This window comes from Eumetopias jubatus, unplaced genomic scaffold (genome assembly GCF_037043125.1).
Source record: "Eumetopias jubatus isolate StellerSeaLion01/CBP00866 unplaced genomic scaffold, mEumJub1_p1.0 scaffold_2, whole genome shotgun sequence".
Taxonomy (NCBI): domain Eukaryota; kingdom Metazoa; phylum Chordata; class Mammalia; order Carnivora; family Otariidae; genus Eumetopias; species Eumetopias jubatus.
This window is the reverse complement of record NW_028274808.1, coordinates 121,848,294-122,092,086: the sequence shown is the minus strand read 5'-3', so window position 1 is coordinate 122,092,086 and position 243,793 is coordinate 121,848,294. Positions and strand designations below refer to the sequence as shown.

The following is a 243,793-nucleotide window of genomic DNA, read 5'->3' as shown; positions in this document are numbered from 1 at the left end:
CCCCCAAAGGTTCCTTTCCCCCTTAGAGAACTGATCAGAGCGATGCTTCTCAAACTGTGCCTCCAAGACACAGCAACAGCATCACCTGGGAACTTGTCCGGAAAGGCACATTCTTGCGCCCCACCCCGACCGACTAAGTTAGAAATTCCGGGGTTGGGGCAAACACAGTAATCGGTTTCAACAAGCCCTCCATTTGATTCCGATGCATGCTAAAGTCTGAGAACCACTGGATTAGAGAATTCTGCAATTCCAAGACAGGTAATGAAGAAAGACATAACTCCAGGTAAGGTAGAACCAGTTTATTAATGACAGCCTTAATTACAACCACTCTCAAGTGTAAAAAATAAAGGGTGATTAATTAAAATTTAGAACTCACTTGGACTTGCTGTTTGGCCTTTCACTGGATGTGCCAAAGGGAGGGAATCTTGCCTGATTCTGAATCAACTGGTCAGATGGAGTTCACTGGAGAATGAGGTAATAAAAAAAAGAGACAAGAGTGCCAACTGCAGGGCTCAAGTCTTCTCCATGTTGGAATGACATTACAGAATGACAACTGCATGGGGGCAGAGATGACACAAAATCATCTTACAGCCGGAATGTGGAACGAACATCTCTAACTACACAGAGACACAAAAACACACATGCAGTCATACATACACCCACACTCTGGAGATAATTTTCAAAGAATATTCGTCCTTTCTCTGAGCAGATTAACACGTTCATCAGCTGCAGTGATGCAACATGGGGCTAAAATAGAAAACCTTGCTAAGTTTCCACAAAGCATGCTCACTGGCCGCCCAGTTTTGTGTTGGCAAGTGGGTCATCACCACAAAATACACCTGTGATTTTCCTAGCATTCCACAGGCTAATTATCTGCTCCCCAGGAGAGGGACATCCTGGTAGAAACCAGCTGGAATCAAATCTGGGGGCAAAATTCATCCCTCCCCACGTTAGTGGGGACAGGCGTGAGTGGCAGCACCTGGAAGTGGTGCCCCCACCTTGGGTCACAGAACAATTGCCCCATCGATGCACTTCCCTCCAAAGTATTTGTGCTTTGTTACCATCCTGCTGGTTAGTCTGCACTATGAGAACAGAAGGAGCTCTGGCCATGCACTTTTGCTTTTTTGTTTTTTTTTTTTTCTTTTTTTAATAAAAGCAAACTAAAACCAGAATGAGAAAAAACACAAAACAAAACAGAAGTTTTCTGATTGCGTCAACACTGTTTCGGAATTAGATTCAATTCCATTCCAAGAGAAGGGGGCGGAGGGTGCTGCAGACCAGGGCCCGCAGACTGGACGGGGTCAAGGGATTGTTGAGTCCGTGAAAGCATTTGCGACGGCACGGCAGGCCGGTCCCTTCCCAGCCAGGGAGGACACGCCACACCTCTCACGGCAGTGAACCCAAGAAATAAATGCGGACCAAGTAACGTTTATAAGCGCTTGTAGGAAAGATGGCAGGAAAAGGGGCTGGTAGAGTCAGATTCACAGATCATGCAAGGAGAGTATACCAAACAAATTAATATTCGAGCGGAGTAAAAAAACACGTTAAGAGAAACCGTTTCCTAGCTCTCACTTCTGGGAGACCAAAACAAAAACACACACAAAAAAGCAGGACAAAACCCAGAGTATTCCAGTTTCCAAAGAATCCAACAACTAATTTGGTGGGCTGGGGTGAGGGATATTAATTAATACCTCTTCATTAACCTCATGTTCTCCTTGAATTTCATTGATAGATACAGCTCAGGCCTACATAGAACAACGATCTGTCCTGCTAAAATTCAGCATCATGAAGTGTTCCAATGCCCTTACTCCATGCACATGGAATACACAACTCCCCCTGAAAAAGACACTCCAGGAGAGACCAGGCGTGCCCACCCACATGACTTGTGAATGCGATCACAACATCTGAACCCAAAGACAAGCTGTTTTCTTCTTGGGGTGATAGTTGTAACAGGTTCCTGAAATGTACAGTGAAGGGACGCCAAAACAAAAACAAAAACAAAAACACAAAAAAACCACAGCCCTCCCAGGTAAGGGGTTGAGTTTTGGAAAAGATGCACTTCTTTAGGCCACAGACCAGAAAGTCCCCTCAAGGTGTGACGAAGAGCAAAAACCGCCTCTCCCAGCCCTCCGATCACTGAAGGAGAGAACAAGACTGTGTGTTCCACAAATTCAAGCACATCTGGGTCCCTCACCCTCCCTTTTTTTTTTCTTTTTTGGTAAGTATCCAACCAACCATAAATTCATGGCTACAGTAGAGATTCACGGCGCAACGACTTTCATACTGGTTATCTTTTTAATTCTGTCAGTGAGCAGCATTTCCCAGTTGTACCCGCCCAAAACCAAGTTCTCGGCAGTTCCATCACGTGGGATTGCAGCGTGGATTCGGCTGGGCACGCTGGAGGGTCAGGAAGGCCGGGTCGGTCCAGTGTCTTACAGCAGTGACGCAGGGCTCTACCAGCTAGCCCTGACAGCTTCAATATCGCTAACCAAATTCTGAGCCAGGCAGATCCCAAAAATCTGAGAAAGGAAGGAAGAGAGAGTCAGTGAAACTCAACTTCAGTAGGCTTCTTCCTGGCCAGTGAATCCCCTTTTCCTTATCTCTGATTTTTTAAATTGACAAATAATTCATATACTATAAAATATGTCCTTTTCAAATCTATACTTTAGTGATTTTTAGTATACGTGCAAGGATGTGCAACTATCACCACTATCTAATTCCAGAACATTTCATAATGCTGAAAAGAAACTCCGTACCCATTAGCAGGCATTCCCATTCCCCCATCCTTGGCAACCACTAATCTACTTTCAATCTCTAGGATTTGCCTATTTTGGACATTTCATATAAGTAGAATCATATAATATGTGGGCTTTTGGGTTCACACAGCAAAATGTTTTCAAGGTTCATCCATATAGTAGCAGGTACCAGTAGTTCAATCCTTTTGGTGGCTTGAATAAGATTCCACTAGATGGATAAACCACATTTTGTTTATCCTTCATCAGTTGATGGACACACTATTTCCACTTTTTGGCTATTATGAATAGTGCTGCTGTGAATGTCCGTGTACAACTTTTTGGGGAACAGATCTGCAATTCCCTTGGGAGTGGAATTGCTGGGTCTTATGTGAACTCCATTTAAGTTTGAGGAAGCGCCAAATTCTTTTCCACAGTGACTACAGTTTTCATTCCCTTTAGCAATGTACAATGGTTCCCATTTCTCCACATTCTTGCCAACATTTGTTATCGTCTTCCTTTTTAATTATATCCATCCTAGTATGTGTGAAGTGTGGTTTCAATTTGAATTTCTCTAACATCTAATGATGAGCATCTTTTCATGAGTTTATTGGCTATTTGTACTTTCTTTGGAGATATATCTGATTCAAATTCTTTGGCCATCTTTAAATTGAGTTTGTCTTTTTTTTTTTTTTTTTTTTAAAGATTTATTTATTTATTTGAGAGAGCGAGAATGAGAGAGAGAGAGAGAGAACATGAGAGGGGGGAGGGTCAGAGGGAGAAGCAGGCTCCAGGGAGCCTGATGTGGGACTCGATCCCAGGACTCCGGGATCATGACCTGAGCCGAAGGCAGTCGCTTAACCAACTGAGCCACCCAGGCGCCCGAGTTTGTCTTTTTATTGTTGAGTCGTTCTTTATACATTCTAGACACCAAACCCCCTATCAGACATAATGATTTGCAAATATTTTCTCTCATTTTGTGGATTGTCTTTTCTCTTTCTTAATAGTATCCTTTTCAGCACAGAAGTTTAAATTTTGATGAAATCCAACTTACCTACTCCCTTTGGTTGCTTGTGTTTTTGGTATCATATGTAAGAAAATGCTGCCTAATCCAAGGCCACAAAGATTTACATGTACACTATCTTCAAAGAGTTTTTTATAGCTTTAGCTCTTAAATTTAGGTCTTTGATCTAGTCGGAGTTAATTTTTTATATATGGTGTGAGGTAGGGGTCCAAATTCGTTCTTTTGCCTACAGATATCCAGTTGGTCCAGTGCCATTTGTGGAAAAGACTATTCTTTCCCTAATGACTGGTCTTAGTTCCCTTGTCAAAAATCAACTGACCTTGGGGGTAGGGCTTATTTCTGACTTTTCAAATCTATTCCACTGATCTGTATGTTCAACCTTATGTACTACCTTGATCACTGCAGCTTTGTAGTAAGTCTGTAATCGGAAAGTGTGAGTTCTCCAACTTTGCTCTTTTTCAAGTTTGTTTTGCTATTCTGGGTCCGTTGCATTTCCACATGAATTTTAGGATGGGCCTTGTCCATTTTTGCAAAAAAAAAAAAAGGCAGTTGTAATTTTGATAGGGATTGCACTGAACCTGTAGATCAATTTGAAGAGTACTGCCACCTTAAGAATATTAAGTCTTCCAATCTATGAATATGGAATGGCTTTCCATATATATAGGTCTTCTTTAATTTCTTTCAACCACTGTGCCCCATTTGTGACCCTCTAAGAAAAGTATTATATCTCCCCAAGATAAAAAGCCCAGCTCTTGGGGCTGCTTAGGAGGAAAAGTGGGCGCTTCCTTCCCTAACACTTTGACAAGGTGGTCCAGAGAGAGAAAGGGACACAGGATGACTGTCTAAAAAAGTCTTAATCTTGCCACTGGGATCTACTTCCGACCATCCCTGCCTCCCCCACCTGTCACAAGGCAGTGATTACTTGGGCCATGGGAACACTGGAATGCCAGTAGCCCATTACTGACCCAATCAATTTCTCCATCTTGAAAAGGAAAAAAAGATTTCCTAAAGTATTTCAGGATAGTAGCATCTAAAATCAGGGCTTTAAATAAAATAGAAACAAAATAGCTTAGGTCTGTTCCCCAGCCCTCCGAGGTGTCTTAAAAACTGTGACATTAAGGGGATTCAGCAGAGCTCCTGTCATGGGGAGTGCTCTCCCAGGGCATCATTTCCCTGTGACATCCATCAAGGAGCCCTGTCTTACCTGTAGCAATGCAATGCCGATGAAAATACCAGCCACGATGGTTAAATTGTCCTGCAACCACTTCTCAAACTGGGGCACACAGCCTTTCGTGTAGATTACAATCTGCTGGTCAACTTCCTTCACAAGGGAAGAGGAGAGCACAGCGTCACCATGCAGGTTCAAAAGCTCCTGCAACACCCTTTGTGCTAAGTGACAAGATGAGATTCCACTTACTGGTTTTTGCCTGGCATCATAGCCACACTGAGTGTTGATGACATCTTCCTGGTAGAGAAAGGAAACAGAAAGGTGAAAATCACTCAACAGACAGGAAACCCGCCTAAGACTTAGCAGAAGATTCCTGTTAAGTGTCGTTAATCGAATGCGTACTCGGGCATGCAGATGTCCTACGTACCGGGTTAAATAAACACTCTGATACCTTATCCAAAGTAATTATTATAACAATCCTCAGAAGTAGGTATTAAAATATGCCCTCTTTTCCAGAAGAAGAAAACTGACGCTCAGAATATATAAGGATAGCAAGCGCGTTACTGACCACCTCAGGAGGCTTACAGGGGTTAGAAAACGGAGACATAGTTAAAACCATGCGGAAAGAGCACAATGACTATCTTCATTTATGCTCTTTTGGGGGAACTTCTACTTTTTAATCTATATACTTCTGTATCATTTAAATGGTTTTTCAATGAGAATGCATTACTTTAATAATTAAAAAAAACAATACAATGCCCCAACAACATATCACATGGGCAGATACCCTGATGTCTCACAGGCCCTATCAGAAACATGGGTTCTCCTGTTTTAGGTTTGTTTATTTTCCCCCTCTGCAGGGTATGGGGTGGATTTTATTAGCTCAGCCTTTGTGGAATGCGAAATCTCTACCCAGAGTATCCGGGGTTGAAAGGGGAGGCATAAGGCCTTCTGACACTCTTCATAATTCTTCTGATGGAATGTTAACACAGGGCAGGAGTGGGAGACAGAACAGTTTGTACCTGCTGGCCAGCGCAAGGCCGCCTGGGTAGACACCCAGGTCTCTGTGCTGGGCACCCTCCTGCCTGTCAGCCCTCCTCGGAGGAAAGCAAGACATGAGCCAGTGGGAGAGGTGGGCTTCCTGGCAAAGTCTCAGAGCAGGAGCACCCAGTCCTTTCTGATTCTCAGTCTCTTTCAGACCAGCAGCCCAGAGACCCCTCTGAAGCCCTCAGGGAACTACCTGCTCCACACCGAGACCATGGCCCCTTTTAAAGAGCCCCACATGCTCCACTCTGCAGGGGGAAATGGCCACTGAACTCATGAGCACCCACAGGGCTCCGACTGGTTTCCAGAAGGGCGGTCTGGGGTAGGCTGCCTGGACCGATGGCCTGGGAGACCGAAGAATGTGGAATAGACACATGCAGAAGCAGTCTCCCACTTGTTCTAACACTCACTCCCAGCTTTTACCTTATAACAAGGCACTTAGCATTTTATGTCACCCTACATACCAGTCACATGATGTGACCCAAAACACAACCAAACCCATGGTGAAAGGGTTATGAACAGGTTTAACGCTTTTTCTTTTCTTAAATAAAATGCAAACAGCACTTACTATCATCATTACAACCAAGAGCCCAGGCAGCTGTGGGCTTCCTCCCTAGGAGATTGGCCCTATCTCGCCTCAGACTCTTGTCGTATCCCGAAGATTCCCCCCAGAACCAAGTCAGGAAGCAAAGGGTCACTGCCCTCCCAGGCAATGCCGAGAACTCTCACCTAAGCCCGTCCCTCTTATGAGGAAGGAATAACAGGCACTTCAGGCAGGCTTCCTTGGTCTAAAGCTCAGCTCCATCACTTGCTAGCAATGTGAACTTGGGAAAGTTACTTAACCTCCATGGGCCTGCGTTTCACCCAAAGAGGGAAGATGGTGGTGATACTGCCAGTAGGAATGTTCCGAACTTTATTGAGCCAACTCACAAGAAGGCTGAGAATAAGAACCAGCGTGTGCTGCTAAATTCATGTCAGCGATGATTACTCCTACTGGGAAGATCTGAGCACTATGCCCTCTTTAGGAGCTACAATTAGGCATAAGCAGGTAAGAAGAGGTTTCAAGAAAAAAAAAAAAAATCACTCTGCTCATCCCCCACCCCCACCCCTACCCCTACCCGCCCCCGCCGCCCCGGCCCCGCCAGCAGTCTGCAGGCATTCACTTACTGCAGGGTCTTTAGTGCAGCAGGAGAATGGCACGCCACATCGCTCTCGACTTGCGTTGGAATCTGTGCAATTGAAGTAAATATTTAGGTTCCAATCATCAGCTCCAAAAGCCCCACAGCACTGCCACTAGAGCAAACAGGAGAGAATTAGAACATCTCGACTTGGAGGCGACCAGGCGCCTACACTCACAACCGCCAAACGACCACCACCCAGCTTCTGCCAGCTCTGAGCTTCTCTTCTGTCTCAGAATTTATATCAAACCAAGCTAAACCTAAAGGGGCCCTATAGAAGCTTCCAAAGTGACTAAGGCTCAAGATTTGTAAGGATGTGCTAGCATCTGATTTAAGTGACTGATGAGACCCACAGTGTTAGGTCTTGGAAGGGCAGACAGGGCAGGAGTTGTACAGCAAAGCAAGGTCTGCTTGGCGTGGGTGCATGGAGGAACATTCTAGAAGGGTAAACAAGACACCAAACCACAGTAGTGTCTGAAGGAGGCAACTGGGGTTGTGGGTGAGAGAGCTAGAGGCTTACTTTTTTAAAAATTGTGGTCTCTGCAGCCTTAATGGTTTTGTAAAAATCCTTTTTATCGAGGTATAATCGACATACAATAAACTGCACATAAAGGGTACAATCTTATAAGATTTCACATATGTATACACTGTGAAACCATCACCACAACGAAGATAGTCAACATACTCATTACCTGCCAAAGTTTTAAAGGCTTACTTTTCTTTGTGTATCTGTTACTACTCTGAACTTTTTTTAAGAACATGCATTTACATTTTCAACTTTAAAAAATTCCATCCTCTCATTAAAATATATATAAAATCAGCTGTTGAAGTCAGTGAGTCTCAGAAGGGCCTGGTTCAAGGACTGGCTGCTCCAGAGGCCCCTTCATCACTCCCCTACCAGCTCTCCTCTCTGAGTTAGGTAAACATCAAGCCCTGACCATTTTCAGGCTTTCAGGACCAAGAGCTACTTCACAACATTACACTCCATGACAGAAAAACAAAATCACATGAAATAACAGTATTTCCACATAAAGCAGACGGCATTTCAAGAGAACGTGTATACTCATGTTCTTCCAACTCATCTGGTCCTCCAAGGGCTTGGCTTGTGCATCTCGAGGTCTGCCTACAAAGCTTCATCAGATTTGTCATGCAAACTAGTCAGCAAGAATACTTGGCAAGATGTGAGCTTGCATCCATTATGACCTAACAAGACAGTGACGTCTGCTGAGGAGATGAAGCAGGGCTTAATTTCACACCTGAGGTGCAGCTCACTCTGGGCCAGTCACGGATGCTGCTGAACCAAAGCAACACAACTCCGCTCACTTCTGAGTACCTAACGAAGGAGCGTGGTCTCCCACAGGGCAAGTGCCGATGCAGCCGTCTCCTCCTTTATCAAAGCGGACCCCCAGCTCCCTCTGCAAAGCTGTCCAACCAAGAGACAGCCATTGGTCCACTGGGCTTCTGTTTGCCCTCCAGTCCCGCCACAGACATTTAGGTCACAGACACCACTGTCCAATCTCTCAGGGCATGCAAATAAAGACTTTAACACACAAGGACAGTAACACCTTCAGCCTCATATAAAACCACGTACATCTTATTAGAGTGTCCTAATATTTGCATGAGTTAAAGAGTAGCTGCTATTATTTGTACTTTACTAATTGGGGAAACAGGTCAAGGTTCTGTTAGCCCACGGTCACTTAGCTAATTAGAGTTTGGCATAGATCTCTATTTCTGATCCCCTGTTTATACCATTTTCCATTTTGAGTCAAACGGGGCATCTGCGACTTCATTTGCATGACAGGGGACATCACCTAGTGACGTTCGGAAACCTGGGGGCGCGGGGGAGGCGGCGCTGCTGAGCAGATTCTTCACTTGTTAGAAGCCCCACCTGGGCTTAGAAGTTGCTCACCTTCTGGTCGCATGGAACTGCGTGTGCTATAATATTTGGATAGGCATGTTTTAGGAACTCTGTGGACAAATATTCTATTGCTGACTGTATTGTTAGGAGACGTGACGGGTGGAGGATGGCCAAAAAGGGGGCAAGGAGCCAGAAAGAATCCACTCTGGACACTACATAACACAGTACACCTACAGCAAAACAAAATTCTGCAGATGTCAATTGGAAACAGCATGTGTGCTTATAATCTTGTTGCTCAAGAGGTTTTCTTTGTCCCTCTTTGGACTTAGTAGAAATTGAGATAAGTGAAAATAGGACATTTCCTATGGAAGTCATAAAGCAGGTTAGAAAATAATGCATACACAACTAAACCAACCAAAAAAAACCCATGTGGCAAAGTCAGAGGGAGGTTCCAGCTGGCGCAGGCAGAAGCCAGGAGTGACGTTCATTCCTCGAGAAGGCTTTTAACTTAGAAATAAACCAAATTTAAACTTACATATTCCTGCGTGAAGTCTATGAGGTTCTGCAAATCAATGTCATCTCTGTACGCTCTGATGTTGTTGTTTATAAAGAAATACAGCTGGTCTTTGATCCAGTCTTTGAAAACAAATGCCAGAACCCCAGCAGTGAGCTCCAGGAAGAAAATAATTCCCAGGAACACAGAAAACTAAGACAAAAGACACAGAGAGAACAGTTTTTTAAAGGGGCTATTTTGATCATATATAGTTATAAATGGTCCCTTCTAAAAAAGTTTGTAATTACATTGGGTTGTTACACACGTCCAAAGCAGATAATCTTCAGTTTCTTAAGGTTCATTAACAGAATATTACACTCCAAGAAAGGATTTTTTTTAAAAATCGTTCATAATCACATTTTAAGGGCTCTTGTGGTCCATTTGGTAATTAAACAACAAAGCCTATAAGCAAACATGGATAAAAGGAATTTCTCATTAGACCCACATTAAGGCCTAATGACCTCTGGATTCATGCACCGCCAGACTCTTGAACAACGACCCGCCCCTACCCCTAGTAAGCTCTCGTAATGTTGAAAGAGAAGCTAACCCAGTACTTTAAGATCGACCGTCATTTGTTACTATGGCCTTGATTCCGTATGCAATACATTCTTTTTTTTTTTTTTGGATTTAGACACTGCTTTAAATCCCCTTTGCAACTACCTTAGGGGGTAAAATGGCAGATGTGTTCATCTTAGACAAGGCGGTCAAAGAGGAAGTGTGTGTGTGTCGGGGGCGGGGGTGACGAAGACATGAAAATCATTTCCCATCATGAAAACTGGGGTGAAAGTTTTCTTAGGAACACTAGCTGGGCTCACCCTTCTTTGTAAATACCAGTTTCGGAAGATTTTAAATAACATCAACCCGCAGCCAAAGGCAGACTTCTGGCTGACGCGGACAAGAATTTACACGGGAAGGCTGGGGCCACGGGTAACATGGTGACTGCCCATAAATCTGGAGAAATCTCCCTTTCATCTTGAAGACTCAGAAGAGCCCTTCATCAACGTACCGTTCACGCCCACGGTTCCTTCCACTTCCTCTCACCCCCACACTCTTACTCTTTCCCAACTTTTTTGCTGAGACAGATTATGAGAAATGAGGCTGTAAAGGACCAGGCCAGCTTCTGGTGACAAGGACAGAAAGGGAGCCCCTGGGGCCACAGGTGTGCAGCAGAGCCCATGGAGGCTACGGGCTGCGAGGGGCTGAGGAGGCAGAGGGGGCCGAAGCTGTCTGTTTCTCCGCTCAGCAAGCAGACATCCAGCAGCCAACCGAGAGAAAAATGTGCTGGAGGAGTGGTGCAAAGGACACTGCAGAGTTATTTATTAAAACAAACAAAAAAAAGATGTTAATTCCTCCAGCAAACATCTGAAGGACCCCTAACAGAGCAGGTCTTGGATTTGGTGGGCTTGGCAGAAGCAAGGATGGGTAAAATACAATCCTGCCTCCAAAGACCCCATGGTCTTATGTGCTGCGGGGGTGGGGTTTGGGGGAGGGCCGTGGGGTGGAGCCGTCTCACATCAGATCTCCGTATATGGGCCAGGGTTTATCCAGGGCACCAAGTGCCATTCCGGAAGGGTGGGCATGAGGGGAGGGGTGGAAGAAAGCAATAAGTGCCTGGCAAAGTCTAGGACTCCAAGGTTTGGGCTCTAATTCTAGACCCTCGAGAGCTCAGCCCTTCAGGTTCCAGAGACCTCCTCCTGGTTATCTCTCCTTGGTGAATTCAGTAGAAAGAGGATTTAAACTATCATCAGCGGTACCAATAATTTCAAAGTAAGATTTCCTCAATCTAGAAAAAAGGACAGGGGAAAAAAAAGATCACTTTTACTCAATGCCTACCCCCCAGGATAAAACAACTCCCCTCCCTTTATTAGGTACAGAAATACAAAAGTTATCATGCTATACAAACGAGAAAAATCATAGCTAGCTCACATGCATGTGCACCCAAAATACCACCACAGAAGTCATGCGGGATTTCAATTCGATTTTCGTTCTTGCCACCACAAAGTTTAGGCAAGCTCATTTTCCAGTTACCCTGGTAAAGTTTCTCTTAATGCTATATGATATATAGATCAAAAACTGAGTTCAAATTAAATTCTTATCGAATTATTTGGCAGAAACCTGTATGCCCTGGGTGACCTCATTTCCCCCATTTCCAAAGGTGCAGAAACTGACTTCACAGGCTTCGTCCTAGGGCCTCAGTCGACCAGGAAGCTCCATTTCCATTTCACATTATCTTAGCTCTCAGATTTTCCCTCAGCAAATCTCCTAGCCTTGCAGCATCAGATCTCTGGGGCTGTTAAAGGCATGTTGACATTCACTTCCTACCTATTTCATAGCTCCTGCTCAAAGAATATTCTGGGCCAGTTTTCATTGTTTGTACTAAACAGAGAAGCCATTTTAAATATTATCTGTGATTTTCAAAAGCCGAGAAACAATACAATTTTCTTCATTTCCAACATGGAACTTTATAAATTAAGGTGCTGATTTAGAGACATGGATCTATTTCTGCCTGTACGACAAACACGATAAATTATATTAAAGGGACTACTCTCATAAACCGAACTATATTCAAGTAAATCACATTACAGGGGATCCCATATTTGAGGGCATGGAGGCTGAAACCGATAAAACAGTGGCAAGCGGTTAAGTATTATCTGGGGCCCGATGAGGCTATAGAAAAGCTGGGTGAGGGGAGCCCACACATTTAGAAGGATCTCGTGCCAAGAAGACTGCCAGGTTGGCAGGTGAGGATCAGGGGCAAAGCTCTCCTGGGGACTCCACAGGTCTTTGATTAGGTGGGCAATGAAGTAACCGTGTGTGTATGTTTAAAAGGGGGAACTGGGAGATAAGGCATAAGGCCAATGGAGTGTTGGGAAACCAGCTGCTCCCACCACAGACCAATGTATACAGAACAGAGAGCCAACTGCTCATTCAATTGTACGGAGGAGCAAGGGTCCCTCAGGCTCCCTGACCACAGAGTCATGTAAACCTGCAGGTTAAACATAGGACTTTTCAGGTTAGATTCGTCAAAACCTCATCTGCACCAGGGCGGCCCAAATTCGAAGAAACGGGCTATCCTGGGGGCGGTATGGTGAGTCCACACTCTTTAGGGATATTCAAGAAAAATGCCAGAGGATGATGTGGCAGCAATGCGGGGGAAGAGAAGCATGCCCCGCCCCCGCCCCCAGCTATGGAGACTGGTGACATGCTCTAGTTTTTAAACGAAGATGTCCCTGGACGATGTTGAGCAGGATTCTAGGAACAGGTGAGAGGACACTAATTCACCGTCTAGAAATCCCACCATCTTTCCTCACCACAGGAAGGTGGATTTTTTTTTTCATCCTTTCCCTGTGTTTGGAAAGGGGAGTGGACGCTGCCGCACAGAGAACATGGACACGGATGCCCACCACAATGCCAAGCTCCACACGGACCGGCATATTCAGCTGACCTTTGGCTACACTTTCCAAACCCGTTCCGGATACATGCATGGAAACACAGGCCATTCCGTTCTCCTCTGGAAGGACTCTCCAAAGGAAAGGCTTTCACTTCGCATTCTCTCCTTTTATTACTTATCTGCCCCCGATAAAACTCCTCCTCCAGAAATACTCATGCTGACAGTGATCACACCCAACTCCCTGCAAGGGATCTAAAAATTATGCTGATCATTCAAAAGGAAAACTCTGGACTGGCAGAGAAGAAGGAAGATGTGCCCCTTGCTGTTTCTCCATGTTCACCGAAACCTATTTCTTAACAGATTTCATCTGAACAGGCCACAGCCACTGGGTTGATGTCTGGTTTTTCTAAACCAACTGTATGAACAGCTCCCTACTGACTATGTGCTTAAAAGAAGAGGAAAAAGCACCTCAAAGAAGAAAACTATACATATACCTACTTTAGTCTAAAGGCATTTGAGGGATTGGAATGCAAAGTCCTGATATATCCGTACAAAATCTCCACGGATGGCATGGGTTGGGCGTGGTACTTACATTACTGAGGAAGCATGGAGGGGCAGATGGGCGGTGATCTAGAGAGTTCTCCTGAAAGGAAAGCATTAGCTGGGCCATATTTTCACTGTGCCTGTGGCAGAGCCACCTCGCCTATAGATAGGGTGTCCTCCTGCAGGAGGACGGCAGCTTGGCCCTCGGCCAGCAGGCAGAAGGGGATACTCACGAACTTGAGAAGGAATGTGTTTTCCCGTAGTGCTCCAATGCACCCTGCGAATCCCAAAATGAACATCACTCCTCCCACCACGAGGAAGAGCCAAACTGGGTCAAAGCCGCCGAGATCGGTGATGGAAGAGATGTTGGACAGAACTCCCTGGAGACAGAGAAGCAAACACAACAGGGCACCAGGATGCAGGGGCAGTTTTTCAACATGGAAAGATTATTACAATTGTCTTTTCCCCCTCGCAAAGAAAAACTTCAGAGGTAATCGGATTATTAGGTACGACCGATACTCAAGAAACACTGCAAATCAATCAATCAATCAATTAATTTTAAAAACCACCAGAAAAACCTACTTTCTTTGCAAGGTCTAGATGGGTTCGTATTTTTGGCAAAACTGAATAAAGCAAAGAAATGACCCCAAGAGACTGTCATCAGACCCCATAGGGAGAAGATGTGGACGTTACCTTTGTTTTCTGTGTCCCAAATATAAGTGGTCATAGGCAAAAAACAGTGTGCAAGAAAAACACACTTCCCAACACCTAGGAAGAGCGGTCACCTTTCAGTGCCCAGAGCATGCAGGTGTCAGACAAGTGCCTGCTACAAGCCTGTGGCATTTCTTAGGGAATAAGGGCAGAGCTAGATGCTTCAGGCTGACACAGTGGCCAGTCCCAGTCACAAGCCCCGGAAAGTTTTCCAGGGAAAAAACCATGCCTCAGGATCCACCCTCGAGCTTCACAGGAGACCCTATCAGGCTCAGATCCCCAAAGCCCACTTGGGTGGTTTGGCTGATGGCAGTCTCACATTGACTTCTTAGGGGTATTTCCTTACCACGTTTTTTTTTTTTTTAAAAGCTGAGATTTAAATGATTCACAAATCCAAAGTTACTCCCTGGCCTTCCACCCTTTTATTCTCCTGCCAAAGGAACCCAGAGTGCTTTCATTTCTCTATGAACATGCTATTTTTTTTACAAAAATAATTTCTCCCTCAACCGTGATACTATGTCAAATACCACCCAGAGTCTATGTTAGAAATGATGAGATTTTTTTTCTCTACAATTCAAGGTACATACTGCTATTCATTCCTATAGAGACAGACTACTGTTACTTTGAAACTGTAAATGTACAGGAGTCTTGAATACCCAATATCATCAATATTTTATTTTCTTATATTTGTTTTGAACTCTCAAAATATCCCAGAGTATCATGGTATAGCTTGCTGTGAAGTCTTAAATCATTTTTTTTCAAACCACTCCCAATAACCTGAAAGAACAGAAATTATTTATCTGATTTTATACTTTAAGTAAAATGGAACCCAGAGAGGCTTGGTGACTTGCTGGAGGTCACACAGCTATTTATTGACTTTCTGAAACTAGAACAGACTGTCTACCTCAGGGTTCTCTGCCCACCAAATGGAAACCATGTTATTTGCTTCCCAGCACTTCCCAGTCAGCATGGACCAACCCCTGAGTTTAGGAGTTTTAAGTTTTAATTCATTTTAAGGTTGTAGGATCATTTGGACAAAAACATCTTTTGTTTGTTGGGTTTTTGTTTCTTTTGCAGGGGGGTGGGGGCACTAACTTAAAAACAATAATAGGATATTAATAATAGAACACATATGAGAAATAAAGAACTCTTAAAATGTACAATTTAAACCTCACAGGAAAGGCCAAAGGTTTTAATAAAGTCACAGATGAAGGGTTGAGAGATGAGAAAAGCAGTTAGGAATGTAGGGTGTATTCACTAACTTCTGAGGTGACGTCACAAACGCAACCACACCCTTTATGAGACTGCTTAGACCAATGGTTTGATCCAGTCTTGTGTTTCTTAGATTTCCAAGCTCTGAATTAGGAATACTCTGGGGAGGGATATGGGGCGGGGTGGGGGAGATGACGTTGGAGGGTACACAATAACATTCTTAAAACTTAAAGAGTTAACTTAACTATGAGAGAAGGAGACTCCATTTCCCTGGCACCAAAAAGAGGCAGCAGAGGTGGAAGTGACAGGAAGAGATGTTGGCTGGATCACAAAGAGGCCTTTCTGATAGCAGCAGGGCTCACAGGAGAGCCAAAGCCGTGAGCCTCTGTGGTTGTGCCGTAAGAGGGATTCCCAAATTCGATGGGACATTGGGACTTAATGACCTTTAGGTTCCTTCCAACTTTAAGACCATTCTATGATTTCACCCATTTCTAATGGGCTTTTTGTGACTCACACTTAAGTCTGAGCAAAGATCAGATTGTTCCCAAACACTCTTCCCTGAGCTATGGCTGGACACAAAGAGGTCATGGATAAAAGAGACAATTATCTGGGCAACTCTGGCAAAGCAAGTCAGCCAACCAACACACACGCCTAGGTCTCAAACACCGAGCTACACCCCAAAAGGCTACAAAAAAAAAAATATGATCTCTGGGGTGCCTGGGTGGCTCAGTTGATTAAGTGTCTGCCTTCAGCTCAGGGCAGGATCCCAGGGTCCTGGGATCGAGTCCCGCATCAGGCTCCCTGCTCAGCGGGGAGCCTGCTTCTTCCTCTGCCTGCCACCCCCCACCCGGCTTGTGCTTTCTTTCTCTGACAAATAAATAGAATCTTAAAAAACAAAAAATGACCTCAATTGTCAGTAGATTCCTGGATCATCTGTCTTCTCTGGGTTTAATTTGGAGGATGAGTATTTGGCTTCACAGACAAACTTATTTTCATACTTTTACTCTGTCCGGCCTACAGGGGCAGCTTTAATTGAGGGGCCTCCAACAGTTTCCATGGAAACAACAATCATTTGCAGGCCTAGCTGGCCTGCAGATTCTACCTTTTAATCCTAAATTCTGGCAAAAGGCAGGGCTCGAGACAGATACTGAGTGCTGGGAGGAAATAATATTCTGCAAAGCACGAAAAAGACTACTGAGAACTTTATTTGTAATGGATTCAGAATGTACCCAGGTCGTTATCAAATCTTCACACCCCAAGTTTTTCCTTTTCCGTGGGATTAGGATTACTTACCTAGATGGACATGAGCAAGAGACTGCACTCCTTCACCTGCGCCATGTTTCCCAAGAGCCCCTGCAAAGCAGTCTTACTGCTTCCGACTACACAGAGCGATTACAGAGGAGCTGAACATAATCCTGGCAGCAGAGATTCCGGATTACAAAAATGACAGGGAGCCGACAGCTCGGCCTCTGTTGTCTTAGAGATGGGGTCTTCTCACTGGACTTTTTAATTTTGTTAAGCTCAATGTGACAAATGAGTAAGAGGTGCTAGAACATGCCTGCTGAAGAATAATAATCATTAAAGCTTGTAGGTGACAAGAAGCCGGAAGAAAAAAAATACAAGCTCTAAGATTACAGTTAAGTCTGCCAAGTCATTTAAAATAGATGTTCCGACCCACGGTAAATCCCCAGGAATGCACAAGAACAACACCAGCAGACACCTAGTCTTCTGGGAACCTGAAGGCACCACCCTCTTCTTTGGGGAAGAGCACTTTCCCCTTCTTGTTAAGGATTCCTGCTCCCCCAAATGCACTCCATGTGCCCCTCAGAGCTGCCAATTCTCACATGACCCCACTGCCCTTGTGACAGTTGAGAAGTCTGAACCACCTTCCTCGGACACCAGGATGCAGAACAGGCATCTCCCTCTTGTGGCTGAAGTTATAAAAAGGCCCAAACCTGCAGCCACATGCAGTTATGTTTTTCACCATGTGGAGAAAGTCAACCGGCAGTGAGAACTAGAAAGCTGGGCTTAGGAAGAAACAAAGAACAAGGGCAGGGAGGGAAAATCCTGTCGGCCTTATATAATCCCTGACCTGATGTGGAGTTCTGTGAATCACTGCAAAATCCTTAGAATACACTGCCTTTGATTGCACAAGGGGGTTCTATTTGGGTCTGCATTTGCATCTGAGGAATCCTGCACAACCTGACAACAGCTCTGAATAAACTAGGCCTTTAGTGCTGCTTGTGGGCAAATACACAGGTTCATAACACACACACATGACCAACACTGGAAGTTCACACTTTATGCTGGAAAAAAAGTTCTGGGGGTGCAATGGGGAGCAGAAAAGGAGCAGAGATAGGTGTTGGACTTGATATGGTCCCTATACTCAGCTGGCTGATACTTCCAGTCAACGGAGCAATTAAGCCAGTGTAAACAGTCTTCCTTCTTGTTGACTCGCTATCACCTCAGCATCGTTAATGAAATGAGTTCTGGATGGAACTCTTAGGGGCTTTGTCTCCGTCACTGACAAATCATACACGATTTAAGCTCCAATTCTCCAAGTAAACGTGAATGTTCAGTCCTTGGGCTTAAATATCAACTTTTTAGAACTCAAACTTGTTGGGGGAAAAAAAAAGAAAAGAAAGAAAAAGAAAGAGAAAGAGAGAGAGAAAGAGAGAGAGAGAAATAGAGGAAGGAAGAGAGGAAGGAAGAGAGGAAGGAAGAGAGGAAGAAAGGAAGGAAGGAAGGACGAACAAACGAACAGACAAAATGTCATTTGGCTACTCTCCCCTGTACCCGGAACCGCTGCTTCTGTGGGAAGCACACACACACAGCCTGCTATTTGCAGCCCATGAGTATGTGCTTGTACTTCTACAAGGATCCTGCAGGCAGAGCCCTGGAAACTCAAGCCCGGCAAGGGTACTGGACTTTGTGTATAATGTCAGAAAATATCATGCTATGAAGCTGAGTCTAACTGGAATGAAGATAAATGGATGAGACGCAGGACAATTAGCCACATGTACTTCTTCCTTTCCCCATCTGCTTGGGTTGACGTGAAAACGGGGAGAAGGAGAAAGAGTGAGAACGGGAAAGCCAGAGACCAAGATGGCAGGTCACGAGAAAACTATATTCAAGTACTACAGGCTCAAGAATATAGCGGGATTTCCTACACATATATTCTTTGTTATCAGTGAGATCATATTAATGAAAACTGGCCTGTAAGAGCTCTTCACATTCACACTACGTTCCTGAATCTACGGTCCAATGCCCCTCAATCAGCATCCCCAGGTCTACAGCGGGTGCTGCAGCAGAGGCAGAAACACACTGACCATAATGTAAAGTGCCGCTCCAAAGACAAAAGGAATACCAACCAACCATTAAAAAGTTGAAAAACAACAAATATATTCAGCAAATTAGCCATTCCACAAATTGGCTTTTCGACAGCTAGCTCTTGGCATATCAGTCCACAGCCTTTAAGAGATCATCTTAACAGACACCTCGTCCAGAATCCCAGTTCCATGACCTACGACCTCTGTGTTCTTGGGCAAGTTACCAAACCTGCCTAAGTCTCAATTTCCACGTCAGTGAAATGGTCCCCCACGTCATGAGGATGAAGGAAATAATTCAAGTAAATTCAAACACTATGCTAAGTGCTTGGTGCAAAAGCAGAATTCAATGAAAATTTATCACCATTCTCATTATCATCACTATCCTATTGGGCCAAGAAGAAGACATCAGATGCTATTGAAGCAACACAGGAGGGGCATCTAACCCAACTGCACTAAAGAGGAATCCATCTTGCTCTGGTACTTGTTCTGCCTCACCCTTTTAAGGAAAGCCACGACCGTATCTGATGATATGCCTAACAGAGGTGGCAGTAACTGACTTGCCAATCAGATCTTCTTTGCTGGGGAATGGAAAGTCACCTAAAGACACTCCAAGTAAAGGCGGAAGAGAGAAGCCCTGAGTAAGCAAAAGCTATGAGTAGGCAGAAGCCACGAGTGGGTAGAAGCTAAGAGTACACAGAAGTGGTGCAGTGGAGAAAAGAGCAGCGAGAAGTGAGTCAACAGTGATGAGCACACTGAGCAGTCAGCAGCCATGTTGCCAAGATGGTGGCACCCTGAACCAGGGAAAGCAGGCCTCTGCTGCCAAGGAGACAACTGGTGCACCGGTCGTCGAAGATTCACTGCTCCACAGTGACATTCCAGATATACTTGACCACGTCCTCCTTCCTGTGGGATATCATCATCAGTGGTCTGGTGAACACTATTATGTCTTGGTAAGAATGTGAAAAACCAGCCCACCTTCCCTCCGACCTCTTCCTCCTCAGCACCTCATTCATTCAACTAGCTCTGAAATTGAAGCAGATTCTCACCCATGCTTCTGCAATAAATGAGTATGTTCTGAGTATAACTATTTCTTCTTGGAAAAGGCTTCTATGCACGTGCAGAAATGAAAAGGCAAACAAAGCTCCAGAAGGGTTTCAAACCAATAAACCTCAGGAGTGTCTGTGGTTTTTTCCACCACCAGCTCAGAGAGTCCCCTGTGTGCCACCTGGCAAGCTTCAGTTTCTTCTCTCAACCCACACAGAAAAGAAATGCAAAAATAGCATTAATAAGCCCCTAAGGTCTGGGACTCTTCTGCTTTGGCATATATAAGCACATTCCTTCCAATTGCTGGATGAGAAACAAAGAGACAGGCACATGGAATGTGCACCCACAGCCAGGCCAGATGGACCCCTTTGAGATTTATGGGACTGGGTCCTGATAACCAACCCCCCCCGCCCCCATAAACCAGACCCTACTGGGGTAGAACTTGCAGCAGCTTTTCCTAGAGTAAAAAGGAGAGAAGCATTTCCCTACTTGGGATGACAAGACAGAACACTGTAAAGAAAATGAGCTCCTGAGATTGGGCGGTGTGTGTGTGTGCGCGTGTGTGTGTGTGCGCTTGTGCGCCCTGGAGAATTAGAGATGCAGCTTTCAACAGGAAGACCTGTCCACAGGAAGACCAAGCTGCAACCACAAGGCCGCAGAGAAATCTGCTCCTTTAACACTCATCAGAGATCTCTTTGCTTTGCAAAGCAAAGCCACTCTGCCAACACCCAAAACAGCCATTTGCCTAAGGAACTGTGGCAGAGTCCAGAGAGAGGACTTGGAAGGTAAAGAACCTGAGCAGTCCAGGGGGGTGTACGGTTGTGGGCGCAGCAGGACTGAGGGCCTGGAGAAGAGACGCAAGGTTAAAGGAAGGCCAGCTGCCTTAAAGGCATGTGGTTTCCTAGTTTTTCCTGTCAAAAAAAGTCATCGGTGAAATTTAAGTAATCCCTTCTTACAGCTTAAAAATGACCATGACCATGGGGCACCTGGGCGGCTATTCGGTTGAGCATCCAACTCTTGATTTCGGCTCAGGTCATGATCTCAAGGTCAAGAGATGGAGCCCAACAGAGTTGTGCACTCAGCAGGGAGTCCACTGGAGACTCTCTCTCCCTGTGCCCCTCGGCCCGCTCTCTCGCAGGTGCATTTTCTCTCGCACGCACTCTCTCTCAAAATAACTAAATAAAATCTTTTTGAAAAAATGGCTTTGGGGAGAGGGAGAGGAGGAGAGACAGTCATCTTTCAGGCCTCCATAAAATCCTGCAATCAAGCAGTTGGCAGGGCAGCCAGCTGCGCCAGGTCCCACCCACTGGTGCCACTCACAGGCTAGAAACGCCATCCCGGAGTGAGGGACTGCCTCCCTCATCAGGGAAACAAGCCACAGGCAAAAGTGTCACTTTTCAGAAATCCAGCCTGTTGCCAGGCCACTCCCCAGATGCTTTCACATGCATGTTCTGATGATGGAATACAAACCCAGGAACGGTCCTAAGTATAAAGTTTAAACCCAAATATAGAATAGACGCTCTGATCATGGTGCCCCTCCCCCCCCAAACTGAAGTGGAAAAAAAAAGCAAACAGCCTAGTGGCAGGTGATCACTGTATTCTAGGGCCCCAGAGATAGAAGTCATTCAGTTATCCCGGGGATCACCCGAGAGGTGACAGGTACTGCGTGTGTCATGGGTGTTCGGAGTGAAGGCCCTGTGATACCTTCAGGAGCTAGTCTAGTGGGGAGACAGGTGAGTAGGGTGCTGGGCAGCACAGCGGAGGCGCAGAAGGCGATGTCCCCAAGTGCAGAGACAAAGGGACAGGATCTGGCTCACGGACGGGTCTACGCGTGAGTGCCACAAGTGGTGAAAGCAGGCTAACGTCGGTCGGCAGGGTGGAGCTGGGTTTGAAGGAGAGGGCATTCTGAGCAGAGGACGGCCCCGGTCATTTGCGTACTTAGAAAGCTCGAAACCTGGGCAGCAGGTGGATGTTACGGAAGCAGCTGGTCGGCTCTGGGGTGATCCAGGTGGGCTTAGAAAAGGGACACAAGAGCTACACTACTGAGCACGTGTTCTGCCTGGCACTGGGCTTCCTGGATTGATTCACCCTCACAATAAGCGCACCGGGCAGGACCGCTGTCCACAGCAGGAAACAGACTCGGACGGAGCTCTCTGCCAGCTCACCAGCTGAGAACGTGCCAGAGCCGGGTTCGAGCCCAGGGCAACTGACCCCAGACTGATCTACTGCCCACCTAGCCCCATGATGCCCTACGGTCTGAAAAAGGCAAACAGCAGTGGGCAAGAAGATTCTTATTTTCAACGTAACATCATATATCTGTGCCTAAAATTTTAGGAAAGATACGTAACATATTCTTACCCTGGACTTCCCTGATCACTATCTGAAAACCAACGTGTGTATGAGACAAAAGCCTCCCCCCACCACCACACCCCCACAGGCCAAGAGGCACTTCTTTCCCTGGCGCACCTCAGAGAACTCAAGTGGATACCAAGGGGAGAAGTGAAGGAGAGAATTTCCTTTCTCTAGAGAAAGCAGTTGCTGTGCTGTGCAAAACCACTCCCCAGCAGCTTGCTTTTTACCTCAAACCTAGTGAGGAACCGGTTTCAAGGGCCCTACTGGGGGAGCTCTGAGACACCCTGGTGAGGGCCAGACTGCCCAGGAAGGAGCCTGTGGGCTGGGCTCTGACTCCATTCTGGAGATCCAGGGAGACAGGCAGGCTCTAGGGCAGGCGAGGGCTGTTCTTGGTGGCACTGGCCTCACCCCCAGATGAATGTGTCCAGGGAGAGGCAGCTGGGGGCTGAGAACAGGAAACCTCAGAAGGCAGAGTGCAGAGGAGTGCGGGCTGAGGACGATGGCCGGGTCTGAGCAGGGGAACCAGGCAACCACCTAGAACAGAGAGCCACTGAACTCAAGGGAACCACCAGACAGAGGGACTCAGCAGGGAAGCCTCAAAAAGACCAAGCTATGGTCCCCTTCCCCATCCGCCAGGTCCCAAGAGCACAGCCCCACCCCCACTTGAGCTCTGGCAGGAAGTGGGCAGAGGAGCATCTGGTGAGTGGGGGAGGGGTGACAGGAGGAAGCCGGGGGCAAAGGCCTCACCCTGCTCCCCTCCTCAGGGGCCCAAGGCAGAGGCAGCTGGGCGAGGGAGAACACTGGAACACAAAGCCAGGTTTGGAGTTTTGATTACTCTCCAACTCATCCAGGCCTGGACTTGTGCCTCCAAATGAGAGTAGGACTATGGTATCTGAGAGTGAACAACAAAGTCGTGGAATTTTTGACCCACCTGAATTTTCATTCCTGAGAAATCACTCTGAAAAAAGTTTACACAGACACACACAAAGAAAAAGGGTTTTGATACATCTCATGTGTTTGTTGGACATACTGGTTACAACACATCAGCTCACATGCTAACTTTGCAGGTACTGAGCGAAAGCTGCTCGGTTTTCAGATTTTTGGCTACAACAGAAAAGTCGAGAGAATTACTTGGGTAACAGAGAGAGAGAGGCGGACAAACTTACTACATTTTGGGCAATGAAATGCTATCTTCAAAGAAGGCTTTTCGGCATCTCAGAAACAGCTCCTTAAAGTAGTTTCAAAGCCAAAGCATGCAGTGTTCTGTTCCAGTTGTCTGGGGAACCCCCTCCGCCTACCGCCACCGACTGGCTATGGAAACTTGACCGCCACCACTATGAAAGGCCCGGATCACTGAGTCTCACGGTCTCAGATTTTCCTTCCTGGGAAAATTGGGGCAATTTTTCCAAGGTGAGTCTTGGAAAACAATCTTGTCAACGGACTGTGACAAGAAGCAACTAGGAAGGTTCTGAAGGGAGACTCACAGCGAGAGAGCGGTCAGGGGAAAGCCTCCAGGAGAGAGAATCCTCCTTGTCCGTCCCCGGGAAAGCCGCAGAGAAAAGCAGTGCAGGTCAGAGCTGGTCTAACTCGCATTCCCCCGGTGGGCTCAGGACGGCCACCGACTTTCCTTCCAGCCCGCTCCCCACGGAGCCAGGGCCCCGCCAGCGCATCGGAGGGCAGGGCCTGCGGGGAGCGGCCAGACTTCCCGTGTCACCTCTCTGGGCCTCAGTTTCCCCACCTCCAAAAGAACAGGTCATCCCTCTCTGAAAGTGTAACCCCAGGGGTCCACAGATCACAGAAGTGAAAACGAAACCCCTTCAGGAAGAGCTGTTTTTTCCCGTGCCGTCTCTCCGGTATATAAAGCTCCTCCACATGTTCTCGGTCACTTGCTCACAGACATCTCGGCATCTGCGGCGGGGGCAGCACGCAGCCCGAAGGGAGCGCAAAAGGGCGCAGAAGACAGGCCCCGGCCGCACTGGGTTTTCAGGCCCCGCGAGCCAGCCGGGTTGGCGGGGTGGGGAGCAGGGGGAGCCACGGGGCCTGGCCAGCGATGGACACTCTTCCTACTCGGAAAAGTGCAGGCTCCTCCCGGCCCCCACCTGCGCTAGCCAGCGACGCAGCACTCTGCCGCCCGCCGCGCGCCGAACACTGAGTAACCAGCCTACGTGGTGGGCAAAATGGAGAAGGAAAGGCACCCCTCATTTCCCCACAAAACAGGACCATCATATATTGATTCCCATTTTTATGCCAGGAATAAACGGTTATTTTTTTTCCTGACATCCCAAATTAACGGCCGTGCTGTTGTTTGTAACACTGTCCCGCTATCAAATTGGACATCAGAGCCACGTGTAATTCTGCTTGCTCTCAGGCTGTAACACCTGTCCACACCGCCCTCCGCCGAGAGATCTGAGGCCACTTCACACCTCTCTAACTGAACGCCACAGGCCACAAAATCGCCACGGTTTGAAGGAATGCTTTCATCATTTGTTTGCTCGTTCACTGTTTTAGAAGGCAGTATTTTTTTGAACACCAACTAGGTGCCAGTCAATGCTGTCGTTTTTTTTTGTTTGTTTGTTTGTTTTTTTGCCCTCACAAAGCTGCTTTTTCTAGTAGGGCGTGAGAGCAATGCACTTGCTGGCGTGGAAATGCTCAATCCTATGAAAACATGTAGGAGGAAAACACAGGGATGGGGGAGAAAGGCTGGGGGTGGGGTGGGGTGACAATGGTGACTTTAAATAGGCCAGGAAGGCCTGTGGACAGAGCTGACATTTGAACAGAGATCAGAAAGTAAAGAAAAATGCCAAAGTGGATCTCTGGGGGACAGCCTACCAGGTAGGGGAGGAGCAAGGGCAAAGGGCGGGGGACGGGGGTGCGGTAGGGGGAGTTATGTTTGAGATTTTGGAGAAACAGTAACGTGGGGTCAGTGAGGACTACAGCAGCGGGGAAGGGCACAGGTGGAACGTGAGGTAAGTAATGGGGCAATATCGAGTGAGACGATAAGCTCATTGGGCTCACTGGAAGGTTTGGAGCAGAGAAGTGATAACATCTGTCTCTTTTTTTTTTAAATATTAGTTGACATTAAATATTATATTAGTTTCAGGTATACAAATAGTGATTCATCATTTATATACATGACAAAATGATCACCAAAAAAGTCTAGTTACCATCATCATACAGTTATTACAATATTATTGACAATGTTCCCCATGCTGTACTTTTCATCCCTGTGACTTATAACTGGAAGTTGGTGCCTCTTACTGCCCTTCACCTATCTCACTCATTCCCCCACTTGTACCCCTCTAACCACCGGTTTGTTCTCTGTATTTAGGAGTCTGTTTGTTTTATTTTCGTAGATTCCACATATTAAGCGAAATTATAGGGCATTTGTCTTTCTCTTTTAAGATTTTATTTATTTATTTGACAGAGAGAGAGAGTGCACAAGCAAGGGGAGCTGTAGAGGGAGAGGGAGAAGCAGGCTTCCCACCGAGCAGGGAGCTGGATGCAGGGCTCGATCCCAGGACCCCGGGATCATGTCCTGAGCCAAAGGCAGATGCTCGACCGACTGAGCCACCCAGGCATACCTCTCTGTCTTACTTCACTTAGCAGAATACTCTCTAGGTTCATCCATGTCACACATGGTAAGATTTCATTCTTTTTTACAGTTGAGTCATATTCCATTATATAAGATATACACCACATCTTCTTTATCCTTTCATCTGTCAATGGGCACTTGGGTTGCTTCCATATTCTTGATACTGTAAATAATGCTGCAATGAACATGCTGCGTATATCTTTTCGAATTAGTGTTTCTGTGTTCTTGGATCAATATCCAGCAGTGGAATTGCTAGGTCATAGAGTATTTCTATTTTTAATTTTTTGAGGAAGCTCCATACTATTTTCCATAGTGGCTGCACCAATCTGCATTCCTACCAACAAGGCACAAGGGTTCCCTTTTCTCCACACCCAATATTTGTTTGTTTGTTTTTTAATACTAGTCACTCTATCATATATCTTAAAAGAATCACTCTGGCTGCTTCACGGAGATACGCCTGGGGTATGAGTAGGGGAACAAGAGTCGAGGCCGGGGAAACAACCAAAGGCTTCTGCGCTAATGCAGGCAAGATGTGGGCGCAGCTTTGATCAGGGTGGAGCAGTGGAGGCGATGAGAAGAAATGAGATTCCCCACATTTTCTCAAGGCAGAGTTGACCGTGTTTACTAAGGGACTGAACGTGGTATGAGAAGAAAAGAAGGAAGAGGGTCAAGAGTACCTGAGCAAGTGGAAGGACAGGGTTGCCATTTACTACATTTGGGAAGAACAGGTTTGAGGAGAGGAATCAGGAGTGTTGTTTTGGATTAAGTTTCAGAGGCCATTGGACATTTAAGTGGAGATATTGGGTAAGCTACTGGCTACACAAGTCTGGAGAGTTCCAGTAAGGTCTGCATCAAAGATCTGAATTTGGAAGGCATCAGTGACAGATGGCGTTTGAAGGCCCAAGCTTGGATGAGATTGCCTAGAGCCTGAGTGAAGACAGGGAAGATGTCTCAGGACCAAGCCTGGGGCAAAGGAGTATGAGAAGGCATTGCCTGTGAGGCAGGAAAACTGGGAATGTGTGGCATCTCAGAAGCCAAGGGAGGAAAGCATTTCTAGAAGGGGGAAATGATAAACCGTGCCTTAGCCCTTGCTTTACTGACAGGGTTTCTGAGTTCTTGGGTGAGAAAAAATGATGTGCTCCAGGACCTAGTATGGGTTCAGTAAGAAAGTATCAGGTTCAACTAAGTTTCTAGGCTGGTTAATTAGAGATAAAGTGAAGGATATAGTCTGTCTACAAAAATAAGCAACAGAAAAACAGTCTGATGTAACGACAAGTAGATGGATTAGAAACTGCTTGACTGATGACATCCAAGGGCACATATAAGTGAATGAGTGTCAACCTCAAAGGAAATTTCCAGGGACATGTCGCTGGGCTCTGTCCTTAGCCTACTCAACATATCAATGGCTTTTATCAGTGATAACTAAACTTGACTGCAATCAGAACAATCTAGGAGGCTTGTGAAAATAGAGCATCCCAGTGTCCACCCCAGACCTACTGAATCAGAAAATCCCCAGATGGCACCCAGGGGGCGAGGAGCTAAAGGAAGCCCTTATTAGAAGAAAGAATTGAGGGAGAAGCTTGATCCAAATGTACAGCTAAAACCAAGCTCAGCGGAATGCAGAATGTGTTGGATGACAACTGGGCACATGGAGTCTTGCATTTGATTCCGAAGAATCAGCCGGACATGAGGTGGAAAGGGTACACTTAGCTGGATCTGAGACCAACTTGTGAGTCTCCCTCATCAACAGGGGGATCTCAAGCTACACTGACAACAGATAAGAGAAGGGACATAATCCAGTCATACCCTCTCTGGTCCCAAAAACACTCTCTCAACAGTACAGGGGACACACTAGAAAAAGGTCAGAGGAGCAAGACCAAGATGGTAAAGGGACGCCCCCCCCCCCCCGAGAGAAGCAGATGTTTAGCCGGGAAGCTCAGAAGAAACCAGGCCTCCACCCCAAATACCTTAAGGGCCAACATGCAGAAGGACTTGCTCTGTGGGATCCGATAAGGTTGATCTACAAAAATAAGTAAAAACTAGTAGAACAGGATTCTACTTTAGTAAAAGGAAGGTCTTTAAAACACTAAGAGTAACCCAAAGAGACAGAAGTGGTGAGTGGTTTGCCACAAGAATTGCCGAACTTATATACACTCCCCAATTAGCATTTATTACAATGTATTAGTTTATGTATGTGTGTGTACATGTGTGTGTGTGCGCGTATGTGTGTGTATATGTATGTGTATAGGTGTGTGTGCGTATATGTGTGTGTGTGTGTGCATGTGTGCGTATATGTGTGTGTGTATGTGCGTATGTGTGTGTGTGTGCGTGTGTGTGTATATGTGTATGTGTATATGTGTGTGTATGTGTGTGCGTATATGTGTGTGCGTATGTGTGTATGTATGTGTGCGTGCGTATATGTGTATGTGCGTATATGTGTGTGTGTGCACGCGTGTGCGTATATGTGTGTGTATATGTGTGTGTGCGTATATGTGTGTGTGCGTGTATGTGTGTGCGTGTATGTATGTGTATATATGTGTGTATATGTGTGTATATATCTGTGTGTATGTGTATATGTGTGTGTATGTGTGTATATGTGTATGTGTGTATATATGTGTGTATGTGTGTATATGTGTGTGTATATGTGTATGTGTGTATATATGTGTGTATGTGTGTATATGTGTGTGTATGTGTGTATATGTATGTGTGTATATGTGTGTGTATGTGTGTATATGTGTGTATATGTGTGTATATATCTGTGTGTATATATGTGTGTATATGTATGTATGTATGTGTGTGTATATGTGTATGTATATGTGTGTATACCTGTGTGTGTGTATGTGTGTGTGTATGTGTGTATATCTGTGTGTGTGTATGTGTGTATATGTGTGTACATCTGTGTGTGTATATATGTGTATATCTGTGTGTATATTTGTGTGTATATATGTGTATATCTGTGTGTGTATGTGTGTGTATATGCGTGTATATCTGTGTGTGTATGTGTGTGTGTATATATATGTGTGTATGTGTGTGTATATATGTGTGCGTGTGTATATATGTGTGTGTGTGTATATACACACACACACATATACATGCACACCCTTCCCAGACTGTAAATTCCCCGAGGAATTCTATCCCCAGAGTCCAGCACAAACCCTGTCCTGTGCTATGTGTTCAATAAATGCTATTTTAGAGAGCACTGATTATGGCTGGATGCTGCTAAGCCTGTTATAGAGGTGATTCATGCTACAAATTGTTAATGTTCCTTCTAAAACAGCAGATCCTATGATTTCTGAAAAACTGCACATAAACCAGTTTCCCCTGGAGACACAGTCATCCTTTGCATCTGCACAGTCGATTCGGAATTTACATAAAATGGATTATTTAATTATGTCTAAAAGTCAACGGTAGGGACGCCTGGGTGTCCCGGTCGCTAAGTGTCTGCCTTCGGCTCAGGTCATAATTCCAGATCTTGGGATCGAGCCCCGCATCGGGCTCCCTGCTCCGCAGGGGGCCTGCTCCTCCCTCTCCCACTCCCTGCCGCTTCCCCTGCTTGTGCTCGCTCACTCTCTGTCAAATAAATTAATAAAATCTTAAAAAAAAATACAAAAATAAAAGACAAAGGCAATATTAGTCTTAGGTTTAAGGCTCAGCCCAGTATTAAGTATGTATGGGGCGGGTAATACTTTTTATCTCGAATGTTTCTGTACTTCACATAAAAATGTGTAAAGCCTAGTCTGTTAAGGAAATCTGACCCTTCCAGGTGTGACCCAATTTGGAGATTATCCAACTCTAGGTGTTCCGTCACGTAAACGTCCCTACATCTCTACTAGGTGGGCGGGGGGACACTACCGATTCACTGGCTGGTGTTATCGGCCCAGGAGGAGCATGCTGCCCACCACCCTTGGCCAAATCTGGTTCACCTCAGAATTTCACCCCCTCAGAGGCCTGGTCCAGTTGCGAAGTTAACCCAAAGGGGCTTCAACAGAGTTGCCTTTGCAGTCACCGAGGTGACCCATGCAGATCATATCCTCCTTCAGAGACCGCAGAACAAAACCCATTCTCTGGTCTGTGGACCAAAGCCTGAACACTCCTAAAATACGAAGCCGCTTCCGAAGCCACCACTGTGTCCCTCCCCAGGCGGAAGCAGCGCGCTGTAGTCCCGTGTCCGGGGAGGCGGCTCTGAATACAGGAAGCATTGACTTTGTACCGGCACTTCCAGGGGACCATCTCATTTAATCCTCACGACAATCCTAGCGGAGACATTACTGTCTCCCTGTGGCACACACGAGGAAAGGGCATCTGAGAGAAGTTAACACAGTTGCCCAGAAGGAGCAGCACTGGAACTCAGGTCTGTTCAGCCCCAAACCTGTGCTCCTATTCCGTACAACCACCAGAGCAATCTTAAAAGCCAGATACTTTAAAAAAAAAAAAAAAAAAAAAAAGCCAGATCAGGACAGTCCCTTATCAAAACCCAAAGTGCTGTGGTGCCTTCCTCTCATCCAAACTTCTGCATGACCCTGCCTGCTCTGACCTCTGCCTGCCCCTCTCGCCACATCTCCTCCTCCTCCTTGCACTTGCCTCTCCCTTCCAGCCCTCCTGGCCTACTTCCTGTTCCTTGGAATGCCCAAGGCCCTGACTCATGGCCACCACACTCGCTATTCCCTCTGCCTGGAATGCCGTTGTCCTAGCGCTCCACAGATCCTGCCTACTTCCTCCAGGTCTTGCCCCAATGCCACCTCCACAGGGAGACCGTTCCCCACTACTCTTCTCTAAAAAAGACCCCTTCTCCTACCACTAACTACACCTTATCTTTCTCAGCAGCACTCATCAGTACCTGAACACAGGTGGGGTTTTTTTTTGGGGGGGGGCTGTCAAGGGGCATGGGTCAGTAGGAGGCGGTCGCAGGAAGAGAGGGTCAGAGGAAGGGGGTCGTGGGGAGAGGAGGTTCAGCAGGAGGGGCAGCCCGCCAGTGCGGCGTGGTGACTACCCATAGCGTCGCCTCGGGTTCCATGGCCCCACATTACAGGTGCCAGTCCTGCCGGGATGGGAGCAGTGCAGGGCCTGCTCAGTGCCCACCCTGCGCCCAGTGTCCTAAGGTACCCCAGAAGTAGGGGTGTGAAGGCCAAGGGGAAGAGAGCCTGCAGACCACCATGGGGAAGGCTGCTGCCCTTCTCTGTCCCCCTTTCCCGCTGGCCTGCTCTCCCCCCACCCCCGCCCCATGTGTTTCTTCCCTGGGCACCCCCATCCAACCCCACTGCACCTTCTCTGGGACCTTGATTTATTGTTCACCCCTCTTCTTGAATTTACTTCTTGGAAAACACATTTCCCTAGAGTCTGTCTGTGTCAGGCACCGTTCAAGATGCTGAGGACATGCCATGAAAGGTCTGATGATGGGAAACAGCATGTCACATGGACATGAGTGTGAGGAAGCAGGTCCAAAGTGGAGAGGTGGGTGGTCATATAGGTTCCACGGGCAGATCATTTGAGCCAACCTTGGAGGAGAAGGAGCAAAGCTTGGTGAGAGCTAGGCAAGGAGTGCTCAGAGCAGGAGGGAAACAAATGTCCCTTGAGACTTCTGGGGGGACGGTGTCTAGAGCAGCATCAGTGAGGGCAGAGGCAGAGATGCCATTAAAGCAGGAAAAAGGTCTCAGTGTTGGGGCAAGGGCCCAAAGGGGACTCTATCAACTTTACGTTTTGCCGCGAGCTATGGAGAATCAGCTGACTGGAGCAGAGAAGTGAAATCATCTGACATACATCTTAAAGAATTCTCTTGAGGAAGCAGGGGGACCAGTGCAAGTCCATTGCAGTTAGAGACACCTTGGTGGCCAGCATCAGAGTGTAGCATCCAAGGTTGTAAGAAGTCCTCAGCGGGCGCCTGGGTGGCTCAGTTGGTTAAGCGACTGCCTTCGGCTCAGGTCATGATCCTGGAGTCCCGGGATCGAGTCCCGCATCAGGCTCCCTGCTCAGCGGGGAGTCTGCTTCTCCCTCTGACCCTCTTCCCTCTTATGCTCTCTCTCTCTCATTCTCTCTCTCTCAAATAAATAAATAAAATCTTAAAAAAAAAAAAAAAGTCCTCAGCTAGTTAACTGCTCATTGTCAGGGCCCCACAGATGCAGGGACTCTGCATCATTCACCAGTGCGTCCCCATGCTGAGGGGTGGGAGAGTGCGGGGGTGCGGAGACACGGCCAGTGTGCACCAAACTGGGTTCCTACATGTCCTTTACCCTCTGCTACCTCCACCTGGTCCTGGCTCACAGAATTCTGCTACACGGTAGCTGGGTGATTGGCCAAGTAACTTCAGCTCTCCAAGGAAACTTTCCACTTATTGGTAGTGGCCTTGACACAGAGGGGACTGCTATTTCCCCCCCACCCAAAGACCACAGCACCCCCTTGGTCTGATATTTGTGTGACACTGTCAGCTTTAGAATTTTATGATTTTATCACAGAAGAGACCTTTGGGGCAACTGATGAAACAAGAAGGTAATTATATTTCACAAAGAGAAAAAAAAAAAAACCTTCAAAATTACCAATGGTCTGTTTATTGTTACCAAAGATGGTTAGTTCATTTAATGCCTTCCAACATCTTTTCAAATCAGATGGAAGACTCTTATTAAAGGAGGATTATAAAAAGCTGTGTTACCCGGCATTAACCAATCAGAAGGCTTCTAAAAGTAACATTTCTGAGATTCCACCAATACAAATCTACGAGCCTACAAGGGGACTGATTCGCAGAAGCAAATCATAATCCAAAAGATGACAAGTATTCAACATAAAAGTTTCTAGAGATGAAATTATGTCTGTTTGGGGACCTTGTCTCCCTTCTTCACTGCCCTCCCTCAGAATGTGGCTGGCAGGTGGTTGGTTTTCTATAAAACATTTTACATTCTGTAGAAGTATTTTATAAATAGAGGGTGGTTCACTTTCAAAACTCAGGAGTTACTTTGAGTTTTATTTGACACAATCTGAACATTTATTTATTTTTTTACTTGTAGAAATTCCTACTGGCATCTGAGGGGCTTTTGTTTGCTGGGCTTTCTTAGTTTTGCTCTCCTACTGCACAGAATATCTCACAAAAACTCTTGGCTTCAGGCCATGGTCAAGGTCAAAGGAAGAAATACCGAAGGGATAACAGACAGGTCTTCTGGGAAAACTGAAGCTAATCTCTGTGTTTGTGAGTTTTCACCCATCCATACACCCCCTCACTCCTGCAAGGTGGGAGATAAAGTCCTGTCAATGATTCAACTCCCAAAGAAGGAAGAAAAAAGGAGTTCACGTTAATTTTTCAATTCCAGTGCCTGGCCTCTTGTCAAGAAACAATTAAAAGGTGCAGATGGGAAGTAAGGCAGAGAAGTGGACACAGGGTGGTCGGGTCATGAGCGTGCTGTTTAGAGCATCAATTGTCCAGAACATTGTATCTTCATCGAAGCCTAGAATATGCTACTCCATATTTCCAGATTATTTCCTAGGAAATGTTGAGGAAATATTTCCTAGGAAATATTGTATTTGCTCAGAACTACATAAATATTGTAATCATAAATACCGTATATTGTATTTGCTCATAAATTTAACATTCCTGAATACTTTCAATCAGCAGGCAAGTATTCACATTCTTTAGTATTAACGTGAAGTTCATCTGATTTTCAAACATGAATTATATCCAGCTTCCTTCATACGACATGCTAATAGCTTATTACATAGTGCTCATACTGAAAAGAAAAATCATCTTTATGGCTTGAGTAATTTTCTAAAGGGTTAAAAAAGAGAGAGAGAGAGAAGGCTGCAGGTGGTTTAGTGATATTTATAAGCATTAATGAAATTCTTGTGCCAGAGTGAGGAAATGTTCCACAAAAATAGGTTATCTCCAGCTAACTGATACAATTTCAACACACGATCTCTGTTGTGCACATGTATTGTTACTTTTGTAATTATTTTGATATAATGACTGATTTAGTCTTCATTCTAAAGAGCCTTAGAAATATGACATTATCTTCCAAGAACACTTTCTTTCATTAAAGAATGTTTCTTTATACTCTGCTGTTGTCAAAGAGGAAAAGGAGACAACATGTAGTACAATGTGCAACCTCTAACAACCAAAATGGGTGCATTTTCATGATATTCAACTTACTTTTTCATTCCACGCCCACAGTCCAATTCCAAGAAATGCTATTCCCAAAAACTGAAAGAAAGAAAGAAAGAAAGAAAGAAAGGGTGTTAAGTATAAGGACAAATGCCATGTTTTTACTAACACAAATACAAATAAAGTTTTCAACCGATTCTTTTGTCACTTTACCAGGCTGAGAAATACTCCTATCTAAAATCTGAGTAACAGCCTTTGACAGAAAAATACCATAATCACCTTGATTAAAATTAGGCATTCAGAAGGGTTCAGTAAAGAAAACGTGGTATGTATATTCAATGGACTATCACTCAACCTTAGAAAAGAAGGAAATCTTGTCATTTGCAACAACATGGATGAACCTGGAGGGCATTATGCAAAGTAAAATAAGCCAGACAGAGAAGATAAATACCACAGAGTATCATTTACATGTGGAATCTAAATAAATAAATTGAACTCATAGAAACAGAGTAAAAAAGTGGTTGCCAGCGTCTGGGGGAAATAGAAAAAAGGTTAGCAAAAGGGTACAAGCTGTAAGATGAATAAGGTCCAAGGATCTAATGTAAACACCGTGACTACAGTTGGTAATACCGTCTTGTAAAATTAAACTTCTGCTAAGGGAACGGAAATGATGTCACACACAGGAAGGTCTATGTGAGGTGATGGATGTGTTAACTCAAGGGTGGGGAATTCCTTCACAACGTATATGCATATCGAATCATCATGTTGTACTCTTTAAATATCTTATAATTATGTCACTTTTATCTCAGTAAACCTGGAAAAATAGAAATTTTTAAAGTTTTTTTTTTTTTTTTTTTAAAAGAAGGGTTGGGGACATGTAGGTGCTCCAAAGTCATTGACATTATGAAGAATAATAATTAGGTAGACTCTTGAGTAAAACCAAAGTTATAAATACTGTTTAATGCTGCCTTTTAGTGTAGGAAAGGGCACAGTACCTGCCCCTATACAGCCAGGCCTGGTATTCACTAGAAAACGGAATACCAGAGACATGAGTGGAAAAGAGCTGGTGATTCTCTCTACACCATCATGCCCCTGGAAATGGGCCAGGAAGAGGGCATGCAGAAGCCCTCAACACACTCTTTACCACTTCTTCAGAAGGTAACATGAGTCTTACAAAGTCCAATGGGACCCAAGAAAAGTCCTGGAGTCTTCCATTTTTCAGAAACTTATATGACTTCTATCATCCTTGCAAGGGCTTCCATAGCTTGGCCTGGTCTCAACTCAGTGCCATAACTTCGCGTATGCCAGGGAGCACACAAACACCACAGTGCTGCCCCTGAGCTGTGTTGAGTGGGGGGTGGGGGGAGCAAGCAGTAACCAGGGGGATTTCCCACTGTAGTTAGTTGTCACTTTATTTCATCTGCTCTGAGATACACATTTCTCCCCGCTCCCCACATTTTAACATGTCTGAAATCGGGACAGGTCTTAAAAGCGATGGTATCTCAGTTCTTTCCCCTTGATTTTACCTAAAATAATAGCAGGTCTTGCAATCAGGGTGTCCCATGTTTGATGACACATTGTACAGGGCTGTCCACCCCCTCAGAGCTCAGTGGTCAGGACCGGGTGTAATTGCCCATGAGCACGGGCACATCTTATTCCTCATCTTCATTACCAAGAGCAAATCTGAATTTCCTTCCCAAACACTGAAGTGAAAAGAGAGCGGGCAGGTTAACAAGCAGTTTCAATCCGATGGCAGCAGTGCACCCTGTTTATTTTACTAACATCTTGATTAAGTTAAATGTCAGGAAAGCTGTCCACTGAGAGAGGTGCACACAGAAGATGGGCGTGCGGGTGCTTATTCTTTGTCGTTCTGGGGAAATCGGAGAGCTGTCCACCTGATGAGGTCTTCATCCACAGCAGGTGGTTGCTGACATGTTGTGGGCATTGGCTCATCAATCCAAGGGGGGCTGGGGGAAACAGCGGGAGCGGAGGGGAAAGGGGGGACTGAAAAAAATAAATAAATAAATAAAATAAAATAAAAACAGACGGCCGACGGCCCTGAAAATCTGGTTGTATTTTTAGAAGCAGAATGTCCCAAATCTCCTGCCAATTATCGACTCCAGTGAAATCGCATCCAATACCTTCAGAACCCGCAGACGCAAAAGCTCCAGCATGTCCTTGATTTGGCAAAAACAGAAGACCCCTTTCTTCCTGCTCTTTGCTCTTAGAGGTTTGGAAAGGGTTTCAAAAGAGTTGTTGTTGTGAACATCCCGACAGAAAACCATGCTTGGTCCCTCTATGGCCCTGGTCAGAGTGCTGTGTCACTTTAGGTTTTTGACGGAAAACGACAAATGCACCAGTCCCCCAAATGACTCCAAGATACTTGGGGACTCTGTAGTACAAAAACAGCAATTCAGCATGTTACTTTCATATGCAGAGGTCCTAGGCACAATAGGGTAATGAGTGACAAGTGCAGACACAGCATCCCATCAGACCTTGAAATCAAGAGTGCTTGACTTCACGCCCATTGATGTGAAACTCATCCCAGAGAAAAGCCTCACCTTCTCACAGCTAAAGCTCTTCATGGACAAATGGTCAACCACCTTCCCTGGTGCAGTACTTAGTCACCGTCACCACAAGCAGTGGGTGGGATGGCGCGGCAGAGAACATCACGGTCAGCTGTGCCTCTTGGGGGGGACATGTCCCCATGGAGGACTCCTGTCTAATCGCTAACATTTATTTTTTATTACTGGACAGGCTCTGTGCTATTATTAGTGCTTTGCATGAAGTGTCTCTTTTAAGCTTCACCACAATTTTATTGTGGAAGAGGCACTGTTATTAACCCCTTTTTAAGAAAGGGAAGAAAGAGGCTTACAGAGTTTCATTTCCTTAGAAGCACACCGCTACTGAACGAAGCAGCAGAGATGTGAACCAAGAGGAGACTGAATCAAAGTATGCATTCTTACTCATCCTGAAAAATTCCCATTTTCCCCATATGATAGAAAGTAGAGGCGTTTAGGTTAGAATTACGTGTGATATGACGAGGGCATCGTTTATTCCTTCCCCAGCAAGAAAAGCGGACTTGGAGAGGTTAAACAATGAGAACCCTGCCTTCACACAAGGACTGGTTGGTTGTAGAACAGAAATTCCCATGTGCGTGTCAGCAATGGAGTGACCCAGAAGAACAGAGAAATTCAACTGGTGGGTCAACTCTGCCCTCTTTGTATGAAGCTCTCCTCTCTTCTGGGCACTTTGAAAACCCCTTTTCCTTCACAAATCATATAATAACAGATTGGAAACCCATGATCTTCCACCCAGGGGGGTGGGAATCAGAATTTAAAGAAGACTCACAGACAATTTCCTCTACAGTCTTGCTCTAATACTTCCTGCTTTAACTGTGACTCTCCAAACAAGGTTTAAAAATGTGAAGAAAAAACACAGTGAAGAAAAGCACTCACTACCTAAGCAAGCAAGCGGCGCAGGGCCGGGGCCTCAACTGTGCATACCTTCGGTGCTACATCACTAGCAAACATCCTCCCAATTACTCTCAGCCCATATGTTTTGTTTTAAAATCAAGTTGTTCCAGCTTCAAATAATTAAACAGAAAAGAGCCAAAAAACAGAGACAGGCATGCAGCACTTGAGGCACGCTGTTTCCCCTTTCCCACCTCCAGAAGAAAAGTCGACCATAAACCACCAAACTGACCTCGTTCCGAAACCTTGAGGCCAACTTCCAGGGAATGGGGAAGAACACTTAAAGTCAACTCTTCATTCCTTTGGAAAGGTGGGGGGGCACCCCACAGCAGATTTGAGGCCTCACCCCACGTGGCAACAGATGCAAACGTGCAGTACAAACGTTTGACCACCCAAATTTTGATGTTTTAAAATGAGTACCAGTAATTTGGCCAACATTTGTTCAGTGCTAAGTATGAACTAGGCACTGTGTTTTATACGAATTCACTGAGACAGCCGCTCCTATGGCTGGTGTACGCTGCAGTGTGCTAACACACGTAAGACACACATTGGATTTTAAAGACTTGATTAGAAATTAAAAGAATGGAAAATCCTCAGTAGTTATTTTATTACTGATTATATGTTGAAATTATAAACTTTGGATATTTCGAAATAAATAGAATATATTAAAATTAATATTATCCCCATTTTATAGATAAGGAAACAAGACCTCAGAAACCTTAAGTCGTGTTGCTCAGGAGATCTGAGTCCTCAGCCCAAGCTCAAAACTGTTTTAGTACTTTCCTGAAACTCTTGTCCTAAGACTCAAAATCGCCCCTTGAGTTTCTAGGCCCTCTGGGCAAAGGTGTATATTCCTAGCTGGAATGGAGACTGGACCTAGGTGGAAACAGAGGGGCATGCTGATGGAAGTCCCCTGGGGACGGCAGCATAAAAGCCAGCAGAGCTGACACTCAGGAAAAGCTAGAGAGGAAAATGGCCCTAGGATGTGACCAGGGCAACTGGGAGTCTCTGTGGGGAAGGACACATCTGCCCCCTTTTGGGGACTGCAAACAGAAAATCTCCTTCTCCATCTGCTGCTTCAGTCGGAGCTGAGCCTCCAACACCTTGGAAGTAGAACAGTGCCCCATTCTAACTGGTGTAATAGACAACTTAAAAAAAGCCACTCATCCATCCATCTACAATCTTCAGATGTTCTTGAGTTCTTACTTTGTGCTAGGTACTACTTTTCTCTTGTAATAAATATAGATACAGTCCTTGCCCCCATTGAGTTATACAGTCGAGAGAGAGAGAGAGAGAGAGAGAGAGAGAGAGAGAGAGGTGTTAATCAAATAAAGCATAAAAGACAAAAGTGCCCTTGATGGTGCTATCAAGGAGAAGAAACTAAGGCCAATACACACAAAAGAGGAACACCTGACCCGGAGAGCAGTCCAGGAGGGTTTCCCTATGTCAGGGAGGTAGGAACTGGGGTCTGAAAGATGAGAGGATGTTAACTGGCAAAGAAAGGAAGGAAGAGTATTTCAGGCAGTGGGAAGAGAACATGCAAAGGCACTGTGGTGAGAGGAACGCAGTGAGTAAAAATGTCTAAAGGGTGATTTGTGTGACTGGTGTGTGGAGAATGGGTGGAAAGTGGCAGGTGGGTCATTAGCGACATGAGCATGGACCAGCTCATGCAGGGCCTCATAAGGCACATCAAGGAGTTCAGTCATTACGCTAAGAGTGACAGGAAGTCTTCTAAGGGCCATCTGTGTGTAGTGGGCTGGGATGGGGCAAGGACACGGACCTTTATCAGATTTGGGCTGCAGAAAAGATAAGAGAGAGTCCAGACTGGACACACAGGGACTGGAAGGAGGCAGCTTTAGTCACGCAGACAATACCTGATTGTGTCCTGGATGGAAACGTGAAGAAAAAGATGGAACTGAGACTGTTTAAAAGTAAAACTGACATCTACAGTGATGGCTCGATTTGGTGAAGCGCGGGCAAGGGTGAAGGAGAGAGAGGGAGGGGTTAAGGAAAATTCCTGTTTCTGGCACCTTCTACATGGAGACTACGGCTCTTCAAAATCCATCTTATGTCCTCTCTGACAGAAATAAATCTCAGGTGCCAATTTCATAATTAGCTTAAGATCTAGTGGCATTTCTGAAGGACAGCTTCCTTTTATGGTATTTTGCCAGCCATCTGAATTCTCTTTATAAAGGAGCATATTTCAGCTTGTATACTTAAAAAAAATAAGTTATTTAAAATCTATACACACATCTACCTCCCCCTACTTGTAATCATAAATGGAAGCAATAATGTACAGGTGTACATTAGAGGTCACAGGCAACTCCTAAACAGACATTTTCAATCCTCTTTGCTTTTTTAAAAAACAACAATTACGTCAATGGCATCTGCCCAGCATCCCGGGAACAGACTCAAAATAACAATGCAGCAAGGTAAACACAACAGAGGAAAATAAAGATCAGGTCAATCTTCTCACCTAAATTAGAGCCTCAAAAATATTATCCAAAACAACAGTGGAAGGAACTATTCTTCCTTCAACATTCTGATGAAGTTTAAAAAAAAAATTTTAAGCTCTGCCTGAATAAACAGGAGAGATTCATTGAAAACATTTGGCACAGAAGAAAGAGTGCCTTTAGGGAAAAAAAATGTATTTTCCTTAAACCACAACACACGTACTTTTCAATAGATGTTTGCTGACACTTTCGTGTGACCACCACTCCAGTTCTGGCAGGGATGGGGGGGGGTGCAGTTCACATAAGTGTGCCAAATACTTAGGTTAACAAAACACATGTTGCCTTTATAGAGAAGGGCTGATATTAGGAATAAAAAGCCTCCAGGCATAATTCTTGCCACATCAGAGGAGTAAGCCTGGGCTGTGTAGAAAGTTCAACACACAGAAAGTCAATCCCAATCCTGCCACTGGGTCCCCGCGTCCCAGCTGGTGAATTCAAACGGTGTGGAACCCTCATGAGAAGATGGCCTGACAGATAGAGCCCAAACCTGTAAACAGGATACTCCCCATCTGAGCCGGGGTCACCCTGTCTCATGTCACTTGGCCCCGACAGCCTCCATGCAGCCTGAACACCTGAGCACACGTGGCCCGCGGGGCGCCCCTGCCAGGGCTCCGAGGTTCTGTGATCTCGGGAAAGGCTCTTCGTTCGTTAACACTTATCTGAGCATCTCCTATGAGCCCGGCAGCGCGCTAGGGGTTTGGGATAAATCAGGAAACAAAACAGACAAAAGTGCCTGCAGCGGGACGGACGTTCTGGCTGGGCTGGACGGGGAGGGAAAAGAGAGACAAAGAAACATAAATGAGTAGACAATACAGAATTTTAAAAGGTGAGCAGCACTGGGGGAGGGGAGAGCAGCAGAAAGGGACTGAAATGTGGCTCAAGGTGGAAGGAGGGGCTGCAATATTAAAATAGAGGGCCAAGGCAAGTGTCCATGAAGAAAGCTAGGCATAGAGGAAAAACACGAAGATGAAGGAGCTGGCTGGTAGATATGGGGGGCAGGGGGAGTGCTGCAAAGGAGCAGCCCGGCAGGGCCCCGGGGCTGAGACAACAGGACCCAGGTGGGGTGAGGCTCTGAAGCCCCAGTCATTACCGGGATCTCCTGCGGGAGATAAAGCAGCACTGGAGGGTTTCCTGACTTCCTAGAGCCCCATGGTTCGCATTTGTCTAATGGAGATTACCAGGGCACCTAAGGAAATGCACAAAATGACGGTCGGGGTCAATGTGATCGTGTGAGACTGGGTGGCAGCCCAGGAGCCCCTGTGGTCAGTACTTCGTGCCTATTAGCGCCCTCCCCTTCCTCATGTTTCTCTCCCACAGCCTCCCTGCCAGATGTACAGCGGGGCCAGATGAAGCCCTGCTTCAAGCCCTGCCTCCTCCAAGTAGGAGAAAACCTCCTCATTCACAGTGATCTGAAGCGTCTCTTCTGAACTTCTGCACCACCCGCCACCCGGACCCTTGTTGATATTCACCCACCCAGAGGATCGTAAAGGGGTGACACAGTCTGTGCTCAGACAGAAGTGACTCGGGCTGTGTGACCCAGAGCACCTGTGCCCGGTGGAGCAAGGAGGCCGCAGCTCCGCTCTCCCATTAATCATCTCCCTCCCCTGACCCCGGCTGGAGGATCCTTCCGGGAACAGTGTACACAAGCATGCCTGTGCATTTAAAAGAAATGAATAAACTCTAGTCCGAATACTGAGATCATGCTTAATTTAAGACCTTTTCTATTTAGCATAGTGATCTGACTCAGGAATTTGGGGTACCCGCGGACCCGGAATTTAAAAACCTACTAATTTTGAAATCCGATGTTAAAATTTCTTCCCATCGCGGCTTCTTGATGCATCTTCCCTCTCCCTAACTTTAGCACTCCTTTTGTGTTATCTCCTTTGGAAATGGGTTTTGGTTTCATTATGCCCACTTTTAAAAATAGAATTCTTTTGCAAGAATGTGGGATATAAATTATAACCAATATTGAGGTTGGGGTAGCTTCTCAATCTACACCCTCCCTTTTTGAAAACCGGCCCCCAAGGATGGGCCCCCGCATCCATGTTTGTGAAGGAGGATCACTCCCCCGCCCCCACCCTCTCTAGACTGACGAGTTGACCAAGGTGGGACATGTGGCTCAGGAAGAGCCGTTACAACAAATACCAGGCTGAGACAAGAGTCTCTCTTCCCCAGGAATCAGGTACTGGACACAGTGATTTTTGTCAGCCCCAGTCTCCCTGATGCTAGCACAGACCAGGGTGTGGTGGAAAAAGCATCCGATGGAGAAGGTAGGAGAGAAACCAGGAGTAACTTCCATTCCTGACCACTACAGAGTGGTCCTTATCCCCAGCACCTGTGGCTGCACTTCCTGGTCCTGGGTCCCAGGCAGTGCCCTGGGTCCTTAGGATACGCCTCCCCCCTCCCATCTTAGCTTAAGCTACTTTGGGAGCTTTCTGTTACTTGCAACCAGGAGAGTCCTAAGACAACAAATAAGAGACCGGATTAATTTCCTTCATGCTTAGTCCCCGTTAACAGGAAAGCGTGCTGAACGGGCATGAGCATGACGGTGCTCTGGAGACTGATAAGGATGTGGCGGAGGGGGGTGTTCCTTTCCAAATAACTGGGTAGAAGCTCTAGTGGTTCTGAACTACTGGGTAGAGCTGTGGTCACTTGGTGTGAGAAGGTATACATAATTCAGCCACACATCCCCGTGAAAGAAAAGAAAGGGATGCCCTCTGCCTGCTTGTTGAGTTCTGGAAGCAGAAGGATACAGTTAGAGCACAAGAGATGGTTCCCAAAGCAGGAGCCTGGAAGGAGGATAAGAGGGAGGAGAGGAGCCTCTCCTGTGGCTCCTGTGTTTTCTCCTCCTGTTTTCCCAGAAAAGGTGGAAGGGCTCTCTGCCTCTGACCTGTACCACACCAAGAGAAGGCCAAAGCGCCCCCCTGAAGACATGTCTACAACCCAGGGACAATCTCGTTCAGAAATTCCTTTGTTCAAGTTTGGAACTTAGCATTTTGGCAAGAACTAGTAACGTGAGCTGGGAAGGGAGAGAAAAGGGGAGGGCTCTGCAGGCAATAAAACCTATATTCTTCTTGGAAATTACGCAGGCAATGCAGGCACATAGAAAGGAACGGGAGGGATTAAGCTATGCAATTCTGGATGGAAACAGGGAGGCTGCAAATTTACAGCCCACTAATCTTTGTCTCGGTAAAAGCAAGGCTTACATCGCCTGGGCTCTTCCATCTGTAGCCCTCTGATTAGATAAAACCAAGGCTAAGAACAGACCAGAGGGATGTTCTAAAGGCTGAGGAGGACGGAGGGATAACTCAAGTATTTCAAGCCAGAGGCATGAGAAGTGAAGTTATCTACAAACATCAGCCTTCGTGGGGATAAGCTCCTGCCGTTTGTACTAAACAGCCGAGCCATGCAGCTCCAGCTAACGGCAGCCTGGAAAGTTTAATGCTCTCAGATGTGTCCCGTGTGGTGTTGAGACATCCTCAGGTTTTAAAAAACATCTTGGGCAAGATTTAAAGGTTAATGCAAATGAAACTTAAAATAGGATTACTCTTTTTTAAAGCACAAGTAGGATTATATAATTCAATTCATTTACTGAGTCTCTTCAATATACACCAGGCACTCGGCTAGGTGCGCGGGATAGAAAGGTGAAGAACGTAACCAATGACCTCTTTGCTTAAGGAGCTAGCTGTCGAGGGGGGCAGGGGGTGGGAAACACACAAGGGAAACCACAGCGCACATAGGGAGTAGTGGAGCCTTCCCAGACACACATTGCCATAGAAACACAGGCGCGGCCAGAGGATCACCGTGGGGTCAGAGGAAGCTTCCTAGGAAGGGACACTTGAATGGTGTCCTAGAGGAAAGGAGGCAGGAAGACCACCTCCGGCAAAAGGATCAGAGCCTGAAAGAGCATGTCCCTCAGAGCAGGCATGTGCTTCCGGACCTGAAGCGGGGATCGTCAGCCTGGACCCCGGCAAACAGAGCTCCTCCACGTGTGGGTCCTGCTCCAGCGGCACCCAGGAACTTGCTAGAAATGCAATTCTCAGGCGGCCCCAGACCTACCGCATCAGGAACTCTGAGGGTGTGGCCCAGCAAGCCCTGTTTTAACAAGCCCTCCAGGTAACTGGCAATACGTGGTAAAGTCTGAGAACCTTTGGGTGGGAGGTTGCTAAGCAGGGGCCTAGTATTTGCAGGCTGTTTGTGTCTTGGGGAAACCAAGGCACCACCAAGCTAGGTGAAGCCAACCAAGGGTTTTAGCGCAGTGACAGGATAAGATGGCATTTTAGAAAAATCATTCCAGTACAGCACGGAGAATGAACCAAAGGGAGGTGAGAATGCAGGCAGTGACCCGAGTTGGGAGGTAACTGCAGTAATCCTGGTGATGAGGACACCGGCCCCAAAGGCAGTGGCAGTGGCAAGAGGATGAAGACAGAAGAGGTTAAGGGGAAGACTCTATGGGACATCGTGACAAGAAGCTTAGGGTGTAAGGCTAAGACCGTGGTTCCTTGAATCAGAATGCCTGGGTTTGAAACTTCAACATGTGACCTTGGGCAAGTCACTTACCCTCCCCAGTCCTCAATGTCCAGATCTAGAAAAGAGAGATACTCGTTTCTGTGAAAACAAGCTCCACGGGAACAGGGGGTTTTGTCTGTTTAGTTCATTCTGCATCCCCCAAACTTAGCACAACGTGTGCTCCACAGCGGATCTTAAATATCTGTCAAATGAATGAGGGGATTACTTGCAGGAGATGGGGAAGAGAAGAGAATCTAAGAAAGCTTCCAGGCTTTTAACTTTAAGCAACTTGGCAGGCTGCACCATCGAGTTTGATGTTAGGAATACTGGTAAGGGAGCAAGATCAATTTTAGAGCTCACTTTCAAGCACTCAGGTGAAAATGTCCTGGCACAGACGCATGAGGACCAAGAGGCTGGTCAGCAAGGTCATGCCCAAGGCGACCTTAGGTTAGCCTTGGACAAATAATGAACCTCTTGGTTCTCTGTTTCTTCCTCTATAAAATACAGAGAATCGCAGTATCCTTCTCATAGGGTCACTGGAAAGACTGAATGAGATAATGCACCCAAGGTGCTGCGCGCAGTGCCTGGCACATAGAACGTGCTCGGTTTAAGTGTTGTTGTGGTCATTGCTGAGGCCATATAAAGACTTTGTACAGAAGAGAGCCAAGGCATTGTCCTAGAGAACACTGAGATTTATGGGGAGGTACTCAGAGGGGACTTTCAAGGGGAGACTGCAAAGAAGGAGACAGAGGGGTGGTGGGAATTAAGAAAGGGAGGGGTCACCAAAGCCCACAGAGGGAGAATCCATCACCTGTACGTATACATGAAGTCAGGCAGAGAAAGGGGCCGAAACAGTGGAGACTGCTCATGTTCAATTAAACGGAAAATAAAACTTAAAACAAGTTCAATTAAACGGAAAATAAAACTTAGAACAACAAGAAGACATTACAGAAAGTAACTTCCCTTATTTCAAACTAGTTTCCTGACTCTGGACACCACTGGCACCATCACAAGACAATCCTAGTGCCTGGTGTGGCTGGGCAAGACCCAGGATTGGTTGGGAGGTGTGGCATTGATCAAAAAAGGAACTTGGGACTGGCCTGGGGTCACCTCTATAGTGGCCGGTAATGTCCTTCGCCTTGTGTAGGAGACCAAAGGGAAACAGTTATGCAATGCGCTTCAAAGACCAACAGATTGGGTGTCAGGAAACCCCAGGTTTAGTGCCAACCAGGATGTTAACTAGCTGTGCAAATCTGGTCAAGTAACTGAACAACAGTCTCCTCAAGCGTAAATGGAGAAGACCACCACCTGCCCCAGCTACACAGGGCTGTGGTGATCCAACACAAAGGAAGATATTTTGAAAAGGATAGGCTAAATAGATACTTGATGTGATTAAAATATCACATTTTATCAATCTGTTAAAACAACAGGGTAAGTCACACGATGTAGCCTCTGGCCATGTCATCTGGTGCACATCCAGCCCTTAAGAATTGGCACACACTAATCGTTCATGGAAGCTGTGCTTATTTGGAGTGTTACCAGAGTATTTTGTGTTAGGAGGTCATTTCCTCAAGTTTTTGCTCTTCTTATGGGGGAGGAACTGAAGTGAGTCATTTGTTACAGACTATCCTCAAGAAAATTTGCATAGCAGACAGCCCTGGAAGACAGAGACAGTGTTTCCTAGAAGAGATCCTGCAAAGAATCAGGTAGGCTTACTGCCAAGTATAAAAGTTTTGGGTTCCTAAATTCAGGGACCCCCTCCTGTAACACAACTCATTCAGTATACAGTGGTCAACTGGCCTTCTCTGCATCACCCTACAGAAACTGGGGCTCAGGAAAAGAGGATGAAAATTACTGCTACTCTGGCTACAAGTAGTGCTGTGATTGATAAAGTCCTATGTCTCTGACTTAGGAGTCTGGTGTCTCTGTCAGCATCCATGACACTGGGGCAAGGTAACATGTCACTTGGCAGGTAGGGCAAAATCTCAGACCCTGCACAGCTCTTGACATTTGGTGTTCTTGTCTTACAGAAGAGGAGCTCGTGTTTCCCTTTCACCCAATAGACTGCTCCCCAGCACCGGAGTCTCTGGTCTGCCCTACTGGAAGTCAGCTCCGAGAAGGCAGAGGCAGAGAAATTTGCATTTCTATTTAACCTAACGCAAAATACTCTGTCCACATATCTGTAGGTTTTAAAATTTTGTTGTTTCTTCTGTCTTGCCAAATATAATCTACTTTCTTTTCTAAGAAACATAATATCTATACATTTTCTGGGGGAAAAGTGACTGTTCCTAAACAGATGTCTTTAGTCAACGTATAATTCTTTAAGTATTCCCATTTGATCGTAAATATTAAAAACACTGCTAAGAAATAACTGCATATTTCAGGTAAATTTTGGTAAACACTGAACCTTAGTTAGAAATACTTGTTAAAGAACACCAGAAGAACATGACTGCAGTTCTTTTGATGTATAGAATGAGCAGAGTAATAGTGCCCAACCTATCCATTCCCATGGTGGGTGCGTGCAAACACACACACACACTCCCCAATTTAGGCAGAGTCACTAGAGGAAACTGTATTCAGATTTTATTTATTTATTTATATAACTGACAGAGAGAGAGAGAGACAGACAGACAGACAGCGTGAGAGGGAACACAAGCAGGGGGAGTGGGAGAGGGAGAAGCAGGCTTCCCGCGGAGCAGGGAGCCTGATGCGGGGCTCGATCCCAGGACTTTGGGATCATGACCTGAGCTGAAGGCAGTTGCTTAACCAACTGAGCCACCCAGGAGCCCCTAGAGGAAACTGTATTCAGAGTATACCACTCCTCATTAGAATTCAGAATGTTTCTTTAAAATAAAATCTTACTGATAACATTAGTAACATAGGCATCCAAGAAATCATCTTTGAGAACTGAGAGTTCATATTAAAATAAAAACTGAATTTTCTCCCCATGGGCCTTTTGAAATGCTAAAATTTGAGAAACATGCTTCGTCCTAGAAATGCCATGTGGCCTTCTGAATAGCTATCAGAGAAGTCATAATTCTGATCAAGTCGTCAAGTCGAGCAAGAACATTTTACATCTCCATCCTCATGCTTAAAATCCCCTCAATATTTTTACTGGGCTGATGTCATCTTTTTGATGCTTTATATTCAAGCAAAACCTAAAACGTCTTGAGAGATGAATGCAGGATGCATGGAGTACACCCAGGAGATCCAAACCCATTGATTATCATGTGAAAGAAGGCCTAGAGGCAATTAGTCTTTTGTTGTGGATGACAAATAAACCTCCACATAAAATGTTCTATACACTGAGGCATCTTTGATCAGTCTTACTGGCTCAATGACTCACAAAGGGTGGGGAGGGGGATGTCTGAAAACAAAAGGGCGGACTGAAGGCACCATTTAGTTATTTAATCTGTATGTTCAGCTCAGTTTTTCCTCTTTCCAACTTTTCATGACACGATAAAAAGAAACGGAATGGATTCTTTTCAACCAAAAACATCAGTACTGCATACTAAGGAGAAAAGTATTGGCTTAACACAGAACCTATATAAACCCCTAAGTATCAACCTGTTCTCTCTAGTTAGGTATTTTTAACAAGGGAAATGGGTTTTGACAAATCACTCCTTTATGTAGGAGTTTATTACACAGACTCTTAGAAATTAATTTACATATAAGACAAGATGCAGCCAAACCATTCACAGCTTCAGGATGGAAGGCTGGGTTCTCAACAGGCACTGCCTTGGAAACGATCCATATATGTGCTCTCTGGAATTTTCCTCTTCTAATAGAATTGTCTGGAAGTGTCTCAAGATGAACAATAGTGTGAGTGATTTATGAATAAGCTGCACCTATTTCCTCTGGTTTAAAGATGCCCACAACTTTTTGTTCTCTGAACAAAGGTGCATATTAAAATGATTTGAAGTCATAAAACAATGTCCTAGAGATCAACATGCTTCCAAAATAATTCAGATGAATGTAAGAATCCAATATGGGAATAGGAATGATGTCTTTAAAGACTAAGGCCACTGATACTTTCCTCAAGTTAAAAGGGAGAGTAAAGGCACTGTAACACCATCAAATGAGCACGCCCTGTGGTGGACAAACCATGGTTCAACTCTGGGCCCCAGCATTTACTAGATGGGACCCTAGACAAGTTGACAGGCTTTCAATTTTCTTACCCGTAAATGGAGGCAGTAAATGGCATCCACACAAGACTGACGTGAGAACTAATGAATTAAGGTCTGTATTTTGTACACAGCATGCACTCAATAAACACACTACTATTGCAATTAAAAAGGTCATGGAAAAAGTCTTTAAGCATTATATAGGCTCGCTTTTCCAATAACAAAAGGCAATTATCATCTGCACATTATTCAATTAATCCAGATTATTTTCAGAACCAAAATAGTATATGCCACGGGAAGAAAGGTTTACAAAGAGGATTCTAAATCTTCCTTTTCTCCCCCCCTCTTGCAAGGAACTTGTTTTCATTCTCCATATAAGATTTCACTGAAAGCTGTTTAACCAGAGAGGGTCACCATGGGAAAGTAAACCACTGACAGCATATATTAGGTTCACATTAATTTAGAGGTACCATAATACTTATGAAAAATAAGCTGGCTGGAAGCCCACAGTTTGCCCTTGAGTCTCAGCCAGCAGGGAAGTTTCATGCCATGTGATTAGTGAATGAGGAGACCCTGGGTGATTAATTAGTGCTCCGTGCCAATCCCATCAGACAGGCTTTCAGCCAGCAATGCAAAATAAGCCACCTGATTTTAACTTCCTCATCTCAGAACGGACTTCCACGTGAACATGACTTTGTCAAGCACCTTAAATACTGAAGGAAGTTTTTCTCCAAATCTCCTTTGGGACCAATTCTGCCTCCTTGGACACACATTTGAGCTCTGCTAAATGGCAGACTGGATGGGAGAGACTCTATATAAGGAAGCATGTCTGCAAATTCTCTGATCACCGAATTAAGCTAAACTCACTTCATAAGTGCCCATAAGGGTTTGACGCTCAAAAGAGAAAAAAATTGCCTATGCGTGAACAGATTTTCTACAGAAACCTAAAGGTCCATCAGTCTCTTTAAAAAGAAAGTCATTATAAAAACTGTGCATCAGTAACTTTAACTGGATTTCATTATGCCGTTATCAGCGTGCTTTCTTAACATCTAATGAAGCAAGCAGTGACGAGTAATTTGTTTTTAAGTCTATGATTTCCCAGATACTTCTGAAATGTATTTTATCCGTGTATTGTCCCAAGACCGATGTTGCTGTGTCTAGGTTTGTTCATTTACATTACTGCACAGATAGTTCTCTGGTATCTATTACTATTTCACTCAAGCTTCTGAAATTAGATTTAAAAGAGAAAGAAATAACTATCCTAAATTAAATCAGTTCCTTTAAATGAGGTCAACTTTTGGGTAGATAATTTGTGTAAACATAAAATGGGTCCTGCATATCTCTAAATCTCATCATTAGTCAGGATCTCCAAACTGGGCTCCAGGTGTGTGAGAGGGGGTTTAGTTAAGAAACCAACATTCTCTCCTGGCCTATACAGCATTTTTTCCTTGCAGAAGAAAGGCTCCACATGAGCAATACTGTGTATAACTTCCCTCACATATAGGGTCTACAGAGCAGCAAACACACACGGAAACATATCTAAAACTGTCTGGGGTGATAAAATACAGGTCTCCTGGGCTAAAATCGTTATGGGTTCCACAGTGCAAAAGCTCAAGGGTTCAAGATCCCAGGCTGTGCTTCCGCAGGGAGGAATATGTGATATATGATCTTGGCTCACATACCGTCCTAGCTGAAAGAAGCCTCTGAGATCCAGTCATGTCAGGAAAAGGGAAATGGAGAATCTCTATTTAGAAGCTGGAATCACAACCCCAACCTAATAGCGTTCGTTTCCAGATACACAAAGAATCCCATCTGATAAAATGGCCAATCTAGGCAGCAGTCCTGGCAAGAATCTGCCCACCCCCACCCTGACCCCTCCACACGCACTGACTTTATGGCTTTCAAAGTCAGCATAAAGGGAGCGAAGCACCCAAGCCACTACACGACTTCTTAACCCCTCAGAGGGCTTCTGTGGGGAGGATCCCCTCCCCCACCCACACAGGTTGATAAATGACCACAGGGACCAAGCCCGATGGCGCTTGCCATCTAGTCACAGAAGTCAGTTATAAATCAATAATTAACATAAAAGCCAATTTGCAGTAAATGCCATCAATGAGATTGAGAAAAACGTTAAGTTCGGATAAGGTCATGAGATGCCAAGATGAGGGAAGATTTCACAGGAGGGTATGGGCCTCGAGGGAAGGGTAGAATTTCAGAAAATGTAGAGGAAGAGCCCTTCTAGATCAGTGTCTTTCAACTAGGTCTGAAAACCTGCTGATAGCAGGTTTAGTGGGTCAAGACCAGAATTTCCTTCTTCAATGAAACAGAATAGGATGTATTTCATGAGGCAAGATGAAGGACCACTTCATGAAACTTGTCTCATATGTAAAATATATGTCAGGGCGCCTGGTTGGCTCAGTCGGTTAAGCATCTGCCTTCGGCTCAGGTCATGATCCCAGGGTCCTGGGATGGAGTCCCGCATCGGGCTCCTTGCTCAGCGGGGAGCCTGCTTCTCCCTGTCCCTCTGCCTGCTGCTCCCCCTGCTTTTGCTGACAAATAAATCAAATCTTTAAAAAATTAAAATATATGTCATACTGAGGGCCTTGGTCAAAAATTTGAAAACCTGGGGCGCCTCGGTGGCTCAGTTGGTTAAGCGACTGCCTTCGGCTCAGGTCATGATCCCGGAGTCCTGGGATCGAGTCCCACATCCGGCTCCCTGCTCAGCAGGGAGCCTGCTTCTCCCTCTGACCCTCCCCCCTCTCATGTACTCTCTCTCTCTCTCATTCTTGCTCTCTCAAATAAATAATCTTTAAAAAAAAAAAATTTGAAAACCACTGATTTTATGGAAAAGAGTGAAGTTGTCTATCTGGCTGGAAATGAACAACTCAGTTATTAGGTTATTCCAGGCCAGACTGTGGAGGGTCTAGAACGTGGTATCCAAGAAATTGGATTTGGGGGAGTCTGGCTGGCTCAGTTGGTAAGAGCATATGACTCTTGATCTCAGGGTCGTGAGTTTAAGTGCCACGTTGGGTGTGGAGTCTACTTAAAATTTTTCAAAAAGTTAAAAAGAATTTGGATTTTATACTGTAGGGACAGAGAGGTCCTTAAAGGTTTTCAGCTTCTGACTTTTTTATTTTTAGTTTTATTGACACCTACTGTGCTTAGCATCCCACACATATCGCTTAAGTGTAACAACCACCCTTTGAAGTGGGTATTATTATTTCCACTAGAGGGGGAAGTGAGAATCAGACAGATTATATAACCGGCCCATAAAATGAAGCCAGGGCTTTTGACTTCAAAGCTCATAATGTTTAAAAAGAAATAAAACAAAATTTTGAAATGATCAGAGCTGAGCTTTAGGAATATTAATCTTGCACCTTTAAACAGCTAAACTGAAGAGACTCGAGACACATTATTAGAGGGGGTTTCTTTTGATCACTCAATTTCAGACTTTAAGAGCAATTTAAAGACACTCCAAATCCTAAAAATCACACCAAAACCAACAGTTAAAACTGCTCTTTCTTAATGACCCTAAAAAGATTTGAGTGAATGTTCTCATTTCTCAATAGCTACATTAGTATCCCTTTTACTTCATTCTGCAGCAATGAAGTTAATGACTGTTACCACTTGCAAAAATGCTTTGAAGAAAGAATGAAAATAGGTGCACTTGGTGAAGTCTGCCTAAAGCTGAAATGCTAACATAAAAGGAATAACCCACTGCTTTCCTCAGACACTCCCCTCCAGCCCTCCTGTTCCCACACCCAGACGCTCTGTCTCATCCTACCTCCAGGAGTCACTGTGAGGACTAATGGTGTGATCTGTGAAGAGCCCAGAGCTCCCAGAGAAAGCAAGCCTGGGGAAAGCTCAGATATTATCACTAGGGGTCTGAGAACATGCCAACAGTACACTTCCTAATATAAAAATGTGAAAAAGAAACAACGGGAAGATAGAATAATGGTGTGCCTAATTTAAAGGGAAAAAAAAAGAATTTCCAAGTGGCTATGTCTGATGAATAGAAGATGGAACACAGAACCTAGCGAGCAATGAAAAAGCGAAATCTTTCCCCTTTCTGCTAAAACACACAAGAATCAAAGAAGCTCCTCCGCATAGCCAGAGTGACCCAATCAACCACCTAACACAGAAACCAGGAGGGTTTAAGTGTTCTTCTGCCCAATGTGCGAGTTGGACAGAGAAATGTGTGCTGAGCATCCAGCAAGCTGGAAAAATCAGCTGGGCACAGGACTCTTCTCTGCACACGCTGAATGATCTAGAGAGTCTGGGCTTCTCAACTGATGTATAAACCCTCTTTAAAATACTCACAGACTCTGAATGTTGATGTACGGTTATTAAAATATTCTTCAATTGTGCAGAAAAACGGGTAAGAAATCCCAAAGACATTCCCAAATCAACTACCAACACGATCAAACCAACAAAACTCAAACTAACCACAATAATTAAATGTAACAGATGATGTTTTTTGCTGCCACTAAAACACTGATGTGGCATCCAGCCTGGTTCTATATTTAATCTGTTTTGGTATTTTGACTTTCATAAATGTTTACACAGAGAACATTTGTTTACGTAAGTGTGTGCTATAAAACAGCAAAAAACCTAGAGGCCAGATTGGGATGATGAGACTTCATACTTAACCCAAAGTCAGCCAGTTATGAGGAGGTGTCACATGATAACTCTACAAAGCTCTCTTAATTGCTTCAGCGGTAGCATTGCACCATCCCTGAAATCTGCATTTTCTTCCAGCTTCACGGAGGTATAATTAACAAATAAAAATTGTATATATTCAATGTGTACAGCGTGAGGTTTTTAATATACTGTACATTGTAATGACTACCACAATCAAGCTAATTAACATAGCCATCACATCACAGGCTTAGCATTGTGGGTGCGTTGAGACTATTTAAGATCTACTTTTAGCGAATTTCAAGTACACAATAAAGTATTATTAACTATACTCAGCATGCTGTATATTCGATCTCCAGGATTCACTCAATCCCACAGAACTGAACCTTTGTACCCTTTGAACAACATCTCCCCATTTCCCTCATCCCCCTAGCCCCTGGCAACCACCATGCTACTCTCTGCTTTTAGGAGTTCAACTTTTTTAGATTCTGTGTATAAATGAGATCGTGCATCAAATGGGTGACTGGTTCAGTCACTGCTCAATGAGAAACAGACTTTTTTTCATTGTGTATTTCCCAGCTATGCTTACCACCAATGAGCTATATCGCAAAGTACACATACAAGGGCTAGACTGCCCACTGCCCTGCTGAGTACCGACAGCTCCCAGTTTAGTATGACCACACTACAAATTGCTTCTTATTGATCTCAGTCTTCAGAGTGACCCGAGGGGAAAATGTACTCTACCCACGTGTAGATGAGGAAACAGCTGAGTTAAGTGACTCACCCAAGGCCATACAAATTGATAGTGGTGGAGCCAGGATGCAAAACCAGGAAACCCTCCAGACCCCCAAGCTCTAAACCACAAATGCCTCTTGACCATTGTCACCACTGTGTGGCCCACATCCGTGCACTGAGAGCACACACACACAAATGCAGGTACTGCCCTTACATCCAAGCACTCACTTATAATGCAGTTGAGGACATGATCCGGAAGATGCTAATATTTTTAACTGCCTACCTCCACTTGGTTATTCTGCATTCAACTAAGACAGGTGCACTCAAAAATCAAGGACATCAAAGACTTCTCCTGCAAACCTACTTTAGAATTTGAAAATGATTACAATTACAGGGCGCCTGGGTGGCTCAGTCAGTTAAGTTGTCCGCTCAGGTCATGATCTCAGGGTCATGAGATCAAGCCCCGCATCGTGCTCCACACTCACCATGGGGTCAGCTTGAGACTCTCTCCCTCTGTCCCTCCCCACCATGCTCATGTGTATATTCTCTCTAAGAAATCAATCTTTTGGGGGGAAAAAAAAAAGATTACAATTACTTCTAGAGAGTAAAAAACTGCCAGACACGAGCAGTGAGTTTAAAAAGTGATATGCCTGTTATAAGTAAAATATAAGAGCTGACATTTATTCGAGTCCTTAAAACAGACAGGGTGCAGTCAGGTACTTCACTTGTATCGTATTTCACTGGGTCTCACAACAACCCTCAGAGGTGAACACTACTAACTCCATCCCTTTGCAAGTATACAAACTGAGCTTCAAAGACACAAGTGACCTGGCCCAGGGTGGGCACCCAGGCATCCAACTCCAGAATCTCAACCCACCACTGCGTTACAGCTGGGAGATCTGCCGGCAATATCCTCGCCACTTCACTCCAGAATTTAGGACTTCAGCAACGAGTTTAATCTGAAACCGACTTGTGCTATTTGGTTGGTTGAGAGATCTTACTCTGTCAGAAAAACCTAGATCTGTAATAGTTCAGAACCTTTTGGCTTTGAGACCAAGAACTATTGTGACCTTAAGAAGAATCACAGTGAAAGATTAAGATTTTCAGTATGTTCCAGCAAAGAGATCCACCCTGCCCTAGGAACACTAAACCCAGCTTTGGTCAGAAAGCCAGACCAACATCTGTTCAGCCTCCACCCTAGACCATTAGTTCCTCAAGGTGGGCATCGTACCTCACATGTGGTGGCTGACTGGCAGAATTACTGAGAGGCTATGCAAGCCTCAGGCGCGGCCCCCTCCATGGCTGTTCACCCAGCCAACTCCTCACTAATTAGGCAACATGATGGATGCGTGCTGCCAGGAGGTGACAAGGCCCACTGGGACCAAGGGAGAAGAGCATTCCCAGGTAGACAGGGCTCAGGAGCCCAAGAACGAAAGGCCCCCTGATGCCTGAGAGACAGTGATAATAGATACTTCATCCTGGTCACCAGCTGGTGCCAGAAACTATAGGTGCCTTCAGTCTAGCAAGAATTCTCATCACCCTGTGCAGCACACAATGCTACCCCGCTTCATACAAATGAGGAAACTGAGGCTCAGGGGCAACAGAGCTCCAGGAAGCAGGTTGAGGCCAGAGCCTCCTAGACCCACAGCTGTTTCCACCTTGCCAGAGGTGCTCTCCACTCCATCCGCACTCAGTCTATAGAAGCGGAAACAGGATAGGCACTGGACTGGGGAAGGAAGGAATGGGTGCTCATGTGAGAAAGGGATACTTAGAACCAACAAAGATTTTACAGACCACCTGGGTCTTTTCATTTACAGATTAAACTAGAAAGATTAGATTCACATGGGATTACACAGCGTTTAGATTTTAACTAGAATTACTAAACCCTTACTATGTACCAGAAACAGTCCTGGTACCTTTAAATACATTACCTAATTTAATCCTCACCGCAATCCCATTAGGCAGGTACCCCATTTCACAGGTGAGGAAGCTGAGGCATAAGGGCAGTATGCAATTGACCAAAGGTCTTAACGGCTGCCAAACTCCGTGTTCCCCACAAACTCCTTGCTGCCGCCTGCCCCCCCCCCGCCATGAACTACTGGACAAGCCAACATTCCGGTCTCCAGTTCTATCTCTGCCTCCTGGGAGGTGGCAAGAACCCCACATGGAAGTCTGCAACAAGCCTAGCTGTGGCTTCTGCAGTCTGTTGGCCCGGTCCACTCCATTTTCTCTGAGGCACGGCCTGCCATGGAGAGAGGTCTAGGCTTACCTTCTCCTGTGCGCTGAGCCAGGTTGGCTGGATTCCAGCAGACAGCAGGACTAAGGGGGCTGTGTAGCCGCATGTAAGGGGTTCGGCTCAATGCCCTGAAATCATGTCTCTGTCTGGCACAACCTCTTCTAGAGCATGAGCCGCAATGGGGGAAACATGCTTATGGGAAGGCTCGAGTTCTTCACACTGTCGTAGGGGGCCACATCTGGACCCAGAAGAGGAACCAACTGTTCCAAGACCACAGATCTCAAGGCCTGAAAGGAAAGATGTAGAAAGGGCTCTGGAGTCAACTGTTGGTTATGAAGTTGCTCCATATTCAAAACAATGACTTGGGACGCTTGGCCTCTCAGAGTCCAACCAAGGAGGAGTACTTACTTCATGGCTGTGTTGCCTGCTCTCTATACTTGACCACCAATCCATCTGGCTTGGGATGAAGAGATCCATGGGTCTCCTCTGGTTGAGGGAGGCACGGTGGAGAGGCCACACCAGTTCACTGCATTGGTGCTTTAGTCTGCCAGAGGGCCCCCAAGATGGGAGGGGGCCGAGGACCACTCGGCTGACCAGAAGCCAAATGTGGGCTATTCCTGACATCTAAGGTTCCCGTCCATGTGATCGCTGCAACCTGCAGCTCCAAGCCAGCATGAAAACATCAGCTTTGAGCCACGGTGGGAAAACATTCAGTTTCTCCCCGTTGCTTGGCATGCACAAATTACCATTCAATGAAATAGCTGCTTTTATTGAATGCATGACATAGGAACTCCTTCAAAAATAGTTTTTTATGTTATACTTTGTATCAGTTCATGTTGAAACATTTATCAACATGTCTTATGACTGCCTTTGCAGGAATTTATTCAAATTTATTCCATTTTGTTGTTTTGTGCCAGTTTTTACTGATAAATTTCTTTTGGCTCTATGTACTATGAAAGAATTCACTCAAATTTGATTATTACAATGCTCTTTTGCATTACCATTATTCACCAAAATACTATACAGGCATGTGTTTGTTTTTTTTTTTTAAAGCCCTGCATGTGTGATATAGAAATCTCACTCATTCATAAATGTATTACCATGTACCCATGAGTTTTTTATATTATCTATGTGACTTAATAGTTGAGAAGCGGCTGTAGAATATTATTGCTTATCCACATGTCAGGATTTCTTACTGGATCTCAGTATATTGTTTTTGCATAAACAAAATTCTTTCCCCCCCAGAAAACTTCTAAGTCCCTTTCAATACATTTATGATTGAAGTATTTATATCTTTTTCATCAAATAATTACTTATAAAAATTGGAAATCTCTTACAAACCTCTGCTTCTTACACTGCATCAGAAATAGAGTGAAGGGGTCCAGGAACCATGTGCCTTCTCCCAAGTTACAGCCTGGACTGAATCCTAAACTCTTCATCCCATATCTCATGTTCCCACCATCGCAAATGACTTCAAGACCAAAGTACATCCAGAGATTTCCATCCACTCTTTTGCCATTACTCCCCTCTTCCCCAAACCATACACATGTCGATATGACAGACTTGGAATAAAATCAGGCAGTTCCTCCAGGATCGGAGAAGGGGTAACAGTTTACTGGGCATTCATCCCTGAATATTAAGTTCCCTTCAATTTTTTTTCCTGGTGATCTTTTGTATTTTGTAATACTTCAGTATTCATATTTGTAAACTTCAGTGGGTGGCAGGGGAGGAATAGTGGGTAAAAACTCATGTAATTCATCCTAACAAAATTTTACCTTACAGACCATAGTGGGGAGACTTCAAGATGGCCTCCAATGATCCCTACTTCCTGGTATTCACACCCTTGTGTAGTCCCCTCCTACAGTATTATACCTGGATTGGTTAAGTGACCAACAGAACTCAACAGGAGTGATGGAATGCCATTTCTTAGACCAGCTTATAAAAGACTGCGGCTTCTATCCTGATGGCTCTCTAGCGCAAGTGCTCTCAGATCAACATGGCACTGAAGGAAGCCATGTTGTAAACAGCCCTATGGAGAGGCTCATATGGCAAGAACTGAAGCCTCCTGCCGACATCCACATGATTAAGTTTAAAAGCAGACCCTCTGGCCCCAAATTTCCAAATGACTATAGCCTCAACTCACAGCTTGACCTCAACTTCATGAGAGAACTACCCAAGCTAGGCCACTATCAGATTCCAGACTCTCAAAGCACATGAGATAATAAAAGTTTGTTGCTTTAAGTTTTGGGAGTAATTTGTTACACAGCTGTAGATAACTAATACACATAGGCTTTCATATTCTTGCATGAGCTTTTTACAGTTATTAAAGTTTCTATTATAAATATTACTTTTTATAAACAGAAGAAAAATCTAAAGTAATGTTTTAAGAAGCTTCATCCTGTCAAAGACTATATGTAAGTGTGACTTCCTGGCCAAAGATGAAATGGGCTGGCTAATACGGTGAGTTCCCTTGGTCTTATGGCTCTTAATCCCTGGGCTGAGAAGCGTCCAGCAGAGGCTGAAGCTGCTACACAGCTGATGTGAACATAAATAATGGCAAGCTGAAAGAGATTCCTCCTACCCTGAGATTCTACCAACGCTCAAAACACCCCCCATCTGTCTTCTTTTCTCCCCTCAGGTTGGCTTAAAAATGTCCATCCAAGATGCAATTTCATTCACAAAATGTAAAGATTATCCAAATACCATGATCAATTGTTTGTTGCTGAGGACTGCAGAAGGATACTGATTTAAACTAGAGAGATATTTAGGATTAGCTTTAGGGAGAATTTGCCAAACAAGCCAAACAACTGTTGTTAACCAACTGTGCAGGGTGAACAATTACCCTGCCCTGTGGGGTGGTGGCATGAGGTGGCACAAAGACCATGGGCCTCAGCTTCAGCAAGACTAGGTTCACACTTGGGTTCCATTTCTTTCTGGCTGTGTGACTTTGGATACATTACTTGACCTCTCTGAAGCTCAGCTTCCTCATCTGTAAAATAGTATAGGTATCATCACCTACCTTGTATGTGCTCAGCTGGCCTCATTCCTTCCTTCTCTAGATAGGATGGTTAAAGCCACATCACTAGACCCTTTTCCAGCCCTAAGATTCTCTGGACCAAGTCTTGTACTGGCTTGATATAGATGTAGATTCAAGAACACTGAGGTATTCACATCTACCGACCCTCCTTCTCTCTTGGCAAACTCTGAGAGAATCTCATTTCCTGGATAATGTTCAGGAACATTATATCCTGGTGGTGCATCATTTTCTCCTGGAAGAAAATGTGAAGTAAGCCAGGAAACTAAATCTTATGAAGAATATGCCATTAACTAGGTGAGTGCTTGTAAAGCAAATCATCTCAGCTCTCTGGGCCTTGGTTATCCTGTCAGAATAGGTTATGGGGATCATTTCTACCCCTAAAAACCTAGATTCTAATTTTAGGGTACTATGAAGAGGGTTTCAGAAGTCTTTATGTGCTAGATGGGGTTTCCGTTTAAGGGACAGACATCTCTACACAGTTGCGCTCTCACTTGCTCACTCTCCTTGCTCTTGATTTACTTCCATATAAAATGTTCTCATTCCCTTTGCAAAATATATTGCCTGAAGCCTAAGACAGGTTGAATGCTGGAAGGCTACTCTTAGGCAAATCTCTCCGTGCATCATTTTCCTTGTCTGTGAAAAAGAAATACCAGTACCTTACTTGATGGGGTTCCGTGGAGATTGAGTCATTGCATGTAAAGAGCTTAGAACACATAGCGGGTCCCATATAAGCATCAGCCACCGTGGTCACCATGTCAACACACCTGCTCACGTTTGTTCCCACCAACGGAGCTGTGTGCTTATGCCAGGTGAGCTGTGTTTCCTTTCAAACATTTTGGTGACAACTGTATTTACTTTGCCTTTATGCTATCCATGCACCATGTAAAAGCAATTAGATATGAACGCCAAAAAAAGGGCCATTTCTGTAAAAACTAAGTTAAATGCCTTGTAAAGGCTCAGTGAAGGCAAACAGTGAAAAAAATCTGCTGTTGAATTAGGTGTGGGAGCGACAACTGTAAAAGGCTGGAAAAATTCTAGAAAGATCCTGAACATAGATTACTCTGCAAGTATTGCTAAATTCTAGATCCACCTTAGAGAAAAGTAAATGTCAGTTGTAGCCAATAAATTGTGGCTGAAGTTTAAATAAGATACTTCAGTCAGAGGATCCTTCCTCAAAGAAAAGGGCCCAGGCCAACATCAAAACATTTTTGGCACTCAAAATTTCATAGCAAGTGACAGAACTCTGGCGGAAGAATATCGGGGTCTCCATTTGCACAGCCAGGAAAAAACGAAACGCTAAAATCAGCGTGTTGTTTAAAAAATTATGTTTTCATTTAAAATTAAATGTCTAAAGCATGTGTGATTTTTCGTGTATCCTCATCATTTTAGCTGACTCATCAAGTTAACTAATTATCAGTCCCAATGTAGTAGGACAACAGGGCTTCAGCTCTGTGTGCGCAAGTGTTCTCACGCCATGGATGTGCTTGGTAGGGTTGCAAAGCTCCCATTAGATAATGTATGTAAATCACATCTGTTCCTTGCCTGGTATTTTATATATGTATACATAAAGATATAAACTTCCATGTTACATATGTAACATATATATACATAAAGATATAAATTTCCATGTAAGAACAGACTTTTTTTTTTTTTTAAGATTTTTATTTATTTGACAGAGAGAGAGACAGGAGAGAGGGAACACAAGCAGGGGGAGTGGCAGAGGGAGAAGCAGGCTTCCCGTGGAGCAGGGAGCCCGATGCGGGGCTCGATCCCAGGACCCCGGGACCATGACCTGAGCCGAAGGCAGACGCTTAACGACTGAACCACCCAGGCGCCCCAAGAACAGACTTTAAAAAAGAGTTTTTAAATTGTCTTCAGGGAGTTTCCCAATAATTCCCAAATAATACATACTTTGGGAGGAAATGAATCTGTACCTTTGTCTAGATCTCACCATGTTTGGCTTATCCATCCCATACAGTTATAAAACATTAGAGCACAATAATGGACTTAAAAATCAAGTACAAAAAATGGGCAAATGACTTGAACACACATTTCTCCAAAGAAGATCTAGGGAATGGCCAATAAGCATATGAAAAGATGCTCAGCATCAATAATCATTAGGGAAATGCACATCAAAACTACCATGAGATAACACCTCATACCCATTAGGAGGTCTACTATCAAAAAAATCAGAAAACAAGCGTTGGCCAGGATGTGGAGAAATTGGAACGCTTGTGTGCTGTTGCTAGGAACATAAAATGGTGCGGCTGCTGTGAAAACAGGGTGGAGGTTCCTCAAAAAGTTAAAAACAGAATCACCATATGACCCAGCAATTTCACTTCTGGGTATATACCCAAAAGAACTGGAAGTTGGGTCTCGAAGAGATATATGTCCACTCATGTTTACTGCAGCATTATTTACGATAGCTAAAACATGGACACAAGCTGGGTCCATCAATGGATAAATGGAGAAGCAAAACATAGTCTATACATACAGTGGAATGTCCCGCAGCTTTAAAAAGGAAGGGAAGTTCCATCACACGCTACAACATGGATGAACCTTGATGACATTATGTTAAGGGAAGCTAGTCACAAAAAGAAAAACACTGTATGGTTCCACTTATATGAGGTACTTAGAATAGTCAGAATCATAAAGACAAAGTATAATGGTGGTTGCTAGGGGCTGGGGGAGGGGAGAATGGGAAGCTGTTGTCTAACGACTACAGAGTGTCAGTTTTACAAAACGAAAAGAGTTATGGGAATGATGGTAGCGATGACACACAAGAATGTAAATATCTTTAATACCACTGAATCATACGCTTAAAAATGCTTAAGATGATAAACTGTATTTCAATACAATAAAAAAATAAAGGAGTGCTTATCTTGTTGCTAATTTAATTAGTGGGTTGAAAATATCTTACACACGGCAGATGAAAGGCTCCAGGGTGTGCCCTCAACTCTGCTGGCTCCAGACCCACAGTTCTCTTAAACACCCTGGCAGACACAATTCACCATCTGGAGACCCTATAGAACCCAGAGTGCCCACTGCCTCTTTCCCCGTGTGTGTGTGTGTGTGCACGCGCGCACACACACGTAAAGTCCTGGGCTGTCCTATAACTCAGACACCCAGCCTCACGGAGTCTGATCCTCATTCACAGCCGGAGGATGAAAAGGTTGCTGCATAATGCAGTTATGACCTTCAGACTGGCCAGACCACAAAATGAAAGAGAGTGATCACTGAGGAGGTGGGCTGTCACAGCTTTGTATCTTATTGTTTAGAATGAAAGCAACAGGTGCGAAAAGCTTGGGAAAGCAGATCAGAGAAGGTGGCATAAAATAAGAGAAAAAGACTTTTTTTTTTTTTTTAAGATTTATTTAGAGAGAGTGAGAGAGAGCACATGGGAGCAGAGGGGCAGGGACAAGCAGACTCCCTGCTGAGCGACACAGGGCTGGATCCCACAACCCTGAGATCATGACCTGAGCCGAAATCAAGAGTCAGACACTTAACTGACTGAGCCGCTGAGGCGTCCCAAGAGAAGGACTTTTAAATGGCAACAAAAAGATGGGGTGACTGAACACCTTCTTCTTAGCAGCAATCAGAAAAGAAGGTATGGTAGATCTTCAAACACAGCTATACTGTAAGAGTGAAAATGAGATGTAGTCTGGAATTAAAAGTACTTAAGTGTTAACACTCTTCTGTTGGATTATTCAAAGACGGTATCTAATGTAGCAAGTCCTATGTTCTGAGAAGGAATGGTGGAGGAGCATGGTGGATGTCAGCTGTAACTTCCCCATGCAGAAGGGGGGACTTCTCCTACTCCCCCCAGGGGGTGTGAGTGGAGCTAATTCCACAGGGTAGGGGACTCCTGCCTCCTTTGGCTCGGCAACGGAGGTGGCAGAGGGTCAGGAAGGAGGACTTGAATCCATCCGAGTCAATACCCCTCAGATGCAGCACTAAGTTGGAGCTACCAGAGGGGAGCCTTTTCTTTCTGCTCCTGGGATATGAAACTAGAGCAGGTGGTGGTAGTTTCTGCCACTGCTTGGAGCAAGCTTGCCTGAAAATGAGCCAACATGGAAAGACAGAGCAAGAAATGAAGAGACAAACGCTGCGGATATTGTCAGAGCACTGGATGTGGCCAATGCCTAGAGCAATACCCCTAGACTTTTCCATTATGGGAATCAATAATTTCCTGTTTTTGCTTCAGCCAGTCTGATTGGGGTTTCTGTCACTTGTAATTGAAATTAGTCCCGACTAATTCAAGGTGTAAATGCCTGCAATACATTGCGCCCATTTAACCACACTACTTCCAGTCCACATTTGGAACATAGAGTTCATCCCTCACTTAAGCCACATACTCTTAATGGGCTCAATACAAATTATTCCAAGGGCAGAAGAAAAATGCAATCCAACTGATAACGTGGAAATATTAAGCTACAATATTAACATTAACAGCAAATACTCCTTAAACGTTACTATGTGCTTCTCTTTGCAGATGATATGATACTGTATGTGGAAAACCCAAAAGACTCCACCCCAAAACTGCTAGAACTCATACAGGAATTCAGTAAAGTAGCAGGATATAAAATCAATGCACAGAAATCAGTGGCATTCCTATACACCAACAACAAGACAGAAGAGAGACAAATCAAGGAGTCGATCCCATTTACAATTGCACCCAAAACCATAAGATACCTAGGAATAAATTTAACCAAAGAGGCAGAGGATCTGTACTCAGAAAACTATAAAATACTCATGAAAGAAATTGAAGAAGACACAAAGAAATGGATAAACGTTCCATGCTCATGGATTGGGAGAACCAACATTGTGAAGATGTCAATGCTACCTAGAGCAATCTACACATTCAGTGCAATCCCCATCAAAATACCAACCACTTTTTTCAAAGAAATGGAACAAATAATCCTAAAATTTGTATGGAACCAGAAGAGACCCCGAATAGCCAGAGGAATATTGAAAAAGAAAAGCAAACCTGGCGGCATCACAATTCCGGACTTCCAGCTTATTACAAAGCTGTCATCTTCAAGACAGTATGGTACTGGCACAAAAACAGACACATAGATCAATGGAACAGAATCGAGAGCCCAGAAATGGACCCTCAACTCTATGGTCAACTTATCTTTGACAAAGCAGGAAAGAATGTCCAGTGGAAAAAAGACAGTCTCTTCAACAAATGGTGTTGGGAAAATTGGACAGCCACATGCAGAAGAATGAAACTGGACCATTTCCTTATACCACACACAAAAATAGACTCCAAATGGTGGAAAGACCTAAACGTGAGACAGGAGTCCATCAAAATCCTAAAGGAGAACACGGGCAGCAACCTCTTCGACCTCAGCCGCAGCAACTTCTTCCTAGAAACATCGCCAAAGGCACGGGAAGCCAGGGCAAAAATGAACTATTGGGATTTCATCAAGATAAAAAGCTTTTGCACAGCAAAAGAAACAGTCCACAAAACCAAAAGACAACTGACAGAATGGGAGAAAATATTTGCAAATGACATATCGGATAAAGGGCTAGTATCCAAAATCTATAAAGAACTTATCAAACTCAACACCCAAAGAACAAATAATCCAATCAAGAAATGGGAAGAAGACATGAACAGACATTTTTCCAAAGAAGACATCCAAATGGCCAACAGGCACATGAAAAAGTGCTCAACATCGCTCGGCATCAGGGAAATCCAAATCAAAACCTCAATGAGATACCACCTCACACCCGTCAGAATGGCTAAAATTAACAAGTCAAGGAACGACAGATGTTGGCGGGGATGTGGAGAAAGGGGAACCCTCCTACACTGTTGGTGGGAATGCAAGCTGGTGCAACCCCTCTGGAAAACAGTATGGAGGTTCCTCAAACAGTTGAAAATAGAGCTACCATTCGATCCAGCAATTGCACTACTGGGTATTTACCACAAAGATACAAATGTAGGGACCCGAAGGGGTACGTGCACCCCAATGTTTATAGCAGCAATGTCCACAATAGCCAAACTGTGGAAAGAGCCAAGATGTCCATCGACAGATGAATGGATAAAGAAGATGTGGCATATATACACAATGGAATATTATGCAGCCATCAAAAGGAACGAGATCTTGCCATTTGCAACGACGTGGATGGAACTGGAGGGTGTTATGCTGAGTGAAATAAGTCAATCAGAGAAAGACATGTATCATATGACCTCACTGATATGAGGAATTCTTAATCTCAGGAAACAAACTGAGTGTTAGTGGAGTGGTTGGGGGTGGGAGGGATGGGGTGGCTGGGTGATAGACATTGGGGAGGGTATGTGCTACGGTGAGCGCTGTGAATTGTGCAAGACTGTTGAATCACAGATCTGTACTTCTGAAACAAATAACGCAACATATTTCAAGAAAAAAGAAAAAGAAGAAGATAGCAGGAGAGGAAGAATGAAGGGGAGTAAGTCAGAGGGGGAGACGAACCATGAGAGATGATGGACTCTGAAAAACAAACTGAGGGTTCTAGAGGGGAGGAGGGTAGGGGGATGGGTTAGCCTGGTGATGGGTATTAAAGAGGGCACATTCTGCGTGGAGCACTGGGTGTTACGAACAAACAATGAATCATGGAACACTATATCAAAAACTAATGATGTAATATATGATGATTAACATAACAATAAAAAAATTAAAAAAACAAAACAAAAACGTTACTATGTGCTTAATGCTAAATGCCTTATATGACTCAACCCTCAAAATTTTAAGTATTCTTACTGTCTCTATTTTAAAATATGGAGAAACTAACTCAGAGAGAAACTCGCGCAGCACCAGAGACAAATAGTAGTGACAGAGCCAAGAATGAACCGAACACTCTAACTGGAACATTTGCTCGTAACCGCCATGCCCTGCTGCCTCCAGAAGATCACAGAGCTACTAACAACACACAACTTAGTTCCGCTGTGCCACACAAAGGCTCAGGTGTTCTGTGGCGCCCTGAGCCATCCCTCACCCCAGTGGTACAAAAGACACTAGGTCACACAGTATTCCTGGGAGAGGTGACTTTCTGAGAGCAGGTAGCAAACCATTAGCGGGTCATGAGAACGGATTTAATGAGGGCAGACCAGCAGCCTTCTCCCCCAAGGGACAGAAAATACAGTAACAGATTCTGCAGTGTATGTTGTAAAGGTAAATATTGCTTTGTGAACCCTTTCTAGTTATACCTAGACACACACACTGATGCACAGATAGACAGGGGTCATGATGTAAAATACAACTCACTGTAGATGACTGTTAGTAAAGCTTTAAGGCCACTAATGCAGAGCAAAAAGGCTCTGCGCATGCGGGCTGTGAAATCACCGAAACCAGGAGTCACGAGGTCAGGGCTGGAGAGAGGCAGACATTCCCACCAAAGAGCCTCGAGAGTTGGGGGACATTAAAACTGACCCACCCAATCCATTTCCATGAGGCGATCCTTTAAACCAACCCATTGGACTCCCTAGGAGAACCCTTTTTTTCCTTAAGCAAATACTAGGGACTACAGATCCTTTCACAAAACCCACAATACCTGATGTTTATGTAGTAATTCAAAACTGAAAACAGTGAAGCCAGTGATACCACCACGGAACGGAGGCTACTGAGGCTCACACAGCCAACAGCACTGGATCCAGGGCTCCAGGCAGCCCCTTCAGTGCGAGGCTGAAGTTGGAACTCGCTGGGCCAACTGGAGCCTGGGAGGGCGGCGGGGGGGGGCGGATCAAAATAGTCAAGTATAATAGCAGCCCCGATGGGACTGAAAGAAACCTCAGGCTCATTCCCCTCCCAGCTTTTCTCAGGGAGCTCCTAGCCTAGAGCAGCACAGGGATGCCAAGGGGTTTAATGTCGGGTACTAAACCTCCATAAAGGCTTCCTGGCTCCCCACCCTCAGCCCGGGAAAGAATACTTCTTAAACTCATATTAAACTGTTGTCATAAATAGTTTCTGAGAGCAGAGTAACATATTTTATCACTTGCTCTTTATTTCCAAATGGCAAGAGGTGAGCCTGTGCCTGCTTCAAAGCACGGAGCCAAAAATCAGCTGGCAACACATTTCCAGTCATTACCCATGGATGGGCAGCGCGGGGGAAGCCCGCTTTATTATAGGCTCATCCATAATAGATTTTGTTTGAAGCTTGTACAGACTGAATTCGTTAACCTGAGTTACCAATTCATCGTAAAGCTTAAATGCCTTTGTGTCTCTCCAAAGCGGCATCACACTCCTCCTTTTGCTTCTCCTGCACATAATGCGTTGCTTCACCTCATAAAGGCAGCAACCATTTCTTGTTGGTAGAAAAAACATTTCTTGTTTCATCAGTGGCTCTGAACCTTTTGTGGGTTCAGGATCTCCCTTTGAGTGTCTAATGAAAGATGGGCTCCCTCTCATGAAAAATGTGTATAGGTGTATAGATGTGTACACACACAGGCTCACACACACAACTCTGCTAGAATTCTAGTGGGTTCACAGACATCAGAGAAGTCCTCCATGGTCTCTTAGTATATGAAACCCAGGTTAATATTCTCAGTCCTAAACTCTATCACCTTTTATGGTATTCACCATATTTGTAGCAAAAAAAAAAAAAAAAATCTGCACACTTATGGAGTTAAGTGTTTTCTCAAATACCAAAAAACAAAACAAAATTATGAGGTCAACATTTCCTACTTAATTCTATGACACTTCACAAATGGCCAATCAGTTAAGTATTTAGGGGTCAGTGAATTAGGACAATGCTTAGGGCTAAAAGGGATATTAAAAAAAAAAAGTGGAAGGCTCAGTCCCTCATCTTAACAAAACTAATATATTGAAGCCATGGTGGGAAAAAGAAGTCCATACACAATTATATGCTAAATTCTATGGCCCCAGCTAAAGGCATAATGAGAATTAGACTTGGTTCTTCATTGATCTTCATAGTGGATATCCACGGACTTTTCTGCTTGTTCAGAGTCTGTTTCCCTTCTTCTGTTTACATCACCTTGATCTTCATTGGGGCAACAGGCTGGTGAGGTAGGTGGGATGTGACCCGACCTGGCAAGCATAACATTCCACCTATCGCTATGACCGCTGTAGGAATGACAAATGCTCACAGCTAATCCAATGAGACCCGACCGCGAGACTCTACTTGAGTATTTGGAAAGAGAAACTCTCATTTGCTAGTAATTAAAAAGGTAGGAAAGAGGCCAGGAACTGCTGGGGGCCATCTTAAAACCATATGGGGATCCCCTGACTGAGAATGAAGTCAACCCAAGAGAAAGAAAAGTCAAGAAATGGGCAGATCCCTAATGACATGATTTGCACTGCATATAGCTGTGGTTGAAGCTCTTTTCAAGTATATGAGCTAATAAACCCCAACTTCACAGACTGCACTGATTACCACAGTACATTTGGGTTCTGTACTTCTCCATCTGTACTTCTCCATCCGTTCCCAGCAACTTGTTCACCTCCCAGGGAGTACCTGGAATTTACTAGGTTGTCATACAAGGTGAAAGATTTAAAACAATGAATGACCCATTTCCTGTTACTTTACCTGATGCCCCTATAACAATGCCACAGTTAGCAAAACAATGGCCATTATTTAAAGGCATAGATTTTCAACATTTTATTTAATGTGTATTTATATTTAAAACTTTCTTGTGAGTTAACATCTTAAAATGGAACAGTAAGCAAAACATACTGCTAGATAACATCACTAGTGTAAAATTTTCTGATTTGTTGTCCCAATGTATTAGAGTAAAATAAAAGCTAAGCCAGTAGGATAGCATTTTAGAACCAACCTAAATCTCCAAGAGGGGAAAAAAAAAAATTAAAGTCCAGGCTAAAACACTAAAATGCATCTTAATGGAAGTGAAAACAATACATTAAGCACTAGACAGTTTAAAAATTATTATCCCTAGGTGGCAGTGTTACAGAAAATTAGAAGGAAAAGAATCATGCATCATTCCCAAATTGTCCATCCAGATCATATTATCTTGATAATGGGGAAAAGAATGAGTTTTTAAAAAGATAACAGGATACAGACTGAAAATAATATGCTTCTCTTTCAAAATGTTGTAAGAAAGGATTCATTTCATTAGGAAGTTATTCATACGCTGTCAGTGAAAGAACTTTTAAATGGTGAAATAGGCATTTATGTATTTTCGGGTGTTTCCAGAAAGTTTCTTGAGATCAGCAGATCAGAGGGTCAAAACGACTAACCACCGGTTTGGGCAAGACCACACCAAACCAAATTTCAAACTTCAGCTAGTTCTTCTCCAAAGTCTCCCAAAGAAAATGTCAAAAGAATTTTTGGTGATGTGTTAAATGCTAACGAGTAACAAGGTCTTACAAACAACAAGTTCTTCTCAAAGTGTAAGCTCAATTCCATTTTATACTTGATCCCTTCAAAAGTAAAATTTTCCTTGCATTATAAAAAGACACATCTCATCCCAACTCCCCAAAAGGATATAAAATATCTGGTTACTTAACAGTCTCTCAACTTTTTAGCTGTGTTTTTAGAAAATTTGAAACTCATCTTGATTTGAAACATGAGTGTACTGATTCCAAAAGCCCTGCTATGATTTAGTGAAGTTCAGTGTCATACTTTGTGTGTTCACAGCATGAACCACTATGGAGAAAGTTTATTAAAAAGTTCTCATTTCACATTACAAATCCATAATCTAATGTACTAATTATATTCGTTCAGTTACTGCACATCCATAAATGCCATTGTACACAATAATCATTAAAATTCACTGTGGAATAACTTAAAAAATCTCATCTTGAACACAAAGCTATTTGAAATTACTATATTATCTTTAATTTCTAGCTTAAATTTATTTCTAGCTTAAATTTGGTTAAATGACCCTGCAGGCTTTTTATAAAAGACACTAACTATAATGAGGCAACAAACCCTAAAATATTCCATTACCACAGAAAATACACACTCTTTTAACGTGCATAAATTCTGAATGAAAACAAAAGTTTCAGTTTGGACCTAAAGGACAGACCCATACATATCATGAGAAAGAATCCTCCAAAGGGACAATTCTTGCTTTCTAAAGAAAAGATTTTTGGAAAACAGGTATGTGTCCTATTTACTAAATAATCCCATATATGTGTTCATGGTGAGGATTGGAGGTGGGGGGGAAGACACAATTTATGAAATCTCATAGAAAAATACCATGTGTCCTGTTAGATGGTTATAAAAGACACAGCCTCTAAAAACCACAGGTTTCCCCAAAGCAAGACCCTGAAATGCAATTACACCATATACACAAGGGACTAACAAATGGGGGTGAGCTACAGCTTCCAGCAGCCCCAAAGCAACATTTCCCAGTGGTACTGAAGATGTTCAGGCTTTTTTTTTTAATCTGCCTGCTGGTTACCCAGGTACATTCGGTTTGTGAAAATCCACCCATATGAGCCACTTTTCTGTAGGCACATCATGCTCCATGACCCACGAGAGTCTCCATGTTCTCCTTCCTACCACCTCTTCAATTTCACCTCAGACCATTCCCTCCAGTCATCCAAGACTACTTTCTACTCCTTGACCACACCAAGCCATTTCCCACGTCAACCTTCATGCTAACTGAATTTCTTCCTTCTCCTCTGTGAGAGGACGGGCTATTCTCATCACCCAGGGGCTCACTTCAGATGACCCTCCCTTAGAGAAGGCTTTTCTGCCCACCTTTGCTAGTCTTTACTACATCACCTGATCATTTCCCCCTTCACCTCACCACATCCTGAAATTCTCTCTTAATTATATCTGTAGTTGTTTCTCAACTGTTTCCCTTACTAGAACGTATGGTATGAATCATGAGAATGGAGACCATCTGCATCTTATCCACCGATGTTTCCCCAGCATAGCACCTTGCACTGAGTAGGTGTTCAGAAGCAAACTGGCTGAATGAATAAATGATACCTCACACCTCGAAAAAATGTTTCCAAGTACCATCCTACCCAAATTTAAAACAAGAAAGTAGTTAAAACTTGGGAAGTAGTTTGAATGGAGACAGAATTAAAACTCTATTGTCAGACTGCTTTCATGTACCTTGCTTGATTTGCCGCCACCACCAGCAACATCACGATGCTGATGACAAAACAATAAACCAACAGCTCCTCAGTAATCTCACCTACTCTTTTGAAAAAAAAGATCTACCACACTGTTAGATGTTATTAAGGATAAAAGCAATCTTATTAATTTTTTGCTTCCTATAAAAACACTGGAAAATCACTTTAGGCGCATATGCGCGCGCGCGCGCACACACACACACACACACACACACACCCCCCTCTCTCTCTCTCTCTCTCTCGCCCAATAGCTCTCCAGCACTGGACTGGTATCTCCACCTACAACTCAATCCGCTGGGGACTTCATAATCCTCACACACAGCCTTGGCCTGAGAGGCAGAGAAATTTCATGCCAAATTTGTGGGTGGAAAAGTCAATTCTATCCTTCCTGCAGAAGGATATACAGGCAATTATTACACAACTTTAGGATGACCCATGCCTTCCTGTCTCAGGAAGCTCCTGGAGGCTCCCTAATTGCCTCTTATCCATCAGTGCAGTGGGTTTCAAACTTGCTCAGATGATGAAGCACCTGGAAGCTGTGTTGCCCAGTGTGGAAAAACATGAAATTCTGAAATGCTTATGAACAAGGAACAATTTTTCTGGCAGAAAGGGCAGCATATGAATGCCACATAAAACCACGGGCTAAACGTGTGTGTTCAGCAAACTAATATTGAGACAGTTCTTGATCGAATTGGTTGTTGGAGTTCTTCTGTTAACAGTCTTTGGCCACTCTCATTCATTCTTTCATTCATTCGTTCGTGTCTGCTAATACTCAGCAGCAGGCATGTGGGAGCTGGTGCCAAAAGCTTCTGAAAAGTTGACAGAAGAAAAACTTGAAACTGAAAAATTACTTCTATTAACCCATTTTTTTCTTCTGTGGCTAGGGAGAGGCCATTATTCATTTTAGCAATAAAACTGCTGGGTTGAAGAAGTGTGAATCACTGCCTTAAGGGAAGTCTTCTCCTAAAGTCCAATTATTATCGCTCTTGGCCAAAGATAAGGAAAATATATTTTTTTCATCTTTTTATGTATACATTAAATCTTTAAAAATATTTCTAACCTTTTAAAATCCGTGTGTGTGTGTGTGTGTGTGTGTGTGTGTGTGTGTGTGTGTGTGTGTGTTTATGAAAGAAATTTCCAATTCTCACCAAGCTGATACAAACCATAAGGGACTCTTAAATATAGGAAACAAACAGGGTTGTTGGGGGGCGTGGGGGATGGGGTAACTGGGTGATGGACATTAAGGAGAGCACTGGGTATTATATAAGACTGATGAATCACAGACCTGCACCTCTGAAACCAATCATACATTATGTTACTTAAAATTTTAAAAATGAAAACAAAAAACAAAAAAAGTAACTGAAATGGCTCGTTTGAGATAATAAATTTGTTTAAAATTATACCAATATTCTGAAAAAAAAAAAAAAAAGCAGAATGATCCCTACAACCACACTGTATTACAATGTGCAAAAAATGTTAACTATGAAGTAAGCTGAAAGTTGACTACACAGAAAATCTTTCATTATATACTCTTGTTGGGGGTGACAAAGTCAAAGCCAATCAACAGATGGAGAAAAGAATGTCTTTGATGGTGATGCCCTTAAAATACATGAAGATGTTAAAAGAGTTTTACCATAATAGCACTTTTCTAAACAGGGTACACACCCGACAGTAACCTAAACAGTACAAACACGTCTGCGGCCGCCAAAAAGGACATGAACGCAACTGACGCAGAAAAAAACACAAACAGGACTAAATCTTGACACAGAAAAAAAGAGAGGGCAGCATCTGGAACTTCTGGCATGCTACTAAGAACAAACACTGGCAAGGGTACAAATTCTACACTGTGATCAGGACTGGGTGGCTTCAATTTGGGAAGCTTACTTTTCCTTCTTAGTTAGAATAGAATGTCCATCAGAACTAGTTTGTAGGTTAACTATAATGAATAAGACGGTAACCATTCTGCCATCCAAGTAGTTTTTAAAGTCACACACTTAGCAATATGTTTGAGCATTCCAAATAATATACTCTCTCTGCGATGGGAGAAAGGGCATAACTCCCCATTCCTTAACTTTGAGCTGTGCATAGTGACCTCCTTCCAAAGACCATAGTGTGGGAAAGCAGGATGGGGAGTGACTTAGCAGTGGAGAAACCGGAGAGACCCTCCATTAGCCAGGTGGACAGACGCACCCAACATCAACAGTGTAAGTCATATTGATAAGAGTAGGTACCCTTGATATAACGAAAATGTCATACTACTTCTGTGGTCTTCCCCCCAAAACCAATAACCCGAGGATCATGAGGAAAATATCAGACAAATCCTAATTGAGAAGCTTTGTACAAAATACTTGAATAGTACTCCTTCCAAACCGTCAAGGTCATCAAAAATAAAGTCTGAGAAACCGTCACAGACAAGAGAGGCTTAGAAATCATTGTGATTAAAAGTAAGGTGATATCCTGGATAAGAACATGGAATAGAAAAGGACATTAGGGAAAAATAAGGAAATCTGAATAAAGTATGGACTTGAGTTAGTAATGTATTGATATCAATTCATTAATTGGCACAAATGTACCATAGTAACACAGAAGATGTTAAGAATGGAAAACTGGGGAATGCCTGGGTGGCTCAGTCAGTTAAGTGTCTGTCTTCGGCTCAGGTCATGGTCCCAGGGTCCTGGGATCGAGCCCCGCGTTAGGCTCCTTGCTCTGCGGGAAGCCTGCTTCTCCCTCTCCCTGTGCTTCTGCCGCTGCCCCTGCTTATGATCTCTGACAAATAAATGAGTAAAATCTTTAAAAAAAAAAAAAAAAAAAAGGGAAACTGGGTGGGGGTAAAAAGGAACTCTGTACTATCTTTGCAACTTTCCTGTAAACCTAAAACTCTAAAAAAAAAAAAAAAAAAGTATTTTAATAACTATCAGAGTTTGGTATCTGTTTCCATATACCCACAGACAAGGTAGAAATGTGTTGACAAAAGTTCTGCCCATCTTTAAAATTTGTTTTCATTAAAAAAAAATAAAATGTGTTTTCATTGTTGCTCAGATGGTTGATGTTCTAGGTTGAATTAAAACAAAAGACAGTCTAACAATATCATCCAAAAAAAGAAGTCTACGCTGAGCTCATTCTTGTCTACACTCCTCTTGGGTAGCAATAGTACCTCTTACGCTAATAAATTTGACCAGCTTCACCTTACTTCTTGTACAATCTAAATCCAAGGCCCCTCCAAAAACTCCCCAAAGTGTTTTCTACTGACTGCCCATTCCACAGAGTCCTTACAAAGAACAGTCAAGAGCATGGGTGCCTGCAGAACTAGTTCTGTGCCACCGTCTCCTGGTCAGCTTAGGAAGGCCAAGGTGAAACAGGTTCCTTTATGGCTGAACGTCTTAGGGTCCTCAAAAGTGCACAGTGAAGAGGATATTTTACATCATTTCCCAAACTTCTCTGACCAGAATACTCTAACAGGTGTGTGTGTAGGGGGTGCATCTCCAGGGATAGGTCTCATGGCACAATTTTGGGAAGCCCAGCTCTTAAGGCAGTGGTCAAGCATCCAGCTCCTATGAAAGCCTTCTCTGGCAACCCCCACCCCCTTCCCTGCAGCACGCAGGACTCAGCTTCTGTGACACGGTGAGTCTATTAATCCCAGAGTGTTCCCACCATTACATATTATGTTAGTTATTGAAGCAGACAGATTCCTATCTTTACATTTTTCTATCTAAGCTTACAATTAAAGTGTGTGTGTGTGTGTGTGTGTGTGTGTGTGTGTGTGTGTGTGTGGTGGGGGGTGTTAAAACAGGTGCTTTCATCTGGGAGGAAGAAGTTTCCAGAGTATATTTTCTCATTGCTATGCAGCCCCTGCAGATATGATTACAGACTTTAATTTGAAAGGAAGAGTTATAGTACTTTGGAGATATTTCTTCAGAAATTGTGAGTCAGTCGCTGCAGATAAGAACAGAATCTTTCTCGGCAGGCAATCAGGACCCCAAGTTCCTGTCTAAGCTGATCCTCTGATGACTTCATAAAAACAGGTGAAGAGGTATGAATAGTGATACATGGAGAAAACTAAAATTTTTCTATATAAACTTATTTCTTTTCTTAATTTCTTTACTATAAAGAAGGATTTTAATTTTTTTAAAGATTTTATTTGAGAGAGAGAGAGTGCACAAGCAAGGGGAGCTGCAGAGGGAGAGGGAGAAGCAGGCTGCCCGCTGAGCAGGGAGCCCGATGTGGGGCTCGATCCCAGGACCCCGGGATCATGACCTGAGCCGAAGGCAGATGCTTAACCGACTGAGCCACCCAGGCGCCCCTAAACAGAATGATTTTATTTTTTAAAAATCAAGTATATTGACATGAGGTTTGCATGGCACTCCAAAATATTTAAATTTAATAAATGTTGAAAGAAGTCACTTCCCTTCCCAGCAGTCCCACCATAGTTATAAGTAGTAGGTGACACTGTAATGTATCAGTGAGCCCACATGGCTAAAGAAGTAAGGGTTTTATTTACCAAAACTTCTCAGTCAGCTATGTCCCTTGAGCAGGACACAGGAACCCACACTTAGAATCCTCTTTGGGGTTGGGGCTCTTTTATTGAGCACTCATATACCAGCTTTAAAACATAGCAGTTTGAAAGAAGGCTAACAAAAAATAAAAGGTATATTTGTCTCAAAAAACTGAGCATAAGAAATCTAAAAAAGGGGGGGGGGCGCCTGGGTGGCTCAGTCAGTGAAGTGCCCTACATTCTTGATTTTAGCTCAGGTCATGATCTCCGGGTTGTGAAACTGAGCCCCAAGATGGGCTCCACTCTGGGTGTGGACCCTGCTTAAGATTTTTCTCTCGCTCCCTCTCTTGGGGAGGGGGGAACACCGAAAAATTTTTTTTTCCTCTAAACTTTCGCGCTGATAGAATACTCTAATTTTTAAAAGCCATGAAGAAAATTAAAAGCATTTCAAATTCTACTAGACTATAAGACTAGAACACTAAAAAGCTAAAAAAAAAAAAAAAAAAAAAAGGCTTAAAGTAATCTTCAATGAAATTAGCAATTAAAACCCATGTTCTATATTGCCCCTGGATCTCAATCTCCTTGCTGGCAAAGTCAGTCCAGACTGAATGCCGAACTGAGATTAAATGGAAAGCTTTAAAAGTTGCAGAGAGGAGATGGTAAGTGGCCTGAGCACTGCAGGGGTGGGGTGCAGGTGCAACCTCAGGGATCCATCCACTCCCTCCACCCAGGCTCTTAATTAACATACGTAAAGTGCATTTAAAGGTTTGCTGGGGTTATTTTGTTGGTTTTCGTCCTGTCGTCCAAACACTCCAGAAGACAGTTTCTGAATTCTGATACATAGTTTTAGCTTTTCCTAGCTTCACTTTAGTCTTCTATGTTGCTGACCCCTGTTCACCCTTACTGAGCCTCAGAGAAGAGTGGAGTCAACGGAAACCCAATGTGGGCAAACAGATCGGGCTGTGAACGGGCCAGAGTCTGAGAAACAACTGGGTCTTTCAGGCTGTCATTCAGACACAAACTGAGAACCTTCAATCCTTGTCCTCAGCAGCAGGGCATAAGCAGGGACAAGAGTCCCCACCTACCCTGTGCTGGGCCTCGGTATGTTTTCTCCTTTAATCTCCCAGCACCCTGTGTGGAAGATCCTGTACACGTCCTCACTTAAGAAGGATGACACAGAATCGACAATGAGAAATAGCTCCCTCAAAGAGTAGCAGAGCAGAATTCTAACCCAAGCCTCTTTGCCTCAAAACCTGGACTCTTTCTGGCTTACGTGTTCCCTTTCCTGAACACAATGCAGCAACACACAGATGGAAGCCAGTCCCTTGAGAATTCCAACAGCATCAGCAGACAGTAAGACAATGTCCCTCCTACACTGCCTACAGCAAAAAGGCATCACTGTTTTGATACAATTTCTATCAGGCTAGGATCTCCCTTCCCAGTCTGTCAAATTTGGAAATCAAAGAAAAACCTTTAACAGAATTATGTACAAATGGCAAAACAGGACCAGATATTCAAAATGAATGTTGTTGGCATTAATAGCCTAATAGGGTGATGTTATAATGAGGGGGAAATTTTTTTTACAGCTCTCCTTATTTATCTCCATCCTCAACCAGAAAGGAAGAATAATTTATAAATATGAGTAAAAACAGGATAATAATTTGATGAGTAGTTCACAAGAGCGTTTAGACATTTATATATGCTAAATTATTACATACACACCATTTTCTTGAACACTTCAAGCTTTTTTACCATCATTAGATACTGATTTTGCTGGAATTATTTTAATAATCACTAGTGAGAAATACTTCAAACATGAGAAGTACATTCCAAAAGCTTTTCTGTATTTGCAAAAACTGTACCTACAGACGAGCCATATTCTTTAGCCCTCGTATCTTCAGACAGAACCTGAACATTCAGCTGCTCTTCAAATTAAGGTTAAATTTTCACAATTGGTAGAAAGTAGAAACTTAAGCCAACCAACTGCTACAGCCTACAAAAAACCAACAAGCAGTTTTGGTTATTTTTTCCTCAATTTAAAATGAGTTGACAGACTATATTGAGCTGTTTTTGTCCCCCCTCCCCCTCCTGAGATGTCTTTTCCCTGAAGAATTTCCACCAGCATGCAACCAAACCCTTCAAAGACAAGCAGTCCCTTAAAATTAATTTTAATCTTTTCCTAGTCCAGAATATCTTAAGGGGGAAAAAGCAATTTTTCTAAACAGAAACGTATTTCCATTTGTCTCCAAGAAGAGTCTAAATTCTAATCAGATTTAGTCTAAATGCCACTTAATGACTACATATTCCAACCCAGATAACAAGACATGCTGCTAACTTACCATTTGGTGACAAATGCCTCTTTATTCCAGTGCCGCCCCCCCCCCCCCCACTGGTGGTATTATTAGCAATGAAGAGAGTAACTTAGAGGCAGACTTTGTCAAAGGCTGAAGCAAAGCAGGGTAGATTTTCATCCAAGTTTTCCCCATCATCTGCAAAATCTTTCAAATTATCATGATCTCCTAAAACTGAGTAACATTTTCTACAGGGAGATTTTCTAAGCATGCTGTTAATGAATTTTTTGCCCTCCACAAACATAAATTTAAATGAATGAAGTTGAAAGAGGTACTGATTAGAATATATGCTCTAGGAAGGCAGGGGCCTATGCCTCGCTCAGCAAGGGTCTCTTGGGCCTGCGCAGCACAAGGCACTGCTCCCCAAATATTTACTGAAACATGAAAGACAGACCCTTGCTTTCAAGGAGTTCATAATCCTTGAAGTGCCAGGCACTATTCTAGGCCCTGCAGATAGAGCAGTAAGCAAAACCAACTTTGTGTCCTCCTGGCACTTATTTGGGGGTGGGCAGGGAGAGATGAAAAGGTGAGATGCGGAGACAAATGGAAACCACACCGGAGTTACAGGGGCGCATAAGGGAAAAAAAGCAGCGTAATAAGGGGAAGGGGAGCTTTCTAGATTGGGCGACCTTATACTTGGAAGACTTTCAGAGAAGATTGAGATTTAAATGAAAAGAGGGAGTAAGTCGTGGTACAAGTACTTTAGGTGAAAGCATTCTAAACAAAGAGAACTAATATGTAGGCAACTAATAATAAGACAATTTGCAACCACTATCATGAGGTATGTCGGCTGGACTTGAAAGCCATGTCGCCCAGAACTGCACTTCTTCCTGGGCACCCAGCAAGACCACATGTGTCGCTGCCTTTGCAGTCTGGGTGGCCTTGTGACTTGGCTTTACCAGCGGAAAGTACAAGACGTGGTATGTGTCCCTCCTGACACAAGTCTTTCAGAAGCAGGTGTGTCTACCCCTGGGCTCTCTTTCTCTCCCCTCCACATAAAGCACAGTGGGGTCAGCAGAACAACATGGGAGGGACCTGGGTCCCTGAACCCTGCCTGGGGGGCAGCCATCTACCGACCAAGCATCCAGCAAGGCAGGAACAAAACGCTCTCCATTTTCGTATCCCTAGAGCCTGGCACAACTCCTGGCCAACAGGTACTCAGTACTAATTGAATGTTAATTGAATAGACACTACCAAAATAGTGAAGAAAGCTATTAGTTCTGTTAAAAGGTAATCAAGGAAATGAATTAGCAAGCATTCACAATAAGGACATTTTTAAGAATAGAGTGAGTGGCTCATAAGGGATGGGGGGGTGTAGGGGTAGATATTGTTGGCAAAGGAAAGAGTATGAGCAAAGAGAGAAATATTAGCTAGAGTAGAGGGACATGATCCACAGTAAAGTGCCCATACTTGTATACCTTTCATCAATAAACATTTATTAAGCAACTACTATGTGCTGGGCACACTGAAGGTATGGGAGCACAAAGCCTAGGAAGGGCCAGGCCCTGCTTGAACTGAAGTTCAGGGTGCAAGGAGGACATAAAAAAGAGTGGTAACTCCACTGGGAATCATGACCCCGTAGCGGAGTCCTGAAATTCCAGCAGACACGGTCTAGGCAGATTAGCCATGGGTGGGAATCCTAGAAGGAGAGGGTGAGCAAAGGCCTGCACAGGAGCACTCTGGTTGAAAGGTGCATGAAGGAGCATGTGCCCAGAGAAGGGGTGTCTTAAGGCCCAGGGCCCAGGCGACAGGAGACCACACTGAAATAAGAGGGGAGTAGGGGTAAATCACGGGGCTCGGGAACTATATGGGGAGGACTCAGAAGCTTGTGATTTTATATATCTAGAAAGAAGGAGAGTCTAAGAAGACTCCTAAATACAAAGAAAAGCAGGTTTGGAGGAAACAACAGTAATCCAATTTTGCCTATGTTACACCGGGGGTGCTTGAGGGTTTTCCAGAAGGAAATGTCCCAAAGGCAGTTGGATATGCAGGCACGATGCTCCAGAAAAAGTTCTGGTCTAGGGCCAAAAATGGAAGAACGAGCAGCATTCAGGCGATAGCCAATGTCACAGGAATAGAGGAAATTGCCCCAACAAGTTGTGCACTGCACAAGTCCCAGAGCTGCAGAGGCTCGGGGTCCCTGCAGTTATGTACAATGACTACGGCATTTCTCTGGCAGATACCCGTAATGAATCCGGAGGGAAGGGCATCTTTTTCTGATTCATCAAAGTCATGGTACAGATGGGCAACAGGTTTGCCCAAAGAGCTCCTCCAGAATGAGCAGAGGTGAGAGGAAGACAAAGGGAGAAGGCACGTGAGGGAGAAAAGGGACAAAGCAAATCTCTGTTTAGGCATCATTTGAAAGCTCATCTATAAAGATCTTCTGTATCCTCTCGAGTGAAGGTCACAACAATTTGATTAATCCCTCCATCTTTCCAGGTCTCAACAATTCCACTGTTACAGGGAGTATCAGGACTTTCCTGCAAACAGTCCTCCCCCACCTCATGGAGATCTCGGGGTCCTGACTTCCGTCAGCCTCACGTTCCAGGGCTCCGTTTTCTTCGTAAAATGCTGCCAGAGAGGATGGAAACACCGCGACACCTACACGCTTGCCCAGACAGAGCCAACAGCCCTCCCCTGGCCTTCAAGCGTGAGGAGACTAGGATGAACACCACTTCAGGGCATTCTCAAATGGCTTCTCCAAAACTAGAAATACACAGAGAAGCTGAACCCTTTTGATGGCACATGCTGAGTTTCCGCCACAAGGCACAGCGTGTCAAACCGGTGGTTCTGAAACGGGGCTGACTGTGCTTCTCCCCCGGAGGACGTCTGACGGTGTAGAGAGACATTTCTGGTTGTCACAACAGGGGGACGGGGAGTTCCACCAACATCCAGGGGGTAGAGGCCAGGGATGCTGCTGAACATCTTACAGGACACAGGACAGCCCCCGCTGCAAAGAATTAGCTGGCCCCGTATCTGCTGGGGTCAAGGCTGAGGAAAACTAGTAAACTATCAGCTTTCTGAGGCTTAGGACCAATAAGTACTTCTTGCCCCCAAGCAGACGCTCAAAAATGTACGACAAAATTAAAAGGAAGACAGTTATCACACCATATTGAAGCAATGGGCAACAATTTCACCTTTTTTTCCTTCTGCTATCACTCCCTCCCTTCTAGGCTTCTCAACCAAAAAGTCAATAAGAAGTGTTAGAAGACTGGGGCGCCTGGGTGGCTCGGTAGGTTGAGCAACTGACTCTCGATTTCGGCTCAGGTACATGATCTCACGGTTTGGGGACTGGGCAGCATTGGTCTTGTGCTCAGTGTGGGGTCTGCTTGAGTTCTCTCCCTCTGCTCCTCCCCCCACCCCGTGCGTTCTCTCAAATAAAATCTTTAAAAAAAAATAAAACAGAAGTGTTAGAAGCCTAAAGATACATACAGCTTAAGTGCTTTTTGAGAAAGCAAATTCTAACATTTCTATCAATTTCTTCATTTCTTCCCCCCAAAAATAAAATCTTTGAAAAGAATTATCTCCTCCTAGGTAAAATTTCATTATTATTTTCCAAGAGTTACATAAATAAGAATAATGGCCTCCTATGAAACCCAAAACCACTTCTTGACCACTGTTCTACATATTGAGAAATGCAATTCCGGCAGTTTAGATTAATGAAAAAAGCAAACAGAATGAAACAAAAGCAGAAGCTACATGTAGGTCATCTAAGTTAATCTCACTCTGTGTCCTTTTATCCGTTACTAATTACTGCTTCTCATACCTAACCTCAATAGCTAGCCATTCATTTCTTTTCTCAACTAAAGAAGAGTAAAAAAAAAAAAAAAAAAAAAAAACAAAACATTCACACGTTTTGTAAAGAGGCATCTGATTGAACTTCCATCATTTTGCTTGGAGCCTGACACTAAAATTGACTGTGTTCCTAATTTTTAAGGTTCTACTTTAATTTCCACTGTAATTAGATGAGAAAGCACAAACGTTTTCTCTTTTAAAAAGCCTAGACAAACATGTTCCTGCCTTTCCTGGAAAGGGAGACAGGATATGGCTATCCCAAACCAGCACCCTTCAGTAACTGAAGGCTTTGTGTCCCCTAACGTTAAGACAATGGCCCCCTTGAGCGTCAGATGCCCTGGGACTGCTACAATCACTGAATGCATTTTCAAGGAACATAAATCACTTTCCCACTACCTGCCACTTACAAACCTGCTTCTCAAGAACCTTGGACCCTGCACAATATGGCTCATCATGTCCTCTGTGACAGCTAGGAACAAGGGACTATTTGCATAAGTAGATTAAGGGCATTTTTCCTTTTGACACTTTGGGTTTTTTCCTCCCCTTGGGCAATGATTTTTTTTTTTTTAATTAAAAATCACAGGAACAACCAATTCCCACATGCCAACTAAATTTAAAAATACTTCCATATTTGCATGTTTCTAATGACTGTTGGGCATTTTAATAGGATTTTAGAAACATAGTTATATGTTTCTAAATATATATATATATATATATATATATGATATATATATATATATATGATATATATATATCATTTCCTGATATAATCTCCATGTGGATCAGATCTCTTGCTCTTATACTTTTGCATGAAAACTTTTCAGCAACTTTTTGTCCCATTTTGGGGATCTTTGAGGACGGAGGAGGATACAGACACACAGTAGACCCCTCATATACTGGTTGAGAAATTTTCCCCATATATGGATTTCCTAAATTCACCTAATCCCCTTGGAATGGAGCTGTTGAACAATGATTAGATACTGTTGTTAAGGTGACAACATTCATCTACATCTAACCCCACTGCTCTGTGCTAGATTCAGACTGCTTTAGAGTAGGAAAGTTACACACTTCTTACAGGAGCTGAAGTTGCCTGCTCTTTTGCAGCCCCTACCGTAAGTAGCTGAGGAGCCCAGGGGCTGCTTGAAAGTCACACGGGCAACATCTCTGCTGAGTAAACCACAGGCGCCAATGGTCAGCCTGACTGCTTGTGTTCCCTCCTTTTCCACTGGCCCAGAGCACACACCTCACCTGCGCGTCCAGCTCAGACATAAACAGGTGCCGTAGTTACGTGGTCCAATCACAAAAACAACACTTCTGGGAGCCAGGTCGTGCCAGAGGCTCTCCAGGCATGAACCCGGGAAGTCGTACAATACAAACTTGGATAAAAGAGCCAAGTGGGCAAGTTAGAAGCTGAAGGACAACACAAGGGAAAGTCCTCTGGATGTAGTGAGAAGAGAAATAGGCAGAGAGCATCTCGGACACGTTTAGATGGGAAATGAGAGGAGAGGTAGGGCCACAAACTGTCCGCTAGGTCTGTTTTAGGGAAATGGTGGAAAAAGTCTCCCTTACCCTAGCTCCCGAGATTATAAATGCTCCCAATCCGGGCTAATAATTCTAAACTCTTTCGAGGGTCAGGAGGAGCAAGCGACACTGAACAGAAACTGAAGCAGAACAAGAGTTATGTGTGTGCTGATTGTGCTGAAAACAAAGCGAAGCCCAGCATTTTTCTGGAAGGGGCTGGAAATCAGTTTTTGAACTGGCATGTAAAACCTTGAGGGGGAGAAGCATCAGCCTAAACAAGTCTCATGGGGGGGGGGGGGCGGGAAATCTATTAATGAAACGACCTCTGCATCAGAAAAAGATGGCAATAGCGATGTATGCTGACAACCTCGAGAATAATGCCAAAGGCCAGAGCCAAAACATGTGATTCCAATGTCAAGGCTAGCGCCCAGCTGGAGCAGCCGTGGGAAAGAAAGATACCATACAGAGGAGAAGCCGAGGGCCAACACCGAGTGAAGTGGGTGACAAATTGGTGCTAAGGCACCACAAGCAGCAGGCTTGTTTTCTCCCGCCCGCGGATGTAAGCTGTAAGAGGCTTTCACCCTGTCTGCCTGGATGCCGGGGAGGCGGGCAGGCAGCAGAGATGCAGCCGAGCTTTACGCTGAGGCGGCAGGAGGCGGTCACAGCCAGCACGGCGGGGAAAACGTGACCCCAGCAGAGATGCTGGCCTCTGGGACAGGTGGGTGCGTGGCCCCAGGCAGAGGCAGAGGACGCAGGACAGGAGATTCAAAATCCAACACAGCACATCCCCCAGGCCAACAAATGTGCTCTGGCCCAGAGAGGAGGAATGAAACACTGTGGCCTATTGTCGCAGAAACATCTGTGCTGCAGCCGACGCGGCCAAGTGCACGGAGGCCGGCACGATGTCATCAAGAGGGTGCAGGCTCCTGAGCACCGCAGAGACAAAGCTGCCCCTGGGGGCTTGCTGGCCAATGCTTGCAAAGGGGCACTCAATAAATGACTGTAGGGCTGGCTTCACCCTCCTCCTCCTCCTCCTGCCCCCAGACGAAAATCCATCAACCAGAACTGACCGAATTTCTCACAACCTGTTGGGCCAGGCAGGGCTCACTCTCTCTGCCCTCAAGGGGCTTATTGTCATCCAAGCTGAATGGTTTTTTTCTAGACTGTTTGTAGCCTTTCAGAGTGGATAGTCAAAAATCAATTAAATGGGTCAAAATCAGCACTTTTTAAAATTTACTTATCTATTTGAGAGAGACAGCAGAGAGCACAAGGGGGGAGAAGGGGGGAACAGAGGGGCAAAGGGAGAGGGAGAAGCAGACTCCCCCACGGAGCAGGGAGCCCAATGTGGGACTCGATCTCAGGACCCTGAGATCATGACCTGAGCCGAAGGCAGACACTCAACCGAGCCACCCAGACACCCCAAATCAGCATTGTTTTTAACACACACACACACACGAGAATAGGAGAGAAAGTTCTTGTGGAACTTCTGAATCAAATATGTATGTTTACTACTATCAAGTTATGATGTTAACATGTATTCCTTACTGTGGGTCAAAGTAAAAATAAGTCTGGAAGTTGCTGATCTATTGAGGAAAACAGGAACACCCTGCCATCTACAAAGAACTTTCACACACGCTATTTTGTGGAATCATCCAGAAACACCATGAGGCAACAGTCATCATTATGCCCATTTTTTCAGTGACTCAGAGAGGTTAACTGACTTGTTCAAAGCCACACAGCACAACCTGAATATAACCTCAGATGGCTCTGACTCCGGCACATCCTCAAGTACCACAGGAGTTCAGGGACACTGATGAGCAGGGAGGGCTACAGGGGAAAAGGAGAGGAAAGGAGAGGGGGTACAACCTGAAAGGGGCCTGGAAAGGTAGGCAGCTCTTGGCTGGGATGAAAGGGCAGAGATGCAGAAATGAGCTAGGCTATTCTGGGGGTGAGTGGAAAATCCAGCATGATGTAGCAGAGGGCACTGGAAGCTGAGAGCCAATTAAAGTTGGACAGACCCTGGCAGCCCTTAGCAGGCTGGAGACTTTGGGCACAAACACTAACCTCTTGGAATTTTACTTTCCTCACCTGTAAGATGGGAGTAATAACAGTATCTACCTCAAAGCAGACCAAGTGACATAACGCATGCAAAGTGCTTATGCCCCACATAGGATAGCTTAAAAAAAGTCCCCTCACCCATGCACAATCCTGCACCAATAAATAAATGAAAACACACCATCTTATTTGGCCCTGACAACAATCCTTGAGACAGACCAGACAAATCTTTAGGGCTCAGAAAACTCCGGCAGAGACCAAAGAGGACTTAACACTGGCGCTTCAGCTCTGGGCGGCTTACTCAACAGGAAGAGGGTAGAAAGGAAGGCCGGATAGCTCAGGAGGGCTGAAAGAGGACCTCGAAGACGAGGCAGAGAAATTTCGACTTCCATCAGTAAGAGTCAGGGAGCATAAAAGGTTTCTGAAGAAAAGAGCTATGGGGTGGGGAGGCAGGGGGTAACTAACAGTAGGGCTCTGAAATTGGGAAAATCATACTGTGCTCAGCACTAAATTTTTACAGTCAAGAGGTGCAAAGACATCCCAGAGAAACAGCTCTAAGACTTACAAAATTGAAAGTGTTGAATCTAGGAGCAAGGATGTCCGTCAGATGGGGCCTGGTGAGATCGGAGAGAAAAGTGGAGATTTTAAGAAAGCCACGGCAGCCTGGCCGCTGAGAGCAGCAGAGAGAAGGGAAGGCAACATCCCAGGGTCTCTGGGCAAAGTCAGCCCAGCTGCAGGGCAAGAGGCAGGCAGCCTATGTCGGTTCCGTTTGGGTGTTCCCACTGGCAAGCGTCCTGACTGAGAAATGGACGTCCTGGACTTAACCTGATGCCCTTTGACACGTCACTTCTCTTTGTTTTTAGTCCAGACAGGCCAACTGAGCCTCTGATAATGATTTGGCTCCCCAGGCCGGCCTGGCTACAGGAAGAGAATGTGTGCCGATTGCTCCCACTCTACAATCCCCGGCCATGAAATGGCAAGAGAAACAGTTCCATTCTCAGGTTAAGTCAGGAAGCTGGGAATCTGGCTTTCTATATCCACTTCCTGAACCCGGCCGATGCAAGGGAGAGATGAACTCGCTGTGCTCCTTGAATCTGCTGCTGAGCCTACACAGCTGAGGGTCCTCAAAGAACCAAGGACATCCCCTGGAATCCGCTGCTCTGTAAAAGCTCCTGGGAACACCCCCTTTGCCATCTGCAGGGGGGGGGGGCTGGGAAAGCAAGGGGGGATCATGTCAGCAAAGTTTGCTCAAAAGCCACAGGGAACTGAAAAAGATAAACGAGAGACAAGAGGCAAGAGGACTGCGGAAGGTGAGGGGGGGGGTAAGAAAAGGAAATGACAAGAGAAACACAAAGAGGCAACAAAGATGCAAAGAGAACTCTTGAGATTTTCAATTTCGGGGACTCCCCATCTCTACAACACAGGGAGGAGGTTTGTGAACCTGAATTCGGCTTGAGATGTTCATCTGAGATGACACATAGTAACCACAGGCAAGCCAATGACTGACTGGGACAGGAAGGTATTTATTATACTGCCGGGCACCTTTTTCTCTTCACAGAAGTTGACTGAGTATTGACAATACGCCATATAGGACTCTACCAGTCACTGGGGGCCCTGTTCAGAGAGCTTAGTCTAGTGGTGTTGATGGGCAGGTTAATTTGCTATTTCGGTAAATAGAGGTGGTACAATGAGGGTATGCACAGAGGACAACAGGGACATCTAAAATAATGAACACCATGGGGGAGAGAACCAAATTTTTTCAGCCAAAAGAGCTAACTCATTTTTAAGGAGAAGAAGCAATGTTATTTTTTCATCTCATTGATTTTTAAATCAAATATCAACTGATATCTAACTTTCATTCTTTTTTTTTTTTTAAAGATTTATTTATTTACTCGTCAGAGAGAGAGCGAGCGCGCGCACACAGGTAGGGGGAGCAGCAGAGGGAGAAGGAGAAGCAGGCTTCCTGCCGAGCAAGGAGCCCAATGAGGGACTCCATCCCAGGACCCTGAGATCATGACCTGAGCTGAAGGCAGACGCTTCACCAACTGAGCCACCCCCACCCTGGTGCCCCACTTTCTTTCATTCTCTACATGGTGAAAATAGCAAGAGGACTAGAAAATGTGCTCTTTGCTGAGAGATTGAGGCAACATGTGTAGAAAACTCCCAATAATAAAATAAAGACAGATGCCAGATCTATGACAGCCCAAGAAAAGGCAAACATCTAACTATTCAGGCCAAAAACCAAACCCTTACGTAACGCACTGCCTGCCTACGTAAAGACCACACACTCATCTAGTTTCATCATCTGGTACAGAATTCCCAAACTGTAACTCATATTAATTTAATTTTCCACTCACTGAAAATTTAAGAGATCACAAAATCTCAGAGCTGATAAGGCAAAATTAGAAAGCAAGACAATTCCAGGATACTGTTATCTTGCAACCCAAAAGACTCTTCCAGAAGAGTAATAATCTCAAGTGCATAAGCCAAAGAAAATATTTTAGGGCCACTTAAAATTGGGAAATCTCGGAAAGACAAAGGATCTTCCTCAATTACCACGACGGGGTCACCGGAGGTACACAGGAAAAGACAGAGCTAAGAGCATGAATGATCCACATAAAAGAAATGCAGAGATAGCAAAAGCAGAGACAGTCTTGGTTAGAGTTCATACCTCCTGCCTACATTTTTTCTCCCTCAACCCCACCCTCCACCCTCACCTGAGTATAATGTACTAGCTGTGTTTGCAGAAGACCTGGTAGACTGCTCTTATGCAGATGTTTTTGGTTGTTCCACTAGCCAACACGGAGGAACATTATAGGAAGCTGCCCTAAAAATTCTTATTTACTGTAAGGACTTCACAGGTTCCCTGACTTCTCTAAGCAGTAGTATGTATTTCGTAGCATGAGGCTGACTGTGTTTCACTTTTTGCACCGGCTGATAGGAGGTTCAGAAAACATTTGCAGCTCACTCTCAGAAGTTCGACTGCCTACCAGTGTAAAATCATTACTTTTATCCCTTATTTTCCCTTCACACATTCTCCTTGTTAAAAGTAAACAAAGACAAAAAAGTAAAATGTTAATAGCAAATATTTATTGTTCATTAGATATTCCAATGCCAGAGCCTAGCTACATATCCTCTACCTTACATTATGACTCCTTAAACCATGTATTGTTTTAATATATATTAAATTGTATATATTCAAATATATTAAATCTTGGTTTTGGAAAAATTAAAAATTATTAGGATATGAAGAGATGGGCAGACGGATGAGTAAATTGATAGATGGGTGCAGTATCTCATTTCTGTGGTGGCTTTTCAACCTTATCATGGAGAAGGGGCACAGACAATGGCAAATGGCTGGAGATCCACTAGGTGGGACTTGGTTACCCTGGGGCTGCCGTCTAGAGACTCCTACATGAAAGCAATTTTAGCTATGGTCTGTGATAAAGCAGCACAACAAAAACTAATATTCCCCTGTCGTAGACAGGTTACAGTTCACTGGAGTAGCTTGTTTGTACCCCTAATTTGCCTGTGTATAAGCACATATAAATCCCGAATGCAAATTTCAGCCCTTTACAGGGTCAGAAGGAAAAAACACGCAGATGAAGAAACACCAGACAGTATCTGAACCAGCTGAGAGCCAGGGTAGCTTAGCAGAGGGAGGGACACAGGGAGAGGAATACAGCCAGGGAAGGAGAGACACAGCCAGGGAGGGGGGACACAGCCAGGGAGGGAGGGACACTGTCAGAGAAGAAGGGACATTGTCAGGGATGGAGGGACACAGAGGGAGAGGGTCTTGAGGAAGGATCGACATGACACCGACTCTCCCCCTTGTTCACCCTGGACCAGGTCAATGCACTTTCACCTTCCCCCGCATTTCCTCCTCTCTACCCCCTCTAAGTCCACAACCGTCCTCCCACAGAACAAAGTGAAACTAGCTAGTATGTAGGAAGTAAGCGGGTGACGGCCGTCAGTACCTGCGAAGGCCCAAGAATCAGGCCTCCCGGGGCCTACGAACATCCCCGACGGACGGAACCCCAGGTAGTAGGAGTTCCTGCAGCTCACTCGGAGCCCACCTGTCTGTCCACTTTCCTCACCCCAACGATTTCTAGCAGGCTGCATTACCTGGCTTTCAAACCAGAGACTTATGATAAAGCAACAAATTAGAAGTGAGGGAAGGGGCTGGCCCCGGACTACAGTGACAAAAGGGACAGCTGAGGACACATCATATCCTGAAGGGCATGTGAAGAAATGGGCCCACCCAGAAGTCTGTGGCCACTGACAGAGGGGAGGCAGCGGGCGGGCAGATGTGGTGACAGGTGGGCCCAGGGCTGCCAGGGGGACAGTGTGTGCGAGGGGCCGGCAAGCTCCCAGGAGCACCAAGAATGGTCACAGACAAGAAGGCTTCCCACAGAGCGGGTCAGCTATTTTTTTCAAATGTATAACGTTAGTGTAATTAAAACATTAACAAAAGTACTATTACACTTCCAAAACTTGTATAATAAAATTCCATTCTATCAGATAAGCAAAAATACATGCACTCTAATGGTGGGTGTCATTCTACATTTGCCCAAACCCACAGAATAGACAATACCGAGAGTGAACCCTAAGATAAACTGAAGACTTCGGGCATTATAACATGTCCATGTAGGTTCATCCCTGCCATTCTGGGGAGTAACGCTGATAATGGGGGAGGTCATGTGTGTGTGAGAGCAGGGGATGCACGTGAAATCTCCGTACCATCCTCTCAATTTTACCGTAAACCTAAAACTGCTCTAAAAAATAAAATAAAATCTTTAAAAATAATAAGAAATAAAAATTAAAATACATCTATCGTGGGAGGTTTGGGAAATTCAACAGTGAAAAGGGGGGGGTGGTCCTTGTACTTAAAAAGGTTAGGAACTACCAATATATCAGACAGGCCTTGAAGTCAGACATCTGGATTTAAATCATAACTGCTTCTCTCAAGTTGAGCATCTGTAAAATGGGCATGAAACCCTCTACCGCAGAGCAGTTTGTGAAGAAAAGAGCCCAGGGCAGTGACTGTTTCCCTTGGTTGAATTAGTTTGTTCATACATTTAATAAACCAGTACCAGTAAGCATCACTAGGCACTGTGGACACAATGATGAACCTCCAACATTTCCACTGTTAAGGATGGCATAGTCCAGTGGGGGACACAGAGAAGAAAGACACCACCACGACAGTGGGCCAAACACTAGAACTGGGAGCCCAGGGGCGATACACGAGATGGATAGCTGACCAGAATACAAACAAGGCCTAGGTTGCGGCACAGTTATGAAAATTAAAGGAGTTTTAACTCCTCAATTACTTCCCTCAGCAAGTATCTAGATACTGCCACATGCCCGCACTGTTCCAGGGGCTGAGGTCACAGCAGAGGACAAACAAAGCCCCTGCCTTCGTGAAGCTTACATTTAGGGGAAGGAGACGTGATATCATAAGCAAATAGTTGAGTAAAAATTATGTCCACGTGGGGAAGGAAACTTCTTCTCAAGTCAGGGAAAAGCAGCAGGGAGGCGGTCTTCATGAGCTGGGCTGGGCAAAACGGAGTCCTGGGCTGTCCACAAACAGGTGCTCCAGGAGAACTGGAGAGCACGTGGGAAAGCTCGGAGGTAGAAACTGCCTGGCCCGGTCATCTCTCTCTCTGGGATCGAGCCCCACATCGGGCTCCCTGCTCAGCAGAGAGCCTGCTTCTCCCTCTGCCTGCCGTTCCCTCAGCTTACATTCCCGACGTTCTGTTTCCAGAGGGCAAGGAGGACTTCAGAAAGCGGTCCATTCAAAGCAATTAAAAGAAAAATGGTGATGTTTCACAGGGGAAACCCTCAGCCCTCCAGAAAGGCGGCCGCCCCCAAATCATGCCACCCTCACATAAGCCACAGCTTTGGGGCCTCTTTGAGCCTCTTGCCTCCCTTTTTGCCTGTAGCCACTAAAGTGAATATGGAGATGAAAAGTTTTAGCACCTTTTCCTCATTCACCTGGAACATGTTTACCTTATGTGACAATAAACAGTCCAGATTGTCTAACTCCTGAGAGAGAGCCATGTCACAATCACAGTGATTTGTTCAAAGAATCTTGCCCACTGCATAATTAGCCCATAGGTCACCATCTGTCTCTAAGTCCTCATAAAACTAACCATATGCTGTTTTCATCAAGGACTGCACTGAAGTAACATGCACTCCACCCCAAGAAAAATGCTACAAACCCATTTTTCCTACGGTGGAGGGGCTGGCGGGGTGTTCGGAACACATACTTCTTTCTCCATCACCACATTTTTAATTTTTTTTCTCCACGACCATCGTTTATTATAAAAGTGAACCCTGATCCTCATGATGGGCTGATGGGTAGGATTTCTGGTAGCAAGCACGGGCACCAAGACATCCAAACTTTTGGGGATTTGCAGCGATGGGGATCAGCTACCAGCAGGGTCTGGTCATCCTGGATAAGGATGTCTTTGCTCTGCTTGGAAGCCTCATCCACGTATTTCTGGTCATAGGGCACCAGGGCTTTCGAGACAGACTGCATACATCTGGGCCACATGACCACCACCCTTCATGTGGACTCAGATGTCCACCCTGGCAAATCGCTCCTTGTCCAGAGCAGAGCAGGTTCCAGTAGCTTGTGAGGCAGCGTGCGTGGCTCATCATCCTGAGGGGCAGCCTGTTCACCTTGATGAGGCCATTGCCCAGTGTGTGGCCACCTTCTTGCATCCAAAGACCTGCATGGACTACAGAAGGGCCATGGACCCCATGGCTGCAAATGTAGACGAGAGTTCCTTACTGCACAGAGCCACAACCAGAAAAGCACAATTTTTTTTAATTTAAAAAATTTTTATTTGGTTCTGTTCATGCTTTGTGCATGGCTACAGCAACTCTAATCATTTCTAGAAATGTCTGAAGGGGTTCTTCCAAGAGACATTGGGTAAACAAGCTGAGAGACCCAGTATTTTAGTTCTTTTCTATGGTTTGACCTAGTGATACAAACACACACACACAAGCAAATATATCTTCTGAACAATTCTTCCTATCTATTGTCTATGGCATTTTGTAATTCCAAGTCATCAAATACCAACTTTTCAATCAGAGTAACTCTGCTTTAAAGTAGATAAATGAATCAGGTTTTGAAACCATACAAAAACAGTCATCTGGGGCACCTGGGTGGCACAGTCATCCAAGCGCCCGACTCTTGATTTCCACTCAGGTCATGATCTCACAGTCGTGAGATCAAGCCCCGAGTTGGACTCTGCACTGAGCATGGAGTCGGTTTCAGACTCTCTCCCTCTGCCTCTGTTCCTCCCCCAGCTCACTCGCGCACTCAAATAAAATCTTAAAAAAAAAAAAAGTCATCTAATACTATTTTGATTTGAAAGCAAGAATCCTCAAACTGTTGAGTTCTGGTTCCTCTCCTCCTATCACCCACCAATGACTAAACAATCGGAATAAGCAGCAACACGAAATGTTCTAGATTTTAGTCTGGTTTATTTTTTAAGCAAAATCTGAATAAAAATTATCTAAAAAAGTGCGCCTTCATGTAGTTTAAAATTACATGGCAAGGAACACTAAAGCATTTAGACAACTCAAGAACATTGGAATCTCATGGTGGAAGTGGGTCATTAACACTGCTAAGAAGCAGAGAAACCAGCTCTTCATCAACTCGCTTCCCTTAGGGCATTATAAAATTAATCTGACCCATGGTTTACAGAGTCAAGAATAAACTATATTTACAAAGCTGGCCACGATTTCATCATTTAGAAAAAAGGCCAAGAATTTCCTACAAGGCTATCGACTCCATGTGGCCTGGGAAAGTACTCGTTGAACTAAACTGGTACAAAGAGAAATTCTAACTTTCTAGATCCCTTGACTCATTAATCCTTAAGTTAACCCTTGTCACCAAAATCATTAAGCTCGCAAACGTTTAAAGGTTTAACACTTAGCGGAACTCGAGTTGCATGTAATTTTTGTAAACTTACCAACTATTAATGATTGGCAGGGTTCCTCCCTCGTGGACCAGAAATTCTGTTAAAGAGTATTTTTCTGTTCTCCATCAAGAGCATTTAGTTTACATACATGCATATAACAGAAGACTAATCCTCATGGGATTTTAAAGTTATTCCTCAGAGATCTCAAGCATTCTCCCAGAGACTTAAGGGATTTTAGGACTCGGTCTTCCTCAACTTACAATGAGGTTACATCCCAATAAACGCACCGTTAAGTTGAAAATATCCTGAGTTGAAAATGCATTTAATACACCTAACCTAACCAAACATCCTAGCTTAGCATAGCATGCCTTAGACAGGCCCAGAATGCTTACATTAGCCTACAGGTTGGCAAAATCATCTAATAGAAAGCCTGGTCTATAATAAAGTGTTGACGATCTCGTGCAATTTAATGAATACTGTACTGAAAGTGAAAAACGGAGTGGTTATAAGTATATGGGTTGTTTAGTCTTGGGATCACGTGGCTGCCTGGGAGATAGGCTGCGGCCACTGCCCAGCATCACGAGAGAATATCTATAGTACCGCCCATCACTAACCTGGTAAACGGTCCAAATTCAAAATCTGAAGTATGGGTTCAGCTGAATATGCATTGCTTTTGTACCGCTGTAAAGTCGAAAAATCGTTAAGTTGAATGATCCTCAATCAAGGGACCATCTGTATTAGCAGTCTCAAAGGGACACGGTAGTGGTTAACAAGCTGTGCTGGTTCATCATGTGCGGGACTAAGATCTCTCCCCCTCCTTCCATGGCAATGGCCTAGTGAGTCACCAGGAAAAGAAACAGTAGTGTGATCAAAGGACACAGAGACAGATGCAGCTTCCCATCCCGGCTCTACTGGTACCTTACTTTCAGTCTTGGTTTCATCTTTTCTAAAATGAGAAAGCCACCTCCAAGCCAGGGTAACTAAGAATATTATGTGAAAGCATGAAGGGTGCTTCACAGGGAGCCGGACCCACCATGGACACACAATACATGAGAACCGTACTGAACAGGTCAGAAAGGGTTCTGCCCAACCAAGCCTACTTTTTGTAATCCAGCGAAAACAGTCTTTGCCCACTCTCCGCTTTATTTAAATCCATCTAAGTAAGAAAGAGTACGATGAAGACTAAGAGTTAGCTGGCTGAAGCCGGTGGGAGCCGGGGTGTACAGAGGAGCCAAGAGGTGCAAACACAGCGGACACTGGGACACTGAGAGCCAAGTGGCAATAGACAAATCCACTCTCCAAAGCCACAGGGATGCAGAGCTTACAAGTCCCCTTTTCAGAGAATATCTAGTGACACAGAGGAAAGCTCACTATGGAGTGGTAAATTGGAAAAAAAAAAATGAAGCACAAATAGAAGTATATTGTATATATACAAGTATTTGGGGAAAAATGTAAAATTACTTTAGATTTATAAATTAGCATGGACAAGCACTACATACACACCTCTCTCTCAAGCTCATATTTATATACAGGTTCTCTGAATTTGAGGGGATGATTTGAACACAGAGTTTATCTATAATGGGGGGGGTGTTTTTAAAGAAGAGCCATACTGTCAGTCTTTTTCCCAATGAGACAACAGAAATGCTCATCTTTCCCCTCTAAGCTCTTCAACATACGTATTACCTGAACAGTCTGCAAGCTCCCAGTGACCACTGTTCCCCAGCTCCTTGTACTTACTCTCTCCTCTATTCACCAGGTATCTGTGATTACTTGGTGACTACCAGCCAGAGCACTGGGGTTGACCCATGGGTTCCTTTTCTTCAGAATGAAAAGGAGGGTCAGGAAATAATATCCAAGCTCTTTTACATATCTCAATTAACAGGAGAAAAAAGAAACTCCTTATGGTTTCAAGTTTTTTCTAAACAATCAGTACCTCACACAATATTCTATGAACTTTTTCCTCTTTCATTAGAAGCTACAGTACAATACCCTGAATACCGTATACAAAGCCATGCCCATTCAACTTCCTTAAAAGAAAAAAAAGTTATTTCCTTTCTCTGAAGGCCTAGAGTATTCTCTCACCTTCTGGATTTCACATGATTTATAAGAAGATAAACAGTATTTTTTTTCCCCTCCCTCAGTTTATGTGCACACATCTGCTTTTCTATCTTAATAAAACTTCATATTTAACTCAAAAATCACTCCATAATGCCACATTCTTAAAGTTATACTGCCAAGTCCACAACATCCATATATTTTGCCTTTAAAAAAAAAAAAAGGAGAGGCCCCTGGGTGGCTCAGTCAGTCAAGTGTCTGCCTTTGGCTCAAGTCATGGTCCCAGAGTCCTGGGATCAAGTCCCACAACAGGCTCCCTGCGGGAGCCTCCTTCTCCCTCTGCCTGCCGTTCCCTCTGCTTCTGTGTCTTCTCTGACAAATAAAATCTTAAAAATAAATAAAAATTTTTAAAAATGTAAAAAGAAAAAAACAATTGCACATCCACCAAATTAGAGTATCTAAACATGTTGATTATCTGATTATCTAGACATTTTGGTTCAAAAGAGGTCATGACTAATAAAGATTTTTCCTAGCATGAACTTAGCTATTGCTTTTTCTTAAGTCCTCTATCCTGATATTCATGGAGATTAAAAACTGGTTTTATATTCTGCTTTAAAACAAAAACCAAAATCTGGGGCGCTAGGTGGCTCAGTCATTAAGCATCTGCCTTGGGCTAAGGTCATGATCCCAGGGTCCTGGGACCGAGCCCCGCATCAGGCTCCCTGCTCCGCGGGAAGCCTGCTTCTCCCTCACCCTCTGCCTGCCTTCCAGCCTACTTGTGCGCTCTCTATCAAATAAATAAAATCTTTATTAAAAAAATAAAATAAAAACCAAATTCTAAAACTAAATTATAAAACAATTCATCTTCTCTTATTTCTATGAACAGAAAAGCAGCAGCATCACCCCTGCTGATCAGCCACAATGCTAACGCATCGTATTGAAGGGCTGCAAAATACAGTACCTGGCGCTTCTCATCCAGAATCACTGATGTACTGAATTTAAAAGGTTTACTGCCCTTAAAATTTTCCAACAGGCGAGCCAACCAGAATCTTAATTTTCCACTCTGAAGCTCCAAGTGTCTCATCATCTGGCTTCTCCTACCCAAGTGTCTCTGCTGGTGTAAAATACACACCTTTCCCTCATCATATTGCTCCAAAATTGATTTGCAAACGCATCAAGTGATCATGACCTATCATCATGCAAGTGATGCGATTTGCCAGCATCTTTAACCCAGGTTATTATGGTACTTGGGTCCATTTCTTTCAGACTGGTACTGTAGCCACTCACAGCAGTTCGCATCTGACAAGAGTGTCAGGAGGACAGACAGCTGAAGTGGAGAAGCATCAAGGAAAACTGGACCGCCCAGGAGAAAGAAAAGCGGCAAGATCACCTAGCCTTCAGAGCCCAGCTGTTCCGACTCCAAGCCAACTCTATTATTTACCGGCTGTGTCAACGCTGAGGGACTTCACCTCTTTGTGAATCAGTTCCCGCAGCTAGAAATGGAGATACTCACGGGGCTAATTCTTAGGGGGTCTGTTATGACAAAAAGATAATCAAAGGAAGTAACTAGATGAAGTCCTCAGTTCAATGCCCGGCACATGGTAAACAGCAAATATTAGCAATTTTCAGAGACCTGTTTACCAATTCAGGAACTAAGAATGCCCTGAGAGATTCAAGATCATTAATTATATCTTTTGGAGGAGCTGTCCACATCAGATCAGAAGATTCAACACACATCCTGTTTTTTGGCACTTATCAATTCTGGAGAGCTAATTAGAAAACGAAATTTATTTTAGGAAAGAAATGCAAACAGCTACGCAGAGTTAATCAATTATGCAAAGTTGTGTGGTCTGGAGGCAGTCCCAAGTCTCACTGACCCTCCCCACCCCATCCCCCCGCATGAACTTGAAACATGAGCTGAAAACCCCATCACCTTGATCCCCAAAGAGCCAACCCACCTGTGAAAAAAGTTCACTCACCATCCCCCTAAAAGCTTACCCTTAAAGAGAAAATAATCCCAGAATTAAATTCGGTTTATCTACTCAAGAGATGAATTTCCCTCGCGGCCTTTTCCCAAACAATAACCCCTAGATTTTTCCTCTCTTTCCACCAGTTATTTATTAGCATTTATAATACGCCAAACCCTACGCTGGGCTTGGGGGATAGGATGCAAACAAAACAGTCACAGTCCCTTCCCTTTCTGAAAGCTGAGAATAGTCTGCCCTTTATTTCGAAAAAATCACGCCCACTGGATTGGAGACTTTTGAAATTCACTGCAGAGGAATGTGAAGTTCTGTAAAACAGACAGGACTGTTGAGCCCTAGGATGAAACGAGCATTGAGAAAGAGGTCCTCCTGGCACACTGCATCTGAAAGGCTAAACAAAACTGTGCATCTGCCCGTACCTGAACATTCTTCCAGTTCTTGCCTCTGTCCCATTAGACTAGGGAAGAAACAGCAAATTACTCTGGTCCCGCTCTCTCGGGGGGATGGGGCCGCCGCCTTCCTCCCTGGTCCAGCACAGCTCTCTGCTGCTTCTCCAGTCCTCCTCTGGCCATCCTGGGAGTCTCTTCCTCTACCCTGAGCAGGGCACTCCCCTCAAGGCACACCTCCCCACACCACACCAGTGGAAATCTTCTAGAGAGAATAAGGACGGTCTACCTTTCACCTGCATACACCCCAAAACACTGACCATTGTCCTGTGTTCTCTAGTACATAAGAACTATCCCTGATGGGATTACAAATGCCAAAGACATAGGGAGATGTGCTGGGTGGAGGAGTTGGGTGGTGGGCAGCTTTCCTCCACACAAAGCTGCTCAAGCAGAGTAGCCACCGTCCCTAGGTCCTCAGAGAGGGCAAGGTCAGCTGCCACAAAACTTCCGTGTGCCCAGTGAGCCCCAGCCAGCCCTGCTCCCTCCACACTCCCAGCTTCGTCCTGGCATTCTCCAGCATCCTCACGCATGTTCCTCTTCCTGTATCAGAACCACCATAACCTCGGTGGAAAAAAAAAAAAGTTCTCAACCTCCACAAACCTATGCACCCCACCCCCCGCCAGGTGCAGCATTTCACACGTGAGCCAGGAGCCAGGTGAATCTCTGGAGCCCTAAACCAGTGAATCATCTTAGAAAGAGTTAAAAGCACAACCCGTGCAACTATGCAGAAAGGATTCGTGGTTCTGTTTTAAGAGAGCGAGCGAGCCCGCAAGAGCGCAAGCGGAGTCAATGAATGTTTAACCAAAGGCCAGAGCTCCATTTTCTGTTAAATTTGATTATTTTTCAATACTTCTTTGAAATAACATTGTGATTCGTTTTCCCAGTAAAACTGTAAGATAACAATAAAGACAGGAAAACCGCATTACGAGAATGTGCTCCAACATTAAGGCTGCCACGTACAGCTATCACTCTCCATCACCCATGTTGCTTTTCAAGACTTTCTCTAATCCCAGCCACCTCATGCAGCATCAAAGAGGGCATTTAGGCTTATCTGTGGAAAGCAAAAGCTCCCAGGTTATGTTTACTCAAGTCAGATCTCCATAAACAATTGAAGGACAGACAAGAAAACTAAAAAAAAAAAAAAAAAAAAAAATTATGTCATTGTAATTATGGGAAATTTTATGTGACAGTATATGTGAAATTTTTCACACACTTGTATTTATATGTCACATTAGGTTTTTTAAAAAAATCTTTTTGGTCCAAAAGGATGTTTAAATCATCCTACAAAAGAATTTATATGCATATATGATGACTGCCTAAGATATCTGCTCTGTGACATTTTCATATTACACAACAGCATTTTTTTTCCATTAGTGATTCTCTCCAGGTTTCATCTAGGGGGAAAAAAAGAAAAAAAACTTTACCTATTTGCCTAGAGAAAATAGAAATAGTAGGTGAAACGGAACTGTTCCTCCAAGAAAAATAAGCTCTTGCCCATCGCAATTGCAAACATACGCGTTTAGATGAAGTTTTTACACACAGAGGTCTGAGAAACTATTGTAGGTGATGACCTCCCATTATGATCAGCTAGTGCAGATGGGGGCTGATGGAGGCAGCCGCAGAGACCAGCCTACTGACCCCAGTCCGTGGAAACATCTCCTGACCCAGACTGCTAGTTCTAGTGAGGCCGGGCTGACCTCTTTTACCCTGAGGCAAACTGGAAAGATTTTGAGGGTATAATTACCCCAGGCTCAGACTTCCAGGTGGGCTAGGAGCCCCCTCTGATCTTGCTTCTTCACCTTTCCTGCACAGAGCAGCGGGCAGCATGGCCATGCCACCTGGAGAAGGCTGCCCAGAGAAAAGTCAAGGACAGACACCAGGTCACCAAGTGAGGACCATGAAAGCCAGCGTGAATCATGAATAACACTGGGGCACAAATAATTAAAAGAAAACAAAAAATCAAGTCCAATTCGCTTGTGGAGTTAGTTGATTTTAAAGCCAAACCACAGAATTTTTAATAACACGAAAGCCTATTTTTCCATTAAAAATGAGAAGCCTGCCACTTAAGAAGATTTACAACTCCAGCCATGTGCGGACAGGTGTAGAAAGACCTTCCTCTCTGCTGCCCTGGCAGGAGCCACGGAGAAGCATGTAACCTCGTTCCTGGAGGTTTTTTCCAACTGTAATTTCTGTGGAAAACAACAGACTCCGGCTCGATCTCCACTCCCTCCTCTCTACTGCCTCTTCTCAAATCCCTCCTATGTGGGTCAGAGTTAATGACTTCAATCTGGAAGCACAGGCTGATCATTAGAAACCCCAGAACCAATAAAAAGGGGCAAGAAAAATTAACTGGAATAATTTGTTGGCCCTGAGAGGCCCACCATGCTCTCCCATAAACACAAGTACTCATTTTGAGGAACTCCTCCTGATTTGGCTTCTCATTGTCTAAGATTTGCGTAGAACAAATGAGGACCAAAAAGATATTTTAATAACAAAACAACAAAAACGTGTAATTAGAGATGGGAAAACCTTTCTGAGGACACAGCAAAGCCCAACTGAGCGCTGGTGGCTTGGCTGGAATGTCATTCCTCCTCCCAAACTGCTTCCAGAGAAGGAGGGGGTCCGCCTCAGAGCTCCGCCCTTTCCAATCCGTTTTACCTGGATAACGCCACCGACATCACTAGCAGACATGGACATGGGTGAGCAGAGTCAGGAAAGCTCAACATCACCCTCAGGGAGGACTTCCCGCGCTCAGCACTTTCTACACTCCTGTCCTGTACGCAACTCCTTTTCTCGCCTTGTGCCTTTATCTCAATCTTTGCTGCTAATCCCTCTGTAGGGTACCAATTACTCTGTCCCAATTACATTACTCCACAAACAAGGACAGCACGATACAATAAAGTCCAAAATGGATTAACTTTGTATTTATTGTATTAACATCTTAATATATTGTAATTACATCATTAGCACACACTTTGTAGCGCATTAAAAAGGAAAAGGTTATTCTTTCCCTTTGCCTTCAGCTCCAACCAACTTTCTTTTCCAAAAGAGCACTAGAAATATTTCCAAGGAACCTATGCAGCCAGTACTCTTGCCTATAAATGTGATTTCTAAGAGACCCACAGCATGAAACCAAATGACACTATTCTTCACAAGACCAAATAGACATTAAGGTCACTTAGGGCCCAGTAGGGAGAGACTCAGAGGCTGACCAGGAGGAGGTCTGGCCCTGAGAGATTACCACTAGTAATCTGGTTCAGATTGGGATGCTGTCTAGGACCAAATTCATGCAAACCTGCAAGGAAAAAAAGTTGATGCGCACCACATATGCAGTAACAAAGAAAATGCAGTGGAAAAGCATGCAGAAGAGATTTGCCTTCAGTTTTGATAGTAAGTGCAGGATGGCATTCATCACACGTTGACTTGCCACACACAGATGTGACCAGAAGCCTCGTCAAGAAACCCAGAGCAATCTCTACAGTAAGCTTAAAAATCACAAGTCTTGGGGCAAACAATTCTGCAGAACAATTTCTTTAGGACTTCCCGAAGCTCCTTGTAAAATAAAGTCCAAAATATATCCCCACGAGCTTATTTTCCATATCACTAAAATTCAAAGATGAATTCACACTATATTCTTTATCAGTGCCTCCGGGCACTAATCTCACTACAGCTGAACCTTGAACACAGGTTTGAACTGCACAGGTCCACTTAGAGGCAGATATATTTTTTTTCCTAATAAATACAGTCCCAGGACTGTAAATGCATTTTCTCTTCCTTGTGATTTTAACATTTTTCTCTAGCTAACTTTATTATAAGAACACAGTATATAACACATACGCATGTGTTACAAAATACGTGTTAATCGGCTGTTTATGTTATCAGTAAGGCTTCTTGGCTATTACATGTTGGGGGAGTCAACAGCTATACATGAATTTTCAACTGCATGGGGGCCGGTGCCCCTAATTCCCACGTTGTTCAAGGGCCAAATGTATATTGTAATTAACGTGGGGGTCCCCCTTGTTAAACTGCAAGCTCCCTGAAGGCAGGGATAACATTGGTTTGATCTATTTCAAAGCACTAGTGACTGGAATGAAGACAAGGATGCATGGTAGCATGGTACCCACAAGAGATGGAAAATAACCACCATTGATTGTGAATTCCCTGCGTTAAGACAAAAACAAAACACAGCCCTTGGTATCTACAAAGAGGAGCAGCATATCTACTTACATCTAGAACACAGAATGTCGTATTCAACCAGAAGTCACCCACCCTCTACCTCCCCCATCCCCCTAAACCTAACCCAAATCCAACTTGTCAACTGAAATAATACGGGCAAAGTGGGTTGGAAGTCAAGGCTAGGTATGCGACTCCTTTCATTTCTACTTCATTTTACCAGTTTAGTCCTAGGATTTCCACTTTTATTTTCTTTTAAAGATTTTTTATTTATTTATTTGACAGAGAGAGACACAGCGAGAGAGGGAACACAAGCAGCGGGAGTAGGAGAGGGAGAAGCAGGCTTCCCGCGGAGCAGGGAGCCCAATGCGGGGCTCGATCCCAGGACCCTGAGATCATGACCTGAGCCGAAGGCAGACGCTTAACGACTGAGCCACCCAGGCACCCGTCCACTTTTATTCTTGACACACCAGTATAATCTTCCTTCATTTTGTCTCCACGGAGATGGCAGTGAACGGTTAAAAAGGAGGAAGAAAATCAGTCCCACGGTCCTGACAACTTTCCAGCTTGAGAGAGCCCTGTGTGGACTTAAGCGCCCGCACATAACCACGTGACCTTGTCCACGCTGCTGGTCCTCTTGTCACCAGCGCTCTCATCGGTGATAAGGAAATATGTAAGCAGCCCGCCCTCGTGCGTTAAGAGGAGTAAGTGGGAGAATACATGTAAGGCGCTTCACAGGGAGCCTGGGTCGTGGCAGGTATTTTGTAAATTGCACCTGCTACAATTCATGGCTTCACTGCTCCCTATTCCCAACCAACTTCCACTGAACAGTCAGTAGGTCTTTGTGGTATTTACGCGCGCGCGCGCGCACACACACACACACACACACACACACACACACACACACGCACTTTGGAACTCGCCATAGTCGGCCCCGGCTCCCTCTCTAACCCCAGGCCCACCCTCCAGTCTCAAAATACCCCCCGAGCCAAAGGCCACGGGACCCACTCTACCCTGTGGCACCCAAACTTGTTTTGAGAAAAACGAGTGGTGAGACCTTACAGAGACCTCCTAAATTATTCTTACTAATAAGGACACTTGAATTACTGCCATCTTGTGAAAAAGTTATTCAGTCCTTAACATTAAATATAAGCAGTCAAAACGCTCATTTCTTTTTATTTAAAATTTTCCAGTTACTGAACAACCATATACGCCTAAGTATTACTGAGGCTGGAGATTGTGTATAATACTCAGCTCTGCTTCCCAAGCACCATCGTACTGCAAAAGCACCTAATACAAGCTCAACAACCGTTGAACAGATGACTAAATGAACAAATAACCCACAGGTGAGAAAACATATTTACTCACAAGTGAGAAGCGCACACACACAGGTACTTGCAAAGACAGAATGGGTTCCCACTTTTACCTGCAGGCTTTCCAGGTCAAAGGCATGACCAGAATCCTGTACCATACTGAAAAAACTGGCTCCTAATAAAAGTCTCTTTTCAAAAAGTCTGTGACTGCCCCATGCTATCTTGTCCTTGTCCCAAGTTTTCAAGAGGAAAAACCTAGAGGACATTGGCCTCCTCATGCCATAGGACTATCACCACTGCAAAGCATGATAAATTGGACTTTAGAAAAGATGGAGGTACGAAGAGAGTCGTGTCAAGGCACATCTTTGACAATTTATTCCCAGAGCAGCCAAGGTTCCAGACTCAATCTGCTTCCTTCTATTTTTTTTTTTAAATATTTTATTTATTTGAGATGGGGGGGGAGCACCAAGGGAGGAGCAGACTCCCTGCTGAGCAGGGAGCCCGATGTGGGACTCGATCCCAGGACCCTGGGGTCATGACCTGAGCTGAAGGCCGATGCTTAACCAACTGAGCCACCAGTAGAAGGCCTGGTTTCCTTCTATTATCAACAAATACCAACAAAAAGAAATCTAAAATTTGAGGTCACGGTGCCTCCTCCTCCTCCAATTTCCCAAATGCACTGACTAGTGGCCGGCTTCAAGAGCACAACATTCTCACAGTTCCTTCACCTGACCTTTCCTCAGAGGTCAGAGCAAATGTGATTTCTTTAGGTCAGGACTGATGTTGAAAGAGCGCTAGCCTTGGAGTCAAGAAATCGGATTTTTAGTCCAGACTGTACCTCAAACCAGATGTGTGCCTCGGGTGATTTAGTTTACTTCTCTGGACAACAATCTCAAATGTGAGATGAGGCACTGTAGAAAATCGTGAAGGTTTCTTGCTGCTCCACGACACGCAGACTACATATGCAGCTTAGAAGATGAGCCAATTTTGCTCTCCGACCGCTGACTAAATCCTATTTTTAAATTCTGTTTCTCAGTCTCCTGAAAATGTTGGCCTGACAAAATAAGACACCACGAAACAATCTGGAAGAACCAGTGCTATTAAACAAAGCAGTGAGCGTCGAGACTCCCTAACGGCACGTCTGGAATCCACTGTCCATCGGTAGCTGACCCCTCCTATGCCAGTACAGCCAAATGTACCAAGAAAGTTGTTTTAAAGGCAGTCTCAAGTTAGAAGAGGCTGTACTGCTATTTTCTTTTTAAATTGAGGTAAAACTGCTTCCAATTCATTTTAAAGTACTATTCCGGAACTATTACCAGAAGAGTAAATCTCTCGTATTTTTCCTCCTTCCTCTCTCTTGTCTACTAACCACTCAAGACCTTGGAAAAACCCCACATTTCCCCATTAACTGCCTTCTCGGATCTGCAGCAGGCCTCCTGCAATTTCTGTGCCAGCGCATCGTTGCCAAGGTAACAAAGTAAGGGGAGGGAAGGGACGCACAGATAGGTCTAACACATCTAATATGCAGATGAACTAGGTCACTCGGTAGTATTTCACTAATAGGCAAGAAGATAAATGAAAGCCTTCTATTCTTTCTTCTCCATTTTATATTATGAGGAATTTATTGGGGGCTTTTACAACAGACCTAACGATCTTCCTCTGGCAATGTGGTTTCCAAAACACAAAAGTCCAAAGAGAGTTGGTTGCAGTTAATCAAGCGAAAAGCAGCTTCTGTTGAGAAACTCTCAATGGAGAAAGGAAAGGGGGTCCTGGAGCACTGAATCGAATTCTAGACACTTGTTTTCGGACTTCCCTGACAGAGAACCAACAATGGCACAGCACATGCCCGGTTGCCAACTCCTCACACAAGCGGTTAGCATCCCCATGCGGATCTTCCCACCAAGCCAGCGGCACGCACAAGAAGCTCACAGTTCCCCAGTTGGAGGAGTGACTTTGGCTTCCAAACGGGAATGGGGAGCCAAGGAGGTGGTGCTGTCTTGCCCCTGGACAAAAGCGGGGAATTGAATGCGCTGGCAGTTGGGAGGCAGAGGGGGCCAAAAGCCAAGGGTGAGGGGCTGAGGGAGGGCGGCTTTCTCCTCCAATGGCCCACATGTGGGGCCGCCACCACAAACGCCAAGGGCTGCTTCCCAGCCACCAGTCAGGAAAAGTGAAGAAAGCCTCTGAGGGTGGGGGATGGGGATGGGGATGAGTCCATCCCGAAGACCAAAGACCGCAGGAACAAAAACAAAGAGATGCTCCGGAGGGTCACCGGCAGAGAGGAAGAAACATTTGTGTGTCTCGGCAATCCAATTAGAGAGCCTGGCTTGGCAGAGGCCGGGTGAGGCTCCCCAGAGCTCCAGAACCCTGGAGCACCGGGACACCAGGATCTCTATAGTGTTCTCAGTTGCAAACAAAGACCCATTGTGTTTTCCCAGGCAGCCACGCCGCCAATTTGTCTCACACCTTCCAAAGAGGGCTAATTATGAGCCTCTTCCTCGGCTTTCTGCCTTTTGCTCAGCTTGATGAAGAACAAACATCTATCTCGCTACTCTAAAGGAGGTGAGTAGGGGTGCGGGAGATGCAAGCAGGTCACAAACAAACTCTTCCCTTGGCGGGGCAAGGCATCCTGGCCACCTCCACAAAGACCAGGGCACTTGAACCCAGGTCCACAAAGCCCAACATTTCCAAGTTTCCTAATAATAACTGGCCCCTCTGAAGGCATTCCCTACCCTTCCCACCCGGTCTTTTGGAGTTCTTAAATGAGACCCACGACCAGCCGTCCTCCCGCCAAGGCCAGGCCGAGTGCTGTCTGTTTTGCAGACTGGATGGTCTGTGTCCACTTTTGAGGGTCCTTCCATTTTCCCATGTTGTAAAAGTGGTTGTGTCTCCGAAAGTTAAAAAGGGATTAATTTTATCATGGTCTGCAGGATGACAAAATAAAATAAAAGAGGCATTAGGCCTCCAAGACTTTTAAATGAGCCAACTGTGCCAATGTCACATGAACATGGTGACCAGTGAGAGAGGCTGCAGAGGATCACAGAAATCTGTTTTTACCACATGTCTCACTAAGTAAAGAAAGGGCAGTACTGGGTGTTAACGTCATTTTTTTTTTTTTAAGTTAACAGCTCTTTTCTGTTCCTGAGTCCCATCACACTTCTGAAAAAAGGGATTTTAAAACTACCGTTGCCTATTTTCTAAAGAATCTCTTCTCTTCTCCCCTAGGTCCTTCCGCTTATCTTCACAGTTTGTAAAAACTTCCTACTATTCCCATTATCCCCAAAGCTTGAAAATAAAGGGCAAAGATACAAGGACGAAGACGACAGAACAGAAAAAGAAAGTTCAGTTAGGATAATCAGAGAGAGAATACGGATCTGTCCTCACAGAGCCCCACGAAAGGGAAATTTAAGCTTTCCAATCATGTGTGTGCTCCCAGAAGACTGCAAATGTTGTTTCTCTAATGTGAACACTGAAATAAGGTCACCAAGTTTACATTTAATAATCTCTTATAGGGGCACCTGGGTGGCTCAGTCGTTAAGCATCTGCCTTCGGCTCAGGTCATGGTCTCAGGGTCCTGGGATGGAGTCCCGCATCCGGCTCCCTGCTCGGCGGGAAACCTGCTTCTCCCTCTCCCTCTGCTCTCGCTCTCTCTCTCTCTCTCAAATAAATAAATCATTAAAAATAAAACATATTTGTAGAGTGTTTTGTTTAAGGTGTCTTCATTGACAACGTGTCATTATAAATGCTACATCTATTTTTTTGATAAAAACCCTAGAAGGTTGGCTGGAAAACAAGCTACTAATGCATTCTACAGATGAGACAAGTGAGGCCCAGAACACGTACAGACCTAGAAAATGATCCGGCTGAAGGGTGGCGGCTCCGGGATTAGACTCCATTACCCGCCCCCACCCCCACCCCGCCAACAGCTCAGGCCGGGCTGGCTCTGCAACACCTCCCTCCCCAATGCTCTCCACAGGGGAAGAACTTCCACCCCAGGCTGGTCCATGCTGGAAACGAATGAGACCTACATCATCTTTAATACCAGACAACTGTAGGCCACCATGCTGTGAATTCCTGCACAGCAAACACTGGTCAGCAAATTGAGGCGGCATATTTTTGTCTTCTTACTATTTCTTAAAGGCTAACTAATCCCCCCAAACGAAGACCAACCCTGGCCTGGAAGTAACACGGAAACGCCTTCGATATGGGTGTTTAACAGCCGGATCACTGGCCTAACTTGGAGAAGAAGCCGGAAATATGCCCAGGGCTTTCAGGGAAAGCATCTGATGAAGGCTCTACCAGACAAAGGAGAGAGCGAGCGAGAGAGGGCAATTACCGGGGAATTTAATTCGCTATAAACACGGATTTGGAGTAACTGACAAGAGGGTGAGGGGCGCCTTTCTTCCCTCCTTAGCAGGATTTCTTTACCTCAGCTGGATAATTGCTTCCGTTCCTCAACTGCCTAGACTCACAACTGGGTACTAGCATGCCATCCACATACAGACTACCGGAGTCAGGCTCAGAACGGAAACACCGATGATGTAATTAAGTTTTTACAAATACTTTACCGGGCCACAAAAATGTTCATTACCTCGTTTTAAGCACGTTTTCTCTGACCAACATGTAAAATGTGGAAGCAAAATATCTGGTGTTGCGGTGTCACTGAGAAGCTTATCGAGGAAATGTTGCCACAGAAGGTGGTTGCTTCTCCCTCCACCCTTCTTTTTCCTTTAAGAATCTGCCGAGTTATTTCAATAGCACCTCGAGCTCCATTTACACAGTCACACCGCTCCCCTGCACTGCCATCCCAGGTAACGAGCCTCGGACAGCAGCTGGGTTCTCGGCAGCCCAGCCCTGTATGCAGTTCAGTCTCGCACCATGCCACAGACCACTGTGGACCAGGAGAGCAAGGTGCACCGCCTCTCTTTCAAAAGGAGCCATGCACGTGGTCCCAGACTCCTCTAGCCTCAGTCTCATCAGGGAAGCTTTCTGTAAAATGTACACGGTGCTGCTGGACAGAGTCGTATGTAGTATGGACCAGAGCCAGGAAGCTGCCCAGCAAAGCAAACGAACTCATATGTTTACTACATGCCAAATACGTGCCAGGCACAGTGCCAGATGCTGCCACTTCTTTCCTCTCCTCCAACTTTCCATAAACACTGTGGGCATCCCCGCTTTACAGATGAGGAAACAGAGGCCCAGGAGATGAGTTTACTTCCCCGAGGTCACAGTGCTGGCGGGTGTCACAACTTGAACACGAGTCAAACTCCAAGTCTAGTGTCACTTCTACTCCTTACCTAAACCAGGCCCCTCAAGGGTAAAGTGGTTCCTGTAGCCAGGTTACCAGCACGGGGGAAGAGGAGGGACCTTGACGGCGGCTTTGAATAGGAGAGGAACTCGAAGTCACAAAGTCTGGCAACCCAGGTGAACTTGGTCTTGGACCCCAACATCCCATCTAAGATGAAGAGACCAGCCCCCTTGGAAAGTGAACAACCACTTCAACTCAGGTTTGACATGCCAAATATACAAGATACTGATTTCTTCAGACACTTAATTCCCTTTAATTTGGGTTTCATCAAATTTAGTTTACCTTGACAAGATAATAGCTATGAAATTTTCAGATCTTAAACTAGGAGTTCTTCAAATAGCTGACTCTCCAAGTAAACACCCATCAACGCAGGAACCTGGGAAGGCAAGAAGGAACACACATTTTGGTAACTTGGTAAACCTGAAATATCTGTGTCGGCCTCAAGGGGAAAATCAGCTTCCCTGGTTTTTCACTTCACGACAGCCCATTAGAAATCAGCAGCTTCGCTCTGCTAGGCTCTTCTCATTTGTTAGGTGTTTTCTCTTTATTTCGGGTATGTAGTAGTCTGTTTTGCTAAGTTCAAAGGTGGCAGCAACAGGGACCGAAGAGTTATTTGACATAAAACAAAACAAAAAAGATGAGGAAAATGTGCCATAAAGTAGCGCTGTTCTGTTATTTATACTGTTTACTCCTTAAACAATAAGAGTAGTTAAGTTTGCCAAAGATCTACAAGAAAACCCTGTTAAAACACATACTTAAAAAAGTCCCCAAAAACCTTCTGAAATTAGCACATAATCCAAATGCCGTTTAAAAAGAATCAAAATGGACCAATACTAAAGTGCTGATAATCCCTAATTTTGTACAGATTACAGTAATTTTTTTTAAACTTGGAAAGTAACATTTTTCTATAGAAACAGGGTCATAATTAGTAGTAATATTTCCAAGAAATGCCACAAGTGTCTTTACTTTCTTAACAGGAACTTTAAAAAAAATCAACTCAGATATAATTTACTGAAAATACTCACTTTGAATGTACAGTTAAGTGTGTTTTGACAACTGTATACAGTTACACATATCATCCCCTCCCTGCAAAATCAAGATCAATCAAGATACAGAGCATCATCCCCTCCCTGCAAAAAAATCCCTTGATCTTTCCATGCTAAGCCCCAGACAACTACTGATCTGCTTTCTGTAAATACTACTAGTTCTGCCTGTTCCAAAACTTCATATAAAGGATTCGTATAATCTTTTGTGTCACACTTTTGACTCAGCACGATGTTTCTGCGATCCATGCATGTTGTATATATATCCACAGTTGGGTCCTTTTTGTTGTGGAGCAGTGTTCCTCTGTATAGATTATACCACAATTGGTTGAACCGGTCAATGGGTGATGGACACCAAGACTGTTTCCAGTTTTCGGCTATTATGAATAACACTGGTATAAACACTCACACACAAGTCTTTTTTTGAATATGTTTTCATTATCTTTGGTAGCTGCTAAATGGTTTTCCAACAAGATTGTACCATTTGACACTACAATTAATGGTAAAGTTCAGAAACTGACCCACAAATGTCTTTTCAATCTGCTGTTTGCCTGATACTAAGGAGGTCTGTGGTATAAGAGGTGGTTATAAGAGAATTTCCTCCCCAAAGTTTTTCTACTGGCAAAACTAGAAACACTTTGCCCATTTCAAAATTTTCTGACAAAGCCCCATTTACGCACCTCTCCCTCGACTCCCATGGCCATAGACACCTAGGTGCTCACAGCCCTCCTTTTGCCCCTTACTCCAAATCCCTGGTGAAGCCACGGACCCAGGCTGTCTCTCTTCCAAAGCGTGCCAGTCTCCAAAACTACATTCCTCTCCATTCCTTCCTCAACCTCTGCAAATCAAAACTCTGTCCCTCGGTTCAGTTGCTCATGTTTAGGGATTAGGAAGGCAATCTGATTAAATGGACCTTTTGCGTGAAAGACTGGTAACAACTTTAAATGAAGATGTTCCAACAGAGGTTAAAGAGATAGCAGTCTTTACAACCCTACAATACTGCTCTTATTCCAAACAAGGCCTAACATGTATGATGGATGGCAAGGCAATGAAGGGGAAGAACGTGAGGTGAGTACAGGAGGTACGGCAGCGTCCCACTTATAAATGACCTACCTTGCCACCCTGGTGCTGCCACATGACTCTGGGGTCTTCTAAGTTCACCGTGTTTATAGGCTAAGACCTGCCAAGTCATATTCTCTCTCCCCCAAAGTTGTTTTCCACAGTTTCTTTCCTTCTTCCATACTTCTGTACTCACAAATTCTCAGAAAGTCTCATGTTCTTTTTACATTAGAACCCAGAGTCACATGACAGCACCAGGGTGGCAAGGTAGGTCATTTATAAGTGGGACGCTGCCATCTCTACTTTAAGAAGATCTTTAGTAGTTTTACTACCAGCTCCTTTAGACGGCACCCTACCAGGCACTTAGCAGAAGAATCTCCCAGCCATATCGTTAACATCACATGCTTTCATAAGGATGACAAAGGACACTTGCCATGAGCTGAGTATAAAAGACCAGATTTCAGAAACTCACACATAAAGGCAATGCTGCTCTCAAAATAAGTCTGTTAATAGATTTTGAGCCATTATTACCCAGCTCACACTAGGGCACAGAAGACAGACAAAATCAGTGCCTTCGAGACATCAGTGCCACTGTGGTTCCTGTCTTCTATCTCCTCTCTCATGAACACTCTAGAGTGCTTACATCTCATCCAGACAACGGACAAAACACATCTGGCTTATGCAACCATCTTAGAGTCCTAGTGCAACAAACACAAGTGGATCAGAAATGTTTCAATTAAACAGTATAAAGTTAATGTACCAGAAGAGTCCAATTTGCTCTGGTGGATTGGTCCTGTGGCAAGTTACAGACACGACACTCCTTCGTGGTGGAAAAGAGAACTGGTATCCACCCACGTGGGCTCCTCGAGATTTCTTATCTGCCCCCCCCCCCCCCCGACTTATGCCAGAGCTTGAGACCAGTATCAGCCATCAGCGATTAGAGAAGCCACAAAACTCCTCTAATCACTGCGGGAGTCCTGCAGACTCTAAGGCAGCCCAATCCTAATATGCACTTGAGAAACAATTACTTTCTTGAATCTCTGGAATTACTTGGTCATTTTTAACTACCACCCTGATCACCTGCCATTTCCTTTTCCCTGGTCTGATGCTAACTTAACCTTTGGAGCTGGATGAAAACAGGGTGAGGCGGGATGAAAAAAAAAAAAAAAGAGAGAGAGAGAGAGAATATTAGTACTTTCAATCATCCAGCACCGCAGTAAGGTCTTGGTACTCTGTAGGTCAGAGGTGCTGTAGCACCAGGGAAGTTCATTATCATCACTCCAGGAAAGGAGGCCAAAACTCCATTCATACCATGACTCTCTCCATCACCAACCACTCAAGTTTCATATATGTTCTATTCTTGATAACTAACAAACAAACAAAGGTTATTTTAGTCAATTCCTGGGTTTCATGAAGACTTCCTTCCACAAATTGAATACTTTGTAATGTTAAGCAGATTCTTACATTGAAAACTGTTCTAACATCTCATCAAAATGACAGAGTCGGTGCATCTCTGACACCACGCCATTCTGGAACTGAAGAACTCAGATGAATCAGCAATGAATTCTCTTATAAAATAGCTAATATGACATGGGCTGTATTAATAGGAATAAGGCCTGTAGGGACCATGAAGTCATTTCCCTGCCGTCGCCTAAGCAGGAGCAGGACTCGTTCTTGAACACCATATGCAGTCTGAGGTTCCAATTTTCAAGGTTTGTGAGCAAACTGGAACAGCCCAGGAGGCTTATATTTAGAGAAAGGGATGTTCCCAAATGTATAAAAAAGTTTTACAACTATCCTTGTAATCCAAAAGAAGGGAAATGGAAAAGAGAATATTTATTGAGCACATACTCTGTTCTTAGTACAGTTAACCCTGAACAATACAGGTTTGAACTGCATGGCTCCACTCATACAAGGATTTTTCCCCCCTTGCTAACTAAGCACAGTACTCTAAATGTATTTTCTCTTCCTTATGTTTTAATAATATTTTTTCTTTAGCTTACTTTATTATAAGAATACAATATATAGTACATAAAACAGACAACATATTTGTTAACTGACCATATTTTGTCAATAAGGCTTCTGGTCAACAGCAGGCTATTAGTAGTTAAGTTTTGGGGGAGTCAAAAGTCATATGCAGACTTTTGACTGGGGGGGGTTAGCACCCCAACCCCTACATTGTTCAAGGATCAACTGTACACTTTATAGGACTCTTCACTTAATCTCTCACTCAACCCTAAAAACCAGGTTGCATTCCTTTTGTACTAATTTGGAAACCAAGGCTAAAAGACATTAAGCAACTTGTCCCGGAAACATCCAGCTAGCATTCCTCAACTCTTCTGTCTCCCTTGGTTGTTACTTATGCTTCTCTCTGGGTTTTTTGGTTTCTGTTTCTGTTTTTTTTTTTTTTTGGCAGGGGGGTTAAAACAAAGAACTATTTCAGTAAGTCCGGTGGTCTACTGACATCATCATAAACCCTAAGGTTCAAAAGAGTCAAATAAACATTTTAATATAACCTCGAAGCAATAACTGGATTATCAGCATGTCAGGGAAGAAATATGCCAATTATCAAGCAACCACTTGGCTAACGTTCAGCTGTGGGAGTGCTAATTAATTCCATGAAAAGAATGTTGCACCGCCCTTCCAAAGTTGGTGCCAGGACTGATCTGTGGACAAGGCCACCGACATACAACTGCAGCAGGTGAGAAGAGCAGAAACGGACCCCTGGCCCACCACCGCCTCCCACGCACAGCAGCTGCCATGCACCATGCCCTCCTGCAGGAAATCTCTTGAGTCTTTGACCCAAAGAATGCCCAGAGGACAGCAAGCATACAATTTTTAAGCAAAATATTGGGCAGATATTGCAGTTCGTTTATAATGCTAATCTAAAATGCCTGGTATTTACACACCCTTTAATTAGCTCAGCCCTAAATTGTCAATGCCTCAGAATATTTCATCCCTGGGAATAACCGTAGGAGAAGCCAATTTTTAAGGATTTCTAAACAGTCTAAAACTGTACACATACATGTGGCTATATAAAACTCGCCACTTTGAGGTATGTGTGTTTTTCGGTACTAGAGCTCAGCTGTCTATCCAGGATTGCTCAGGAATGCTGATGTGCAATATGCATCTCCCCATAGCTCCTCTCTCCTGCGTGGACTTCATGCAATTGCCCTCAGCAGAAGCAACTGCAACTCTACCCCCGGAATGCAGAGTGTGTCCCGGTTGTCTGACGCGGGGCTCAGGCTGAAGCCACCGTTTGTCATCTCTGTCTATGGCACTTTTATGCTTGCAGCACATTTCTCCCAAAGGGCAGTTGAACAGCATCTCTTTGTACAGCAGTCTCAACTGCTCTGGGCAATCAGGACCATTGAAAATTATGCACATCACAACAGCCTATATTTTACATCAGGATGTCCTAAACAGGCTCTCCGAATCAAAAGAAATATCTACTGAACTATTTTCATGTGATGCAGTTGCAAATGGGCCAAAAGAAGCTTGATTTTATTTTTGCAGATTACCCGGACCCTTGAAACAGTCCTTGTTACATAAAGCAACTCATCAAGTCCAATTCTAGCTCTACCCCATTCTCTAAGGTCCATGCTCAGATTTGTACTTACAAAAGAAAATAGGACAAACACCAAACACTTAGGCCACAAAACCTTCCAAAGCATTAGACTCTCCTCACAAGCTACTCAAGGAAGATAAGGAAACATCTGTCCACACCACATACTATTTCTGGATAACACTGTAAGCGAGATAGAGTTTTTAAGAATTCTCTATGTACCTATGCCAGCATTTAAATATTTTCCACTGCCCATCTTATTCTTTACCTTGCCCTCCAGATCAAACACTATTATCCGGGAAATCTATTTTGAAGTATTTCTGTATTGGGATACTTGTTTTTAGTTTTCTAAAACAGCATAATGGCTATTACTAGCAACGGCTCAAGTGGAAAAGTTTACACAACCATTGAACACATAGGAAAGGAAATGAGGCATTGAAAAAAAAAAAAAAGTCTTTTCTATTACCAAATTTTTATAAAGATTTTTTAATGAAGAAGAACAGAAAATGAAAGCTTGGTAAGGAAATGTAATTTGATTCTAAAGAGGCTTTACCAGGAGTCTCATTCCAAATTAAAAAATACATTTTCATCTTTATGAGGCATTTATGAATAGTCCTGAAGTGAATGTGCTTCCCAAGAAGGTAAAAAAAAAAAAAAAAAAAAAACTTCATAAAGTGGCAAGGTGCCGAGAACAGACCACAGCAAAGGGCCTTCCTGCAGCTCAGCTCCCTAAAGTGAGAGGTCCCTCCATCCCAGCAGAAATGTCGCTCAGTATCCCAAATTACCATAGAAGAAAATCATCATCGATGCAGGGAGGTCCCCAAGGAAAGCACAGTATCGCCCTCCTCACTACCCACGTTCTGGGTGTCATCTTGCTCTATCAGCTATTACAGTTCCTGGCAGCTAAAACACCCAAGTTCTCAGAAAGATGGGGGAGAAAGCTCAGAGAACCACATGCTGGGATCCCATGAACTAAATGTCCCACACAAAGACTTTCCCTAAAAAGCAACTGTTGAAGTAGAAAGCGGTAAGAAAAGCATTTCCATGTGTTTGGTAAAAAGTGCAGAGGATGGCACATACATGGAGACATGCCATAAAATCTTAGACATTAACCCCTCACCTACTGAAGCCATTTGCTTTCTTTAAAGGATTCTAAGAAAGAAAAAAAAAAAGGAAGTCTAACGCTCACCATGTTTCTCTTTCTACCTTGGTTTTCCAGGAAGCTCAGATTTCAATGTAATGCTCATTTGCAACAACTTCACTATCCCAGTTTATTTGTATCCTCCTTTCCCCCTTTCTCTACCTGGTTCCGACCATTTATTTGTATTTTATCAGTCCTATTGTCTACATATACATTTTGTTACAATTTTCCTTAAATACGTATTCCTGTGATTGGATTGCCCTGTTTAAGAAACACTGCAATGCCTTCAAATTTACATACACTGTACCTAGCATTTTATTTTTCAAGACATCTCCAGAACAGTTTACCTTTGGAGCCTTATTCATTATAGCATAACATGCTAGACATAAGCTGCTAGAGTGTGAATGAAGGACCAAACACAACCCTATTTCAACTCACAGGATTCTCCACTACATTATGCAGCCACCCCTCCCCCATCACGCACAAACATACCTGTGACAGGAAGCCCCTTGAATCCCTTTTAAGATTGATTTTTAAAAACCATGGAAAAAAAAATAAAATAAAAGCCATGGAACTTCTCCCCCAGAAAAAACCAACACCCTCACATACACACAGACAATGTCTGACACAGAATTTTGAGGGCTTCACAGACCCATCTGGGTTCCTTCTTGCTACAGAGATGGTGGAGACAAGGGTAGTCTCCACAGCTGGCATGGAGTCCCTCTTGTGCCAACCCACCCGTCAGGGCAGATCCCCACAGAGCTACAGGCTCCTGACCCCCCTGCATCTGTCCCTAGTGAATTGCCACCTAGAAGACCAGTCTCCTGTGACCGTGCAAATCCCCACACTGGTGAGTGTCCTGACCCCAACCAGAACTCCTAGGATTTTCACTCTCCCCAGTAGTGAGTGGCAGCATGCTTCCTCTCCAGGAAATAAATGCAGTGCCTTATTTTACCCACAAAAAAATTCACACGGTGCTTCCTTCATCAGCCTCTCCTCCCAATATTTCTCTATAATTTGCCTTTGAGGGCTTTTCCACACTAACTCCAAAACCTAGTACTCACCCTCAAAAATACATATTTGTTTCCTCTTTTCCCCACCACTCCCTTTAAATTCTTTCATTGCTTCCCCAGATAAAGTTGCAGTTATCAATAAATGGTATTTATTTCTATTTATTAAGCAAGGCATCTCTTATCATAGACCAACACTTACATCACTCCCTTGTGTTAAGACTTAAATGTAGAGAGGGGGTTTTATGTAGCAAATTAGGATTAGCCTAGGAAATCACAATGACAGTGGCCTGGAAAGTAGTTTAAAAAAAAAAAAAAAGAAGAAGAAGAAAAGGCAAAAAGAACAAATACATAACCACCAACATTAAATAGTCCACCTAGATCAGGATTTTCATTCCCAGCTGTAACACTGAATTCAACTAAGAGCTAATACAAAAAGAGAGAAAGAAAAAGACCGTACTGCCACCCAAGGCTCATCCATGACTAATTAACTCAAAATTGCTGGGGTGGGATCTGAACACTGGATTTTTTTCAAAGCTCTGTGTTAGTCCACTGTGGGGCCAGAGTGGAGAAACCCCCAGCCCAGCCCATGCTAAGGCAAGTGGGCACAGCAGGGAGGGTTGGAGCAAAAGCAGAGGTGATAGTTGGAACGGAGGAGGAACCGACGTGTCCATCTTGTTGGTCCTTCCAAGTAGACATATCCACCCAAGGAGGTGTTTGCAGGGACTCCATTCTCTGAGCAACACTGGTGACAGCCGGCAGCCCATGTAGCTCAGGGGGCACGAGTAAGGCAGTGAAGGAAGCTCCTCATGAACACGGCCCCCAAACCAGTCTCCCTCCTTTCCAGACCTGGGTACAGACCAACTCTATCGAAATTTTCTTTGGACTCATGTGTGTGTTAAAGGACAAGCTTCTAGCAGCTTTTTCACCATCACCACCTCTCAGTTCAGAGGATTTCTAATGCCCCAAATTCCCTGGATGGGCAAGGCAGAGTTTGTTCCCTATCTTAATGGGGCAGGAAGGTCCCCATCTCTGGGCAAAACCTGGGGAGACAGAGCTGAGCCGGAGGGAGAGTGAGCATGAGAACCAGCTGGAGCTGAAGGGTTCTGAGCAGAAGGGGATTGTAAGGTATGTCAGAGGCTAACTGATTTCTGTGGCTTCAGGAGCACCTTGCCCTCAAGTAACAAGCAGGAGGGCCCCACATCCAACACAAATGAGCTGATAGAATTTGCAATCATTAGTCCAACCACTGTATAGGAAACGCCCCAAGCCTACACAGCCTCTCTTTCTTGAGCTCCACTCAGTTGCCTTCCGTAGCAAAAATCTTTCTTCTAAAACCTGATGACACGTAAATCAACTTCCTCTTGTTTGGGGTTCAAAATTAGCTGCAAAAATGGACCTTTCTCATGAGCTGGACTTGCCTAGGCAGTCTTACGGATACCAACCATAACTGGATAACAAAGCGCTCCGGCAAAGAGCAAAAGAAGTGGACCCAAGAAGCACATTCAAGCATATGTACACAAGAACAGTCTGATTAATTTAGAGCTACAGTAAAAACATCATAAAATGTTTGTGGTAGCCCTTCACTACCCATCTTCATTAGCTAACCACTCATCTAGTGTCCCCACACCTCCTAATGTTGCTTCACGAAGGGACAATGACTAATGTGATAGACCATACCCCGGCGTCTTCCCATTGCTCCTTTGCCTCCCTACTTTTAACCAGCCGTGTGGCCCCCCAGTAGAGACTACACTTCCCAGGCTCCCTTAACGCTGGGTAAGCTCCTAGCACTAGAACTGATAAGACTTGAAGGGATGTGGTAACTTCAGGGTCACCTTGTGAAAGAGAGCCACTTGCACCACTGGCTGAGATATGGTGACAAGGGGAGCCACCTGGCCATGGGAGAAAGAAAACAGTGCCTCCCCTCAGCCAGCACCACTCTCACCTCCGAATTAGGATCCGAGGACCACTGTCCTCAGGGGTGTTCTTGTCACAGGAGACCAACCCAGCCTGATTAATTCCAGAAAGAAACAGAGGACCCATTTTCTAGCCCTTATGCAAATATTTAATTTGGGGCAAGCCACTTAACCTCCCCCTCCCACAGTTTCCTTCTTTATAAATTGGGGATAAAAGTACCTGCTCAATCTTATTAATGACAAGTACCAAATGTAGTATCAAAGTACAAATGCTTTTGGAAAGTTATGTGAGACAGCTTCTGTGAATGAATAGGATGTTAACTGTAGTGCACACACTTGTGAAAAGTACTTCCCCAGAATGAAACTAGGTTCGAGTTATACCTGAATACTACTCTTTTGATAAGCTAAAAGCCAGTTCATCATGGTGATGAAATAGGAAATATTTTAAATGTATCAAATGCTTACAAATAGGATTTATATGCACAGACATTAACATGCCCATTAAAACTAGTAACCATGATAAACCTTAAGCCAGACTCACCAAAAAGAGGACTCAAACAAAATCAGAAATGAAAGAAATAACACCACAGAAATACAAATGACTGTAAGAGAATGTTATAAAAAAAAAAAAATCATATGCCAAAAAATTGGACAACCTAGAAGAAATGGATAAGTTCTTAGAAATAATTTCCCAAAACTGAATCAGGAAGAAATAGAAAATTTGAACAGACTATTAGCAATGAAATGGAATCAGTAATAAAAAAAAAAAAACTCCCAACGAACAGAAGAAGTCCAGGACCAGATGGCTTCACAGAGGAGTTCTACCAAACATTTAAAGAAGAGTTAGTACCTATTCTTCTCAAACTATTCCAAAACATAAAAGGAAAACTTCCAAATTCATTCTTTGAGGACCGAGTACCCTGATATTACAACCAAAGATGCTAAAAAAAAAAAAAAAAGGACTACAGGCCAATATCTCTAATGAACACAGACACAAAAATCCTCAACAAAAATATTAGCAAACTGGATCCAACAATACATTTTAAAAAAACCTTTCACCACAGCCAAGTGAGATTTATTCCTTGGATGCAAGAGCAGGTCAACATTCACAAAAATCAACATGATACATCACATCAAGAGTAAGGATAAAAACCATATAATCATTTCAATAGATGCAGAAAAGGCATTTGACAAAATATAACATCCATTCATGACAAAAACCCTCCAAGTAGGTTTAGAGGGAACATACCTCAATATAATAAAGGCCACATAAGAAAAACCCACAGCTAATATCATACTCCATAGGGAAAAACTAGGAGCTTTTCCCCTACGATCAGGAACAAGACAAGGATGTCCAATCTCAGCACTTTTATTCAACATAGTAGTGGAAGTCCTAGCCACAGCAATCAGACAAGAAATAAAAGCATCCAAATCGGTAAAGTAGTAGTAAACCTTTCACCTTTTGCAGAGGACATTATACTATATATAGAAAACCCTAAAGACTCCTCCAAAACACTACTAGAACTGATAAATGAGTTCAGTAAGGTCATGGGATACAAAAATCAATATACAGAAATCTGTTGCCACTAACAATGAAGAAGAGAAAATAACAATCCCATTTATAATTGCACCAAAAATAAAATACCTAGGAATAAACTTAACGAAGGAGGTAAAAGACCTGCACTCTGAAAACTATCAGACACTGATGAAGGAAACTGAAGAGGACACAAACAAATGGAAGGATATTCCATACTCCTGGATTGGCAGAATATTGTTAAAATGTCCATATTACCCAAAGCAATCTACAAAGTTAATGCAATCCCTATCAAAATACCAACAGGATTTTTCACAGAACTAGAACAAAACAATCCTAAAATTTGTATGGAACCAGAAAAGATCTCGAATAGCCAAAGCAATCTTGAAAAGAAAAAAAAAAAAAAAAGAAGAAGAAAAAAAAAAAACAGTCACAATCCCAGATATCAAGATATACTACAAAGCTGTACTGATCAAAGGAGTAGGATCCTACCACACCATAGACACACAGATCAATAGAACAGAAGAGAGAACCCAGAAACACCCACACTTATATGGTCCATCTTCAACAAAGGAAGCAAGAGTAGGCAATGGGAAAAAGACAGCCTCTTCAATAAATGGTGCTGGGTAAACTGTTGAGCTACATGCAAAAGAATGAAACTGGACCACTTTCCTACACCACACACAAAAGTAAATTCAAAATGGAGTAAGGACCAAATGTAAGACCTGAAACCATAGAAATCCTAGAAGCAAGCATAGGCAGTAATTTCTCTGACACTGGCCTGAGCAACATTTTCCTAGAACTGTCTCCAAAGGGAAACAAATGCAAAAATAAACTATTGGGACACCAAAATAAAAAGCTTCCATACAACAAAGGAAACAATCAACAGCACAGAAAGACAACCTACTGAATGGGAGAAGATATTTGCAAGTGACGTATCCGATAAGGGGTTAATATCCAAGATATATACAGACAACTCAACACCAAAAATCCAAATAATCCAATTAAAAATGGGCAGAAGACATGAACAGACATCTCTCCAAAGACGACATACAGACGGCCAACAGACCATGAAAAGATGCTCAACATCACTCATCATCAGAGAAATGCCAAATCGAAACCACAACAACATATCACCTCACACCTGTCAGAGTGGCTAAAATCAACACAAGAAACAAGTGTTGGCAAGGATGTGGGGGAAAAAAGGAAACCTCGTGCACTGTTGGTGGAAATGCAAACTGGTATAGCCACTGTGGAAAAAAGCATGGAGTGTCCTCAAAAAAACTGATTTGGGTACCCAAAGAATACAAAAACAGTAATTTGAAAAGATACATGCACCCTTATGTTTATTGCAGCATTATTTACAAGAGCCAAGATATGGAAGCAACCTAAGTGCCCACTGATAGATGATAAAAAAGAGGTGATTTTATATACAAAGATATAGATACACACACACACACACACACACACACACACACGAATATTAGCCATAAAAAAGAATGAGATCTTGCCATTTGCAACATGGATGGATCTAGAAGGTATCATGCTAAGTGAGATAAGTCAGATAAAGAAAAATACCGTATGATTTCACTCATATGTGGAATTTAACAAACAAAACAAACGAACAAAGTGTGGGGGGGTGCGGGGAAGAGACAAACCAAAAAACAGACTAACTATAGAGAACTGGGGGTTACCAGAGGGGAGGCAGGTGGGGGGATGACAGAAATAGATGAAGGGGTCAAGGAGTGCACTTAACCATGAAAAGCACTGAGTAATGTATACCATTGCTGAATCACTACATTGTACACCTGAAACTAATGTAACACTGTATCTTAACTATACTGGAACTAAAACTTCAAAAAAATCAAATAAAAACTAATAACCAGGAGAGACAAGGAAGGTGGCTCCGTGTGATGTGAAGACCACTAAACATGGGCTTCCAGTCACATCTCACCAGGTAAGAGCAGGGTGTTCCTGAGGGAGGCAGGATCCAGACCTCTCTGAGGTTTCTCTCAGGCATGGCCATTGCCAAACCTTAGGGCACTTCTAGGCGATCTTAGAAATGGGCATAGCTTGCAAGGTTGCTTTAGGAGAAATAGAGAAAGACTCCCCCTTCTTTCAGGCTGACCCGTCTCCACGGCCTTGGAGGTTGGAGAGCGGGCTACGTTTCAGTGAATTCAGCCTTCTCTTGCCCCTAAGTCAGCGGTGATGAAAGCCACCTTACAAGTGCACACAGTGCCCTGTCCCAAACTTAAAGTACATAAGGCATTAGTATCAATAATGCAGTTGTACCTAATACTTCCGGGGTTTCCTAATTCTGGAGAGAAACCACTACCTGTCCATAAAGCCACAGAATTCCTTCACTGGAAACTGAGATATAGTCTATTCCAAAGAACAGCTAAGTGAATTCTTTACCCCATCTCCCTTCCAAGCACTAAAAAAACAAAACAAAACAAAAAAACCCACCAAGAAAGCTTGCAAGCAGCAAGCATTAGTGAGACAGGTTGGAGGTGAGGGCTTCCAGCCCAGTACTCCAAGCAGCTGACAGCACTGAATGAAAAGGCTAGAAGACAATGGCCAAGCATCAAGGGATTTACAAGAACAATGATGCATCCTTCAATTACATTCTTTTGCTTAAACCAATCTTTCAAGTTTTTGTAATGTTGGAGTGAAATCCATTTACAACTCCCAAAAAACAAAGCCAACAGACACCCTGGAATTTGCTTAGCGGACCTAAACAGTGACATTGTTGTAACAGGCAAGGACCCCTTTGTCTTTAAAGGGACATTTAAATGTGTGCTGATGGATGTTAACTAGATTTCCTGAGGTGATCATTTCACTATGTATCCCAAATCATGGAGTACACCTGAAACTAATATATGTCAATTATATCTCAGTTTTTTTTAAAGATTTTATTTATTATTCGAGACACAGAGATACAGAGACGAGAGAGAGAGAGCATGAGTAGGGGGAAAGAGAGAGGGAGAAGCAGGCTCCCTGTGAGCTAGGAGCCGGATGCGGGACTCCATTCCAGGACCCTGGGATCAGGACCTGAGCCGAAGGCAGACGCTTAACCATCTGAGCCACCCAGGTGTCCCTCAATTTTTTTTTAAGGACACCATGAGGGATCCTTGTGGTAACGAAACTGTTCTATATACCTTGACTACTGTGGTAGATACATGAACCCACACATGATAAAATTGCATAGAAATACACTACACACACACACACACACACACACACACACACAGGCACGCACACACATAATACTGGTGAAATCTGAATAAGCTTGGTGGATTGCATCAATGTGAGTTTCCTGGATGTGATATTATGCTATAATTTTGCAAGATGTTGCCACTGCAAGAAGCTGGGTGAAGAGTACACAGGATCTCTCTGCATTATTTCTTACAACTGCAGTGAATCTACAATTACCTTAAAATAGAAGTTTAATTAAAATAGCATTATTAGGGGCACCTGGATGGTGCAGTCGCTAAGCGTCCAGCTCTTGATTTCGGGGGCTCAGGTCATGATCTCGGGTCGTGAGACTGAGCCCCGAGTCAGGCTCAGCACAGTCTGCTTGAGATTCTCCTTCCTCTGCCCACCCCCTCCTGCCCCTCATGCTCTAGATAAATAAAAAAAAATTTTTTTTGAAAGATTTTAAGATTTTACTTATTTGTCAGACAGAGCACAAGCAGGGGGGAGCAGCAGATAGAGGGAGAAGCAGACTCCTCACAGAGCAGGGAGCCCAACGTGGGGCTCGATCCCAGGACCCTGGGATCCTGCCCTGAGCCGAAGGCAGACGCTTAAACGACTGAACCACCCAAGCATCCCTAAAAAATTTTTAATAAAATAGAAATACTAATAAATAAAGGGCAATATAGGCAGGTCACCTGGTAACCACAGCATGAGGGGAAGGTAGACGGAGCACGACTTCCAGCCTCTCTCCAGGAGCACACTTTTCTCTCTCTCTCTCTCTCTCTCTCTCTCTCTCTCCCCCTCCCCCCCCCCCGACTCCCCAGGGAGCCTCTTCATTCTCTGGGGCCTTCCAACAGGCCATCCCCCAGTCTGGAATAGTCCAGCCCCTCTCCTCACTCAGCTAGTCTTCTCCATCCCTGCGTTTCCAGCGGCGGCATGACTTCCCCAGAGAGGCTTGCCCTCCTACCCACACCGCGCTCTTCCCAGGATCCTCCCTCAATGCCCTGTTTTGTTTCTCTCTCCGCAGCACTTACCGCAGGTTAGACATTTCCTTTTCCTGCAGTATTTATGTACTTATTTCCTGGTTCCCTCATAGATGTACACGCCAAGAAGCCCAAGAATCATTTGTTTCGTTCACCATTTTATACCCAGCTCAGTGACGATCGCCAAGCTCGGTGTGCATTTAACTGCAGGAACTCGGGAGGGTAGAAGAGACACTGCAATCGAAAGGACAGTGATGGGGGCCCGGGCTGGAGACTAAGGCAAACAGCTCAGGGCGGAGCCCAGCATCTGCACTTTCCTAAGTTCCACAGCTGAGTGAGATGCACAATGCCCTATCGAGCGGAGTACTAACCTGACATTATCCTGGCAAAATAACCGACTGAAATACCAAGTCAATCGCTCTATATGAAAGAAGTCCAAAGATGAACGTACAGTGGTGCCCCAACTCCTGATAAGCAATCTGTCCATAAAGCTGCAGGCTTATGAATGGTGCCTGTGCTCCGGTCTCTCACTGTATTTCCAGATACTCTGACCATGCCATAAATGATTGTACTAAACCCACCCAGGATATTAGAGTTTCAACAAGCACATCAAAAAGGGATTTGTGAGTGAACAGGAATCCATACGCACTAAGCTAGTTTAGTAGTTGCAACCACCTTACCCACAATCCTGTGTTCTCTAATAATGCAAATGTGGTCTTTGCAAAAATACCAAGGTCCAAAATCCCTTCCTTCATAATACAAGAGTCCCAGACTGCTTATCTCAAGTCTATTAACCCACCAATCTTTCCCCATACAATTTTCTAGTCCCTATTGTAGACATCAAAGCTTTGGCCAAACAACAAATCTGGTGACGGAAGCAACCCAGTCCTGCCTAAGATCTCCCTAGATGGTAGTTACAGCATAAATTATTACAGGTTGATAATGAGAAACAGGGGAGGGGGTCAGGTGGGAGAGGCGGGTCTATGAATTGAAAAGGCCTGGTCACTGTCACTACTCAAGGCCAGTTTTTCATTTCAAAGTTCCCCCCCAACCACGACTCAAGCTGCATTTTCACATCACTTTCCAATGTTATCCCTCCCTCAGCACAACCAATTATCACTTCCTGCCCTCACCTCACTACCAAGTGGCCCCTTGCATCTCTTCATCCTCTCATTTCTGGAACAGTTCTTCTCATGGAGCTGTTCTCTCTGAAATTTTACCAAAACAACTGCCAACTGCCTCAACAATTATTTCATTTTTAAGAAAAGTATTTTAGCAGTGGCTTGAAATCTCAAAGCACAAATGAGTTCTACAATGCTTGGTTGTCAAAAGTCACCTGTAGTTTACAAGAGTAAATGCAGAGAAACGAGGAGGTGAGCTGCCTAAGACTTGAGGGATCTCAGGACTCAATCAGAGCTCTGCTGTGGGCCCCACTCTTTAGTCTTACAGACCAGACTCTCACGGTCCCCATCTTCAATTCTGTCACAAGCCCGCCACACCCACAGCACTTTCTAAGGACAAGACCCCAGGCTGTTCCGGGTACCAAGGGGACAGAGTTTTCCAGCTCAAGTGATGGCCCCACTCACAGGTGACTGGACTAGAAGTGAGCCCGTGACCCAGGACAGGCAATGCACAGACGGTTCAGCAGGGCCTTTCAGAGGTCAAGAGAGGCTCGAGCCCCTCTCAAGATTAACACTCCCAGTTATGTTAATAAAGAATTGACAAGATATTTTAATACCTACATTGAACAAATTAACATTTCTAACACCCAAACACTTATGACTAATTATGCTCTTCATGAGACAGTTACAAGATTTATAAAACATTAATTCATAGTGCACTACAGGCAGAATATCCATTAATGAGAAACAAATTTAAATTTGGATGATGAATGCCATCTTCTTTCAGTCTTGCCAGTTTATCTCTGTGAAGGAATGTATAAGTTTGTGTGCAGATAGCACTAAAGGAATCAATGTGAGGCCCTTCGCGCATATGAGGCCCACGCCAAACGGCCTTGCGGTCAACCCTCTCCAGCAGCCTCCCCAACATCATGGACACTATGCCCTGCTGGCCAACAACAGAGGACAAGAAAATTTAATTAGAAGTTCTACTTAACAAAGATGATGATAATTAGCGAGACCCATAAGTCAACCTAGCTGCTTTAAAGAAAGAAATAGTAGTCACAAATTCCTGCTGGCGACATCCCCGATCTAGATCTTGGATCCAGAACAACCTGTCAACGTGGTACCTGTGAGGCCCGGCCATGGGACACAGTTTGCATCCTTAGATATTCCTGAGATTCTCTGCTCTCTTTTCACCTGTAACCTGAATGGTAACCCCTGCTACAATGTTTCTGTGCCTTGGGACAAGGAGAGCCCAGTGTCAGGCTTTCCTGAAAATTCTTGAGAGGCTGCACTTGTGCAAAATTTACCCAAGCCTGAAAACCTCAGGGGGTTAAAGAGAATACAGTACTTTTCCACTTCACTTAACAAATCACCCCCCACCTTTCTGGTTTTCATGGCCCTTCCTTTCTAACAGTTTTGCTCTCAACCCCTCAGCTTCTCTCTTCACTAAGTCTAGCATTTAATTCATTATTTCCAGATTCTCAGATGCAGAGATTCTTAACAGTGCTTTTAGGGAAAAGAAAAACACTACATTAAATATACACATTGATTCGTCAATCCACTGGAATTCCAAACATGTTTTTAAAAGTTAAGGTCTTAGAGTGAAGAAAATAAGGTAAATGTGTCTAGTTCAGTTAGGAAGACGCGATGGAATTAAGGCAGAAATGGCCAAACCTGGCTGACAGCAGAGTCCTAAGAAACACAAAGGGCATTTGGCAGCTACACAGCAGGGTAAGTAGAACAAGGAGAACCAGAAGGAAGCAAGACAAAGACGTGGGAGCTCATTTCAGACAATGCACACACAATGTCTAGAGAATATTTCCAATTTCCCAGGGCTCTGTATTAGAATCTTATCCAAACACTAGGTAGATTTGCAAGGCCCTTCTGGTTGCACTTTTCCCTCACAATGATTTCTTAGTTCCGTATTAACCCAACCCACTCAGCTTTTGCTTCTCTTGCATTCCATCGAATCTGCATCACTCCTCAGAATTGTACCTCTGCTTCCCTCTTAAGAATTAGAGCCCTCAGAGAAGAAGGAATTGTTGGGGAGGAGATAAGAAGCGACCTCTCATGAAGAACACTTCTAGGACCTGAGTCCAGCTCCTGAGAAACAACCCAGATCTAAACAGACCAACCCAAAGAGGAAGCCCAAAGCTCTCGGAGTTTGTTCTACCTTGAAATAATCCTTCCGAATATGGGTGACTTGGCATTTCAGAACCTAACAAGGTCAGAGGAGAGGCAATGTGAGGTGATCTTTACCTCAGGTCATTCTGACAAATGCTAATAAAGAAACCAGCTGGACCTGATGCACAAAAGGCGGCAGCGGGTGGGGGGCGGTTCACAATGGACAGAGCACAGCCTCTGCTTTCACAGGGTCTAGCTACACAGTCTGAGACAAGTGGTGAGACCTTTCTGGGTCTCAGTCTCCTCCTGCCAACCTGAAGGGGTTGACGAGATGGCCTCTACTGCCATTGCAAGAGCCTGCTTCTATAATTGTATGCCTTGTGCCCTATAGGTCACCTCCCCAACAGCAATTGCAACCAGTATTATCCCAACAACAAATGGGATGAGCTCATTTCTAGGCTGCGAGAAAAATAAAGTCTGGGTCCCTCTCTCCATAAAATGATACATACTCTGATTTCCAAATTCTTAAATACTAGATATGGAAGAGCACCATCTGAAAAGCTAAAAAAGAAGAGCAAAAGAAAGGGTTTATGTTTCACTTTAAGAAGTACATTTGTGGGGCCCATCGTTCAAAGAAGCAAATACCGAAATACATGAAGATACATACATATTGTAACAGCAATGTAGCAGGACAGATGGCTGCGACCCTTGTGGTGAACCTAGCACAATGTAAGAACTTGTCAAGTCACTAAGTCGTACACCCATAACTACCGTAACGTGTGTTGACTCAAATAAAAAACTGTGCATATATATGAAGATACATAAAAGGATTTAACCAGAGTTGGACATTAAAGATGATCTCATACTTAGAACATCATCCAGTCTGGCCCCTTCATAGATAAGAAAAATTAAGCACAGAGAGATGAGTAATTTGCCCAAGGACACCCAGCCAGTAAGAGGCAGGCCAAATACTCGCACCCAGACAAGAATGATTTAATTATTCCAAAAAGGTATCCGAGGAGGTTAGCAAATTCTGGAATAAGCTCCTAGTCTTCCGAAGCTAACGTCAGAGAGGACAGCCAAGCCTCCCAAGCCAAAGCAGTGCTTTCTGCTCTCATACCCAAGCCACAACACCCAGCTGACCAGCGCAGGATGCATCGATCTTTGGCTCCCGCATTCACTCATTTCCATCCACGGCAAAGGTGGCACAAGCCCCACCCCCCTTCCAAACCCAGGCCAGCAGCTCCAAAGGGCTTACGACCTCAGATTCCAGGCCAGGTTTCCCACTTGACTGCTGTTGTGGTCCCACACACAGTTGCCTCACCAAACCATGGGAAGAGCCAGCCCACCAGCCAAGCAGCAGCAGCTGCTCCAAAGATATCACCCTGGGACCTCACTTCCTGTTCTGGCAATTGAGCCCACATACGTGCCAGCTCAGGGTCTGGCCCATCGTTTTCAAAGCTTAGAGCTGGGCAGGCCCCAGATAGCCAAGAAACCATCTGTTACAAAACCCTCCCTCCTCCAACTTCACTTCACGAGAGACCGCAGATCTGCCACCATCCCTGGTCACACGAGCAGGAACCAGCAAGAGCCTCTGAACCGAGGCGTCCTCACAGAAGCCCCCGGCCATGCCGACCCTGGTCCAGAAAGGGGGGGAGGGGGGGAAGCCAGCAGTGTTAAACCAGACATCCTGAAATCAGCATGTCTTTTATTCTGACAGCCTGAATGATGGTCAAGGTTAGAAAAACGCAGAAAAATACATTCAACTTTCTGAAGTCCTAGAATTTTGAACCATTTCTCCTCTTGAGAGCCTATTTATTCTTTAACAGACACTTTTCAAAGCAAAAGTCACCAGTACCAAAGACCAGGCAGGAACTATTGCACTAATAACCTACAAATATCCCGAACTTGAAACAGCATAAACTTACTTTCCAATTAAGAGCAAAATCAGAATAAGACTGAGCACTCGGTGAAAGCCATTCCAATATTACTATATTTAAATTCCAAGTAAACCCCAAGCAGTTACATTTGCATAATAATAGTCCTAATAACTAACACTGATTGAGCATTCACTATGTGCCAGAATGTACTCAGATCTTTATGCATCTGATCTCACTAAATTCTTCTAACCGCTATATTATCATCTCCCCATCCCCCACCTGCAGTAAAGGAGGCATACGGAGGGTAACTAACTTGCCTCAGGTCACAGCAATAAAAAGTGGCAGGGTCAAGGTTCAAAACCTAGGTCCACGGGACTTCCAAAGCCAGTGTTTTTAACATCACCCCACACTGCACTGGGGTCTTTGGCAAGTAGAAGCAAAAACTAAATGGAATGGCATTTCAGTGTACTGAACCACATCCCTCTGCATTTTAAGAGGTTCTGTGTAAAAGACTGCCCTGCAAATGTACAGGTAAGGAAGGGAAATTGGCACTCATCTGCCAACTCTGTAGCACAAATGTCAAGCAGCTACACGGAGCCCAAGGAGCAAGTGAAGCGCGTGCCTGGAGAGGTTTTATGTGTGTCTGTCTCAGGCTCCAAGTTTTTCAAAGAAATGAGGAGCCGAGGAGATAGGAAGGAGAATCTCATTTTAAATTCTGCAGAGCATGTTGAATAAATATGATCGGCCCCACACCGCTTGGATAAAGTCAGTCTGTTAAAAATAAACTAGATCCCTTACCACCTTCCTTTCTTCACCCAACAGGCACTGCAAGCCATGAGCGTGCACACGCACACGTACACACGCACACACCTTATTAGTACCTTAAATTTTTAATTCTGTTTATTCTCTCATGGGGAATTCATTCAGCAAACATTTAGCTTCACTTATACTTATGTTGCTATATTTTACTGCGGGCGTCAAGAGGGCTTTCTCGTGGGTAGCAGCTCTCAGAGGTCTCCTGCACTATCAACAGTCACAAGGCAGCCAGATTTATGGCTGAACGACAGAGATCGTGAGGATGAAACAACACAGCCATGGTCATGCTTGGATCAGCTGCACAAGCTCATGATGTTTCGGACACAAATGAATATTTTTCCTTCCTGTGCCTTTTCTAACTCTTCACAGTCAACTTCCATCTCATAGTCTTACCAAGCACCTAGTATGTGCCAGCCCCCGTATTAGATGCTGGGAATACCATGGTGAGCAAGGTAAGCTTATCGTCTAGTTGGAAAGGCAGAAATTAATCCAATAATGACACAAAGGAGTGATTTACAGGGGAGCACTCTGAAGGAGCACCCATCGAGGAGTACTGTGGCAGTACTTTTTAAACATAGCCACAAAGTCCTGGGATCGAGCCCTGCATCGGGCTCCCTGCTCCTTGGGAGCCTGCTTCTCCCTCTGCCTCTCTCTCTCTCTTTCATGAATAAATAAATAAATAAATAAATAAATAAATAAATAAATAAAATCTTAAAAAAAAAAAACACAGCTGCAAATTCTGGTATTCCTCCCACTGAGAGGTGAGGTCTAGGTGCTCCCCTCCCCCGCCCTCCATGTGAATCTGGGCGGGCTATGACAGCGTCAACCATTAGAGTATAGGGTCAAAACGATGCTATGGACTGCCAAAGTTAGGTCCTAAGAGGCCATTCAGCTTCTTGCTGCTTTCTATTTGCCAGAATACCTACTCTTGGAGCCCTGAACTGTCCTGTAACAAGCCTGCTTCTCCTGAGGCTGCCCTGCTGTGAGGGAATCCAAGCCACATCGAGGAACCATGGGCAGGAGCGCTGGTCAACAGAGCCAGGAAAGCCCGGGCTTTGGGTCCTCCCAGTCCAGGCACCAGACACAGGAGTGGCGACGCTCCCAGGGGATCCCAGCCTGACACTGTGGAGATCTTCCCTGCCAAGGCTCCAGACATCACAGAGGACAGACAGATCATCTTCAGTGTATCTGCATTCCTGAGCCACAGAATCCAAGAGCATAACAGATGGCTGTTGTTCAACCCCAGGAAGTTTCGGAGCGCTCAGTCACACAGCGAGAGAGGACCAAATCGAGCGTACAGAAGAGGCAGCTTTATACCGCACATCCCGCAGGAAAGGAACACTGGAGTGGAGGTCAGAAGGGTGAAAAGGCTTCCAACAAATGGAAGGAAGGGGATGGCAAAAAAAAAAAAAAGGAATAAAAGCAGCTCATAGGCACAGGCCCTGTGGTCCGAGGGAGCATGGCTGGCACAGGAAGAAAGCCAGCTGGCCAGGGCCCAGGGTAAGAGAAGAGGGAAAGGCTGAGGAGAGAGGCAAGGGCCAGATACTGTTCAGGGCTTTGGTCTCTTACTTGACAACAGTCAGAAGTTCCCTAAGGGTTTTTCGGTTTGGGTTTTGTTTTTTGGGTTTTTTTTTCCCCTAATTGAGGTAAAATTCACATAACATAGAAGTTACTATTATGGATTGAATTCTGTCCCTGAAAAGTTCATATGAAGTCAAAACCAGTACCTCAAAATGGGACCTTATTTGGAAACAGGGTTGTAACAGAGGTCGGTAGTTATGATAATGAAGGTAGGCCCTAATCCAATAGGACTGTGTCCTTACAAAAAAGGGAAATCTGGACACACGTGTACACGGGAAGCACATCATGGTGAAGATGAAGGCAGAGCTGGAGTGATGGGTCTATGAGCCAAGGAAGGCCAACGATTGCTGCAATCCACCAGAAGCTAGGAGAGAAGTCTGGAACAGATTCTCCCTCATGTCCTAAAGAGGGAAACAACTTTGCTAACACCTTGATCTCAGACTTGTGGCCTCCAGAACCTTGAGACAATAAGTTTCTCCATTTTACCTCACTGAGTTTGTGGGCCTTTGTTACAGCAGCCCTCAGGAACTAATAGTCACCAGGTTAAACTGTACAATTCAGTGATTTTTAGCATCTTCAAAATAGAGTGCAATGATCACCACGATCTAATTCTAAAACATTCTCAGGGATCAAATGGAAATCCTGTTCTCTTCTGCCGCCAGCCCTGGCAACCATTAATCTGCTATGAATCTGCCTATGCTGGACATCGTAGAAATGGAACATACAATATGTGGCCTTCGGGGTCTTGCTTCTTTTACTTTACATAATGTCTTCAAGGTTCATCCATGTGACAGAATGTATCAGTACTTCATTCCGCTATATAATAACAGGTATGTGTATACATTGTATTGTATGTATACATCATCTTATTTACCCATTCATTACTTGGACATTTTTTTTTTTTTTTACTATTATGAATATCATGGCTATTGAACATTCCTGGGCACATTTTATATGAACATATGTTTTCTTTTCTCTTGGGCAAATACCTAGGAGTGGAATTGCCAGGTCGTATGGTAACTCTAGGTATCATTTTTTAAGGAGCCGCCAAAGTGTCCTCCACAGGGCTGTACTATTTCCATTCCCATCAGCAAGGTCTGAGGGTTCCCTGGAAAGTTTTTTTTTTTTTTTTTTTTAGATTTTATTTATTTATTTGAAAGAGAGAGAATGAGAGAGAGAGAGAGCACATGAGAGGGGGGAGGGTCAGAGGGAGAAGCAGACTCCTTGCTGAGCAGGGAGCCCGATATGGGACTCGATCCCGGGACTCCAGGATCATGACCTGAGCCGAAGGCAGTTGCTTAACCAACTGAGCCACCCAGGCGCCCTTCCCTGGAAAGTTTTAAGCAGGTGGGGTAAACATCAGAATTGTGCTTTGAAAATAATAGGAACCAGCTTTTGTGAAAGAACAGGAGCTCGTTTGGGACTGGTGGGTTTGACGTGTGTTCTAAGACATTCAGGTGGAAAAGTCAGGTGGGAGAGACTGGAGTTAACCCTTGACGCTCAGCAGCTATAGGCTTGGCTCAAGAGAAAGTACAGAGTGTAAAAAAAAAAAAAAAAAAGAGAAGCTTGGCCTGCACCTTTCAGGAGCTCCAGAAAAAATGAACAATGGGGTAGAGGATACGGAGTCTGCAAAAAGGAGCACCATAAGTAGAATGTAACAAAATAATAAAACTATTTGGGATAGTGGGATAAGAAAGAGGAAGGTGCCAGAGCCAAGACAAGAGACTCACCAAATTACAATAAGAAACAGAAATCTTTTCAGGGTCTAAATTCTGACACCTTAAAGAAGATAAGCATCCCTTTACTTCTTTCTAGGCTTTTTTTTTTTTTTTTTTCCTTTTTTGGGAAAGGAGACAGGGTAGGTAGTTCACAGCAATAGTTTTAGGCTCCTTGGTCTTATCTGTAAGAAGTTAAACTCCTCGACCTTTTATCAGAACTGGTGAATAAATGCTTTTCAGTCTGGACATCAAGCCTAACTAACCTAAAATAGACCTCGTGAGGGAGCCGCGTGGAAAGAATCTGGTTATGTAGTTAACAAGTTCCTATTGTTTCATCAAAGCATCTGAAAGCCAGGGAAGACAGTTGGACACCACTTCAAAGTATCACTAAGAAATCAACAGTGATTAAAGCAAGGGAATAATCGTCCCTCTATACACCCTCCCCGCCAAGTACGTATTTAATTACAGAGGCAAATCAAAAGAGGAGAATACTAAGAATAAGCCTATAATAATATCTTCTGTCCCATTTCAAAATTATAGATCATTTTGTTCCTCAAAAGCCATAGTTCCAGAGATTATAAAAACTCTCTTTACATATCAGTCAAGAGTGTAGCTAGCTAATCCTTTCAGGCCTCCATTGCAAGGAATTGAATTTTAACCAAACATTGCCTTTAGTGGAGTATAGAAGGCCAGTCTCTCTCAGGCCGAGCCCCTCCTAGGATCCAGACCCACGCCCTTGGTTAGCCTACTCCTTTACTGACCCACAATTTTAATACATGATGGGGAAATGTAAAATTGCATTACACTGAATTACTTTATTTGAATATCTCAAACACACACACAATCCCATATTCACTCTATATTCACATCCTTTGAATGATTTAATTTTGTCAATTGACAGAAGAGGTGTCCTCCCAGAGTAAGTTTGGAAATTAGATATTTAAGGTAAGTGTATGTCAGGCAGAAATCCAATTGACATTAGGACCCTAAAAGATACTTTCTTTTGCTTTATATGAAAACTATGAAATTGGTTCCAGTTATATTACCAAATTCAATCATATTGGAAAAATCAAATCATTGTGAGTATTCGCTACAGTCAGGCACATATATGTTGGTATTTGTGCCTGGTATTTAACATATGTTATTCCAAGGCATTATTATCCTAGTTCTACAAAGGTCCTAAGATACAGAAACTCCAAACCTTACCGCTAGGGAGACAGAATTGAAATACAAACTTTTTTTTCTTCTTTAAACCACAATGCCAGGACTGCCTCTACCATACTTGCCCTCATAGGCTTATTGTGGGAATTTTTAGAACATTATTGCTAAGTACAGATGTAACTGCTGCATAACGAAGAGAAAGTCAAAAATGAAAGATGGTGATCACCCAAAGGAAAAAAGATTCCCTTAATACTTACTATAACATTTTATTACTAAGTTCTACAAAACGTTATTTGATTTACTTTAGTTTTTTGTTGTTGGGGATCCCAGTATAAAATTTTTAGATATGGGGAGTAATAAAACAGCAAATGTTCTCAGATGCTATTGCCCACGGTACATAAGAAAAAGTTCTCTCAAAGCCCCTAGTTCAAAGAATCAGTTTGATCATGGTACTTGGAAAGAGATTAAGAGCAGTAACTAATGCTAATTAGTACTTAATGGGGTAGAACCACAAACATTAACTTACTCATTAATTCTCACATGTCCCTGAAGCAAGTATGAGCATCCCTCTTTTACAGAGGGGGGGAAAAAAAGCTAACATGGCATAAGTGATGGCAACCAACTTCCAAAAAGTGCTGGTCTTAAATAAAAAAGACAAACACTATACTTAAGACTTTAAACTCTTTGTATAAACAGAGGCACGAATGAGCATATTTCTAGACGTGACCGATAACTATACTCATTCCAGAACAACAATCACGGAAAATGTATAGTATTCCAGAAAGCAAAATATGGTTTGAAAGCACTGAAATGTAACAGTGATAATAAAAATAGGAGAGGGAGGGAAGAAAAAAGCCAGTAATTGCTGAATCCTTACCATATGCCAGACCCTATTCTAAGTACCTTGTGGTCATTAATCCTCAACCCTCACAATGGGCTTGCGAGGTGGGCACTACTATGCCCCTCCTATGTGGAAACTGAAGCAACATGAGTTAACACTGATGGTTCCGAGCAGGATTTGAAACCAGTGATGCTCCAAAGCCCATGCTCTTGCCCACAATATCACACTTAAACAAGGCACAACTCGTCTCCGTGTTCAACCCAACATTACCCACGCAAGACTGAACTTAATTCACCAAGGAGAAGAGACAAGTCCCTTAACGCTTCGCACTTAGCCCTGTTTCCGGGACTTGTTCTGACATACGTCCCGTGGACGTCTGGTACGATACACTGCCAAGCCAGATCTAGTCCACTCCAGCTCTAAAATACCCACCTGTATCTAAAGTACTCATTCATACCTTTAATGGCTTCGTCCAACCTACTTCTTGAATCCAATTTCCTCTTGAATGCACTTAAAAGCTTCTTTGTGAATGAATCCTATTAGTACCATTTATTCATTCCTTCTGAAACCACGTGTTTAGAGGCAGGAAAATGGCATGTCAGTATTATGTTTATTTTACAAAATACACTTCTCTTTTAAAAAACTATTCTTGCCCAGCGAGATCTTTATGCATTAAGTCAGTTGTAAGAGAAAATTTATACTACCACATGATTTTTAGAAGTTGAGTAATATGTTTATAAGAAATAAAGCAAGAAGAGTAGAAAACACTTCATATCTAAGTATCTCTAAAGGATTTTCCATAAACCACTTATTCACTCATTCCAAACTCACTTGTTATTGTATCAACCTGTGCTTCAAGGGCCAGCCTCTGAGACTCCCCTTGGCGGGTAGCTGTGAATAATACAGGTGAGACCTAGTGAATTAGAATTGCCAAGTAAAAAAGTCTGCATCACTCGAAAATGGCCCACATAAGTCTGATGTATCCTGAAGTCTGAGAACCACTAAGCCCCCTAAATGTACTACCATACAGAACAAATGGCTACGCAAAGGGCTTATCCCATTCCCTGAACCTGTTTCCCCACCTCTACCCTCTTCCTATTCCCACAGCCCTGCTATTCCCTACATAACAGGGAGTTCCTTTCTCAAGCCTAAGTCAGTTCATGTCACTTCTCTACTTGTGGCCACAAGCCCCGACTGACCCCGTTCCACCTTTCCTACCACGCTCCCTTGGCTCCAACCACCACACTGCCTGCCCCCCCACACCCCCACCCAGCCCGTCTGAGGCATGGCCTTTAAAGGCACCCTTGAGGCTCCCTCCACCTCGACAGATCTCCTGCCGATATCAGCAAGGCCTTTACCTCGCTTTCTTGGGAGTCTTGCTCCAGAACCACTCTCACGGGAAGCCTTCCTTGGCCACCCTTCCAAGAACCGCCATACCTGCCCCACTCTCTCCTGCCTGATTCTGTCCTCTTCAGCACCTATCATAACCTGACCTACTTGCTAGTTTATTTATCTTGTGACTGGTCTGTTACCTTCACTAAGATGTAAGCTGCATAAAAGCAGGGATTTTTTTGTTTTGTTTTGTTCCTAAGTGTATCCCACTTGGCACACAGAAATCAAACCATATTTACTGATTGGCTATCCTAAACGCTCAAAGGTATGAATGGAGTGTTGTAAAAATCTAAAGGAGAGAGCTACCAAGCCCTCATGGGCACAGCCCACCTCTCCTTACAGAAAGTAACAGAAGCTGGGGTTTGCAGGAGAAATACAGAACACCCTCTAAGAAAGGAAAGATATTCTATGTAACTGGCCTGCAAAATGCCAACATCATGAAAGAATGAGGAACTCTTCCAGATTGAAGGAGGCTAGAAAGATGTGAATGACATAATTGTGATAACTAGAGCAACTCGGAGGGAGTCAGTCCCTCAGTGAAGGTATATAGTTTTTTTTTTAATTTTATTTATTTATTTCAGAGAGAGAGAGAATGAGAGATAGAAAGCACGAGAGGGAAGAGGGTCAGAGGGAGAAGCAGACTCCCCGCCGAGCAGGGAGCCCGATGCGGGACTCGATCCCGGGACTCCAGGATCATGACCTGAGCCGGAGGCAGTCGCTTAACCAACTGAGCCACCCAGGCGCCCTGAAGGTATATAGTTCTTTTCCAGTCTTCTTATAACTTTCCTATAAGTTTAAAATTGTTTCAAAAAAGGGGGGGGGCTCAGAAAACTCAAAAGAAACGGAATTATAGGAGTAAATGCAATGCATTAAATAATCTGTAAATGAAAATGCAATGAATACAGTGAGGAGGAAAAGAACTGTGTCTTCCAAATGTTTCTATCCCCATTGTTCCCCCACTCCTCCAAGAAAAACTTTGCGCCTACACCATCTTGGCTTAGAGTCAGCCCAAATATGGTCATTTTTCTTTAAGTGTCACACAAATAAACCCCTGGATTACAGTGGAAACACAGCATGGGGCAGGACATTTGTCTGTATCAACTCTGCAGCAAATGACATCTCTTTTCTCCCTACAGAGTAGAAGCTTGATCCCCATGAGTTGCTGTAACTCAAAGCATACTTTTTACATAAAAATAATGATAGCATTGGAAATAGAAAAAGTAAATCTTTGGACCGGATAGCTGTTGTGAGCCAAAGAGAAGGACTGAATATAAAACAAGGAGGGAAAAAAAAAAAAAAAAAAAAAAAAACAGCAACAGCACTAGGTTATAAAGAAACAGATTGACATAGATTTTTTTGAAACTGGGAGATGCAGGCAACATGCCTAGAATTTAGATACCAGTATTAAGGACCAAACACTCTTCCAAGCTTCTACAGCTCCCCTGACAAGTCAAATCTCATTACAACAACCACCACAGCCATAAGAATCTGAGTAACCCGAAGCATGCCTAGCTCATGAACTCCTCAACTCAGGCAATATACAATATCTAGCCATGTTCCCCATTTTAAACACAGAAGTACAAACACACAAAACAACACTGAGGGATTACTGGCTGTACAAAGGACTCACATCAGAAGGCCCCTGATGTTCCACAATAAGGTACACGACTAGTTTTAAAATACAACAAAGAAACAAAATGAGCTTACATACAACTTTTCGGAGATACATCTAGGTACCGTACAACCAAAAGGGGGCACATGAAAGCAGGAATTTAATGCCACAGCAGGAGAGTCTAAGGATGGATGCAGAGCTCCTTCCAAGTCCTCTATTGTCCTTTGTATGTGGGGTCCACCATGCTCTCCGGTACTGGTTTAATGTGAATTTCCTTCCAAAGTATTGAAGTTGGGAAATTTTTTTATTTGAAGAATGTGTCGTGCCAACTGAAAAACGGTTAGATCCGGCAACACAGGCTGCATATTCTCTGGTCAGCCACCAGCTGGAGGAAAGCAGCTCCCCGCACACAGGGCAGACGCACAGCTGACCCCTTACCTCACTCCCTATCACTCCCTGCCGCTTTCCCGCCTCCAACCATCAACGGCTTATTTTCTGCCTGGTCCCTCAAAGCACAAGCATCTGCAGCCCCAGCTTTGAAAAAACAACAGCAACAACAGAACGGCCAACTTGCTAGGATACCAAAACTGAGCTATAGGTTGCACATTCTGCTCTAATAAGACCTCAGAGAGAAAGCACATTTTTACAGATAAATCACATTCACATTTTTCCAAAGGCATTCTCACCAGCATCACTGGTGAAGAGGCAAAGTTTATCATTTTTAACTGAAACCACTTTCCTTTGGAAACAGGAATGCTTTGGAAGTCTCTTAGCTTACCAAAACGCAATGTTGTTTTAGAAGCCCTCTAAGTGAGTTCAACACTGGTGGTAGTTATGTATATCTTTCTCCACAATTAAAAAACAAAAACAAAAACAAAAAAAAAAAACAGAAAAAGCTAGCAATCATAAACATACACAATCTATAATGGAAACAAACATAATCGCCCTAAACCGTCAAAAGAATAACTTCTGAATTTCCCAATCTTCCAGGTACATACTACATGTAATCAGAGTATCTTCATTTTCAGAGGGACTACTTGTGGGCACATGTCCACGCCCGTGGACACGTCACATGCTTCTCTGTGCCTCAATGTCCTCATCAGTAACGGGGGAAGAATGGCAGGGCAGACACCACGTGCGGTCACTGGAAGGATTAAACAAGTTCATACAAGCACGCAGCACTTCAAACAGTGCCTATCACATAAATGTTTCTTTTTAATTTTTAAATCACATCTTTACACAAGCAATTACTACTGCTGAGCCTTGCATTACTCGAGACACTGACCTAAACCGCAGATAAGTTATGTTTTCCTGTCAGAAACATCCTCATCTCTCCCCTGGTTTGCAGAGTGAAACGCTGTCTATCTTACAGTTTTCCACTCAAAGCACATTCCATTACTATCGATGTAAGTTGCTGCCAAATCTCAAAAGTCATTAATAAAAGTGGTGATTTCTCAAACGGTTCATGGTCAACCACTCTAAGAAGTACTTAATAGAAAAGAATTAGCTCTAAGCCAGTATCCGAGAGACAGAGATTTGTCAAAAACAATTACAGAGTTTAAAAGAATAAATCCCCAGTGCAGTAAAAGTGCAGCATTCAAAAAAACTCAGTGCAGGGAAAGAGAAGCATTCGCAAAGGTAGAGCCTGCTAATGAGTGAATGAATGAAAGAATAAATGAATGAACACCAAATTGATGATACGCTGCTGACCAGACATGTGCTTTCCTAAAAACAAAACCACGAAACAAACAACAAAACACACCACTATTTATTACCTGAGTCACAGCTCAACTGTCTTGTCATACTTACAGAGCCAGGTAGTAAGAACATATAAAAATCCTCGGGGTGTGTGGGTGGCTCAGTCGGTTAAGCGTCTGCCTTCGGCTCAGGTCACGATCTCTCAGTCCTGGGACCCAGCCCTGCTTCTCCCTCTCCCTGGCTTATGCTCTTGCTCACACTCTTGCTCGCATGCTCTCTCTCTCTCTCTCTCAAATAAATAAAAATCTTTAAAATAAAATTTAAAAATAAATAAATGAAAATCCTCACCTAGCCCTCCCTAAATGCTTGCTGTAGGCACCAGTCGCCGTTGTGCTTGATGTGGACGGGGTGGTCCCGGCCCTCACTGCGTTTAAAATCTAGTTGGGGAACAAAACAGAGATCAACTAACCGGTAACCTCCGAGTATCAACCATGGGAGTTGAGAGAGAGGGGCACCCGGGGTAAGCTGCAACCACCCTCAGAGTGAATGGGAACAGGATAAAGACAGAGAAGGGTCCCAGAGGGCTAGCACTGTGGCTATGACAGTCCACAGGGCTAGACGGCAGAATGCGTAATATAGGCTCAGCTCTGCATCCTAGCAAGTTGGAGGAGGTTTTTTTCTCGCCTGTTATTGGGATAAAAAAATACAGCAAGTGTTGTTCTGCTCAGCCAATCCCTGAACCTCCTTCAAAACACAAGCAACAACACCTCCTCAGAAACATCCCCTGACCACTCCAGCCTCGGGCTTACACACCACGTCCCTCCGGCGTATTTATTTATAAGTCTTTCCTCCCCTGGACTGAGAGCTCCCGGAGTCCAAGAATTCTCTGAAACCATCCTGTACTACAGCTCCAGGCCTACGTGCTCGGTCAGCATCCCTGGACTGAACGAGTAAAGGGAGGACCTGGTAGCCAGGGGAAGAACTCTATAAACATGGCCCCGGATCAGAGGCCATGCGCCAGCCAGAAAAGGCAGGGCCAGGCTTCTCTCGGCACTGGTGCTGCCCAGCAGGAGGGACAGCCTCACTCCTCAAGGAACTTGCAGTCCACTTAGGTCACAAAAAGTATCCCGAGAAAGTGCTCTATTAAGGCAGTCATTGATTACTGGGAATTGGAAGATGTCCTCCCTTTAACATAAGGTCCAGTGCTTTTTTAAAGGCCCCACAGGGCTAAGGACTTCCGACAACATAGCACTGACACTCAGCACCCATCACGCACCACAGTTCCCTGGGTCCCACCGAGCAAGAGAATGAACTTACTCCCAAATCTCAAACACTCCCTCTTGTGCACACTGGCTGAGAAACTGCCATCTGGAAGGCTTAGCAGATGAAAGGCATTATCACGGTTCTGCTGGAATATTTCTGGTAGGCAGAGAACACAAGATGCCAGAACTTTTAAAAAAAATAAAAAATTAAAAAAAAATTCACAGAATTGTGATTACCTCATTTCACCTTTCTCATGAGCCAATCTGAATGCAGCCTCTCGTAGATATGTAACTATTAGGGCAACCTCACAAACGCTCTGCTGAATCACTGGACTGGCAAAATCGCCATGAGGCCTGCACATCTCCCACATTCTGTTGCTCTGGCCAAGCCGACTTGGCAAGCAAAGCGAGTACCCCTTGCACACAAACCTTCAAACCAAAAGCCAGCAGAAGAGCTAGGAAGGCGGTGTGAATTTCACAGCACCCATCACCAGCCTCCACCAGGGCATCCCAGAGGCGTGTGGCCCTCACGTGCACGGTCCCTCCCAGACTCTGGGCCGGTGTGCCCAGCTCTAGGAAATGAACACACCTGCACTCAGCAAACACAGGCCTGTCACTCCCATCTAGGCTTTTGTCGCTGGCTTTGTTTTTGGGCCATCTCTCCCGACCACCTGGGCCTCCAAGTCTCCCTCAGCTTCCCCACCCTGCAGGGCCAGCGTGTAGGAATCCTCCGCTGCCAGGCTGCGCGCAACTATGGCATCGAAGCCAGGCCTGAGAGGGGCTTTCCCTGGTGTGGTTTTGAGACCTCAGGCTATATGGTCTGATAAAAATCATCTTCAGACTAGTGTCGCAAAAAAGCCCTTTTTGCCTGAAGGGACCACCAATTTGAAAGCGCCTTTTGCTCCATTCTTCAGAGCCTTTCCTGAGGCAGGCGCGTGTAGGCACCGAGTCAGAGAAGAGGAAACGGGAGTCTCTGGGGGCCTGTGTCGTCGTAACAGGCCTCCCAAAGCAGGGCCTCACGCTGCCTTTTAGATTTTTTTGTAACTCAACACAATGACTTGGCACTGTCTGCACCACCTCTTGGAGTGTCTATGGATGGGCAGGGAAACCGAAGCACAGATTATCTCTGCGCTCCCCACCAGGTCCCCCACAAACACACTGCCAACTGGAAACCAGCTTGTGCTAGAGTGAGGACAGCAAGGACCGTGTCTGCTAGCCCAACAAGGTGAACACATCCTCAACCCCTTGCAATTAAAAGTTTGTCAGCCTCTGACCGGAAGAAGTACCTACCCGTGGCCACCTGTATTTTCAGTGGTGACGTTGCGAGGGATTTTTGAGGCTGTGTGAATAGCTACTAGCATATTCTAAAATCTCAGGTGCCCAGGGGACATTCTTACCTCTTCATAATGTTTTTAAAAAAGCGGGCGGGGGGCGCCTGGGTGGCTCAGTCAGTTAAGCATCTGCCTTCGGCCGAGGTCATGCTCCCAGGGTCCTGGGATCGAGCCCCGCATCAGGGTCCCTGCTCCGCGGGAAGCCTGCTTCTCCGTCTCCCACTCCCCCTGCTTGTGTTCCCTCTCTCACTGTGATATAAATAAATAAATAAAATCTTTTAAAACAAAAAACCAAAATGTTTTTAAAAAAATGAATCTCTCATATATGCTGCCAGAGTTTCAAAAATATAAATTATCGGGCGCCTGGGTGGCTCAGTTGGTTAAGCAACTGCCTTCAGCTCAGGTCACGATCCGGGAGTCCCAGGATTGAGTCCCGCATCGGGCTCCCTGCTCAGCGGGGACTCTGCTTCTCCCTCTGACTCTCCCCCCTCTCACGTGCTCTCTCTCTCTCGAATAAATAAAATCTTTAAAAAAAAAAAAAGAATATAAATTATCTCCAGCCAGATGAGACTTTATCAATGACCCCCTCCCACCCCGCACTTAGGAGCCTGAAAATTGAACCATTTACCTGAGTGATTCACCATCCTTTAGTTTTAAAGAGGATCACGGTGTATGCTATTACCCAAAGTGAGTAATTTTCCAAGTGAAAGGGGACCCTATTAGTTAGTCAGGACAAGGGAACTAGGGGTGTAAATGAAAACTGCTGTGGAAAACCAAGCCCTACAGAGCACACTAAACACCCTTACCCCAGGGGCTGAGGCTGTCATCAATGTCACATTCAGTGCATAGCCCCCACCCTCTGGAAGCTGACTGACCAGTGCAGAATACAATCAAATAGGCACCCAAATAAACAATAACGATCTAACCTAATTATGATGGGTAGTCATTAGAAGTCCTGGGTGGTAGGGCAGAATATTCCAATGCTTAACCTGATCTGGAGTACGGGTAACCCCATGTGCTCTGGAAGTAACATGTAAAGGGCGGGAAGTAGGAAGGGTTCCAGGGAGAAAAGAAAGGCCAGAGGGCTGGAGTGGGAGAGGAGAAGTGGGGGATAAGGCTGCAAGGCGGGCACTGGAGGAAGAGAAGACAAAGGGAGAATGTTAGGCTAGAGCAAGGACAGCAGGAAGCCGTGGAGGGTGCGCACAGCATGGGAGTGTCAGGATCAGACAGATGTGAGACGAAACCTCTCTGGCTCAGGTAGAGTACCAACAGGGAGGAAGGCAGGAGGCAGAGCCAGCAGGAGACCAGTGCAGTCTGGAGGATGCAGGCTCAGGCCAGGGCAACGGTCGTGTAGACAGACGAATGAGGGCAGATGGGAAGGGGAGTGAGTGGTTAACATCCGAAGACCCTGGTGATGGGTCAGAAGCTGCCAAAATTCTGGCTCAGTCAAGGGCCGGGGGCTGAACATAAGACAGCAAAGCCAGTTCTGTATACAACCCTAAGTTGCCCTAAACTTGCCTTGTAATCCTATTGACAGAGCCTCAAAAATCCCTCCCAACGTAACGTTAAAATGAAATGCAAATGCTAAAACTACCTTGCTACAGTTTTCCCCCCATCCACAAATCAATGAATCCTTCAACACCCTAAACAAGGCAAATTCACCTAAACAACTCAATATTCTCTGTGTTTGCCATGACCTTCAGTTCTATCACCCAATAATGTGGCTGAAGATGAAATTAGAGTTCTGAGTGATAAAACAAGTTTGCCTTTCACCCATAGAGATGGTATTCAAATCTCAAATTCTTTCTAGGATTAAAAATCTGTAAAACTCACATCTGATCCCATTTCTTCACTTTGATGAACAGAATTTAAAATGATTATTGGTAGAGGCGCCTGGGCAGCTCAGTTGGGCGTCAGACTCTCGATTTCGGCTCAGGTCATGATCTCAGGGTCAGAGATGGAGCCCTGCCTCAGGCTCCATGCTGAGCGTGGAGTCTGCTGGAGATTCCCCCCCTCCCCTACCCTCTGCCCCTTCCCACCTCCTCATATGCACTTTCTCTCTCAAAAAAAAAAAATTAGTAGTCACCCTTTGAGGTAATCTGATCAATAAATTAAAGGCATCATTTGGATTACAATGGCTATGCCACCTCATACCACCAACCCTAAAGACTGGATTTTCATGAAATATATCCCACATAAGAAACAGAACAGGGCCCAGCCTCTTCCATGTCAAGCCAAGAATTCTTGCGCACTTAAGTAAAAATGCTCAATCACAGTAAAAATTACTAACAACTTATATTTGTATCATACCTTCCAGTTTACAGGATATTTACTTTTTTCAGTGACCCTGATCCACATGCAGGCAAATACTACTCAAGTATCAAGATTTGTCACAAAAGCTCAAGTGGTAGGAGTGACAAAGCCCCTCCATAGTACTATCTCTAAAGAGACAGGTACAGGGACCCCTGGGTGGCTCAGCGGGTTAAGCATCTGCCTTTGGCTCAGGTCAAGATCTCGGGGCCCTGGGATCAAGCCCCGCATTGGGCTCCCTGCTCGGCAGACAGCCTGCTTCTCCCTCTCCCTCTGCCACTCACTCGTTCTCAAATAAAATCTTTAAATAAACAAACATAAAGAAAGAGATAGGTACAAAGGACCTTTTGCTTTGTCCTACATAAGCCAAAAAGGAAAACTGGGGCCAAAGTCTGGATTATAGTATTACCAAGTTTTGCTACCTAAGAATGCCATGTCCTCAAATTTTCTAGAAATTTCCATTTCAAATATTCAAATACTGTCAACTGACATGCATATAGATGTACTTTTTCCTTTGAATAATTTTATTATTTGAAATAAAACCAATTCATTAAATGTGGTTTAAAGTGTATGCTAAAAGTGTTTGATATAAATAAGTCCACAAATGGGGGGAAAAAATCCATTATTGGATGCTTGTCCCAATTTTCAAAGATATATAGTTACCACCCCCTTAACTTTACTGGACATACCCCAACTCACTCAAAAAGTGGTCCCAGAAAATATCCAGGAAACACAAAGGAGGAATCTGTGGCTCTGGGAAGAAAGAGGATCCTAGATAAGCAAAATGGTGTTAGAGATAAGGCTCTTCAGATGAACACCCAAATAGAAGTGGAGAGAATTAAAGGATAAAAGGGATTATAAACCCTAGCTGGACAAGGTGAGAGAAGAGACAAAAGATGCCCATTCTTTGGAAAACCCTCTAGGTCTGAACTGAAACAGAGCCCAGAAGTCAGGACAACAAGCTGCTTAGGACTTCCTCCCCAACCTAGCTTGCTAACCCTTGAGAGAGAGAGAGGTGCAAGAGAACGAAGCGCCTAAGCAGAGAGAAAGCCAAGTATAGTAATAAGCATTTTCCATCACCCCAAACTGCCACTGCCAACCCCCCACTCCCGCACTAGCACATCTTTCCACATCAGAGAAGGGGCGGGGTGGGGAGTATTCGTTCACATTTGGCTAGTGGTTGACAGTTAACCAAGCACACTCACATTTTCTTATTTAGTCATTCATGCATTCAAAACAATTTATGGAATGCCTTCTGGGAGCCAGGCCCTGTCAAGACCTGGGGTGAAACCTCATTATTCAGGTCCTGTCTCACAAGGCCCTCACAAACCAGCGGGAAATGGCCCTCCAACCTAATCAGCACCAGAAAAGCCCACTGGGGCAAGCAGCCGATGGAGGTGCAATGCCAACACCATAATCCCTGCATGAGGGAGGGTTAGTGATTACTGCCCATCTTCTCACTGTTGCTTAAAATGGCTCAAATGGTAGACCTAGCTAGACAGAGTACAGTGAACAGGATCTGACAGCTGGTAAAACTCACAATAGCCAGCTTGTATTTTAACCATTTAAACCCACTTTTGATTTATCCTTTAGAAAACAATTTGCTGTGAATCAAAGACCATCAGGTGGAAAATAGGGTGTTAAAAGAGGAAAAGAGACTACAAAACAAAACAGATTGCCCAGAGCCACTTAAACTGAAAAAGGCTGAGTGTCAGGCTGGTACTCTTTAGCTAAGTGCACTCTATAGACCCTCTATAAACGCCATCCAACTGGCCAGAAGATATAAACGCCTTCTTTTCAGTATTGTAATAGATTTTGGCATATTTCTGATGATTTTTTAAATATTTCCTTAGATCTATACAGAATATATGCTAAAGGATTAAACAGCTAAATGGGGTGCACCTAGATGATGGGGTGGGGGTAGAGGCAGTTTAGCAGAATTCCCAAATACTATACTTCTGGCACTTTTTTAAGATTACTTGAACTTGGATGAGAGTGCTGGTGGGGGAGGGACAAAGGAAGAGGGAGAGAGAATCTCAAGCGGACTCCCTGCTAAGCACAGATCCCTACTCGGGGCTCAATCCCACAACCATGAGATCATGACCTGAGTCAAAAATCAAGAGTGGGATGCTTAACCAACTGAGCCACCCAGGCGCCCGTGGCACCAACTCTTATAAGAACAATTAGAGCAGGGGCGCCTGGGTGGCTCAGTTGGTTAAGCGACTGCCTTCGGCTCAGGTCATGATCCTGGAGTCCCGGGATCGGGTCCCGCATCGGGCTTCCTGCTCAGTGGGGAAGCTGCTTCTCCCTTGGACCCTCTCCCCTCTCATGCTCTCTCTCACTTTCTCTCTCTCTCTCAAATAAATAAATAAATAAAAATCTTTAAAAAAAAAAAAAAAAGAACAATTAGAGCAGCACCAGAAGCAGCTAATCAGGCCCTGAGATAAGTGCTTTGCACTCATGACCTCTTTATTCTTTACAGCTTTCTGGGCTAGATGCTACACCTTGGAAAGTGGACAGAAATGGTAAAAAGGTCATTTAAAGCAGAGGTAAGTGCAAAGTTACAGTCAGGAAACTCGAGTTTATGATTCACTTGTCCCCAGGCCCCAATTCCCACAGCGGGATGGGAAGCAGACCAGGAGACACCGGCATACACAGCATACTGCGTCACAGCACAGGGTGAGCTGAACTTCGGGAACCTTAATAATTCATAATGATCATCAAGTAGATCGACCCCTCTGCTCCATACAGGTATGGCTGGAGAACAGAATATGAATGTGGGAAGGGAGACCTAGGCAAGGTCCCTATGATGGAGCTTGGCTTTAATCCTAGCCTAATTAAGAGCCAATTAAGTATTTAAAGCAGGGCAGTGTGACACAATCAGATTTGCCACTCGAGAAATCTCCCTGCAGCAGAATGGGGGGAATGCAGTGTTGGGGGAGGAAAGGGGGACTACGATATTGCATACAGGAAACAGTAACGACCTGAACCAAGGCAGGGACAGCTGTCGGGGAAGCAGCAGAGCAACGACCTGAACCAAGGCAGGGACAGCTGTCGGGGAAGCAGCAGAGCATACAAGCATACATTAGTTAAGACTTGCAGGAGCGTGCAGGGTCCACAATTTTCACCTCCCTAGAAGCTAAGAAGCGAGCCTACCACAGTTTCCTGGGTGCTGGCAGGAGACCTAGAACTCCTGGGTCAGAGACAAAGGATGGTTTATGACTCACAGCAGGGCAGCGGCCACAGTATCTGCACTTGAGCACCACTTCCCACAGGACAGTGCAGACAGGGCTCCCCCGGTGAACGGGACAAGAGACGGCCCCTGAACTTAGGGAACCCAGGTATTTTCCCCCCCATGGGCACTTAATTTCCAAGGCTTTTCACTATACAAACATCCTTAAAAAGATAGCCCAGAACAAAGGCAGTTAGTGCCTCAGCTCACGAGATGTGCACAAGAAACGTGGGACCTCTATGGAGAGCCGTTTCTCAACGTACTCACTTTACTGAGGAGGAAACAAAGCTTCAAGCAGCTTAAAATGAGTCAGGGCAACAAAGCTAGAGAATAATAGAAGGGGGATTCAAATCCTTGCCTGATGATGCCAAGTCCCACGGCCTTCCACGACTTAAAACCCCTTCATAGAAAATAATGACTTCTGCTAGGGGAAAGGCTTGAGGGAGGGACAGATAAGTGCTCTAGTCTTTCCTGGAGGTTGTCAGCTCACCTGGGTAGGGAATAAGAAACACATTTGGGGCTGGTGCCTCCACCTAGCTATAAGGGTACTAGACGTTCTCCTTGTGTGATAGGGTCCCCAAGCTCGAGTGGCAGAACAGAACCAGGCTGTCGCAGAAGGCAACAGCAGTGTCTCAACAGCAGTGGGGGAGTTCCACTCCCAAGTCTTTATGAAATTGCATCCAGAACAGTGGAAAAAAAGTTTGTGTGTTAATACTTGGTTATTTCCTAAAAACACTTGCAGAGTAATAATCTTCCACACAAAAAAAAGGATCTTTATTAATCTGTGCATTTAAACTAGCAAACACTGTGTGTGTTTGTACACACACATGTAATTTAAAGAAAGTAAAGTAACTATATTAAGAAACAGAAAAAGTTGGTTGGCAGCCTCTTCATTTTGAATCCAGTGTAAGTACAGACTATCACTTCACGAATGAGGCTAATTATTTTGAACATGAGTGATCAAGTTTACTCACACATTAACATAAGCAAACAAATGGTTTACTTGGTTTCAAAAGTCCAGTTACGGAGGTTCAGCAACTGCAGCTCTTTTGGTCTCCCTGGGCCCAATGAGGACCAGTTGGAGGGTGGACCCTGGTCTGAGGTATTTTAGCTCAGTCCACAAGATCCCAAGGCACCCCGTCAGACTGAGGAACCCTCTCCTTGGCAGGGAGCTCCCAACTCCCCAGGAGAAGCCCCCATGCCCCGCACTACCATCATCATCACCAACCAGATTCTTCAAGGACTGAAAGGCACAGGTGGTACTTATCACACTAAGCAGAAATGTCTGAACCCATTTAACTTAAAAGGATCACCCACTTTATGCCACTCAGTTAAACCTTTAGATGACTGCCCAATGCACACAAAAACTCTACATTGCACAACTCTGGGGAACACCATGCACATCCCAGGGAGCTGTGGAGTGCACAGCCTGTGTAGCTATATATGGCAGTCCTCGGGGAAGGGGGAAGGGTCATTCCCACAGATATTTCCCCATTAAAATCCACTTCCTGATCCATGCACTTTTTACTTAATCCATGAATCCTTACATTTCGGCAGTCATCGTGGATCTCACTTTGATGGCTGCAGTTAATAATTTTCACATATCATTAAACGAATGAAAATACTTAGGATTTGGTTGATTAAATGCCAGTAAGATTCACACTGGAGGGGCGCCTGGATGGCTCAGTTGTTAAGCGTCTGCCTTCGGCTCAGGTCATGATCCCGGGGTCCTGGGATCGAGCCCCGCATCGGGCTCCCTGCTCAGCGGGAAGATGGCTTTTCCCTCTCCCACTCCCGCTGCTTGTGTTCCCTCTCTGTCTCTCTGTCAAATAAATAAAATCTTAAAAGAAAAAAGGAAAAAAAAGATTCACACTGGAAACAACAGGAGAGGGGTTTCAATATCTTATCTCCTCTTTGAGCCCTGAGAGTCCTTTCCCCATGTAGAATCATCTTAGTATCAGGCCTAATTACCAAATGGACATATTATTCTTTCCATGGGGGAAAGAGCAAATATATATTGCAGATAACAAGTAAATATACTTTTACAGATATTTTACGAAGAAAAAAACATTGTTCTAAACAAATATTCATTACTTGCCTTTCATCAGCTGCATGACTGCTAATTATAAACACTCTATAAATTGTCTAAACCAGCAAAGAGGTGATCTCGGGGTTACTTTCCAATAGGTTGGTTAACTGCTCAAAAAAACAATTCATTCAGCAAATATCACAGACAGAAATTTTCTTCCCCAGTCCAATTCAGCAGAGCCAGGATGTTTCTGAGATGAGCTCTGCCTGCACCTTCTTCGCTCTGGCCCACGGCCTTGACCTGGACTTCCCCATGTATCTCTCTCTCCTTTCAGGACCAGATGTCCTAGGCTCCCGAGGTTGTGTGCTCTCCTCCCCCCACCCCAATACTCCTGGGTTATGCTGTTTTGTACTCTCAAGATCAACTCCTTGCCTATGTCAGTTTTACATCTTACCTGACTCAGCATACAATTCTTGGCAAAGATGCCTCAGTCTCCCTTGGTTCCCTGGAGACACACAGGCCAGTGGCACGGATATGAAGTACGCAAGAAGCCCTCGCCAGGTCTCAGGAGAAGCTCTGAGGAGCCACGCACCACCACCTTCCTAACCACACTATTTGGAGGTGAGGCCCAGGTGATTAGGTTCTAAATGGGACACAGCTGAATATATTTCACTGGATAAGTATTCAACTACTACACAATACACCTGGGTCTGGCCTTATTTGCTTTTACCCTACTCAGAAGGAAATAAATTAACCAGCTACTGTGTCTTGAAAGCTGGCAGAACACACAAGACGCCTGGGTCAGAGACAAAGGACTGTTACAGCGCAGCAGAGAGCATGAGCATCAGGTTTGTGTCCATTCTCCTCACCCCCAAGTCCAAGGTGGGGGGCGCTGAGGGGCCCAGATGGAAGCTGCACGTGCTGCCGTCAGTCTGCGTCACAGCTGAGGAACCTGTGCTTTAGGGAACCTGCTGCTTTATAACAAGCAGTAAGTGAGACTGCTCTTTGTTCCAGGGAGAGACGTTACCTCATCCTTCAAGACTGCTCGCTGCAAACACCACTCGAAGAAATGGCCCAGATAAAGAGCATTCTTGGCACACCCACCCAGCAAGACATGTAGAAGTATGAGAAACGTGTGGAAAAGTGTCTCCCAACCACCTGTGTATGTCCCTAACTGTAGATGACGGTGTCTATGGGGCTCATGGTCCCAGAGTCTCCACAGGAACCCTCGCTACACTCATGGCATGGATTACAAAAGCAGCAGCAGAGGGCCCTCACTGGAAAGGAACTTTGAACACCGCTCCGCCCAATTTAATGGCTTAGTCCAATAGCACAGTCTGGGAAGCCCCCCCAAGCACATAGACAGTGGCCCAACACCACCTTTGCCTCTCTTCCTGCTTTCTTTCACCTCTTCCACCTTTGGAAACTTATCTATGTTTAAAAATGCACAAGAAATACATAATGGACAGAATAGAAGCTGGTCTCAATCTGGGCAAAACTTTAATTCTAGAAATCTTCATCCCTACAGTTGAAGAAAAATCCCTTATGATAGTTTAGAAAATGAAAAACAGCGAGACGAAATTCCACTTGGCAAATGTTCACCCTCTGAAAGGCACTAACTTTGGGAAGGAAGGCAACTTTCTTCTTGCCACATTAGACTTTTTACATCCCATACAGTGAAAAACACAATTTAAAAAACCAAATTCCTTAAGGTCCAACCACCCATAAACACCATTTGTAACAAAAACTTGTAAGTACATCAACATAAATTCAATTAAAAATTTATAATTGCCATCAGAATAAGTTATATATTAATAAACAGGTTCATAAACATATCACTTGTACATAACAAATCTTTGCAGAGGGCCCAGATAGAGGCTTATCTTGTTCCTAATGAAAATTACTTTAGATTTTTTTCAATTAATAATTATTGGATAGCTACATTAGGTATTTTTCTAGGCATAAAAAATGTTATGCCTTTAACATGCCTATAACATCTATACATGTTCTTTTATTGGAACTGTAATGTTCTACACATACTACCAAAAAAAAAAAAAAACCCAGGTAGGTCTGTGGCCTCAAAATGACCCTCTAGGCAGGACATGACAAATGCTATGCTGGCTTTTGTGATATAGAAACAGAGGGCTGATCAGGTCATGCCAGGAGTAGGCATGCTGGACAGCTGCAGCTAAACAGGAAAGGAAATTAGGGTCCAGGAGAGATGGGAATGGAGCAGCTGTCCTTGCTAGAAACCCTCAGAGAGATCCAGTTGCCAAAGGAAAGCACAGAGGTAGAATCTCCCCCAGTGGGTGAAGGACAAAAGTGAACAAAGAAAACCTTGCCATGAGTGAGAAGTTCTATTGCACAGAGTGCATTTCCCTAACAGAAACAGTTGAGGCTCCTGGACACCACCAACACCTTTCCCAGGGGATAATGAACCAAAAGCCTGCACCTGTCCTGAGTTGTCCTCTATTCCCCACTTGATGACAAAGCCAGCGTTCACTGAGTGCTCGCCCCTCTCAGGGGTGCCTGCATCATCTCAGTGAACCTTTACAATTCAATTTTTTTTTTTTTTTGTCCAAAAGGAACAGTTCAGAGTGATGGAGTCAACATTCACAGTCACCCGGCTCATAAGTGTCAAGGCCAGTATTTGAACCTACTTAGTCTCTTCACCACCACCTAAGACAAGGCAGTATTCTCTGCCTAGCATGGGGGTGGGGGAGAAAAAAGTTAAATTACAGAAATAAAGAATTAACCAGTTTTTGGATCATGTGGGACTATCCGGAGCTAATCATGAAAAACAAAATAAATTCCATGGGTATCTGCATTCAGTATGACAAAAAAACCAAATAGGACCTATATGAATTCATAGATTAAGGTACTCACCACAGAACCTTCAAACACCTAAGAGCTTATTTAAATGAAAAATGAACAATATTAGAGATGACAAAGAATTTCAAATAATACCTATACCATCAAGCTTAATCTATTCAATATGCAACTTTATGTGCAAATTAATTGAAAGGCTTTGTGTTTCTGCTAACTTAAAAGCCACATATGGAATCCATATGAAGCCAACTTTTTGAGCCTGCTCATTCCACAGCATAAGAGTAATACATAATAAATAACCTGAATACTTACTTAACATAAACAAGGTTGATATTAATCAGAATGCACCAAAACGGTTTAGAAGAACCAAACGGAGTCAAAGCACTAGCACTTGGAAAAGGGCGACTCTGCATGCACACAGCCTACAGATAGCACAAGCCAACGTGGACTTCGTCCTAGGTGAATTCCTAAATTCAAAACAGATGCCCTCCCTACCATCCTCAGCAAGACGCAAAATCCTCAAGGACTCTCCTTGTCCCCTCTGCACACTCTCTCCGGGCAACTCGGCAGAGGCTGACCGAGCCCACTGAGACGCTAGGCTCCGGGGACCACAGCTGTTGCCTGTTTTATAACCTAGGGGCTCTGCTGAAAATCTTGGCTGGGGAAGAGAAAAAAAAAAAGGATTCTACTATTAGGAGGGGGAAAAAGGTGGGGAAGGGAGGTAAAAACTAGAGGCCTAAATGATTTTTAAGGTCCCCACAACATAGATGTGCTAAGATGATATAATTAGGACTACAAAAGACCAATGAAGGGATACTTCCAGTATCTGGGTGCTAAAAGACCCACCAAAGGACACTGAATTAATATTTACACAGCCGTTCCTGCTGAAAATAACTCCAACTTTCTGTTTTGTCATCAGCAGGTTAACCTTTTTAAGGAGTGAGAAAGAGATTCATTCAACTTCACTGAAAGCAAAAAGCCCTATCTTCTCAATTCTGAAATTCACAGAGAGAAGGGGGCGAGGCAGGGGATATTCAATCGAAAGCTCACAATTAAAAAACTGCATTTTGAAAGATTCTTTGCAATAATTCATGATCTGCTGGTGCTCCAATGAAGATGTAGTAATTTCATAGTTCAGAGTTCATTTTCTAGTCTTCATCTAAGAACCAAAAATATAATCACAACCTTTTCTGTTTATGTCATAGAGACTTAAAACTGATCTCTGGTATTAGTTTGCATATTTATGCTATTCCATCATAAAAGAAACTTTAGTCTTTTATCGTAAATAAAATTGGAAGTCATTTGGTCATGTAAGTAGCTTTTCTTTTCCAAAAAAAGCATATACCTACTTACAAAAAGAAAATCCAAGGATATAGATCAGTATTTATTATTCATGAAGGATATATATTGGTAATATTCATATTCATGAATGATGTATATTGACGTATATTACTATATACTGATATTTTAAAAATCCAAATATATCAATATTTAAATGGAATACATGTATTTCACAAAATATAAAATATTTCTATGCTCTTTTCAGTGACACCCATCCTTTCATTTTTGAAATATTGATCTGTGTCTTAAAAAAAGAGTAAAACACGATTTTCAAACTTTTATGCAGTTGTTTCAAATCCTCACCGGAGAGCAACTTTAAAACTCTCAAAGCATACAATAAGAACATTAGGGATTACTAAATCTTGCAGACTCAAGAAAAAAATGAAAATGCCACATATAATTATATCATCTAGCCATCTCTTCATTCAATTTATTCTTTACCAAACCAATAGACAAAGCTAAAAGAACTGGTACCAAATAAACACTATTTTCCCTAGAATATCAGTTATGAGATCAAAAAAAAAAAATACTAGGTAGTGTTTCTCACATGACTCATGTGGGCAGTTGCTGCACATCTTCGGATAAGCAGGGCACCAACAATAAAACTGCTGCCCAGAAAGTTTTCAGCTATATTTTTCTGTCTACATAAAGGTCATGTTGAAAAACATTTAAAGCTAAGAGCGTGGTTTGGGGCGTTTTTGTTTCCTCGGTTACTTAACACTGTAACTTTCGTTTAAAAGTACAGGGTTTTTCTAATGCCTAAGGCAGATCTATTAATTTTTTTTTTTGGTTCTGTGGAATTGATGTTTATTCACAAGATATTTGTACTGTATGTTGAAACACTTATTCTAAATGTCATCCTGAGGGGGGAAATGCAGGTAAAGTCAGAAGAAATGCTTAAAAACTACTGATGGAAAAGCACATTTTTTTTCCTTTACAAAGTAACTAAGGTTTGCTAAATTCAAATCCTTGTATTTGCAGCTGAACCTCTGAAATGTTTTTTGTTTGTTTGTTTTGGGGTGTTTGTTCACTGCTCTCAGAGTATTTGACTAAGAGTCTCCATTTTTAATATAATGGAACCTCTGAACCTCTGAAATGTTTTTTGTTTGTTTGTTTTGGGGTGTTTGTTCACTGCTCTCAGAGTATTTGACTAAGAGTCTCCATTTTTAATATAATGGAACCAAAAGAAAGCATTACTGGGATCGTGGTGAATTTCTTTTCCTTCAAAAAATGTATATTAATGTCACTGTATTGTTTTTACTGTAGAAAAGTATACAGAAAGTGCCCTTTTTTTAAAAATGGACTCATTCCAAATTGAACATAATCAATAGTAACTTGAAGGAAGTCTGCCAAAGGTACCCACCGAGACAGATTTCCTCAGTTTTTAACGTAACTTCCTATTAGCCTGAGATCCAATTTCCCAACGCATTTGCCTTTTCCTACCTAAGATGTAACTACTCACTGGGCCCAGAGTTAGCAATTTTCCAGAAATTGGGTTGGGGGGGGAGGGGTAAGCTCTCTTTTTTCCCTGACAGGAAACAGAACCTGGAGTAAGCAAAACTTTCCACACATCTCCCCAACTGTTCTACCTCTAGAGATTCATCCATCTCACTAATAGGTTTTAGCTTATAAATGCATGCCTTCCTTCAAATTACTTAAAAGCAGTGCTCCCCAAAGTGAGATTCCCTGTTGACCTGGGGTGCCAGAGGAGACAATTTTAGAATACCTCATTAAATCATTTGAATCCGAAAGTCATTTCCTTTTCAACTCTCTTTTAATCCTCTGGTCTAGTCAAGGACAAAGTCTCCATTTGATGCCAGGATGTCGAGCACTTTGCACACTTGTTAACCTCCCCAGTAACAAAGGAAACCTAAGCTTCTGACTCAGGCCTGCCAGCAGGCACCAATCGCTACCCAGAAGTTAATAAGCCATATTATTGTCATTGTATGTATTTGAATAGTGATATTTTTCAAGTATTTTTTAATAAATGTATTTAAGGTTTAAAAATGGAATCAATTTAAGATAAAAGAATCGGTTTACAATGGTCTAGATCCTTGCAGCTCAAAATGAGATCAGTGGACCAGCCACAGCGGCCTCACCTGTGAGCTTGTTCAAGTACCATATTTTGGCCTCTCTCACGCCTCCTGAATCAGAATCTGCATGCATTCGTTCATTCATTAATTCACTCATGAGAGAGAGAGAAAGCACGCCTGTGCCAGCGAGCACGGGGAGAGGCAGAGGTGGAGGGAGAGGGACAAGCATACTCAGGGCTGAGCCCCGAGCCAGATGCAGGATGCAGGGGCTCCATCTCAGGACCCTGAGATCATGACCGGAGCCACACCAAGAGTCAGAGGCTTAACCGACCGAGCCACCCAGATGCCCCCAGTATCTGCATTTTTTTTAAAGATTTTGTTTATTTTTATTTTATTTGAGAGAGAGAGAATGAGAGAGAGAGAGAGCACAAGAGGGAAGAGGGTCAGAGGGAGAAGCAGACTCCCCGCTGAGCAGGGAGCCCAATGCGGGACTCGATCCCAGGACTCCAGGATCATGACCTGAGCCGAAGGCAGTCGCTTAACCAACTGAGCCACCCAGGCGCCCCCCAGTATCTGCATTTTAAACAAGATTCCCCATGTGACTTGTACGCACATTAAAATTTGAGAAACTCTAAGGTGACACAAGAGTTTGTCCAAAACCACGCAGGCAGCTTGCAAATGACTGAACTTTGGGGTTCGCTGTTTAGATTACCAGGTGGCCATCCTCCAGGCCTCACAGAAACTGGCTAGCCCAGGTCAGAAGGACAAAGGGTAACTTCAGTGATTGCCAATGGGAAGTCACAAATCATCCATAGATTGTGAGGTCAATGAGAGAATCCAAATCAATAGTGTTGAGCGTGCTGTAGGTAGACTAAAATTACCTTAAATGTGCTCCTATGACATCCTGTCATGCTGAACAGATCATTCTTTTCTACCAGTGAAAACTACAGTAAAAATTCTACTCACCCTCCCTTTCATCCCTTTCAATCCTCTTCCCCCTTCAAGGGCTAGGGGATTTCTGCACACCTTCTGCATAAGAATGAGTGACAAGGCTCCTTGCACCTACTAAATTAGCATGCCCTGGCCTTTTCTCCCAGAGTTGAGTCCAATTAGAGAGAAGATTATGCTTAGAAATTAGGACAGCCTGGGTCTTCTGTGTCCAGCGACACCACTGGAGGCAAAGAACACAGCTCCCGGTGCCTCCCATCACTACTGCCCCAGAGAAGAAGCGACAGGGTCACCCATTCACCAGGATGGGTGGCCTACTTAGTTAATCAATGACCAGATAGTTCAGGCCAAAATTCCACTTCTGCATCAATTCTAAGGACACCTCCACAATCTACAGAATTTGTCTGAGATACAGAGTAAAACAATGACCAAAATATGCCAGACTTCTGATACCATAAATGCAAAAAATATATAGTTACAGCCATCTAGACATTTCCACAATATCCAGATTCAACAGATGTTAATAAAATGTTTTGATTTCTGCCAGGTGTTAGGCCCAACACCAGAGCTCAACATCAGAAACTCAACTTCCCAGCACAAAACACTAAGATGAGACCGTACGGTTTTGCCAAGAAAATGAAAAGGGAATCTAAATGGGTTAAAAAAAAAAAAAAGGAGAAAATTAACAACAAACAATAGATGCAAATTCATGGTCTGGTATCCATGATAAGAATTACATGCCATTCATTACAATGAAAAGAACACTGTGAATATTGTTAGATCTTTCTTCCTTTAGTTATTTTGAGAATGCATTTATGTAGGCAGAACATCACAGAGAACAAAAAATATATATTACCGTGTAAGATTACTTGGTTCTGAAAGAAGTTAAGAAAAAAAAACAAAACAAAAAAAAATGATGGGTGTTGAGGAAAATAGAGGAATAATTGCTAATACCTATGGAGTATTCCAAGCAGTTCATACATCTTAACTCCTCTAATCCTAATGACTCCAAGAGAGATGTTATACTACTATTAATAGCATTAATTAATACTACAACTAAGAATGCCATTTTGCAGATGAGGATGACACTGAACTGCAAGGTCACTAAAATAACCTAAGGTCACAAGCCTGGGAAGAGAGTTGGATAAAAATCAGACACACTTGGAAGTCCAAGCTCCTTAACACCAGACTCTTCTGCCACTTCACACCAGAGCACTACAATGCCTACGTCAGGATGCACCTTCATCCTCACTTTCTAATACGGACACATGTAAAGACTTTTTCTAAATTCTAAATTTCTAAATTAACTGATGGAGTCTTCATCAGAGGGCTGGGCCATTTTCACAGGACTGACTATACCTCAAAACAAGAGAACAAAACTTGTGGCATTAAATGCTTCAACAGTGATTAGAACTACTTACTTGGCAGAATTACGTTTTAAGGCTGCTTGGGGGGAAATATTAACAGCTGGGGGAAATTTTTGTTGGAAGCAAAACATTATACTTTGAGAAATGCTTAAGTCAAGTATTCCCCTTTTATTAGGACTACTTAATGAAGTACAAAGCATTAAAATAGCTGGCCTGAATATTTATTAGAGCACCAGCTGTTCCCTCCAGATTTTTAGAAATTCAACACTTAGTGCCAAGTATAACTTAGAAAAATATTTTCAACAAGGAAAAAAATATTTTCAACAAGGAAAAAGAGCCCTATCTCTTATAATAGTTATCTAAATAGTAAATAGTAGCTGGAAAAGGTATAGAACATCACTTTGCCTTTTCAGTGAGGGGAGCCAAAGTGTTTTGCCATCCACTTCCAAATACTACTTTGTTATTGAGGTTGCTGAATACATTACTTAAAAATTATACCTTGCAGGGCACCTGGGTGGTACAGTTAGTTATGTGTCCGATTCTTGGTTTTGGCTCAGGTCGTGATCTCAGGGTCCTGGGATGGAGCCCCACAGTGGGCTCCATGCTAAGCACGGAGTCTGCTTGAGATTCTCTCTCTCTCTCCCTATCTCCCTTTGCCCCTCCTACTTGTGCTGTCTCTCTCTCTAAAATAAATAAATCTTAAAAAAAAAAATTATACCGGGGCGCCTGGGTGGCTCAGTCGGTTGGGTGGCTGCCTTCGGCTCGGGTCGTGGTCCTGAGGTCCTGGGATCGAGCCCCACATCCGGCTCCCTGCTCGGCGGAGAGCCTGCTTCTCCCTCTCCCTCTGCCTGCCACTCTGCCTACTTGTGCTCTCTCTCTATCTCTGTCAAATAAATAAATAAAATCTTTAAAAAAAAAAAAAGCATGAGACTTAAAAAAAAATTATACCTTGTTAATCCGAGTTTGCATGCCAATCTGGGTCCTTTATTTATTTTATTTTATTTTACTTTTTAGGAGTGGTGTGATAAACTATGCCCCAGTAAAACATTTCAGAGAAATAATTTAGAATTTATTTCCAAACTTTAGTTCTTTCAAAAGCCTTCCACTTTAGGAGCCCAGTCATAATCAAATACGTAATTTTTTAAAGAGGGTAGGGAAAAAGAAGTCAAGAAAATAATGGACAATTCATTATGCACACTTTGCATATTCTACATTCAACCTTTTCTTTCTAGAGTAAACTGACAAATACCAGGTTTGGGTATCCTGTGTTGCTGTACTGTCAGCTTTTTGGGATAGTGCTGCACATTTGGGTATGGGAGAAGAAATCTCCCCGCCGCAGTGTGACAGCACTCAAGTCAACGCACCTGCCACAGAGATACAGAAAGCAACTCCCCTTTCCCCTACCCCCTAATGAGGGCACTCAGGGCTGGGGACACAGGAGAAAGCCCCAGGAAAGGGAGGCTGGAAGGAAGAGCTCCAGGAAAGGGAGGCTGGAAGGAAGAGCCCCAGGAAAGGGAGGCTGGCCAGGGAGGCTGATTTCTGAAGGGGAGGACAGGTCACTATCTGGCATCTGTGGTTAGACCCAATCCCCTGCCCTGAAGTGGGCAGGACAGCAAGGGCAAAAGAACAGAATGTCTATTCCTTCATTGCTCCTGTCAAGTAAATAACTAGCTTCTCTCCCTATACAATGCCGATTTTTAGCATACTAATTGTAGCACAAGAGGTTCTGTTAGGCAGAGATTTTCTCATTTTGCTTTTAGGACTTTCAGATTTAAAAATAAACTGGCATTTTTGGATTAATAAAAAATTCCATGAAGGATAAAATAGGCCATGTTATATTTTTCCCATCAGCAACAAACACTAGCTTCATGTACTGGTGAAATCAGTCACTCTTTGGTCATAGCTCTACATTACCCACTCCTAGCTCCCCCAAGTGTCCCCTCCAGACAACAATGGGTAGAGATGCCACATCTTGCCAAGAACAACAAACCAGAGCTTCTCAAAGTCAGCTGAGCATCAGAATCACCTGCAGGGATTTAAAAACACAAAACAAAAACAAAAGCAAAAAACAAAACAACAACAAAACACACACACACACACACACTATACCTGGGCCCCATCCAGGACCTACTGATTCAGATACCCTGGTGGGAAGACTAAAATTTCCTAGCAACTTACGAATTATGCTGTTACATCTATAAAGGGGTGAAATATCAATGAATCTTACAGAAGTCACTCTAGTTAGTGAGAGGGACTTCCTGGGCATGAAGAGATTCATGCATAGGAGAAGGACTCGTAACAGGAATAATTTTGTTAAAATATGCCTTGACCATCAAGATTCAAAAACACCTGAAGGCTAGAACAGTGGTTTTCAATAGTCTGAGCAGCGGACCCCTTTTTTCAAGCCAAATCCTTCATGATATCCCAAAATACTAAACCTAATGGCTGAGTCCTCAGGAGAGATGAGAGGTCACAGATCCTCCCAGGCAGGCCCCAGGCAACCTCAAGGAAGCCTGGGGCTACTGGTAGCCCAGTTTAAAAACCACTGGGCGAGAATAAGACATGTACATGGGATAAATAAATAGTACTAAATCAAAATTCAAATAATTAACTGGAGGGTTAGGGCTTCTGATTTGCACTTAGCCTAGGGAGATGGGTTTAACAGAAGTTCACCTAAAAAGAAGTGAAGGTTTCATTTCACTAGAAATTCACTTTGAGCCAGCAACGTTCTCTGGCTACCTGGAGAAGCCTGTGCAGTTTAGCTTAGGTTAATAACTCCTATTTGTATTGAGAGATTTACCTTTTACGAAGCACATGCATGCTCTCATTTAATACTGGATAACAACTCTGTGAGATGTTGGAATTATTTCCCCATACTTTAGATAAGCCACTGAAGAAATAATCTGTGAGAGTAACCTACTCAAAGACAAATCCAGGCGGTAGCAGAGTCTTCTACCTCTAGGTTCAGCATAGTCTAGAGACTTAAGAGGGAGTTCCAGGGCAACAGCCCACTGCTCTCTGGATGGCTGGAAGGGTGTGTGAAGAATGTGTTCCATTCTGGTTGCTACATTAATGGAAGTGTGTCCAAATGGGACCACAGGCAGAGTACCACAACCAGGGCAAAGAACAACCTGGAAATCATACATGAAGAATACATGAAGGAACTAAGAGCTTTTAAAGATGAAAAACAGAAGATTTAGGAATGACATAATACCCTCTTTTAAATAATGAAGGGCTACAGAGAAAGGAGATAAGTCTTGTTTTGTTACCTAGGGCCTTCTCCTTCTCCTTCCTGAAAAATTCTATCCTAAAGCCATTAGTAGGGACCAAGCAAGGTAGGCCTTTGTGCAAGGACAGGTATGGGAGGGGATGTGGAAGCCCAGAGCAGGGTATCAGAGCCTGATCAGAGTGAGAAGGGTGTTTGTATTAGGGTGCGGGGTTATGGCATTCCTTTTGCAACATCAGCAGGTAAGGAGAGCAACCATGTGAAGGACAGGAGCAGCTAGCTGTGGAAGACTGGCTACATATGCGGAGAACTTATCAAATAAGTAAATTGTTATGAATAATGGGAGCCAGGAATCTCACTGTCAAAGAAGGTATTTATAAATATAGAAAAGAAAAAAACCTAGAATAAACCCTGTGGTATCAAAGATGGATTTGAGGCATCACTGAACTCATGGTCTCAAAATATAAATAAATATAGAAATGCATATGTAATGTATGTATATGCACATATATATATACACACAGACACATATTCCATATTTCTGTCCACTGAGAGTTCCCAGGGGTTGTGATACCCTGATAGCCATGGGCACACTTAGCAATCAGATCTTGGCTTCTAAATACCATTTGCCACTCAAAGGAACCAGGGCTCCTTGGAGAATTGGCTGATAAAATATATCACACCAGTAAATTACAAGATGAACTGGAACATCTTGTTCCACCAGAAAGCAAAGAAGTACTCAAAGAATGGTGGGAGTTAATGGGCACAGGAGGCAGCATGAAAAGACCATCACTGACTGCCAGACCTGGGACCAACTACAACATCCAAGTAAGAAGAGCAACAGTTTAACTAAAACACACTGAGAGGAAAAGAAAAAAAAAAAAGGAAACAGTAAGTTCTTACTGATAATTAGATTGAAAATTTGATGAAGACGGCTATTTACATTGTTTCAAAGTAACCTGTCACACAATATGTATAAATTGCAAAAGGATAAAGAGTAACTTTACGGCGGAGCAGCTTGGCAAACAACACTTTAAACAAGTGACCATCATTAATAATGGGACAAACAGAAATCAGTGCCATCTGATGGGATGCAATGAGACAAACATAGCACCATTTTTATGATTTGCCTCCCAAAGATGCACAGCCTGAATCTATGAATGAGAAAATGAAAGATAAACCCAAATTGAGGAACATTATACAAAATGATTGGTTTATAATCTTCAAATGTATCAGGATCCTGGCAGAGAAAGACTGAAGGAGATAACTAAATATAATGTGTGTTCTCTACTGGATTCTTTGCTTTATAAGACATGATTGGAACAACTGGGAAACTTGAAATAGGTCTAAGGATTAGACAATGGTAACGTATCTGTGGTAATTTCCTGGCTTTGATGGCTGTACGGTAGCTATCTAGGAGAATATCCTAGTTTCCAGAAAATATACACTGAGGTGTTAGCGTGATAGCCATCATCCTGGCAACTTTTTCTCAAGTGATTCAGGATAAAAACAAATTATACCACATGCAATTTTTCTGTATTTGAGATTGTTTCAAAATAAAAATTAAAAATCAACAACAGTGAATTAGGAGGATGGAAGTTACTGGGAAACAGATTACATCTACTGGGAGGACAAATGAAACGTGGTCCAAAAACAGAGCCATGCTTAAATGGGTTGGCAGGATGTCACAGAGAAAATGTTTCACTGAATAGGAAGTCAGAGGAGATGATGCCTAGGTACTTTCCAATGATTTCGTAATTCATTCATTCAACAAATATCTATTAAACACCTACTATGTTTCAGACAGTGTGCTAGACCCTGGGCTTATGAAAATGTTGGAGAGAGAGTCCCTACAGTTGAGGCTCTTATAATCGAGTGAAGTATAATGATTCAGAAATTAGAAATGTAAGACAGTCATCAGTGTTACATATGGAAAGAAGTGTGTGTCTTCAATACTCCATTGTCTTTAATTGTCTTTAATAATCCAATTTTCATTTATACTTTTTCAATAGACCACACAAAGTTTATTATATGATCATATTCTTTAACATTTTCATCCTAACTCTTTGTGCTAGTGGGTGGTGTTAATTGAGGCATATGCAAAAACTTTATCACTTTTCAATTATGAACAGATGTAAGTGACTTACTTGATGTTTTACTTTAAAATTAAAAGCATCTTCCAAAATAAGTTTCAAAGGAGAAGCTAGGGCCATCCTTACTAGAGGAGACTTAATATTCCAAAAGTGAACCCTGACATGTTCTTCAACAGCTCAAAAGTAACCCCACATCTCTGTGCTCCAATTTTTTCATCTGTCACGAAGATGTCATAATATGCTTGTAAGACGCTCTGAGATGCTTAGAAGAAAGAAGATCGTAATTATAAAGCTTTGTTAAAATACAGGTTGCTTTCACCTTTTGCCAGGGACTAACTATTATTGTGGACATATTAAGACAGAGTGATCCATCTACATGAGCTCACCTTGGCAATTTGATGGTGGGTGGAACATCATTTGGTTTTCCAACTTTCCCCCTTGGCTTCATTTCAGTCTTCTGGCATATCATCAAATGTGAATACTTCAGTGTCTTCTCACTGACCCAAGCGTGAGCAGCCAGACCAAGCAAGTTCAGTATTCAATTATTTTCCCCACTGAGGTCTCTACACCCTTCTTACACTTTTCCCATATGACACTTTCATAACCATATTTAGCTTTCTTCCTACCATCTCCCTGTAATTCAAAAGGCAATTTAGACTCCCATATGGTTGCCATCGAAGCTAACAGATGTCTAGCAAATTAAAACAAAAATTATGACTTATAAACTGCTGATGTATCGTCATTCCAGAACTCATCTTACAATTTATAGTGAATCATAAGATAAGGCTTCCTACTTGATGTCGTCCCCCCCCCCCAAGTTTCCTTAAATCTCTCTCCTCTCTGAATTTGAGCCCTGTGGAAACAAATTAGATACAACATTCTGCCATTCTGCAAGATAAACCTCCCCTTAAAGACACAATGTAATATTTGAAAGCACATCAAAGAGAAATTTGGCCTCAAGTATCCAAGGCTGTTCTAATCGTTGTACTAGGAGGAGAAGAGAAAAACAAGTTGGGTTTACCCAAATCATTCTTGGTTTTCCCAAGTCATTCAAGGTTTCCTATGATCCATGGGGCTTTTTTTCTAATAAGGGACAATTAAATTTACTGCATCCACTTGCCTCATCTCCTTGGCAGATCTTAAGGGTATTATCATTACCCGGCTAAAGTATTCTAGAAGTTCTATAATACAGGATGGGAGTAGTCTAGAGGCAATAACAATACTCACCATTTGTTAATTATTGAGACACTGTACTGAGTAATATGTTATCTCACTGAACCACCGAAACTACAATTCCATTAGATAATGTTATCCTTCCTTATAAACAAGAAATTACGGCTCAGTGCAGCAGAATGTATATTTCAAAGATGGCCACAACCCATATGACCTTGACATTTGTCCATCAAAAGGTGGAATTTCCTAGGGGGCACGTTCTGCCTGGAGCACTGGGTGTTATGCACAAACAATGAATCATGGAACACTACATCAAAAACTAATGATGTAATATATGGTGATTAACATAACAATTAAAAAAGGAAAAAAGGGAAAAAAAAAGGTGGAATTTCTTTTTTCACCCCCCTCAAAACTGAGTAGGCTCGATGTGTGCTTTAATAAGTAAAACACATGGAAGTGACACTGGGCCAGTTCTCGGTATAGCCTTAACTGGTTGTTACCTTCTACCAGTCTCAGAGACAGGAAGAAGCCACATGTAGGTGGCTCCAACCAACAACCCTGGCTGAGCTCTTAAGCAAGCATCAACTGCCAGTCATGTGAGTACGCCATCTTGGGCATCCTACCCCAGACAACTCCAGCTCCAGCCACATCTCACTGCAACTGTCCAAGAGACCCCAAGTGCAATTGCCCAGATAAGCCTGGTCAAATCTCATAACTGTGAGATATAATAAGAAAGTTTTGTTTTAAACCACTAAGTGTTAGGGTTGATTGTTATATAGTAACAGATCAACACCAGAATCAGATTACTTTACTGGCCTACAAACAGTTAAGAATTAGAACCAAAGTCCAAAAGAGTCCAGAGCAAAACATCTATTAATGGTGGGTGATAAGATGTGGGGGTTCAGGACCCAAAAGAAGCGACTTTAAAACAAAACTCCCTTTCTCCTCCCTCACCCATCTCAAAGCAGCCTAAGGGTTTTCCAAGAAATGTCCCAATATGGTGACAGCCTCAATAAAATCAATTCCCTTCTGGCTTGAGTTCTTCCAATATTAAATAGGGAAAATGAGATTTTCCCCACCACCACCCTGTGATAACTAATGAGAAAGGAATCTGTACAAGATGTTGACTTTGTTACTCAGAATATCATTACAAGTGTTATATAAAAGGATTCATATTTTACAGACGAAAGAGTAACTCTAATAATAAAACTATATTTAATGACTCACAGGACCACATTTGAGATTCACAGTGGGGACAGGGAAGAATGCATACTATACCAATAAGTGAACAAGTCAAGAAGAAATTAGGGAAAGGTGTGTGTGTGTTTTATGAAAGGATCTTTGAGGGGAAAAAATGAAGAAAACTGATCTTCAGACAAGTCTCAGTAAAGAAAGTCTGTAATTTAACAAGTGTCCCAATATATGCTATTTTCATTATACATAGTGCCTATCACTTGTATTTTTCTTCCCTAGCCTATTGGAACTCAACAGACATTTCCTCTGTCAGAACTAGAAAGAACCTTACAACTCACCCAACTCCTTCATTTTAAAAGCTGAGAAACTGAGGCCCAAGGCAGTTAACTGACTAGCAACGAGTCAAACTACTCATTAGCTAGAGAACCAAACTCGCAGTGCTGGTGCTACCATATGTCCAATTTTATTTTGCTAGAACTGTACCTCCAAGTGTCCTCAGTGTATTTCAAATTTCTTCTAGCATCTCACAGTGTGACAATGAAAGATTAGGAAACCACACTCTCTGTTATCAATCTCTTCTTCATACCTGTGTAAGAGCAGCATTGAGTCTGCTGTTTCTGGCAAGAACTTGCAGGATGGTGACTCTGTACTGGGCAGAGACGTGCAACTTTATAGAAGCAGGCTGCCAAGTTACTGACCCCAGCTCTTCAGTCACTAACACCTTAGTCTGAATTACTTTAGTAGAATGTTATGGTTACCTTCCTGCTGATCATGACTAAAAACCATGGTACTGATAAACTGGGAGATTTAAATATGGGGTAATTTTGAAGCATACAGCAGGACAGGAAAGGTATGGGGGGCATCAGGGTGGAAAGCATTAGGCATAGAAAAGAGGGAGAAGGCGTGTAGAAAGCAGAGTAAGAGAAGGGCCTTGGAACGAAGGCTTCTACTTAACAATTCTGCCTAGGGCAGCTTGTTTAGTTCCACAGCCTAGGTCTCCTTTCAGGCTTCCCATAAAACTTCCCCCAAGAGATGAAGACCTTCAAAATCAGACAAGATGGAGCTCTATTCCAGAACTCTCTCTGCAAGCATTCCACAATTCTTTAACGCTCTCCACAATTCTAATGGTTTTGCCACAACCTAATCCACAGAATATGCTAAATTTTCCTCTGTACACTGTACAAAATTACACCAAACTGTCAGGGAAATAGACCCAAATCCCTTTATTTCTTTTCCACCTCCTGCTATGAAACTGCACAGAAAGCCCCTGGGTGCTTTTTGTTGCCTGGTAGCTGAAATGTGCAACTTTTGCAAGTGTTCAAGTAGAATCAAGAGGCCTGGACTCACCACCTCGACAAGGTCCAGTCCCAGTTCAGTAGCAGTAGTCCCTGACTCTCAAAGTCACAAAGTTTCAAGTTCCAATAAAATCAAAACACCTCACTCAGAAATGTGACTACCCATCACTTTTCAACATTTCCAGCAAAGGTGAAAGAAGAGAAGCAAAGAAAGAAAATAATTTCTTCTTCCTATAATTGTAGCAATGTTTGATTGCAGGAAGGGAGTGACCACTCACAGGAATCAGGTACAGTCTGTGGCAAAAAAAAAACCAAAAAAAAAAAAAAAAGAACCCTGCCTGTGAATGACCAGATACAGTATTGATTCATGTTCTCTGCTCCCCCCCCATTCTCTTTATGAGTTTTGAGGACAGATGACATGCTGAGACAGAAAGTGGTCTCCAAACCTTTCCATTTCCCTTTACAAAACATGCAAACCAACGCAAGATACTTGAACAGAAAAATAGGAAAAAAATTTAAAATAGCTTGATAAAATGCGTATAGGAAAAAACAAATGAAAAGCTATGTTGATAACTATTCTCATAGATGTATAGGTTTGCAGGAAATGGCTAAAATTAAAGGAGAATCATAATAAACACACCCTGTGTTCCTGCTGCTGTGGATTATTACTGATCCCACCAAGTTGGATGATTGTGTATCTCATATATGAACCTACACTGAATAGCAACTTGGTGAACACCCCCAGACAGCCACCATCTTTACTTTCCACGGGGTGGGGGGGGAGGATGCCCATTAAGAAAGGAGATGGGATGGGATGGGGAGTGGGAATAATACAGTCTTTGAACCAATGTTTTCCTCTTGCCCTAGTGAACTCTTTGTCTGGTTGCTGAACACGTTTGTGAGATCAAGGAAAAGAATCCAAACAAAACAAAAGAGTAGGCACCCCAGCCTAATTACAATAGGTGCCCAGCACATTGTGGGGCCAGCAAAGCCAGAGCGCGGTTTGCATCTTGCGTTGAAGCATTTGCTCTCTCCGTACCCCTAATAAAACATGTCTCACACATTCTCTTTGCATTGCTCCAAGGTTTCCCCAAAACGGCCCACTCTGTGTCACTCCTTAGAAAAGGAGGATGTGAGGCACGAACACATTGAAACATGTTGATGGGGACTTGTTATTATCCTGACAATAATATATACATGAAAATAAAACCCTTCACCCCACATGCCCACTGGCCAGTCCATTATGCAAAAGGAGCGCCTTCCAGCTGAAGGGGAAGAGCTCGCAGGAAGCGTTATTTACGTGTACATTACAGAACCATATACCACCGCATCTGCATCCTACACAAAGCCCGAGATGGTGCAAGAAGATACACGCTGAGCATGGCACAGACCAGCCGCGGCAACACGGAGCCAAGCCCTCGTCCAATCAGATCCTTGTTAGAAGGTGGACCTCAGGGTCGGCTCTGCCCGATTAGCCTTCCCTATTATGACACCACGCTCTGCCCAACATCCATATCCCACCGGGAGCAAATCTAATTCGTGTGGTTGCTCATTTCTCAAACTGCCGAGCCCTTTCTTTCATCTGCATCCCTGCTATTCGTCCCTTAAAAAGCCACCCCAAGGCCTGGGTGCCCCCTTTCCGGCTCGGTTTTTCTTTTACCTCTTCCCACTCCTAGAAAGGATTAAATGTTTATCTCTCCAAGGCGCAAGCTGGAAAGGCGGAAGGCAAATGCCTCTCCAAGCTCCGGCAAGCGCCCGAGGGGCTGAGAAAAGTAAAAGCTGCAAGCAACGTGGGGGGAAATCGTCGCGGATCGATTGGCCACAATAGTTGAAATCCCAGAAGCGCTCCAACTTACCCAAAATATGACATTGAAGCCAAATATGAAATATTTGATGCAACAACTGACTTCAGGACCCTTGTAGTGCTTCCCGGACATCCTCTGGGTTCATGAAGACACTTGCCTCGGCAGCCCGAGTTTGGAGCACCGTTGCTCAGAGCAGCCCGGAGGGGAACAGGGGATCGGGGAAGCAGCTCCGGGCCGCGGCGCGGCGGCCGGGGCTGAGCCGCGCGGGCACCGACCGGTGGAGAACGGCTCCCGCACCTCCAGCCCCCTGGCGCGTCGAGGCCGCCGGAGCCGGGGTGGCTGTGAGCGGGCGCAGAAGCCGCGCGCTGCAAGCCCCGAGCCTCGCCGAAGCTGGCCCCGAGCCCAAGGCGAGAGCCCTCGTCTGTCCGCCAGGCGATCTGTCCGTCCGTCGGTCTCTGAGCTTCGGGCAAACACGGCCGCGGCAGACGCTGGTGGAGACGCTACTCGCTCGCCCGCCCGCCGGCTCGCGCGCGCCCTCCCACCCCTCGCTCCGCCCGCCGCTCGCTCCGCCCGCTCGGCGCGAGGCTCCTCCGCCCGCAGCTCCGCCCGCCGCCTGCCGCCCGCCGCCGGAGCCCCGGCGAGGCGCGCGCGCGCACGGGCTCGGGCGCTCCCGGGCGGCCGCGGTACCACGTAGCTGCACCGCCTCCTCCTGCCACCGCTCTCCGCTCCTCCCGCTCCGTTTCTTCCCGCCCCTTCTCCGACCAGCCCGGAGCGCCGCCGACCCCCGAGCGCTGCAGCAGGGTAGGTGAGGAGGATGACAGGCGGAAAGGAAGAGGAAGAGCGCCCGGGGAGCACGCGGATTGGGAGCAGCCGGCCGGAGTGACCGGGATTGATGAGCAGCGGGTCCCTCTCCACCACCCGCTGTGGCAGACAGCTTCTGGAGGGACGCGGGGGAAAGGGTCGTTCCGGGGAGAGAGGGCTGGGTGAGTGCGGATCCCGCGAGCCCCCTCACCCCGGACGAGCCCCCTTCCGGGGGGGCAACCGCGCTCACGCCCCCTCCACCACCACCGGATAGTGTTGCAAGAGAAGACGCGGGGCCGCTGAGCGGGCGCGGAAAGGGGTCGTAGACTTTGCTGGGAGCAAAGGGGGAAGGTAGGGTGTTGAGGAAGGGGGAGAAACAGGAGACGGGAAATGGGGGGAGCCGATTGGGAGGGTTGCAAAGTAACGTCTCCGGAATCCAAGTGTGGCTGCAACCCCACCTCCCCACCTGCCGGGAAAATGAGCTTCATCCCAGAAGTGCGGACAAGGAAGGAGAGATGGCTCAAAGGCGTCCCGACCCGGCTACGATCCTCGCCCCAGGGTCGGCTGCAATAACAAACTCGGACAGCAAATGCCCCCCCATCCCCGCAAGACGGAATAGCACCGAAGACCTTGACTGGTTCCTAACTCTAAGAAGCAATTCAGAAGTTCTAGGAAGCCTTTTGGGAAATCGGAATTAGTACTATAGATCATAAACCATTAAGCTTTGACCCCGGAGGAGGATGGAACGAGTGGCTGGAAACGGTTTTAGAGCGCTCCCTGAGAAGGTGCGCCCATTGGTCGCCTATCCGAGCTCCTCCTGGAGCACTTTCATAGGTGCTGGCGAGCAGGTACCAGTAGTTCGTGGAAGAAGAATGAACAGCCCAGAACTCTGTGTAAATGTCTATTGGGAGGTCTTGGGGTTTTTTTCCCAGGCTTCAGAAAGCTAGATAGAGTTGAGATCAGGAAAATTTTCCAGCACCACCCCTGTAACCTGGTACTAGACACAGAAATCTGCATGTTTCCTAAGGTTCCCAGATGATACTTAGTACCCTTAGGTTTGAGAACCTTTTGCATAGGGTTTCTCTGGTTACCCACCTCTCACTTTTCTCAAAAATAGTTTAGCTAGTTGACAACCTATAATCCAGCTTTGGAGGGGCGAGAGGTTACTTTTTCTCTCAATAAACCACCACCCATTAAGATAGGCCTGGCCTTGAGAGGGATGGAGGCTATATTGAGGTCACAGGGGACCCACAGAGGTGCGAGAGTCAGGAGATCCTCTCCATTCAATACCACAGGACTGTGATGCTGGCTAACAAAGACTTTGGCCCTTTGGATGATAGAACCCTCCCTCCCTCAAAAGTGCCCTCCACCCGCCCAAAGCACACAGCACACTAACCACTGGTGGTTAGTAGGCTTCAAATGTAAGGTCTGCCTTGCACAGCAGATAACCTACTAACAGGAAAGCCCTGACAAGCTTTACCTAAGCCTATTCCTGTGATATTGTAACTCTTCCTATATTATAAATAGAACAGTGCCTGCAGATTCTTGGATATGTCAGAGGAAAGGTATGTCTTAAGCAGAGGTGACACAATTCAAAAAAGGACTGGAAATTAGATCCAATGGATGACTGAGTGGATCCCAAAGCAGGATTTATCTTTGAAATAAAAATCAACAGAGAAAGGAAAGTTCAGATAACTCATCAGTAATGGGGGAGGTGGGGAGGGACTAGTTGAATTCTCATTTCATATGTCAAAAGTAAGTTCTAGGGCACCTGGGTGGCTCAGTTGGTTGGGCGACTGCCTTCGGCTCGATTCATGATCCTGGAGTCCCGGGATCGAGTCCCGCATCGGGCTCCCTGCTCAGTGGGGAGTCTGCTTCTCCCTCTGACCCTCCGCCCTCTCATGCTCTCTCTCTATCTCATTCTCTCTCTCAAATAAATAAAGCCTTTAAAAAACTAAGTTCTAGGAGGATTTATGAATACACACAGTGACAGAAGAAAACAGTATTTGTTAAACCTCTAGCTAGAAGTATTTCTCAATGTAGAAGCAATAGGAAGGAAGTGATATGGGTATGACTGACCTGACCAGTAACCAAAGAAATAGATATTAAAACAAATTAACGATAAACGTATAAAGATAAGGAGCACTGGCTTCCTCGTTCATTGCAGGTGTCGCTATGAAGGGATACCATCCATTCGGAAAGCATTTTGCCTCTGTGTCCCATGTCAGGATGCACATACATTTTGACTCAGCAGTCCCACTTCCAGGAATCTAGCCAAAGAAATACACCAGAACGCGGAAAAAGTTACATACTGCAATTTGTACATCATACCATTATTTTTATTGAAGATTTGGCCACAGCTTAAAGATCCTGGAGTAGGGACTATACATACCCGTGTTCTTGTATTCCCCAGGGCCCGGACCACAGCTTCGCCGCATGTTTCTCTGCCTGTGCAACATGTCCTTGCTGTCAACTGCCCTTTGTCTGGAGCTAACTCCTCTTACTTGTCCTTGACACTTTTTTTTTAACTCCACTATAGTTAACACAGTGTTATATTAGTTTCAGGTGCACAAGATAGTGATTCAACAGTTCTATACAGGACTCAGTGCTCATCACGATAAGTGTGCTCTTAATCCCCGTCACCTGTTTTGCCCCTCCAGCATTTTCTAGGTTCCTTCTTTTGTTCCCTCAACACCTCCTACCTACATTCTTGAATTTTGCACTGGGAAACTACCTGTGATTACTTGTTTCCCTGCCTGTCTCCTCCACTGTGCTGTGACTCCTTCAAGGGCGTGGCCCATCTCCTTTTAATCTTAGAATCACTAGCGCCTTGCTAATGTGGCAGGTGCTTGATAAATATTTTTTAAACAAATGGATGAATCATTTACTTAAACCTTTTACAACGATTAAGGATGATGATTATAAAAAGTATGTGGCAATGTGAATACATTATAAAGTTAAATTTCAAGGGCACTGTATATGGAATTATCTCAAAGTAATGTCACATGAAAAAAGAAAGATGCAGAACAGCATGTGCAGTAGGTTACCATTTTGTAAAAAAAAGAAAGAAAAAGAAAAAGCATGTTGGCAAAGGAGACTGGAAGATTTGTATATACATATATTCCCTTGTTAATGGGTAGGTTATCTACGGAAGAAAATAAAAGAAACTGCTAATAGAGGTTAGGAATGGGATTGGGGAGCAGACTGGAAAACCAAAAGATGTAATGGGAAAGAGACTTGCTTTCTATTTTTAATATACCCTTTTGTTTGTTTTTTAAATGTGTTCAATGTACATGATATAACTGTTTCGAAAAATAAATCACTTTATGAAATTTTATGTAATTAGATGAGATAAGTTAGGAGTTAATTCTCCCAAATAACAGTTGTGGTTGTGGGATTGTGGTGTGTTGTGTGGTTGTGAGATTTTGTTTTCATGTTTCTGGTTTCCATACTTTTTTACTGTGGTTATATTGCCTTTACAATTACAAAGATAAAATTATAAATAAAGACTAAACTAGGTAATCATTGTATTTATTTCATCACAACTTCTTCATGTCTCAATAAATTTTGATCTATCTTAAGAAGGACAATAATTTTCTCCCCAGAGACTGCTATGGCTATCTCCTCTACAATTCTGAAGTTGAAAAATGGTTAATAAGTTTACTGAAAAGTTAACCAGCCTTTCAAATGGCAGTGAGAACAGGTAGAGCATGTTCTTCTAACAGTTGCCTAGCTGAACAGCAAGATGTGACAACAGCATTTTACCAGATTTAAGACACCAGATTTAATGAGCTTGTCTGTTTTACTCTTCCTGCCCACCTTTCTGCCTCCCTCCTCTCTCTCTCTCATACTCTCTGTCTCTCTGCTACTCTAGTTCTTTCTTTTCCTTCTATGCAGCCGGCACTGCTGGTTACCTCCCCTCCCCCAGTGCCTCCTTCCTCTCAGAACCTGAGCAGTGTTCCAGTGTCCCCCCTCTTTTAACATCCATACACTCTAGGGAGACCAGGCCCCCACTGGGCTCCAGGGGATGTCTTGACCTTCTAAGCCAAACTTGGCTCTTGCTAGGGTTTTGTTCAGAAATGGGCTGTGACACAATTTCGGCCAAGAAGACAGGAGGAGAATCTGCTGAGGGGTTCCTCACATCTAAGAGACAGTGTCTTTTTGGCCTTGAATTTAATTGCGTTTGGATATGACACCTGGATCACATATAGCCTGACAGTAAAAACCACACAAGGATGGCAGAGTGAGAAAAACCAAAGAGAACCTAGGCCTTGATGACATTGTTGCATGGCTGATTTAAGCCTAGCTCAGGACTTCCTGTCATAGAAGAGACTTGCTTGGTTGTGGCACTCTGAGAGGGTTTTCAGTTTCAGGCAGCTGAAAGTACTCTCCTCTGAGCTTCTCTCCCACCCTTTGATTCTCTCTTCTTGAATCCTCTCCAGCCTTTCCATGTTTCCCTCAGTAACATTCATTTTCTATTCTTCCCTCCCCTCTCCTCTCTTCCCCAACTGTTCCTGTCTCTCTTAAATAATACAGGGCACACCTTTAGTGCACTGTCTGCCCAGCTTACACCCACTCCTCTCTCTCAGCCTTTCTCAACCACAAAGCACTTCCCCACCACCCGCCACGTTTGTACTTCACAGTGGACAGAACTGTGTAGACCCAGCCTGGCCGGCCTGAGAGTCTGTCTCTTTCGAGGGGATTCAGTAACAACAGGATCCCTTCATGGGGCTGAAATGGCGGTGAGGTTTTTAGGAGAGTTGGAGGGAGGAAGCCAAACTCTCTCTCTCTCTCTCTCTCTCTCTCTCATCTGTCTGCAGAAAGAGGAAGGAAGCATAAACGCTGAAAGAGCGGCAGTCTCTGACAGCCTGGGCCACAGGATTGGTGGTGCATTTTGTCCTCTGAAAGGCTTCCAGCCTTGCTAAAGGCTTTTCTGCTTCCGGAGTTCTTCAAGTGGACCTTGTCCTTGAGGTTTATGAGATTTTTTAGACAGAATCCTTCCATCTCATCCCATTTTGGCTTTAGCTTCTTTGAAATGGGCTCCTTACATTTGCAAACCAAAGAACCTTGATTAGATAATGGGCCATCCCACCTCAAATCCACTGGGAAATGAGGTCAACTTAAAATATTTTTTTAATGAGCCATAATATAAAATTAAAACGTATTCTCATTTAATGGATTAACTATTGCACCTGCTGTTTTTAGTTGAAAATGTTACATTAAATTAAAATGTTATATTTTTCTGTGAAAAACTGCACCCCCTGGGACCAGGACCAGCCCCACACCCCTCTAGCCCTATACCCACACATACCATTAAAGATTAGCTTTCAGAGCCCCAGGAAGATGGAAAAAGAAAGTATTTTTGTATCAAAATATGATAAAACAAGTATATGTAGAACACAATTGTTTCACTTTTTAAAATCAGTTAATAACTGCTCATACAGTAAGATTCTATCTTTTACAAAATAGGACAGAACAGGCACGGATTTGATTCTGCTTCCTTTTGCAAATACTACCTCGATTTCCTCCTGCTTTTGCTAAGCCTGTGAATCAAGGTGCCAGGCCCTTCCTTCACCTCAGGCGGGAGCAAATATGAGGAAGCTACTCTTTGTAAAGCTGAACCACCTGGAGTTCAATGACATGAACCCAGGTAGCCCTTCAGACCTTCGGGATCCTCCTGGTTCTTCCACCCTCCCTCTGCTCCCATACCTAGTTTATTTCTTTCCAGTAAATTTTCTTTCTGATTAAATTCGTCAATGCTTATTTCTATGGCTTAGACCAAAAAAGTCTTAAGAATGCTATGTGAACTCTTAAAAACAACTTTTCAGAGAAAAACGTCAACTTCTGATTTCAAAAATAGCATATTCTCATTACACAATATTTAGAAAACATTTTTAAAGAATCACCCATGACAGCATTTCCAAGGAAAACGATTGTCAATATTTTGATATATTTTCTTCATTAACAAATATTTTTATGTGATTGATCTCATTCTGCAGAGAAAAAAAAATGCAAACCTATTATATCTTCCATTTCCAGTGCCCAAAAGTAGTGCCAAGAAATCCTCTCTCAGAACAGAGGCAAGGCCATCTCAATTTCCAGGCTGTGGTTATCAGTCAAGATTCTAACCTCATCGCCCCTTATCTCTAGCTCTTGAGTGTTTTCCTTTTCTACCACGTATCTGTCTGTGTTTCCATTCTTACAAGGCAAACATGCCTGCATGTTCCCTTACATTCCTAAGTCACTCCCAACTCCAAAGGATCTCAAAAAGCCTTTTCCATACAAATTTTAGGATTATTTGTTCCATTTCTTTGAAAAAAGTTGATGATATTTTGATAGGGATTGCATTAAATGTGTACATTGTTCTAGGTAGCATTGACATCTTCACAATCGGAGGGGGAGATGAACCATGAGAGACTATGGACTCTGAGAAACAAACTGAGGGTTCTAGAGGGGAGGGTGGTGGGGGGATGGGTTAGCCTGGTGATGGGTATTAAAGAGGTCACATATTGAATGGAGCACTGGATGTTATACGCAAGCAATGAATCATGGAACACTACATCAAAAACTAATGATGTAATGTGTGGTGATTAACATAACATAATAAAATTAAATTAAAAAACTAATGATGTACTGTATGCTGGCTAATTGAACATGATAAAATAAATAAAAATAAAATAAATTATGAATTTTATAAAAAAAAGGCCATTTCCATCACATCAGCCAACCCCACCCTTCCATCCATCACCAGATCAAATTACTTTGCAGTTAAGCATAATTCAACTCCTTATGAAATCTGCCCCCATTTAATGCTAGGCATGCATATCCAGTAATTGCCTCTTTTGCCATGCAGGTTTTTTTCACTTCTAAAACCTTTGCTTCTGTGAGACACTCCTTTCCAGTGAATTTATAATGGGTGGAACATTGAACTTAATGTTCAGAAACAGGGAATAGATACTAGCAGATTCATCAGATATCTATCTAGGTTTTATTATGCAGAATCAATTGATTCAACCACAAATATTTATTGAGCACATCTCCTGCTAAAGCACCTGTGTTCATGGAGCCTGCCCTGCCAGTACACCTGGAAGAAATAGACAGAGGTAAGAACTCAGGTCAAGGGCACCTGGATGGCTTAGTCGGTTAAGGGTCCGCCTTCGGCTCAGGTCATGATCCCAGGGTCCTGGGATCGAGTCCCGCATCAGGCTCCCTGCTCAATGGGGAGCCTGGTTCTCCCTCTTTCTCTGTGTGTGTGTGTGTGTGTCAATTAAATAAATAAAATCTTAAAAAAAAAAAAAACAACTCAGGTCAGAGTGGATTAAGTGCCATAATTCCAGCAAAGCTCAATATGCATGCAGACCATGAATACAAGCCTTTTCTGGATCTATTTTTTTCTTTTCTTTTTCCTTCTTTCCTGTAGTAGTAGTACTATTTGTAGTAGCACTTAGTAGTAGCACTAAGATAAAATTCCTAGAAGTAAAAACTAGTTGTGTTAATTAAGACTGAATGTCCTATATCTGAATAATTTATGTGAACAAGGTCAAGATTCTGAAAGAATAAGTTTGTTGTTTTTTTTTTTAAAGATTTTATTTATTTATTTGAGAAAGAGTCATCAGAGAGACCGCGGAGCAGGGAGCCTGATGCAGGGCTTGATCCCAGGACCCTGGGATCATGACCCGAGCCGAAGGCAGCTGCTTTACCAACTGAGCCACCCAGGCGCCCCTGAAAGAGTAAGTTTTTAAAGTCATACTAACCACACAGTACAGCTGCTGTGGAAAACAGTTTGCCAATTCCTCAAAACAGAATTACCATATCTCATTCAGCAATTCTACTCCTACGTGTATGTGTGTGTGTGTGTGTGTGTGTGTGTGTGTGTGTGTGTGTGTGTATCCAAAAGAATTGAAAGCAGGGACCCAAACAGATACATGTATAACAATGCTCATAGCAACCCAATAGCCAAAAGGTAAAAATAAACCAAGTGTCCATCAACAAATAAGTGGATCAATAAATGTGGTATATACATTCATTGGAATGTTATTCAGCCTTAAAAAGGAATAACATTCTGATACATGCTACAACATGGATGAACCTTGAAAATACTATGCTAAGTGAAATAAGCCAGACACAAAAGGGCATATATTTCATTATTCCACTTATATCAAGTACCTAGAATGGGCAAACTCACGGAGACAGGAAGTAGAGTAGAGGTTACCAGAACTGAAGGACAGGGGAGTGGGGAGTTATTGTTTAATTGGTAGAGTTTCTGTTTGGGATGATGAAAAAATTCTGGAAATGGAAAGTGGTGATGGTTGCACAGACTTATGAAAACTTAATGCCATCGAACTGTACACTTAAAAATGGTTAGAGTGGTAAACTCTATGTTATGTATATTTTACCACAACAAAAAAGTCTACTCTTAAATAAACTGAGGAATAGTTCAAAATATCGAAAGGATAAGTTGCTCTCAGAAGTCTAAATATGATCAAAATTAATTGTCCAATATATGCATTCTAAGGCTATGAGTTGTGTGTGTCCTCACTTTAGGAAATCTAATAGAAGTGTAAAAATAAATTAAAAGACAATTGCATGTAAAAGTATCTATTTTATAGAGGGATTTATCCAAGCATTCCTTTAAACAAGGAGCTTCGCAAGTAAACTTGAGAGCAGAAACACTCTCCGGAAAGAAGTATCAGAAACTGGGGTCCCTCTCTAGTGCACAATCCCAGCCACCTGTATTTTTTCCTTCCAGGGGAACTCTGGACCCTCTCAAGCCTCCCGTGAGAATCCAACACATGTGAGGTGAGTTGGGGATGTGTGGTTGAGAACACAGCTACCTTCTAAGCTGACAACCTGAGTTTTCATTTCAGTAGTTTAGCTATCTTTTCTTTTTCCTTTTCCTTTCTTCTTCTTCTTTTTTTTTTTTTTAAGGGAGAGAAAGAGTGGGCATGAATGGGGTGGGAAGGAGAGGCAGAGGGAGAGGGAGAGAGAGAGAATCTCAAGTAGACTCCCCACTGAGCATAGAGCCCCACTCGGGGCTCCATCTCCTGACCCTGAGATCATGACCTGAGCCAAAATCTAGAGTCAGAAGCTTAACCGACTGAGCCAACCAGGCGCCCCAGCAGCTACCTTTCCTATTAGACTATAGACTTATTGGAGGCAGGATCAGATTCCTTTGCAGTATGTTGCTGCATAATACTATTTCCTGAATAAGTAAATGAATGACTAATAAATGTAGTAAAAATGGCTATGGAAGGTCAAACAAAAATAGCTATAAAGCAGCTCCGAAATTCTAATATGTAGGAGATCTAACTTGAGCCATAAAGTTCAAATGACACATACAATCTTAGAGATACTCCTCAAAGTATAAAATGAGAAAAATCTGTGTTCAAGTTTATCCCCTCTTCTCCGACAAAAGAGGCATATTTTCCACTCTGTTTGTAACTCTGCCGTGTACCCAAATGCACCACATTCACTAGGTTCACAATAAATACTGTTGACAGAATGAATGACAAGGCAAAAAATAGCTTGCAGTACTTTTCATTTTTTCCAAGTGTGGAAAGCATATTAAACCATCTGCTGATTAAAAATATGCGTGTTTTGACTTGCATATGAATCAAATTAACATACATAAATCCAGCCTCTTCACATCACTGGATTCACAGCCATAGCCAATGTAATTTTCTGTGTTTCTTCAAATTCATCAATTTCAGAGTGATATAATTAAGTTATTAGGCAGCAAATACACAGCAATGATATATAACTGAATGCTAACTTTTGTTTTATTTCAAGTCAATGATTGTTTATCCTCTAAAAATTTTTAAAAAGTCATAAGTTTCTTGAAAATCTAAAATTTTATGTTCGAATTTGCTCTACAAATACCTAATATCGCCATGGAAAACTAAAATTTGAGGTACAGAACAGGAACTATGATCCCTTGGTATGATGAATTAGGATTAACCAGAGTACTGTATGTTGGATTCCAGCACCTTGCTGCCTTTATTACCCCAGAGACAACTTGCAAACTTCAGTTTCTACCTGCTCCCACTGGCCCATCACTACTTTCTTCTCTCCAAGACCCTGTCTGGAACAGGGAAGATGTTCTGGGAAGTAGAGGAACAACCCTGTTTGCCGTTACACTAATGGACCAGGCGACCCCCTGGGAGAGAAAACACAGCCAAACTGCAAACCTAGGTCAGACCGAACACCAGGTCTGGGCCAATACGGTTAAGACAGGGTCAGTCGCTGTTACTAAGAGACACCTGTCCCTTTCTCTTAAACTCATCAGTCCCCCAGGATTCACCACCATCGGATCAGCATTCCAGGACCAAGAATGTAGCCCCAGTGGCATCTCCAGCACCTTGCTATTGATATACCTCTGGCACTATAAACCCGCCACCATATAAATGCCCAGCACCTTGGTCACTGGCTCCTCCCAGGACTACTGGTGTGGAGCCATTGAGAACAATAGAAGTCTTTCTACAGCAGTATTCTCTAGCTCTGCCTGGTGATAAGAATCTTCTAGGGCTGTTGATCTAGACACAGATGTCCAGGCCATTTCCATAAGACAGTCATATTTAGGAGATCTAGTTGGGGTCCAGGAATCTGAATTTTTAACAAGGGCCCAGGTGTTGCTCTCCATCGGGGAATTTTGGAAAATACTGAGTTCAGTACATTCTTCTTGAGTCTCCTAGTTGGGGCTGGGGAGTTGGTGCAGGGCTTGTGTTGCCCTGTATGGGTTTAAGCCTCATCATCCTCAGGGATAATGAAGGTGGGTGTCCTTTGTACATTGAGAAGTCTTTGTAAATCCAAGGCATGCTGTCATTATCATGACTATATACCTTTAGCCACAGCCTCCAGGACAATACACAAAGCTGGGGTGAGCGTCTTCTCCACACAGTGGGGATAAATGACCAGCCATAGTCCCTGAGGCCCCGGAAGTTGGAGAGCATGAGGCGTGGCCAAAGGAAGAGGCCAGAAGGAGGAGGAGGAGCAAAGAGGTCCGGATCCCTGGGACCCAGAAATTACTCCATATGTATTTCAAACCACAGCTGCTTTGGCTGCTGATAGAAATCAAAGGAAGAAGGAGGGAGACCGAGGGAGAAAATGTAAACAGCATGAATTTTTCAGATATTAAAAACTGACTGTGGGGGCGCCTGGGTGGCTCAGTCGTTGGGCATCTGCCTTCGGCTCAGGTCATGATCCCAGGGTCCTGGGATCGAGCCCCACGTCAGGCTCCCTGCTCTGTGGGAAGCCTGCTTCTCCCTCTCCCTCTCCCTCTCCCCCTGCCTCTTCTACTACGTGTGCTCTCTCTCTGTATCTCAAATGAATAAATAAAATCTTTAAAAAAAAAAAAACTGACTGTGTTAGCTGAATTATTCATTTATTGAACTTCCGATTTATTTTTCACGCCTACTATGTGAATACATGTGAGGTGGGCTCTGAGATACAGCTAGGTACTAAGATAAGCACCTATGATGGGTGACCATACGAAGTAGGGTGCCTGTGAATTGTAGTTATCTACATGAGGTTCCCACAGCTGGGGACAAGATTCCATCCTGGCAGTTTTGCTGCTGACTTAACCATAAATTAAAGATGGATGTAGTTTGAGCACAATCTTTCCCATGGACACAAAGCCCAGGCCCTTCCTTCCAATATTGATAAAGAAAATTTGCAATGATGCCAGAAATGAAAGATACGCATATTCTTGCAGGGAGCTGGGAGATAATTTAGAGACAACAAGCACTCTCTTTCTGAGACTTGAAGGAAAGAAGTTGGGAGTTACATTGTAGCCTGCAGAATCACATGGCATTAAGAAAAAGAAAATCGTGCTCCAGGTCTCCTTTAAAAGACGAATTCGATCTTCTTTGATTGAATATGTTCCTGCACACTAATGGAGAAATGGACTGTCTTTTCCTGATCCCATCTAAAGGCAAGAATATACAACCAAATATTAGCAACTCAACTCAGCAAAGACACATTGTACAAATAAATAGCCTGAATGAGTAGAGCAGTTAAATCTCCTAGATGGCAATTGTTTGGGAAGAATCCTTCAAGTTTCTGAATACATTTTAAAAGATACAGGAATTCAGGGCACCTGGGTGGCTCAGTCAGTTAAGTGTCTGCATTCGGCTCAGGTCATGATCCCGGGGTCCTGGGATCGAGCCCCGCATCTGACTCCCCGCTCGGCGGGGAGTCTGCTTCTCCCTCTCCCTCTGTCTGATGCTCCCCTTACTTGTGCTCACTCTCTCTCTGTCAAATAAATAAAAATCTTAAAAAGAAAAAGATACAAGAATTCAAAGTTAATTCTCCTCAAGTCAGAAATGTATCTTAGCCCTTTAGAAGTTGTAGCTACCTGCATGGAGACAAACATTTCCCCAGGAGCTGGGTGGCAGCCAGGAGATGGCTTTGGGATAATTAGGAAGTATATTAGATGCCAAATATGCCCCCAAAGCAGCCTCTTTTGACAGTCACATAAAATATGGGAAAGACACTTAACAATTCTCATTTTCAATTATAATTCCTCAGGTCTCATTCTTTTTTCCTCAGATATGTATAAGAAAAAACATTTGTCCATGCTCATCCCGCTGATAAAATTTCAATCACTGAAACTTTCCCTTTAAAAGTAACAAGGCTTTTTATCTCCCTGAGTTAGCCAGATAACGATTGCACAGGCCACTCGGAATCACCAGAGAGCTGAAACTGGAGCAGCGCGGATGAATGAGATCCCCGTAGACAAACCACATAATTCAGGGCAGTTGGGAGGTGCAGCGTCTTCCCTCACTTAACCTTGTACCAAAGCTGCTTGGGGTAATTTGACTCCCTGCATGCTTTTCTCTGTTGGAATGGGCTTTAGGGAGATGTTAGCCAGGGAGGCAACACCCTGAAAAGGAAGGAAAACTGTATAAGGACAGAGGAGATCTACCCTAACTCATCTACCACGTTTCCTCAATTACTTGGCTACCGGAAAACCTTAGCTGCCTTACTGGGAAGGGCAGAGGTGACACTGAACGTGTGGGACAGACATCTTGATGTGGAAGAACTCTCCGAAGTCCCTGCTGGGGGCAAGTGGCAGAGTAAGTGGGTTCCAGGCTGTGGCAGTCTACAAAAGCTATTACTTTCATCGGTTTACATGTTGGGGTTTCATACAGGATTTCATTTTCTGCAGCGTATCCCCCTACTAAAGAAAGTTTGCAACCCCTTGACCAAAAACAATGGTTTCCTTTCAGCTCTCACACCCTTTGATTCTTTAACGTTCAATAGGAGGGATAAATACCTGCTAAAGTGACTAGAAGGTCTCAAAGTATTACCTAGCTATTGATAGAATCTGCAGAATGAAGAGACACTTGAGGGATATGAAAGAGGAGATTTAAAGGGAAATCCCGAGGATACGTCTCTCCTCTAGATTAGGAAAGAGAGCTACCTCATTCTTTCTTCCTCCCTTCTCATGGCAAACTTCTAGCCCTGCTCTGGTGGTTCTCAGCTCTGGCTGCCCGACAGAATCGCCTTGTGTAACCACTGGGCTTCACGTCTGAGGATTCTGAGTCAACAGATGTGAGGATGGAGCTTTTTCAGCTATTCCAGTTTTGTTTTCCGTACGTGTGTGTGTGTGTGTGTGTGTGTGTGTGTGTGTAAGGATCCACAGGTGACTTTGATGTGTAACTAGGATTGAGAATCTCTGCTTCGCTTCAGTTCTCCTACCTTTCCTAAGACTGTTCTCATGAAAGACATGAATGACCTCCCCAAAGTCAGTTATTATTTTAGGCAGATGACTCGAAATCAAACTCTCTAGAAACAACCGCCTTCCATCTGGGTTTCTCCACAGCTTTTTGTCCACCAGCCAGCTTTGCCTCCAGTATCACTCCATCTGTGAGGGGCAAAGTCCGTCCAGTGTCTCAGGCTCTCAGGAACCCAAAGGCATCTAAGAGTCTGCCACTCCCTGTGCAGCCAGCAGACTATCTGCACAAACTTAACAAACCTACTCCTGTATCTGATTTTAAAGCACGTCCCAGCTTTCCATTCCTACTGCCACGCTGCAAATCAGGATCCCTTTATTTCCTGTCCCTGTTGTTTATAGCCGCTGACAGGGGTCTCATTCTCCCATCTTTACTGTCTTTGACCTATGCTAATCTGCCTTCGCTAACCCCTTGTTTAAATAACTACAAATAACTAACCCCACAGCCTACCCTTCCAAAAACAAAAACAAAAACAAAAACAAAAAACCCCTTCATCTATCTTTTAAGTTCGACATTAGAAATCCAATCTAAGTTTCCAGCCTGATCTTGGATCACACAGCGGCAGGAACACAATCCACCAACCAAAGAACACTGTTCTTTCTTTTGTAAACATGTCCTAGGCTTTCCTAATTATATGCCCTGAGGGCTCTCACATTCTACAAGACCCTCCTCCCCATTCTATGCCACCTCCTTCCTAAAGGCTCTCCGGAGTTCTCCAGATGAATCTGAAGCATGATGAAAACTCTGTGCCGGACGCTCTTTCATAGTAATCATTATCTCCTATCTTGTGGTGAGGTTATCTATGGCTATATCTCATCCCCTGTACGAAGCTGTGGCCTCTTCCGAGCCCTGCCCTGTGGGCCTTGGAGCTGTGTTGAGAGTGGACTTTGAAACCAGAAAGCCCTGTATTTAAATTCCAGCTTGGCCCCCAACAGCTGTTTGAGATGGTTCAAATTATTTGACCCTTCTCTGCTTTAGTTTCCCAGTCTGTAAAATGGGAATATTAATATCAAGTTCCTAGGATTAGTGTGACATGTGAATGAGATAATGCATCTAAGGTGTCCGACACACAAAAAAAGGCTCTCAACAAATGGTGGTTCCCATTAATAAATGTTGAATGGAGGCTCCCTGAGCTTTCATCTATAATGGAAGGTGACGTCTTGCTAACCCAGCTTGATGGGAACCTTCCTCTGGATATTTGCCACCCAGTCCTTTTTACTCATTAAGAAGATGGCAAGATATTTTTGAGACAAGACTCTGAAGCAGAGAAGTAATGGCCTTTTCCCTATTATCTGTTGGTCAATAATAATAAAGGTTGGCAGTAATAGTGAAATGGCAGGTAGACAGGAAAGGGAGAGAAAGGACAGCAAGAAAACCGTGAATGAAAATATCCAGCAATACATAGTGAGAGATATAAAATGCCTACAACTTTGCGAAACAAATATCTAGTTACATTATGCAATAACGGAAAAAGCCATAGTCAGGAGGGTAGAGATCATTATATAATAGGAGAGCTATTAATATAATACATCAAATCATTATGTCAAATACACAAAAATATAATCCTTCTATGTACAATGCGTTTGATAAGATTCAACACCAATCCCTAATAGCGTTATTTTAAGAGTAGTGATAGAAAAAATATTCTTAATATAAGAACAAGTATAAGATTAAAATCAATAGCCAGCATTATATATAGATATATTTTGTTTTTGTTTTTGTTTTTGTTTTTAATTTGACAGAGAGAGAGACAGCGAGAGAGGGAACACAAGCAGGGGGAGTGGGAGAGGGAGAAGCAGGCTTCCCGCAGAGCAGGGAGCCCGAGGCAGGGCTCAATCCCAGGACCCTGGGACCATGACCCGGGTTGAAGGCAGACGCCTAGCAGCTGAGCCACCCAGGTGCCCCCAGCATTATATTTAATAGTAAAACATTAGTGATATCCCCATTAAAAATATGTACAAAAGAAGGAATATTTAATATTTTTCTGAAAGTTATAACCAATGCAATAAGACATGATACAAAATTAGAAGTATATTATTAATAATGAAGACATAGAATGATGTTTATTTTGCAATGAAGTCATTATACAACTCTAAGTCCAAAGACATAATTTAAAAATTGATTAAACACAGAGAATGTAAGATAAACAATCAGGAATTAAAAGCACCCCAATATAATTGAAATAATCAGTCAGAAACTTGTAAAATTCATAATTATATGTAGTTCTTTTTTTTTAAAGATTTTATTTATTTGAGAGAGAGCAAGAGTGTAAGCAGGGAGAGCCCAAGTGGGATGGGGTGGGGGGAGCACAAGAGGAGAGCACAAAAGGGGGAGGGGCAGAGGGAGAGGGAGAAGCAGACTCCCTGCTGAGCAGGTAGCCTGACTCAGGGCTCAGATCCGGATTCGAGGACCCCGTGATCATGACCTGAGCTGAAGGCAGCCACTTAACCCACTGAGCCACCCAGGAGCCTCTACTTATATGTAGTTCTAAAAAAGATTTGAGATGTTTGTGAGAAAAAAGTAGTACAGAGAGCCCATACACAGTAACAACAAAAAAATATAAAATGCTTACAAAATAGCCTTAACACATAATATCTTTCATCTCTTCAAAGAAAAGAGCAAATTTTTATTGCGATATATTTATTAGAGCTTGAAAAAAATGGAAAAATATATTGTATTCCTGAGCACAAAAGACATTGTTCTAAATATCTAAATGTTTTCAAAATAATATAGGTTTTTTTAAATTTTTATTGTTATGTTAATCACCATAAATTACATCATTAGTTTTTGATTAAAATGATATGGGTTTAATCAAAACACTCAACAAGTATTTATCAAGCATTTACTATATGCCTAGCAAAATTTTAGGTCCTGGGGATAACCATACAGGGAGTAAATAACACAAAGACTCTGCCCACATGTGTTTAGATTTTTATGGAGCTGACACATCAAATAAAGCCTTACTATGACATAATGTCAGATAATAATATGTGCATTGAATAAAAATAAAACAGGGCTAATAAAGAATGAAAGGAGGAGAATGTTGTTTAGAAGAGAGTGGTCAGGAAAGACCTTTGAGGAAGTAACACGTGAACAGAGAGTTGAATAAAGGGTAGTAGAGAGCCATTCGGCTGTCTGAAGGAATAGTGTTTCTTGCAGAGGGAATAGCAACCAGACACGAAACCATGCTGGATGTCTACCAGGAACAATAAGTAACCCAATGTTGTTGAAACAGAGCAAGTGAAGTGAAGACTGGTAGGGGATTACAGAGGTAATATGAGACAGATCATCTAGGGCCTTGTGGGCCATATAAGCTCTGGATTTTGTCCGAAGTCTGATGGTAGCCACTGGAAAATTTTTATTAGATGAGGATGTGATTTAATTATATTTTTAAAAACTTTTGTCTGGTCTCAGTGCTGAGAATACATAGGGTAGAAATGAGGGGGAAATAGTAAGAGCAGTTAGATGGCTATTGAATTCAGGCTGGAAAAAATGGACTTGTGCTGGGGTCAGTAGGGGCAGGGGAATCAGAAGTAGATTCCAGATCTATTTGGAGATAGACAAAAGGTTTGCTGATGGGTTAAGTAAGAGGGTGAGAGAAAGAGAGGGTTCAAGTTTGGCCCCTAGGTTTTTGTTTTGAAGCAACAAGTTGGATCATAGTATTAATTACTGAGATGGCAGAGATGGGGGCAGAAGCAGGAGTTGGGGACTGAAATCAAGAGCTGTGTTTTGAATATATTAAGTCTGAAATGTCTACCAGACTCCATCTGGAGATGGTGAACAGGCAGTTGTTATGAATCTGAGACTCAGGCATACTTCTTGGACCATCAGCAGGTAGGTGGACTATAAAGCCAGCAGGTTGGATGAAGTCATCTGTGGAGACAATGTACACAGAGAGACATCTGGGGTTGCCAACATTTAGAGTTTGGGACAAGGAAGAAAATCCAGCGGAGGAAACTGAAAGGAGGCAGCTAGTAAAATAGGGGAGAAACTTGCAGAGTTTAGAGTTTCAGAAGCCAAATAAGTAGTTTAATATAACTCTCATCAAAATATCAGTGATTTGTTTTTATTAACTAATAAAATCATTTAAAATATACCAGGAATTGTAATGCACACCTAGGATATTGGGCCATCCTACCACATACTTCTTTTATAATAACTGATATAGACATGATATTTTATGACCTTGTCAATGAAAATGAACCCCTATATATAATCTGTATAACCCCTCCATCTTTATACTGGCATACTTGTTTCAGCCACCTTGCTGGTGCCCTTGTAGCAAGGTAACAAAATGTAGCCCGTGCTTGAGAAAATTTTGCCTAGGAAATATTGCAAAAAAAAATTTTTTTTAAGTAGGTTCTGTGGAGCCCAACACAGGCTTGAACTCACGACCCTGAGATCAAGACCAAAGCTGAGATCAAGAGTAGGACACTTAACCAACTGAGCCACCAAGGCATCCCTGAAATTTTGCTTTTGATACTCACAGATTGATCCTATTTTATTTAAGTATCCATTATGCCATAAGAAAGCATATTAAACCATTGGGCAGTGATGAATTATTTAATAAATGATACTGGGACAAGTGTCTAGAAAAATGAAAACTAAATTGATTTCTTACTTCATTCCACACACCAAAATAAATTCTAGGCTGATTAAAAAATTAAATATTTAAAATTCCAATAATAGAAACATTTAAAGAAAATACAGACATCTATTTATAAAACCTCTATAAGAGGGAAGATTTCCTAAGCTTAGAAATAACAGAAGAAATTATAAAGCAAAAGATTAACAGATTTGAATCTACAAAAATGAAAATTCTATGCATAAAAAGCCATGAGGTAAATATTAAAATGGAAAAATGTTTTCAATAAAATATGAAAGTTAATATATTTTCTGCAAAAGAGCTCATGCAAACTGATATGAAAAAGCTGTAGGGTTGGGGCGCCCAGGTGGCTCAGTCGTTAAGTGTCTGCCTTCAGCTCAGATCATGATCCCAGGGTCCTGGGATTGAGCCCCACATCGGGCTCTCTGCTCCGCGGGAAGCCTGCTTCTCCCTCTCCCACTCCCCCTGCTTGTGTTCCCTCTCTCGCTGTCTCTCTCTGTCAAAGAAAGAAAGAAAGAAAGAAAGAAAGAAAGAAAGAAAGAAAGAAAGAAGGAAAGAAAGCAAGAAAGCAAGAAAGCAAGAAAGAAAGAAAGAAAGAAAGAAAAAAAGAAAGAAAAGCTATAGGGTCCCAGTGATAACTGGTCAATAGAATACTCATAAAATAGATCATTACCTGAAAGAGAAAACCCAGCTGGCCAGCTCATAGGCAAGCATGTTGGTTCTTGATAATAATCAAAGAAATAACACAACAAATCGTTATAATTTTTCAGCAATACTATTACTAAAGATTTGTCTTTAAAAATCATAATAGGGACGCCTGCGTGGCTCAGTTGGTTCAGCGTCTGCCTTCAGCTCAGGTCATGATCCCAGGGTCCTGGGATGGAGCCCCGCTGAGCCACGAGCTCGCTTCTCCCTCTCCCTCTACAGCTCCCCCAGCTTGTGCTCTCTTTCACTCAAATAAATAAATACAATTTTTTTAAAAAATTAAAAATAAAAATCATAATATACAGTCAGGTAGAGTTCAGTAAAGAGGGTCTTTGTTTATCCTGACGCTATACATTTATTTGAATTTGTATCAAGATCCTTAAAAAAAAAAAAGGTCCATACTCAATGGGTGACCCAACATCTCTATTTACAGACTATCTTAAAGAAATAATCCTTATCTGGAGAAAAATTGTTATTTAAATAAATAAATAATATGATTATTTATAATGGTCTTTAAATAAAAATAATATAAATGCTTTGCAGAGAGAGTGGACTTGAAATAGTTAAATTAGAAACCAGCCTTCCCTGTGACAGCCAGAAATCATTTCTTAATGTTACAAAAGAAGCTTCACCGTGTGCATATTTCTGTCCAGTGGGGATCTCTTTGTAGCTCTGACCCCAACCAGTAAGTTACTCTGTCCACCAAAAGGAGAAGAATTTAGTTGCCATCTCTACAATATGGGCAGAACAGAGAGTCTGCTGACCCGGGAGCCCAGGGAACCCAGAGTAAAGGACCAGAAAGCTCCAAGGTCGGGCAAATAAAAGGGAGGCCCCTCTGATAAGAAATAAGCAGCAGTAGGCATCTTTGCAGAGCTTAGGGAAGGAAAACAAAGTCTCCTTTGTGATGAAATTGATAAAGACTATTATCTTGGGCAAACTCAAAGCAAAAATAGGCTTCCGCTGAGAAATGAGGGTCACAATAAAAGAAAATGACATTCCTTTAAACAAATTAAAAAAAGAAAAAGAAAATGACGTTCCTGCAAATACTGGTATAGGAAAAGAAGCCGAAGCCTGGGTGGCTCAGTTGGTTAAGCGTCTGCCTTCGGCTCAGGCCATGATCCCGCGGTCCTGGGATCAAGTCCTGCATTGGGCTCCCTATTCTGCGGGGAGCCTGCTTCTCTCTCTTTGTCAAATAAAAAAAATCTTTAAAAAAAAAAAAAAAGGCAGCTGACGACCATCAACAGAATTCAGGTGACACCTAAAGGAGAGGAATCTAGACCAGACTAGAGACTGCTCACTTAGTGACATTTCATGCATATCATTTATTCACTCATTCACTAATTTATTAGTTGATTCGCTATATATTTATGGGGCAGCAAATACAGGCCAGGCCCTGAGCAAGTATTGAAGATTACCTTAGTGAAAAAGACAAAGCTCTGCTTTCACAGAAAATAAACTAGTAGCAAAGCTAGGACTGAAACAATAATAACAAAAATTGTTATTTAAGTTCAAATGTGATAAGCACTAACCAAACAAAAAAGTTTTGAAATCTGTGCATAAATGACAGGAGGACCTAACCTAACTTGGAGCATCGGAGAATCCTGCTTTGGTTTCTATGAGACTTGAAATTATAAGTGAAATTTGAAAGGTGAAGAAGATTTAGCTAGGGTAAGGGTTTTTACCAATTCCCTGGTGGAAAAGGAATTGGAAACCTTGTTTGGGGTTTACTGACTATATAATACACACATGCTTTCTATACAGTTAAGTATCATTATAGTTTCTGTTCAATTGTTTGAATTCTATCGTATTCAACAAATTTTAGTATTTTTATAAAGATCTAAATTGTTCTTTTGGATAGATTTTCAGGCTGGGCAGGCCCTCTCCATCTATTTAGTCAAGATTCTGGTATTTAGCAACACTTCTGTCTGGGTATTCTAACATCACCAAACTATAGCCTTTTACGGTAGGCATTTCAAGATCGTGCATTCATTTAAAACAAGGAGACCTGTGTTGAATGTTCATTATGTGCTAAGCTCTATTTTTGTACCTGAAGTTGCTGTGGAGAGGAAGACAGATAAGGTCCTGACCTTATACAGTTTACATTCTCGTATTAGCTTAGATTTATGTTTCTAATGTTCTAATTAACATTCCCATTGGTAATATATAGGAATGACCGCTTTACTATATTCTCATCAGCGGTGGGCATTATTGTTGCTTGTTTGTATAATGAAGAAAAGTACAAAAAAAAAAATTAAGGCATGGATTGAATTGTGTCCCCCTAAAATAACATGTTAAAGTCCTTACCCCCACTACCTCAAAATGTGATCTTATTTGGAAGGAGCGTGTTTTGCAGATTTAATTGGTAAAGATGAAGTCATTAGGAGGACCCTAATCCAGCATAACTGGTGTCCTTATAAAAAGGGAAAATTCGGATACAAAGACACACACAGGAAGAACACCATGTGAACATGAGGTAGAGATTGGGGTTATGCAGCAAACCCCCAGGAGCTAGGAGGGAGGTAAGGAACAGATTGCCCCTCACAGCCCTCAGGGGGAGCTATCCTGCCAACACATTGATGTCAGAGGTCTAGCCTCAAGAACTGTGCAACAATGTATTTCTCTTGTTTAAATCACCTATCCTGTGTACTTTGTTATGACAGCCGGAGCAAACTGCCCGAGCAAACGAACACAGGCATATTTCTTACTTTGGGTTCCCCTGAAAGCAGAGATCGAGAAAGGGACCTGGGTGGTCATTCATGTTTGACATTTGTGCTCAGGATGCAAACCTCACTCTCAGAAGTATCACAGTGCTTTGTTAGTTTGTTTTCTCTTATTTTCCCAATGGGTTTAGATATAAAATATAGTCAAACAAACCAAAGGCCTTCAGTGAACAAGAAAGGTCTCCACAGATTGCCAGATTTGGGTCATCAACAATGAGAACTGGATGCAGGAGTGGATCTAGGTTTCGTGGGGCTTGAAGTTTATTTAATATTCTCTAAGAGTAAAATTATAAATACAAAATTAGGAATAAAAGTTAGTATTTTAAAAAGAAATTAAAACAAATGATAAATATTAGAGAGATGATGTACTACAAATGCCCCTAAATACAGAAGTATTTAACATTCTTTTTTTTTTAATTATGTCATATCACTTTACGATGCTTTTTTTTCTTACATATTTTGGCTGCATATTCCTTGATCACCTCTTCACACCACATCAGTTTTGTAACATGGCTTTCTACAGAGAGAAAAGAAAATTAGTTGTCTTCCTCTAGCATGGTTGGTCAAAATTTATGTTTCATTATTGATAGATGGGATGCATAAAATATGTAACTTCACACACAGATGTACTCGCTGCCACAGGACTGTGAGCCAGAGACATGGGAATTCTACTAAAATCTATTTTAGATGATTTCCATAAAAACATATTTGGAGTTTATAATTGTATATGATGTATCATCAAGTATATCCCTGACAGGAAAGAATTTCTGCCTTGATGAGGCATTGAAGATAACTGAATCCTCTGCTTATGATTTTATACATCTAATGCTTTGAGGAATTTTCCACAGATTTTCTTCTGGCTCTAATCACTGCAAACCTTGTTTCTCTCTACGTCCCACATACTTCCAGTGCTAGGTGTTGCAGGGCAGTCTTATCCTGATATGACCTGTGACCCTGGTATTTGAAATCATAATGGCTGATAAATTGGCTCAAGAGCAGGAAGAACACCCAGGAGTCATTTCTGTACTAGATGGGTCAGTAATAGCTTAACTGTATAAGGAGGTGACTGTGGCCCTGACAAATATATCCCACTCAATCAAAACTTAATGTGCCCCCAACTCAACCTCCCTTAACCAGATCCCCGAAATAGTGGTGTCCACAGTAACACCATTGACAGTGGGGTAATAGATGGGAAGTCAAAGTGGAAAGAGAGTGGCTTAACCAATTACAAGGAAAGTATTTTGCTTTTGCCAAGTTCACAAAAATATAGAACTGTGTGAATGTGTTCAGATCCTTCCCTGAGCCCTAGAAGATGCCCATCCAGGAGGAGACCCCTCCATGAGAGAGGCCTTGAAGCTTAAGTTTCGCTTGCTTCATGGTAAACCTGCCTTTCACAGTGCAAAATGAATGATCTAAGCTTCATCACAGGTATGTTTTTAGATATTTAATTTTTGATCATTTGTACTTTGGCAGCAAGGAATAAAGTTTAGACTCTCTTTCTGGGGCAATGGCGGACTGTGATAAAATGGAGAGAGAGTGGGCAAATGAGAGAAGAATCGTTACAAGAGTTGCAAGTGGTAGTATGCACGGAAATAATAAGCTATGAAAGCAAAATATAAGCCTTTTCTCTTTTATATCTACTATAAAGGATAGGTGATGCTCTTCAAAGACAAGATAAACCTGATTTATTTAACTGAGGGAGTCAGAGACCTTGATTTTGTTCAATCCAGAAAGGTCTGTGCTATAAGGTCCTATCTATCTACTGAAAGTTAATTTGAGCTATTACTTTGTATCTTATTTTCATGTGGGCCTCAGACCACCTTATTTTAACATGTTTATAATGGAAAGTACACAAGGTTTGTTTTTTAGCAATAGCGGTAATAAATTGGAAAATGGCTAAGTCTGTATTTGTCATAATAATGATAATGATAATATTAGTTTGTGGGCCCACTGAATTCTGTTTGGTTTGTGTTCTTTGGTCCCAACTGCATCAGTGTTGAGGTAAGAATAGCTCTTCGCTAGTCGGTAGGTTTCTTTATAATAAAAGGAGTGCTCTTTTGATTAATAATTAAATTGCACTATAGATCTTCAGATAAAGGAAAGGCACAAGGAAATAAATTTCAAAGACATTAACATGCAATCTATTTTTTCAGTGAGTATAAAAACAAAGAAACAATCTAATAAATCAATAGAGGTAACAAGGACTTTAACAGGTTTTGACTTTGGTCTAAGAAGCTAGAGATTACTTAGATGTTCTTCCTAACCAAGAAATACCCTGCTCCAGGTTTAACCATGGAGCTACGGGGTGGAAGGATGTGCTAACAAAGGAGTCAGGTTCTCTGACTGCCTTGATTTGTTCCCTTCCGTATTCATTTTCTCCCGCTGTTGGAACAAACGAGCACTACCTTGTGGCTTTCAACAGCACGGATGTGTTATCTCCACAGTTCTGTAGGTCAGAAGTCCCATAGGGGCCCCACTGGGCTAAAATTACGGTGTCAGCAGAGTTGTTTCCCTTTCTGGAGCTTCTAGGGAAGAATTCATTTCCTTGCCTTTTCCAGATTGTAGGGGCTGCCCACATTCCCTGGCTCATGGCCATGTTCCCCCATCTTTTATGTCAGCATTGCCACAGTTCTTCCATGGGCACCTTGCTTTCCATCCAGAACTAGCAAAGATTCTTTACTTTTCAGGGCTCACGTGATTAGATTGCACCCACCTGGATAACCATTTGTGATCACATGGATGGAGCTAGAGAGTATCACGCTAAGTGAAGTAGGTCAGACTGAGAAAGACAAATGATTTCATTCATACTTAGGATCTAAAAAACAGCACAAGTCAACCAAGAAAAAGCACAATCTGATCCATAAATACAGAGAACAAATGGATAGGTGCCAGAGGGGAGAGGGGTAAGGGGATGGGAAAAATGGGTGAAGGGGAGCGGGAGATACAGGCTTCCACTCATGGAATGAATACGTCACCAGAATAAAAGGTGCCTCACAGGAAATATACTCAGTGATACTGTAATAGCGTTGTATGGTGACAGATGGTATAGCTACACTTGCGGTGAGCAGAGCATAAAGCACAGAGAAGCTGAATCGCTGTGTTGTACACCCGAAACCAATGTAACATCATGTGTCAACTCTACTCAAATAAAAAATTTTTAAGAAATAAAAAGAACTTTGAGGGTTGTATTTTGTAGGAGTTGAGTGGCTATCTAGCCTGCACATGAGACCAAAAGATAAAATATTACTACTTTGGCTACTATTTGTCTTGGCTTGATTTAAACTGCTGATTATACAATAAAGCCAAAGGGCATCAAAGTCCATTTCCAGATTCCTGCACAGTCCATTTCCCTTCATTGCTACTTTGTCATTTTGTGCTTTCCTGATTTGGCCCAAATATTTGCCTTTTGGGTGGGGACCACAGCTTACCAGTCAACCCCAAATTCTTTTACCTATGTGCCATTATTCAACTTGCAAGTAAGTGAACTCCGGTCTCACAGGGTTCCTTTGAACTTTACAAATCAAAGGAAACGGACTCTTTTTAGACGAATATCTAAGGCAGCACCGTGAGCGTGGAGAGAGAGATGTCCGTCACAGCTGCAAGTTAGAGGTCGGACCGAGAGCATCTGGCCAGGCTGTCGCCCTGTTGACTAGAAATCTTTGATTGGGGAAAATGGTTGTTTTTTTATATAAATGTTGGCCTCTGCTATGTAATCCTTCCTTTTTAAGCTTTGCCATTAAGACTATTTACAGTCAAGACACGGAAGCTCTCGCTTGTTCTTCCTTTGAGTTGTTTGGCGAATTGTTTCCCGCCGGTAGGATGCCACAACCAAGGCTGCTCTTTGTACACTACAATGATGGCTGGGTAAATGAATGCATGAACAAATGAGACAGCGCTGTGTGGCTGGTGAGCCCAGGCCTGTGGAGTCTTGGCTCCGTCGGCCTCAGTTTCCTCATCTAGAAAACGTGGATATAATATCTACCCTGTAAATTTATTGTAGGAATTTGCGATAACGTATGTAAGATCCCCGAAACCCAGAAACTGGCAGTAAATCTCTTTCAATAGGAATCATTACCCAGTGTTTTGCTCTTTGGGGATTACACAGCTAACCCTCAATAATCCACATGTGGGTTATTCTCTTTGCAAATTAGCTCCAGCACAATTTTGAAAGTAAGTAGATTTTCCCACGAACTCCTCATTTACTCTTGGCTGACTTCCCACCACCAATCTCGTGTGTGTTTATAGAATGCAAACAATTTAATATTAAGCAACGTATTACATTAGTAGAAAGGTAAATCGGAGGCCACAAATGGGATACATTAAAAAACCAAACATTTATGACATTTGGATTCTCTAACTTGCAGTTACTTGCCAAGATTGTTGAACAAGCCAGATGTAAAAATTTTAATTCTATTGTGTTAAATAGGGGGACAGGATAGCCGGCTAAATAATTGTATGGTTTTGTATATTAATTTTTTTTTTTTTTTACCTAACACCCTTAGATCAGGTCTGTATATGAACACCAGTATTAATTTTCACCAAGTAGCTTTTCTGACATCTAAAATGTTTGCTGTCACTGGCTCAGTTGGGATCATCAGATCAGTCATGTCTGACCTCAATCCCTTCTCTGGAGCTCTGGAGAGGAGAGCTAATGTAATCATGGCTTGCTGATGAGTTATCAGCCATTCCATGGAGCTGAATCCTGTAGATTAATAATGGAGAGCTAGCAAGGTTAAAGCCATGGGGAAAAGGCTGAAATGTAAATACGTGGGGATGGTGAATAACAGTGGTAAAAATTTGAAAATGAGGTTATTGGGTTATAGTACAGAAGAGTAAGACATCACAATTCCAAACCAAATTAAAGTTACTGCCCTTCCAATACGTACCAGAGGCTAGTGGAGGAAGATTTGAAAAGAAGGGGAAAAAATGACACTTAAGTCTTCCCGGTGTTTATTGAGGAAGAAGAAAAAAATGAATAGAAGGAAAAGAAGCAGGGGCCAAAGAACCCTCACCGGGCAAGAGCAGGCCTGGGCGTCAGCTCCGTGAGCTGAACCCCACGTGGCCCGTGTTGGCCGGCTCCCACACCCAGAGGGGAAGGTGCCCGGCTTGTGCTCTTTTCGCTTTTCTTTTATTCTGTAACGACTTTATTGAGATAAAATTCACACACTATAAAAGTCACCCATCTAAAGAATACAATTCTGTGGTTTTTAGTGTATTCACAGGTATGTGCACCCATCTGCGCAGTCGATTTTAGAACATTTTCATTGCATCAGAAGGAAGCTTTGCCCCCCAGGAGCTATGACCCCTGCCCCCTGTCTTCCTATTCCTCCTCCAGCCCTCAGCAACCACTTACCTACTTTCAGTCCCTGCAGACTCTTCTCTTCTAGACCTTCCATATAAATGAAATCATATACTGTGGTGTTTTGTGTCTGGCTTACTTCACTTGGTGTAGTGTTTTCCAGGTTCACGCACGCTGTAGCCTGTGTCAGTGTGTCGTTCCTTTTCATGGCCAAATAATATTCCATTGCACAGATAGACCACATGTGCTGATCCATTCGTCCAGTGAGGGACATTGGGGTTCTTTCTAGCTTTTGGTCATTATGAGTATTACGAGTAAACATTCACGTGTAAGTTTCTTGTGTGGACTTACGTTTTCATTTGTCTTGTGTACATACCTAAGGGTGGAATTGCTGGATCAGAGGGTGACTGTCCCTTTTCACAGAACTGCCATTTTGCATCCCCCTAGCAGCAATTGTATGAGGTCTCTCCACAGCCTCGCCAGCCGGCTACTGTCATCATTTGGTTTTAGATAGTTTCTTCTCTGTGACAAAAGAAATGCAATGAAAACATCAGATTTGCATTTGGGGCACAAGAGCCCACTATTATTTGTATTCTAAGAAATGCTTCTTTTCTACTTCATGCTTCTACTACAAATGGGAGCTGACTTTTTTCACATGTACTATAATAATTTGGATGGTGAAGGGAAAATCGAATGCTGCATAGGAAATATGTGAAAAATAGTTCTTACATTACAACTTAAATAATAAACTGCCCAAAGTATGTCTCACACCGCCCCCCACCCCCACCAACTGGCAAACTCTTACTCATCTTTTGGATCACTGGGTATTTTCCCCATGTCACTGGCTTGAGTTAGGTCACCTTGGGGTGAGACTCCCATAGCACTTGAACTTCCTCTGACACAACATGCATCAGAGTTTATTCTCGTTATTAGATAAATATCTGTCTTGTCCTCTAGTCTATAAAGCACTGGGGCAAAGTGACCTTGGCTACCTTCCCCACAGTACCCCCAGCATCTAGCTTATGTGTGTACTCCCTAAATATTTGCCAAAAGAAGGAGCAAGGAAAGTTCTACACTAACATTTTCCTGCTTACTAACTTACTTACTAACTTTTCCCTGCTTACTCACTTTTCCATGAGTGTGTATAAATGAGGTTTAACCATGGAATTTGCTTTGTTTGAATACAAAACGTCTCCGCTGCATCTTAGCTTTTTGCCAGGCTCCAAGAGCAGCCTTCTTTTGCCAGCAAATTCCTCCCTGAATCAGCTAACATCTAAGGTATGTTCAATATTTGTCTAAAAACTACCCTAATCTTCCCCAACAGAGGCCAGAGTGCAGCTGAAACAGCTCTTCTGACATTTGGGAAGCTCTGATTCTGTCAGTCATTTTCTGTTCTTTATCATGTTTTTTTCAAAGGAAAAAGCTGTTTTCCTGTGTGTGAGGACATTCTCTCCTATCTAATAATGCTCAATTGTCTTTCTGTTCCATTAGTGTGCGGGAAACCTGTCCGATTGAGATCAGAGCTGTGGATGTCAAAGTGTCTCATTTTATATAGACATGCAGCTGTCAGATCAGAGATCAAAGGCTTGCCTTTAGTGAAAACAAGTCATTTTTATCAATATGACTGTAGAATTTATACGAATACAGTTATCTGGGTCAAATGATTGACATTTGTACTTCTCGAATTCCCACCATTTCACTTTATTTTTTAAAATTTTTTTTATTTTTTTGAGCTCCCACCATTTTATCAATGAGTTGGTTTTCCAAATAAAAGGACATGGAAAACATCCTAAATGCTCCCTTCCCTTCCAATCCTGCTCCTTCTGTTGTGGTTCCTATAAAGGAGGCTTCATAATGGCGTCCTATGGGTCACCCTTGAGAGATAATGTTTTACTTGACTGATAGCATTAAAATTTTTTAAAAATTAATGGCCAGTATTTAAAAATTGGGAGATTTCACATAAAGGTTTGACTTTCCAACTTTTCTTGATAAATCAGTCACCAGCAATACTGGGTGGTATTCCCACAAGGCAAATATAATAGTGCAGCCTCTAACATGATACCCAATGCTCCTTCACCCACTGGATGCAAACCCTTGTGAAATCTCCTCCCCTTGTGTGCGGGCTCAACCTGGTGGCTCACTTGTAATGAGTGAGTATAGCAACAATGATAGGATGTCACTTCTGAGATTAGGGTACAAAAAGACTGACTTCCATCTCGTTCTCTTTCTTTTTCGTTTGCTGTGGAAGGAAGCTGACTGCCATGTTGAGAGCTGCCCTAAGGAGAGACCCTTGTGGCAAGGAATTGATGCCTCCAGCCAAGAGCCAAGAAGGACCTGAGGGCTTCCAACAGCCATATCAGGATCTTCCCCCAGTTGAGCCTTAAGATGAGATCACAGATGCAGCAGACATCTTCCCCATGGGGGAATTCAATCAGATTATTCAATCAGATTATTCCAGTTTACAGATGAGAAAATGGAAGCATTTGAACCCAAGCAGGTAGACTCAAGGTCCGTGTGCCTACACAGCCTCTTCCTTTGTGAGGAACCCTGAGCCAGAGGACCCAGCTAAGCCATACCTGGATTCCTGGCCTACAAAATATATATATATATATATATATATATATATAGAGAGAGAGAGAGAGAGAGAGAGAGAGAGAGAGAAAGAGAGAAAGTATATATTTGTTGTTTTAAGACAGCAAGTTTTAGGGTAATGTGTTACATAGCAACAGATAACCAATATGGTAACTATCAGCAATCTGCCAGAGCTCAGCATAGTTGTGCCCTTTGGAAGGTATACTTTCTCTCTGGTCTGTGCCCGTCCAGCCCACCCCTGGTCACTGAGAACCGGCTCTACACTGTGGAGTAATCCACCATTCACTCAGTCACCCCATCAGGATCTAGTGTCATCCCTTAATCCACCCAGTTACAAAGTCCTGTAGGATATACCTCTGACTTTCATTCCCTTCTCCACTCTGCACTCCCTTATCATGGTTCAGTACCTTCCATTGTCTTACTTGAGCTTTGGCAACAGTCTTCTGATTCCTCTCTTTGCTTCCTGTCTCACTAGCCTCCAATTCATCCCTCCACATTGTAGAGAGAGTGCTCTTTCTAAACTCTCTCCAGGATAAAATCCAAACCTTTTGGCTTGGCTTCCACAGCCCTCCATGACCAAGCCAGCCTTGCACTCCAGCCCCATCTCTCCCACACACACCGCCCCCCACAACTGCCTGGAACCACATGCGCCAGTCACCCCCAGCTCCTCACTAATCCTCAGAGGTGTCTGTATGTCCTATCTCTGTGCCTTTGCCTTGGCCTGCATGAATGCCCTTCTCTGCCTTCCCTGTTTGGTGACAGCCACCTCCTCCGTCACTATCACCTCATCTGTGAAACCATTATTAAATCGCATCCCAAGTCATTGCTCCTTTCTTGGTGCCCCTACAGCCTGCAATTCATGCTACTCTCAAGTAGTGAGAGTGCTTCAATTACTCAACTGCACTTGCTTTCTTACTGGCCATTCTTCTCTTACTGGGCGTTGAGCTCCTTGAGGGAGGTACAAAGACATAGCCATCTCTGAAGGTGCAATGTCCAGCATGGTGTCTGCACAGAGAAAGCACTCAATTCACAACACGGTTTCTATCAAATGACACCAACCAAACGGATTCCATTATTGCCCCTTAGTGCCACCACTTGGCTGTCCTGCTACCTGGACAGAGACCATTCAGTTCTCCCTCTTCTACTCATCCTTCAGGTCACAGCTCAAACGACACACCCCTGGACCACTCCCTGATCCTTAGACTACACCGACATCCCCTTTGGTAAGACTCAACACTGTTGTAATCATCTACATAGCATTTACCACATACCAGGCACTATTCTAAGTGAGTTGTATATATATCAGCTCATTTAATCTTCCCACAATTCAATCAGGTTATTCCAGTTTACAGATGAGAAAGTGGAAGCATTTGAACCCAAGCAGGTTGACTCAAGGTCCATGTGCCTAAACAGCCTCTTTAAAGCCTATTATCAGTAACCCCCAAGCCCCCACCTTGTACCCCCCCACCACACAAACCATTATAGGGCCCAGATAATGGGCCCTAAGGGGACAGGGTCACTCTACCTTGCCCTTGCTGTTCCCCAACCCCATGCCCAGCACCTGGCTCAGATTAGCTATATTGATGGATGGACTGAGTTCCTGAGAACAGATGGACAAAGGAAATTTTGGAACCAATAATTTATACCTGGGCCCCTGGACTGGCTGGACTTTGTACCTGATCCCCTGGGCCAAGGGATGCAACTCTTGAGTAGCTCACCATGTGCAGCCAGACAGAGCTTGCCACATTTCATGCAAGGCCAAATTCTAAAGCTCAATGGCGCAAAGGTTTCAGAGCAGGTTGCAACCTCTTTGGGAAGCAGAAGACATCCAAGCTCCAGATCTGCTACAAATGCTCTGGTGTTGGCTCTGACCCTGGCCACTGAGTGGCAACCAGGAATGACCCTCAAGAACATATCAACTTCTCACAATAAGAGAGTTGATGTCTCAAGCCCTCTTATGGTCTTCCAGAAACTCCCTGCCATGAGTTCAAGTCCTCACAATTCTTCAAGGAAACTTTTCTGTCAAGATTCAAGATGAGGAGGGAACCCTTCATTAGGGCAGCATTCTCTAATGAACTTTGTGGATGAGGATGCTGAGGGTCAGCAAGTTCAGGTGACATACCCGTCACCACACAGCTGGTCAGTGGTACGGTAGGGATTTTAGTGTAAGGCCCTCTGGGGCTAAGTCATGCTTTCTCACATTCCACATTTACTCCGTGTAATTCCCATTCCTAAGAAACTGCTCAGTAGCATTAAGGTCTTGAGGATTCAGGGGTGAGGACCATGACGGACAGGGTCCAAAACATGACTCTTAGAAGTCATACTTAAGTGGCTTGGGCCCACTGTGGATACTGGAGAATCTCAGAAGTTCTTCCGTGTGAAAGCAGATCAGGGTCATAGAAGTGGAGAAACCCTATTCTGAGGAGCTGGTGACTCCCCTCCCCTATTGTTCCTCAGGCCTGTCTTTCCCCTTCATTGTCACTGTGTGCAAAAAAATAAAAAAGTCAGAAAGGCTCTTTTTGCGTTCTCTTTTTTTCCTGAACATTCATGTCAGCAGGTTCTCTTCTTTTCCTGAACGTTCGTGAGCCACTGATGTCCCGTGTTAAATGCACTGCTTTCAGGGCTGACTTTCAGGCTGGATTAAAAGATATACGGTCCTGTAAAGCGTTAACTTGTGGCTGTGCACTGCATTTTTAAAGGCCCAGAGAGCTGCTGAAGTATGAAATGACATATCTTTTACAAATGACTGACCTCATTTCACTCTAAAAACTCTGGACTCATTATTTATGTGGAGTACCTGTCTCCTCATTATAAATCTTGGAGAGAAATTTCCACCCTCACCCTTTCATGTTACATATTTTTGAGATTCTATTTCTGTTACTTGTAAAAAAAAAAAAAAGAAATTAGCAACCAGGGAAAGCATTATGGATACCCTGAAAAAAGATGAACTATTCCGGCGAGTTATGGAATTGTTATTATCAGATATGAGTTGATCGACCTCCTTGCCTATTATGTCCTTTCTTCTTTGGGGTGTCTGTGAGGCTAGTAATGGGTATGGAAACCGGCTAACATCTGATTCAGTTAACCTTGGCTCTCAATTTACAAACTGAAAAATTTGTAGCAGCTCAGTTCAAAACACACATGCCTGTGTAAGAAGCTGATCGTGTGAGACTTTTATGTTAGTGAGTGAGACAGCTGGTCACTTTAAGGCACAATTTGAACCTAACAAACTACTGTTAGGGTCAGATTTGCTACCTTAGCTCATATGCTGTTAATCTGAGAGTTAAGAAGTAAAGTCAAATCAAATCGAGAGTAGACCAGACAGAAGAGACCGTATCCTGAGATGGAAACTGCACAGAATTTAGAATCTTAGCTCTGCCATTACTCACTGTGTGTCCTTCGCCAAATCGCTCACCCTCTCTGAGCCTCATTTTCCCCATCTCTAAAATAAGTTTAAGGGTATTCACTTCACAGGTTGTGGCAAGGGTGAAATGAGAGAATATTAGTGAAAGCACTGGTTCCTCCTTCCTACCCCTCTTATACTGGGGCTAAAGACTCACCTGAGCCCGCCTGAGGCTTCCTCTGGTGATGCCGCCATAGTGTCCCACCCTTGGCCCTCCTTGCCTTTCTCTCATCCTTTGGTATTTTACCAAAGGTAAAATAGGTGTAGGTGTAGTTCCCTCTTCTCAATATTCTTGAGCAATCTTGTGTTTGCCAGTCAAATCATGGGTAGAAAATGGGTAGGAAATGAATACGTGCTGCTGAGGAGTGTAGGTGTGGGGAGGGAGCACGATGGGCCCATTACCACACACGGTGCACTATGCACGTTACTGTCCATCCTAAGGCAGCCTCCAACCCACCGAACAGCTTGGGCAACCTTGACATTTGACCTCTTCAGCATAAGATGAGTCATTAACAAAGAGCCACAGCCTCAGGGCCCCAACACAGAATTGCAGGGATGCGGGATGGAATGGCACAGAAGTGAAGGGCTTGGGCTCTGGTCTGCCCACTCAGGAATCCTGCCCTGTATTTGTCCACCATGGGACTGTGGACTTCGCCTATGTCTCAGCCACCTCAAATATGTAGTGGGAATATGAATAACTCTTTCTCTCTTTCTTTTCTTTTTTTTAAGATTTTGTTTATTTATTTGACAGAGACACCCAGAGAGAGAGGGAACCCAAGCAGAGGAAGTGGGAGAGGGAGAAGCAGGCTTCCAGCCGAGCAGGGAGCCTGATGCGGGGTCGATCCCAGGACCCCAGGATCATGACCTGAGCGGAAGGCAGACACTTAACGACTGAGCCACGCAGGCGCCACCTGAATAATACTTTCCGATTAGGTAATTAGTGTTAATATTTGTTACAGACTAGATGTTTTTGTCCCCTCCCCAAAATCATATGTTGATGTATTAGGAGGTGGGGTCTTTGGGGGATGATTGGGTCATGAAGGTGGATTAGTGAGCTTATAAAAAGACCCCAGAGAGCTCTTTGGCTCCTTTCACCATATGAAGACAGGCCCCTTCCACCATATGAAGACATCGTGAGAAGATAGCTATGAACCAGGAAAAAGGCCTTCACCAGGCACTAACTTCGCTAGCACCCTGAGCTTGGACTTCCCAGCCTCTAGAATTATGAGAAACATATGCTTGTTGTTGAAACCACCCTGTCGGTAGTATTTGTGTTAAAGCAACCCAAACTAGACAATGTTAATGTCAGCATTCATATTATTTTAGCTTTTTGGTCTTGGGAAATGAACTTGCTCAGATCAGATTCTACTGGTTACAGAGAACAGAAACTACTCAAACAAGGTCAAGTACAAGAGGATTTTGAAGCGATAGGAGAGAATCCCAGGGAAATGTAGTATGGGAAATATTGCCAAACCTCATGGGAACTGGAAAGTCGCCTTTCTGTCTCTGTCCCTAACGCATGTGTGTGCACGCATGCACGCACGCATGCACACACACACACAGAAAGACACAGAGAGGTTTTCTTTCTTGCCTCTGACCCGTTCTACACAGCACATCAGCACCCTCTCCTTCCCATGGCTTCTGCTCTCCCATACAACTTCAACTTGAATGTGGCCTTAGCCCGAGACAGGCCGACTCTGCTCCTGACACTCCTGGACCTCTGCCCATGCCGCCATGGGCACTGCACTTCCTAGTCAAATTCTAGAGAGGAGATGGCTGAATTTTGATTGGATTAAGGATTTGTTTGGGGTGGTCAGAGAGGGTGCCCCTGGTGAGTGTGGGTCACATGATTCTAGAATCACTGTGTCTAAGGCATGTGTGTAGGCTCATTAACCTAAGGACGAGTTATGCCATAAACACTTCAGAATACAATTTTACTTCAACTGTAAAAACTGTTACATTTTCATTTTCATAGAAAAAAAATTTAATAATACATTACTCATTTTCCCATGTTTTCTGTAAGTTTTTTTCTAATAAAAGAAAGACATACATATTTTATAACTTTTACAGACTACACCAAAAGAATATTAAAAATAAAAATCAGGGTGCCTAGGTGGCTCAGATGGTTAAGAGTCTGCCTTCGGCTCAGGTCATGATCCCAGGGTCCTGGGATTGAGTCCCGCATCGGGCTCCCTGCTCCTTGGGAGCCTGCTTCTCCCTCTGCCTCTCTCTCTCTCTCTCTCTCTGTCTCTCATGAATAAATAAATGAAATCTTTAAAAAAAAATAAAAAAATAAAAATCAACCTCAATCTTCCTACTTAGAAATTAACCTGGTTAAGTTTTTATATATTTCTTCCTTTTCTCTCCAGTGCTCTTTTCATGGTTGTGTTTATGTCATAATTATTTATTTTTGTAACATGATTTTTCTTGGTTTGAGTTCTCCAGGAACACATTCTGAAATACAGAGTTAAGAGCACATACTTCATTTTCAAAGTGACCCCAGGAAATACCAGTAAGGATGTGAGGAAGAGATACAGGGAAGGGAAATGTTCCAGTTACTGTGTAATAAGTTACTCCTGAATGGTATAAAACAACAACCACTTTATTTTGCATACGATTTTGTGCATCAGGAATTCGGGGGGGCTCAGCTCTGAGCCTGCAGGCATCTGAAGGCCCTGCTGATCTGGATGTTCTAGGTGGCCCATTCCCACAGCTGGCAGTTGATTGTGAGGGTCTGCTAGGAGCTTAGTCAGGGATGTTGACCAGAGCATCTGCATGTGGACTCTCCAGCACAGCTGCCTCAGAGTAGTCAGACTTCTTACCTGGTGTATGGGTTCCCCAGTAGTGAGAGTCCAAGAGAACCAGACAGAAGCTGAGGGCTTTTTGTGGTCTAGCCTTGGAAATCATGGTGTCGATTCTGCCATATTCTTTTAGTCAAGGCTGTCACAAGCCCTCAAGGGAAGGGGATATAGACCTTACCACTTAATGGGAGGAATGCCAAAGAATTCAGGGCCTTTTAAAAATCATCACAGGAAGAAAGTCAAAAGATTACATATAATTAATCCAACTGGCATTGTGTAGCAAGGGAGCTGAGTTTTGCTGGGGAACTCTTGGAAACAGTGTAGAAAACATCTCAAAATTGTCCCTAAGGAAAGCTGAGGAAGCTGAAGTATTTAACCATCCACTTCCTGTCAGTAATTTGTTGGGCTGGGAATTTGGGGAGTGAGTAAGAATTTTCCTAGGAATCGACGGGCATTCCCCTAGCCCTAACTTCTAGCATGTTCCTCGGTCAGAGGAAAGCCTCTGGCAGAGAGATTCATGTGACCACAGGAAGCAGCCTTTCAGGAACAGAGATTTGTACAGAGATGAATGCCGCAGGGTTCTGAGGAAGATATCAACCGTATCTCCTACAGCATAGCTTACACATTTATCCTTGTTATTAAATATTCTTTGACAACCTCTAATGGTTTTAGAGATAGTTTGTTGTTTAATTAACATCATCTTCAGCCTAGAGCTGAAGGCTGGGGGGAAAAAATCACACCACTGTGTCAATGAATGCCAGTATGTGTCCTCTAACTTTAGACCACCAATTTCTCATCCTTCTGATCTTGTTGGTTGATACCCTCCCTACACCAAACTTTCACCTTTCTCCTCAAGATCCCTTCCAATTTGCATCCCTTTACTTCCAGCAGATGATCTAGTCTATTTCAATAACAAATGGAAGTCATCAGAGATGACCAGCCTCAACTCCGGGCTTCCTACCCACCCATTTGTCAACATTGAATCCCTTTCTCATTCCTTTCTTCCAACCTATAAGGTAAGGAGTCCCTCCTTGAGTTCTAGACCAACCCTCATCCTCCCCTTCCCCACCGGGCCTCAGCCCCACCTGAGGTCCTCCTGTCTCCTCCTCCATCTTACCTGACTGTCTCTCAACCTCTCCCTCACTCTCTGTTCCACCCTGCCTTCCTACAAACACACCCAGTGCTTTCTTCTGGCTAAACTAACACGCCCTTGCCCCTCTGGCAGCTGTGTAATTTCTCTCCTCACTTCCCATTCATTCATTCCACAATCCACGCATTTGAGCCCCTGCCACTCTCTTGAAACTGCTTGCCACGGTCAACCACCAATTGCCAATTGTGGGGGATGAGTCTTAGTTCCTGGCCCTTAGACCCCTGCTGCACTTGAGTCCACTGATAGCTCTTCTCTCTCTCAAAACTCTCTGTCCTCCTCGTTCCAGGACTCTGCTCTCTCCTAATTAACCACAACTTAGGAACATTTCTTCTCTCTTTTTTTTGTTGTTGCTCACCTTCCCTTGTCTAGACTGAAATACTACCATTGCCCATCTGTTGCTTGCTTTTGGTGTATACTTTTTTTCCTAGGAGATCTTATCCTCTTTCATGCTTCTACTTAGAAGTCAGCAGTCCCCTATCTGAAACCCTTAAGACCAAACAGCTTCAGAATCCAGAATTTTTCAGAATTGGGTAAGGTAATAAGGAGCATGTACTGAAAATTATACACTGGTCCCAGCCGAGTCTGGGACAGCACCTTGTAGTCAAATACGTGAATATCTCTGTAGCAAAACACAGAAATATTCACACGAAGTAGGACTTTTTTTAAAGTGGTTATAAATAGTTCTCATGTATGTTCAGGTCAGCTTTTGGTGTCAGAAGAGCACAGATCAGGTCAGATTTTGCCACTAAATGAATTTTTGAAAGACTTTTGGTTTTTGGATTTTTTTTTCTTTAATTTGGAAATTGCACCTAAGGGGTTGTGCCATCTATGTGCTGCCATAACTCTACTCCATGGTTCTGTCTGGAGCTTTAGGCTTAGCTGACCAAAGGCCTGCTAGATATCTCTACCTGGAGGTCTTACAGACATACCAAGCTCAACTCATCTGAAACGGAGTATCTTCCTTCTGTCAAAGGTCTGGTCCCTTGAGAAACAGTCACTGAAACAGCTGTCTTGTGTGCCAGAAATTTCCTGGGGAGTGCTCTAGGGAACAGCACCTGGAAGCCAGTGGGGCAATAGGATTAGACACAGAGGGAAGTTCAAATGTGACATGGACACAACAGAGGCCTCAGCTGATCTTCAGAGAGCTCTGGGGCTGGAATGGCCCTTCAGAGTTTTCCTGAATTGAGAAAAGGGAGCTTAGCTTTTGTGTCTTTAAGTTAACCAGTGATTAGACATGGGCTGCCCCTGGCAAGGGGCCATAACCTTAAGCAAAGTAGCTCCCTCGGGCCAGAGAGGACTTGGCTGTGAGCCCTCAGCTGCCATTACTTCTGGAGGCTGAGGGGATGATGGCTTCTGTCTTGAAAGCTATGTGTCATGGTATCCACGGGAAGCTCTCTTCCAGTTTCCACGTCTGCCATCCACTTAGGCACCCAAGTTAATAGCTTCTAGTCATCCTGGACTCATCTCCATCCCTTACCACTTCCACATCCAATAACTTATCATGTTATGCCAATTTAGCTTCTTAACATATTTTTAAAATCTGCCTCATCTTCTCCACTTGATGTTCAATGTCCTAATTCAGACTCACACCATCTCTTTCTTGCCTGGTTTATTGCAATTGCCTCCTACCTGTTCTCCTTTCTTCTTTCTTTTCCCAATTACATCCATCTTCTATATATGCAACAGAATGAACTATCCAAAACTCAAATCTGGACAGGGCATTCCACTCTAGAAATCTTCCATTGGCTCACCATTGCCTACAGGATATACCCCAAGTTCCTTCACCTCTGTGATCCAGTCCCTGTCTAGCTTTCCTCAGCCCCTATCCCAACACTTGTTATGCAGTATCCCCTGAGCTGCAACTTGTTCTCCTCTTGCCTCTCTGTTGCTTCTTATCTCCATGCTTTTGCTCATGTTGTCCTCTCTGTCTAGATGCATAACATCCCCCCCCCCGCCCCCCAGCCTGGCTCATCCTTTAATACTTGACTCAGTTATTATTTGCTTTGGGTACCTTCTCTAACTCCCCATCCCCAGTCCTGGTTGGGTGCACCTTCTTTGTGCATTTATAATACATCCTCTACTACACCTAGCACCATTAAAATTTGAGCTGCTGCTGCTTTCTGAAAACCAGGACAGTGGTCTCATCTTTTCACCCCTCTCTACCTGGCATAGAACCAGGGACATAATAGGCTCTCATTAAAGCTTGTTGAATGAGGGCGCCTGGGTGGCTCAGTCAGTTAAGCATCTGCCTTCGGCTCGGGTCATGATTCCAGGGTCCTGGGATGGAGTCCCGCATCAGGCTCTCTGCTCAATGGGAAGCCTGCTGCTTCTCCCTCTCCCTCTCCCTCTCTCCCCTGCTCATGTACTCTCTCTCTCAAATAAATAAATAACATTTTTAAAAAAGCGAGATACGCTTAGTCTCTAAGGAATTCGGAAGCAAGGTTTCCAGGACCTTCAGAGGTCTACCTATTTAAAAACTAATAATAATAAATAAATAAAGCTTGTTGAATGAATGAATATAAGATTATAATAATTATAATAGCTAATGTTTATTAGCGTTTCATGTGTAGTAGTCACTGTGGTAAGGGATCCATAAACATTTTTTCATTTTATCCTTAAACAATTTTATGAGAAAAGTACAATTATTCCCATTTTCCTGATGAAGAAACAGACTCTGAGGGCTTAAGCAACCTGCTCAAAGTCACACTGTTAGTAGGTGGTAGAGCTGGGATTTGAATCCTAGTATGCCCGGCCCCAGAACATGAGTTCTTAACCACCATGCATATGGTTTCCAGGATCCCAAGAACATCTTCTTCACAGCCCTGAGGCTGCAAAGGCTCTTGGGAAGACACCTAGGACCCAGAGGCTTAGAAGTCAGTGTTTAGTCCAAAGTTCAGAGAAAGCAATTCTCCCGCATCAAACTTCAATGGTCTCCTACTGAACATTGAACAAAATCCCAGATCTGAAAGATGGCTCCTAAGGACCTGAACAACACAGCCCCTGCCTTTCACCATAGTCGTGTCCTCCTGCTGTACTCTTCTAGTCACACTGTCGTGCCCTCCTCAACTTGAACACCCCAAGGTCTTCCTAGACTCAAGTTCTTCACACATCCTTTGCCCCTGTCTGTTTGCTCTTTTCTGTATTCTTCCCTTCCACTAAGCTACCACCTATATACCTCATTCAAATGTTCCTTCTTCATAAAAGGTTTTTGAAGTAGGTCCCATTATTATCTGCCTCGTCTCCTTGTTTCCTTCATAGCATTTATCATGATTTGCAAATATTTTATTGCATTTGTTTATTTCTGTCTGCTCTTTCCCCTAAAATTAGAAGCTCCATTAGAGTAGGGTCTGTTTGTGGTAATCCCAGCACCTAAAACGGTGAATGGTTAAATAAATATTTGTTCACAGTTGCATGCCTATAGAATAGTTATTATTAAAAAAAACAACAACAACACAGAGAATACAACAAGTGTTTGTGAGGATGTGGAGAAATTGGGACCCTTGTGCCCTGCTGGGTGGTGGGAAATAAAATGGTACAGCTGCTCTGGCAAACAATACAACAGTTTGTCTAAGTATTATAAATAGAATTACCATATAATCCAACAATTCCACTCTGGGTATATATCCAAAAGAGTTGAAAGCAGAGACTTAAAGAGATATTTGGACATCCATCCGTATTTCTAGCATCATTATTTGGAATAGCCAAAAAGGGGAAGAAACCTAAGTGTCCGCAGACAGATGAATGGATAAACAAAATGTGGTATATACATAAAATGGAATATTATTCAGACTTAAAAAGAAGGAAATTCTGAAACATGCTACAACATAGATGGATCTTGAGGAAATTATGCCACATGAAATAAGACCATCAGAAAAAGACAAATACTGTGTGGTTCCACCTATATGAGGTACCTAGAATAGTTGGACAGTTGTTCCCAGGAGCTGGACTTGTGGGCAATAATAAGGAGTTATTGTTTAATGGCCACAGGATTTCAGTTTTGCAAGATGAAAAGAGTTCTGTGGATGGATGGTGGTGATGGCTGCACAACAGTGTGAAAGTATTTAATGCCACTGAGCAGTACACTTCAACATAGTTACGATGGTACACTTTATGTTATGTGTATTACCATAATTAGAAAGAAAGAGAGAGAGAAAGTTGTATAGCTGTTTAGTAGTACTCCTGATTTCCTGGCTCATGGTCCAGTATCCTCTTATTGACATATGCTGGCTCTTGTCAGAGTACATTCTATTAACTAAGCATTTCAAAAGAGAAAAATCTCTTTTCCCAGATGAGAAAATATTTCTAAGACGTATCATAAAATGATAACCCTTACTTTAGAATTAGAAGAAACTTTAGAGTTTACTAAAATCCAGATCTTCTTTATCAGTCAGGGTGAAGATAGGGTTAACTGAGGCAGGCCACCATTACTGAGGGTCAGGGGAGGGAGTAGTCACTAGAATCTTCATTATACCACACCTCATTCTAAAAGTGAGAGCACTCAGGCTCAAAGTATTAAATGACTTGCTTAAGGTCTCCCAGTGATAGATATGGAACTGTCATGGAATTTATGACTCAATAAAGCTCCTACCCACGCACCAGTAGGGAAGGAGAAAATTAGTCTAAATCCGGAAAAATCTGCCACAAACAGAACATCTAAAGAAAATTTTGTTTTAAAGAGGGTGGTATGGCCAGCTTCCACAGAATTAACATTCATCAAGAGCTTTTGTGCTACGAACTTTGCAAGTCTGATTCATCACATGTTACAAAGAAAACAATTTTAAGATCATGAGTTTTCTTCCTGCTTTTGTCCTAACGATCATCACAGTTTATGGGACATTTAGAAGCTGAAGCAGAGTATTAAAGTATAAAGATTTAGTTAAATAAGATAGTTAAATCAAAGAAAATTGTTAAAAAGATCCTTAAAATTGCATCCTCAAACAAACATTTTTTATAATTTAGAGACTTTGAGACAACTTTGTAGACTCCTAGAAGTTCACAAGATGGTACTCTGAAAAATTAAACACAAAATATTGACACTTCGGGGGAATAAAACAAGAATGGTACCCCCCGACACACACCAAGGATCCAATGCAGAATAGCAATAGTAACGAAGAGTCTAAGTTCAAGAATCAAAATTCTTGGATTTAAACCTGGCTTCATCACTTATTAGCTGTGCAACACTGGGCAGTTGACCTCAGCTGTCTTGCTAAGTTATAGATTTCCCATTTGTGACATGGGAATAACTCTACCTACTTCATCAGGTTGTTGTGAGAAACTGTATAAAATAATATATACGGAATACTTATCACATTGTCTCTCTGGCACATACTGGGTGCTCAAAAAATGCTAGCTAGTGGTATTATGGCATAATTTATTCTTTTTGCCACCAGGGGTGGTTATAAAGCCATATTTAATGACTAATTTCTCCCAGTTGTTCTGACTGACATTGATGTATTGATCTGTCGAAACCACCTTGAAGTCCGAATATTATGACAATGTACAATTATGAAGTTGCGTCTTAGGTGAGAAACAGTGAATGGTAATGCTAAGTTTGATAAAGGAGCAGGAGGAGGGAAAGGAGAAAGCAAAAGAAGAGGAGGGGGTGGAAGGAGAGGAAAGAGCCCAACGGTGGATGTTTTGAGGGGTGAGGGAGACAGGACGTGTCCCTTTGCCACCATGATGATCCCAGGATCCATAGCTAACCACATATTGGACCAAGGCAAAAAACTCAACAGAAACCAGTTTAAATACTTAATACATATAGGCTATTATCATACCAAGGGTGCCCACATTCAGGAACGGATTTCCTTGAGGGATCTGTTACCACCTTCTGTCTGAAATTTGCAGGTGGGGCACATGTATGGGGGCGGTGGGGTCTTCCTCTGACTCCACTTCTTAATTTGGCTGCTTCACCGGGTGGACACAGCTATCTGTGACCATCAGGACCAGGACTGCCCTAGGCTTCCAGGAAACCCCTACCTAATTCTCCTTTGAACGCCAACTTCCACAGATACCTCGCCCATATGCACAGGCCAGAGACGGAAGGATATGAAAATAGCACAAGAACGGCCCTGATTCTCAAGGAGTTTGCAGCCTCGAGGTGCCTGTGGAATTGTTTACATGTTATTATACATTTGGCAGGTTTCTCCCTGGTCAAGTTTATCAACACAAACAGAAGATTAAAAAACAAACCACTCCCGTTATTCTTCCCAAAGAAGAGAATGTACTATTTACATCAATTATAGAAGTAACAGAAAAGCAGGATGAGGAAAACCAAGCCTTTGATGTGTGTGTCCCAGAATTAAAATGAAGTTGTCCTAGTTTGATGTGCCCATCATTAGCTACATTTAGAAAGAGCCTGCATTTTGCTGGCAGTAAAATCGGCTGTAAGTGTTTCAGTTTCTTATTTGTAAAGCTGGTGACAGCCTTCGTAAGCCCCTTCTGCTTCCCTTTGGGGAGGTAGAAGGAATTTTCTCACTGTTCATGGTTTCCTTTACTTTATTTGAGAAATAAACAAAGGCAAATCTTGCTCATACCATCAAGTGTCCAGTTTCCTAATTCCTTTGGCTGAGGTTTGAACCAGTTCTCTAAGTTCTGTTTCCTTCTTTGCCTCCCCTTTCTGTGCCCCCAATGTTGCTGGTTCCAACGGTTTGTTATAATTATGAAGGTTTTGTCATCTTTTCTCGTAGATTTCTGGTGGTTCTTATACGGAAAGCATTCTGCATGTGAGATTAACTTGTGTATGTAGTATGTTCCTTTTGTGACATAATTTCATAACCTCCCTTTGAAGAACATCATATTCAGAAACAGAAACCTAAAAATCTGAGTTCTGGCATGTTCTGGGATAGGTGATCTAAGCGGGTATCTATAAACTGTCAGGACAGTGCGTGTTTACTTGAGAGATTTTTCTGATAATCTAGAAATTTCTTCAAATTGGAGGATTTGATCATTATCTTAAAAGAATAGTACATACAATGAGTGTCTAATATTAGGTTCTATGTTGCTTTAAGTTATAGCTTATGTGCTGTGTAGCTACTAGTAAAATAAAAGGCAAGTGGTTTAGATAAAGTTCACCATTATTCTATAAAATAAGTTAAAACTATATCCTGAAAAATCAGACGGTCAAGTCTAGTCATATTAGTAATTGACAACAGTGGGGAGATAATAGAGACGTGCTATCATCATAGAGAGAGGTGACCTGAACCTCATGTTTTACAGGGGGAGGAGAAACCATGTACTCATTAAGTGCTTGCTATGTGACCACACACTGATGAGTGCTTTACATGTGTTGTTTTATGTGATATTTTCAAACTGCTGTAAGACTTCCATTACCATAACCTGTTTATATAAGAAGAAATGGAGAGGTTCAATAATTTGCCCACAGCTACATGGCTGGAAAGTGTTGAAGCTGGGATCCTTACCACTCAGATTCCTAAGTATATTTTTTGCCACGAATCCATCAGGGATATAGATATATCAAGTAATTTGGTTTCCCTTACATTAAAACTTGCTTTGCATACCTGTTAGAATGGTCAAAATCTGGAACACTGACAACACCAAATATAGGCATGGATGTGGACCAGCAAGAACTCTAATTCATTGCCGGTAGGGATGCAAAATAGCAATGTCACTTTGGGAAAGAGTTTGGCAATTTCTTACACAACCAAACATGCTCTTACCACGTAATCCAGTAACCACGCTCCTTGGTATTCACTCAAAGGAATTGAAAACTGTCCACACAAAAACCTGCACATTTCTTCATAATTGTCCAAACTTGGAAGCAACCAAGATGTCCTTTAGTAGGCAAATGGATAAATATACTGTGGTACATCCAGACAATGGAATATTATTCAGTGCTAATAAGAAAGAAAACTATCAAGCCATGAAAAGACAGGAAGGAAACTTAAGTGCATGCTACTAAGCGAAAGAAGCCAATCTGAAAAGGCTACTCCAGGTTCTGGTACCAATTCCAATGTTGGGGTGAGGGGGTGTTCTCCACACCAACAAGTGATTCCCCAATACCAGCTGGATGTCTTACCATTCAACTCAGTTCTGACACTATCTATCTAAAGATGGCATCCGATCCCACAGGTTAAGGGCTCAGTCCTACAAGACTGCTCTCCCCGCCACACACACACTTCCGATGCCACCTGCAAGTCTAACTTGTCCCCTATGCTTTTGGCCAACCGGCTGGATGAGAGCTTCCAACACTCCCTTCCTGGGATCTGTTCATTGGCAAGAGCAGCTCACAGAACTCAGAGAAACATTTTCCTCCCTAGATCACTGGTTTATTGTAATAAATAATTTGGGGACATCTAGACAGAAAAGATGCATCGGGCAAGGTGTGGGTAAAGGGGGCTCAAGGTTTTCACGCCCTCAGAATTTGCCACTCTTCCAGCACCTTCACACATTCATCAACCTGGAAGCTCTCCAAACCCCATCCTTCTGGGTTTTTATGGAAGTTGCCTTCTTTAGGCATAATTGATTAAATCATTGGTCATTGGGGATTGAACTCGATCTCCCCTCCCATGGGGAGTGGGACTGAAAGTTCCAACTCTCTAACCACAGAGTTGGTTCTCCTGGCAACCAGCCCCCATCCTTAGGTGATGGCCGAAAGTCACCTCATTAACATAACAAAAGGCACCTTTGTAGCTGCCATCACTTAGGAAATTCCAAGGGTTTTGAGATCTCTGTGCCAGAAGCTGGAGGAATACCAAATATACGTTTCTTATTATAAATCACAGCATCACAGCTACATACTCTATCATTCCCACTCTATGACATTCTGGAAAAGGCAAACTTATGGAAACAGTAAAAAGATCTTTGGTTCCCAGGAGTTGGGAGTGGAGAGGGATGAGTAGGTGGGGCATAGAGGATTTTTAGGGCAGTGAAATTACTCTGGGTGATTCCACAATGCTGGGTACATGTCATTGTACATTTGTCCAAACCCATAGAATGGACCACACCGAGAGTGAACCCTAATGCAAACCATGGACCTTGGGTGATATGTGTCAATGCAGGTTCATCAGCTGTAACAAATGTACCCCTCTGGTGGGGGATATTTATAACAGAAGTTAGGCATGTGTAGGGGCAGGAGAGTATATGGGAAATTTCTGTACCTTCCCCTTAATTCTGCTATGAGGCTAAAACTGCTTTAAAAACTGTCTTAATAAGAAAATTGCTCTGTATTGGATAATGGACAGTTCAATGTCAAAATGGATAGGTTTTATTACCTTGATGAACCACAGAACTCATTGTAAGATTATATTATTAGTGTGCATACAAGTAGAAGAGAAAGCATCTACTGTTTATTCTTCACCGAAGAATTCTAGCCCTGTGGTCCCTATGTAATGTGTGGTTATGAATGAATGAAATCTAAACAATGTCTCTGTTTAGATTATTATTCCCTGAGCTGAGTGCAAATATATTAAAAGAAATACTAAAATATTTATAGTTGTCATTATTTATGAAGTCTATTGGTCAACTAGGTTTTGAAAATCTCATTGTAACTCATTCACGCTTCCTTTTAGAACAGAGCCATATTAGAGATGTGGCTTTGGGAGCTGCTTCATACCCATGGAAGCTGTTTGACCTTGGAAAAGTCAATTAACATCTCTGAACCATTGATCGCTTCCAAATTCAGATGATCAGACAGTCATTTATCTCCAAAGTAAGCTCAAAACATTGGGTTCAGGCATTTCAGGGTGTGTATTCCTCTTAAACTCCAAGTAAATCACAAGAGGAAGGAAGCCCAGCAGATGGTAAACTGGCTGCCCTTGAAGATGCCCTTGAAGAACTGCTCGGCTTTCTAGCTCAACTTCACCCTGGCAATGGCCAGGATGGCACAGTGGGGTAATAGTTGGTTTTTGATACCCCTCTGGTAGGATCTATGCTATGGAACTCCCACCTCCTGGACGCATGATATGGTCCCATCCTACTCTCCAACTGTTCTCTCATATACCCCTTTTCTACAGTCTGTGGGCTCCAGCCAGACCACGGCTGTGTTCGCTGACCCCCAACCATGCCCAGCATTTCTACTCCAGGCCTCTCCCACTAGAATGTTCTTTCCACAGCTGCTTGTCAGCTCTCTAAGAACACTATTTTTTCCACTGGGGCAGAGGCTGTACCTTGCCCCACATCGAGCACACAGCCTGGTGTATAATCTGAGCTTGACAAATATTTTTTTAAGATTTTTAAAAAATTTGTTTGAGAGAGAAAGAGAGCATGAGTGGGGGGCGAGGTGGGAGGGGAAGAAGGAAAGGGAGAAGCAGGCTCCCCACTGAGCACGGAGCCCGATGCGGGGCTCGATCCCAGGATCCTGAGATCATGACCTGAGCCCAAGGCAGATGCTCAATCAGCTGAGCCACCCAGGCTCCCCTTGGCAACTATTTTTTGAGTAAAACAAAATTAACAAAAGGGGAAACCTAGCAAATGGAGAAGATGCCAATATCACCTGTTGGTGCCCAAATGTGCTTCTTGTCTACCTGGTGACGCCGGCGCCTTCCACACACACGTTACGTGTTGTCTTAAATGTCGCCTTGTCACTTTCTTCCCCTTTTCAGAGCTACCCTTTCATGCTTTCTCCTAAACCAAAAGCTGAGGAGAAGTCAGGACACAAGTACACCAGTCCCCTATGCCTCTCGACCCCAGACCCCCTTCTGAAGTAGGCTTACTTGAGAAAAAAGATAATTATGTGCAGTATGTGAGGGGAATGACAGAGAAGGGTAATTATTAATGCGGGATAGAATTTAGCTTAAGAAAAACTAGGGTAAAATTACATCCTCTTGGATAGTTATTAAACCAAAGAAGTATCTTGAAATCCTGACTATTCAGAACGGGGTGTCCAAGGAAATTCTTTTTATTATTATTATTATTATTATTTTATTTATTTGACAGAGAGAGACACAGCGAGAGAAGGAACACAAGCAGGGGGAGTGGGAGAGGGAGAAGCAGGCTTCCCGCGGAGCAGGGAGCCCGATGTGGGGCTCCATCCCAGGACCCCGGGATCACGACCTGAGCTGAAGGCAGACACTTAATGACTGAGCCACCCAGGCGCCCCTCCAAGGAAATTCTTAAGAATGACTTTGCAGGAACACCTGTGGAAGCAGGATGCCCCAAGACTTCAGGCACAGGCCACCAAGCCTGCGTGTCTAGAACATGCGTCTAATCCCAAGTGTGCATTTACTGAATAGTTGCTGTGATGGGGGACACCATCCTAGGCTCCTAGCTACTATGTATTGAACCCATCATGGTGCTAGGGAAATAGTACCACCCCATTTCATCCCTCCTGCAACCCCAATGAGATAGGCATTACTATCTATATTTTACAGATCACTCAGTTGGGTGTCATAGAAGGTAACTCACTTCCACAAAATCCCACATGGTTAAGTGGCAGAGCAGCATTTGAACCCAGGCTTTTCAGACTTCAGACTCCAAACTCATCTACCTTACTTCACGGAAGACTTTGCAATATAACTAAAGAAACTGTTCTCAAGAAACAGTCACAAGTCAGGATAATATATGACAAAGTGCTAATTTTAAACATTGATAAAAGTTGTTGATTTCTGATAGCTCCCTAGGCAGTGACTATGATTAACTCACCCACATTTGAAAACAAATTAATGATGAGTATGTAGTTAAGTGTGTACTTTCAGCCAAATACCAGGCAAGTTGCCTTTAGATACATCAAGCAAACTTATCTTACAGTTATCTGTGAAATAGGGATTATTATCAATACCCCCAATTTACAGAAAAGGAAACTGACATTCAGATTAATAATTTATTGAGGGCCACATTGCCATGTTTTTCAAAATGTGGTTTGAAATGTGGCTAGCACTTTTGTGATAGACTCTTCCCACCAGGTTGCTACAATAGTAGGATGTTAGTTGGAGCCATGGTGCCCATCATTGCTCTCATTTGGTGACAATGTGCCAGAGAATGAAGCCAATATGGTGAAAAGCTTGGTGGAAAAGTCGGGAGGGACTGGCCCCTGGGAATGTTGTTTGAGTCTCTGAATGTAGCTGTGCCTGAAGCTAGGCCTGCTTTTGCATTTGTCATCATTTGCTTAATTTGCTATGAACTAGGTTTCTGCCAGTTTCAGATGAAACAGTAACTAACGTAGCTATCACATATCAGGGCCTATTCTATACCAGTATATTAGAGTATATTAAAACACAAACCTCATAGATGCCAGGGACCTACTTCATTCTTTATCTTCAGCACTTGCCACCATCCACCACACTACATATTTTGTGATTTCACCAGCTCGTGTGTATCACGACCCCCCATAGAAGGTAAGCCCCTTCTGAATGTCTGTCTCATCCATTCCTCCACGTCTGGCTCTGCGTACAAAGCCTCACAGGCATTCTTAGATTGCTGAGGAGTTCCGGGCAGAGGAGTGACCTGACAGGACCTGCTGTTTTGACAAGGTTACCCTGTGTTGAGAAGTGAACGAAAAGGAGCGTGAAGAGAGGGAGAAGGGAAAGCAATTTGGAGACTATGCAATATCCAGGCAGGAAAGATGGCAGCTTGGACCAGGGTAGTAGCAACGGTGATGGGGGAAAGTGGTCTGATTCTGGATATATTTAGAAGTAGAATCATCAAGATTTGGTGAGAAATTAGATATGGAGACGGGACAAAGGGAAGATTCAAAGATAACTTGAGGGATTTCACTTCATTGTGCAGACCTCTCTGTCTGCTCTATAAATTGATTTAAGGGTAATTGCATCTTCCTTGCCAGTCATTGGTTTCGGGATAGGCAATATCCACATTATAGCCAATGGGAAATGACAAGACAGCTCCTGGGAGCTTCTCCATAAAAGAACAACAGGAAGAGAGTCACCCTCTCTTTGCTCTGGATGTAGTTGCCCCTGAAACAGCTACACCATCTTGATACCAGCCTACAGATGAAGCCTGGAGATGGGCAGAGCTGAGAGATGGAAAAACCAGCATCCTCAGTGACACCAGTGAGTCACTGAGTCAACCAAGCCTCGCTCTGAACTTCCTCACAAGGAGATATTACAATTGCTGGATTATTGAAGACAGCTTGAGGCAGAATTTCTGCTGCGTACAACCTAAAGCATCCTGAGCCAAGACGCTCTTTTGTAGGTTTTACAGCTTATCCTTTTTAGAATGAAGTACCAAAGAATTTAGAACTAGTTCCAATGTGTCCAAAACAATATATCCTACATTGTAACACTCTTGGCTAGTGGAAAAAGATATGGTGGGAGGAAAAGGGCTGGATAGGAAACCATCCCACAGTTATAGTCGGAACCAAATTATATGCACATTGATTTATGACATGAAAGGAAACAAATCAGTTGAGGAATTGTGAGCCCAAAGCTGTGGTGCCCTAGAGCAGTTTTTCCAACTGCAGCTTGTGATCTGCTGGTAGGTCACATAAACATTGTAATGAGTCTAGAGTAGCATTTAAAAAAATGGAACAGAACAAGTAGAATCAGATAGAAGAGTAGAATAGAAAAGAACAGAAGAGAAAATATCAGAGTACACACTAAGAATTATTATCTTGTGGGAATTTTGTTTCAGTTATATGTTTATATATGTGTCTACTGAGTCATCACGTAAAATGTTTGCCTTACTTGGGGTCATGGCCAAGAAGATTTGAGAAATACTGTCTAAGAATAAATGGACAGTATTGACCAGCCCTCTTTACACACAACACCCTAAACCACTAGTCCTCACTGGTCAATTTGCTCTAATTATACAAATACACCTAACACCTTTTCTAATGAAAAATATTCTCATCATGCGGCTGTAATAAAATGTTTCTTCTCAAATACATACAGTGCCCCAGTTGCGTGGAGGCCGGAGCACATCCAGGTCACCCGGCGGAACCCCTGTGAGTTCCCTGGGTCTCAGACTGACCTGCTGTGTGGAGCTTGCTCTTGTGTTCTCTCCCCAGAGTTTCTCTGAATATCATCTTTGGTTTCGGTCTGATTCTTGCTTCTTATGCCAACACTGAGAGAGGAGGCAAAAGAGATTTATTTCCATAACATTGTTGGTGAAAGTACCCTCAAATTGGTGTAGATTCGTATCAAAGCTCAGTTTTTTTTTTTCATTCCAAAGAGATTAAAAGTTGCTCCCCAAATTTCAATTTCCAGTGCACTTAGAGGTTCATGAAGAGACCCGTCATGGAGCATGTGTTCCTGTCAAGTGGCCCACTTATTCCAAGGGCTCTTATAAATCGTACCAGTTCATGATATGGAAGGTTTGATAAGATAAGGGGTCTGTGCCCTGTGCTGATGGACCAATGCGCTGGCCTCCTGTCCTTCAGGAGACAATCTCAGGAGGAATTCTGTATGCTCCTCAGAGGTCCTTAAATCTCAGAAACCGAACCCACTCTTGATAACACACACTCCTGTTGACTTTTCCTCCTTCCCTGTCCCACCCTCCTTTTTCCCTCCCTCCTGCTCTTTGGGATAAGCTCCCCAAAAGGACACCGCACCCAAATCCTTGGGCGGGACTCTGCTTTTAGGGGAACTAAAAGAGAATCTAAACGAAACAGAATCTAAGTGACTTAAGGAAAAACACAGCTAAAGAAATTATTTCATGAACCCAAACAAAGCCTTCACAATATGATATTTAGAAATGTTTTGAAGAGAATAGGAGGGGATTAAGTAATAGGGAGTAGTCCTTGGGAGTTGTCCTTGGAAGAACAAAAGAAATTGAGTCGGAAACTCAGAAATCGGTGGCAAGATTTAGCAATCTTACAGAGGCTGGTTGTCTCTGAACCCATTTCTTATCCACCTGGGAGCTGAAAAAGTCCACAAGGGGATGGGCAGCCGTTGAAAACAATGAAAATGTATACCGAGGATACCCTCACACCCAACTTTCTCTTCGGAGAGATCCCAGCACATGCTGGCTACCCTTTTACACTAGATTCATATCTCCAGGTAAAACAGGGGAACTGAGAGTGTGAAAGTCTATTCTGGGGAACAATCTTTCACAAATAAAGATCCAAAAGAAAAAAAGAGGGTGAAAATCAGAAAAATAAGTGATTTTAAGATTTTATAAACATAACATTGTTTCACTTTAGAGAAATCTTCACAAATTATAAGAAATTTGGAAGGCAATTGAATTAATACACCTCTAAGGCACAAAAATATATTTGAGTGTCAAAACGCAGCATCATTTGCAAATACTCACAGAAATATAATCTGCTTTACCAAACCGATGCCTTAAAAAGTTCCTTAGGTAAGTTGGCCTGGTAAAGAGTTAAAAACATAATGTGTGATGTTGATTATTTTTCAGTTAATGAATGCTTGACATAATACATTGTTGTGAGCATTTTAAATATCTTCCTGTACTTCCCTTTACATTATTTGTAAAGCAAAAGATATTTTTTAAGTGGTAAATCCTTGCTCAACCTTCTTTTAGAATATCACAAATGATGCTTTAGTGGTGTCTGGATTAATGGCATTCTCCTGCCCTGACATGTATGACAGAGTATGACATACAAAAGCTGAGAACCTACAATTTTGTCCTATATTTAACAGTGGTCAGATCCTTATTAGTGTCGAATCAAGTCTTGGTTTCTAAATTTCTGGAGAGCTGTAGAGGAGTTGGCAAAGGTCCAAAGAGAAGCAACAGAAACCATTAAAATGACGGAAAAAAAGACCTGCGAGAAAGAAATGAAAAACATTGAACTGGCTTCGCCTTGAAAATTGCAGGCAAGGAATGATTTAATAACTTTCTTTGAGAACAGGACGGTTTATTTGGAGGAAGATGCTAGCTGGCTTTTCTCCATCTCTACAGAGATGAAAACCAGACAAAATTGGATTAGAATGCAGCAAGAGTTTCTTTGACCTAAGGCAGAACTCAGCTGCAAAGGTGATTAGGCTCTGTCATTACCATCACTAGAGTGCTTTGAAAAATATGCTCAGCAACCATTAGCTGTGGGTAGTTTAGGCCACTGACTGGAGAAGGGAAAGCCTTTCAACTCTGTGTTTCCATGTATCTGAACTCTCAAAAGCCAGGTTAAAGGGTTAGTCAGAGCAGAGGGGAGACCAGATTTCCCACACCTGAGAACAGGATCACCAGAATATATTGTCTTTCTTTCTGAAACTATCATCGAATGAATGATATTAGCCATATGCTGAAGTGATGCAACTCCAAGAGATGATGTGCGAATATTACTAATGAAACTAGCGTTTCCCAAGTTTCATAAAGGATTCATGGAAATCGTGTTCAATCAGCTCTAAGAGAAACTGTGATTTAATAATATTCATTTCACGTCTATTGAACACCTGCTATGTTTCCAGCCGTGTGCCAGGCACTGGAGATTGCAAGTCAAAGACGACGTGGTCACTGCCCCCTGGGAGTTTATAATCCGGTGAAGAGAGACATATGTTACTGGCTAATCCTATATTAGGGAGCAGCACAGCATGCTGTGGGAGCACCTGAGGGACACCCTTCCTCCACAAGGGGTGTTCTGGGAAGGCATCCTGAGAAGGGGCCCTGACGATGAGCTTTGGAAATAGATTAGGTATAAAACTGGTACAGGAGGAATTTCTTATAGAGAAGAAAATGGATGTTAAAGGAAGAATAATAATAGAGGAAGAATACCCAGAACGACTATGTGCCAGGCACTGTATCAAGTGCTTGATCAGCATGATTCTACTTAATCATCATGACCTCCCTCGTGTATTCATTTGCAGACATCTGAGCACCTGCTGTGTTCCGGGAACTGTGCATACAACGGTGAGTGGAAGAAACAGATTCTGCTCTCCTAGAGCCTAGCCCAATGCGGGATGCTATATAACAATCAAACAATCATAGAAGTGTGATGGATGGAAAATAAAGGGAAAGTTGTTAATTACAATATTTGTAATTTCCTTCACTCTTTCAACCATCAAAGAGAATTCTGCTTTTGTCTTCCAAGCTTCTCCCATCTCACTGCCTCTTCTGCTCCATGCCAACAAGAATTCTTTCTTTGTCAGCTGAGTTCCTGAGCTGTCGTGATGCCAAATCTAATTAATGGGGAAAGAGCAACTAGACTTTAGAATTAAGGACAAGCAATTTGTGCAGAAAGAAAGAAAGAAAGAGAAGATAGAAATAATTCATTAAAAAATAAAATTAAAATGTTTAAACTATTGCTTATAACTTTTATCGACGACCTTATTATATTTCAGGAGCAGTTCAATGCACGTTGCTAACATAATTGCTTATAGTTCTTCCCCAAACACTGGAAGAAGTACTGACTGTATCCCTACTTTACAAATATGAAACCTGAGGCATAAAGAAGTTAAGTAATCTGCAGGAGGTTACAGACTTCATAAGTGGTGCAGCCAGAGTTCAAAATCAGTGGTGTGACCCCAGAGTGCACGCTGGCAGCAGTGGGAGAGAAGGTTCTCGGAACTGTAATACAAAGTGTGATTGAGAGGCAGAGGAAGGGCAAGATGGATGTTCTAAAGTGGAGTGTGGATCATTAACTGGATCCCCTTGATAGTCTCTGGCTGATTTTAGTAACACACTGAATTGTTTTTAATTACTCACCTTGAGTTCATGTCTCTGAGAGTGACCCTGTGCTGGGACTGGGCCATGTGGGCCAGCTGTAATGTGGGACATAGAGCCCAGGACTGCAAACTGTGCTGTGCTTTGAAGGAAAGACACAGAGAGCTCTAAGAGAAAAGGCAGAGGCCCATGATCTGGCCTACGGGGTCAGAGAAGCTCTCCTGAGGAAGTCAAGTTTGAGCCTGATGAGGCGGCTGAGTAATGATTACCTGGGTGAACTCCAGGCAGGGGGAAGAGTGTGTGCAAAGGCACTGAGGCAAGGGTGGAGAAGGACTTTGAGGAACCGAAAGAAGATATGGAGCTGGAGCACTGAGAGTGAGGCAAAGGTAGATCTGGTGAGGCAGGCAGAGAGGTAGATCATGGTAACACTCCCTGAGGCAGAGAGCACTGAAAGTGGGCCAGGTTTGGGATGTTCTTTCAGATTCTTCTGTCATGAATCTGTCTTCGGAGATAAGGATATTCCTTTCCTCCAGGTGTAGTGAAGGTACCTCTCACATGACAGTCTTAGGACCTGCTTTGGGAGAAGGTAAGAAAAGTCCTTCCTACACCTGCCATTTCTCAAATTTCCTCAGCTTGAAACTCAATGTGCCAAGGTGCCATATTTGGGGGTATTGTGTCCTGAATTTCATCAATGGGATCATGGCTGAATCCCAGCTCCATCTCTCATGAGTTATGTGCCTTTGGGAAAGTGACTTACTTCTTTGTTGCCTCAGTTTTTCTGATCTAGAAAATAAGCTAATAATATCTAATAATACATATATAGGGTTGTATGAGGATCAAATAAGTTAACATATGAATATCTGCTGTTATTATCACCAGATGAGTTCAGAGACGGACATCTAATTTTAAGTCAGATTCTTTTTTTTCTTTTCCCTTACTTTTTTTTTTTTTTTAAGTAGTCTCCACGCCCAGTGCGGAGCCCCATGTGGGGCTCAAACTCACAACTGTGAGATCAAGACCCGAACTGAGATCAAGAACCAGATGTTCAACCAACTGAGCCACCCAGGAGCTTCAGTATAGGCAAGATTCTACGGTGGGGGAGATATATAGGTGGAGGAAGCAGTATTCAAAAAGGATGAACCTGGGTAGGCGGAGGGTGCTCAGAAAACTACTGGTTTTCCGGTTTGGCTGAGACCGAGGGTACATGTAAGGAACAGAAGACAGAGAATAAGATTTTTTGGTGGGCATTGTATAAGACGTGCACCTGAGGAACATCTATTTAATTCCAAGGACCCTCAGGAACTTCTGAAGGTTTTCGAACAGGTACATAATAAGACCAGGGCTGTATTTTGGGAAAAGTAATCTGGCAGCCACAAAAGCGTGAATTTTCGTGGGAAAGACTGACTTTGCCCTCACCGAGAAATCTTGCTGGAAATTTTTTTTAAGTAGACTTTCATCCTGGCAAGCAAATATATTGAGCAGCTGACAAAATATGCTGGTCTATTTGGCAGTCATGCTTCTCGGGGTAAATTAATATAATCTATGGTTCGTAAATCAGTCCGTCCATCTATCCATCAATTGACTTGTTTATTACTTTAAAATGCATTTCCTTTTAGATGGCTCTAAGAAACTTATGAACACATGCAAATACAGCAGTTAAATAAATCAGAAATAAAAATCAAAAACTATATAGGGGAAATGGAAAGGTAATTATCTAGAATAAGGATCTAGAATAAGATGGTAAATTTAACTGATCATTACATTAGCTCTAGCCTGCTAAAAGCCCAGGCATAAAGGGAGTCTAGAAAGAGAACTGTGTAGTTCTTAATGCCTAATAAAAGGACATTTATTAGTTTTTTAAGGTAAGACTAGCCTTTTCTTCCTGGAGTCTAACAGAAAATTAGCATATGGTTTCTAATGAAGTCCAGTTTTTAGACAATGAAAAATCAAACTTCACAGTCATTTCTTGTGATGCATTGGCATGAGTGGTTCCTCAGAGCCTTGCAATTCCCCTGAATTGGTAGAGAGGATTTTCCGAACTTACAAAATCACGGACTTGAAAAGAAGTATGTCATAAACTTGTCATACACATAGATGCCCGGGGTAGAGTAGCAACGGGAAGGCTATGTTTTGTCTGTCACAGAGGATGAAGTCAGGGAGGTGTCATCACCATGGAAATGGACTGGCTAGCTTTCTATTACAAAAGTAGGTTATTTCCACCTATTTTTTAAATACGAGCTATTTTAACATATAGAAAAGTGCAGAAAATAATAATGAATATCCTTATTTCCACTACTAATATTCAGCAAGTGTTTCTATATTTTCATGCTTGAATCCATTTTTTTTTTTTTTAAGAAACAAAGCTTTAGAGAGAGTTGAAGTCTCTTTTTCACTCGATTCCAGTTGGCTCTCTATTTCACTGGAGTCAACCAACATCATGAGTTGGTGTGTATCATTTCCATCTGTGTCTTTCTAGTTTTACTACAGAGATATGTATTCCTAAACAATACATGATATTGATTGGAATCAAACTGTAGGAATTATTCTGCAACATTATTATCCATTATTGTGTGTTTGAGATTTAGTCATCAATATCTAAACATAGATGTAGTCCATTCAGTATTCTGTTCTGGAAACAAAAAAAAAACCTTATATGCGATGTATGCCCAATTAATATACATACAAGTTGTTCCCAATTTTTCAGTGTTATAAATAATGCTGCACTGAACATCCTTATATATGTCTCCTTGAGCACCCATGCAAGTTTCTCTTGGGAATATTCTTTGAAATGGAATTGCCAGATCATGAGGTATAACTATCTTAAAACTTTATTAGATAGGGTCAAATTGTTCTCTGAACTTGCTGAAATGATTTATACCACCACCACTCAACCATCAGAACTCCTATTTTATCCTAACACATGGTATTAGCATACTTTTTTTTTCATAAACAAGATGTGTGAAATGGTAGCTCATTGTTTTGATTTTACAGGATTATTGGTAAATAATCTTATCTCTTCAGATGTTTATTGCCCATTCAGGTATGCTCTTTTGTGAATTGCCTTAACAAATTTTCTAGCCATTTTTGTAACCTGCTCATTTCTTTTCCTACTGTTTTGTATGAGTGCCTTCTTACATATAGCGGTCTTTTTATAATTTGTATTTAGTTACATAAACTTTTTTTTTAAAGATTTTATTTATTTATTTGAGAGAGAATGAGAGATAGAGAGCACGAGAGGGAAGGGGGTCAGAGGGAGAAGCAGACTCCCTGCTGAGCAGGGAGCCGGATGCGGGACTCGATCCCGGGACTCCAGGATCATGACCTGAGCTGAAGGCAGTCGCTTAACCAACTGAGCCACCCAGGTGCCCGGTTACATAAACTTTAAATACATTCTCCTGCCTGTGACTTGTTTTCAGAAATACTGGTGGTTAACTTTGGTCCACGGAAATTTTAAATGATACCACCCTGAAATCAAATAGAAGAGAAAACTCACCAAAATGATGTGTATTTTCCACTTTTTGTTAGATAAATACAATCCTACTTTTGCTAATTTCATTAGTCTCTGAAGAATAACTCAAGTTTGGAATGACCTGTAGGATAGGTGAGACAAAAGAAATAACCCTGCCTTCAGGAATATTGTGCACACAACAGCCTGGGGGAGGGGTCTGCCAGGCTAAAGTATATGGGGATGTAAAGTCCTTCCTTATCATCATGAAAAGGAATTGCTGAAAAATATATCCTCAGACACTGAAAAAGACTTGACACTTTTTTCAAATTATATTACGCTCTAGAGAACACAGAAAAAAACTGTTCCTTTGAAAGCTTATAAACCAAGTTAGAAGGATATAAATTTCATTTTTCCTGTGAGTTTGCATTTACCTTTCCTTAATAACAGGATGCGTCGTAGACAAGGTGTGTTTATGTCCCCTTGTGACAGTACCCTGGCTCTGTTAAACTTCCTTTGACTAGTGTCCCTGAATTCACTCCTCTAAGATACTTTTCAACAATAATCAGTTAGACATCTTGATCGAAAAAAAAAACCTAAATAATAAAAATTACACACCCCCAGAAAAAAATTTAGCAAGAAATGTCCAGATGCACTCTTATAGAACATAGAACATAGAACACTTTTATAGAACATAAAAGATTTTAATTACTGGAGAGAAATGCTGTGGTCCTACACGAGGACAGTTACTGAAAAGATGTCAAGCATCCCCAAATTTATCAATATGCTTAACATAATTACCAATAAAATGAACTGGTAAGAATAGCCCAAAAAACTCTAAAAACAAGAATAATAAATTATAATTGCCTTGCCAGATCTTTAAACGTGCAAAACTGGTGCCAAAATGCAAAGTCCAAAAACATGTAAAAGAAATTATTAAATGATGCATGGACTTTTTAAATCAGTTTGAAAGGGATAGGCAATTCAGTGTATGATGTGAATAACCATTCACCCAATATAAAGTCAGATCACTACAGAGGTGCCTGGCTGGCTCAGTTGGTAGAGCATGAGACTCTTGATCCCAGGGTTGTGAGTTGAAGCCCCACATTGGGCATCGGCCAACATTAATTAATTAATGAATGTAAGATCACTACTTCACATCATATGCTGGAATATATTCCAGATGAATTAAAGGGTTAATTGTAAAAAAAAAAAAAATGATGTCATAAAATTATCAAAAGAACATAGAGATGTTTATTTATCTATCCTTGGGAGCGCAGATGGCCTAAGAAAAGCAGAGAACATAATAGGAAAAAAGTCAACAGAAATGATTACAAAGTTTCTTCCTGGTCATAATGATGATGCTGACGATGATGATAGAGTTGAAGGGAAAATTGCCATCTTATCTTTATCTTTAATATGCAAATAAGTCTTCTGTCTAAAAGGGTGCCTACTGGGGCACCTGGGTAGCTCAGTCCATTGAGTGTCCAACTCTAGATTTTGGCTTGGGTCACCATCTCAGGGCTGTGGGAGCCTGCTTGAGATTCTCTCTCTCCCTCTCCCTCTGCCCCTCCCCCCACATGTGCATTCTTTCTCTCTCTCTCTCAAAATAAAATAAAATAAATAAAATAAAATGATGCCTACTGAAGGTTGACAGAGTTGTAATGTAGGAAGAGAGGAAGGGAAAAACATTCACTTTTTACCTTGTACATTTTAAAAAAGAAGAAAATATGGTGGGTTTATGGACCATTTTTACTTTTCTTTCTCTGTATTTTCTAAGTTTTAATTTTTCTATAATAAGCACACACTGCTACTTTGGTTATCGGGGGAAACCCATCTTTTTAAAGTAACTCTAAAGCTTTAAAGTGGCCTAAAGGCTAAAGTAACTCTAAGAAAGAAATACCCTTAAAAAGTCAATTTTAAAAAGCAAGTCATCCCAACTGAAAAATACGCAAAGGACATGAGTATAATAAAGCAGCTCATATAAGAACTAAAAATGGCCAAAAGGCATAATAAAATATATTTAATTTCACTAGTAATCAAAGAAATACAAATTAAAACAATCCTGAGATATCACAGTGGTCTGTGAAATTGGCAAAGATTAAAGAGAAAGATAATATTCAGAGCTCGTAAGGGTTTGAGGAAACATGCACTCAGGCAGTGCTGGTAGGAATACAAATTTGTACAACGGTTCCAAAATATAATTTTTTGAATAGATCAAAAGACTGAAAAGGTGCTACCTTTGATCCCCAAGCTTTGTCTTCAGCAATTTTTCTGAAGAAATAATCAAACAAGTGCAAAAAGACTATTAAAACATTGTTTGCCATAGTGAAAACTGGAAACTGTTCAAACGTCCATCACACAGGAGAGGTTAAGTAAATGATGACAAGTCTACAAAAATGGAATACTATGCAATCCTTAAATAGTTATGTAAGTCTACATTTCTTCAAATGGAGACATGTCCACAAAATAGTGGAGAAGGCAGGTTATAAACAGAATTATAACACAATCACATTTTTTAAAAACGTGTGTGTGTGTGTGTGTGTGTGTGTGTGTGTGTACAAAAGCAGAGAAAAAACTCTGGAAAGAAATGCCCACCTCTCTGCAATTTTTAAGGTATCTCTGTCAGGGTGGGATTGTAGGTGATATTGTAGGTTTTTTTCTTTCTGCAATTTCCTTTATTTGATTTCTAACTTTTTCGGCATGCATACATTAGTTTATACTCAGAAAAAAAGTAATACTTAAACAAAATAAAACAAAAAAATCCCCCACCATCTGTGATACACATCTTATCCTCTGGGGTGTCCCAGATTCTACTCTTGTTTGCCATACATATGTCTCTCATTCTGATTCAGACAGACCTGTGATAGAATGCAAGCCCCACACTGATGAGCTCAACACCTTTGGTTAAGTCTTAATCTAATGTTCAATTGACTTCTCTGTAGTTTAGAGATAGGAAAACTGTCTGAGGGTTATTAGTGATGCAAATGAGGTGCTGAAAACACATGGGCTACCCTAACTTCTGTGAAGTCCAGGGAAGAGTATTAAAACGGAAGTCCTCACGTCATATGTGAAATAGAACATACTATTACTCTTCATAGGTATACCCTCATATAGCAAGGATGCCCTCATAAGGACAAAATTGAAATTTTGGTATAAAGTTATGGTTTTTATGTATCTGAAAGTTGACAAATTGTAAACTATTGAATTTAATTATTATTGTGTATAGATAGGTGTTCTGATGATGAGTGGGCTATGCTTATATGAGTAACAGAATAAAAATACAATTGTAATTGATGAATCATTACATACTTATTCCATAAAATGTATTTTTCTTGCCTTTATTTCATACTTATTTCTACAACAGTGACCACCTCATCTGTTGTTATAAAGAAGATTTTTACCTAATGCACGTGCTATTGATGGGTAATAGAATTAAAGTGTAATTTTATTCAGAGTGTGCACAGTCTGCATACATTTTTGGTTTTGAAGTGATTAATAGAAATTTTTAAAATTTAAATTACTTTTATTTATACTTTAAAAAAGTTATTTTTCATCTAAGATATTTTAAAGTAGATATTAAATTAAAAGGCAAATACAAATTATAACAAATGACTAACAATCTTAAAAATGTATGTAAATGTAGCTGAATTTTGTAATTTTTTGTAGATTTAATCCAATCATATTAAAGACTTTTATATAAAAAATTTTTTGTAAATTCTAGCACTAAATGTCCATCAAGTTGCCAATGTAAGAATTGGTATCTTCCTGAGATAGGGAAACTGAAGGACTCCATAAAAATCTGCTTTCTTGGGGTGCTTGGGTGGCTCAGTTGTTAAACGTCTGCATTCGGCTCAGGTCATGATGCCAGGGTCCTGGGATTGAGCCCCGCATCGAGCTCCCTCCTCCGTGGGAAGCCTGCTTCTCCCTCTCCCACTCCCCCTGCTTGTGTTCCCTCTCTCTCTCACTGTGTCTCTCTCTGTCAAATAAATAAATAGAATCTTCAAAAAAAAAATCTGCTTTCTGCTCCTTTTCCTGCTAGGATCTATACCCCCAGGTTACATATGCCTCATTGAACAAATAATGTATGTCCTCTTTGTAAGGCACATGATTTCTTCAGAGTCTTCTAGCATAACAGATAACATCTAAGGAAGGAGTGGGTGAGAATGACCTGGGAAGCCATCATGTGCCTATTCTAGACCACGGGCTCTAGACATCTCAATGCCTAGATCCTCTGACTCCAAAGAATAAAGTGACTTATGAAGGACACCCAAACCTTTGTCCTTGTTCTAATTGGTTCCTGGATGCCTGAGAGGACATGTACACCAAACCACAATCCTCAATAAAAATCCCACACTCCAAGCAAAGAAAAGACTTTCTCCTTTTCTTTCCCTAGTCTCCCAGACACTCTATCTGTACTTGCAGTCTCTCTGTATCTTCAATAAACCCTGCTCTCACCTCCCGCTAGCTCCAGTTTGATTTCTATCCTGTGTATAGGCAAGGACCCTCTTGGCTGTTCCTGCGGGAACTGTCTGGGTCCTCTGACCTAGCCTGCCTGCATCATTGCTTTCATTCTTGCTGTACCTATGTTCGGAGTTAGTTGGACAGTTGGGTAGTCAGGGCCAGGGTCCCCAACAAGAAAATATGGAGTCAGGACAGCTAAAATAAAACAGCAGTGACATCCTGTTTTGCAGCTTAGACAGGACTGTACTAAGCATTCTGTTTCGCAGCCTTGACACAAATGACTTCTGCAAAATGTCCTAAAATAAGATAATTAGCCATAAAGCATCTGTCACTATCACCGGCAAGGGGCAGTTAAGACATAAGCCCCCAGATATCAGTAAAAAAAGACCATCAGCCGATAGACATTAACCAATAGGTAGACAGATACGAGACCAAAGCCCTGACTGGCAGACCCAGCACACCCTGATTGCTTAAGATAGTTCCAAAAAAGAGCTCATAAAGCCCCCTAAACTTAGAAACTCCAGGGGTAACCCTCTCAGCCCCTCCCTCTCCGGGAGCTTTATACTATTGGTGAATAAACTTTGCGTTGCTGCCCACCACTCTTCTGTGGTCTACCTCTTCATTCTTCCAAGCCCAGAGACCAAGAACCGCGGGCAACAAAGGCAGAGAATTCCTGCAACACCTGGACCACAGGTTCTTCAACTTTTTGGTCTCAAGACTCCTTTAAGCTACTCAAAATTATTGAGGACTCCCAAAAGACTGCGTTTATTTGGGTTACATCTATCAATATTTACAGGTTAGAATTAACACTCGGAAGTATTTTATTTTATTTTATTTTATTTTATTTTATTTTATTTTGAGACACCAAACCATTCCTTTCTCCCGACCGGGAGGTGGGGATCGCTGGGGGCAGTGCGGGCGGTACTGAACTGCGGCGGGCAGGGCTCAGGCGGGTGCTGGGGAGAGCCCGCCCTCAGGCGAGGGTGGAGCTGTTCCAGGCCACATTGGTGTCCTCACTGCGGCAGTGCTACCACACAGCAGAGAGCTGCAGGAGCCGCTGTGCGCTCTGCCAATCGTGCAGGTGCCGCGCGGACTGCAGAGTGCTCGCGGCTCCCTCGAGCACCCCGAGGCTACGAGCTGGTCCACGACCACGTGCACCACGATGCGCTGGGTCGGCTTGCTGGTGACCTGCGCCATCTGCTCAGTGAGCTCAGAAAGGAGCCAGTGCTGCAGAGAGGCGCGAGGGCCTTGATGTTCACCAGGAACATGGGCATGCTGGCGGAGGAATGGCGGGGACTCGGGAACCCACCGACAGGTGCTCGGGGGCAGCCCCGGAACCTAAGTTAATACTAGGAAGTTTTTTCAAACACAAGAAAATAGGGATGCCTGGGTGGCTCAGTAGGTTGAGCGTCTGCCTTCGGCTGGGGCCATGGTTCTGGGGTCCTGGGATCGAGCCCCACATCGGGTCCCTGCTGAGCGGGGAGCCTGTTGCTCCCCCTGCCTGTGCACGCTCTCTCTCTCTCTCTCTGGCAAATAAATAAATAGGATATTTTAAACACACACACACACACACACACACTCACACACACACACACAAGAATATGTAATTGCAGATTCCATCAGCTCTCAGAGCATTACCTCTTGCAAACTCCAGAAAACTCTGCTGTACCCTTGAGAAAGCATGAGAATGAAAAAGGTAAATAACATCTTAGTAGTTTTAGGAAAAAAATAGTTGGACCCCACAGATCTGGAAAGAGTCTGTGGGACTTCAGGGGTCCCCAGAACCACATACAACATACTACAAATTGAAGAGTAAAATGTCTAACGTTGCAGCATGAGCCTTGGTCCTCATTCCCGCTGTTGGTCTGAGAACTCCTTTGCATCAACGAATTGGAATCTGAAGAGAAGCCAGAAAAGGGGCAATTAACCATTACTGCTAAATGATACTTCCTAATGCAAGGATCTATTGCACTGGAGCTATCTAAACAGGAAGGCTTAGACAAGTTCATTTGTCTTTTCTCTTACTTAAGTACTTCGTCCACTTGCCCCCCCCCGGGGGCCTGATGGTGTTGGTCCTAGAAGTGGAGCCAGCCCTCACTGCCACATTCTGAGCGCTACTTTCCAGGGTCTTTTCAGCCCTGGCCAGTGACTTGTCAGTATCTTTTAACTTGAAATTCAGTTCTATTCAGGAGTTCCCCTTCCCGGCGCTTTTTCTACCTCCCCTCCTTTCTGATGCCTTTCCTAAAGTCCTGGGGGCTAATACGGAATACTGAGTGGGGTCATTAGCAGAGGAAAGTGGGCTGCTCTGGACTCCCGCTAGAGCAGCTTCCCCAGCCCCCACCCTAGCTAACCCTGGGCCAGCCTTGTTCTTGACGCACACAACCCACGCACCTTGCTCCTGGAAACAGTGAGAGCCCATCTCCACGTGGGGGCCCATGCTGCCCCCCTCAGCCCCTTGGAGTTGATGATGCCTCCAAGACGGCAGCAGTAGCCTTCTCCCATCACTGGCGTGGGCCTCCTACCCCACACCTGCTGCTGCTTGGTCTTCCTATTGCACCGGAGCAATCCTGGAGCCAACTTGCTCCCGCCTCCCCCCACCCCTCAGTTAACTTCTTCCCTGCAAAATCTTCTGGATCCCTTTCCAGGCTACTTGGATGTCATCAGAAACTTGGCGGGGGGGCGGGGGGGGAGTCCCTGGCCTTCTCCTGCTTACATCTTCCATGCCACTGTCCTGTTGGCCTTCCCCTATACAGCCCTCAAACCTCTGTCCACGGTTCATTTCAGACCACTGGGCCTCAGAGTTCTGTATCGGGGTCAGTGGCAGGTCTGATAAGGTACCCGCTCTGTCTATTCACACCCTATTTGCATACCAGAGCCCTCAGCATTTGCCCCCCAAAAGCTAAGGTTGCGGGGCGCCTGGGTGGCTCAGTCGCTTAAGCGTCTGCCTTCAGCTCAGGTCATGATCTCAGGCTCCTGGGATCGAGTCCCGCATCAGGCTCCCTGCTCAGCAGCGAGCCTGCTTCTCCCTCTCCCTCTGCCTGCTGCTCGCCCTGCCTCTGCTCTCCCTCCCTCTGTGAAATAAATAAATTAAAAAAAAAAAAAAAGCTAAGGTTGCTTTTCTCTTTACCTCTCCATTCTGTTTCTCACAAGTCCCCAGTGGAGCAAATACAAGCCCCACGTCTGAGTCTGACAGGAGAGTGGTCCAGGGAAGTAACATTCCTATTCCTTATTCACTAGGTTTTGTGCTTTTTCCTTTCCTTTTTTTTTTTTTAATATGTGGGTAATTTGTTAAACATTCAACTCAGTATTGCTTATTCATGAAGGTAGATCAACAAAGGATCCTTTCCCAGAGGATCCTTGTGGTGTGGGACACAGTCATTGGGGTCCCTGTAACTATTCTGGCCTCTCCGGCAGGCCCATGAGGAGCAAGGACCACACTGAGTTAGGGCTCCTGCGCACAGGGCTGGATGCAGCCACCTGCTGGGCTGTAGGGCTTGTAGCTTTAAGAAGGCCTGCCATGGCTAAGATTTTAAGCCACCCGTCTCTCTTCCATCCGGTCTCCCCACAATCCTTCCTGGCTTCCTCATCCTAGTCACCTTGCAATTGCTCCCAAGCCGGGCTTAGCTCCGTTCTGTCAGGTTTCTTCAAAGGGCCTCTTAATGTGGGCACCCCCCTAGCTTTCACACTGAGGATTACTTCAAAGTCTCCACAGCCCTGGGAAGGGAAGAAGGACAGTACAAGAAATCCCAACTGGAAAAAGGTTTGCTTTGGCAGCTGCTGGATTGTTCTGTAGGTGGGAGGTGCCTGCTCCAACCTCTGCAGCCCACTTGCCCTCACAGCCCATTACAGATGTTTTCTTTTGGTCTGGTTTCGTCCTGCCCCTTCTGGGCCTCTGAGCCCCTACTTCTAGCAGGCTTAGGTAAATTTCCACAAGGCCTTGGCCCACTCCTGCCTCCCTGGGTCCCTTTATCTGTTGCCAACACAAGATTCTCCTAATCTTGCTCTTTGAGCCACACTTGGGAGAGGAGAGGCTCAAACACTCAGAAGGTAGGGCCCTTTGCTGTTTAGTTCCGCGATTTATTTTGAGGCCACTGGGCTTTGCAGGAGTGAGTGGCTGAATGAAAAATCTATCAGAAAGCCTGCCCCATCATGTGCTCAGGAAACACTTGTGAGCCTCAACCCAGATCCTAAATGTTAGCGGGAGTATGATTACTGCTTTGTGCAGGGGTTACAAATTTTTTCAAAAAATGAAATCACCCTGCCAACTAAACTGATCACTGACTCCATTCACCCCGCTGGTCACCAGCTTAGGATCCCTAACTAACTTGCCTGAACTAGGAATTCTTGACCTTATTGAAATAATTCTGACCTTTTCTTGCAATGTTGGTTTATTTTAAGTGCTTTTGAAAAGGCCTAAACCAGAAAGCCCAAAAAACAATCTACACAGTAGCCTCCAGAATAAGTGTCTGCCTAGATGTCCATAGGGGTATCTGTCCTTCGAGTAAACTTGGAGATCTGGCTAAGTTAAATATTGAGTTCTTCTCTTGATAAGATGGGACCCCAAAGCTTCTTGTTTCCCTGAAGACCGTGCATGGGATTCCCACTGTTCTGTTTCTGTCCAGAGGCTGCTTGTCCCTTCCAGAAGGATCCCTAGGCTTGCCTTCAAGGGCTACTGCTTTTCCCTTTCCCTACCGACTCACTCACACCAGGAGAGGCCAGAGCAGCTGGACAAACACCAAGTGCTTGTAACTTTTAGCAGTTAAAGTAACAAAGGCTTTTTCTCAGGCCCCCAACTTGCTGATGACGAGACATTATTTCCTTAACAAGAAACAATCCCGCAGAGCCTAAGCCACCTGCTAAAAATGCTTCCCGCCCATCTGATATAATTTGAGAACAAAACTTGGGAATACAGTTTTCTGTAGATTGCTCTGGATTGGGGAGGAAGCAAGGTGCTCTAGTCTTGTGTTTTGTTCGCACTGAACCAACTCAGAAAGTAATAGGGCAATAAATGAGCCATGTGAAGTACTAGCCATGCAGGATTAGATCGGGACATGGGCTGCTAGGAAAATTTCCAAGAATCCCAGTCTGTTGAGGGTGTGTGCGTGTATGTGTGTGTTCAAAACAAAAACACTAGAAATGTAATGAGAGGGTGAAAATTGTACTCACTAAACTCCTCTTAGGGAAAGAGCTGTATGTGGTTCAAAGGCATAAAGATCTTGTATAGCCACTTGGGCTGCGATTTAGAACCTCTGAGAAGCATCTTTGAATAAAAGTAGTTGGCCAACTAACTACATTCTAAGAAAGATAAGTGCAGTTAATTACTAAGCTTTTGTTTTCCTTTGTGAGGTATGGCCAGAGCAGAATTGCTGGGTCAATAGAGGGGGTGCTGAGTCCTGCCACCCGTGTCTTCCTACTCTCCCCACCTGCCAGAGCACTTGGCATCTGTCTCAAACACTGAATGGAAAAGTCTAGAGTATTTCTTTAAATATTAGCTTGAAAGAGTGCCAACATGTTAACTTGCCAGGCAGCCAATACATCTGGCCAAGCCCCTGGACCTCAGGAGTTTGCCGTCTTGAAGATTTGACTGGTTCATAGTGTGCAGATAGTATTATTCTAGGTGATTGGAGGGTGTTGTGGTTCCGGACCCACCCCTTAGGGAATGGGTGGTAGGTAGGTGGATCTCAAAGCAATTCTGTGCTTTAGGGATAAAAGAAGAAGCAGGACATCTGTGCTGTCATTCAGACAATTTTTACTAAGTAACGAGTCCAAAGTCATTAAACTCCCTAGTTCTGTGACCCCAGGCATCATCTGATTCTGGCCAAGACCCACGTGGATACAGGTGGTTCCACAGAGTCTCTGGGCCCCGTACCTGAAGCTCCCATCAGTAGGAATTAGGAAGGCAGATAGCTATGTGCAAAGGGACAGGGTGGGGGAGAAAGGGCCTAGGGAATGAAATCGTTTCTCATGGCAGCTGGGCCAGAGGTAAGGTGCTCTGCAGAGAGCTTAAATGTGACTGACCTCCTCTGTGCCCAGTTCTTTGGTTGAGGTCCTTCAACCTAGAGAATAGCCCAGAAACCCTACTGAATCTGTGTCTTTACAACACATTCAAGTCATGTCTTCTGCCCCATGTCATTTGCCATGCCTACTGCCCAGGCACCTAGCTCTACAGCTGTAATTCATTATTTATGCATCTATTTTATCTATTAACATGGATGTTCCACTTGTTTGCCCAAACCTGCTCTTGTGAGCCTCTGTCTCCCTGCAGCCAACTCCGGGCCCCTCCGCAATGAAGGGATTCTCTTGGGCTTTGCTCAAATTCCTCACTGAAATGAAAAGCGAATTCAGCATAATACAGTTGGTCTTTATTTAGACAAAAGGAAAGGTATTTTGCCAAAATTAAAATGGAAGCTTTGGAGTCAATCTTAAATATTTTTTAAATGGGGGGTGTACATATGCCAATGCTTGTGTGTGTGTATTTGGTTGGTCCTCAATTAGTGGCACTAATTGCTCAGATGTTCTTGAACACCAAATAAATATAAGAGAAATTATCTTGATTTGATTTGCATGTGGGGTTGGAATTATTCAATCTGGAGAAGTGTAAGGGACATCGGCCCAAAGAAAGTCACCATTAAGTAATAACTTAGAAAGAAGGAAGGAAGGAAGGTAGGAAGGGAGGGAAGGAGGAAGGAAGGAAGGAAGGAAGGAAGGAAGGAAGGAAGGAAGGGAGGGAGGGAGGGAGGGAGGAAGGAAGGAAGGGAGGGAGGGAGGGAAGGAGGGAAGAAGGAAGGAAGGAAGGAAGGAAGGAAGGAGGGAGGGAGGAAGGAAGGAAGGAAGGGAGGGAGGGAGGGAAGGAGGAAGGAAGGAAGGAAGGTAGGAAGGAAGGAAGGAAGGGAGGAAGGAAGGAAGGAAGGGAGGGAGGGAAGGAGGAAGGAAGGAAGGAAGGGAGGAAGGAAGGGAGGGAGGGAGGGAGGGAGGGAGGGAAGGAAGGGAGGGAGGGAGGGAGGGAGGGAGGGAGGGAGGGAGGGAGGGAGGAGGGAGGGAGGGAGGGAAGGAAGGAAGGAAGGGAGGGAGGGAAGGAGGAAGGAAGGAAGGAAGGAAGGGAGGGAGGGAAGGAGGGAGGGAGGGAGGAAGGAAGGAAGGAAGGGAGGGAAGGAGGGAGGGAGGGAGGAAGGAAGGAAGGGAGGGAGGGAAGGAGGGAGGGAGGGAGGAAGGAAGGAAGGAAGGGAGGGAAGGAGGGAGGGAGGGAGGAAGGAAGGAAGGAAGGAAGGTAGGAGGGAGGAAGGAAGAAGGAAGGAAGGAAGGGAGGGAGGGAGGGTGGGCTTAAAGTGCTGCATGAGAGATTTTTATATTAATGAAAATCATTAAATATTAGAATATGTTATATCAAGAGAGGATATGGAACGTTCTCTAAGGGTCACTAAAGCAAAGCTTATCTGTTACAAGATAGTTTAGCACTGGTCCTAATGGAAGGAAGAAGGGATATCGTCCCCCTATTTTCAGCTAAAGAAAAAATCTCAATACTGGTTTTGCCAGCTTTAATCTAGCTATCTGCAATGCATTTGTAACCAAGTGCAAGCTGATTCTACTAGAAGATAATATATTATTTATGAGGAAAGCTAGTGTGGACCAGTACAGAAAAAGAATTTTAAAATATATGTGTCATTTATGTGTCATCATTAAACTGGGATCACATTTTAAAAACCAATCACATCAAAGAAAAATTGGGAGAAAACTCCATCTTAGCATCTTTTAGACACTTGAAAATAATTAAGCTACATTTTTAAGTCCTCTCTCTCTCATCCCTTCATTTTTAGTCTGTGGCCTTGCTCTGTAGAAACAGACTTGGCAGTGACTCCAACCCTTGCTGTATCCTAGAGAGCTTATCGTCTCTACTTCGCCTCTGCATTAAAAACAAAGGCCCATCAGAAGCAGACCTGAGAATCATAAGTATTTAGTACACAATAAAAGTAGATTGTTCAATAATGATCTTGGGAAAACGGTTTGGCTGTTGGAAAAAAAAAAATGGACGTTAGACCCGTACTTCAAGTATAAACCAAAATAACTTCCAAATGCATGAAATGTCCAAAGATAAGAACATAACAGATCTGGCTAGTCAGTCTTTGAATAGGGAAAGGTATTGTAGACCAAACACCAAAGATGGAGAAATATTATAGAAAAGATTAATACCGGGGCGCCTGGGTGGCTCAGTCGGTTAGGCGTCTGCCTTGGGCTCAAGTCATGATCCCGGGGTCCCGGGATCGAGTCCCGCGTCGGGCTCCCTGCTCAGCGGGGAGCCTGCTTCTCCCTCTGCCCCTCCCCCTGCTTGTGCTTCTCTCTCTGTCTCAAATAAATAAATAAATAAAATCTTTTTGAAAAAAGAAAAAATTAATACAAATTCACAATGTGAATGTTAAAAATGTTGATTAAACATGCACACACAAAATAAAAGATAAATGATGTGCTAGGAATATCTCTGTTACATATCTAGAACAATGGTTGTTATTGTTAAAATATAACTGGTCTTTCAAATTAATAAAAGGAAGAATTCACCAATAGGAAAATAGACAAAGGACATAAAAGAACAATTAGGGGGAAAAAGGCCAAGGATTTAAGAAAATATGAAAAAAAAAACTGTCCATCCTCACTATTCATTTAAAAATAAGAAAATTTTATAAATAACTCAGTGAGCTACCATTTTTAAACCCAACACATTGACTCATATTAAAAAGGAGTAAAAAAGAAAGATTATGACAGTAGCAAGAGTAGGGCAAGGTTGGCACTCATTTATCCAACAGGTAGGAGGGAAATGGGACCCTTTCTGGATGACAATTAGATAATATGTACCAACAGCCTTAAGATATACTAATTTGACCCAGAAATTTCACTTCTTTGGTTTAATGGTAAGGAAATAAACAAAAGATCATTATCACATCATGTTAAAAATAGTGAGAAATTGGAAATAATCTAAATGCCTAAGAAGAGGGAATTAGTTATATCAATTTTTAGATTTCTACAGACTAAAACACTAGTTGTTAAAAATTACGTTATGACACTAGTTGTAAAAAAAATCATTCTGCAGAAGAATACTTGTTGGCATGAATAAATTTTCAAACCATTGCTTAGGCTGAGTATTAGGTATGAGGTATGACAGCCCTCAATACATTCTTGTGTGTGTAATGAAACATGCACAACAAAAGGTTTTCTCTGAGTGAAACTATGGTTTTCTGTTTCTTTTGATTCTTTTTTACTGTTGTTCTCTGAAATTCTGTCTGTACTGAGCATATTATACGAGAAAGATCGTTTTGTTTTTGTTTTTGTTTTTTAAAGCTTTTATTTATTTATCTGTCAGAGAGAGAGAGCACAAGCAGGGGGAGCAGCAGGGAGAGGGAGAAGCAGGCTCCCCACTGAGCAAGGAGCCCGATTCTCGACTCAATCCCAGGACCCTGGGACCATGACCCTAGCCAAAGGCAGATGCTTGACCAACTTAGCTACGAAGGAGTCCCAGAAAGATCATTTCAAATAGCAGTAATTAGAGGCAAAGTAACCCTACTCTATTGACCACAAGTATACTAGTGACCCCATTAAGTATTTGGGACTCTAAATTTCAAACAGCTTTGCAATCAAAGGTAAATCCTTGAGGTGACCGTAGTGCCCTACTCTTTGCTCTAAGCTCTGTTATCTCTGGCCCCCTTTTCCAGGAGGTGTGGATGATTATCGTATGTTCCATGTGCCAAGTGCTGGGCCAGAAGGAGAGCTGAGGCCTTCACCAGTCAGAGAAAGGAGGTTCGTGAAGACATCTGCACAGCAATGAATGATTGCACTACCTTAGGCTTTTACATTTTAGAAGCTGCGTGTGTAAAATGTACGCCTGCCTACAGAACCTTCCATACTGTGGCAACCAAAGAATTATGGCGGAGCCAGTTAATTAATAGAATTTGTACAGCCAGTCGCAAGAAAAATACCGAATGAGAAACTGTAAATCAACAAAGAAATGTTTATTACTTGTAAAGAAACTGTAATTACCCAAACTCAAGATATACATCAACTTTTAAGAGGAGATTCCTCAGGCAAGAAACCAGGAAAAGATTCCATTCTTTTCCTCCCCTTTTGAAGTGTTTTGCTTTGTTTTGGTTAGGTTTTCCTAGCAGATATAATTTTTATTTATTTATTTATTTATTTATTTTTTAAAGATTGTGGAGAGGCGGAGCAAGATGGCAGAGGAGTAGGAGACCTGGATTTTGTCTGGCCTCAGGAATTCAGCTGAATGGGGATCAAACCATTCTGAACACCTACGAACTCAACAGGAGATCGAAGAAGAGAGTATTTTTTAAAGATTGTATTTATTTATTTGACAGAGACACAGTGACAGAGGGAACACAAGCAGGGGGAGTGGGAGAGGGAGAAGCAGGCTTCCTGCAGAGCAGGGAGCCCAAAGCGGGGCTCGATCCCAGGACCCTGGGCGACTGAGCCACCCAGGTGCCCTATAATTTTTATTTTTACTTATTTAATTTTATTCATTTATTTGAGAGAGAGAGAGAGAGAACATGAGCAGGGGGGAGGAGCAGAGGGAGAGGGAGAAGCAGGCTCCCTGCTAAGTGGGGACCATGACAGGGGACTCGATCCCAGGACCCCGGGATCATGACCTGAGCCAAAGGCAGACCCTTAACCCACTGAGCCACCCAGGCGCCACACCCGCCCCCCCCCAGCAGATATTATTTTTAATTAGTAACTTCATCTGAGAGATAACACCCATTTTCTTGCTTGTTTGTTACAGTCAGGAGGTTGCAGTTTTCTATTATATCATCTTGGTAAAAAGAATTACCTAAAGCCACTTGCAATGATACATCGTTATATGACCTTGATTTGTAGGGCACCAGAGAACAATGAACAAAGAATAAACACAGGATGTTTTCTTCACTCTGAATCGTTTAGTGTTAGAATAGCACACTGAGTAACAGCAGCTGGTGCCACTGGGATACACATTCATGTTGTGCCCCTTTTTCTGGTCTATGGGAAATCTTTGTGCAATCGAAGACCTGGGTACTCTCCTCTTTGCTAGGTACCAGGGATAGCTGGGGCAGAGTCCTGAGGAGTGTTGTGTGGGACTCTTGAGATTAGGGCTAACATTTTCCAGCATACACTGAAAAAAAAAATTATAGTCACAGTAACAACTTGAATTTGTTTAAGGAGGCA

General features: G+C 43.4%; 1 protein-coding gene across 6 annotated transcripts; it reads right to left on the bottom strand.

Moving 5' to 3' along the window:
• Positions 1-284: 284 nt before the first annotated feature.
• Positions 285-169,927, bottom strand: TSPAN5 (tetraspanin 5). 6 transcript variants are annotated; one of them, XM_088021104.1, is made up of 10 exons: positions 169,461-169,535; positions 56,073-56,326; positions 33,860-33,910; positions 16,708-16,975; positions 13,725-13,871; positions 9,540-9,710; positions 7,136-7,261; positions 5,174-5,221; positions 4,961-5,077; positions 4,093-4,272 (listed from the first exon to the last, which is right to left on the bottom strand). In XM_088021104.1, exons 5-10 carry the CDS (start codon positions 13,788-13,790, stop codon positions 4,153-4,155), a joined length of 648 nt encoding a protein of 215 aa, XP_087877230.1. In that variant the 5' UTR covers positions 13,791-13,871; positions 16,708-16,975; positions 33,860-33,910; positions 56,073-56,326; positions 169,461-169,535; the 3' UTR covers positions 4,093-4,152. The 6 variants fall into 6 exon arrangements, with proteins under 6 accessions (XP_087877227.1, XP_087877228.1, XP_087877226.1 ...); XM_088021103.1 differs by lacking the exon at positions 56,073-56,326 and adding an exon at positions 35,338-35,514 and having other exon boundaries at positions 169,461-169,534; XM_088021105.1 differs by lacking the exons at positions 16,708-16,975; positions 56,073-56,326 and adding an exon at positions 35,338-35,514 and having other exon boundaries at positions 169,461-169,534.
• Between the last annotated feature and the right edge of the window lie 73,866 nt (positions 169,928-243,793).

What these genes read in the sequence shown, in the direction of transcription:
- TSPAN5 (XM_088021100.1), bottom strand. Translation starts at nt 169,541, where the DNA reads ATGTCCGGGAAGCACTACAAGGGTCCTGAAGTCAGTTGTTGCATCAAA. An exon ending in TAGACTTCACGCAGGAATAT is followed by an intron (nt 7,262 to 9,539) that starts GTAAGTTTAAAT and finishes TGTTTGCTCTAG; the next exon opens with TGGCAGTGCTGTGGGGCTTT. An exon ending in GCTGCACTAAAGACCCTGCA is followed by an intron (nt 5,222 to 7,135) that starts GTAAGTGAATGC and finishes TTTCTCTACCAG; the next exon opens with GAAGATGTCATCAACACTCA.